We start from the raw sequence: 288358 nt of genomic DNA, 5'->3' as shown, positions 1-288358 counted from the left end.
TCAAAACCAAGGTCTTCCATGGTGAAATAGAAAATCCTTAAAGGAGACAACACAACGTCTGGCCACAGCCTCATGTGATTTCCTCACACAGAAATACAGAAATCCATCCTCTGAACTGACTAACAACATACCCAGCATGAATTGATTTTATTTTAAAGGCCATCTAACTTTTTGCTTTGTATTGGTGGGCATTTAGTATAAATATTCCTATTGCTAGATTCTTTGGAAACAAGAAACATGGAAAAATTGGGTTATTCCATTTGAATATGTTAGGTTATATTTTCTATACACAAAAGACTACTTAGTCAGCATTTTTGGAAGGTTGACCTATTATACTGAGAAACACAAAAGCCACCCAAGTCACCTAAAAGACATGGTAACCTTATCTTCCACTTTCTTAAAACAAAGACCCACAGCTACTGCAGCATGAATTGCTTGTCTCCTGTTCATTATCCAAGGAAGGTCTTTACCCATTGTGTTACATAGTATTTCTGAGTTCATTTTCCCCCAGGTGCTGTCGACTGTGCTTGATATTAATTATTTCTGATAGCTAACATTTACTGAAAAGTTTTCTAATAACCCTCCTAATCATAAGGGAAGTAACTAATACCTCAGGTAAACAGAAAAAACAAGGCTCCCCCCATGAAAAAACAACAATGCAGTATGTGAAACACTGATTTCAGAGCGAGTTGGCCACTCTGCAATAGCACTACCCCTGGGAAGACTGCGTGTGAGTACCTGAAAGAAGACCCAGCCGTCACCTCCCGCACAGACAGGCTGTGATCTGACATGGGAAAACACAGCAAAGCAGACAGCTGCCCGTCCTGTGTAACCCACTCCTCGTGTAAACCTCAGGGTGCTAAATGGATCACAAATCTGAATAGTAAAATTGCTGTCAGGTCTAACTTCTGGGAGCATAGCTGAGAAACATCTCAGTGCCACGCTTTCCCTACCTATAACAAAGGTCCCCTCATATAAATAAATAAAAAATCAAGATATTGTACAACTCTTTGTTTCTCTGTATCTGTTATATTTACTCATTCTTCAGAAAAACCCTTCCCAGTCCCCTTACATTCCTTTTGTTCATGTCAGTAGGGATTGCTTGCTCTTGAATCTCAAAGGTTGTTATTTTATAAACTGTACAATTTTAAGACAATAGGACTTATGATTTTGACTGAAATGGGGGAACGTGACCTACACTGTCAGCCACAGAGTTATAAGTAACTGTTGATTTCTTTTTTTGGAAAAATATCACCGAAATTGTTTCTTCTGATATAGAGAGAAGGACTTGGCTTTAAAAGTAATGCCCTGCTAATACCTTAAAATAGAAGACTTTGTCTAAATGTAGGTACGTAAATATCTTAAGAGCAGCAACACCAAAAAGAAGTACAATTAAACTTCTTAACTGAAAACTTACTGATGTTAACCCGTTTCAAGTTATATATTCAAACCATATATTGGTGAGTGGGGAGGTGAAGGGAAGGCTTGCTTTCTGGGGACTCCAAGAGCATCTGGGAGATCTGAGAGGGGCTCGGACAGGTAAAAGGCTCCACTCTTGCTCCTGTGAATTTAAGAATGACTGCTTGTACTAAATCACAGGGAAAGTCTGTCCAGGATCCTGTCCCCAGTAAGAGATAATACAGAAGTGTAGGAACTTAGATCAAGCATGCAGTCATATTCCTCTTCTGCTCGCCCACTTTCTAACAGTGTGTAACTGAGAGATTTCATAAAGCAAACATAAGACCTTTGAATTCAGATGAGGAAATGGGTATTTCCTGCAAGCTTTTGTCTAATTTCTAACAAAAAAATGTGGGGTATCTGCATCATTTTGGAAGCATTAATTTCCAGTTTAAATGCTGCAGATGAAGGCCTTAGCTCTGCCTTCCTCTGACAGGCCAGGAAGCTGGAGCTCTTGCCTTTGCTCGGTAGCTCAGTGATTGTTTTTGCAAAACACCTACCATGGCTTTGTAGGAGTGCACAGTGCACAGGCTATTTATAGCATGGGCAGATTTTAATCCCAAGTGTGAAATGGATAACTGATGAGTACGTACATACTAAGGTATAAAGTCACAGTTTCTCCTGGATTAAACATCATGAACTGAGAACAGTGGAGTGAGATGTTCCTGAAAGAGACAACTCCCTTTTGTTTACTGCACTTTCCTGAATTGAGAAACACCCTTCATTTTTGTTTAGCAGTATTTAAGTATGTGCGCAATAAGTTACCTAAACTTAAGTAACTTTAACCTACTCACATTCTTAACATATTTCAAAAATTGTATTGCGAAAATTGCTTTATTCTATTGGTGGTAGACAGAATAAACCAAAATTGTTAATTCTCACGGTACACGAGGGGAAAAAAAAAGCAATAGACTGGTTATAAAGAATAAATTATTTTGAAATGGGTAGCCTATTAGTGGTAGCATATAACCTCTTTTTAAATTCCTACAGTCCATGTGGTTTTGTTCAGCTGTGTACATTGTTCTATGAAAGGTACTGAAAATGCTTGATTTGTGGCCCACAAAAATGTGAGAGATTAACATAATAGGAGAACACAAAGCTCCTGCATTCTATTATTATTAGTTCTGCTTGCATTACTTGGATGAGAAGTATGAAGTAAAATTGGTATACACATTTCTCCACCATTTATAATACTTTGCATTCCATTCTAATATTCATAACAAATCAAGTAAACTAAAAGAAAAAAAAAAGTCACAACAGCTATCGGTTTCTTATGAACTGGTAGCAGATTATAAAAAAATGAGCTTTATTCCACAGGTAGCTCCTTTGTCTCCATCCATCCTATTTATGGTGCTAGGCTCCATTCAGAGGCACCAAATACCACAGCTTGACTCTCAGCCATAGATCTGCGACTGAGACCATTTTAGGCTCCTTGAAAGATCACTACCCTAAACCGAATGCAGCAAATCCAGCTCAGAGAGCCACACCTCATACCCTGTTGATGGTGAGGGCACACGTGTGTGCAAGCACCACCTTGAACACTGCTGTGCACAAAGCTGAAATCTGCAGGAAAGTTTTATGTGGAGAAGCAGACTGTGACAAAGCAGTGACAACGATTCTCCTTATACAGCTCAGTGCCATGGGGCTCAAAAAATCAAAGCCAGTGCATATTTCCTTATGTAAAAAATATTCTAGCACTGGTTATCATTTTTACCTGGCTTTTTCTTATCACTCACTTCAGGCAGCAAAGGTTCTCATATTTGAGTCCAACAAAGCCAGCCCCTGGTGTAATATGCCTTATGGTTGCTGTGAATCAAACCACATGCCGTTGTCTTTTGTCTTGATTTCTTTTCCACACTCAAGCATCATTTGCTGGTATGGTTTTTATTTTGCGTAAATAGCACATGACTGTATTTCAGAAATCAAAGTAGCTCAAATTATTCTCAAATTATTTTAGGAGTTTCACTACAAAAGGGATGTCAATAGTGACTCAAAACAACGTTATTATTCCCAATGCCTTCTGGGCCAATACCCACTAATGCATTACATGTTGACAATAACAAAGTCCTGAAGGTAGGAATTCATGACTCCCAGTTATTTTCTCTGCTCAACGATCTTAAAAATGTATATTCCAAAGAACAAACAATTCAACTCATTAATATTTGAAAGATACCGATTATCCAGCTGAAAGCAAACTTTTATTCTCCCCGAAGTAGTAGTGCCATGACAGCTCCAAAACTGTTGTCAAATGCACAATTATTCACAAGTGACTTCAATACTTGTAATTTCTGGTAGGATAACCGAACTCCTGGCCAAATAATCTATGAGATACCTTGTGGTTAGTGTATCTCACAGCATCCAGAAAAATGCCACAGATTTGAGCATGAGACATACATGCACATTGTTTTTTTTTTCAGCTAACTTGGGGTTAATTTCAAGAGTAGAGGATGCACCTTACAGAGGCTTTTGCAGCAGTGTGGAAGCGAGGTCTAAGCAGCCCGGGAGATGTGAGACTGGAGATGTGCTCACATAATACCCGACCCTGAATTAATGAACTGTGTTAAGAGTTATCTCTTATTAACTCATAGAGCATTTTATATCTCTATAGGGAATGCAGTCATGAATGTCCCATAATGCCCCAGCTAATTAGCACATTTCTAGTGCTGCTTAGGAGGAAAGGGCTGCAGGGCCAAGGCAGTGTCTGGAAAATGCATGAGGAAGATGAGGAGGAAGAGGAAGGAGCAGCTTTGAGCAAGGAAAGCACGGTGCTTCTGCTCACTTGAACCAAGGAAACCACACTGCTTTCCAACCCTGATGGCAGATCTGTTAAGTGTCTTTGACGCTACAGGGAGATTTATTATAGGCAGCTATATATATATCTTTTTCTTTCTTTATTTATTTTTCCTGGTACTTTTCTAAAATGTACAGCTAGATTTAAATTTAAAGCAACCACAGTCCCAACCTGTTATTAGAGTTGGCTTGTGTTCCACTTAACAAACATGCTGATATTAGGTCACTAGGTTGCAGCTTAGATACTGCAGTCCCATCCACAGCTCTTGCTTTTGTGCAAGTGTTCTTTGCTGGTGATATATCATCACTCATTACTTGGTTTATAGCATAAAAACTAGCAGAAAAATGCTGTAAAAACAGCACTGAGTTGTCCCAGTCGATTAGAAAAGCCAGGCTCAGTTGTCCCATCAACTTTCAGTTTTTCTACTTGATATAATAATTGTCATAAAATGTTGTCAGGGGAATTCGTGTCTGTCTTCTGTTTCCCATAAAGATACATGATAGTAGGTTAACTACTCCCTTTATTTGAGCTAATACAAGCAGAGATCTTCCATGTATATCTAATCTGGAAATGTATTTAAATTTGGGCTACTCATGTAAACCTAAACCTAGACAAGTGCCAGTAAACTCTAAATTAAGCAGAATTTCAGTTTTACTCTGAAACAGAAAAAAAGCAAGGATCCTTTCATCAGTACTGTTTTAACTACCGTATTGAAGTTTAAGCGCTTGGCAAGTATTTTACTTGGGATGTTTCTAACCAATCTGAAGCCTCAAAAACACTACTACCAGGGCAATAAAATGGGAATTTTTTTAGATTGTGTAGGATCCCCAGAGAACAAAAGGCTTGTGGAGGATGTGTGTGTGTGTGAAGCCTGATGAATTGAAATAAAATGTGCAATTGGAACTGAGGCAGTTGCAGAGCATTTTTGAGTTGAATGGCAGTTCAAAGAACCCTTACTAAGTGATGTACAAAAACTTCAATACACCTCTATTAGAGGCTTGGCTGCACAAAGAAATACTTGCTAATAAACTGAATCATCAGAAATAAATTGTTTCTATGTTCATTTCTTTTGATTTAATTTCTGTAAACTCAGATGTATCACATCCATTTAAACATGTGTTCTGATGTTACACATGACAACATTATTTTGAGGAACTTTATTGTATTTGTAGAACTGGGCTACTTGTTCTTCTACAATGAAAACATTTTTCCCCAATGAAAATGTTTTTTCCCCAGAACTGTAGTTATCTACATGAAAGTTTTTAATTAGAGAGTACAATTTATATACAAAAGATGTACATTGTTTAGTATTAAAGCTGCAGGGGAATATTTTGAAAGTATACTGAGGAATCTAAATGCATAATGCCATTAGCTAGCAGCTGAAATATTGAAGAACATTGCTGGATTCCCTTAAAAGATACCAAAATTTACTGGCTGAACTTACTTACAATTTGGTAACTGGAAGAGGATACAACCAAATCAAGCCCTGTTTAACTAGATTTCTTACAAAAGAGAGAAGAAAAGGTGAGCACCACAGACTAGAAGATATTTTATATGTCATCTGTCATCTCTTTTGGAGGAAGGAGTGACTGCTGTCATTCATCTGAGACTGGGAGAAAGGCACCCTCCAACTCATTCTATTCTTGCATTGCACCATGCAGTCAGCAAATTGGGTGAGAGCTGTCACAAAAGTACAGGCTCTGTTTTGAACCCCCTGGACCTAGCCGTCTGCATTGGATGCAACACACATTGGGGAAAAAAATGGAGGAGTCAGAAAATGGCAAAGGCATGTTGGCTTTGTCATTCTGCCTGCTTCAGCTCACTAAATCCAAATTACCTGGGCTTTATTAAAGCAACAAGTTTTTGTTGTTCAAGACCAATTATAAGCATATTTTTCTTAGAACTTCATAACATGTTAACCAAGAAGTAGCTATTGCAGATGTTTGTTAAAAACTAAAACCAAAACCAGCAAGATTTAACAATGGTTTTACCAAAAAGGAAAAACCTGGGTTCACTTCATCTTTCATATAAATGAATGGAAATAGGTAAGTACTATCTTCAGATGAAAGATTCCATTTCAGATTAGAAATCTATTAATGATCCAGATAACATGCCTGGGCTTTTCCTGGCTATATATTTTAATCTAATAAGAGATATTATCTTTCTTCACAAACCCTGCCTCTACATTCTCACACCATCATGCATACAACGTTCTCACTAGTAACTCTACCCAGAGCATCCCTTGGACTGAGAAGCAAGTTTTTGAAAATGAGACAGTTCCTCAAGTCAGTGGCAATATAGCCTTTGTTCAACAATACTGTTTTTTAATTTCAATCGGTATTTTTTCTGTGATAACAGAAAACAAGTATCAGCAGTTCCAGCATGTTTTATGGACACTGATCAGATGATACTTTTGCCTGTCTGAGCACAACAAACTTCCACGAGCAAGGACATAATTTAAATTTTAGAAAGCCCACACAGACCTAATGGGCTAATTCTCTGCCCAGGTCTGAATTGCACTCATGAGCCCATCTTTTTTCTCACTTCCATGCTATGTGGTAAAGAGCACATACAAAGTCTCATTCTGATTGCTTCTCTTCGGAAGGGTAGAGACTTCTACACAATGGTAGAATTTTCCCCTAGTTAGCAATGCCAAGAGACATCATAGCAAACCCTAAAGACAGTGGTTTTAAAGCAAATGCCATGCTCATCTAACCCCATCAGTGAGATCCAAGCACTCCTGTGTCTGAGACTGATGATTAGGAAAATAAACTACAGGCATATGCATAAATGGCCCACTGTGGCAGCACAATATTAGACTCTGCTGCACTGGAACAAAGTGCCTTCATTACATTTTTATGATAAATATCTCCCTTGCACTGCTGCAATTATCAACGGGCTTGATTAAGGGATTGATTTGAATGCAAACAGCATAATTGACCCAGGAGGAAAGATGAATGGATATGGCCAACGCAGCCTTTAAATAAGTGTGTTACAAATACGTAGTAGCATGGGGAAATGTCACCAGTCATGATTTATTATTTTGCCATTCTTCTTCAAATGAAAAATGAGATTTGCTTTTGTTGCATACAGCATATATACTATTTTCCAGCATATGATGCCATTTCAGATAGTCTTCAAAACTTTTAAATGGGCCATCTTTTTAGTGCATCCATAAAGTCATGATATATATTTGTAGGGACATTAAAAAAAAAAAGTATTGAACATTTATCCAGAAGCCCTTTTAATAAACAACGATAAACAAGAAGTATAAGATTATTAGAATAATACTTCAGCTTGTTGTCACTTACTACTGAGGGGATAAAAATGAAACAAAGAGCCAGAGCTCTCTGAACTACTGAAAGCTGATTTCTGCAGCATTCAGGGGGTATTAAACTTTCTACACAAAGTGTCTTTCAGATGTCTAGGACATCTATCCTGTATTTGTCACTGTTTCATTCCCATATGGACTAACATTAATAGTGGTTAGCATTTCTTCTGTACTTTTCATCTTCAAATTGCCCTATGCATATAATCTAACATATTGTCTGTTGCCTCACTTTGTGAGGCAGTTGTGTTGGTTTTTTTGTTTGTTTTGTTTTAATAGCCACATCTAAAGATGTAGAAAATCAAATGTGAGTCAAAGACTTTGAAAGTTAAACTCAATGTGTCAAAGCAGTTTTAGACTTGGGTCTAGCTGGATCCAACTGATGGATGAAGTGGACAAGATCTTATCCTCCAGAGCTCTGCCCTGCAGCACCTCTTTCTGTCTTCACACCGAGGGCACTGAGCATCAGTGGGTCATTCAGGCTGGACAATCCACTGAAGCCAGGTCCAGCCAAACACCATCAAGATGTTTTATTATGGCCTCCCTGCCACAGATTTTAAATTGGTCCTGATAAAGAGGATGGATGAGGCTCATTGCCCTGGCGTGTATCCTGGCTCTTGAGACTGGCCTGTTCTGAGGTCTGCTTTTCAATTTAAGTTCACTTTATTTCCCTGTTTCAACATACCTGACAGGGCTGTGTTTTAGGAGGACTATGAAAGTCTGTTTTGAAATTGTATCAGAAATTAAGTTGTTCATCTGGACACCTGCTTCTTTTATGGGCAAGGGGAGGGATGGACACAGGAGAGAGGAAAACTGCACCTGTTGTGAAAAGGATGGGACATTCAGTTTACCATTACAATACAATCAGCAAATCTGATGCTTGTGCCCTTCCATATGCCAACAACATCTTAGCTTGGAAACTGCAGGTGGAGAGAAGAAAGACAGCACAGTTTAGAATTAAAGATGGACAACGGATGTGGTCCAAACAGGGCGAGGTGTTGCACACAGGGCACATAGCATGCAGAATGTAAAGAATTTTGAAATTAACAGAATAAAAATTGCACCAGGAAGTACACAGTCAGTTGAGTTAATAAACAAAATCAAATGTAGCAACCATTGGTTTTGTTCATGAGTATTCATACCAAAGGCTAATCCCTAACCTACTTTTCTAAGTAAACTAAATGATGAATTTGGCTAATGTATAGAAGAATAACTATGCTAATGTAATTACTGAAATGACAACATCTATCTTACACCTTAAAATTGCTGATGATGGATGAATGACACTCTGAATGGTAAGGAGCTTAATAGCATTGCTTTCATCTGTCCTGAAGCATTAGGGAAGCCTGCTCACTTCCCAGTACACACATCTACTCTTCAAGATAATGTTCCAGAGATTTGTATTGTTGTCAACTCAAACTCAAATAATGCCTAAAAACACAAAGAAAACTAATTCTTTTCCACAAAAGGGGGTACATTAACATTAGCTTGAAATGGACCGATTGACATGAAAAATACACTTTTTTCTCTCTTTACAACATTGCTACTTGGTTTGTGATGACACCATTTCCACTTCTACTGCTGGCAGTCACTCAGCTCTTAGATCCACTTAATCCATTTCTTTTACATGCTGAAAAATAAATCTCTAAAACTCCCTTTAGTCTGCATCAAACCAAACAAGAAAAAGATTTTAATAATAATAAATCATTATGAATCGTTTTGCAGAGAAAGCAAAAAGCCCCCCAAACTAAGACCCTAGACTGGCCACAACTTTTTCTGTTGCCTCAGCTCTGCACATTTATTAAAAATGTGATAGTTATAAACTAAAGGCATCTTTAATCTACTTAAATGTAATTCAGACAGACAGCAAACTGCTGTCTGGGACCTTACAAACATGTGTGAAGTTGAGCACTTGCTTATCCTGCACTGTAACTCTGCATGAACACCTGCAATTAGCCTGCCAGTAAGAGCCACACAGCAGCTCCATCAGCAAAAACAAAATGCACAGATAAAATCTGAATATGACTGTTAGTTCCGAATGGAACATACTCCCAGTCTAGACTGGATGGATGTATTGATTGGAAATTTAGCATTTCACATTTTGAAAGACCTTCATCCATTTTTGACCCTTGAGCACCACTACTGAGATCACAGCATTTTAAAGCCATATTAAGCTTTGCATACTGAACATTTTAGAAAGAAAAGAGCTCTAAACTCAAAATGTGGATATGAGCTTGAGCTGTATTTTGTTTCAAAGAACACTTAATTTGTGTCTTGTTTTTTTCATATTGGTGCATCTACAATGACAAGGAGGAAAGAGTGGTTTATGCAGTACCACAAAATTCATACAAAGTGGTTATTGGATATACTTAGTTTATGGAGCTAAAATATGAACTAAATAAAGTTAGATTTCTTTAAATATACCTGTATAAAACATATATTCAAAGTTATAGATTCTTCCTATTGGGTATTGTCAAATTTAGTTATTATTAACCAATAATTTAGGTAGTTTGAAAGGTTAAAGCTGTTTGTGGTGATTCCAACTGAAAAGAAAATCACATGGCTAATAACAAATGTGACTTAAAGCAACATCGGTTCCATAGTAACCTAAAAGGACAAAAGAAGCCTTCTTATGCTATGAAATGTTTACTTGCAGAGCATGCTAGTAAAACTTCATTTAAAAAACAAGTTATAGGCATAGGAGTAATATAATTCTTCAGTTGAATAAGAAGCACAGCTCTCCAACACATTTATTATATAATAAATTATATGATTATAAATAAATTATATATATATAAAATACAAATAGATGTTATTTTGAAAGAATATCTCCTCATATTTCATTAAAAAACAGAGTTACAGAAGTGCAGTATCTGATACCAAGAATCCCAATGCATCCAGAGACTGAAGTAATCATGATACATGTCTGGAATATCTGAATTTCTGTCAAAATTTGCAAAGGAGATAAAGGGTGAGGTGAGTAGGCCACACAGCAAAACAAATTTAGCTTATAACAAAATATACTATTCTTTCATACAACTATCTGTACAGTTTTGCTATCTTTAATGGCAAATCTTCTTTAAAATGGAAAATCAGAAACACTTTCATCCAGAAAAAGAACTGAAAAATATTTCTTTAGTGAAATTTCTTAAAAGTAAGCATCTGATTAAAGAACTTCTCCCAAAGATTAAGGTAGAAACAACCCAGGATGCTCAGAGCAATGTTGCTACAAACCATGATGTGAGACTCCAGAAACCATGAAATGTAGTTTGGTCCCATCCGGTGCTCTTGGGTCCTTGCTCTACTAGGAGGAAAATTAACTCTGCCCTAACTGAAACCAGGACACAAGGCAAGATGTATCCTTCAGAAAAATAATAATTTCATAGCAGTTTCACTCATTCTCTACCAACTCACTACACTGCTGCTTTCCAGAATTTTGTTGCAATGTACCAAAACTGAAGCCCTATTTCTGAATGAATGCTCAGAGTTGACCTCTCAGATTTACCAAATCCAAAGTGAGGCTGAGGTTTTAGAACCATATTTAATTTATAATAAAATTTCTTACAGGGACAATTGGAATAATACTGCTGTAACTGTGCGTAACTGAAAAAAATAAAAAATAAAATAAAAAAATAAAAAATAAAAAAATAAAAAATAAAAAAAATAAAAAAATAAAAAAATAAAAAAATACAATCAGTGTAGCTGTGTTGCCATGCCCAGTGATCATCTCTAACAACTAGGCTGAAAGAGGTGTGTCAATTTTTTCTGTTATATAATATAGTTAAATATTAATGGAAGTAGGGATTGAAACCCGTAACTTTCCCTTACCACAGTATATTCCCTAAAGCCCTGGCTTTAGGGATTCATAAATTCTCACTGTTCTAATACTCACATATTTCATATAACCTTGGGTTCACTTACTGAAATCAGAGAGAGACAACCCCTTTCACCTAATCTACTTATTGCTGACAGGGTTCCCAAGCTCTGAAGGTGTAAGTGCAATATGCCGAGAAGAAAAGATACACTGGTGTTCTCACATCTTGGTAGAGAACTCTAGCTACAGACTTTCGAATTTTAAAAAGGCAATTATAGCCTGTGGTCATCTCGGCAAAGGCTTTCTTGATGTTTGCACTCAAAAAGAAAAGCTGGCTTATGTTTCAAGTTCGTTGAGTACTCAGTGCAGTTATTGACTTAACCAGATCTATAATAAAACCATCCATCAAGAGTCTGTAGAGTTGCCGATTAGCTTCCAGCTTGCAGATATATTTCTAAGACAGCACTGCTCTGTGAAGAGCAGATGTGTCTTAATGTGGTAGGAGATGATAGAAAGGCTGAGAAAAGAGCAAACCCATGCCACCTGTATGCTGTATGGAACCTGAAAGTTTACTCCTCAGCAAACAAACCAGCAAACTAGCAAATATAAAAACAAAACAAAACAACAACAACAACAAAAAACCTTTAACTGGATTGGTTAACTAACAGTTTGAAAAGAAATCCAGTTTGAATTGCTTAATGATGATTTTTCAAGCCAGAACCCTTCATTGTTATGATTAATAAAACTCTATCCACGTTTCCATGGCCATTTATTACTATATAACAGGGATAAAATTGAGCACGAGGAACGCAGCTCATAGTGGTAAGAACGCTTCATAGCATAAAGCTATGCAGATAGAGGTCAATCTATCATCCTTCATGCAATACCTAGCAGTAATGACAATATCCCAGCCCAACACTCAACAGATGAAAAATATGAATATCACAAACAATTCTATTGCCCTGAGTTAAGCTACATGAAATCAAATGCAATTCAAAACCAAGGATAAAGTTTGTAACTTCACAAATTTTACTTTGTGATCTACTTCAGCATAAAAGGACATGCTGGACTGCTTCATCGCTATTTGGCCTCAGTTATACTTGTGCCAGGACACATTGTGTTTTTCCCCTTGACATGGGTGTAAAGTTTCATTATAAGGTAAATCCTGCAATAAATGCACCTTGGTGTTTCCCATCTCTCTCTTTAGATTGCTGCTTCTTTGCATTTTTTCCTAGTCCTTCCTTCTTCCTTTTTTCTTTTCCTTCCTTCAATCATTTGCAGACAGAGTTTAAAATATAAAATATTTATTACGTGCACAGTCAGAACAATAAACTAAAGATGCTCTGGGAGTAGATTCTAACTACTCTTGAACAATTTGATTTATGTTTTTAAGGGAAACACTTCATGTATGGAAGCAGCCACCAATGCTGGGGTGCTCTGGTCCTACAAGTATTTTACTCAGTTCTGATCTCTACTTACACGAAACAGGACTAATTTACCTTATATTATCTTCTTCTGATTGATTTTCAAATGTGTTTCGGATGAATAAATAATACAGAGCGCAAGATAGATGAATATAGGCGAAGTTGATGGCTGTCAGGCTTACCACCAACAATATATATGGATGTTCTACTTCTCTCCATCCATCTTTTTTACGTATTAACTTGCTAATTGACTTTTAAATGAAATATGTTTAAAAAAAATCTGAAAAATCGGAAATCTTCCACTGCTGGGAAAAAATATTCAAATGCTAAGTAACTTTTTAAAACCCCCATATTCTATATTCAAATATTAGACTTCCAATTAAAAAAAAAAAAAAAACACAAAACTAAAACAACAACAATCCAAAATATACTAACATCCCCTGCTAAGCTCTTAGTTGAAACACTAGTCTAATGCTTTCATTAACATTATGAGCGACATTTTTTATAATAGTGATAAAGTTGTTTAATTACTAAGGAGCACTTTAGAGATATGTGAGCTGCCTTGAAAAGATGTGGCATTTGATGACAGGGTGTTCTCATGACAGGGTTGTAGATGCAGCTGGATAGTTTAGAAGCCTAGATCTGGATCTGCAGATCATCAATCACACTTTGATCTTATTTAACAATCCAAAATGTAGTCAGAGACATAGACTAGGCTATTTTGAAGTTTAACAGACACGCTTTCAGGATTTTGTGTGTGTGTGCAGACAGATAATTAATAATAAATTCTTTGAGTTCCCTCTGCTGCTCTGTCAATCACAAACACTCATTTGTGTGTCACTCATCTAAAAGAAACACTTGAGAATAAGTCATAATACACCAAGGACCAGACAAGCAAGGAGGAGATCAATACCTTGCCAGCACATGGCAAAGCAGGGACGCAAAACGCCACTTTGTGGTTCCCCAATCTCTTCTTGCACCCCCAGGAATGAGAGCAGCTTGGCCACATCCCCTGCCCTGAGCAACAGACAAAGAACAAGAAGGCAGAGGGGCCTCCTGGGGGAGAGGGAGGATGGTGGAGGGAGCTCACCCCTGCCTGGCAGTGAGGGTGGCAGTCACCCATGCAGAAGAAGGGAGCTAGAAGTGGGGTAGGTGTCCATACCACATATGTTTGAAAACAGCAGAAAAAGACCCTAGGGAGGGAAAAAAGCCCTAAAGCCTTGCATAGCACCTTGCACTCAGCATCTTGCTGACCTTCACCTTTTGGAGTACAGACCTTCTCCTTTATGCAGGCTCCCAAATCCTGTGACCCATATGCATCACTTTTTTCTGCTCTGTCTACCTCAAAAGCTTCCTTCCTGAATCCCAAAGGATTCAGTTGCATAGTCGTCCTCTATAGGATGACTACCCAAATTGTCAGCTTCTCTTCTTCACCCAACTCCTGGCCATCTTTGGGGACAGCTTACTGAATGTAATGGACTGTGATCTGACTTCAGTGGGAGCTCATACATTGTTATATGGTTCGGATTTCAGATTAGTGTATCTCCCATGCATTTTAAATGCTAATATTTCTCTTAGGGTCAGCATAGTTAATCAAGGCAGAACTTGCTTCAACTCTCATGCACAGTATGGTTTCACATATATTGACTGGGTCAAAATGGGCACTGACAGTATTGGGGCAGATGCTTTTAGTGGCTCAGGTTTTGCTACAGATATTTATCCACTAACGAGTTCTTTCTCTTTTTCCATTGCTCTTTGAGGAAGAAAAATTAAGAAAAATGTGGAGGTAAATAGATGACTTGTAAGGAGAAACAAATTCAAAACATGGCTAGACAGTTGTGTTGAAATGTTTGCTAAGCCTCTATCCCTGCATACAAACAATGGATTCAATATCATTCAATATCATCAATATCATCACTTCCCTTTGGAAGTATTTGTCAATGAAGCTCTTCCTATTAATATGTTTTTCCAGTGTTTATGGCACTTTCATTTGTACTGGACATGACACAATGTCAGTGTAGCATTTTCCCTCCTTACACCTTTGTGATATTATTAGTGACAAGAAGAAAGGCATATTGTGTGCATAGTAACAGCTTTTCAAAGGCGAATAACTCAGCTGCTGTGCCTGATTTTTATTTTATAAAGGGCATCAGCTAATGATTAATTATAAAATAAAAATAATGCAAGACAGCCCAAGGTATCTGCCTTTTCAGAAGCCATTATGGTGCAGGCAAAATGTCTATCTTCCTACTGTGAATTGCATTAGGCAGACACAAAGTGGGGGTTACGTCTTCAAAGTAACAGATACTTAAAACATGGCTGAATTCTCTCATCGCCCTCAACCTGTCCCATATTCTCTACTTAAACCTCTGGAAGCTGAAACAGTATAGGGAGAAAAAAAAACCAAACAAATAAGAAAAAAACAGTTTTCTAAAGGTTTGTCTTCTTTTTTAATTTGGTAGTTTAAACATTTTTGGAACTATTACAAAGTTTAAATACACTAAATATGTCTTCATAGGAGTCTGGTTACAGAATTTAGACTTTCTGTCAGTTAAACACCCACATGCCTACAACCCACATCCATGAACTTTTCCTATCCCTCTGCCCCCCTTGTCAGTCCCCTGACAGTTGCCTTTAGTGAGGAAAACCCTTTTATCATTAAGCTCAGAAAATTCTACACTGAGTTTTGTCAGACTTTTTTCAATGGCTTCAGACAATTCTCTGCACTCCTGTGGTTCCCCCACCTCAGAGATTGGAATGAAGATGCCTGGGAGTCCATGCTGAAAGCAGCCATAGCTGAGAGCATTTTGAAATCTTATAGTTGGAAATGGCATGAAAGAACAAAGTTTTATCCTATCAAATATTTTCAGATTTATTCTATTGTGGTAACAGATTAATACCGTGAAAATTTCCAGCCCTATTTTAAGTGTGATGTTTCACAATACCTTAAGTTGGTATATAAAATAAGCTTACGAACTGCAGAAGGTAATTTACATATATTGTATAGGTCATTTACAATAAACTGGACGACCACATTAAATAACTAGTTAAAAAAGATAAAAGAGAAAGTGAAAAAAAATACACATAGCTTAATGGTGAATGGCATAAGGAAGCCGCTACATGCAGAAGAAAATCTGTCATACAGAAGATAAAATGATGCCACCCTTCAGGTCTGAAGCAAAGTAGTATTTCACTATAATGACAGAAATGAAGCAATACAATGAGTTTTACCTTGAGTAATGAGTATTAGCTATCATCACCAAATGGCTGCAGGTAAAAAGTTCAGAACAGAATCAACTTCTTTCATTTGATTTCACATCTAACTCTGTGTAAGCAGCTTGAAGTAATCAAGAGCAGAAATTTCTGCAGAATATTCATTCAGCATTTTATCTATGTGAATCACAGCTGCTTACTGCAGTGTACTTGCTTTAACATGACTTAATGCTGGTTACAGGTATACAGATAATCAAACAAAATGACCTTGGATCATCTCTTGTCCTGGCAGGCTTCTGCCTCCAACAGTGACAGAAGGAGGTTGCCAGCTCTGCCTGGAGCTGGACTCCCTTCCCAAATCACATGCCCCAGCCCTGCCAGGGACAGAGTCCCTGGGGTTGGTACCCAAGACCAAAAGCCCATCCTGCCCCCCCAGTGGCAGCCCACTGATCTACTACTGCAGGGCATCTCCCTTGGCACTAGACATCTGGGTTTGGCCAAATGAATCCAGCTGTCTTTTCCATAGCACTGAAATGAGTATATAGCATATTTATTATCATTTCACTGGTTAGCTGGGGGCTGTTTCAGAGTTTGGAAAGTCGGTATCTCTTTTTAGCCACCTTACTCTGTTGTTTCCTCCTTTTATTCCTTTTTTTCTAATTGGTGTGGTTTTTCTAATGTGGTAATTTTTCTAGAAATTAACACAAGTTATTGTTGGTGGTGGTGGTTTTTGTTTTGTTTTTTTTTTTTTTCTGTGTGGCTTTTTTTTTTTTTTTTGGGGGGGTGCTGAAATCTAGTTATATTTTCTCTAATGAAATGTTATTTGCCATTGTCACTGTGAGTTAAGTATGTACCACAATCCATCCCAAGTTCTTAAAGTTCCTAAAGGTTCTCCTTTTTGCTTCTGTCCTTGTGGTAGTTTTCATCCAACTATTGCAACATATTAGGGAAACTAATGGCTTAGCAGTCTTCAGGGGTTAATGGGATATATCTATAGATAATAACAGCCTTCAAAGTTAACTCTTAACTATCATTAAACAGTGTTTAAAAGAATATAAAATCTTGATTTTATATTATTTTATCTCATTTAATTTTATATAGGTATCACATTTTAAAACTACACAAAATGAACTGTAAAAATTACTATAATTAACAAACTCAAAGTCTGCAAGTGTTGATCCTCTGATATGTCTGCTAAGCACTGCAAAATATCCCTGTTCACCCTTAGTGTGTCATTAAAGTTACAGAATTAATGAGCAATGAACTGGCATTACAATGTTTAAAGTACTCTTTATTTAGAGAAGTCTAGGAGAGTAACTGGGTGGTGTTTCAGTTCTCATTTTTAATAGTTCAGTGAGTTAGTCCTGTCAGTTTTATTTCTGAACTTCTTTTTTAGCTTTCCTGCAGAAGGAGCACTGTCTCTGGCACGGATCCCTAAGGATCTGAAAGGGTTGTGTCGCTTTCTGGGCTCGAACTACTTGACACAGCATCACACAGATCCATGCAGAGGTGCCCTATGAAGCTCCCACTATCTATTCAAAGAGTTTTTTTTGACGAAGTTTCTCTTCGCTTTTGTACAATATGTCTGATTTGTTTGATACTGACTTTGAATCCAAGAGTTGAGTATGACCACAATAAAACATTAATGTGTTAGATTAAAGCAAAGAATAGTAGATAATCTAATACCTTTTATGTCTTAAGATCTTCAGCTAGCAACCTTAGTAGTTCTATTCCCTATACAGTGAATTTTTAATCTTTTACATCGAACACAACATTCTTAATACTACTTACTGCCAGATGATTTTGGGAGGGTGCAGTTGACTTTACAGTGTTGTGCCATTCATTCTGGAATCCATTCAGCAACCATGAATATTTTTTAATTGTTATGATAGTCCCTCTTTCAGTCTTCTTTTTTCAGTCAAACTCTCCAGTGACTATAGCACAGACTGAATGTGGCTTATCACTTTAAAAACACAAACAAAATCTGTAAAATGTGACTTTTCCCCAAAGTTCAGTTAATTTTTGAAAGAACATTCAACATTTTAAGTGGTCTTCAAAAGAAAACAGTTCTTTTCATGTTACATTAATATTGGACAGACTAGCAAGAATTGTTAGTGATGTTTTTCTTTTATTTGCCTTTTATTTTACTGTGCAGCTTGAGCAACAGCATAGCAGCTTACCCAGCCTCTCTCCTTTGTCCTGGTACAGTTGGAAGTGCTGGCCACAGGACTGTATATCCTAAAAAAAGGAAGGGAAAGGTGGGATTTGTGGTGGCTTCACAGGTCACTGACAAAAGAGGAAATAGGAGCAAATGTGGGGAGTGTATAATGAGCGATATCCAGATTTTGGAATAGGTAGGAAGCAGGAAACGGCACAGACACAGGGATGCTGGAGTTGAGCACAAACAGAGCTTTAAATACAGCTGAGAGCTGAAGACTCCAGAAGAGTTCAAACAGCAGCTGGACCAGAGGCCCAAGTGGCCATGGCTTCAGAAATACAAGTGTGTGTGCCTGGGGACCAGGCAAGGAGTGACAACCCCATCACACAGCCACAGCCCCGCAGCCGCTGTTGTCTACCCCACACATGGCAGAGAAAGGCACATTGGTAAAGCAGCTCTTTAAACATGTTGTAACAGCAGAATTCTCTCAGAAGTGAATGTCAAAATTTTGCCCACCAACAGAAGTCTGCCAAGCATCTCACATAGTTAGTAAGGCTAAGCTCCCTCTTCAAATTCAGCTTTCAGAAAGGCACTGTTAATAGTCAATGGGACCATTTCTTGATTAAAAAAAATATAATAAATAATAAAAATCATGGCTAGCTAACACTTCCCATTACTCTCCTCAGCCATGCTCTCAAGGTATTCCTGCCCTGCCTACTACCGCTCGCAATAGACACAGACACAGACACAGATTTCTAGGTTGGAAGAGACCTCAAGATCATCGAGTCCAAACTCGAATATTTAACTTAGTTACAATTGAGTTCCTGTATTTCCTTATTTAGCCTGAGAAACAATTAGGTATCATATATCCTTCTACAGACATAACCAGAATGGAGTCATAATGTAGTCCATAAATAAAACTGCTAACAGTTCAGTAGTGTGATAGTCTGACATCCCGCAAATGAAGAAAAAAGAACAAACAACTGAAAATGGTTGTTTATTATTATTCTTTTAAGTATAATTAATTACATGTGTAAATACATTAGCTGCAACTCTGGAAAAGCAATTAGACAACTAATTATAGAGGAAAATACAATTGAAGGCTCAAACAGATGACCACCCGTCTGCTAACCATCCCAGGTGTTTATGTGCTCTCTTGGTTGTTTATTTAGGTTTATAAAAACACATCTGTTCACAGAACTCAGACCCATCTACAAAATGTAATACACAGAAGTACAAACAAACTCATCCCTCCCAAAAGCAGGGTTGTTTTTTTTGATATTTTGATTATTATTATTTTTTAATTCTTCTACTGCTGTCAGACCAAGAAATAGTTCCTGAACCTACTAAAGCATATACATTTCAGCATACACCCCAAAATGCTGCTCATCACTGGATCACACAGCCAGGTGTTCTGCTCAGTAAGTCTAAGACAAGGTTTCAGTGCAGTTCCTTTAAGGTCAGCTCTTTTTACCTCACTAAATGCAGTGTTTGAGAAAGTGTGTTTTTTTGGGGGGGGGTGTTTTTTTTTTTCTTCAGTAATTTATTCCCTTGAGAGAAGTTTACAGCAACTAAACTACTTATACAAGAGTCTAAGTAAACAAGGAAATGGTAATATGCTTCCAAGTGTCTGCACCTAATGATTTAGTTTTCAGTTTTATATTTATTTTTAGGCTGTATGAGTTTCCCATGTGACAGGAGCACTTCATTTACTTCCCATGTTCAATGCCATCTCACCTTCTGTAGCTCCTGTCTCAGCCAGAATGGGGGAGATTGCCCTCATCTGTGCAGCAGCTTGGACAGCTCTGTCATAGCTTGATGAAAAGGATCTGACTGACAAAACTAAAAAAAAAAAAAGTAATTAGGAAAAATGTTCACCTTCATGTAACTGTTCATTAAAGCTTCATCAAGTTAAAAGTGCAAGTACAACCTCCCATTAAAAATCAGGTTTATTTTTAAAATACATTCAGACTTTTGCTAGACTAATTGCATCTATAACAGTATCCTCAGTCTACATTAATGCTCCAATGCCCTAAATACTGAAGTTTAAAACTTTTTTTTTTTAAAGATTATCTCTTGGTTCATCAATAAATATTTTCAGTCTTCACACTCTTCTGTGATTTTTTTTCTTCTACCAGATGACACCAAAACCCCTTCCTATGGTCAAATTTGAAAATAATGTCATATGTGGAAATAAGGACACTTTTTAGTTCACATACTAATAGGTTGTTAGAAATGGGGGAAAATGCATCACTTATGACACCTATTCCTATCTCACTGTCACACACACACTCAGTCAAAGTTTCACATGTATAATATGCTGTGGCCAGCTGCAATTCACCTCATTTTAGTTGACTCCCATACTTTTAGTATTTAGTAAAACCCTCATGACAACTATTTTCTCTAATGAGCAAGAAGGTAACCTGCTGTGGTTTCAGCCATTGACTGCTCCAGAATCAAGGCTTGGATTGACAAAAAAATGTTTTCCTAACATAACAGAAAGTCATGAGCTTAACTGCAAGTCTGATCCTGCCACTTTTAAGAAGTTGCAGGTAGAAGACTAACCCTGTCTGTCCATTTTCCAGGTGTCATAGTTATATTAGTTTCTCAGTATTAACAAATGCTACTGCCCACATGGGGTCCTTGATGCTAAGTAAGGCTACTTGGGCAGCAACTGTGTCACATTAAGAGGTTATTGCTCTTCTTTCTGATGACCCCACTGCCCATTTCATCCCTACTGGAGGTTACAGACTTCTCCAAACTGTCAACTAATGGCACGTGTAATTGCTTCTAACCCAGTTCTGTCTAAATGAATCCAACAGCTAAAACACTTCTAATAGTAGGGGTTATCTAACACAGCTCATTTTAGCAAAACTGGCTTATGGGGAAACTACACATGCAGTTACACTGACAGATCTGAGAGGCTGGTAATTTCAGGGAAAAGGTGATGAACAGCTGAAGATGAGGTATGGAACAGCAGAAAAAATTTAACACAAGTTAACTGAATCCAAAATGGCAATCTGATAGTAGTGTTACTGTGCTATCTCACACCCATCCTTCAGATAGATGTACAATACGTATTTATGCATGGCTTAACAAAGTACTTTTTAGCAAACTTCATGGTGCATCCGTCAGTTTTCTCATTCGGCATTTTTCTTTTTAGATCCTCAGAATACCAGCAGTGAGAAAGCAAATAGAGTATTATTAGGAAAATCATACCATCTAGCTGTAAGCTTGATGTAAGCTGTAATCTTGTCAGACAGAGGGGAGGGGAGATACCTGTGGACAGGCACAAACCTTTATTTATATATTTTTAATGAGAAGCAAGTCCATACTGATGAAGAAAAGAGAGACTGACTTGCTAACACTAAAGCAGATAAGAGCACTTTCTAAAAGTAAAAAATATGCTTCCATTGCACTGAGCTACAGATTTCATGAAGCGCCTCTGAGTGCTGACGTGTTACTAATGGAAGGGCTGTTTCACCCTGAAATGTGCCAAACTCACTTGGGAATAACAGTGGGAAATGCTAACGGAGAGCCTTTTCCTCTCTTCAGGCACACGCTTGCTTAATATGAGGGTGTCATAGCTGTTGAACAGCATTTGTAATTGGCTTTGTCTGTTCCAGAGAGCAACTCAAGGGAGCTTTTTAAAGCAATCTTAACTGGCTCAAGGCCTAAGTTAATGAGGATGGAAAAGCATGGCTGGGGTGGTTGGGTAAAGTAGACCTTACAAGTGTAGAGCAGTGGAGAGCTTATAAGTACATTTCCATAATAACTCTCTCTACCACAAAAAATAAGGATCTGCTGGTTGTAAGTTACCATCAGTTTCAGCCCCCCTCAAATTATTCCATCCTGAATGGTGCGTAAAAACTTTTTGCTAAAAATCCTTTTTCGGCAAAATACTCATCACATAACTCTCATCAAGACTCCGGCATAATTACAATGTAGAGAAATTCCAACAAACTTTTGAACTTCAGCCATTTCTGTAATTACATCGCTCCTCAGTTGCTGCCTGCCTATAGTTAATAGCAATAGAAAGAAAAGAGTGTCTTTAACCAATTTAGCACGTAGCTGGTTAAGCTGCCACAGTTACAACTGTACTATGGGTGAAAGAAAGCAAGTGGATGAGGAATGTCAGCGTGGTACGTAGCCAAAGAGTGTGTGGTGTGCGCACTGTGGGGTGCTGTTTGGCTTCCTTTGTACGTTCACCATTTGTCCCTGTCCTAAGGTTTTTATCAGTTCTCCAGTTCCATACTTCAGTGATGAATCTAAAGTCAATGAGATTTCAGAAACTGGCCTCCATTCAGCCAGACACAAGCGCTCGTGCATTCCCATTCACACCTGCCAAGTGTGTCGTTTAAGGCTTTCTGAAGATTCAGGCAGAAAATGATGAATCAATTTAGATTTAGTGACTGCTTCAAGGTTATTTTTACCATTTTGCAAGTTGGAAATTGAATTATAACATTTCTTTCCACTTCACAAGGAAACCCTCAGTTCCGGAGCCCAGGTGATAAAATTTACCAAGACAGGCAGTGGTGGCAATCCTGATACAGGGTCAGACATGATCGCCTGTGACTTAAAACCAGGGAGGGTTTCCTGGGAGGCAGCCGCAGGAGGAGAGCTGCCAGGGGTTGCAGCTATGACAAGCTGACCAAATTGTCCTGCCAGCACTGTTGAACAGCTTACACTTGAGGCACAGAAAGCTTTAGTCACAGCTGAGGTTTTCACCTCTTTCTAGGCACATGGGCTTCCCTCGCTTCATAATAAAAGCTTTCAGCAACCAACAACTGAAACTAGTTTTCCTTAAAATTTTCTCCATCACGTGTACAAAACTTTAAGTGAAAGAAACCTGATTATGAGTAGCTACACAGATCCACTCCTCTACATTGCGTCTGCATCCCTCAGCTCTGCCGGAAATGCCAACAGGCTGCTTGTGCTGCATGACACCCAGTGCACGAATCTGCTACAATGGCAAAACCGCGCCCGCATTACCAGTGGGAACGTGGAGGCATTTTTATGTCACTGTAATTAGTTTATTTTTGTTTATGTTTATGTTTTTTTGTTTTGTTTTGTTTTGTTTTACAGACTGCTTTTTATTCAACACTTGGCATTGCAGGTTCCTGATCATCATGGAGTCTAACAAAAAGAAGTATATATAGGTCTCCCATAAAATAACATTTGCTCATCACATTTGGACTGACACTTTCAATCTTTCTAATTTTTTTTTTTTAAGACCCTAATTGAAAGCCCTGCAGAGAAGCTGTCAAGTTAAATTTATGACAAAATAGCTGCTTCGGCAGGTTGGTTTTCAAACTGCCAGCTGGAAATGAGACTGACAACCACATGCGTGACAGAAAAATAGCTCAATCTGAAGAACTTTTAAAAATTGGTATTTTTTATAATTGATCTGAGGTTCTTGAAACAGGAAGACAAAGATGCTTTGCTGTTTTGCAGAGCCTTTATAGGCCATATTTTATAAATGACTTCCTCGGGAAAATTTCTCTTAAGAACGGCATTTAAGCAGAAGTTTAAGTCCCACTGAGATTTAAGCAATATTGAAGGCTGAGTACGGATTTTAAAATGATGTGTTAAGAGGGCCGATTTTCTGACAGACTTGCAAAATACACAGTTCAGAGAATACGCATTTAAACAAGGGTTCACACCTGTAAGCTATACAAACATTGCCAGCTATGCAAGCATCACCACAAAATGCTGGTATGCAGATATTTCTGATCTGTAAAGTTACAAAATTTCCTGCTAGCTGAAATTTGTTCATGTCTTTTTGTCTTCCCAGTAGTAGTTTTGTAGTTTTGTCTTCCCATCTTCTACCATCTTCTACCCAGTATACATTTTGATAGAAACTAGCAGGTGAATGTATTATACCAACTACTGTAGTTATGCCTTGGATTTTAATTAGGCTTGTGTCAGGCATTTTGGGGGGGGGGGGGGTGGGGGCTGGGGAAGGGCTATGTAGGCTATGTCAGCAAATGAATTGAGAAAGTCTGTCTGTCTGACAAGTGGTCTATAACAGAATTTATATTTATCTACCTTATTATATAATTACTTTGAATAAAATAACCTGTTTTTCTTATAACAGTGCATTTCTATAACAGGATGATTTTCTTTTCTATCCATTTTTAACTCATTCTGACTAAAAAAACAATTTTCTTTCAAAATCTGATTTTTACAAGTTTCCCTACTTCATCAACACTTATGTTTTCTCCAAACCCTTTCATAAAATTCTATTATAATCAGATGCTTTTAAAATGGAAAGAAAAAACAAACAAACAAAAAAAAACAAAGAAAGAAAGTATCTAGTGAAAAGGGTAAAACAGATGTGGGAATAAAATAAACCTCCTCAAAACACAAATTCTTTCAGCTGCTTCTTAAATATGATAAAGTCTCTAACATCACAAAAAAATAAAATAAAAAGGTAAGTGTGCGCACATATGCAAGAAAGCAATTGTATGCATTGATCAGACTTTCTAAGAGCAGGTTTTACCGGAGCTACTTCACACATCCACCATCAGCTATGGTCATACAGACTGTCAAATGCCAGGAAGACAACCCACCCTTTTATTTGGGACCTTTGTCTCCTCTTCTAGTCAGTAGAAGGAGAGGAATACTATACAAGATCAGGTTCTAGAAGGCACAAGAGAAAGAAACCTCATTTGTTGATCTGAGGATTCATACAAAGCCACTGGTATGCACCAGGAGGAGTTACAATAGATGGACACGAACATTAAATGTGAATTGTTTTATGTGTAGTTAATTTAATCTATATGTGGAAAAAAAAAAAAGCCCAACATCGAGGGTGAATTTGGAAAGCTGGACTTTCAATAAACTTACAGGATCTAGCCCTTTGTTTCTCATGTGAAGACAGGTGAAGTAAGATAGCCATCTTCCTCTGTGAATACTGTACCACTCTGGCTCAAGGCATTCCTTCTGCAGTATCTGATTCTCCCCTGGGATATGCAGTCCTGCTGCAACCACATCAGGGAAGCTGTGTTTCAAGGCTGCTGGATCCTGCTGCTGGAAATTTTACTTTTAAAACCTGACGTATTGTTGGGAGTGTTGTGCAGTACCAAAACCCTGTTAAATGTATTCAGTGGGTAACACGAACGAATGCGACTGTTTTACATATAGCATGGTAAGTGTCACACTGCACTTTTTGATAGTTCAACATAGGGAAACAAACTACAGTGAATGGTAGTAACAAGAGACTACATCATTATACCTGATACCAGGGGAAAATTGATCTGATGGATCAGTGAGAATGGTGATCATCTTGGCCTTGGGGGCCAGAGAAGCAGCTCATTTGGGAGTTTTCTCAGAATAGAAATAATTGGCACTTTTCTCAAAGAGTAAAAAAACTAGTTGCATTGACTGTAATAGGGAAAAATCTCATGTACCTGGACAAGTGAGAGGTAGAAATATTGATCAAAAAGCAGAGATATTCTAATCCCAACACTATTAACTATAAATACATATATTTGTTACGGACGGGAGAAATGTGTGTCTCCAGGATATATTTATTTCTGCATGTAAATGATGAACACTAACTGAAATTAGACTGTAAGGATCTAAAGACACTGGGACTGAGTATACAGGGAAAGCTTCAAGCAAATATATGAGGTTACAGGTATTGTCACTATTTCATACAAGAGTAAGTTTAAAAGCAGATCTTTGTATTTTCACTCTTGTGCTAGTAGAATTACAAGGCTGTGCTTTCACTCAGAAGAGCCCAAAACAATCAATATATTTATCAGAGCAAAAAATATTCAAAATTTTACAATTATTTCCTTAATGTTGATTCCTGCTGACTATCTCTAAAGAGCCCGGCTTTACATCATGTCCAGTAAATATTACCAGTTCACTTATAGCCTACACCCAGAGAAGCTTATGACTTCATCCATTTATAGTAACAAAAGCATTGATAAAATCAGATATTTATGAAGGTCAGGTACTAATTATTGGAGATGGGGCTGGCTGAATGAGTTCTTTTATCTGCAGGGCACTGCAACCGGACAAGTCTAATCCATTAAACTTGAAAATTCAAGCTAGGGGTTCTGAGCACAAACTAGCCAACTTCTCCCAGAGGGAAAAAGAAAGAAAAAAAAAAAAAGAGAGAGAGAGAGAGAAAGTAAAAAAGTAACAACAACAAAAAACAAACAACCCTGCAAGTCTTCAGGTAATAGTTGGCTGACTGATACTGACTTGCTTCCTACTGCTGATGTTCAGTGTTTTCACCATGTTGTGTAATCATTCATCCTCCTCGTTTGTCAACTCCTGTCCTCAAATATGTACACATAGCCTTGATGTTCCTGAGAGGTAAGCAGCATCTTTGGATGCTGCAGTGGTTTTGCTTGTTTAAGGAAGGCGTCCTTCCCACTTGCAGGATTCTGACAACTGCGCCTGACTATTGCAGCTCCCCTCCCTGATGTGCAGCCCAAGGGAGGGGTGTCTGCCTTGCTTTCTAGGCTCTGGCTCTTTACCTCTGGCTGCCTTTTGATAAGAAACTGCTCGTGAGGCAGTTCCTGTGATCAGAATCCTCCAACTAATCCCTGCAGCTCCATTATGCCTTATATGTTTGTCACGAAATAAACATTATTGGTATCTGAAAAGGAGGTATAAGCAGCTGTGCTGATTACACCAAACTAACACCTTTATTTAATCACCCTTTTTATCATTATTAACTAACTAGTAAATCAAGTATTTACACAACACATTAAAAAAACGCAAAGTACACATCTCAAAAGAATCTGCACTTCCTTAGAAACCATTACCACCCATGGATTGTACAGTCGATAAGAAAAATGCAGTTAAAGTAGCCTGATTGTGTCAAATGCCTGATAAGCATTCTATCTCGAGTATTTTTTTCTTTGATTTATGGAATAATTACAGTTGCTACTGGAGCAGGTTTTACCTGCTGCTTCATTACTGCATAGCATTACTTGGAATTTCATAATACAGTTCAGTATATTCTTTCTTCATAAATATACTTAAAATATTTTGATTCAATACAAAGAAATTCTTCCCTCATGCTATGATTACCTCAGTCATTCTGAGGCACAGTACTTTTTAGAAATACATTTTTTTTGTTTACTTTATACATTTTAGTGACTTTCTGTGAGAACCAAAAGGCACTGGATCTTGCAGGGCACATCCTTTAAAGTAATTTTCATAATAGCTTTTTCCTGTAAAAATCATCAAAGGCATTCAATGTCTGACACAAATTGCTCTTGGTATTTAAGATATTAACAAAACACGTAATAGCCATACATAGTTGCTACAGCAGGAAAACCTAAACCCTGGGGTATAAAGGATTTTACATGGCAAAATGGTGGGAGTTAAATGGGAATGGAAAGCTATGTCAGCAAATATGAACTCACAAGATTTACAGGAGGAGTAAGTATTTATGTAATAGATAGCAGGACTATTCAGTTATTGTAAAGCAAGCATAAAAAACAAACAAAAAAACCCCACCAGCTGTTCTGAAGCAGATACAAGCTAATATTCAGTTACTAAGATTTAAGGGGAAACATCCTTTCAGATAGATTACACCATGAACTACAGTTTTCCTTTACTATTTTCGGTACATCCTCTGAAAAATAAATAAATAAATAAATTGGTTAAGAGCACTATGGCTGATGCTATACTGAAATATATACTTCTGCAGTCAGAATCACTATTGCAGTATATATGTTCATGTAATTGCCCAAAACAGAGAGGCTGGAGAAATTCAATAATCACAAAGGAAAAACAGTGCTTTTCCAAAAAATAGACAACAGTTATTCAAAACCTAAAGGATTTGAACATAGTAGCCTCACAGAGGCTACTATGAATTTGTAATCCCCCAAAATACAAATGGTGTATTTTCTACGCATGGTAGAAACCCATGTGGCTCTTAGCATTTTCAAGGGTCTCTTGTGCATGCTTATACTAGAGAATAATAATCCATATCTTTTTCACTTCAACAGATAGCTCTATCAGTCTCATTAGTATAAAGAAAAATCAAAACAAACAAATGCAAAAGGGTGCAGTACTCAACCACAATTTGCTGTATATAAGTAATTTTCTTACTAGCCAATGATCTTACGTTAGTTAACTCCATCAAAAAACCTGCAGTTTTCCAAAGGGTTTTGATGGGTCACTGGGAACCAGCTCAGAGTAGCAGTACCTTTTGAAAATTTGAAACAAAATAAGTCTCAAGAAACAAGAACTAGGCATTTATTTTATTTTTTCTTAAACATAATTATCCTGACATTCACGATGAAAAATCTATGGTCTGAACATATAAACCATCTATATCAAAATTTTACTCAAAATAATTTAAACTATTGACATGGAAAAGGTGTTAAACCTGTAATTTCCACTGCTTACCACTGTTTGTTTTTTTTTTTCCCCCTTCTCCTTCGTTTTGGCACTCAAGATAATAAGTGAAATCAATTTTATTTTTGCTATGAGAGCTCATGCTCCTTTTTTACTGTATTCTTATCACAAACAATAGAGCCTAACAGTACAATACTTGGATACATTCAAAACATGTATCCATTAAAGTAGTGGCATGTTTTAATCTCGGAAGTAGTGACGTGGTATTTAATATTATACATTATTCTATGAGAGGCTTTATCAGAACACAGGTTTTAGAGCAAATTTTTCTTATTATTAAATCAGGTAAACTACTAAAGAAAATTCCTCCACCAGTAATCCAGGAACAGTACCCAATAGTAGGAAAACACTATTGACTTTTCCATGCATCAATGAGACTACATCAACTCTTGTGCCAAATCCAATGCTTAAAAAAGCATTTGAAAAACATATTTACATCCTACACAGTTAAATTTCTTTCGCATGCTTTTCTTACCAGTTTTCAAAGTTCCTATTACAAGAATTTCAGGTAATTGGTCTCAACTTTTCTCCATGACCAGATGTCATGGTGTCTTTAATCTATATTATCCTAAAAGAAAAGTAATGTATTTCAGGCAAATGCTTTTCCAGTCTCAAAAATGCTGAATTTATTCCTGTGGAAACTTTTCATTTGTGCCCACTCAGTGCTGTAATAGCGCTCAGTCTCAAAGAAGCCTGCAGCCCACTAGTACAATTCATCCATGAGAGGTTTTGTTCTTTTTTTCCAGCTGTCCTCTCTCGCCAGATACCTGCAGGCCTGATATATATTTCTAGGGTACAAGCCCACTCTCAGATGACATCCTTTTTGTCTGAGTCATAATGAGGAAGATGCTGAATAAATTTTGCCTTTGACTTTCCAAAATTTAAAGTGTTTATTTAAAACTATTTATTTATTTCAAATAGTTTCTCTCAGTATGACTTTTGTTTCTCTAAAGAACCATTGCTTTTATAAACACATATATGAATATTGATGAAAAATAGTCACAAACTGAAAAATGCATTTAGTACAATGCCTACCAAAAGTAAGTATCACAGAATCATAGAATAGCCTGGATTGAAAAGGACCTTAAGGATCATCTAGTGTCAACCCGCCTGCTCTGGGCAGGGTTGCCAACCACTAGAGCAGGCTGACCAGAGCCGCATCCAGCCTGGCCTTGAATGCCTCCAGGGATGGGGCATCCACAACCTCTCTGGACAACCAGTGCCTCACCACCCTCTGAGTGAAAAACTTTCTCCTAATATCTAACCTTAATCTCCTCTGTCTTAGTTTAAAATCATTTCCCCTTGTCCTATCACCATCAACACACATAGACAAGCATTCCCCCTCCTGTTTATACACTCCCTTCAAGTACTGGAAGGCTGCTATGAGGTCTCCACGGAGCCTTCTCTTCTCCAAGCTAAACAAGCCCAGTTTCCTCAACCTTTCTGCAAAGGAGAGGTGTTCCAGCCCTCTCATCATCTTAGTGGCCCTCCTCTGGACCCATTCCAAGAGCTCCACATCCTGCTTGTGCTGTGCCCGATTTAAATGGCTCGCCGGTGCCAGCTCCATATCTTCAAAGACTAAATACTTCAGCAGCTAATTAAATATTGGTGTCAGCTGTAATTAGAGATTTATGTAAGATTAGTTTCAAAATTTGTCAGTGGATAAAAATGACTAGGAAGAAATAGCACCTTATGTACATTCTTCTAGACAGATCTGCCTGGTGTTCTTGTCTCTAGCTGAGGAAATAAGAATAGCTAGAGGAGTACAACTTTGAGACACTGACCACTCCTAAATAAATAAGTAAATAAATATGCAATTTCAGGATGGTCCACTTCTGAATAAAGTTGGGTAGGTTCACAGAAGTGTATGAACCCTCATGGTTGGAACCACAAATTGGTCAAGAAGATCATAGAATCATAGAATATCTGAGTTGGAAGGGACCCACAAGGATCATCGAGCCCAACTCCAGGATCCCCAAATGACCACCCAGAAAAGCAGGTCATGTGTCTGAGAGCACTGTCCAAACACTTCTTGAACTCCAGCAGGCTCAGTGCTGCAACCACTTCCCTGGGGAGCCTGTTCCAGTGCTCGACCACTCTCTTGGTGAAGAACCTTTTCCTGATGTCCAGTCTGAACCTCCCATCATAGCTTCAGTCTGTTCCCTCGGGTCTTATTGGTGGTCACCAGAGAGAAGAGCTCAGCACCTGCCCCTCTGCTCTCCTTGTGAGGAAGTTGGAGACCATGATGAGGTCTCTCCTCAGTATCCTCTTCTCCAGGCTGTACAATCCAAGTGATTTCAGCCATCATCCCCCTCATACATCTTCCCCTCTAGACTCTTTACCATCTTCATTGCCTGCCTTTGGACTCTCTCTAAAGATTTATGTCTTTCTTATACTGTGGTGCCCATAACTGCACGCAGCACTCAAGGTGAGGCCGCACCAGCGCAGAGTATAGTGGGACAATCACTTCTCTCAACCGACTAGAAATGTTGTTCTTGATGCACCCCAGGGTATGGTTGGCCCTCCTGGCTTGCCAAGGCACACTGCTGGCTCATGTTCAGCTTGCTGTCAAACAAAACACCCAAATCCCTTTCTGTGGGGCTGTTCTCCAGCATCTTCTCCCGAAGTCTGTATGTATAATCAACGTTGCCCCTTCCCAGGTGCAGAATCCAACACTTGCTCTTGTTAAACTTCAAATTGTTGGTGATTGCCCAGCTCTCTAATTTGTCAGATCTCTCTGCAAGGCCTCACCACCCGCAATGGAGTCAACAGCTCCAACCCAATTTGGTATCATCTGCGAACTTCCTCAAAAAACCTTCAAGTCTTTCATCCAAAACATTGAAGAGGACTGGTCCGAAAATGGAGCCCTGGGGAACCCCACTATTGACAGGTCAACAGCCTGATGTAACTCCATTTACAAGAACTCTCTGGGCCTGACCCATTAGCCAATTGTACACCCATCTTATTATGCTTTTATCTAACAGTATTCTGGTCATTTTGTCCAGAAGGATACTGTGAGAGACAGTATTAAAAGCTTTACTGAAATCCAGAAAGGTTACATTGACTGGCATCTTTTGGTCAACTAGCTGGGTGATCTTGTCATAGAAGAATATTGAGTTTGTTAGGACCTTCCCCTAGTGAAACCATGTTGGCTCTGACTAATAGCTGCATTGTTCTGTAGGTGTTCTTCAATAACTCCCAGAATAACCTTCTCCATAATTTTACCAGGCGCTGAAGTGAGACTGACAACCCTGTAATTGCCAGGACCTTCCTTTTTGCCCTTCTTGAAAATTGGGACCACATTTGCCAGATTCCAGTCACCTGGGACTTTTCTGGATTCCCAAGACTGTTGCAAAATAATTGAGACAGGCCCCAGGATGACATCGGCCAGCTCTCTGGGTACTCTGGAACGAATCCCATCAGGCCCCATGAACTTGTATGCAGCCAGGTGGAGCAGCAAATCCCGAAGATGCTGATCTTGATTAAAATGCTGGGCTGGAGCTCACTGTAATGTTTTTAGGTCTTGGAATTACTCCTTCATCAAATGACAGCAAGTGGAAAGAAGTGAAGAACTAATTCAGTGGACATTCCTAATACTCTAAACTTGAGTACTCAAAGACTAACAAGAAAATGTCTTTGCAAGACTTAAAAACTGCTCTCACACTAAGATTACGCACAAATTTGTTCCTGTTATATTTTTTATATTTTGCATAACCATAGAATCATAGAATGGCTTGGGTTGGAAGGAACCTTAAAGATCATCTAGTTCCTATCCCCCTGCAATAGGCAGGGATGACACCCACTAAATCAGGTTGCTCAAGGCCCCATCCAACCTGGCCTTGAACACCTCCAGGAATGTGGCATCCACAGCTTCTCTGGGTAACATGTTCCAGTGCCTCACTACCCGTACAGTTAAGAATTTCTTCCTAATGTCTAATCTAAGTCTATCCTCTATTAGTTTAAGACTATTCCCCCTTGTTCTATCATTATCTACCTGAGTAAAGAGTCCTTCTCCATCCTTTTTATAAGACCCCTTCACTAATTATCTTCTAATCTCTAAAAAGCTACATAAACGTCACTGCAAAGAAAGCAATTAAAATAAGTAATTCACAATATCATACTACTTAAAATGTTTAGAGAATGACATTGGATAAGTAGAATTTGAAACTAGCATTCCTACTTAATATCTCAATCTGTGTTTACTTTCAACATAAATATATTTCAGCTGACCTAACCAGAACTATTCATTATGTTAGACTTGGACTTAACTATCTTGTGTCTCAGGCCCAGTATAACCCCAGTAGGTGTAAATACTCCAGCACTGTATTCATTTCATAGAAATCCTATATAGCAGACTTCAGATGTAATTTTAAGACCACCATCTTTCTTAAGGATTTTTGAAATTATGGCATAGTATAATGAAGAATTTAAAATATAACAGATGCCCTTAAAATCAATAAGGCCTTTATTTTCTCTCAAATTTAGACTAAAAGTTTCCCTTTATAGTTTTATGCTCCAGACACTAACCTGGAACATGGAGATCTTGATTTATATCTTAGCTCCAGTGGGACTTCAGGCTAGTAACTTTGCACCTACACTTCTGTAAAATGTAGGTAAAAATTCTTCTCGGAAATTGATAAATTGTAAAATGATGGGATTCTCTAGGCATATTTATATTCACAGCTTCCATGATGTGATAATGAGGGAAATAATCACAGAATCATCCAGGTTGGAAGAGACCTCCAAGGTTATCTAGTCCAACCTCTGACCTAACACTAGCAAGCCCTCCACTGCACCATATCACTAAGCTCTACATCTAAACGTCTTTTAAAGACCTCCAGGGGTGGTGACTCAATCACTTCCCTGGGCAGTCCATTCCAATGCCTAACAACCCTTTCGGTAAAGAAGTTTTTCCTAATATCCAACCTAAACCTCCCCTGGCGCAACTTTAGCCCATTCCCCCTTGTCCTGTCACCAGGTACATGGCAGAATAGACCAACCCCCACCTCGCTACAGCCTCCTTTAAGGTACCTGTAGAGTGAGATAAGGTCACCCCTGAGCCTCCTCTTCTCCAGGCTGAACAATCCCAGCTCCCTCAGCCTCTCCTCATAAGACTTGTTCTCCAGACCCCTCACCAGCTTCCTTGCCCTTCTCTGGACTGTCTCGAGCACCTCTATGTCATTCTTGTAGTGAGGGGCCCAAAACTGAACACCGTACTCGAGGTGCGGCCTCACCAGAGCCGAGTACGGGGGGACAATCACTTCCCTAGTCCTGCTGGCCACACTGCTTCTTATACAAGCCAGGATACTGTTGGCCTTCTTGGCCACCTGAGCACACTGCTGGCTCATATTCAGCCGACTATCAGCCAATACTCCCAGGTCCTTCTCTGCCAGGCAGCTTTCTAACCACTCATCTCCCAGCCTGTAGTGCTGCTTGGGGTTGTTGTGCCCCAGGTGCAGGACCCGGCACTTGGCCTTGTTGAACCTCATGCAGTTGGCCTCAGCCTATCGGTCCAGCCTATCCAGGTCATCCTGCAGAGCCTTCCTACCCTCGAGCAGATCGACCCACACACCTAACTTGGTGTCATCTGCAGACTTACTGAGGGTGCACTCAATCCCCTCATCCAGATCATCGATAAAGGTATTAATGGACTACAATGTATTTCATTTCACTATTAGTAATTTTAATGAGTCCAGTTTAATGGATTTCTTTCTCTTCAGTGTTTTGTTAACACTTTGTCATACAGTATGTACTATGAATTTAATTAATGCATTTTCATGGATTTTAAATAAAAATAAAAAATATAGCAGCTGATTTTGAGATATTAGAATGAGGCCACCTATTGAGTAAAGCATTCAAAATTATCTTTTCATTCTCTTTCTCATTTAACTAGTTTCATTCCCCTTTGTACATTTGAACTTATTGTAAAATTACAGTGTATTTATGATACCTTATATGGAAAAAAATAATGCAGCCATGTAATTAATACTGCCAAAGTACAAGTGGAGATAAATTAGAGATGTTCTCAGATAGCTAATATCAGACACTTCCTAATGTTTGCGAGACTGAGTCTTGATATGCATTTAATTGAATTCATTTGGATAACATGTGTACTCTTGTACATAAAGACATAGCTTTCTCAATTATTTTAATATGAGTTATACTAACTGCGACTCTGTCTACATAGAAAATATAACTCTAAAGTTGTTATTTAATAATGAATCAGATTATACTTACATTTTTGGTGTTTCAAGCCAGCTCAAGCATTTCTGATTTCCAATATTTACCAAGGAGTTGTATTTTTATATAACCCATAGTGTCAGTAGAAAAAAAAATGTTGAAAATATATACAGACAAAAGCCACTTTTTTCTCATGATTTCTACTTAATAATTTTCTCTTCTTGCTTTATTTTTGCAGTGCATAAAATTAGTTTGGGTGAATGTTTTCAAAAGCGTATATATGGGTTAGAACAGACAACTCTTGTTTTCAAATTTCAGAGAACAGTTTGCCTTTGCCATTTTTTAGGTCCCCAATGTGCTTTAAATCATTTTAACCTCGCTACCTCAAAACATTTTTTTCTCATGATCTTCTTCTCTTCACCATAAGTTTTAGAAGCCTGCTATTTCTTTGAATTCATTAGACCTAGCTTCTCCAGATAGCTACATGCAGTCTTAGCATTAAATGCATACTTGATTATCCTGCTGCTATGCCTCACTGAAAATAGCTCCAGTTAGTGAAGTGGAACAGAAGGAGATCAATAAAACATCTATCTGTGTTGTTAGTAGAGTACCTTATGTACCATGCATATATGCTGTACATAAAGCAGCACTGTAAACGAAGAAAAAAACTTCCAATTACCTCGATAGACATTAATCACTTTGCTTTGTATAAATGACTTGTATCATTTTCACTTGATATGGGTCCAGCCAACACTGATGCTAAGCACATGGACAGGAAATAGAGAAAGATGAATGCACATTATAAATATTAACTAACACATTTTTAGGCTACAGGCCCACTTTGTATCCTTCTCCTACTGAAGGCTCAGTTCTCCAAATTAATAACTGTATACATCCTATCCCATAATGGTTCTCCTTCAAACTAGACGTTTTCTCATTTCACAGTATCTCTTCCCAAGCTTCTGCCTATAAGACACCAAACTGAATCTTACCTGGAATGATTTTGCTACGTGCTCATAACTGCAACAGTATTTCAGATTATTTTTGAAAGTCTCCTGAAACATGTAATTAATCTTGTCTTCCTACTGAAACGTTGAGCAGCATACAAAATTATTTGGTAAAATCGGAACCACGGTGGAAAACAGATGTCATGTGTCTGAGCTGACCTTTTTGATGAATAAATTACAAACAAAACAACCATTCTTCCAAGACTTGTGGCATTACTCTGCTGTTAGTATATGCCCCTGTGTATTCAACTTTTTGCACAGCAGAAATGAGAAGGCAAAGTGATCATCTCCTCTGGGACAACATTTTCAGGCCAGCAGAGGAGCGGCATGGTGTAGGCTTTAATCAGGAAGATAGTAGGGAGGAAGGACTGTTATTTTCACTCTAAAAAGCTTCCACACCTTTGGTAGGAGAGGCATATATGAGGTGGCTAAACTGAGACTAGAAATCATTTAACATTTACATAGGTACCTTTATATTATTCATTGATTCTAAGCGTATTTTTGGAGACATTTTAACAGAAGTAAACTGTTTTTTGGGAAAGTTCTGCGAATAATAGATATTATGGGCTTGATCTCAAACAGCTAGAACATGCATATATAAACTGATTCTTTTTTTTTTTTTTTTAACTTGGGTTTTCATTTTTCTTATTCATTTCTAGTTACTTGTTTGTTTCTGCATTTTGAATTCTCAAATTTAGCTTGTATCTGGATCTTTCACAGTCCTTCTACAGGATCCAAAGAGAGTGACTCCTTTTCCAAATGACAAAAAAACTCTTAATGATTTCTGTTCTCAGACCAGAAAACTACTTGAGAACCATTTCATTTTCAAAAATATAGAACCTTTTGTTCCCCAAGATGTGTGATCATGGTGAGAATCAACTAGGACTGTAAGTTTACCTGTGCTTATTTAGAACCATACTGGTTATATATTTTGTCTTCATTGCTTGCTAGTAGCTTGGGAAAATATAACACATTTTTCCTGAATATTGTAATTACAAAATTTGATACATCTGCAAAGATAAGGTATAAAGAAGTATGTTTCTTGTTTTTCGCATTTCAAGTGATTTTTTTCCCTCTCCCATGAGCCTCTGATACATACAGAGTATGAAAGTATGAACTCCAGAAATTCATAACAATGAGAAAGCATGGCTGGCTTTGCCATAAATGAAAATCAGAGCCAGACTTATTGCCTGTCTCAGCAAAGTAGGCCTATGTGTGTTCTCTTTGTCTTCCTTCAGAAGTGTTCTCCTTGTTTATCACCCTCCATATTTCATTTTGCAGGTTTGCTGTCTGTAGACTACTTCGAAATGCCACAAGGAACTGATGCCCTCTACATTCACATACATTTGAAGAATACAAGATAATACTTTTAGAAAAATATTTCTGTACCTCATTGTGTACATGTGAAACCTTAGAGGGCTCTAATATATTAGATGGCATTTGTTAAGTAGAGAAGGATAGTTGTTTCTCAGTACGAAACTTATTTCACAGTTTCTCAGTAAGATCAAATACACATTTCTTTCATGTTCACATTTCAAGTAGATAAGAGATTTTCAGAATCTCATTATATTTGAAAGCATGTATTCAGCTGAAAACAAATGAGGTTTAAGATCCAAAATCAGTTATAGTTTATAGGTCACTTCTCACATTTCTCAACTCTCGAAAACCTTCTTGGAATCCATAAAATAACAGCTTTTCTAGAGGTTTTCTGAGAAGAATACAATAAATTAACACTTGGTAGAAATCAGTACTTTTTCAAATCGCTCATCATTATATTTAAAATATTGCAGCCAATTCTCCCTTCTCCAATGTAAGGCAAGTAAATGGAATGGAATTGAGATGAACAATATAAGTCTATGTTGAAAGGAAAAGATTGGGAGAGGGTTGAGGGGGGAGCAGGGAGCACACAAGATTTTACTAAGAAAACATTTAACTTAACTCATAACTGAAGAACTCACTGAATCTCCTCCCAGTAAGATTGCTTTCTGGAAATAATAATTCAGGACCACAAAGCCTATGGACAAAACATTCGACGTAGAAGAAATATGCTCTAAATAAATACCCAAATTGCACATGATAGCTGAATGTGAAAGCTTGTTTATATTCTGCAAATATATGCATTTTCAAATGTTGTGGAGACATTTTTCAAATAAGAGTTGTGCATATAGAGCAATTACATGGCATTGGACTGACTAATATCCTTTGGTAAGTCAAAGCCACCAAGTTATAAAGTGAAACTTCCTACTTGCCATCCCATGAGCCCACAGAAATAAAATGCATTGTTTACTTTATTAAGAAATGTTATTAAACCAATCAATCCAGGACCTAAGAATCAAAAATAAACTTTGTACTGTGTAACATGCTATATGTCCTTTAAATTAACTTTTAAATCATAAAAATACACTTAGATCTGGTCTCCAGAGCAAAGCTTTATAAAGGAAGACTTGAGGTAGTTATTAAGTAAAACTTGCACAAAAGGAGAAACAAATGGTGGCTAACCGTGTTGTGACCAGTTTCTCTAGGGCAAATTTGCTCAGAAGAATCACAGAGGAACATCAAAGGATGTGTCAAGTGAATGTCACAGACTCCCAGAACAGTAACTGAAAACTACATTTTGAAAGAGTGGCCAATGTCCCACCAAGTTTTACTTACTAGCACTTAGTTTTCCTTTGTTTTCTGTTTGTTTGTTTATTTGAAGAATTATATTCTTTAGAGATGGCATACTACAAATGTATGTGAAATGAGTGGGGCTACAATAAATCTCTGGTAGAAATTTTCCTGTGGAAGAGCACTACGTAGCAGGACATGAAAGACAAGCAGCTTCTCAGACGCTACACAAACCCCGAATTGTTTAGACCAGGTGAAATAGTCTAAAGAAATGGATTAGATGCAGAGGAGTAATGCCAGGGATAACACAGATGCAGGAAGACAGTTAAGTATCTCTCAGTCTTAATCACTGGCAAAGAATAACTTGTTTCTGTGAGTCACTTTCCATTAACCAATTTAGGAATCTCACAACTATTAGCAAGAGCAACAAATGTGATCCTATGAGTCATATAGTATCACCTGAACAAGCTGTACTGAAGGTCTCATTAGGCTGGTTTGCCTTCAGTGGAAAGCTGGTTCTCCATACCAGAATGCACCTAGTTTCAAGAATAGCCTCCTACAGTACTACCCCCCCCCCACCACCACCACCACCGGCATTAATGTCCTCAGGACATGAACAAGAAATATTGACCCCTGTGCCAGGTCCTGCCATCACTCGCCCCTCACATTTGCGCTAAGGCAGCTTGAAGGCTGCAGCAGACTTCTAATCCAAGCCTACATGATGGGCTGCTCCCACAGCAGAGCAAACGGCTTCAAGCCTCTCTTACTAAAGGTCTGAATATGGGAATGAATAAAGCAGCTCCTGCAAAGGCAATACTTTCCTCTTGAGCAGGAGGGCTGAGAGCGATTAGATTTAGCAGGGCTCCACCAACATATAAGTCACCAAAAGAAATAATCTTCACTACGTGATATATGATTGGGATATAACACCCCTTATACTTGAGGCATATAGTAAAGTAGTGCAATTATGCGCTGGCCCAGTCTCAAAGTCTCACTCTAAGCCTTATGCTACTATAATAGAGCAGACTTGAGCCTATTGATTAGATATCTACTTATGGTATAAAGGTACTTTACTATATAAAGTATTTTTTTTTAATCCTATTTCTCTGTGGAAAAAAATCTATTTCATATATTTTAACTTAAATAAAATGACCAATTTGAGAAAAATTAAGTAATATCTTTAATAAAATCATAAAATGCAATTTTAAGCTACAGTAAGCTGAATAAAATATGGAACAGGGGCCTGCATTTTTTATTAGAGTTCATTAATCTTGCTAATGACTTATTGAATATCTTTGAATTGCTGTGCATGATAAAAATTGATCCCAGTGGCTACATTGTTATATGCTTTAGCAACCACTTTTAACAGCTGGATTTCACTGCGTGTTTCTCCAGTCTGTTCTCTGCAACATTGCAGGGAACACTGCAGCATATATGATTTATGGCTGGCAACTATTTTTAAAGGTTTAGCACTTTTCTGAACTGAACATCTATATTTATATCCCCCCCCCCCCTTGCATACGTGGATACTCAACAATTGAATTAGAAGTCACTAACCTATGAACACGAACTATCAGCTTAGCTTTCTCTGTTTTGCTCTCCTGAGTTTGACTGCAGTTCTGTTTTAGATGTAGAATGTTTAAATTAATTTTACACAGAATAAGACAAGTTCGGTTCCAAGTCACCAAGTTGAAACAGATGCTATATTTCACCAAAGGTATCCAGCCACACCAAAGGACCTCCTTGCGAAACAATGGTTTGATTCAAGGCACTGCCTTGGCTTGACTGTGGCTTTGTGACATTCCACAGAACTCTGCTGATTGCTACCGAAACTGCCTTATAGCCTTCAAAATAGATCCTCGTGTACATTAAACACAAATCCCAAGGATGCCACCTGAGATAAATTAATACCTCTTCTGGGATAAAGCTTTATGATGTCCTAACACATATCAGCTTAAAGTGTCAAGCAATCTGTGCCAGAGAAAGCATCCCATAGTTCCATATAACCATGCTGAAATAAATGCCAATCTAGTCTTTTTATGCATTTTATGCAGACGGTGAAAAAGTATTTGGTGTGTTGTAATACAAAAAAGAGAAGGGTCACGTTATAGGTCACATTCTCCTGTATCATGGACACATAAAATACAATACAATACAACAAATACAAGCTTGAAAGAAGCAATGCTTACAATATAAACACAAATCCCGGAGGGAGAAGCGTATGGTACCCTGCATACCAAATTAATGTAAACCATTCAGAACAGACAACTGACACAATAAATCTGATTTTAAATGGAGGAGATAAAAAGCTGAGATAGGATTGCTGGCTTTTAATGCTTTTTGTTATCCTACCTGTCATCCACACTTCTTGTTTTTCTTTTCCTTTTGAAGAAAGTTAACAAGCCAAATAGGAGAAGAGCACATACCTGTGTATTTACAACTCCATGTTTAAATGAAACTTAGAAACATTTAGGGGCAACTAAATGCTATATGATACAACTAAAGTCAAATTAGGGTTCATATTACATATTAAAATCAATTATTTCAAGCCTTATTCCTAAGTGAAACAGAAACAACTGCCAGTATCATTAGATAGTATTATCAATTCACAACTGCAGGAGAAGCAAAAAGGAAGATGGGGAAGATGAAATTTTCCACTAAAAAGGATGGAATTTATAGTTAAACAAACTACTTCAGATAATATATCACTACAGAAAACACTATTAACTCTGCCATAATGCATTTAACCCCAATAAAGATTAGAGAAAATAGCACCGAGGTTTTATATTTTTTCCTAAAAAGGTGTATTTGTTATAACAGAAAACAATCTTCCATAAAATTTGATTTCTTCATTAAGCAAGGATTGGTCTTTATGGCTTTGTCATACTAACTAATAAGTATCTTTTCACACAAAGGGTTTCAATTGCTCTAAATTCTCTAAGCTGATCCCCAGTTCCTTAAATGGGGAAAGTCTTCTCTGAATCCACGGTCTTTCCCCTGATGTATGTTACCAAAAACAAAGCAAGAAATAGGCTCCATCTAATTTCTGTCACAAGCCCATTTATCATTCATACTCTCATTTATCATGTTCCTAGGGCACCCAAGTATTAAATAACTAAAAATGGCAATTAATAATCAAAACGTCTAGGTATATTTCATAGGAAATTAACTTATTTTTTATCTCAGAGCCTTGTACTTCTCTACTGCAGTTTCTTAGATTTGTTTTGTTGTTGTTGTGGTTTTATTTATTTTTATTCCACCACTATTGTTGTGACTTATAAAAGCCAAGAACCCTAACAAAATTTTTATGTGAGTGATATGCTTGCTAAAGCAGTTCACTGGAAAGTAAGCCATGCCAATTTATTTGTAGGTGACACAAACAGCAGCAATAAATTCATTCATTTATTTTATAAGTATAGGAATAAATCAAATATTTGCAGAGTAGGCTAAGTAGATATGATAGAAACAAGCAAAAGCTGCACACTTGTTACAACTGTTTGAGAGGGAGGATTCACATTATTCTAAAGCACTGCCTTATGTGCTTTTGAGATTAATCCTATTACTCTTCAGCTGAAATTTTGATGCTGCTTCCATTTAGAGGGCAGCACATTTAATCACATATTTTTATGGCTCATAAAGCAGATGAAGCCTCTTCCATGTATGTCACAATGTCTCTCATACGTATGTCACAGTATGTACAGGAGATAGAAGCTGCTGTTTTGTGGTAAAAGCCTCTTTCATCTGGCACATAGTTGCAGGCTGCAGTGTGTGGCAAGCCTTCCCCTGGTACGTGGCTACTAATAGGAATGACTGTAGTGCTGTAATAGATTGGCTCATTTGGTTTACATTATGACACCTGATGAGCATTGTATAAATTCTCTATACAAGTTATTGCTTTAATCTTTGATATTTCAGGTGGCATGATTAATCTCCTTTAGAGAAAAGGAAAACTGCTGCAGTTCTGCTCCCTTCATTTCTTCCTTGCACAAGCCAGGCTGTCATTATGGTTTAGCAGTACTGTCATTCACGGGATCGTGCACTTTGTTTTTCAGTTCTTTCCCCAGCTGAAGATGGAAAGTGTAATGGATATTTATAAAATGAAGAAAATCTGAGAAGCTTAGTTCTACGCACTTACATGTATTTTCTGTTCTTTGCAGTTAGTTTTGCTTCGAGTAGTATTTCTTTTCACTAAAAGTAGATAACCTTCTTTATTCTCTTTTTGGCCTTCCACTTTAATTCCTGGATAATCATTCATTATGAATTGTGCACAATTCCATCTGTGTTTCTGCAGTGCCAGCAATTCTTGTCATTTTACCTGAGAGTCCCCAAGTAATTGCAAACTTTCCCTTGGTGCCATGTTAAATAATGCCACTAAACATTCTTTTTTTTTCCTTTTTTTTTTTTTTTTAAAAGTTCCTACAAATATTTTGCTACTCTTAAAAAGCACGTTTCCTGGAATTTTATATTTCTTACAGACTAAGGAAAATCACTGTAGCTGCCTGTTCTGTCATTTCCATTTTGAAAATGGAAACTCACTGAGATAGATCTATTATGTGTTAGACTTGCTGTTACTCCCTGGCTCCTTGTATTATGATTTCTATTTTATTTTTCTTTTAACCGCCACTATTAATTATTGATCACATATAGGGATACATTTCAAATAATAACTGTGTTAAGAACAATGATAAAGAAAAGCTCCCCAGCTTGGATGTTCTCCCCTAGCTGTTTTCAACCACCTGGTTAATCTTTGTGGATTACAGCACCTGTTAGCCAGCCAGTTCATAGGGGAAATGCCTGTGAAGACAGCTGTAATAAGATGTACTCACAGTAGAACTCTTCAGAGATGTAGGTAAGGGGAACTTAGCTCATTAAAAATAAAATAATAAAATAAAATAAATCCAAATTCATTCCCAGCTCTGGAGCCTGTTTTGGACATGCATATACTATAAGTGCTCAGTTTGCACTCACATCTTGGGGTGTTCATCATCTGCTTAATACATTCCAGTTTGCTTATGGGCTGTCTGCTGGAACCAGCTAACTAGCTCCCTCTGAGATGAAATCAAGGTGCAGATCTGGGAATAGCTTACTCCAAGAATTCCTGCCCAGGCAAGACAGATGAGATCAGGCCAGATGCAGCTGCCAGCACTGTTCTATAACGTTCAATGCTGCTCCAGCTGCTTGTGTGCAAACATCTCCACATGCTCTGATCAATGTCTCGTGGCATGCCATACAAAGCAACATATTCAGTTTATAAATCCCTGGTGTGCTGCAAACATTCTCACATTACTCCAGTGCTGTTCCATATGGATGTGTCTAGTCTGCTTCAGAGAGAGCTAGCTCTTTTCTGGTGGGATTGGCTTGCAATCGGGTGGTCACAGGCTTGGGTAAGTGCCTTTACAGAGAAGAAAGAACCACCGGCTTGCAACAGTCATTGAAAACAAGAAGGGCAATCAGTGGTCATTTCAACTTAGGTATCAACTGTTCTTGGGTGTTGCCTCTTTCTGTCAGTTGGCTGTAAAGATTAAGAAGGTCCTAGCATTTCCATCTTCAGGTTTAAGTTAGAAGAGATTAATACAAGCTAGAGAGACTGAGATCAGGCACTCTGGGAGCAAATACAGAAGTTTAATTTGAAGTGGTCAAGGATAAGATAACAAGGAATCTTTTTCAGAGATGTAATAGAAGAGTATTTTTATTTATTTATTTATTTATTGTATATTTGAACATAGGCATCCCAATTTTGCCTAACTCCTCTACTCACTCATATTCTAGGCAATATGATCTCTGTTCATTGTATTTCAAAAGCAAGAGTTGAACCCTTTCTGATGTTAAATGACAAAACACTAAACATATGACAATGTCTGAACTTCATCCTAGAAGCGTTTGCACCAAAGGAATAAACAGAACCTACTGTGCAATACTGTACACTATACTCTTACTTATAACAATAAAAAAAGACAATTTGGTATTAAAAGACCTTGTTGGAATCTGACTTTTTATCAAAATCAGTTGCACAGGTTTTCAAAACAAAAAGAGAAGAAAATGAATGCGAAGAACAAACTAAGGACAGGCCATATCCTTCTGGTAATATAAATCAGGATGAAATGTATACAAGCTTGCTGTATCAGCTGAGCATTAAAAATTTAAATAAGCACAGAAATAGTTTTTACAAAGATTATTGACAGTGGTGTCAATAAAAATGGAAAGAAATAGAACAAAATCAGAATCCACATTTTGCAGTCACTGGCAAAGTATTTATTGTTTACAAGTTTTTCTTCCACTCACAACTCCAACCAATGATGGGGAACATACAATCCCAGGAACATTTTGTATGAGTGCTGGTTATCTAACACCACTCAGTGAGTGTGGCATTTTGGCATTAGGCAAGATGGCACAAGCCAAATTTAGTTTTCTTCAGGGTGCTTTTAAAATAAAAATTTAGTAATGAGTATTTGTGAACTACAAAATGATATCACAAAAAGCTGAGCTTCTGAAAACTACCTAAGAAATCACCTAATTTGCCTTCACCACCACCAACAAAAAAAGAGTACTTTCAGTGTTTTTTTGCACTGATTCTTGAAATACTTAACTTGAATAATGAGGCCATTAATAATACAAGTTTGAATGAGAATTATGATTATACTGATGTCTATCAAACAATAATACCAATCATTCACTACAAAAATTAGAGTTGAGTAGGATATTTTACAATCTCAGTTCGTGTCAGGTAAGCAATTCCTGTCACTACAAAGTGCAAAGCAATTTTTGCCCTTATAGGTGCTCTAACTGTCCATACTTTCCAGTATTTGGAAGTTGAGCCTACATCTACATCATGTTTTTACTGGTACACAGTCATTAAAGTCAAGAGAGTTTTGTTTTAATCGGTAAATAGAAGAATTGATCAATTTGTGCTCTAGAAAGTAGTTATTGATAACTAAAATAGCAGCCCTGAGCATGAATTCTTTATTACTCTTTCCATATCTTTAGCACTTAGATAAAAATGTTATCATTCACAGTAAAAATATGAGGATTGCCTTCAAATTGTTATACCTATGTAAAGATAGTAGGTTAAATCTTGCAAACTGCCTTTGTCTTTTTTATCTCTTTTGTATAAATTTTACTCTACTGACAAAGTAAATAGGGTAAGAAAGATCAGAAATATTATTCTGTTTTATCAGGATCATCACCAAGGTACATGACAAACCGAACAACCATGTTGCAGGATTTTCTGCAGCTACTAGTAAAAACACATTTCCACCTACTGACTCATTTTCATTCAAATAAATACTAGATTCTTTACGATCATTGATGTCTTTGCACACCATAGTGACAGCTAAGGTCCACCCTGGATCCCCTTTCCAAAGAGCATTGTGTTCACTTTTTTGTGAATTGCAGGAAAAAAAAAAATAATATAATGAAGGACCTGGGAAAAACCTACATTATAGTTATGCAATAACATCTGATGTGGACATTAACTAACCAAGATGACAAAAGACACTGGGCACTAGGTCTTGGCTTATCCAATCAAGTTTTCCCCTCTTTTGAGGAAAAAAAAACAAACAAACAAAAAAAACTGTCAGTTAGGAATACACTTCTCCTTTACTATTACATCTCTGTCCAGAAAGTCAGGTCTGGAAACACCATTATGTCCCATCATGAAGGAAAACTAAGAGGTTGACTCACTACTATGTTAAAATAGGTTTGATCCTGTGGCATTAGGGGGAAAGGCTTGAGAGTTTGTCAGCTTTTTGAATCAGTGACCACTCTGAGATTGTCTATGTCTTCACTTAACAAGAGAAACAAAAGTTTTCTGTAACCCTTTATGACTGGGTCTCACGTCCTATTCATTACCTTAATAAAGAGGCATGGACTTCACTTCAGATCATATATTACTGTGAATCGAACTGAAAAAGAGAAGGAAAAAAAAATATTCTGTTGATCCAACACACAGATTTTTGAGTGCATCATCACATGCATGAATGAACCCTGCAGAATCACTCTGAAATAAGCAATGTTGTAGCCATGCTGCAATATAAATGACTTTAAAACTCGGGGACTTACTAAGTCAAATTCTGTGTTGAGGACCATGTGCTTCACCAGTGATGCTTCCTTCTGGATGAAGCTGCAGGTGAGTTCACATATGGGGAAAAAAGCAGAAGCTCTCTGTCACCTTCAGCAATAGGCCACTGCTTTTGTCTTCCTTGTCAGTGCCTGTGAACCAGAGTCAGAATGAACTGCACCACAATTTCTACAAGATGTAGAAGTCATTGAACATTTCAGTTAGAAACTTCTATTTTCTGGTCCTACTTAGGACCAGAAAAATACTTGGCTTACCCAGCCAAACCACCACATTGTCATGCCCTTTATCTTTCTTCTTTACAAATAGCAAAACATAATATAAATCCCACAATATTCTTTTATAACATTCCCTCTTATTCTGCTCTTGCATTTTATGTTTATTTCACAGGGAAGGGGATAAAACTACAGGAATAAGAGTATTCTGAGATTTAAATACATATACTTTCTTTTAATTTTTATAAAAATCAGGGAAATTTTGAGGAATAAATCTCTTTGGCCAGATTTAAGCAAGGCCTGGGTTTTCCAAAAGATGATTCATTGTTATTGCTTATTATTCTGTAATTTTGAAAACACTTCTGAAAGATGCCCTGTAATTCCCAAAGTCAATATGCTTACTTATGTATTGATATATGGATTTAATCTCTAACCACTTATTTTATATCTCTTGGGCTGTCTTTTAGCTGTTTCAAATTTATTTCATCAACTTTATCTAAACAATCATAATCACCATGTATAACAAATATAATTCTGCTCCTTGGATAAGGATTTGAAAATGTAGGTGAACAGATGTGAAATACCTAGCCAGATATGAGTGTCTAATTGGAATTCAGTTTTAAAAATCAACCAAGTACTCTCACTGCGGCAAAAGAACTCTCCATTGACTTAATGGGATTTTGACACGTCTAACTGTATTTCATAATACACCATGTGAGTTAACTTTTAATTTACATCTTCATGTTTTGAAATGTTTTCTTTTTTTCAGAAGAAAGTCTCTGGAAGCTGCTAATATTATGTCCTGTTTTTCTACGTGACTCTATAGACCTAGATATCTCATCACATAAATTAAAATGAGGCACAAAGATTCTAAGGGGCAGTAGAGAAAACTGAAAGCAAAAAGTGGTTTTAGATTAGCATTTTTAGGCAATTTTCCACATATGTAGGCTTCCCAATAGCTTATTTGTGTTAATCCATTATACAATAGACACCACAGTAATAAAATATTTGTGTATTCTTTTGCTAAGAGAAACACAAGCAATTAAATATGAAATAGTTCATATTTTTTTCTATGTTACCTTGCCTGAATGATAGAAATTTCATGAAAATCCTGTTGAAGTTTCTAATTTGACTTAATGAATTCCAAGTTTGAAAAAGTGCCTCCAAATGAGGAAATGTGGTATGAAACAATCCTAACGAAACATATTTTCTCCTACAGAGAACACTGAGGAATGTAATTTTAATTCTACACTTTTGTCTTTACGTATAACAAAAAGGTTTAATTATATGCCCTTTTCTTGTAAAGGTTTATTTGCAGAAGCTTATTGCATTGTCTTCATGGTTATACAACAAGGTCTGTATTAGTCTTTTATAATATTTTATTAAAGCTTTCTTTTTAAAAAAAAAAAAAAGTCTGTTTATTGCTACCAAGCTGAATGTTTACTCTTCCTGTATGAAGAGTAAATAAAAACAGAAAAATATATAATATTGAGAACACTGAAGTATTTTATATAAATTAGCACTACTTGTCAATCTGATTTATATGACTTTTTAAAATCATCTACATGTGATACTAAAACAAGAAATAAATAGGAGATATTCTATGCGTGCTGCAGAAAAAGAGCATTGCTTGTATATTTTTGCATGAATATCCAGTGTTTCCTTTATCACGTTATCAAAATTATCATTTAAAAGCAATACACTGAGCTAAACTGCATACTGTTCTTCCAGAATCCTAATTTTTCATCATTATTAAAGAGTCAGATAGAATTAATTCAATGTTTTCATAGCTATGTAACAGAAGCATATTTTTAAATAAATATATGAATTAATAAAAAAATAGGAAATAAATCTTTGAATTACAAGCTAGGTAGGGTTTTAATACAAAAGTAACAATACAAATAAAGACAAGATTTGTCCCACTGCATTACTATCACCAAAACCATTCTGATCCATAAATTTTCTAATCAAGATTGATCTACCAGAGCTTTTTTCCCCACTAGCTGATTCCATCATTGATTCGATATACGAAGCAATTTACATTAATAACCACAATATTATACAGACTATTTATCTCATAATGAAAGCAGAAAAATATCAAAACCTCTGCAGAAATTGTTATAAAAGGGTTTTGCAATACATTAACTCTTCCTCCCAGTACAGCTGATGGTGTCTTTAACACATTCAACACTGCCAACACAGAAGCTTTGTTTCCCATCCATTCCAAGTCATTTCACCAAGTGTCACAGATAAGAAATAAAGCACAGAATTCATTGCAATATAATTTCCATCCACCTACCCACAGCTAGATCAGTTTCTAACTTGGTCACTGCACCAAAATAATTTCCCAGAACAAACTCTAAATTTTTTGACTGATGAACAAATTGAGCAAGGAATAGCTTTTTATATTTTTAAAAATCTAATTGATTCTGTGGCTCTGTGGCTGCTAGTCAATATAACAGTAATTGGAATCATCATGACTAATGCTCAGATCATTTCACATGGCTTTCTTATTTGCATAAACATCTCATCTGCCTTCTCACCCTCTCTAGCTTTTCACAATATTTTTTCTACTTACATCCAAATTATCTCCGATGTGCTAGACAGGCTCCATAGTTAGTATGTTTCCCCTGATGAAACATTCTCCTTCAGCCATTCCCCTACCACTACTGCTATGGTATTCAGACCATTTCTTATTATACTGCATCTAAGCAGCTATGGTTAGTTATTTCTGTTTGCATCTTTATTCTTAGTATGAAGCATTACCTTATGAAAATATAATGCTCTTTATTATTAATAATAATAACAATAATAATTAACCAAAAAGCTGCATATGCAGTTCTTGTTAGGCAGAGTGAAAAATCATGTTTACATTTCAGTTTATTGGAAACATTTCTAACTTGCTATAAGAGCATTATTTTGAGTATCTCTCTCTAATTCCCTGGGTCCTTATAGTCAAAAAAAAAAAAAAAAAGCCTTTTTTCACCTTGTGTGTATTATTGGTCTTGCTTGCTTTTTTTTTTTTTTTTTTTTTTTTTAATCTAAAAGGAAGATTTCCAAAATATTTTTCACCTTAGTTATCAAAAGAGGGGCCTCAGTTCTCTCAAGGAACCATCCCTTTTTGGAAGTGTCAGTTTGGACTTCTGGCATCTCACTCTTGCTTTTGGAAAAAATGAGAATAAAGTATTTTCTAGTCTGCCCTTGTCAGAGAGGGACATTATCCTACCTTATGTGTTCCTCTTTTATCTGCTGATAGTCTTATATTTATTAGTGGACAAATAATCTGTTCCTCAAAGACTTTTTCGCATTCCCTTGCCTTCAACTTGTACCTGAAAAGCAATTGCGATTCCAGTTGTGTCACTGTTAAATATGCCATTAATTACTTCACTAAGACATTATACCATACTCCGAACAGACTGTAAACATTTTATGTCATTAGGTAATGCACTGAGGCTTTTTTTTTTATGCCATAACAGCTCTATTTATATACAATGTTCTGCATAATTAGCTACTAATGAGGCTCTAACTTTCACTGCTGTAAGGTCTAGATATCTGTTCCTCTTTCAATGAATTCATTTTTGCTGTCTCATTAGCACACTAAAAAACCTGAAAATTGTATTTTAATTAAAAGCCAAACTACCTCTGTCTGGAGACACTACTGAACGGAAACACTTTAAGGGAAACACAGAAACTTAGTCAAAAGGACAACATGCATGTATTGCAAAAAATAAAACACAGGTAACATAGCTCACTTTTTTTTTCCAAGGGTAGGATCTTCTCCATTTTTTTCCCTTAACTTTGTCCTTTACTTTTTTCTGCCTCATGACCTTTAAGAATAACCATAAGTGGAGACTGATTTCTGAAGAATTTTAAAACTGACACATTTAATGAAACATCAAATACACTAGCACTCCATTATAGAAATATATTTGGAAACACTAACCGTAATGCACATGAAGAATCAAACCACCTCCTATATCAGACTTGGTTTTGTATCTTCAGAAATGCTACCTGCCCTCAGACTGACAAATTGTGAGCTAGACCCAAAGAAGTGATAAGACTACCTTAAAGTCATGAGGTGTGTGTATTTTGAGTTTTTTCTGTCAGTCTTCTGAATCACATTTCCTTCCCTTCCTCCATAACTGTAAAGGCTAGAAACATAATAGCAGAAATTCATCTAATTACATGATTTCACAACCATTGCAATAAAATCATGAGCATTGACCATGATGCTTCATTTCCTGTCTTCTGCAAACACTTAAAGCGATTAATTGAGTAGCATACTAAAATACATCAAGTTGTCAGGTAGAAGCACTGAGTGGTTTTCAAATACACTACAGAAGGAACAGCATCCCAATAATCTTATCAACATACATAAAAATTCAGTAGATTTTAAAATTTTCCAGCCGTACAAACGGAGACTCAATTTTTTGAAAAAAAATCATAAAAGAATATACAAATAAATCTGAAGTAAATGTAAGGAAAAAAAATGTTTGGAGTTATTCTGTGACTGAATATTCACTCTGCAGACTGATCCAAAATGTGCCAAATACACAGGCTCTCTGGACATGCTCTATGGCATATTGCTTCTTGTCCCTTCTGGTGAGATGAGGAAGTCTGAGACGTACGAATTGCCTAGAAATGACATTCAGATGGACAAAACAAAGTGTCTCTTGGATTCATCTGACCATTTTCCAGTTCTTGATGGCAGTAAGGAGGTACTACAGCTTAAGAGCCTTGAATCTATTTTTAGTTAAGACTTGCTATTCTGCTTCAATTACAGTCTTATGAGGTTCAGCAGTCAGAGAGCTCCATCAGTATCCAGCAGTTAGCAAGATCATTATCCTCACTTTTAACTTCTACCCTATCACATGCTCTATTTCTAATTATTAGTGATTATATATTGGAACAATAAGTCTTCAGGATCAGTAAATCCTCACAATGACTAGATGCACAGGCACACTTCTACTTAAAGCTAATTACAATATTAAGATTATAGAAAAACAACATTGTCTCACTCAGATTGAGCCAACACAAATGTCCCAAATGCAGGACATCTGAATAGCGCTAATAAGCATTGCTTGCTACCTTTGCACGTACCTGCCAAACTAGTTATCTGTATACTTTTGATCTAGTTTCTGGTGTCTTCTAAGTCATGTAATAGTAGGAGAATTTACACAATAAACTTTAATAATTCACCCTCGCCCTGGAAGTTAGGCCTTATAAAAGGGTGAATTCAAGCACAGAATTATTAACCTTTTAAATTAATTAAACAGTAAATTCTTTCCACCGAGACTGTGTTGTGGCAGCTATCCAGTGATTGACCTTCCTAAATTACCCTACTTTGAATGAATTTGAAACATCACTGTTTCCAAGGACGCCTTCTAAATCCTTATCCATACAATCAGTTTCATCTTCCTTGTTGCTATTTCATAGCAAATGCATTCCCATGCCAAAGTACGTGAGTTTTCACTAACAATTGTGTTGCCAGTTATTCAGATCTAGTCTTTCCACTGACATGTCTATGCTGTGTTTCCCAGTTACTTCTTTAATGCCATTTTCTACATGTATCTTACATCTCATTGTTACATACCAAATGCTTTAAAAGAATCCAACACAGGTGTTCAACTTCAAATGCATCAATGACATGGACACAGGAATCTAATGACGTGTGTTGACATTACATACATCTCCCTTTCTCTTTACACTCTGTCTTTAAGGTGCTTCTAATCTGGGCTTAAGAAGGCACTAACAAATTTGTCCCATCTCTTCATAATCACAGAAGATATTTACACTTAAGCATTCTAAAACATAGTGCTCCTTGATGACTAACTATGATATTCTTTTCATTTCTGAGGAGAAAGGACTGGTGAAACCAATAATTTTATGTTGTCTTTCAGAAAAAAAAAAAGAAAGAAAAAAAGAAAAAACCACACACTTTTCAAATTGAAAAAATTGCTTTTAGCTTACAAGCAGCTAAACTCAGAATTTTATGTGCTTTTAATAAAATGCAAGCACAACTCAAATTTTGTAACAGGAAATTAAGAGCCAGATTTCCAAACAATTAAAGTGAAACACTTACATAGTTTTGAAGAACCTATCTAGAAGCCATCTCAACATTTAAGTCTTTGAAGAACCTTTAAATAGCTTCTCCATAACACCTCCTCATAATTTAAGTAATTCAGAAAAAAGCATTTTGGTTTGTAAGATTCGAATAGTTCTTTTAATGTATGTTTATTATCTGAACGTTTTTTTCAGCACTTACATAATTTATGCAGAATGATTAATAATATAGTTTCCAAACTATGTTATAAAGTTAATGTGAAAGTACATATCCATTTGCAATTAAATAACACATGAGGACAGTACAAGAATTAACATGAAGAGGAGGACCATGAGACGTAGAGAAGGAGAACTTTTGAGACAATGTATAGTTCTAGAAATATTTACAAAAAACATTCAATATTCTTATACATAAGTACCCATCAAATATTACAATTAGATGACAATGAACGGACTGTATTATTCTTATTGGAAATTCTGGATAGCAGCCATATCAGAGGAATGCACCAGAGGGAGAGATCATCATCATACAAAGACTTTGGGATTAACTGTCTACTTCCTTTGCAGACACAGAATTCTGAACTTTCCATTTTGCCTCAGTTCTTTGGATAAAGTTAAGCTCACTTAGTGGATGACACCAGACCCCTCTATATTCATATGAGTTCTGGTTCTTGGTCTTAAATTCAGGTACTTCATTCTGATCTCCCTAATGTGAAGAGTGCCTTAATCTCTTATGAAGGCTTTTCCTAATATTAAACTAAGTGAATGTATTGTGAAGGCTTAGCAGCACATTCTCCCTAAAGATGAAAATCCAAAGTAAGCCAACTTAATTAAGAATTAATTCCCTTTAAATCACAGGCTGAATTCTTCATTTCTGCTTCAGTCACTAATCAATTATTTGTGTCATGAAATGATTTACAAGACACAGGGGCAAATTAATTAAGGTGACAAAAGTGATTCCATATTTTGTCAGAGATATTCCATCCTATTTCTAAAATTGCATGTATTAATAAAAAGTTTTGGCACCCTGATAAGACTACATATTATGACTTTGATATTTCTTCACATAGATGCATACTGCCATTTTCACTCCATTACAGCAACCCTTCTTTTCCTACTCAAAGGGATAATCATCAAAATTGCATTTTAAAAGAATGCATTAACTACTTAGGAATTCTCTGAAAGTCTTCTGAATTCGTCTGCTGAAACATTACTGGGTTCTTTCAAATGCTTTACATCAAGACTGTGAATATAAATAATCTCCCAATTACTTAACATTGTTACTGCCCTTCAACGAAAAGAACTTAACCCAAATGTTGAATATTTTCTTTATGGTGAATGAAAGATTGTGCTATTTAAGCAGCTGAATACACAAAGAAGGCTACACAATTATTCTGGAACATTTCCATTTCTGAATACTAGTTTTAAAATATTTTGGAATGAGCTTCTGGATCCAACAGGTAGAGGTCATAACAGCTGCCAATAATTTTTTATTTTTTTAAAACTTGTTGCTAACTAAAGGAAAAACTGAAATATACTAGGAGATAAGTCTTCTTGACAAAAGGGGAAAACAAAAGTTGTTGTTCCCCCCAGTCAGCTATGAAGACTGAGTAAACAGGATTAGTCAGCAAGCTTCTCTCAAAAAAATATTTTAATGGATTCTGGATATCAGTATAATAGTAGATTGTGGTCTTCAACTAAGACTTAAGAAGAAACAGTCCTTTAAGAGGATCTACAGCTTTCCTCTCCTAATACTATTTTGAATTATCTACCATATTGCACAAGTCTGATTTATTAAAAAGCAAACAAGATTGCTTTAGGAAACATTTTCATCTCTTTTGGTGATGAGGATTCTCTGTTTATAAACTACGGGATGAGTAGCTGACATATTTTAACAAGTGACTCATGTAAATCCCAAGGAATCCTTTTCTCTATACTACTGGATAATGATTTTTAAATGTTCAAACAAGTTCTTAATTTCAAATACACATACCTTTTAATGTCATGGAAAATAATAATAAAGAATACTAGGCGTGATGCAGAGAGTTCAAAGAACAGATACAAAAAACGTGTAATAAAATCTAAGGGGCTACATCTGTATTTAGGTTATCAAAAAATTTATCATGATGTTGCCATATGGTTTAGGAATATAAATTGTACTGAAATTAACTAACATGTCACTTGAAGCATTGCTTTTCAGCCAGTGGCCCACAGACCCTTTGATGATCACGAGTCCCATGAAAGGCTTACTTACAAAAAACAAATATATTTGTCAATAGATTAAGATTTGCTACAGAGAAAATCTGCAAGCAAAACAGACGTTTGTAGGGAACTGCAATGAAGATATGTTACAAATGACTAAATTGGCCAATTGTTTGGTTATCTCAGATGACAATGACCTGTATTTTTCCAGAATTAACTTCACTATGGCACTTACACCATAGAACTGAATTTTAGGCCAACCACTTGCATAGAATTCCAGGCAATCATCTACTCTGAAGATCCCATTGTTCTTAGGAGTTGTGGCTAAAAGTGCCCACAAACACCATTTAAGAAGGATGTTTTTACCAGAAAACAGCAAAAATTAATACTAAAGTTTCATATACTTAATCATGTTTCGTCCTCACCACTGAATTTATTTTCTTCACTTCGGCATATTTGCTAAAATTACTTCTGCTCTGAAAAAAAACCCAACCAAAAAAAATATCAACTGTATAAGCCAGTTTCATAAAAACACTTTAGGAAAGGAAAAAAAAAAAAAAAAAAAAGGAGGGTGAAATCCTGAATCTGCTTAAGTAAATATTTTCCTGGGGAAGTGGGTAGGAGTGATTCTGATGTTCACTGTCTATGGAGCCAGCTTTGGTGTATCCAACAATAGCTTTTGGTAGGAAGACTAACATTTTACCAGGAACTCTGCTAGAGTATGTGGGGGCAGTGAAGTAGCATTGGATTCAGCCAGTTCTTAATATTCTTAATTTAGCACCCAAAGCCCTATACATGCAGCTCATTGTCTTAGATAGAATTTCCTTATAACTCACTCATAGTAGCAGACTTCTGTTCTTTTGGTTACTTTAAACTGGTTCAGATTAAAAAAACAGATCTGCTAGAATTGCTTTATAAAAATATTTCAAAGCTGACAAGTCTACTCAAAGCAGTTAATGAATTAATGTTAAGGTTGTCGTGTGATTTGGTTTAAATCTTAAAAATGATTGTAAGCACCCAAATATTTTATTCCGTATACAATGATAAGTTATTTGAAAATGTATTAAAATGTAAATCTTTATTCTTATTATTAGCTGTATAAGTTCAGTATTTAGGCCTGCTTCAAGTGAAATCAACTGAAATTTTGTTTCTCATTTCACTGAGACCTGGATTGAAACAACCTATGTTGATGTGGGAAATGACAGTCGCCAAGTTTTCAAATGTGATTGAACATGTGTAATAAAACATAATACCATCATTCATATTAATAGTCATGATAAAAAATAGTTTTCATAGAATCTATGAGTTATACAAATGAATTACAGCCATTTAATTGCAAAATATTTTAAAAGTCATGATGATAACTTAAAAATAACTGCTATGCCAAATTTTAATAAGATAATGACAGGTTTATTAGCTTTAAAAATGTGCATAATTTACAGGAATGTTGTATTAGCATTGAGGTGACATTTTCTATTTTATTCAGATTAAAATTGTGTAAATAGGCCATTTGAAATGTTCACATAGTATATTAAAGTTAACTATTCAGGAATTAATTATTTAGCTTCTCATGAGAGTTATCCTTATTCACATATGAAGTCCCATTGTCTAAAGACATTTCTCATGCATAATCAAATGACAATGGGACAAGTATTAGAATTGTTACTGTGAAAAATACCAATTACATCATTCTTTGTTAAAATATTTGCTGATAATGGTTCTTTTCTTGCAACTAGCTATTTCATTGTTCAGTGCCGTACAGCAGACAGTGGGAAATTCATGATCACTGTGGGTGATCAGTTCCTTACCTAACACATGACTGTAATTAATCAAAATCCTGTAGAGACAACATGAGTGTGAAAAAATATCTGTGCCCTCCCCATACCACTTTTTTTAGCTAGGTAAATCAACATAATCCATCTAAAAGCACACATCAGCTATATTTGTGAGTCTACATTAGTAAAAGGCCATGTCCTACCTTACAGCCAGCTTGTTTTTAAGGCATATATTCTTAGGAGAGTGGCTAATTTTAAGGAAAATGTTGGTGTGAATAGTTGGGATTTACTCTGGTCTTCCAACAACAATCAACATGACAGATGGGTGCATTTTGTCTCACTTCTTACAGCCTTGTAAGGAAAGGGGTGGGTGCGATTTGGGTGCTTACAATCATTTTTAAGATTTAAACCAAATCACATGACAACCTTAATATTAATTCATTAACTGCTTTGAGTAGACTTGTCAGCTTTGAAATATTTTTATAAAGCAATTCCATTTTCTATTATTCTATTTCTAATTTTCTATTATTCTAACACCAACTTTAGCCACCATAATCTCCATGTTTTACTGAAATTGATTTATTCTAGGACTGTAATTATGTCCTACCCCAGCTGTGAATACTAGCTTTCCACAGACAGCAGGGCCACAGCTTCAGTTCTTGGTACATCAACTGCTTTTCTGTTTTCTCTTCAAGCAGGTTCTTCAACCAGGCTTCAAATATGTCTATGAAACCTGACCAGAGTCTGCAGTGAATTTTAAACTTACACATCTTGCCTTTTAACTGTGTGTCAGTTGGAGAAAAATAGATGTTTGGAAGCAATCTTTTGCAACTTACAAAAACTTTGCAATAAGTAGCCAATGACTGTTGAAATGAATTGGATACGTCATACATAAATATCCATTTTCAGTAAGTTTTGTGTTAACTGTGCATAGCGCAATTTAATCTGTAAATTCAGCTGTGATGTTGCAATTAATCTATCTGTTATAGTTACATGTAAACATCAGACACAAATAAAGAAGTTTCCCAACTTCCAATAGCAATGCCTTATAAGAAAGAAAGAACGAACCACCAACAATATTTGCTTCCCAACTGAACTTAAAATGAAAGCAAAATTTTGCTAACACACTGAAAGTAAAGAATAAGGGCTGGGAATGTAAAATAGCCAAAAGGAAAATGCTGTAGGTAATGTTAATTTCCATTAAGATACTATAGCCGGCTAATTTCTGATAGATGTCCCTGTTCCACATACTGCAGGTAGAACTGGTGAATAGCTGCTGAAGGCAATAGGTGTCTTCCTATCTGCAGTGGATGTATTTTGGATCAGATAGCAATGGGCAGTGAGAACTAAATGCTGTCAAGAGTACGAAGAGACCAAGCACCTAGTTTTCTATTCAAAAGACACAGGGAAGAATTACAATATTTCCGAAGAATAGAAGACCAGTGAAAGGTAACGAGCTTTCATCAACACTGTAGCACTGGTAGCAACAGCTCTCTACTCCTTTCTGAAGAGAGGAGGGCAGTTTTCAGTGATAACCAGACCTCATGCTGTAGACATTGTCCAAGACACTTCAGGAAGGAATACAGGAACACAAAGTGTCAACTTTGTGTGTGATTTGGCCAGCCCCCCTGCCCAAATCTTTTCTAACATAGTAATGACCAAGAAGTTCAGCATTGACAGTGGTCAAGACCAAAACCCATCTCTAGCCTTGGGAGGATTTGTTGGGAGTTGTTCCTTTACCTAAGGCATTTTTCCCAGGGGCTGTGCTTAGACCTTCCCACTCTGGACCATGCTGAGGTAGCTGAACTGTCACAGAGTTTTCCTGCCTCAAGCAAACCCCCAGGAATCAGGTCTGGTTTCCATACCTGAGTCTCTTCCCGGTCCCCCCCAGCAGTGACAGAACCTGTTCTTTGCCTGGCAGGGTGACTCCCTGCTGCTTTCACCCTTCCACACTTGTGCCAGACACTATGTGGGGCAGCCCAGAAACGGATAATGCCCCAAAACTGAGACTCAACTTCACATCCCCTCCTTTATGCCCCAGCAAGTGTAGAGCCTCACCCACACCAGGCATGCTGCAGAGGACCTGCCAGGTGACTGCAGAGCATTTACCAATTCCTCAGCCCATTTCTGCCTGGATGCATGGACCCAAAGGTTGAGCTGTTGTCCTCAGAATTAGCAGATCCCAAAGCAGCTACAGTAGCACCTTACATCATTTTGCAAACTAGGAGTCCCTGGTTATACCACAGTCCTCTGGCCCTTCCCCAGCAAATCCCACCAGGGCAATGCCCTTCCCTCCATGATGCTGAACTAAAGGAGTAGTACTTTATCTCTGAGTCCCTGCAGGACAAATGTTACAAGTGTCAGGAAGTGATCCTTACACCCCCAACCCACAGTGACATGATCCCTTTCTCCACAAGCACACACTTGCTAAAGCAGAGAAGGAGTCACTCATGATGATTTACTTCTCAGACAGGGAGAAATAGACAGCAGTCCACCACCAGGGTTTGATTCAGAGAGCAAAGGATCTTAGGCAGCATTTGGATTGGGGCTTGCTTCCCCTGCATCCCTCTTTCTGAATTTTGTACTACAAAAGGAGAGAGAAGAAAGCAAGAGAGGGACAGAGAGAGAACTCTTAGCATGCAGTAGCTATAGCAACTACACTCTGCCCAGCTTAATCCAATTCTGCAAGGAGCCTGTCAGAAAGGCTCAAGCAGCAGGAATGATTCACAGCTCTCTTATTCACTACAATTTGCAAAACAGCTTCTCACCCTACCCCAACAATTACACCAGGGTGCGTACTGATGGGGAAACACTAGTTCTGTCCTATAGCAGCTGCCTCATACCGGGGGCATGTAGCAGGGAGGTGTTTTCACCCCCTTCATTATTCCTTTTTTTTTTTTTTTTTTTTAATATATATACCTTCAGACTTCTTGCTCTCATTCTCTATGTATGTTGCTCAGGTAAAGATTCATTCAATTCATATCCATGAAATTCCTGAGAGTACAGAAAAGCACTAACTAAAAAGATAGTGAGACAAACAGAGCTCCTCCTTCTACAAAGTGAAAACTTGGGCATGAGTCATATATTTGTAAATTCTGTGCCTGGTACAGAATAACTAAATAGAAAAAAATATATAGTTTGTTTAATAAATTAGGTAGAAGAATGGAAAGGCAGGGAAGGGGAGGGAACTTCTTGTAGATGACCACCATTTAATCTATTGCTGAAGACAATAAAGACAACATTAAACTCTGCTATGTGAAGACACTAAGTCATACTCCCATCCTATTTACAACAGCGTAAATCAACAGTAACTGTAAACTACCAGTTTCTACCAGTTCTACCAGTGTTGTGACAACAAAATTTGGCCCACTGGGCTTTTACACACACACTTATTTTGTCAGAAACAAATTCAAGAAAATATAGTATTCCTCTCACAGAGAAGTGATTGATTAGACAGCCCCAAAGTATCTTCTGCCTCTGTCATGGTGCTGTTGTGCTGTTTGCTTTCTGATTTAGGCAGCCTCTTAACAGAGACCTATGAGTGTCATTTGCTGCTACCAACACAGACAGCTGGAAATGTCCCCTGAATAACAGATTTCAGTCACCAGAAAGACTGAAGCAGCAATTCAAGATTAATGTGTAACTAAGTGAGAAAAGGCTTGCAATTAATCAGATGCTTCAGTAATTCCTAAACACTTTTTCTTTGATTCTGCTTTCCTCAAGAATATGTAAATGAAACTTTAAAATTACGATTTTTTTTTCTTTGTAATGAAGATAAAAATTCTGCTGATAAAATGTGAGAAAGATTTGAATGAAAAATAAAAATGCAGCTTAAGGTTGGTGATATTAGCTGTCTGCTATGTCACCATCTATTTATTAGCCTGGTAGCTGCCACTGATCAGACTAAAGAAGAAAACAGAGTCAAAAAGTTTGTGAATCATCATTCATTCTTGATTTTGACAAGAACTCATCTAAATCAATGTTCAGTAACTGCATCTAGCATCTACAGCAGGACTATATGTAGTCTTATGGGAGTAATATTAGATTAGAAAATTTGTAGAATTACTTTGCAGGCTTCATTTAGCTTAAACAAGATGCAAGTTAATGTATTGCAAAGACAACATACTTGACAAGAAGTGGATACTGAAGAATTGCAATTGTCTATTATGCAATAGAAAAACTTCTGTGAAAATAGTGTCTAGCAAAAATTGGAACAAACTAATCTGGTGCAAGCCAATTCAAACATTCACAGATGTTCCACTAAAAATGGTTTAGGTTGCCTATTTAACCATTATTGAAGTGACATGACTATGAGAATTCCTTGAGCCAAAACCCATAAAGTAACTACTGACAATTGCTTATTTGCCTTAGAATATTTCAGTAGGACCTGCCACAATATTTAAAAACCTGCATGGTTTTCTGTTATCATCCCTGGGATAACAATGAAACCCAAATCTCTAAAACAGTCTTGACAAGAGATGCTTATCTGAAAGAGCTGCTATTCTGGCTCCTGACTAAATTAATTTTTGGTGTATAAGAGCATTTACCAGTGAACCAATATAATATTAACCATACTAAGCATTACCTGCCAGAGGATCAAATACTTTTGCTTGTTTATTTTGCTATCCAAACACTTGAATGTTGCCTGTGGCTAAACAGAGGAGCTTCCTCATTGCTCTGGATGGAACAAAATGGTTGTATCAAGGAGCAATCTTTTGTGCTGCCAGTATTCTTAGACACCCTCCTACGTGGTTATAGCATATCACCCGGTAAACACATGGTCTTAAGGACCTAGACCAGACACTAATCAGTTTTCATCAAGTGCATGTACTTTTCTATATCCTTGAGAAGCTTACGTAATGCCCACTCTCCAAAAAGCCATTCTGTTTAAGATCTAATTTCTTCTTTAGTATCTCCCAAGTTCTTTCAATATATTCATATTTGTCTGTAATGTTAAATGCCAGACATGCGTGCCCACACACAAGAAAAGAAAAAAAAAAAAAAAAGAAAACCCTTGTCTTGCCCTTGTCTTGTGCAGTATGAAATATTTTGATTCTCTTGATGGGACACACAAAGTATAAAAGGCTTATGCAGATAAAGGAGCTTCACAAGTTAGGGAACAAAATGTAACTAGTTTCTGCAGAGGATATATACTTCAAGTGAAAAGACAATTACTTTTTAGTGAGTTTCTCTGTGTGTCTTTAGAAGAAGAACAGAAGAAGTCTTCCATCGTGGAATCTGGATCTTCTTTCTTCTTATCATATTGCCATCTCAAGCCTATTTCCCCACTCAGGAAAGTTACTTTGCCATTATAGGCTCTTGGAAAATGGAATTAAGATGAGAAAATTTGTATTATCAAATCAATTATAGTCTTAATGTGATTTTCCAACTGCCAGCCAGAGAACAGAAATATTTTTTCCTGGTCTGTGTTATCATTCTACCAAATTATTTTAACATATAAAATATGCTGCAGGAAATGAACAAGAAACAGAGAAACAAATATAATAATAATATAACTATGTAAGTGCCGCATCTGATGTAAACTGATGTAAACTCTAATAAAGTAAATGCGACTACAACAATTTTTAGTGCTGAAGCTCTGTCAAGTCTTGACATTATTTCTGGCTAGGAATTTTCTACAGCCATCTACAACCAGGGTACTTTAGGACTTTCTATGGAGAAAACTGCTTATAAGAGGGACATTCCTTTTGTACTTCACTGAACATACAGCTATAATTAATGTTATACTACACTGTTTCACTGGCATTTGTTATTGATAGTATATGCAACGTGAAGCAGTAAGTGGCAACTATATCTGGGTAGGAATAGACAGCAGAAGCAGCACATTAAGTCTTTGATTTGCAGTCATCATCATATGTTCTGATGACAAGAAAATGCAAAGGGCTTTTGCAGTTAGGAGAACTGAAGTTCATTTAAAGTGGTAGCAAAGAAAACATGCTTGAATTTCTGTTTTGCTTCATTTTTAAGATCATTATGTATGGAATTTATTATCTATTTTAAATGAGGATGGGGTGATGACATTGTAAATCAACCTTGATAGTGATAATTTTAAAAGCCATAAATCAGTTTAATTGTATGGTTTGTATGGAGATCAGCTATAGATTTCAGATATGACTCATGGCCTTTTGTCAGTCAGTTCAGTGAAAAAGAAATCCCTATGAAGGTTGTGTCTGTATGCAACTATAAAACTGATAGTCAAATGTCTCTGTTCAGTTCTGAACTGAAGAGACATGGGTCATTTACCCACAGATGTACACATTAACTTGCTTGGTTTCGTCAAGCTTTTGCTACGTAGTGAAATGACCCAAAATTTTTGTTGAGGAAATCATTGATTTTCTGAGTTAATTTTTATTGGACAGGTAGGATGCCTGTTTAGTATATTGTTTTGGTGACATGTTAGATGGCTTCTCTTTTTCTAGTTTCAAAGTCAAGGGATAATAGGCATAAAATAGTAATAATAATAATAAACAGCATATCCTTCTTTCAAGATGTAATATTTTGGTTCATCACTACCACTGTTTTTTTCAAAATTGTAAAAAAGATACTTACTTAAAAAATATGCTTAAAGTCATCCTTGGAAGTTAAGCCATTCTCATTTACTCATGATGAACATGAACACAACTAGATAAACAACAGAATTACAGCTGTCAAGCATGTGGTCTAACATGGCAGTTTGCAGGTACATGGAGATATGGGTTTTTCTCATCATTGCTTAAAGCAAGCAGAACCACAGTGTCATAAGAAGCTAAAACCTCCATATCCATAAGCAGACCCAAATTTAATCAAAATCCCATATTCTTCCTCAAAATTGACTACTTGTTTAGAGCTGGCTATCAAAAGCTGCTTCAGTGACATGAATAAGCAGTTCTATTGATCTGTAAAAATTACAGACTGAATGATTCATGTAACAATATTGTACAGTTCTTGCTTTACTTATGGTAAAAGGTTCAGAAATCATAAAGAATGAAATTCTTGCTAATATAGCGTGACAGGTATAGCCACATATCTACCAACCCAATCCTGCCTGGAAAACAAACAAACAAACAAAAAAAATCAAAACAAAACAACAAACATCTCTTCCAATACATTCAACTTGTCTAGGACACCTAATGTTGGTAGTGTAGTGCAAACAAACCAAACAAAACAAATAACACATTTCTGGCAGCAACGTATCCTAAGAAAGATCAAAACTCTAACACTCAAAATTTCCATAACTGAACTACAAGAAAAGACTAATAAGTTCTTATTGTTTAAACAAAAGTAGGAAATCAACCCCATATACAGACCTTAACCTGTTCAACTGCACTTTGGAGAAGTGAAGAATCAGGAACTGTGTCCATTCTAGGCACTCTTCCCTTCTGCAAACATAGATGTTTCTCTTCAGGATGCCACATAATTCAGGACTAGGAACTGCAAAAGGCAATGGCCATCACATTCACACTGACTTCAGCTTCACTGGCACTTTTTGATTGAACTTTTACTGTTGCTGATTTGTTGAAACCAAAAACGTGTTTAAAAGGAAAGTGTTGATTTTGAAGGTGGGGTGGTATTTTTTTTCCTATTTAAAAATATTTTCAGAAATGTTTCATAGTTGTCACATCTTCCCATGTCTCCCATGTTGACAATTTCTAAATGAAAAGTTCCCAATTTTGGCTTGAGATAACTTTTTGCTTAGCAATGCAAATTAATAATATTATTTAGAATAGTATCTTCAGAAAGGCCAGCACAAAATGAAATTTCATAGTCAACTTGACACCAAAAAAATTCTCAATTATTAACTTATTATTAGCTCAAACATTTCCAAGACTGGTGTTTCAACTGAACTTGAAGCAGGTAAAAAATCACCCTGGGAACACCTGCAGTGGTAAGTAACTATGGGCAATCAAGTGAACACCTTGGTGGCCCAGAAATATTCAGCTGTAATAGAAATGTTGGTGCTGACAAGAGTGGAAAATGAATATTTATCATCAATGGGCATGGCAGAAGAAGGGCTTGTATTATGCTGATGACTCCTGCAGTAGCAGGTTATCAAAATTCCAGCACATCGACACGGAGCTTCTCCCAACACTCAGAGAAAGAACATTGAAAAAGAACATCTCCTATCAGATCTCACAGTGTACTTTGATGCATCACTAAAATATTGCAAGAGTATTTCCTACATCAAATGATACTACATACAGAGGGGTACATGCATCTTCAGGCTACTTCAACTAGTTCTGTCAAAACTAAACTCTATGGAGCCTCTATGGGCACCAGAAAGAATTCCCAAAAGGCTGCATGAGGGAAGCTTCAACAGCTTCCCCCTCTACCTCTTGCAACAATGTGCCAATACACACAGCGCTATCATATCCTCCCACATTTCCTTCTGGTACAACCTAAGGTGTGTAACCCATGCCTTCCATACTGTAGGAACACTGTAGTGGGTTATAATATGTCCCTCATTTTATTTCAGACTCTCTGCATTGGGGAAAAGAAAGAAAATAGCCCATGCTGAGAGAAACAATAAGCATTTTAGTGCCACAGTAGTACTATGTGTAAACCAGAAAAGACACAAGGCTGAGTGTTAATTAAACTTGTCTACTCCAAAGAGACTTAGATCCATGTCGGTATGAATTTTTTTTGTAATGCACAGTTGACATGTCAGGGATCAATCCCTGAAACTGCTGTATTTAGTCATGCTGATATAACCCCAATCTTCAGCTATGCTGGTAGTCCCCAGAGTCCCCCCTTCTCTAAAGATGTAGGGCAGTTTTACACCAGCTCGCTTTCCACACAATATTCAATGCATGGAAGTGAGAGCATGTTCAGATTTATCATCATGTTGATAACGTTACAAACCTCTTCTGAGTTCATTTGGAAGAACACCAGTATGAATGAGAAGCTGCAGAACTGACTGACTTAACAGACAATGATGTTAGTGGACATTGCATAATCGCAGTTTACGGGAATGTTAGGTGATGTTTTTTGTTTTTTTTATATGAGAAATATGGGTCCCAAGAAGAGAATGCCACTTTTCTGATATTAAGATAAAACCAGTGATCTCAAAGTCTTGTAGTAAAGAGCTATGTCTAGCATTGTTTAAAAATATTTGTTTCAATTATTCTGACGTTTTTTATTTTTTAGCACAAAACATTTTTTCACTTTTTCTTTTTTCTTTTGTTATTACATGATCTGAAGCTCCCCAAGCAGTTTCTTATTTACTTAGATTTTCAGAAATGCTGTTACAGAAAAACTGCATCTTCTGATTGCTTATCAAGCACTGCAAACGTTTACACGACCTAAATATGACTTTGAGTTTTGTGTTTAGAAGTTCAGGTTTAGAATTCTATTTTGATCCTAGCTTTTGTATGGATTTCTATTACTTGGCTGTCCTGCAACCTGAGATCTAACAACTATAAGATTATTTGCTCACAAATTAATGCTGTTAATGTTAATACTGATAAGGATGAAATTAATTCATAGCTTGAAGTCAGTTTTCAATGTGCTACTTCCAATACTAATAAACCTTGCCCCCACTTAGCTTCTCCTAGAAAAGGTTCTGCACTACTGACTTCACATTAAAAATTAAGGCTTAGAATTTGTTCTTTTTGTCTTTCCTGGATCACAGATACCTCATAAGAGTTTAGTATGCAAAGGCTTCCAAAATAATTTTGAAATGGATCTGAAAAGGGTGGGAGTGGTGAGAAAGATGTACAAGGAAGTGATATATTTTGCTTGTTCCTTTAATAAAAACTGTACATGTCCTAGTAAGTATAATCCCTGTTTTATCACGGTTTCTTGTGTTTTTTTTACTAGTAGTTCATTTTGGATGAAATCTACTAGTTTTACACACATAAAATGACTTGTATCTCGTATCCAGAACCAAAACTACAATTCCTGAGATGTCCAAACTCAGCTGTTTATAACTCCATAGTGTCCTACATTTCTGTTTTTGCATGTGTGTAAATGTTGCCTAGAACATACCTCCTAAACTGGAGGTATGTATTCTCCCTCTTGAGAATACCTCGTTCATAAAATCATAGAATCATAGAATAGCTCGGGTTGGAATGGACCTTAAAGATCATCTAGTTCCAACCCCCACGCCATGGGCGGGGATGCTACCTACTAGATCAGGTTGCTCAGGAGCTCATCCAACCTGGTCTTGTATACCTCCAGGGATGGGGCATCCATAACTCCTCTGGGCAACCTGTTCCTGTGCCTCACCACCCTCTGAGTAAAAAATTTCCTCCTAACATCTAATCTAAATCTCCCCTCTTTTAAAACCATTGCAGGTGATTCATCCCGTCCTACAATAAGGAGAACAAATCACTTCCTAGCATTTCCTCTCTCTCCTTCTACTGACTGTAAGGGAATCTGTAAGGTTTTTCTCACACTAGATAATCAGTTTAGATCACAGAAGACCACGCGACTCCAGCCCTAGAAGTCCATCCAAGTCACTCTGTAGGTATATCAGTCTCTGTGTCTCAGATCCCTCTTTATGAGAGGGTTCTTAATATTTCCTTGTCTCTGATTTGTTGTGCATATATAGCCATTGAAGACCGAGGCACCCACATAGCACCTTAATGGAGTCATACAAACCCTATTGATTAATGTGGTTCTGGTTCTGTGATAGCTACTGGGGTTAGCTCACCTCATCCCCTAACCAAAGAGTGATCTGGGGGAACTGACATGTAAGGGGATCTTTTACATGCTCTACTTTTTTTTTTTTTTAAGAACTGCAGTCCCCTGATGTACACCTCTAACTGACTTTTCTCTGACAGGACACAAATGAAATTAATGGACTCAAGTAATTTCCTGCCCTACTATATTGGACTGTCCTACATAATTACTCTGAATCACCTTTAGTTCAAACACACAAGGTAATTTACTAAAAGTCCTGCTGTACATTCTGAAAGGTATTCAGGTACTGCTGAGAGTGGCTTCACTTCTTAAATGATGGGAATGTAAAATATTTTTTTTCCTCAGTATCTTTCTTACTATATTAAAACAGACCTAAGTCTCCAATTCTTACTCATCTCTATGGCATCTATCAATTTTAATTTTATATGTATGCACGGACGGTCAGATACTATAATAAATTCTATAGCAGTAAATATTGTCCTTGTCAGGATATTATTTTTAAAAATCATAATAGTTAGAAATGGCCTTATACCTGTGATTAGGAGAAAAACTAATCTGTCAGGTTAATGTGCAGTTACTCAGGAGACTTAAACTGGTTTTTATAACTACTGTTCTGTACTTTATGGGTCATACGTACATATACACATTGTTGGATAAAGCACTGTAATATAATCACTTAGCAAATAAGTTAATCTATGGTAGGAACTAGAAATACTGATCAACCTAATTACACATGCAATAATTTGTCTTTTAGTGACTTGCAATCTTACACCAAACCTTACCTGTTAACTCATCAATGATTATGGAAAGACTCCAATCAGTTTGCATTTGCCAGAGAAGACAGTCCATAGTAAGCAAGTTGACAGAATAGTTAACACTTTACCAGTAACAGGACACCATAATCTGAAGAAAAAAAATGAAAAGAAAAAAAATAAGTGCTGATATTCCCATTAAAAATGTAATAACAGAATCTTACTCTGAAATATTCCATCACCCTAAAAAGCAAAAACAAAACCATCATAGCAAATGATTAAATAAAGTGTAAAGAGAGAAATATACATTCAGGCAGACAATAGCTATATTTCACTATACTAAACTTTTTTCTTACCCTTTGTTCAACAGTTTTAATAGACATTACTAGCTGAATTTGACTTCTTTTCTGCTCTGGATATGTTGTTTCTTTGAAAGAATAAGCTGACTCTAGGGGGAATTACTACGTTTACTGAATAGAAGGAAAAGTTGTGATCTAAACTAAAACTATGCTATATCAGCTAGTGACATCCTGATCTTCAAAATAAAGATGAAATGGATACAACACTGGTGAAGGTATCCTTTAATGGAAATCTTTTTATAGTTAATTCTTTGTCACATTCAAGCTTTAACAATTTGTAGAACTGATTTTCCATAAAATTAACATTTAGCACTTCTTTTAAAGTATGCCTGAACTAAGTTTTAAAATTCTTTCTCCCCCTCGGTTAAATCTGATAGTTAGGACATTCTTCCATCTTCCATTCTTCCAGATAACTTTAGTATTTATCATTTCTTTGAGTCCAGACTACTCAGTTCAGACTTCTGTGACTAATCTTAGCAAACTTTCACTTTGCTTTTAAACCATAAAAGAGTAATATTTTTTTGCTTGCTAATTTGTTTGGGGAGAAGTAGCATGTTTGATCAGACAGCCAAGACTGACTAGGTCACACAAGTGCATTATACTTGTTTAACTTACTTTGCACTCTGAAGAGATGCTTTGGATTCCCAAATGCTTTGGATTGGGTTAATGATTTTAGCTTTGATATATCAATTTCAAGATGTTTTCCATCAATATTTCATTTCTACAGATACTACAGATTTTTATTTTTTTTTTAAATGTCTATGAAAACTATGAATCTGTAAATGAATTCTACTTATAACAGAATTTGGAAACAAATACATTTCAACATGTGACAAATCCAGTTTTCCAATATGTGTGTGTGTGGGGGGGACAACTTATTTAAAATAGCATTATACAGTATAAGAGAATTAAGGAACGTAAGTGATTACATATATCATTACAAATTATACATATACATGATAGACATATTTGTAGAAACATGAAAAATAAATGATAGGTGATATATTTAAGAACTAAAAACAAATGCTCCCTCTCTCTTTCTAGTACATTTCCCATTTATAGCAAAAGCACCAGAAGATTACAGACAGTTAATATCTATATTCTATATATGTCTTAGAATAAGTACCTGAAAGGTCATGGATTGTGCTTAGTGAAGAAGTGGGTTCCTTCTAGCTTTTGCTTTTATCTAAATTTCCCATCCTCTCAACAATACTCAGCTGGATCTCATCAAGCAAACATTAGAAAGTGGTAAGAAAGTGACCTCTTGAAAATAAAAATAAAAAATAAAAAGAAAAAAGGTTCCATACAGAGTATTTATTTTTATCTTTCACCTTCCCTTACTGAGTACGGTTCAACAGAAATGTTTAGTAGCATGCGTTTCCTCAGGACCAAGATGAGTTTAGCAATAATAGATATAGTTGCTGAAATTCTGCTTTAAAAATAAGAGTTAAAATAGAAACACCAGCAATTGAAAAAAAAAAGATACTGTTTGCTTTTAAAAAAAAGACCAATATACTATTACAGATATATAATCGTTATTTTCAATGGATCAGAAATCTTTTGTTAGTATCCAGGCAAGATATGTGATAACTTATTTCTGTAAAACACATACAATAATTCCATTCCTTTTGTATTTCAAAATAATCTGAACATAAATAAAGATACCAAAATTCATAGAAGAAGAGATGGAGAAAGTTAGAGAGAAAAAGGTAGATATAAAACATACATGTACTTACACCACTCTAATGAGTCTCTATTGAGTGGAAAAAGAGGAAAAACTAATAACATTTTATTTGTTAGAGTAGACTAGAATAGTTCAGTTGGAAGAGACCTACAAAGATCATCTACTCCATCTACCTGACCTCTTCAGAGTTAACCAAAAGTTAAAGCATATTATGGAGGGCATCATTCAAATATCTCTTGAATACTGAAAGGCATGGGGCATCAATTACCTCTCCAGGAAACCCGTTCTAGTGTTTGACCACCCTCTTAGTAAAGAAAGTTTTCCTAATGTCCAGTTTGAACCTCCTCTTGCACAGCTTTGTGCCATACCTGTGTCTCCTATCATCGGTTACCAAGGAGAGGAGACCAGCACCTCCCTCTCCATTTCTCCTCCTCAGGAAATTGCAGAGAGCAATGAGGCCAATTCTCAGCCTCTTTTTCTCCAGACTAGACAACCCAAGTGTCCTCAGCCTCCCCTCACAGGACATGCATTCCATCCCTTTTTCCAGTTTTGTTGTCTCCTGTGGATGCTTTCAAATACCTTAACATCCTTTTTATTCCATGGAACCCAGAACTGCACACAATATTCAAGGTGAGGCCACTTCAATGCAAAATATCAGGATATTTAGAGAATCATCTCTTGACCAGCTGGTGATGCTGTGTTTAACGCACCCTACAATGCGGTTTACCCCCTTGGCTGCCAGGGCACATTGTTGGCTCATGCTGAGCCTGCTGTCAACTAGCAACCCTAGATCCCTTTCTGCTGAGCTGACACCCAGACACTCATCTCCCAGCCTGACCTGTGCTGAGCTTTACTCCATCCCTGGTGCAGAAGCCAGCATTTTCCATTACTGAACTGCATGCTGTTGCTGATTGCCCAATGCTCCAATCTATCTAGATTCCTCTGCAAGGCCTCTCAGCCCTCCTGGGAGTCAACAGCACATCCCAGTTTAGTGTCAACAGTAAACTTGATGAAGATGCACTCCACTCCTGCACCCAGCTCTCTGATAAAAATTTTACATAAGACCAGCCCTAGAACTGAGCCCTGTGGAACACTGCTGGTGGCTGTCCGCCAGACAGATGTAGCCCTGTTTACTACAACCCTTTGAGCTCTATCATTGAGCCAGTTCTTCACCCAGTGTAACGTGAGCCTGTTCATCTCACAGTTGGACAATTTGTCCAGGAGTCAGTATGAAAAAAAAAAAAAGAAAAAAAAAAAAGAAAAGAAAAAAAAAGACACTGATTTACTGATTTTTAAAAGAATTTCAGAAACATTTTGAAAATCCCAAGCTATTTCTGCAATTCTCTTAAGGTTGAAGAATTATTCATTGTGTGGAAATTTCTAAATCACCTAGATAATGGGCTTATGAAATATTACATTGTCAAATGTTTAAGACAATAGACATGCTTGCAGTGAATCAGCTGTGATTTAATGTAAATGTATGAGGAATTATTCACTGAAAAAAAGACAAAATTTTTTTCACTGAAAAAAAGACAAAAAATGAAGAATTATTCAGAAACTGGATAGCATGCAAATCCAAAACAAAAGCAGATACCCAGAATGTTTTTGCCTTTTACATGACACATTGTGAAATCTTCTAAGAAATCATAAACAGATCATCATTCAAAAAAATGTTCATAACAAATCTGACTTGATTGAAAACCTAGATACAGGTTGCCTTGAACAGCTCTTACCAGGACGCAAGAAAGGGGTAGAAGCAAAAGGGACAAAAAGAATGAGATTTTCCCATCCTGGAGAAAATCAGTCACAACACAAGGGGGAAGCACCCTGCAGAAAGCAATCTGCAATACATTGAAGGCATATCTGTGGATTATCACCAGTATTTCAAAGGTCTTCCGCCCACCCCCATCCTCACTCCCTTTCCAGCCCTGCTAGGTTTTCCCTATTTGAGGTTATATGAACAAATTCATTTTCTCGGTTGTGCTATTCAATAATCTTTGCTTTCCTATAAAGAAAAATCATCAATAGACCATGCAAAAGTTTAGTATCCTCCTCTTTTCATCTGCATCTGCAAATGCATTACTTGTCAGGTTCGTAAAACAGCTTGTGCTCTAGCAGCTTACTCACAAATGCTGCTATGCTGTTGCCAGAGCTCATGACATTGGAGTTGAATGCAGCTCAATTGTTATGCTGAAATGTTAGCTCTCAGCCAGCTCTGTGTTCTGCTTTCACATACAGTGACCTAGCTTGAGGTGTCAGGGCTTGAGTGAATAAGTGAAGAGTTGATTTGGGAAGAGATTCAAGGCTTGCACAAGGTAGAAAACAGATTGGAGGGATTTTGCTTGTTGCTCTCTTTAACTGTACACAGAAATTCAATAACTGGCATGTTACTGTCATTTTCAGAGAAGGCTCTTCAGTGATTACTGGTCTTTGATCCAATCCTTATTTTCATTTCCCTGAAGCTGGACACGGGTGGCTTGCCCCTCCCCAATAAGTTAGTTCTCAGCCACAGAGCATGGCAGCTGATCTCAAAACCTGCCTTCTGTTGTCTCAGAAAAGGGCAGCCTGACACATAATCTACACAGTCAGGCTTCCTGCTGTGAAGAGGTTCTATTTGGATAGACAGGAAAGAGCCTTTGAACCTCTCTACTTTGTGCTGAACTTCAGGCTGGGCAGGATGAACTCACCCAAGAGTAACTCAGGACAGCCTCAGAGCTGCTCTTAATATCAGGCATCTGTTGAAAATGCCAATGCAGTGGTCTGGACTTTCATGAATAAATAAAAAACAAAATGCATTACACATAGAAATTAACAAACTGTCTTAGGACCCAATTAAACCTGACATTGATTTCTATGTAGTGGCAACATCAGGTTATAGATTTGTGTATAACATTTCTTAGTTTTGATGTAAATGTTTGCACTGTTTTCTCCCAAGACCTGATTTCACAGCTGAACCTACCTCAGTTGTTTTCACCTTAGACACCATGACTGAAAGGGATGTCCACTTGGACTGCCGTGCCCAGGACTCTATCCCACATGCCTCCTCACAGCAGCCTCTGGCTGCTCCAGCTGCCACCTCCCAGAGAAGGGCACTAACCAAGCCGTGACATTTGCAGTGAAGCAGGCAGGTCTCTGATGCCAGGCCCCCACCCTGCCCCCACCCCATGTCCAGTGCTGTGCCAGGCCACCTCTCTGGCAGCAATTTGTTGCTGCTGCTGCTTCTGCCATGCGGGCAGAAGTTATGAACTACCAGACATAGTTCCAGAGGAGGCTGTGAAGAATGAGGCAAGAGGGGAGAAAGTAGTGGGAAAACTTCCTCTTTACACACACGTGTTTAAACCACACATGGAATAGTGTCTTATGCATCCTTAACAGTGGACATGGGGGTGCAAAGTTGAAATATGGAAGATAGCACTTCATATATGAAGTCCAGAAGCCTATATTGCTGGCTGGAAAGGCTCTGAGGACTGTTTTGATCTCCTGTATATATAGAAACTATTGAGTCTTATGATTATGGCTTTCACAATGCTTTAACCACACCACTGTAGATTAAGAGGGTTAACACAGGTGTCACCAATGGCATAATCTGAAAACAACCACATAGAGATATGTTGGAGGCACAATAAAGCCTGCAGAGACTCTATTACCAGCAATGAGACATGAAATAGAAAGAACCCAGGCTGACTGTCAGAGCCTGGGGTGAACATGCTGAGCAGGCTGCCAAAATTAAGAAACCAGAAAGAAAACCATATTTGTACTTGTAAGCTAAGCAAGTTTGGTGTGAAAATCAGTGAACTGTATCAAACAAGGAACCCTTCTGAGCCCCTTTTCCTTCTGTCTCCTCCAGGAGAGAGCTGCATTTCTGGCTTTCTTAGGAAAAAGGACTGTTAGTTAGGACTGTAAGTTTCTAAACGAGTCTACATAGCTCAGTCTAGACCACAACCTACCTTTTGAATGATGTTCTGTGTATTCCTTGTGTCTTTGTGTCCTTGTGTCCTTGTGACTGAAGGATTCCAGTTCAGAAGCCTGATTAGCAAAGTTGGATGTTTTGTGTATATATAGTTTACAAGCAGCTTTTTTTTTTTTTAATGCAATAAATAAAAATATTATAGAATATTTCTGAAAGATGAATATTTTGAAAGTAATAGGATTGGTTCACATATCTGGCAAAACCAAACTTTGCATCACCGAATATTAAATATCATCTATAAAATGTCAATAAAGCTTCATTTGTTCACTGTCAGATGCTGCATAGCAGGAGGAGTTTTAAACAGCGTATTGTAACCATTTCTCTATTTCCTTGCCATTCATTTTATTTGAACATTAAATACAGCAGTGTATTTTCAATATTTATTATGAAAGAAATTTAACTTATTCAGATATAAAAAAAAATAAGAAATGTATATTACGTATAATGATACAACAGATAATTCAAATTCAGGTAACAAATGTAATGCCATAAAATATATATGTGTTTATGCAAATGTTATTGTGAGAACCATGTGTACTCTTCAGATGTAACTTTGATTTAACGTTTTGTCACTGTATGTTATTGAGCTGGATTTTCATACAGTTGCCAATTGCTGTGATATCTTAATGCCTGAAATACCTAAATGATATTTTCTCTGGGCAACAGCACGTGCAAGAACACACTGGCTTTTGTTTATTAATTTAAGTAGATAGAGGCAGATTCAGCAAGGATAATGACATTATGCAGCAGTGCAGCTCCAAAAGGGATTCTCATGTACCTGGACAGAGATATCAATTTAATCTGACTGCAACATGACTTCTATGTTACTATAAATCTGGAACCTCCTCTTTTATGTCACTGTAATGCCACAGTGAATTTGTTCTTCCTATTTATGCAAAAACAATTGCAATACAGGCAATAATGAATATTCACATGCATAAAAATGGACAACAAATTTACCCAGACAGCCTGCTGACACAGTAATTCTAAATGAACTATGCTTGTATGCATACACCCTGACACTGGCTCTTGATGATATGTTCCCTCCTCACTTCCCTAAAGCAGACATCCTGAGGAAATATTACTCTTTCAAAGATCTGGTCAGAATAAAGCAAGAGGATTCATTCCATTAAGGGATGGAGGTGTCACAGCTCTGAGCAACAGCATTTAAGCACCCTTCCACTAAACATAATCTGAACATCTGAACTGACATGGTGGTTCCCTGTACTATGCAACAGAAAAAATAACAATGCTCTCAGAAGGTCTATGTTATTAGACCACGTAAGACAGAGAGGAATTCTTTAACTGGGGATCTTGACTGTGCTTAAACACAAGACATATGGACAGAACTAGAGTTCTCAGCACCAAAATATGTATGGGCAGCCCCCAAAACAGGCTTTCAGAACATGTGGAACTTTTATTCCATAGTTTCTCCGAAGGCAAAGAAATTTTGAGGTCTGGAACTACTGAACGTTTTGACAGATCTCAGCTCAGTCTTTCTCAATTATCTTTCTCTTGTGGATCTTGCCTGAATTCTTGTGTCTTTCTGTCTTGTACCATCTCCTCAGGTTCCCCATATGTAAAATAAAAGGCTTTATCAGTTGATGGTGCTGTTGCTATCTGAAAAAATGCACATGCCAGGTAAGAATGGACTGGAACCAAGCTTTGCTTCCCTGCAATGTTCCTAGACAAAACTGATTGGCAGTGCTGAACATAAGCCAAAAGTCTGCTTACCTGAGGAGACAAAATTAGAAACCTCTAGTCAAAAATGTCAGGCGGACTTCAACTTCATAATCTAAAGCTATATTTAGCAATGATTTGCATGATGTCCAGAAGGTTCAGATCTGGAACAGCATTCTAAATGCATTTGTGAGGTTAAACAGAAGTGTCCATTCTTGTCTCTGGAATTCTAAAAAGTGTAGACAAAATTTCAATTCAGCCAACCCATTAATTTCTCAGAGCAGGCTGACACACTGGTTCATCCCATGGAGAGTCTGCATCCTTCTGCCAGGGTTACGCAAAGCCCCCTGTTTTGTTTTTCCTTTCCAGCCTCAGCCAGTGAGTGGCCAATAGCACTGTAGGACTGTAGACACTATTCCTTCTCCATCCCCTGCAGGGATGGAGTTCAGAGGAATGTTACTCTGTTCAGATAAACAAGAGTATGGTATTTCTTTCCTTCCTCTTCCAGCTTTCACACTGGGGAGATGTAACATGGCACAGGAGACTGGACTTCCCTTCAGCACAGCCAGAGGGATTGGCTGCCTATCTGTGAAACCATTACCACCAAGCAGTCTGCCTTCCCTTGCACCACCTCGTCTGTTTGTTTTTCAAACACTGCCCCTATGTTAGTGCTGAAAGCATATGCCATATTTGCCATAACGGTCTTACATCAAACACATTGGTCTGCAGCTACAGAGTTTGTATATTAAAATATCAATGAGTATCAATTTAGTAGTTGTCCTGGTTTCAGGTAGGACAGAGTTAATTTTCCTCCTAGTAGCTGGTAGGGTGCTATGTTTTGGATTAGGATGAGAAGAGTGCTGATAACATGCTGATGTTTTAATTGTTGTAGAGCAATGCTTACACCAAGCCAAGGACTTTTCAGCTTCTCGCTCTGTCCTGCTAGCGAGCAGGCTGGGGGTGCAGCAGGAGCTGGGAGGGGACAGACCCAGGACAGCTGACCCAAACTGGCCAAAGGGGTATTCCATACCATCTGACGTCATGCTGAACAATATATAGGGGTGGCTAGCCGGGGTGGGGGGGCCGGCTGCTCGGGAATAGGCTGGGCATCGGTCAACGGGTGGTGAGCAATTGCATTGTGCATCACTTTGTACACATTATTACTATTATTATTATTATTATTATTATTATTGTTATTATTTCCCCTGTCTTAATAAACTGTCCTTATCTCAACTCACAGGCTTCACTTTCCCGTTTCTCTCCCCCATCCCGGAGAGGGAGGGGGGAGGGTGAGCGAACGGCTGTGTGGTGTTTGGCTGCCAGCCGGGCTAAACCACAACAGTAGTGTTGAAATTTCAAAAACAGAATTGCGGAATAACCTGGTATCTGATTCTCAGAAAAGTTAACAGATGGCAAAAATTTTCTCTCTCAGTTATTAAAAATTTTACCAGCTCAAGATGTACCTTCTAATGTGATAACTGATCAACACTCACTCTACTTCACATGATTTAACTTTTAGTTCAGAAAATGAACTGTGGGAGTGTGGCTATGGGGGTCGACAAGCCCCATGGTTGGTGATAACATCAGACTCTTAACGAAGAGGCCATCAGGAATGTAAAGAGTTTAGAGGGAACAAAGAAGGGTGATTCAGGAGACGCCTTGCCGTCTCGGGTTGCTTGTTCTCCAGCCGTTAAGGCATGGAAGTTGCTGGGTGTTTGTGGTTGCCGTGTAAAGTTGTTGACCAATGAATAGTTAGTGGAAAAGGACTGCTGTGGGGGAATGGTATAAGAAGGAAGCCTGTCCTCAATAAGGGGATGCAACATAGGATAATGAAGTTATGTCATCAATAAAGTAGCAGCAGTTACTGATCCTGAAAGAACCCTGGTGTCTGTGTGGTCCGTCACGCCACAATGAACAAAAAATATTTTTTTCAGTTAGAAAACCATAACTTATCTGACTACTTTGAATTACAAAGTAGCACTATAATATTTAATTTCTTATTACAGCAAGACCTTTATATTGCAAATAAAAGTGTGAATAAAAAGTTTAAATTTCTTCATAGTTTCTTTTTGTTCTTTCAGTAGATTAACAGAACTGTACGAACTGACCCTTCTTTGACTCATCTTTAAGACTGGGGAAGGTAGGGGGAGGGAAGATGGCTCTTTATAATGTAAGTGGCGGGGGGGGGACAAAAAACAAAAAAAAAATGCTTGTGGAAATTGGGATCTCTTCACAGATGCTAACCTGACATATCCAGTGGCTGAAGGTAGGCTTTTTCTATAGAAAGTGAGAAACAAAGAATATTATGAACATAAGATGAACTTTTGAGAAGATACTAAAGTTCAGGAATATAAATAAAAAAGAATGAATCTAGTTCTTTTAGAATTAAATCAATTGGACTGTTGTACTAAGATGCAATCTGGTAATATAAATACAGGATAGGAAGATAATGGAAGACACCTACAGTAGTTATTGAAAAACCTCACTGAAATGAGAACTGTTTGATACTGGAGCAGCATGTTTCTAATTTAATATTACTTTCTTGATATCCTTCACTAAACATTACAGACTGTAATTTAGACATCCTCAAATATTTGCTTGTAATATAAAAAACAGACTACATTGGAGAAACTGAATTGATTCAAGATATATTTGATTAAAAACGCAGTTGTTAATCTAGAGTTTCCCACGACTGCAAAGCAGATGTTTTAAAGAAGATAATTTAAATAAATATGAAAAGAAACATTTCAGCAACAAAAACTTTGTAAATACTTCTGCTAGGTACCACTCTCTGTACATCTCCAAGCTAAGCAGCCTTCAATGCACTGTCAAATACTCTATTATACAAAGTGAAGGACCCTCACGATCTATTTCTCTGTATGATGAATGTATGCACATATACAGGGAAGTGAGAGTCAACAACTCCACAGTAGCATTCATTCAACATTAAAGCACAATCCTACTCTAAATGGAATGCACTTTTATTTAACTGAGCTACTATCTATGTAAACTCAGAGACATGGCTGATTTCCTTAGTAACTAAAATAAATGGTTACTCCTTTCAAGTCCTGCTAGCACTGCAAACTTAATAGAATTCTAGAAGTGCAAAGTGGTTTCAATTTTGGCTTACCAGCATTGGGATAAACTGAATTCTCATTGCAACTTCTTCATGACTGATAATGTATAAACCAGAAAAGGCATAGCTTTGGCTTCCAGACTACAGGCAAAACTTCCAAAGATTTGATAATGTCTCATGTTCTCCTTTCTTCTGTTTCTGATGATTGCACATCTTTAATAAAAGGCCACTGTCAGCAATATACATGCAAGCACATAGTTCATAAGGGCAGAATCACAGTGTGAGATGAAGCACTGAAACATAAAAGTAACAAGCAATTCCAGAATTAAGACTACTCTCAGTGGTCACATAGCCCCTTCTCATCTTCTACTTATTTTAGTAAATGTTCTCTACCATTGGATTACTGGTGGTGTTTTCTGACATGAACAATCACAGCCTATTTCATATCTCAGTTAAATTTGATAGCAATTTCATCTTTTTTTTTTTTTTTTCTTCTTTTCATACTGCTGTAGCAATCTCATAGTTGGTTGACTGTGTGGAACCCTGTTTCCTTCATGTTACAGCTAGGACTGCTAGCACTTTAAATACTGGACTTTCAATATTATCTTAAATTTTTCCAGTCTGAAGAGCTGATATAACAGCACTTAATTATTTGTTAATTTCTCTTAGGTGTGTTAGTTTGTTAATATTGCATTGCACTGGATTTACGCAACAAATTAAGGAGATATTTTCAACCTGGAAGGAAATGTGCCATTTTCAGGTTGATGACAAACTGAAGAACTCAGAAAACCTTAACATCAAATGTTCTCTATTACATGTTAAATAATCTGCAACAACATTAACTGTTAGGAAACTAGTATACACTTGAAGAAAAGGCACATTGATGATCATTTTCACGTACAGTACACATGAAGCAATCCAGCTTTCATGAGAATCATCTGTTGAACAAAAGTGGCCAGCAAAAGAAGCCCTACCTGCATGGTAAAAATGGAGGATCATTTAAGGAGTAAGTAAAAGCTAGGTAACATCTTCCTCTACAACACTTAAAAAAATAAAAGAAAAAGAAATTATAATAGCTCTATCCGTCAGAGTTTTCCATGTCAGTAAATGAGAAAATATCAGACTGTATGAGAAGCAACTAGGTTCATTTATTGAACAATGCATACACGTTCTGCTCTATCTTCTCCATTTTGACAATAGCAGAAGCCTTACCCTGCTAGTAAGAGCCTTCCTCTTTCCACGCTGGCTGATGTTGGTTGTGTGAGAAACACTCCATAGCCAATAACTTAGGCTCCAGCGAGGATCTCAGTGAAGTAGTAATTTATTTGCGATTGCAATGGTAGGCATCCCACAAGCAGAAGCGCATCTACCAGTCACACAGTACGGTTTATATACTTTATTTCTCGATGACCGGGACCCTCCCCTGTTTCCCCATTGACTGGATAATCCAGGTTCACAACCTATCCAATGCTTCACTGACAATACATGGCCTTCAGTTGCTGGCCTGTTAAATTTCAAATTTCTTTTGACTTTTTTACTGTTTGAAGTGGTAATGTTTCTTCACTTATCTGACTTTACACCGTGATTTTCACCTAATTGTTTTAAGGAGTCTGGTTGTCTGCATTTTACAAGGTCGCCTGCTAAATTTTCTTGTCACTGCAAGCATATCTCAATACCACATTCCTTACTTTTAAACAATGTAACTGCAAAAACAACATTTTTATTCCCACAGTTGGAAAGGTTAGGGACCATGCCTGGCACTAGCTGCAGCTGGCAGCTTGGACTACTGCTTGACTCACGACAAAGTATTGGAAATTCAGACTCTTTTTTGACTTAGGTACACATACAGTAAAAAGTAAACGTACTGTGGTGTGCTGGTGTGTTCATAGCAGCAGGATCCAGCTGGGGTATGCAGGAGTTCCCAGGGCCCTGCAGGATTTCTGCTCTTGTTCTTAGCACGTCAGGATGGGCTGTACTCACATCTACTGTTTCTTTTTTGTTTGTTCGTTTGTTTGTTTGGCTGGGTCAGTTAATCCAGCGTCACAGCAACATGTCTCTTTAACTCATCCTGTATTAAGTAGTAGAGAAATCATCTTTACCGCTGTTGGCTTAACTCTCATCTCTGATAAGCTCACAGAGTTTTGCCAGATAGTATTGCAATTACATTTTTTTTCTCCTACAAGGACACCCCCCAGGGAACATTTCCTAATGTAAATTTCCATGGCAGTGCTATAATAATTAGGTGAGGCATGCAGATAGGGTTTAATACACGTAAAACTGAGCAATATGAATTAACTGCATAACTGCAATGAGCTAGTTCCAGATAAATCTAATGGATGCTTTTTGTAGGTTGAGGTGAAGAATGTAAATATTTTAACGAAAGTTGTTTTAAATATACATGTATTCTGTAGTACCTTAACTCAAGCTACAATAGTGGTTTGAGAAATTTCCTATTTCTAATCAGCATAGAGCAAAATAGCTCCTACAGCTAATGCACCGCTGTGTGTTAAGCTGTATATATTTAACAGGATTTTACTCCAAGTATCCTGCAACATTTTTGTATCAGAAAACTTTGACTTGTAAAATTAGTACTCTTCAGAATTTCCAATGAACTTAAAAATACCCTGCAGCCAGACCATGCCTTGTGGCATCTTTGAAATCCTAAAATTTGCAGCTTTAAAATTTCTCTGAATGGAATAATTAGATAGCATTTTGTATGCCTGATATAATGGTTTTGCACATGAACTACTTTTAAACCACTGTGAGAGTCAAACAAGAATTTGACAGAGAAAAAAGTAGTGACTCTTATGAGTAATTTAGGCATGTTAAAAACAAACTGTTGCCTTATTTTATACTTTTTATGATTTGTGACATAAGAATGTATTACATCTGCACTGTTGTTTTATTTTGGTTATGATTTTTGCAATGAATACAGAGCAAGAAAGAATGAAAATCAATTCTTATTGTTCAATGTAAACTATTTGCATGACAGTCTTGGGAAGGAAATGAATAGAAAAAATATTTTAAAAGGGAAATTCTAAAAATGAGAATTGCAGCCTTAATGGAAAAATCATATACAATTAACTAATGTATATGCAGTTTTGGTATAATCATTTCATTCTCCATGCTGTAAAATCTGAAAGCAACCAAAATACAATGACCTTGAAGTTCTAAATACCAAGATTCTTACCTTTCTTCTCCATTGCTACAGTCAGATTCATTACAATTAATTTACTTGGTGCCATTTTTTGTTCCAGTTATAGTTCTTGTCTGTTTTAGTTTTAATTCCTTTCACAGAAATAAAAATTTTGAAATCTTTTACAGATCATTTTTAATATGTTGCACTGGATTTGTTGGTAATTCCACCTCCACACTCATCCAGAGGCACGGTCTCATGAATACGTAGCTAAAGGTTCACTGAGCCAAACAAATGAAATATGGAGTTTTAACAAAATGAAACTTCTTTTTCCGTTCTGAATGGCATATTACTACATATTACTAGTGGACACACTAATTCTTAAGAATCGTGCTGTGACACGTATAAGAAAGAAGGAAAGAAGGTGGCAAACATTAAAAACCTGCAAAATCATTGGTGTGTTTTAAAGCAATTCTTAGATGCTTGCAAGCACAATTAGACTGTGACATGTACATATGTTACTAGCTGTGTAAGACATTATCTCAATGCATTGTATTTTAACAGTAGAACGATGTATCCCAGATAACTTTGCTTCCCAAATTGACACAGGCACTGAAGTCAATGAATTCTAGACATAACAGTGATCTCTGCATGTTGCTAGATATACGCTTCAAGTTTTAGACTTAAGATTCCCAATGAGCAGAGTTACCTGGTAGCACTAAAAACAACAAACAGAAAACTGAAGGGCATTCCTCAGTGACCTGTCAATGTCTTAGTCACGGTGCCAAATGGCTTCTTTAGAATCATGTTTCTTGTTCTTACAGCATTTGGGAAGACTTGCATCTGAAAAAAAAATCACAGATACCACCAACATCATTTTCCTGTTCTGTTTGTCAACATTTTTGAGAAATTTAGATCCCAAGGGAAAATCGGTAACAACAGATAAACTAGGGATTTGCCTACCCTGTGCAGTGTGGGGATCCCAGATACTGTGATCTCATTCTGGTATCTACCCAGGTGGTACAACACAGATCAGAAGGAAAACTTCCTGTTTCTCACATCAGACTAGAAGACCCTTTAGAAGACCCTTATTACCTTAGTCTCAGAGCTGTACTGCTGTGACAATGTGACTTCCAGCCCTAGAAGGAATTCAGATGATGATGGATCAAAATGCTGACCCACATTTCATCGTATGGTATGGCCCTCCTTGCAATTCCATCATAAAACCATCGTTCCATGAATTCTATCGTATGGACAAAAGACAGCTAGCTCACTGCATTAGCAACACCAACTATCCGGATTTCTTGAAGAGACTTTTCATTCAAGTGTTATGAAGTTTCAAAAATACTTGAAGAGACTGGAAGTAGCACAAAGAAAATGCACAAAAGCATTTAATTTTTGCATGGTTCATTCAGCAGCAGGAACTGTGCAGCCCTGAGTCTCTCCCAAAGAGGAACAAGATTGCTTCTCCTTGCACCACCTCACAGCCTTGCTCCTGCTCTCAGCACTGTGCACAAGCACCCATGGTGGCAGCAGTACCTCGAATGCAGCATGGAGCACCCCATCATCTTCACCACATCACAGAGCTGCTTTGAAATGTGTGCCAACATGACAGGTGCTAGCAGGAGAAGGCTCTCAGTCTTCTGTGTTGCCAGTGAATTTGCACTAGCACTGTATCCTTCAGCTAAACCTCTCCGTGCAAAGTCTCTTGCAAGACAGAGGTGCACTGTGTCACTGTCTGTCTTGTAAGGTCTGATTCTCTAGTTCAAAAATTAAAAACAAAAAGGAATGAAGTATCACAAGCAAGTTCCCATCCCTTTTGCCTCCAAAACACATTAATTAGATATGAAACACAAAGCAAACAGAAGCACTGAAATATCGGTAAATGCAGAATGTAGGCAGGCTGTGCTACTCATGTGCGTCTGCTCTAAATACAAATGTAACTGCCCAAGGACAAATTCTCTTCAGAGGACTTCTTAACTCTCCATACAAAGTGGTCAATGCTCAGATAAATGGGCAGCCATTCAGCATTTAGTTTTCTTCACTTTGTTTAATGTGTGGCCTAAGGCTTCCTTTATTAAGCACTATTCTGTTCTGAATACAGATTTGAAATGTCAGAGTGATTCATGTACATTTATTCATTTAAACAAACAAGGAATTGCATATTGACATCTGGCAAGAACACACAGAAGTGTCCCTCATCATTCTAACTCATAATTTTTAAAATGTGAATGTTCACTGAGAACTTAAAAGCTTCAAGAGATTTTCTCCTATTTTGCTACAAAAAGTTACCTATATCTGTTAGAAAGGAACATTTTTATTTATTTTCAAATCTTGCACATTTCTTGCTTCATTGGTATGTCTAGCAACTGCATAAACTTGCTACCGTGTGTGTGGGTACTGAAATTCACATGATTCTGCTATTCCAGAATTTCATAGGCTTTATTCTAGTGTTTTTTTTCACCGTCTCATTACAGCAGTGAAAAATGAAATGACACAGAGCATATAAGAACTCAAACAAACAAACAAACAAACAAAAACCATAATTTCCATCATAAAGTAGATTTAATAGATGTTTGTGAATGTTTCAATATTTTTATTGTTCTGCTTAAAATGCTCTTGTCTTTATGTCCAATTTGAGAAAATGCTTCAGTGTTGCCAATGAGTCAGAGGAGCATTTGCACTAACTGCTGCATTATGAACTTTTATTTCATATATAGGCAGTTCCATCCATCCAGTCATCTACGCAACTAATTTAACTAATGTTTGTCATTTTCTGTTCTATCAGAGCTTCATGACTTATTCAAAGCTATTTTGCAAAAATGTTTTCTACTTCTACTAGACTAAAAACTGCAAAAGGTAAAGAATAAAAAAATACTGATATATCACATGTATATGCTATTCTATTTTCTGCTATTTTTTCTGCTTAGCAAGGATAGAATACAGAATCACACAATTGGAAGTTTACCTTTCTTTTCCATTCCTATATATTATTTCTGTAGTTTAAACAACATTGTAGAGATTTAAAAAGTACAGCAGAATAGCTGTGGTATATAGTATTGCATCTGGATGTTACCCATTTTCAAGAAGTTCTATCTGCATGATTGAGTTTGGATTCAGTTTATGTAGAAGCCAGGATACTGCCAACATTATCAGATTTAAACTTGGCTATTTTTCTCTTCCATTGTTTATAAAAGCATGTGGATTTATAAGAAAAAGAAAGAGCTGTTCTGAATGTGATGTGTTTATAATCAACAAGATGGTCCATAGTGACTCTGACTTCAGGCATTCAGACTGAATTTCAGCTGGATCTCAGCGCAATAATTAACTCTGATAAAAATAATTCTGCCCTCATCTGAAGTCTATCAGACCAGACAATTCAAAGTGTTTTTAAAAGCTAGACTATTTTAGCCAGTTTGTAAAATGCAAATCTACCAATTGAGGAAAGACAAACCTAACAAAAAAATAATGACATTATGATGCAACTTTAAACTACGAAGATTTCTTCGGAGGGGAAAAAAAAAAAAAAAGAAAAGAAAGAAATGTGTGTGTATGCTGGCTTATCTTTCATAGAAAACATATGTTGTATGTACGTATGCACGTTTGTATATTATAATACTAGAAGACTTTTTATTTGAGAAAAGTATTTCAGCAAAACTGATTTTTTCATGTTCATACAGTGTTGTGTTTTTTTTTTAAAGTTTCTATGAAAATAATAATAATAAAAAAAAGCAGTTCTGCTAACACAAGAATTAATGAAGTCCACTTTCTTATGAGTTTAGTCTGCTGGATGATTATCTCAATGTCAAAGAAGGTCTGGCTAAAGTCTTTCCTGCTGTTAAAGAATAAAAGGTCTCTCTCAGAAGTTTGTGGTGATGGTTGTTTCTGCTACAACTTCTCTTTTCGTTAGGGAATTTCTGACTGGGAACTCTTCTCTGCTCAAAAGTCACTGTATTCTTTATCAAACCTGCCTGAAAGCAGCTAATAGTTTCCAACACAATCAGCTGACAAAGGGGGAAAGAACAGCCCATAGCACAATGGTTGGGTCACACAAATAAACAGACTCCTTCCCTTCCTCCATCTCCCCTGCTCTCTTTTCCTTTCCTTTCCTTCATCTCTTCCAACATCACCATCTAATTGCAAAGGTCTAGTTTCCCTAGGAAACATGCTAAGAAGTCTGTCAAAGCATACATATCAAGATTTACCCTTCCCTTGTGAAAAGTACTTAGTTGTAAGGCTTAATGAACTGCTAGAAGACAGCTGAGTGATGTTATTTTCTTCTTCACAGAAGAAAATAAACATCACAAGTACCATACACCCTCCCCACAACTACAGACTAAGAAAATGAATGATCAAAAAAAAAAAAAAGTTCATTTAATGGTGAGACATCATTATGATCAAGGGAAAATAAACCTTTAGATTTACAGTCCAAAGAGGAAGATATTCCCTTCTTAACGCCATAGCAGAACACTACAGCTGTGCCTGGAGTGGAAACTAAAAGCCCCTGCTCTGGCAGAGACCCAGCACTCAGCCATCTCTTTTGTTACGCTGTGGCAATGTCCCTGGCCTAATTTTGGCCAGTACCAATTAGCACTTTCCAAAACAGTTCCTGAGCACTAGTCAGGCATGAACACAGCCCAGAGACTGTTCTCCTTAGGCAGCCTCAATGCAGCCATCCTGTTTGAGAGATTAAGAGAGTTCAGCTCCATGAACTTGTGTCATATCATGCCTTCTGGTTTCTGGGAGCAAAATAGCCTGAATTATTATTATTATTTTTAGAAGTACAGATCCTGCAAGTTTAAAAGCACAGATCCTGTGAGTTCAGATCCTAAGGCTGCATGTGTCACCAGAGATGCCATAACTAACAGAAAGGCCTCTTTTACTATAGGTCAAGATAAGCAATTTATGCTTTACCGGCCTTGTTATCAGAAGGATATTTTAAGCAATAGATGCATTACTGAGATTTCCAACTATCCTTGAGGTACAAAAAAGAAAAATAAAATACCTGTGTGTCAATGAGACCCACACAATAAAGCTACATGGTTTGAAACTCATACTTACTCGAAATATGAATCTTAGATAGCATCTTAAATCTCAGCTTCAGCCAAAATTTCAGATGGTGTTTTCATTTCATCAAGTTACTTTGTATTTGTTTACCATGAAATGTGCTTAAACTTCAGACCCTTTTAAAGTCAGAAGGAGCACATTTCATGTTTCCATTGATACATGCAGGTAAGATCTGTAATTTTTAGAGTAGCACAAGTATGTCAGTCTTCCATCCAGACAGTTCTGAAGTTTATTTCAGATGACTTGGCTGTTGTTTTAGAAAGGATTGCAGATTAACTTCAGGGTCCTTATTTCAAATAGAATCTGACAAGACCAGCTAGTACTCTAAAATGTAGCTGATGGGGATTACTTCACACAGTATATAGTATTTGACTCTGTGTATGTTGTAATCAATTTCTGACTGTCCCAATCCTGGTTAAAGCAGGTGATTAAAAAGATAAAATAAAATAACAGCCTACTGGAAACACAAGCAACTAACTAGACACCATTGTAATACAAACTGCATCTCAACAGAGAAAAATGGGATTGACCTCTGTTAGGGTAAAAAAGCTGAGCCAAAACTCAGATTCTGCAAAGTCAGAGGAGTTTTTTCTAGCACCTAGACAGGACTTCAGAACTGGATTCTGGACCAAGATATCTTGAGCAGACCAGATCATGATGTTAATGATCATATGAGAGGAATGAATAGAACCACAGATTCTGAGCAGCTTTATTTTTTATTTTTTTCCCCTCCATATGCGTTTGGGAGCTCACAGATGCCAACATAGGGGGAAATAAACAAGAGTGCTATGGGAACCCTGCTAGCACATTCATTATTAATTAGAATCTGTACAACTTTAATCCTCGGAATCAGGTACAAATGCAGAGAGCTCTACAGAGTGAATAATAGAGGAAATGGAGTAATTGAAATTAGTTCCCCAAATTTTCATTTATTAACTGCAAAATACAGCATTTTAATAACAGTGCACATCACTGATAATATGTTGCCTGTTATTTCTGAAAAAGAAAAAGGGAAAGTGCTGGAAAACAATCAAATAGATAAATCCTGATCTCTTTTCTGCAGTTAAGATAGGCACAGCTAATTAGTTGTAAGTCTATAATCATTCTTAACCAATTTAAGGAAAGGTTCTCTGTGGGACATTAGATAACATTTCTCTTGACCAAAATTGTTAGGATTATATAGCTATTAAAATTAAATTTTACAAGGAGCTTTGTATGCATGCTCTCCAGGGAAATTTCGAGAAAATGCCTGGCCACAGTCATCTCAGATAAGACCAGTTAAGCAAAGGCTTAAAGTGCACCTCTCTCACATTAAAGTGCACCTCTCACACACATTAAAAACCAAAACCAGAACTGTCCAACCCAAACTCCTGGATAAAAGTATCTATTGTCTAAATGCCATGGTCAACAATTAAAGACTGGGCTCTGAAAGGAAGCTGTAAGAATATGAAACTTAATAATGCCTTGTCTCCTGGAAACAGTGATTCTTCCAAATGTTGAAAATGACACTATTAAGGAGGCACACGTAGGGCTTTTGACTAAAAAGAAGCAATTATGTATAGACACAGTATATAAGAAAACAGCAGGTTATTTGTTTCCCAGAGGTCTTGAAACTACATGTACTACAATTATACATATTTTTTGCAAGTACTCTTCTACATAGTTATGATATAATATGTTGAACTATAACACAGTTTTAAACATAAATGCAGATTTTGTTTAAAAAAAATGTGTATTTATCAGGTGTTAGGCATGCTCTATATATCTGAAAAGCACTAGAAAATCTAAAAAAAATAGTGGTCACATATTCTATGGATACGTTCAAATATCTAGCACTATTGCATACATGAAGACAAAGACATTCTGAAATACAATAGAAGAGGATTGGGTGGGTTTTTGTTGTTGTTTTGGTATTTTGAATTATGTGGCTTAAATGCACATAAACAAAATATAATAATAATGAATTAATTTACAAGGACTGCTATTTCTAATGTTTTGCTATTAGCATCAAATCCTGAAAACAATAAATAGCAGATGATTGGATGCAAGATTTAAAAACAGAGTAACGTTTTATTTAGCTATTAGGACATTGGAAAGGAATGGAATATTGCTGAAATTAGATAAACTACTTCAGGAAATTTTTACTTGATTGATTCACCAGAAATGTTATGAAAGACTCGCTAGGTGTCAGTGGAAATGCACCTTATTAATTTAAGCCCACATTAGCTCTCTTGGTTTTACAAACCAGTAGTTCAGACAGAAGAGATTTAAATACATATTCCAATGTCTTGGTCATTTCTCAAATGGAATTGCCAAAAATTTGGATTCACGTAGACTCTGATTTTGTAAGTGTATACAACAAATGACCATTCTGACATCATGAAACTCCCTTGGTCATGTCAGTTTAAGCAACCCCCTTTTGCAAGGGGAAGTATTTAAAGATATAGGAGGATCCTTTTAGTTAAGATCTCTAAAATAAACTATCAAACAGAATGTCAACACACCCAAATCTTAAACTGAACGGGAGACCACACTCAGAACTCTAATTACATCATTTCTTTCTTTAACTTCTGCATTTCTCTCTCTTGTGTACTCAACTCCAATTTTATTTTGCTAAATATTATGCTGAAGTGTGCAGAAAAAGAATTGTTTCAGTGAAACTCAATAAAAAACTGTAACCTTACATTAAGTGACCAATAGCAATCTTTTAATTCTTTTCACGTACTGTTCTCTGATTACAGAGAACATGTACATGATACAGAGAACAGCACATGATTTTCATGTACTGTTCTCTGACACAAATAAACTAAGAAGGATTTGCTCTGCATGTGTGTTACAGGGTTTTGCTATTGTTATCTAATGCTTCCATTACAACAATTGTATACAGAAATTTGCAACATTTAAAAGAATGGCATTGATTGAACTCTAATGGATGAAGCCTGAACTTGTTGGAATGAGACAATCTGGTGTGTTTCCCAGAAAAATTCTGCCATTAATGATATTGTGATAATTTCAATGACTAAAAGGAATTCATCTTACCATGGCAGTAAAAGTGCAGCCCTGGAGTTTTATTTATTGTCCACTGTAATTTTGTGATTTCAGTCTAACACATTTATGTTCGAAGTGTAATAGTACCTTTGAATTCATACCCAGCTTACATTATAAAAATTCATTTAACAGGAGGACTTCTTTTAATATCTTGTATCTTTTAAAGGACAAATATAGCTCTGGCATTTTAGGTCTCTAAATACATCACAAAAATATACAAAGAAAATGTTGTGAGATAAATGTGATCTGGCTAAAAGAAAAAGATTATGTAGATGTGATAGAACAGTGTCATTTCTACATATAAACTTAACTGAAGAGTCAAAAAAAAAAAAGAGGATAATGACAGTTCTCCATAAATGTAGCCAGCTACGAACTCTACAAGAAAAAGAAAAAGAAAAAGAAAAAGAAAAAGAAAAAGAAAAAGAAAAAAGAAGGAAAGAGAAATTATAGCTAAGAAATGAGAGTACAGAAAAAAAATATATATATTTTTGACAATGGTTACATCATGAATGATTTTGAGGATAGTACTTTACCAGCTTCTTAACTACTTACACTAAACACTGCTGAACCCACTTTACGTATAGATAAACCAAACAACTGAGCATTCGCAGCTATATGTCACACAGCACCTCAATGGGAAATTTTCTATTTTGCTTTCAGACCCTCGATGGAAATTAAAGTTTTCAATGGTAAAATATGAAAACACCAAAATCAATTATTAACATGATTTACTTTTAGTGTTAACAGCTAGAATATAAGACTAAATAGAAACATCAAACTGTCCACAGAAAATTTTTGAACAAGAATTGTTTTCACTGTAGGTGAGATATTAGTTTGAAAGATACAAACATATTACATACGGAAACATTGGTGTGTTATTCTAGCCATTCATTTAGAATCAAATCACTGTAGTTTTCAAATATATGTAATGTATCCTAAACATTTGTAAAAATTCATATTAATGGATTACAGGATTCAAAAACTTTAATCTCAAACTCTTCCTTTGAGATAAACAAGTTCTATGCATTATTTTCAACTATGTATTGTACTGGAGTACAGATATCGTGGCAAAGTCTCATGAACACTAAAGCAAATCTGTGATTGCAGCCCAACTCTACACTCCTCTAGCTATATTTTTAACCTTGCTATAAACTGGCTATTCTATTTGGGATAAAACACAATTTGAAAATTAATGGATGCACTAGAATTGGCTCTTCTCCTAATATCTGAGACTCCTCACTGACATTGTATGATTTAGCTGACCTTTTTAGATGCAAGTACTTATGCCCCAACCTCAACCCTGTTTCATGGGCTAAATATCACTCTTCTCCTTCTCACCTCTCATTGTTTACAGCAATTGCCTGAGGCCCCCTTCCCTCAGCACCAACCAAAATGAAGCTGTTAACAGAAACTGCTCTTGACAGCCTGTAATGACCTTCTCTTTTTCAGTCTCTGATCCATTACTAGATTTTCATACCCTTTGCCCTGTCAATCACCTTTAGCATTTTTCTACTTTTTCTATACTTCTTTTTATACTACTTTTTACTAACCTGACTTCTCTCACCCCATCTTTTGCTTGTCCACTGTCTATGGAACTAACTTCTCTTTTAACTCAGTCTCCGCAGAAATCTATCTCATTGGCCCTCCAGCTTTCAATAATGCATCTCATTATGCTCAATCTTTGATGATTTTTTTTTTTCTTCTCCATACTTTATGTCTGTGTAACCTCATCTGCCAGCCTACATTCAACTGCCATCTCTATGTGAAGAATTCTGAATTTACTTTTGAACCATGAATGTCTCCAAATAATTGTCTCTGTCTTTGGCTTCTGTGCATGGATGACTTACTACCATTGCAAAATAAGCAGAGATTTCAATTATTATAAAAAGTTTCATGGACTAAGTGATGTTGCTAATATGCCACATCCACTAGAATTATCAAAACACTCATAATCTTTTTTCCTGAATTCTGTATCATCCTTTTCTTTAGTAAAGATGTAAATTTCATTTAGATTCTCCACCTCTATGAAACAAAATATATATTTAATAATTTATGAATTGTCTGAATCTGGTTTGAATTACACTGAAACATCAAAAAAAAAAAAAAAAAAATTTGATTCCATAATACTGATTTAAAGTTTCAATGTGGTATCAGTGTAAGCATGCAATACGACATCTGTGTATTTCTCTATACACACTTGAGAACATGTGTAAACTTGTAAGCTGTATCCTTCCTGGAAGATCACATTGGCAGTTTGTCTGCTTCTTTTGTATTAAATAACAGCAACAAAAACAACAAGTAAGAGGATTGTCCTGATAGTACATATCTTTGAATCTAATATGCCATCTACTTAAGATTTCTAAAGATTTTTTTAAATAGATAAACAGTAAAGATTGTTACAAAGAATTCCATTGACATCATCCAGAGACAAGCTACAACCAGGAATAGATTTTCATACTGCATTTACGGCTATAAAGCAAATAAAACGACAAAAATATAATGACAAAAAAAAAGTAGTAGTTATATAAAAATACATGAATACATGGAAGAGATTTTGAAAAGGAATATCTGCATTAGTGTAGTATAATTGAGTTGGTTGTGTAGTAGCTAGCTCAGACACAGGAAGCAGAGCAACAGTAGCAGTATGGATGAGCTAAACTCCATGTACTTACTGAGGTCAGCAAGGGCATTTTGTTCTCTGAATCCTATACTGTATTGGGAGAAACCTGTATAAGAAATAAAGTTTCAGGTCAGTTTAGTCAACTGATTTTTGTATGTCTGCTAAGCTGTGAACACCTTTTAAGGACACATTTCTGCTGTATTTAAAGGAATTCATCTTCTAAGGATATGACTTGTCCTTTTAGCTGCATTTCAAAAATTCCAACCTAACCTTTAGCCCAGCAAGGTTGGGTGAACAAAGGGAGAAGTAGCGCATGCTCTTGCATTAATCAATATAAAATAAATCTTGGAAAAGAGGCAGCTTGTGTTTTTCCACATGAGTTAGTATGCCAAAGATAAACCTCAGTCTGCTAATTCCTGTGCAAACTACAACTACCTTTGTCCATATCACAGCTCCAAAGAGTAAGGCCCTCAAAGGCACAAATAAAATACTTCTCCCCCACTTTAACATACGCAAATTTTGGTACTCTGATTCAGTTGTATTCAAAGTGGACCTATTAAACAGTCATATTAATGAACCAGGGGTATAAGGTTTTCACTTAATTCTTGAGTTAATAACAGTTTAAAAAAAAAGAAAAAAGAAAGAAAAAAGTATGATTTGGCTCTGGACACATTCTAATTAAATTTGCTTTATATGAACAGACAAATTATTTTCAGCCTATGAAGATCTATTTCAGCAACAAAATAAATGAAAATAAATGTGTGATCTGTGAGATATATGAAGAAGTATACACAGTTCTTTGACTCCTCAGTCTACAGAAGAGAAGCCTGAGGAAGACTTAGTAACAATTTTCAAATGCATAGAAGCCTGCTGTAAAGAAGCTTCAGTTCATGTCCATAAATAAGGTGCAGTGGCTTCAAAGAATAGCAAGGAATACTGACTTAATGCAGTACTGGGATACATTACCTTGGTGAACTGATCTTGCCTTTGTGCAAGACAACCTTAATAGCCTTAAAAGTTTTCTTATTCTACATCTTATACTATTTACTTCATCTTATGAGTTTTAAGTATATTCTAGAACAAGATTCTGAAGTTATTTTACAATTTACCATATGCACCTGTGATTCAACAGAAACCTCACACTAAGACAAATCTGTGTGATGCTTATTAAAACAACAGAAAAGAACTTAAAAATATGACCTGTCAAGATGTAGGACTATTCTCTGGACCTTTGCTTGTCCAGACTACTTTGCAACCAATCTTCTTAAATATCATTCTATACCTTTTACAATTTGAAAATCACCATGATGCAAGCATCAACTTTTTAACGTTAAGAAATTAATTACTATTTAAAATCTCCCATCAACCCAACAATACTGAACCACTCTGTATTCCAAACAAGCATGTGATTTATTCACTGATTAATTCAAAAGATTATTTAAGATCATGTGTGTATGGCAAATCATAAATAAAAAGCTAAGTGTAACTATGTTTAATATATTACATAAAATTATTAAACTATTTATAACATACTACACAATATATGTATAGATATAAAGCATAAGCAAAAAAAATACAAAGAGAGTACAGCTAATGGAGAAACTAAGAGCATTATTGGGAATCAAATATAATAATTTAATACTGTAATATTTTAATATTTAAGAAGGTAAACCTAATTTGGGTCAGAATCCACTAACAGATTATTCAGTACCTGGAGCTTTGACAATGTATTTCCTCTCTGATGTATGTAACTAAGACACCAAAGAAAATGTCATGTGTGACCACCATTCAAACACTGCACAATAAAAATCTTCTGAAATATTGTTCTGACAATTCCTCTCTCTCTTTTTTTTTTTTTTTTTTTTTTTTTTTTACGGTTAAAGAATAGAACTGGATTTTGGCTCAGAAGCATTTTTCAAAGTGAAGACTGCATAAGAAGACTGCCCATCGACAAAAACAACAAAAAGTACAAAACACTCCCTAACAAGTAGAATCATTTATTTCAGTCAACAGAAAAACAAGAGAAACATTCCAGTAACAATGTTCAATCAAATTTAAGAAAATATTTGTAAACTCTACTTATTTTTGGATTATGAAGTGGCTAATCAGAAGGGGAGACTACATAGAAGGAGCAGCAGGCTCCTACACCTGCTCAAGATCAGAGGACCAAGATAATTGCCTCAGTTTTGGAGGCTCAGGTTCAAGTCCCTGCTTTACAGGATTCAGAGCAATCAGAGATTAAAAAATCTATTTGGAGGTCAGATTTAAACAGCACTCCCACAGCATCATGGAATACCTTACCAAGACACCTTCCCAAACAGAAACAGGCATTTAGATCTGAGTATAATCACTGCAGCTTGAAAATAGTCATGACAGATTTTGTTTCACAAAGAACACGTCACATGCTTATACAAGTACCCACCACAAGCACAACCTTATGACTGAACTTAAAAATGTACACCCTCAGACTGAAGGAACACAGAAGTGAGCTAAATCTACCTCACAGTCAAGCACAAATTGATTAAAGATGAGTAGGAGGCCAAGAGACAGCTGGCAAATTTGTTCTTACTGCTATTGGTATGAACATCCAGCGTTCACTTGACAGAGAGGTTTTCTTCAGTACTGGAAGAGCCAGACAATGGGACCTGCGTTCTGTTTGTCTGAAGGTTTGCACAAGGATATCAGCTCTGTTTTAATTCAAGGATTTGGGATGGTATAAACAGATCAGCTGTAGAAATCTGGAAACTGTGCTGCTGGTTCCCTAGGAGCATGTTACTGCCTTGGTGATGGGGAAAGAGCAAGCTTTATATGAAGTACAGATTTTTCTCACATGTCACGTTACTGGTGATAGAAATGAAAATATTTTGAAATATTAATAAGTGATACAAGATGAAGATGTCTCAGAGATGCCAGTGGCCTCATTAATTCCTGTAGGAAGTGCTAAAGTTGAAACGACTTCTGTAACAAAACAAATGACTTCAGTGATTTCTGTTACTTGAACCCGGCTACCCAGTTGGGAACTTGGCACCCATTTCAGCTCACTGTGCATTGTGTGTACAAAAGCTGACTTGTTCTCTACCTACTGCGGTCCCTGGCTTTGGACTCACAAGCTGCAGCTGTGACCTGACCCCCAAGGTTGGAAGCCCACCTGGGGATGGCTGTGGCTTGCTGTGCGTGAGGGGGGACTCTCACAAAGGTGCTGCTGAATTCTCTGAGGTTCCGCCTCGCTTTAGCCGAGGACTGAAACCTGCTTTCTCAGATAAACTCCATATTACCAAAGACATTGTTTTTAAAGTCACAAGCTCAGTTTTTAAATGCCTACCTTACAGCCAGTAGCATGGCAATAACACCTACAAAAAACACAATGCAAAGAGAAGGCCAGCTTCAACTATATACACATATATGTATATATATGAGGCAAAGAGATGCTGATTTAAAAGGGAAGCTGAAACATTCAGCTTATCTTAACCATTACTTTTATAATAGCAGAACCATATTTAGCTAATGCATTCACACATAGAATTAATTAAGCTGTGTTTAAAGCATTCTATTTATAATTATTAATTCTCCATTTCCTGCAAATCACACTAATGAAGCATGCACTTGATTTCAAAATTATTTTTAAAAAGTTAGCATAAATTGGCACGGGTACATTAAATTTATACCCAGCTGAAAGATCTAGGTTGCTATGTATTGAAAATAATTTAGTGTGGGGATATGGCAGGTGAGGGCAAGCAAGCTTTTACCACCATGTTACTAATAATACACACCAATAGAAAAAAGTTTCATTTTTAGTTATATGGTTGCAATCTATCAAAAGTCCACCCCGACATAAAGTTGAGAAAACATTCAGAAAGAAATCAAGACACCCTCCCCTTATTATTTTTTTTAGCTATTTACATTACTGCTCTTCAACTCTTGAATCTGTTTTTTTTTTCCTTTTTTTCTTTTTTTCTTTTTTTTTTTTTTCTTTCATTGCAGCATATATACCATTGCAATTTCTGCAATACCATTGCACTGTTCTGCAATTTCTTTTGGGGCAAGAGTAGTCTATGTTGCTCTGAGAATGAGCTGAGTGAATCATAAGGAGCACAAAGTAGGTGACAAGGGGTAAAATCCCTTTTTGCCCATTTCGTACATCCCAGTCACTGGGGGGAAAGTGGGATGCTTCTTTTTCAAGACCGCATGTCTTATAAAAGTATGGAAGAAGCAATAAGGGCTTAGAGGGGGAATTTGAACCATCATTATTTCCTACCAGCATACAGCTAGTTATCAAAACTGTATCTTGCCCATAACAACTGTTCACATACTTATTTGTAGAAATTTGTATCTTCCATTCCAGCTGGCACATCAATCTGTTAAAGCCTAAAATAAAAAAACATAAAAAATGTAAAAATTTAACACTATGCAAGAAGATAGATAAAGGTCAATGAAATTAAATTCAACTGATGTAGCCTGAAAGGAGTCCAGTTTGCAATGAAAATGTCTGATTGATATTTGGTAGGTGTATTTGTGAATTACCCACACAATTTTTCCCTAATATCACCTGAAGTGAGTACATTAAGGAACTCCAATTCTTTTTTAATTAAAATTCAGTATAGCCAAACAGACCAATTTAAAGTTTGTCAATACCATTCATCCTTTCAAATAGAGTGTTTTTAAACAACAAGAATACATCAAGTGTCCTTGTCAGACATAAACCTCAAATTAAGGTAAATTGTTTAAAGATCACAGTGTTTGCTTAATTTTAGTGGTCCATATTTACTCACAGAGTAAATATGTTCCAGAAGATATAATGTACTCGACAAATTCTAAATTGAGGTAAAACATCTTTAAAAGAAACATGGAGTTCTTCGAGCTTATACTGCTTTACAAAATGACATCAGGTAGGAGAAACTCAGGTAAATGGGGAAAAGAGCAGAACTCACAGTTGGCTGCCTAAAGAAACGCAACATTGCATTTTTTTCTTATCTAGAATGAAGGTTATAGAAATGGAAATGTTCAAAATGTGTGAGTACCTATGTAGTCCCAAACTGAACTGACTGTATTACTATGGAGTTCTGCTCACAGATCTGAGTACGCTTTCAGATATGGCTTAATGCAAGGGGTGCAAATCAAAACCCAGACCCAGAGTACTTTTCCATTAACTTAAGGGGCCTTTATATCAAGAGTAGAACGCTTCAACATGAGAGAAGCACCTACAAGATCTCTACCAAAAAGTGAATCAGGGACCTTTATTAAGGTTCTATCATTATAAAAGAACAATGAGATATCCACAGAAATTGAAATAGAGATGGTTCACATCTTTTTTTCATACTTAAGCTGTGAAGCCCATTGTGATAAGTATCTCACTGTCTAATAGTTGAGCTAGATGCTAAAAGGGACTTAAGAATAACACTCTCTATTATGTTTCATTTCTTTCTTTCAAAGTAGTAAAACACAGCTGAGGTACTCGCTTTCCTGTGGAAAGGAGGCAGGTAGTCTGGAAGGGCTCTCTGGAAACATCTTCTAAAGGCAGCAGAGTCCAGAATCTTTAGAGTGTTTCCTTCTATTATTCTTCTCACACTGATCTGACAGTGCTTGTATAAAGGTGGCTACCTGAATTACTGTGAGGGGTACTTCACAACCAGAAGCAAAACAAAATCAAAAGAGTGCAAAAATAGCTTCTTAACACCTGAGCCAGCCTACTCTTGTGTGCCCCAGGTTCTGTGCCATATCACTTCATAAAATTGATGGTTTCACCAAATACACTTATACCAGAGACCAATATGAGCATTCCATCTGGTGAGGCAGAATTATGTATTTTCATCATTCAGAACACTAGTTAATTGAAATCAGGAGCATATTTCCCTAAACCCAATGATTTCCGAACTGCTCCCTACAGAGGCTCTGGAACTTCTAAACATTTAAGCATGGATAATGCTTTAAGATTGTACCAGTGCAAATTGATCGCTGAACTTATGCTGGTAGGTACAAAACTCATGTCAATAATCAATTTTGAGAGGAAAACAGTTCCCATATCCAATCACACAGTTTGTAAGCATGCAGCAATTTTGCAAACCCTTATTGTGCAAATTAAAAGTAAACATTTGGATTATTTTTCATAGAATCATAGAATATCCTGAGTTTGAAGGGACCCACAGGGATCATCGAGTCTGGCTCCACAAAAGACTACCCCAAAATTAGACTATACGTCTCAGAGCATTGTCCAAAGGCTTCTTGAACTCCATCTGGCTCAGGGCCATGACCACTGCCCTGGGGAGCCTGTCCCGGTGCCCAACCACCCTCTCAGTGCAGAACCTTTTCCTGACAACCAGCCTGACCCTCCCCTGTCCCAGATCCATGCCGTTCCCTCGGGTCCTGTTGCTGTCCGCAGAGAGCAGAGCTCAGCGCCTGCCCCTCCGCTCCCCTCGTGAGGGAGCTGAAGGCCACCATGAGGCCTCCCCTCAGCCTGCTCTGCTCTGGGCTGAGCAAACCAAGGGATCTCAGCTGCTCCTGCAGCTGAGAGCTGCTCTCAAACTCCATTTTGACTAATACTTTTTTCACAGAGAAGTGCTAAATAGTCCTAACAGTCTATTGTAGAATCAAATGTTTTACATGTTTTATAGTTTTAACATATTTTATTTTATTTTAAAAATACTATCACAGAAAATCCAAGTCTATAGCTAACAGTGTCATGAAAGTTGGTATGCCTACATCTTAAATGTAGGGAGTTTGTTCTTTTCATAGCTACTCTGTCATTTCCTTGCATTATTATTTACATCCCCAGCAAATCTTTCCTACAGTCTTCTTCCATTTCCCCCCAAGAAAAATAGCCTTCCTAAGAAAGAACTTTTAACTGTTTGAGAATCTAATAACCTGTCAGAATTCTACTGCTAAACCTACCTCTCAAAGTTGTATTGAAAACACAGAATGATTAAAAAAGAATAGAGCTGTGAAAGCTTTAAGGCAGTTTCCCAGTTTTTCTAGGTGTTTGTCTACAACTAGTATGAGACTCGAAGCTCTGGTAAAAGAGTAACTAACACTACTGTACAAATGAGCATATTCTAACTTTTGATATTACAGGCAAGAAATCTTTCTCACATCCCTTTCTATTTTCTTGCTAAAAAAGCTCCAAGGAGTCATTAAAAGTCATGAGGCTGGCAAAAGGTATTACAAGAGACAGAGAAAACATGCTGTGCACAGCACAGTATTTCTCACAGTCAGAAATGAGGGTCAGTTGGACCAAAAAGAACTGTAAACTCCAAGGAAAGATTTAGATGAAAGTAAGTAAGGCTTTTTATCATTTTCACCCGTTCACTACATGCTGTAAGCCTTTGAGGGAAGGAAAAAAGCATTGTTTGAAGATGTTGGTTCTGAGTCAATTTAATCAACTGCGCAGTTCCTGGGAGTTAAAGCACTTCCAGGTACCAGCTTCAGCTGGATTGATCAGGTGAGCACAAATTGAAAAAAGACACGGTGCTAGGTCACATCATTTCTGTCCAAATGAGGTGTCAAATGTCAGGCCAGGTTCACAAGAAATATGTGAACAAGCGGTATACATGCAATTCACCTTTTCTGGTCTCCAAGAATTTGTTCAGCCCCAACGACTCCAATCTCAAACACCGCATGCCAAAATGACCTGCACAGCTCACAAGTTTCAGAGCCACTGCTAGTTTAAACTGAGAAACTGTGCCCTTTCTGAGCTTCATTGTATCTTGCCCTACTCTTTTCCTACTCCCTCAGCACCAGCATCTGTAGTTCTTCCTATGACGTGGAGATTTCTTGTAGCCTTTCCTTGCAAGGGAAGGAAGCTTCCAAACTCAGACTCACACCTCAACTTCAGCCTATCATGCACCTAGCCTGAGTGAAAGCAAAGAGAAGTACTCCCTTTCCTCTACCTCATCTTTCATGCTTACATCTCTCCTTAGGCCAAACAGAAATGAAATTTATTCATATGAAGCAGCATTCACACTGATGAGTGATTTTTTTTTTGGGGGGGGGGTGTAACTTATTTCACACCTTATTTAATCATAGATGTATTTCAGTCATGCTCCTAACACAACTAAATCAACTATAGCTGGATTAATGCCTGAAGCAACTCGAGTAATTATAAAAAAAATTAATCAGGGACTGCAGCTCAGATCTTATCCACTAGATGTGTGTGGTACACACATTGCCCCAAGGGTCTGGACCTGAGAAACTGTCTGTCCTGAAAGAACATTCCATGAGCCCACATGCACTGAGTACAGCTGGAGCACATGGCAAACCATTTTATGCTACATACATGTTTGAAAACATCAGCAGTACAAAAATAGGAAAAATAGGGGCTTTTTAGTAACTCTGCTTTATAGACAGAAGGAATAATAATGCTAGTTTCTTCCAGCTGTCCACTAAGACAACTGAGTTCATAAACAAAAAGTTCATAATCTAAATGATTTTGCTTCCTCAGGCAGTGCAGTGTTATGAAAGTGTTTAAAATGGACTTTTCTCTGTGTAATCAATAAAGCTTTCACAGAAAGATTGGTTCTGTTCCAAAGACTTTCTTAGCTGCTTGCACAGGATTCTCAAACACCAAATAACTCTTTCATCAATTTTATCTTAAAACTCTCTCCCATTTATTTATAACCCTTCCTCAAAGTACATTGAATCTAAAGGTGAAAAGTACAGTGAATATAAATGTGAAGAAATATTTAAATCATAACTTAAAAAACAAAACAAAACCTCAGTTTGTAACCCATACTGATACTATATGCAACTTAAGTTTCATTGACAGAAATATATATATATATTTCATAGTATACTTTGTGATAGCCACAAACATCTTAATTTAAAACAGTGTGCAGGGAGTGTTCTGTGGGTAAAGAATACTTTACTAATATTTTACTAATACTTTATAATAAGGTCCGATATAAGCAGAATTTAAAATACATCACATAATGTGGAGTACACATGAAAGCACCAGCTTACCTATCTGGGAGCAAAATGCAGGTTAGCCTCAGTTTCTATCTTGCATGGGATAGTTAAAGAATACTCAACCTGTTCCTGAGTAAAACAGAAATTCACAGTGCCTGAATGCAACTAAATATTTTTATTCTAAGTCTTAAATAGTACAAAGCAGCAGCACAGCAATCCAGGCAGTATGTTACGGTCCAACATGATTTTTAAGATCCTAGCTGCCATTGAGGTGTGTTTTTTTTGTTTGTTTGTTTTTATCTTTAAATAGATAAACAAGTAGGTTTAAATCATTAACATAATGTAACCAAAATCAGAATATTTGCATTCTTATCAAAATACTTTACATAGATTTCTCACTTTTGGTCTTTGGATAAAAACATAAGATTATATCCTTCCCCCTAATCACAAGGCATAAGTGGGCATACAAAATCTAAAATTATATTAAAAAAAAAACTTAATTTGGGCTTTAGTATATAGTAACATGGTAATCATTTGAGATGGAAGTTTATTACTCCACCCATAACACTGTTTAACAACTCATTACTGACTAGAGACTCTACTACATGTAGTCCAGTGGTTGGGCATACAGCACAGATTTGCCTGCATTTTTTCTAAGTTATGCCAGTACATTTTGTTGCATATGCCCCAGAATAATTTACCTGACTTCAAATAATTTCCACAGGTTTCTGTTGTTGTAGTATAGATCTTGAGCATTCTCCTGGTATCTTTTCATGAAATGGACCCCTTCACATAGATCTCTTGCTCACAGCATAGGGGGTAGGAGGAGCTTTGACTCACTGTTAGCCTTCCTCATAAGGATCTCTTCAATGATGCAAAGACTTAATAGATGAGACAGAAATACAAGTTTTGATTAGGGTAACGGGCCAAACTTGCTTTCAACTGTTTCTGTGAATAATTTAATAAAAAGTAAACGGGACTACTTTTGCATGTTTCTTAGCACACTGCTATGGGGAGATACCCTTACAAGCCACTGACTGGGAGAAACACATCAACAGCACACCTTGGCAAATTCTATGAAATAAAAGAAGTACCACAACATACAATGCTAATCTAAAGAAAGGAACCTCAACATGCCATGCAACAAGAAAAGAAGCCAGTCAAGGTGGAAGGGTAAAGAACAGAGAGTCCCTTCTCTCTCCTTTGGTCTTCAGGGTAAAGGATTCAAAGAAAGATTCTGGAGAGCAACAAAGCTGCTCCAGCCCCACAGATGTTTGGTTGTTTTGTTTGTTTGTTTTTCCCCCATGGAGATACCATCTAATCATGAAATAAGCATTATTGACCTTCAGTACTTTTTCTGCTTTTACATAAGTCATATATATAAGTCACACATAAGTTTTACATTTCAGTGAAGATCACCTCAGGAATCAAAACTTCACTAGGTACACTTCAGTGTACAACAGAAGACATCTCTCAAAAACCCTGTGCTTGTCCTTTTTCCTAGTCTACATGCACTTTCTTCCTCACTAAAATCAAACTGAATAAACTGCAACGGGGAGTTGCTCTCATGAATTCTTTTCCTCTGCTGAAAACATATGCTAAATTTCACCTAGCGAAAATGGTCCAATAGAGAATTTCTTAGATGTCTTATCCATCATTCCACAATGCTGTTAACTACCGTAAAAATCTGACTTCACTACTTTTATAACGAAAAGTAAGGTAAGTTTGATAGTACTAGGACTAGTTAATGTGTCAATGTAACATTTGTTTTTTCTCATATGCCTGCCACTTTATTAATAGAATTATAGTAGCAGAAATACTGAGCATTCATTTTTATATTGTGTTCACTCTCATCTCAGGAACTGGAAACTTGTCTGACTGTCACAAGAAAAAATAAGTGCCTACAGACTCAACACTGCCAGGTGTTAAGTGCCCATAACTGAGAGAAATCTACATTCTGAGATTTTAACCTGTTCTTGTTCAAGCTTCTCTTGACTTCTCTTTCAGGATTTTGCACAAATGAGGAATAAGGAATGGTAAGGGCTTGATTGCAGCTGGAAGCCACTGAGATGAAATAGGGACTGAATTTAAAGTCTAATAGCTGTTCTCCACTAGCCACCTACATGGTCAAATTTAGTCCCTAGAAAAATATTCATAATGTGGAATTATAGTGCCCATAGGGGAGTTACTGTAGAATAGCCATTCTGGATTATTCTGAAAAACAAGAATAAAAATTTAACATGCAATGGGAACTGAGGCTGCCCAGTGTGTTTTACAGCTGGTTCTCAAACACCATTCACTTTACCCTCAGCAGTAAAAGTATGCCATGCTATTCAGACAAATGAAGAAAATTTGGATTAATCTTGGTTGCCTAAACCTAAGGTTGTTTCAGAGATAAAAGGAGAATATTTTTATTTTTTTTAAGTTATAGGGAAAATGCATTTCAGCATTTACAAATAAATATTGCAGAGACAGTAAAAGTAGTTTAGATAAAACAAACAAACAAAGAAACAAAACAAAACAAAAAAATATTACCTAAGTCTCCAGGTACAGGTACATCCATGCATTAATTACATTACAGATAATATCTTTATTTGAGATTGACCATGTTTAAGTAAATATTAGAACATTTTCATTAACAACAGTCAATGACTGGTTATCTCATATTTCTGATTTCCTGATATTTTTAACATCTGTGAGCTTTGAATGTCTTCCTATGACCTCCACATGCCTAGAAAATACTCTTGACCTCCCTCTGAAACTCAGGATTTCAGAAAAGTTCTACCTTTTTTCTCTGATCAACAGTCACTAGTAAAATTGTATATAGTCTTCTCTGAGAGTCAATAGGAACTTGAAGAGTTCTACTTGTTTTTGGGAGAGGGGGATATTTAAGTTGGCCAGCCTTGACAAAGGAGAGAGAACAGAAAAATCATCCTGTTGCACCCTTAGAATTTACAAATTAAGAAGTCAAAATACTTGGTTTATTGCAAAAGGGAAAATATCACCGTCTCAAAGACTGAACAGAAATTAAAATGTGTAGAATTTTATTTATTTAAATAGGTTGAATCCAAGAAAGTATTTACGTGTACAGTGTATACTCACAGGAGTCTGATCTGTTGGGTTAACTAGGTTCTACAGCAATATAAGTGATAGTAGTAGCTTATGGGGATTTCCTAAGAATATTTCTCCTCATATAAGAAACAACTATCCATCAGGCATACTATGTGCAAACATCTAATAGCCAAGATAAGTTAGTTTAGCCTTTTCCCTCCTACCTCAGTCTCAATCTATTACATTACTTACATCTGCAGCAGAGTGCATGGCTGCATGCCCATTTGGTGGTGAAAAAGTAAAGTGACCTAGAGTAGCAGTTTCAATTTATTTCAACTATTGATTTTGAAATCAATTTCAGCACTCAGGAGGTGGCATCTGTAGCTGAAACCATCTTGGTAGCAAATTTTTGAACACTACCAATGGGTGTCTACTGTCCCTTCTGTTTCAAATGTCACCATTACTGTGTTCATTCTTCCTGAATTAATAGCAATATTATTGCATTCTACTGCAGTAAGTCAAAATGATTAAAATGCTGTAACTCACTGCTATCTATCCTCTATAATAACGCTCAATGAAGTTATTGCAGATTCATTAAACAATGAAAACATTGTATTTGGGATGCTGATCTACCATAAAAAAAGACTGTAACTGATCTATATCAGGTATCTGATTAATGAACTAAGACTTGCTAATTTGTACATCTACAAGTGAATGTATAAGCGTTTGCCTCAGTTATGCTAAGGCATTTAGCAACTTGCATTAATTAATTTACCCAATAACTTTCTCTACTACCAGGCCACAGGTTTCCTGGGCAGAGCTATCTTTTCAGTCAAGATCACTTGCTAAACATATTTCTGTAGTGTGTCTTTTCACCTGAATTTACCTATCTCAAATCTTGATTACTACATGACCTCACCAAGTTATGCCTTTTTTTTTTTTCCTGGAGTTAATTTTTTGATCATCTTCTCATCAGTTTTCCTGCATCTACTTAAAACCACATCGCAATTCCAAACTGCTCCTAGTACTTTGGACAAACAGTTCTCTCTGGTGTGGACCCTTAAAAATACTTTCTTATTTTAAACCATTCATGTATTTTATTTATCTTTAAAAAATAAAAATAAAAAATCCTTTAATCTGTAACATATTCTCTGTATATTACCTGTCAAACCAAATTATTTTGCCTTAGTTTTCCATAGCCTATTACATTTAAAATATATGTTTTTACAGTCCAAAAATTTGCAATGCTAGTGAATATTGAACTAAAAGCAAATACTTACAAGAAATGTGGGCCAAGGAATATTCCTACAAATATAGATATGTTATTACACATTAAAATATAAATTGCTTGAGAATCAAAAATAAGATGCTTATACTGACAAAAAAAAAAAAGAAAGAAAAAGAAAAGACAAATGCTACACTTGATTATATTAACTGTAACAGTATGTGTCAAACCAGTACAATAACCCTTCTGCTCTGCTCAGCAATACTCAAGTTCCAACAGCAGGACTGATTGGATTCAGTTTGGGACATGACATTTTAAAGAGACAAATTGAAAACCAAGCAGATGAGAAAAATGAAGATGACAAAAATGGTTTGGAAAATATGATTCAGAATGGTATATGTTTTGCAACCTTTTCACATGTATAAAGCAAATGGAACTTGAGAAATATACCAAAAAAGAAAGATGGAGTCATAAAAAAAAAAGTTTCCTCCAATATTAAAATTGCCATGTTTAACACTTTGTACTTAATAATTAAGTGAAAAAGAAAAAAAAAAAAGAAAAAAGAAAGATGAAGGGGCAGAAAAGTAAAGTTATCTCATTCATTATAACAACATCAAATAAAGATGTCATAACTAGGGAATGGGAAGGTATGTAGGTATGTACTAAAAGCAATTTGAATGCACAATATGTGAGTATGCTGAGGTGAGATCTATATGCTCTATGGTTGCTAAGTGAGCCCATTTTCAGTATTAATTTTAATTCCCTTTCCTCACTACCTATCTAAACATAGTGCTGAGTAAAAGGCCTTTCATTTCCTGAAAGGGCACAATTTCTCTTCGAGTAATTCCCAATTCTTGTACTATGTTCATCACTATGATGAAAGTTTTACAGAAATTGAATGTCATTAAAAAAAAAAAACAGATACTTCCTTTTTTATTCCTCCTCCTTTCACCAGAAAAAATTTTGCAGAAGAAAAATAAAATATAAAAAAGTAATCCAATGCTAGTAAAAAATTAGATCTTGAATGTTTCATCTTGTCAGTCACCTATCTGGAAAGCATTCTTAAATTCAGTTTTTGTAAAGTCAGAAAAGTACATCTAAATATATGGACTTGAGATCTTGAATTTAATTAAACATTATACAGCAATTTGGTTCACTGTGTAAGGGATGGGTCTCATTTGTGTTCTGTGCAATCCACATTCAAGAGGACACTGCAGTTTTCTATGTGAGCTGCAGTGTCCTAAGCAATCAATGCTTTACTGTCTCAGTATGTTCTGTAATGAAGAACCAACAACAGCATAACCAATCAAGGTCAGTCATTCTGGTCCAGACGGAATGGAATCCTCTCTCCTATCAGCCCACAGATACCATTTGCAGATGCTATTATATTAAGGAGACAGTGAGGAATGCAGGCTAAGTGGTCCCCATTGTCAAAATCCCTGCAGGAAAAAGAATTGCAGAGGGGAGGAATGATAACAGCAACAGTTGACTCAGAAGTTGTATTTCCGGAGAAGGCTTAGTGCCAAGGGCATTTTCAGAGACTTGAGCTGCCAAACTTCATATGTTTCAAGTAAACATATGTAAAATGAGATTTTTCAGAGACTAGTGACTTGAGAGGCAAATTTCATAAAGATGGAAAAAGTCATCTCAGGCAAAATATAGTTCCTCTGATCTCAAGCCTCTGCTCTAACATACAGAGGATATGAGATCATTTGGATTAAATGGTTATATGATTTTATTAGCATGGGTAATAAGAATTTTTCATTAATTCTGTTTCAGAAAATAGCTAAGCTATTTTAGCTGAAATAGCAGGAAAAATAGATATCTAAAAGAGAGAGCATATGGAGAGGGGAAAGGGAGGGAAGGTCACTGTGCTTGCATTTTAAAGTTATAAAGACACCTGAAGTAAGGTCATACAGTAAAAACTGATGGAGAAATGTGACAATTACAAAATGCTATCAGGTCTACGTTTAGTATCTATGGAATACCAATCACCTGAGGTAAATGTGACAAATTAAAATCTGTCCAAAGTTAAATGTCAGAAGTCAGTTGTCCAAACTGAGTGGAAATCTAACTTTAAGCTTTAAAACAGTGGCCAAAATGCACCAATATTCACTAATGTTTAGGGTGTATGTTTTGGTTTGTGTTTTGTTTTGTTGTTTGTTTGTTTTTTTAAGATATATATGGATTCAAGATGAACATACTAATTTAGAAATTATTTTAATACTAGAATATCATTTACATTCTGATTTTCATATTGTTTATGTGTGAACTACAACAGAAAAGATGTTTTTGGACCTGGCAAAAGAAACTCCTACCTAATGCTGTATGCCCATGTCAACCATGTCACATCCAACTCCCACACACTTCACCTCACACATACCATCCTGGTGCTTCCTTTTTTTCCTTCTAGTAGCAGAAAGAACAAGAGCATTATGAAGTGTAAATGCTCAGACTTAACATCTGTAACAGATGTTTATTGCTTCAGGGGAACCTACTCCCCCAGCACTAAATTAAGTGCTTTAAAATAAACAGATAATAAAATAAGAATACACCATGCCATTGATCTTTCATACCTAACACAAAGTAACCACCTGGTAATTCACATATGCCTATTCAGTGCTGACTCTGTAAACAGCTGAATCACGTTTGTATTCATAACATCCAAGAGCAGACAAGTAGCTCTGATGCATCATGGAGTCTAATGAATAAAAGCATGTCTGCTGGGCCTGAAAATGAGTCTCAAACCACGCAAAGCGTACTTTTTAGGTCATTGCTGATAAAAATGGTTAAATATATATAGAAATAAAAATTGTCAATTACTAAGCAAAAAATAAAATCTTTCAGGTACTGTATGACCTCAGTACCTACAGAATTTTTGCAATTGTTTGATGTGGTGGTTTTACTCAGGTGGGCAGCTGAGCTCCACCACAACCGCTCTCTCACTCCCCCTCCTCAAAGAGGAACAGCGAGAAAATACGATGAAAAGGGCTCAAGGGTTGAGATAAGTACGAGGAGATCACGCAGTAATTATCGTGATGGGCAAAACAGACTCAGCATAGGGAGACAGTAAGATTTATTACCTATTAGTAACAAGCTATAGAGGTGAGAAACAAAGGAAAGAAACCAAAAGCACCTTCCCCCCCATACACCCTCTTCCACCTCCCCCCCCCGAGCTGCGCAGGGGAATGGGGTTTATGGTCAGTCTATAGCACTTCTTCTCCACCGCTCCTTCTCAGTCACTCTTGTCCCCTGTGCTGTGGGGTCCCTCCCACGGGATGCAGTCTTTGCTGAACTGATCCAGCGTGGGCTGCCCAGAGGCAGCAGCTCTTCAAGAACTGTTCCAGGTATGGGTCCGTACCACAGGGTCCCTCCCTCAGGAGCAAACTGCTCCAACCTGGATCCCCCACGGGCAGCAGCTCCTGCCAGGTCACCTGCTCCTGCGTGGTCTCCTCTCCACGGGCTACATGTCCGGCCTGGAATCTGCTCCAGCAGGGGTCTTCCACAGGCCGCAGCCTCCGTCGGTGCAGGTCCACCTGCTCCACCGTGTTCTCCTCTACAGTCTGCAGAGTGGAACCCTGCTCCACCGTGGTACTCCATGGGCTGCAGGGGGCAGCCTGCTTCACCATGGTCCTCACCACAGGCCGCATGGGACTTCTGCTCCAGCACCTGGAGCACCTCTCCCCCTCCTTCTTCACTGACCTTGGCACCTGTAAGGCTGTTCCTCACTCCTCTCACTCTCCCAGCTGCTGTGTGGCACAGCGTTGTTTTTTTTTTTTTTTTTTTTTTTTTTTTAGATGAGAATTATTTAATTAAAGGGAAAGGGAATGGGGAGAAAAAGAAACAAAAGAAACAATAAGGCCGTGTGGAAGCACAGAGAGAAACAAAAAAAAGTTATTCTCTACTTCCCATCAACGAGCGATGTTCAGCCACGTCCTGGGAAGCAGGGCTTCAAAACGCGTAGCGGTTGTTCAGGAGGACAGCCCCCTCCCCCATGAGAGCTCCCCTTTTTATTGCTGAGTGTGACATCAGGTGTTATGGAATATCCCTTTGGTTGGTTTAGGTCAGCTGCCCTGGCAATGTCCCCTCCCCATCACTTGCCCACCCCCAGCCTGCTGGCTCCTGGGGGCTTGGAGGGCATCCTGATGCTGTGCCAGCACTATGCAGCAATAGACACAACACTGGAGTGATACCAGTGCTATTCCAGCTATGAGTGCAGAGCACAGCACTGTGTGGGCTGCTGCAGGGAAAGGTGACTCCATCCCAGACAGACCCAACACATTTGACTTCTCTCTTATGGAGACTGTTTCAAACTTTGCAACTTTTGATATTTAGAAATCTACTTTTAATTTTCAGAATAGGTGTATCTATGGCTAGTTGAAATGTACTTGTATAGGTCTTCTACCTTTCAAACTGCTTCTCTCTCTAGTATTCATACTTCTGACACATTTTTAATATACATATAATACCCTCTCTTGTCAGTCTCCCTTGTGCCTAAACCTGTTAAGCACTTTTATTCTTTTACAAATTTTTCATTCCCTTCTAGGTTCTCTGCATCTCTCCAGGCCCCATCTTTCTTGAACTGGTGACTCGGACCATATATGGCTTCTTAAATGAGATCTCACCAATCTTGTTCAGTAGTATTTTTCTGTCTGTTGGAAATATCTTGCTGGACATATTCTACAATCACATTTGCCTTTTCTTCACTGTTCTGTCTTTTTGGTCTCTCACAGCCATTCTCACGTTTATAGTAGGTCATTTTCCTTTTCTATCATTTCCTCTAGATCATCTACGTGGTTTATAAAATAAATTCTTGCCATCTGTCATGAAGAAAAACTACATAGTTTTATGATTGACTTGTTAATTTTTCCTTTACAAGCAGATATGGAAATTAATAAAAGCCTTTCCTAATCACTAGCGTTTATTTCCTAAACATCTCCCCCTCACTGACAAGCCTACAAGGATTCTATAGGATATTTTTGGAAGTCCCTAAAGTTGTTGCAAGCCATTGACAGTTTTATTTTTCCTCTTTATAAAATACATTGGTTTTAAGGCAACTCATACAGTAGAGAGAATTTAATGAAAATAATACCAAATATGGCACATACCCTGCAGTCCATATGAAAGAACAGATCATTTCTCAAAGTGGACATCCAGTCAAAAAAAAAAAATACTGAGGTGGGGCAAGAGGCAAGAGCACAGAGGCCTGAAGCTCATAAATATATTGATTAAACCGAAGTCACAGTTCATAGTCACACTTCAAAGTCCCATCTGAAAATAATCCAACAAATTCCAGGCAATTTTATCTAGAAAAATCCCCAATTATTCTGCATTTTCAAACCATTTTTTTTCTAGGACTAAAGCGTAGACTCAGTGCTTCACTTCACAATAAATTCACACATACGAAGAAATACCACAAGATAATACTTCACATTAGCCCTGCAACACTAACAACAGTATTTAGGGCCTAGATAGTGGTCCTTCAGCTTAAGCTTTCCTTGTGTGTGCAAATATTTGCACAAGAAATAAACATTTGACATAGAAATTACACCAAAAAGAATAGTAATAATCAAAAATACTGCTACTTATAAAAAGCTAATTCCACTCAGTTTCTGAAATAGCACATGCACTGCAAAGAGAAATCAAAAATAAATTAGTAAGACATGAAAGTAATTTTATTTCTTATGTTTTACTTGAAAAATCATTTCATTCATTAAAAAATAAATTTGATTTGGTTTTCACTAGAACTTGGAAAGCCAGTGATAAGAGCAGAGAAAGACATGACCAACAAAGCAAAACTATATTGCAATAAGATGATTCCAACAGCCTTTCCCATGAACATGCATTGATCTCACTACATAATCCTATTTGAGAAAATAATGTTGCTTGGTTCCTTTAACCACTAAATTGAACTTACACTGATATCTTCCTTACTGATGTTGATAGTAAGAGGCTGGTCCAATTATTCATTAATCTCTTTCTCTTCCCTTTTAAAGAAAACAGAAATACAATTTAAATAAATAAATTAATCCAATCCAGATATAATATAGACTATTTTTACCCAACTGTTTAACATAAACAAGGAAATTTTCTGCTACTGCTAGATACAGTATTTCCATATACACAGTGGGTGAAGAGAATCAAATGTGTCTCTGAAATTAGAACAGAAGATGGCTCTAAAACAATCAATATGTGAACTCTGAGTCAAGGCCCAAGCTACTAGATGTGTAATCCCTCAGTTTTCTTTCCATCCTTACTGCTTTCAAATAGCAGCTGAGTTTACTCCCTCTCCACGCCCCAAGTCATTACTAGTAAAGGATGCATATTTAATTTAAAAAAAAAAAAAGTTTTGTTTTTTAGGACCTGTTATCACAATGATATATATGAGTTTTGGATATCTATGGAAAATGACATTTATGCCTTAAATTCCATTTTTTTGGGAAAGAGTCTAAAAATGGGATATTTTCAAGTGAAGAACAACATTGTCTACAATAGGTGAAGACTGTCATCTAAAAATTTTCTGTCCCCATGCAGTCTTTAGTCTGGTCTTGCCAGCAAGAGTTGCTATAAAAAAGGCCATCTTTGTTAATTGAAACTTTTTAACCTTTCTTAATTGAAACTTTTTTTATGTATGCTTTAATTTGGAATACATTTTCTTTCAGCGGAAAATATATTTCCTTATATTTTCTAAGAAAATGAACACCTCTCACTCCTTCATCCCTAAGTACCCAAAACAGAAACTGCTCCAGGAGATCTGCTGATGTTTCTGAAACATAGTTTGATGAAGATTGACTCATTTTCTGTGATTTATTAGAGGCTAGAAAATGCCTAAAGATTTTATTTCCTCCTTGGTGTATCCATGGGTTTGAACTGTGTGTGCTAGTCTGGGAAAACACTTTTCTCCATTATTGTTTAGGTCTCTCCTTATCATTATTCAGCCTTTTATTCATTTCTGTATGTCACTTATAATCCATATCACAGACTGTCTGATATAATGGCCATTTTTGCATTAATCATCTCTACTGATCATTTCCAGCTTTAGATATTAATGCAAAAAAAATATTAAATCAGTTGACCAAAGAATCAAATACGAAGAAAGAAAAAACATGCTACAACCTCATGCTCATAAAGGAATGTGTGTCCTTTGATGAAACACTGCTTTCATTGAATCATAGAAAACTAAGAAGTTATGTCACTTTTCGCTTAACTGTCCCTTGGAAAACATATGAATGACCTTGCAAATGATGTATTAGTACCTTATAATTTCTGAATTTAGCCCATTTCTAACACAATTCTAATACTGCTTCTACTCTGTTTCCTTCTTCACTCCATATTCTTCCTCCACATCAGTAAAAGTATCTTTATATGGGCACCTATTTATGTCTTACACCATTTAGCTTCCTGTAAGTTGTTCCAGACTTCTAATGCACTCCTTTTGATAAAGAAATTAGAATTGCATGCATTATTCTAGATGTGGGCATGGGTTTGAACGTTTTCTACTACTTTCCCAGTAACTCCTAATACTTAATTTGCCTTTTCACCTTTAAGCAATGAAGATGATTAAAGGAAACAAAAATCAAAGTGCAATAAAGATATTTGTAATGAACATTTTAGAGAAGCAAACAGTATTTTCAAAGTTTTATTCCTTAATCAAAATTCAAGACTAGAGCTGTCAGCATTCACAAACGTTTTTGAAGTGCATGACAAGGTGCTATACTATTGACAGATATTTATCTATATATATAGATAGGTGTGTATGTAGATATATATATATATATGACAATGCTTGTTTCGTAATATTGGACGATATATATATATATCGTCCAATATTACGAAACAAGCATAATTTATTTCAAAGAGCACGGCCAGCAAACTCAGGAAAGTTATTATGTACTCCAGACAAAATAAGACAAGTGTGCTTTGTCTGCGTGTTTTCAATTCGGCAGATTTTAAATTCTTTTGACAACAGAAGATAAGCAGAGAATAGAACTCAATTTGTAAAGTTGATTGTAGCATTATTTATAAGCAAAGGAATAAGATTAACTTGTTACCTATATGTTATCCTGTCAATTTTTCAAGCTAATCTGGATAGTGTCTTCTAGAAAAGAGACTGAAGAGCGGTAGACATTGTTTTTAGCTTTAGAATCTTCCCTGTCCCATAAAGAATGCCCAACCCTGTTTTCCTAGAGAATAATCCAAACCTTTTCTCTGTGGTAGCTGTAATTTTACTTATAATGTACAAATGTAAAGCCAGCAGTATGCTTTTAGAAATTTAAACCTAATGTCTTTTTATAGAATAAGTAAGCAAATGGTCTGACTTTCTGTTATTCAAATAAATGTGAATAGGTAAAATATTCATATAGATCTGAGTACGTTTTCTGGCAGATCAAAATAATTTGACTGCAAAAAGTCCTTTAAAATTGACCTACAGTTACTTCTGCATTAATGAAAGAGCATCCTCTTCAAGGCAATTATTTTCATTAAACTCTTAAATCTCATAAATAAAGGAACACATTTTCAAATAGAGACTAAGAGCTTCAGTGCCAAAAAATCTAGCCTGATTTGACTGAAATTACTATTTTCTAGAGATTTACACCCTTGATTCTTTTATAACAAATTGGAGTTTTCAATGACAGAAATCATACCTTTTTTTGGATAATTTGAGAATTTACTATTGAAAGGGTCAGAAGATTTTAAACCATGGAAATTAAGCAGTCTAAGCTTAGTTTCTTTGGACAACTTACATTTGAGATAAAAAATACCCACAACTGATGAACATTTTTTTTGTGCTTCTTCTTAGCCTATTTTGTACAAAACCACAATTAGAGACTTTTACTTCATTCCAGGCAATGGAATTTTTAATCTACTTTAATAGGGCCAAGATTCCACCTAAACTTTTTCACTTAACAGATATTCTGCAGAATTACACTTTGTAATTACATTCTACACATGGAAAACACCAGGACAGAATAGGTAAGAATTAGAATAGACAATTTTGTGCTTAAAAAGCGCTATCAACAGGTACAAAGCCAAACCAATGCAAAGGTCACATTCCGTGATGTAAAAGAGCAGCAAATGTTCTGTTCTATAATTGGTTATAGGACTCATTCATCATGAAAGAGCTCTACTGGATTTAGTTGAATGTGGTGAGCTACAAATAGTTGCCCTAATACAGTTCCCAATAAGGGACCTGAGCGTATCAACATGAGAAAATTTCACAGTATAAGCTTTAAAAAAGAAAGATGAAAAATTTGGCATACAAAGTGTGGGCAACTATTTCAAATAAAGAGAAAAATATTATTGTTGACCATATTTTTTTTAAAAAGTAATTAGGTAGCATCCAAAAAAGCACTAAACTTCTATCAATACATATCTGGGACCACTGTAAGGCAACCACAAGCACTGTGCATTGTGGCAAAAAGGGCAATGTTTTTAAAAAAAGGTATATATCTAAACCAGTAAGAGTGGGGAATATAGTTGGAATTGATAATGCTGCAGTTTGCCAGCTTAACTCAGGATAGTAAAATGACTTTTTTTTCCTGGAGTTCACAGACTGTGTAAACTATTTGCTTGATAACATTGCCCATTTTTCTTGCTTTATGTACATTGATTTCCAATCCACAAAAGTTTGAATGTTCTCATTTGTCTTCCAAGGGTAAATCCATCAGAAACATTGTAGTCGTCTCCTATGAGGAAAAAGGAGGAGGAAGGAAGATCAGCCAATGCCTTCATTTGTTTGTTTGTTTTCTTTTGTTTTTTTCATGTTGTACAAGAATAAACTAGAGAAACAGACATTCATTACTGAAAGAAAGGTGTGTGACATGACTTATGTAATATCTTCAATTAAATTGCAGAATTCACAGATACGAGTAGAACTTGTGACAACAGAAGAACAAAGGAGAAACAAAAAAGTCAATGTTGTAGCAGCAAGAGAGACAAAAAGATAAATTGAAAGTCTAACATAGGCTACATATAAGGAAAAAAAAAAAAGCTTCCCTTTCTCCTTTACCTGATTCTTTTATAATAATTTTATGCTGATTTAATCTCGCTGCCTATGTAAAGTTGCAGTTCAACATAACTGTAATTACATGACATACTATCAGTTTTACTAATGTTTGTATTGTCTTTGATTTTAATTGAGGTTTACTCTCCACTACCTTTAACACTACATTTCTTAGACTGAAGAATAGCTAGCATAAATCATACATTGCTTCCTAAATCCACAAATAGGTAGAGATAATTTTAAAATAATTTTGTTACCATAATTAAACAATAGGCAAAAAAATCTTAAGGGCCTAAACACTCATTAAAAACTCTATTACTATTGACAAGAATGAAAGACCTCATTACCAAACACTTTTGAAAATGTTAGTTTGAGTAGAGGGTAGCAATCCTAACAAACTTTTGTTAATACCTATCTTCTTTAATAATTTGTATAAAAATATTTATTCTTACACTATTCATAAAATAAATCCCTCTCCTATGCATTTCATGGAGAAAATAATACTCTCAGAGTACCCCAGGCATAATGCTTATAATGCTATTATCTTAGGAGATAAATAATATTTATGTACTTATATGTACTTATTGAAAAAACATTCTCTCTGAAAAAGCTTTATAGTTGAACTGTCATTTTAAAGACAGACAAGAAAAAAAAAATGAAGAGAACTGCCTGCCCATAATGGTAGAAACTCTTATCTCTTGTTTACTTTGACTCTAGAAGGCAACAGAATACTGAAAGAAATTAATGTATAACTGGAGAATCACAGAATCACTGCTGTTCACAACAAGAAGTACTAGGTTGCAATAAGTACCTCTTACATTTTATAGACTCAGTATACCCAGACATAATGAGGAAAATCCAGAGAAGACCAATGCGGCATCAATGCTGCTTAAGAACTTCATGGATCTTGTTTGTTTCTGAATAAAAGAATATACACTTCTCCATCAAGCAGCGACAAGAAAAGTAAAAAACTGAAAAATAAAATATAAAATAACATTAATAGCAACATCTCTGTGCTAAAACACTGAAATAACTATTTTTGATAGTGTCTCTTATTGTTTGCAGGCTTAGCAATAGCACTGGAATGAAGGGAAGGGGCATCATATAATTTAGCCAGACAATGGAAACAAAACAGGCGCATTCTGGTTCTTCTTTTTTTCTTTTATTTTTTTTTTTTAATATTTATTTATTTATTTATTTCCCAAATCACAATAAATAAAATGATCAACAGCAAGGGAGTGCAAGCCAACAAAAGCTTACACTATTGTGTAAGCTCCAGCATATATAATATCACACAATATAAAGCTCAGTAAAATATAAACTTTAACTAGTAAGCATTCAAATTCTGTAGTAGAACTTTCAAGAAATTTCATGAGTCATAAAATGTATTTTAAAGATGAAAACAGAAAACTGTGTTAAAGTGTGAAAAAGGTTTTCATAGCTATCTAAACTGTGATCTGGTGTATAAAGCAATAGCGAATGCATTAGGATTCTTAAAGCTAAGAATCATAGCTCTTCTGAAAACACTGTGGGTATCACTGAGATTGGGGTTCAAAAGAGTAATTTAAAAAATACTAAAATATATTATTCTCCAACATACAACTGCACAGTCTACTTCAATTTTTTTCTTTAATACTTGAATTTATATTTAAGTCTTCTATATTGCCAAACACCTGGCCAGATGATGACACAATATAATGCTCTGTATCATTCACAAGGAGAAACATTCAATAGGAAAGAAAAGGAAGAGAGAAAGGTTTGAACTAAATAAAAGACAGTATTGAAAGAAGGCATGAAGCTGTCATTGACTGTTCTTCCAAACAAGTTGGTGTTCTCTTCTACCTGTATTTAAACAGTTTTCTCTAAATTACCATCATTTAATGTTTGAACCAAGTTCCCTAGTTCTGGGAACATGGCCTACTATTATTTAATATGATTTTGACAAAAAGTTTTAAGAAAATTGCAATTACTCTGAAACTGTTCAGTAAAGTATCTTCATTTAAATATAGAAAAACACATTTTTGCTACCAGCCTACAGAACAAAATGATTAATTCTTTTAAGTTTTTCTATGAGCACCATTTGGTCATTGGGATTGTTGCTATTTTACTTATTAACAGTTTTTCTTTTGACAATTTAGTCTTTGACAGTGTCTTTTTGCCTGAGAACACGGGGTACCTTGTATTCTCACCACATTTGTGTTAGCCACAGAAAGTACTGGAAACTGTCATACAAGATAGAGAACTTACTAACAAGTTTTATGCAAAGAAACAATTTCAAATTATTCTTTCTTGGAAAGGGAGAAGGCAATGGGTTTTTGTTTGTCTGTTTGTTTTAAATTACCAACTGGAGTGCTCTTTCTACACATGTGAGGTACCTCTCAAATGGTTCCGAGAAGGTATTTGCTCCCTAGTGAATGCACATCATACTGAATACAAAACCAAAAAGCATTGGAATACATGGGAACCCCCATGTAAAAGTAGTCATTTATGCTTAGGAGATCCCTATGTGTGAGGAATAATCAAGGACAACTGGGACAAATTTCTACTGAGAAAAGTGACCCATCTGAATAGAAGTAGGTTGAACTGAAGACAAGGTGAAACTGCAGAGGAATGCCATATTAAAACTAATTAAACTTCTGATTGATGCTAGGTATGAGCCAAGAAACTACACACCATTGTTATCAGGTGATTTTGGTTTTTTATTTTGTATAACATTAAATCAGGTCCTTTTCTGGTACACCTTTTGAAACCTGCAGCTCATTCAAAACACTGTCTTTTACACACTGCTATTCACACCTGCTAATTTACAAATATTAACCAAAACCAATTACAAAAATATCACAGAATCGTCTAGGTTGAAAGAGACCTCCAAGATCACCTAGTCCAACCTCTGACCTAACACGAACAAGTCCTTTACTAAAACATATCACTAAGCTCAACATCTAAACGTCTTTTAAAGACCTCCAGGGATGGTGACTCAACCACTTCCCTGGGCAGCCCATTCCAATGCCTAACAACCCTTTCGGTAAAGAAGTTTTTCCTAATATCCAACCTAAACCTCCCCTGGTGCAACTTTAAACCCATTCCCCCTCGTCCTGTCACCAGGCACGTGGGAGAAATATCTTCATTTAATACATATTAAGATGGAAAACTTCTCACCTACAACATGAAACATTTGTTTCCTGTGAAAGCTCTCTTTATTACAGTATACAATATGTTGTTTTTGTTGTTTTTCTTTAACTGGATGTTGAATATCCTAAGTATTTCAGAGGAAGAAGAAATGCACTTGAAATTCACAGAGAAACATTTTGGACAAATGCCTTCAAGTGCAATTGTTCAGAAAATATCAGATTGAGTGAGAATTTTGCAAACCATTTACTAGAAAATGTATTTATACAAGAAGTAATAAGTATGCACTTCATTTTTCATATTTGCATTACGAATCATTAACCAGAGGAGCATATAATCCTCAGTGTAATCAATGACAATTTACAGAAGGAATCATTACATGCTGTTGATTATGATTAACTTTTTCTTGTACTTAGATCTCTATTTTGAAATAATGTTTACCAGCAAGAATCTGCGTCTACTAAAAGATAATGTTTAAATTACATCTATCCAGCAAAATTTCCATACTTCGAATCATCATCTACTGTTACCAAGGAACTTTCCATCAACTGGAAAGATCACAAAAATATGTGAAGTACAATCAAGAAAATGGGGAATTCAGGCTTGACTCAAGCCTCTGAAGCAACCTACTTTTTCAGGTCTTGGAACAAGATTTCACAGTTTTTCTGAAGCCCTATCTTAAAAGCGCTGTGAAATAAAAAATACTGTTTTAAACTTGTTCAGCTTGTTACCTGACTTCATTAATTTCTTCCTGTTTCAATGATCAGCCAAACAATGGTGTAATTCTTCTATTGTCTATAATCCCATATTATTACTGAATCATGTGCTTCTTCTAGAGGACAGATAGCAAAGGCGTATTAACAACAACAACAAAAAAAAAAGCATATTTTGGATTTTGGTCTCTTTCTTTTTCTTTCTCTTTTTAGATTTTTCTAAGCTTTGTGTTGAAACTGAATTTCATTAGATTCTAAATGAATCAAGCCAAAGTATTTCAAATTCATGTGACAACAGGGTAAAATTTTTAAGCTAATACTCAGACAAAACACCTAGCTCTAAAGTGTTAACAAAAAGCTTCAACAATAGCACCTATTATAATTTCTAACATAAGCATATCTAAATTGGACAACATTTTTCCTTTTTTTAGTAAAACATTAAAAAAAAAAGAACACAGGGCTCTATTTAGCCTACACACACACAACAGGAATGTCAACATGCCTATTCAAATGCATTTGGGACCTCAGTGCTTCGTAGCGTTTGTGTGTGACCTTTACGAAGAGAATATTCCTCTAAAATTAAGCTGTAAAAAAACAACAACTTTAAAAAGTTCCCATTGGATAAAAATCATACTTTAACTGCATGAATACAACTGGTTTAGATTCCACTGGAAAAAGGAGTATGAAACTATATTCATGAAAAAATAAGCAATGTCTATACCTACATTATTGTTTTAACATATTTGCCCTTTGTTATGATGGTTAAGCATAAATTACTTCAATTGTGGTGGTTCACATGAGTTTCCCATGTCTGAATGGTTAACTCATGCAATTTCTTTAAGCCTTTAAGGACTCAAGATGATTAAAAAAGAAAAAAAAATCTTCTGTGCTTATCTGATTCTCAGCGCTGCTCAGAGTAATCCACCATGGCATCTAGCCTATAATACCTCCAACACATGAGCCACAGGTGTTTAATAAATCACCTGTGTGCCCAACACCACAATGACGATAGATATATTACCTTCAGGCTGCGAGCATTTGAAGTTAGAACTTCATAAACTATCTAATACATTTGTAGCAACACTCGAGCACTGCTCTGGAAAACAGTGCACTAATATTGATGGTCTTCTACTTTGTATAAGATCTTTGCTAAGCAGTGAATGAACAATTCACCCAGATGTCAAGCTGAAGAAGGAAAAAAAAAAAAAAAACCTATTTGAATCTTTATCATCAGAAAATCCTGTGAACTTAATTTTCATACCAATTCAGTATTTCTCCCCTTCAGTCCTTCCTCATGCAAATTTTCATTAACATGAACAGTTTTGCTCAGTCAAGGCCTACAAGATTTTACCTCTTCAGCCTACATGCATCCTAGGATACTCTTTTTAAAAAAGTATGTCAAATTACTGGTTGTGGTATTACCTGTGCCTTGAACCAAATATGTATGCACCTATGCATAAGAGCCTTCTTATTAAGAAAATACTTATTATTTGAGGATAAACAACTAAGGACTAAAGAGATGCATATACCAAATATTTAAATATCATGTGTATTCAAAGGCCAATAAAAAAAACTGTCTAAAATCCTAATTTAATGCCATATTTCTAGTATACAGGCACATTCCGAGCCTTTTGTACTGTTACCAGCTAGAAATGACAAGCTATCTCTTTCCCAAGATCTCTGTTTTGGTTACAAGAGTCCTTCATTTCCTCCTCTCCCCACTGTTCCACATACAAAACTTATTGGATGGGAACACCTTCAAAATGTATTAAGAGGTGCAACAACAGTATGGCATGATATGTAAGTGGCAAGAGCTTTGCCTACCCTAAAGAGCAAAGAAGAAAACATTACTTTAGCCACTATGTTTTCTTTCTGTCTTAGTTGCAAACTAATTTTCTTTTACAACATTCATTTTTAATCTTTGGGATATACTAGGATCTTCTTTTAATGAATACCTGGAATAAGCAGTTGTCTTGCATTTTCAGAGCTCAGGATTTTAACTGCTTGACTTTCATTTGCTTAAAGTCTGAAATCACATTCATCTCCTACTCCTGCTCACAGCAGTCTGAGGATTAACATAAAAATTGACTTCAATCATTTCCATGCTGATTTTTTTTTTCCAAAACACATTACGAAGCTAAAAACAGAATTGTGTTGATGATACAAATTATTCAGGACTCTAGTCTTGAGTACAAGCACCTCCTGTGGTTCATGTACAGGAATTGAGGAAGATAATTGTTATCCTGTTTATCTTTGTGCATTGAACTTTCAACCACTTGAACATAATCAACCTGATTATGCTTGAACATTCAGTTGGTTAAACAGTTAACTACTTGATAACAATCTGACCCAAAGATTGGAATCCAGTATAGGGGCTGACTGAAAATATTAGCACATCATGCATTTTTTTCCACGAATTTAATTCCTCTTGTACAAGAATAGTACAGGCTGGAAGGAAGGAAGGAAGGAAGGAAGCTGTTTGGTATACCCAGAAGGACATAGCAATTTATGGTGAAGAGCTCAAGGGATGAAGAATATTTTGTTGAACAAATGCCCTTAGAACATGACAAAGCATAGAGACATATTTTAGGCACTTGATACTAGACCTCAAAACTCAACTGCTTAAAGGCATACCTGTGCACTCAAAAATCTGGATTTTCACTGCAGTCAACACAGCCTGAAATATTATAAAATGTCATCTACAGTAATTTTTGTTTCTTGCTGCTCTACTAAAATTAGAATGTAAGGAGACTAAATTGATCCTATATTGTGATCCTGGTATTAAGAATGAGGAGGAAAAAAGACACAGTAAACCTCCTGTAAGCCTTAAGGAAGGATACTATATCTACTCATATATCAATAGCTTCCGGTCCTTCATATCATCTTTTAGAAATATGAGTTGAAACAACAAAACAGTTAAATATTCAGTTTCATATATGAGGACTGTATGGAGTCTAGGAGAGATAATCAGACTTGTCTGTTAATGACATAGAAAATATTTCGGTAACATCACTGCACTAATCCAGATCTCACTGCTGAAGCACACAGCTTCCTATTGATTTCACTTAACCTCTCTGAACACAACTTCCTTATCCACTTCCCTATTTCTAATTGAAGATGCCATAAAGTCTGTAGACTTTCAGGTTTTGAGGATGGTACATATTTCCTTAATTTTTAAGCGGACAGGTAACATTTCAAAAAAGTAGTACTAGTCTATTAAATTAGAGATAACAGAAAAAATCTTTAATTTTAGCAATATTGACACTGGACATGAGTAGACAGAAATAATAAAACCCAGTCTGACCAAATGAGGCTGTATTCTGACTAGGTCCTGCTTTGTAAATGTTGTGGAGAGGAAAGAAGACTCCCTCTGACAATTATCTCCCATCAGTGCTCAACAGAAACACAATCCATAAGGGGTCTTAACTGGTAAAAAGTAAAAAGGTATTCAGGAACATCTGCACATTTGGGGTTAGGCTTATGAAGGGACTATATTTGCAGTTGTGTGCACTTGCACGCTCAGCATCACCTCCTGGCACTGAAAAGTTGAGCTGACCGTACAGCTGCGTCCTATAGTTCCAACAAGGATGTTCGAGCACATTACAAGTGTTGATATGGCAATCATCTGTACTTCAGATGAACACAGATCTCAGGCTATGCCAACACATTATTCATCTAAACTGTTTGTGTAAGCATGAGTAGAGCATGGGGGTGGGGGAGGCACAGTTATAAACAACGAATAGAACAGAACACTTGGAAAGAACCTTCAAAGATCACCTAGTCCAACTGCCTGACCCCTTCAGGGCTAACCAGAATTTAACATATTATCGAGGACATTGTCCAAATGCCTCTTGAATGCTGACAGCCAAGGAGCATCAACCACCTCACTAGGAAGCCTGTGCCAGTGTTTGACCACCCTCACAATAAAGAAATTTTTTCCTAATGTCCACTCTTAACCTACCCTGGTACGGCTTTGTGCTGTATCCGTGCATCCTGCCATCATGAAATCTGCATGGTGTTCTGTCCTAAGAGAAGAATTCCTGCTGAAAGAGTTTGAGGGTAAAATCCAATCCCTAATTTTCTCCTTGGGAATTAAAACCTTCATAGAACATTTATAAAATTCAATATGTAGAAATCAGTGGGTCTTCCCCCTTTCAGCTGCTGCATCATGAAACCGATCTGTTCTGATATTTCATTCTTTGTGTCAATCCAGCTTTATACACCAATCATCTGGAGACTGGGGGCTGGAAGGGAAGATAATTAGATTTTTCCTGTTCTTTTTTCCCTTATGCATTCAGATTTTACATTTTTTTTATCCATCGATCCTCAGTTAAAGCATATCGAAAATCATGCTAAATAATGTCTGGTTACAACAAAGAAACATTAACACTACATTCTCAGAACATCCTGCTTTGGGGTTTTATGGATTTTGGTTGATTGTTTTATTATTATTATTGTTATGTTGTTGTTTTTGAAAGCAAACCTTTCCGAACAGACATCTTCACTTCCACAACACATGCAGGGCAAAGAAAGATGCTTGAAAATAAGGCTGGAAGCCAGCTGCTCAAGTCTTATTTATAAATCTCTTATGGTCTTGTTTTGCAACTATCCAGCCACATCATAGTTGGAATACCTCCTGATGTTTTAGAGGAACTAGATATAAATACATACAAAGCCCAGGAGGCAGTAGTTTTACAGACAACCAGCTGATAAACTGTTTTGAAAGCCAGGGAGGGGAAAAAAAAGAAAAAAAAAAGAAAAAAAAAGTTTATTTTAGGTCTGCTAAAACATAAGGGTTGCAATGATGAGATGAATAACTGGCCCCTCTAACTCTACATGACACATCTCAGGATGCTACCAAGGAGAAGAGCAAGCTGAGGTGTAGTCCATACACTGGGGACCTACTGGTGGGTGTTCTCAGCATGATAAATAGGAGATTAAGTGATTCTACTACATCTCCAGGGAAAGAGACAAGTTAAAATGCAGCTGAGCTCCACATCATGACCTGCTAACTCTGACCTCTGGAGACCCTGCTCATTCATTGCCTCTCCTGGGCAAGGATTTAAGATCAGTCCTTCACACCAGCAGTCCCACCGACATTCACGTCATATTCAAGCAGGAAAGGGCCATTTGGACTACTCCAGAGACACACAGCGTTTTGGACACCTAGAATTGGACACCTAGAATTTGGATTGTGAACAAACTTTTGCGCTTCATGTCTGACCATGATATCTTTGGTCCCAAATGAAGAGGACCTTTTAGCGTGGAGTAGCCAGCAACTAAAGGGAAACTGAAGTCACTGTTAATTCAAGCAGGTCCACTAGGGACAGCATCACTTTACAGAAGAATGGATCATGCAGTGGTCCATCCCAGATCCATTTATGACTCAGATTAGCAAATTGAGAAGCTTCATCATTGACATTCATATAAAAATCAGTCAAGAGAGGCCTAAAGCAGCCCAAAATTACCACACTGACTCTACAGTTTCACAGGAGGTAACAAATGTAAAGACACACCACGCTAATCCCAGCAAGCAAGCTCTGCTTGCCTGGTTGAAGTTCATAAAAGGAATTAAAGACTCATGCTAAGAAATGTAGGACTAAGCAAACATGATTTTGTTAGCCAGTTGATTCTATATTGAATCATATAAATGACTGACAGAGTCAGTGATTTCTAACCATTTTGGTTACTTGGATTCTGGACCATAGGCAAGAATATGAAATGAGTACACTGAAAACTTTATCCTTTTTTTTTTTTTTTTCCAAAATACTCCATTTGTTTCAAGATCTCCAAAAAGGGAAGATATGAGGTTTTCTTCCCTTATTCAGTAACAGAAAACCAATGTTTTAAGAAGGGTTAGTCATAATATTTAAATAGTATTCAAATAATGATTAACTATACTGTGTGGATACTTTTTTTTTAAATCAATCTCTGCATCTACTGCAATAGTAAAACACCAGTTGCAGAAATGAACTTTACTCATTTTATTTATACACACACACATGTATGTCTTTTAAAGGGATTAAAAATCACAACTGTGTTTTCCTGCTACCCTTCACATGACAATAATAAACCTAACTGCTTGAGGTTCAAAAAGATATAAATGTGGGATGAATGACAACTTTATGTTTGTTTTATGTTATCAACAAAAAGGGACGGATATGAGACTACAGAAATACAGAAGAATTAGTCAAAGCTTACAGATGTTATTAATAATCCCTAACTTTTATCAAAAGGAAAATATGGATATTGAAGTACTCCTTCTGTTCAATGTGGTAGCAATAGCGCCAGATAAACTGTTACTGGAACATGATTTAACCACCTCATAATCAGAAGCAATGTTTTGCTAAAACAATGGCCAAAAAAAGCAAATGTTTACACTGGTACATACAAAGCATGGGAGAAAAAAAAAACTGTCTTTGTCTGGTCTTCTTTGGGACTTTGATGAAGAAAATATCTGCTGCTGTGAGGAGACAAGGTTGTTTTGGTCTGTATTAGCAAATGGGATGCCAGCTTTTAAAGATTTTCCTGTCCCTGTTTGGGGGACAAAAGAATGAGTCATAAAAGTATGCCCTAATCTCTCAGATAGGGAAAAATTGTGCTTCTGCCACAGAAAAATCAACAACCTACCTGCTTCCCACCTCAGATATTTTCCTAAGGATCATAATCTACCAGAGGGATACAGAAACAATGAAATTTCCAGAATGAATGCTGCTACGTTAAAGGACTAGTTCTGAGATCATGAAATTCTGCCAGAGAATGTTCTTGTGCTAGAGAGAAATACTAGACTTTTCCCTTTTCAGTGTAACATTCTCTCACATAAAAGGTATCCCATGATTACATTTCATGAAAGCTTTCCCTGCAAAATCGAGTGTACTGAAAAGGTTAGCAAATCTGCAAAAATTTTTTTTTTTTGAAATAGATGTACACTTCTGCCAAATTGTCATCACCATAACAACATGTTGTAATAATCACATGCATAAATGGAGAGAAAATGTTGAACTGGTCATCTGTGCATGCCCCAGCATGGCAACATTAAGTTGCACTAATAGCACGACCACATCAGATAGCCAAGTGCCTTTCAGTTTGGGAAAAATAAATAAATAAATAAAAGTTACTAAGCATTGCAAACAACAGGTACTAGTTAGCACTATCAGGCATATTGTTTCACAGGCTCAATTTAAGCTTTTTTGTAGAAGCGTGGTGATTAGTGTTCTTCTAAACATATTTAATTTATGTTCAGTAAAGCATTTCCACTCAGATTTACTACATTTGTTGTATTCCAGCACTAGGATTTAGCCAAAGATAAAAGCATAAAGTGGATTTAAGAAATTACGAAAATATTTTAATGAAGTAAACTAAACAAGAACATTTTTTCCTAAGTTTTCTATTTCAGTGATTCCATCTGATGTGAAAGCAAAGGTGTGCAGAAGGTAGGTAATACAATACAACCAGAGGAAAGGATCAGAATGGGGTGTGTTGGGTACACAGCCAGTATGGGAAAACACGCAGAACAGGAGGAGCTGTAATTGCTGCAAAACATAACCCTTGATATAAATGCATGTCACCAGTAAATGCAGCAGAAAAAGCTGATTATACTTGAACTGCAAGTTTCTGCTTCAATAGCTAGGTTAAAATCTGTTTAGATCATGAAAATTAAGGCAAATCAGACATTATGACTATGCATTTATTCCATGGATCATTTTTTTTCCCACTGGTGATTGTACCCTAGAACTCTAAGCTAAGGAAGCCAAGCACTTATTCAAACAACCTAAAACCTATGTCTTTGCTACCAGTTTCACAGGAAAGCTTTTCCAGGTGAGATGTGATTACACATTTCAAATTTAAGTAAATGCATACTTTCAGCAGTTTGGATATATAATATTGCAGTTTCTCACATGAAAGCTGCTACATCTTGAAAGTACATTTAAGTAGTTTTAAAGTCACTGGGGGAAGAGGAAAGAAACAAAAAGAATCAGGTACATGTAACCAATAATACTCAGTACAATATGTCAGGAAATAAATGAGTAACACCAAAAGCTAACAAGTGCCTTTCGTCAACAAAGTCAGAGAAGTAGTTCTCATGAAGGAAAAGAGAAAGCAGTAGGTGCAAACAGCTGATATTCAATAGTCAAATATCAGCAAAGAGGAGCACCTTCACAAGAAAGGATTAGGGCATACTTCAGGGGATTCTTTGTATCTGTCTAGAGACATTTAACAGAATTGACAGCACAACAGAAATAATTGTAGGAACACATTTCTAAAAATGCATCCACAGTGTACTATTATTCACACCTTCAAAAGAAGCCAAACTAGTCTAACTCAGACATCTTAGTAATATTGGAGCTGCATGTGTTTTTCTCTACACAGTGACACTCTTAAGGACTTATCTTTAGCTCATATTTCCACCTGTTCTATTAGCTTATTAATAAATATCAGCAAGTTACCTATACCGTATTCTGCCTTCCTCTATACTATACTAGTCAACTGAGCATTAATGTGGGACTCCATTAGATTTGTAACTACTACTCTAGTGCCAATTCTGACAAATCTTCACCAAATCAACATATGTAGGTAAAATATATCTGCATGAAACAAACACTGAAGCACCACCCTAGGAGCAAGAGGACCATTGGAATGTGAGCATACCACTGGAGGAAGGGTACTGGTATTACTATATAACCGTTTAAACTATATTATTAATGAGACTTCTGTGGTAATTAGATCATTTGGCCAGATCCGGGAGTACTACTAACACTGTAACCGAAATGCTAGTAGCAGTGGTTTGCTGTATTTATTAGATTAGATTTAATTAGTCTAGATTAGATTAGCAATAAAATTAGATTAGCAGTATAATTTTGGCTTTTTATATTGAAGGGAAAATTTAAATTTTAATTGCTCATCAATGGCAATTCATAACTGAGGAATGATATAGCCTGACAATATAAGGGCCTACCTCCACAACCAGGCTGAACTGTAGAAGCAGGAATGCTGGAAGCACATAAACTCCACATAAGACAGTGTAAATTCCCTTGCAGATAGGATAAGAAATGCTACAGTATTGAATTGTAATGATTTGATTGATGCTGGCACAATTGTATATAAGGAATCATCTCATGCTGTGGTGTCACAGACTTCTTGCTGAACTGCTTAGGGCAGTAGCAGTTCAACGCTAGTAGTTGAACTACTAGTTGTAGTTGTTCATTAACTCTCTTTAAGCACAAATGTGTATTTAATTTACCCCAAGGAATATAGTAAACAGTACCCAACAATACACATTTTTTTCCAATTCCTCTCACAAAAACTTTGAGTGCAATCCAGTCTAATGGAGTGTTATGAGCTTCTCTTTTTATCCTTAAGTTATCCTTAAGTTTTCCTTAAGTTATCCTTAAGTTTTTATCCTTAAGTTGTGAGAACAGCCCAAGAAGCTTCCATGGTTTACTCTGTCCAATAGCATGCCTTACTGTTATTCTGGAGGAATAATCTCTGAAATTTTAACAGTAATTTAGTTTCTCTTTTCCTGTTGAGATTGCTTATGATGTGGTTTAAAAACTGCCTGACATCTTTATTTATTTATTTTTACAAATCATATATCCATCCATTCTAATCAGTTCAGTCTCTAGTGCCATCCAACCTGATGGAAATAACACACCTTTTTAGCACTGCCTAGAAACACTGGAGTGAAACAAAACTAAAATATGCAGTCCCAATGAGCAAAGGAATTATATTCTATTCACCTTCCAAAAGTCACGAAGACCAAAATCTTTTTAGAGCATGTCATTCACTTTCAGCCTTGCACAGTGAGCTCTCAGCTCAGGGATGATCAAGGATCTAAAGATGCCTCACTAATTTACAAGAAGAATGTCTGTATTCTGTTTTGTTTCAATCCTATTAGTCATAGCAAATCTTATGCCTCAGCTGCATTCCAGGAAAATTATATGCAACGACAACACCCTTTTTCACAGCCTATTCCATTACCTTATCTACTAGTGGCTTCATGACATCAGAAGACTTTTCTCCCAGCAGCAATCTACTAATCTTCCAAATCCTTATTACATTCTACATCCATCTACCTCTTACCATTCCTGCATAATACTGTAAGACACCCCACAGGAGGAAAGCCAAATCTTAAAAACTGCTCATCCCCCATGTAAACCCCTTACACATCTCAGACTGGAGCTCTTGAACAGCAAAACTTTTTAAGAGTGCCATTATACTTACAATTGAGGACAAATTTGGTTCTAATGTTAAACTGATTCAAACCTGACACATCATGGAGCTTAAGTTATATAAATTATTAATTATTCATCCTATTCAAATGTTCCTGCCCTTCAGAGCCACAGCTACTACTGTGCTAAGCATTTTAAGAAAACAAACAGAAATGACTGCCGTCCCAAAACAAGAGTCTATGTCCTTCGTGCCTTTAAAAAAATAATGGACATACCCTGTTGAGCTCTAAGATACAAATTAAATTCAGATAAGAAATTTTATGGAATTTCCTCCTATATATGTTCAAGCAAAACCACACACCGACACAAAATGGGATTTGTATAAGGAACCATTACTATTTTAAAAGCAAATTTCTAAACTAAGCCTGGGATACACTCCCATCACTTAAACACAAGTGAATAGGCAGTCTTACTTATCACAGAGGCGTCTATTTCATAGTAAAAGGTTTTTAAACTCTACCAAATTAAATTAAATTAAGAACCTGGATAGGGAGCAATATAGCCATATTTTAACTAATTCATGGGCAAATAAGAACACAGTGCTTTCCCTAAAACTTTTTTTTTTCATGGTTTAGTGCCTGAGTAAGATTAGCAATTGGAAAGAAAAAAAAAATTAAATTTTAAACTCATTTCTCCACAGGATAGAAACAAAAGGTAATTATTATAAGATAATATTTAAATTATTGAAAGATTGGATCTGATGATTGTTCAGCGACCCTCCCAACCTGGGCTGTTCTATGATTCTAAGAAAAAGAAAATCCAATCAGAAACATAGTAACTTTGGTACCATATCCTACTTTTCTTACCAAGAATTTCCTATATAAAAGAATTGGAGAAAACCATAATTCAGCAGTAGGAAACCAGAGGGACTGACAAATGATACTGTACAGAATATGAGTTCACAGGCTGACAAACCAAAGCACTACTAAACTAAAATAGTGTATATTCCAGCTGAAGCATGGGTGTTTTGCTATTAGTCTTTTCAACTGGCAAAAGTATTTGCCAAAGCTACCGAGCCTTGAATTTTTATTTAATTTTTTTTTTTAAGTGTAGGGTAAGACTGGTTTGAAAGCTATGACCTCCTGCTCTGAAATTCACAGGTTACCTGAATTACCATGCCTGTTAGCACACTCCCAGCTTTATGCTAGACAGCCCAACAACATTAAAGCTTTATGTAAGCATTGCTTGTTTCACATTCCATACCTTGCATATTCTCAGAATGTTTCAATATCACAATGTTTATAATTGTTATGAAAGAAGTACCTGAGCTAGAGTAGTCCAGACTACTTAGAATTAAGAGCAAGTTTGCAGAATTAACAGTTTCATTTTCTGTTTGTCACACTACTATTTGTAGTAACTGATTCAAACCCTCTCCTATGCTGTTATCTCAGTACAGTTGCAGAGATTACAGAGATTTACAAACTGAGGTAGAATAGAGAAACCTGGAGATTTCATGACTGAGTTATTCTTTCTAGACTGCTTCTTATAAGCATCCACGCAAACCATCAGCCATTCTTCCAGAGACATATCAGCAAACCAAGAAACCCCAATCTGCCCTCCTCTTTCTCTTCCTCTGATTAGAGATTATGCAGTAACAAGCCCTGATACACCATATAGGAAGCATTTGAATGCTCTTTCCTGCCCATTAATGACCAAGACTTACCTGTTTGGTCCTGTAACTGTTTTCACTTGCTTCTATTTTCTTTTCCTCTAGCTGTCTATGGAAGATAGTTATTCTAATCAGATTGCAACAGCTTGCTTAGTATCAAGCATACAGACATATTCATGTTGGCGTTAAATTCCAGATAAAAATGGATTTTCTGACTCACCCTGTCTTCTTGTCCTCCAACGGTGACTTAGATCTGAGAGAACATTACTTAATATGATAAACTTTGCATAAGGTATCTGTTTCTTGGAGGAAAATAATTTGCTTTTGCAGCAGAGAGCTGAAATAAGAATAAAAGATAAAAACCCTAGCACCTATAGCTAGGTGCTTTAAAATCTCTTTATTCTGATAGCCATGCAAGCAGCAAATTTTCAAAAGATGAGATTTGCTATACCCTATCAGAGCATTGGTGCATAAAGTCTGCTATCTTGCCTGTGCCAGTGCTTCAGAGAAAATCAAAACTAAATCCCTGTGTTGCTCATACAGCAGTCAATTTTGTATCAACAGCTTGCCTCAGTTCTTGAATTTTTGTCATGGCATTAAATCCTACTCCCTGGCTAAGCAAAGAGAGGCCTAAAGCATTGCACTTCAGAACACGCTCAAGTTGCTACTGTGAAGTTTATTTGTGTATACAAAATGCTGGTCTCCTCTAAACAGTGTCACGTTCTCATTTTTTGCGTACTTCATGCATGCAGATATATTTTATTTATTTACAGACTTGTTTTGTCTACCACAAGACATCTGAATTGCAAACGTGTTGATACAACCTGCATTATTTTCCAAAGAAAACTGTGTGGTTAGCCTTAAAAATCATTTGCATAGTGCAATAAATGCCTAGTATAGGAGAAGAGATGTTTGGCTGATTTACCTCAGTTAATGGAATTCCTGAAAATGAACTCTTTCATTTCTTCTTTTGAAAACTCATATGCTAGAAAAGAGGTTACTGCACTGAATTGCATTACTGTTGAACTGTGACACACTCAAGCGTCCTATATCTATTTCTTCTTAAGAATTGCTTTGAAATAGTTTAATGAATCTAATTTTAATAAAATAGTTCATACAGGATTTACCTGTTACTGCACTTTAAGGTATAATCTGTCATGTATGAGACTGTACTTATAATCAGTGATCAGAAGGTATGCATCTAATTACCTACATCAATGCAGATAGTAAGTTAGAGCTCTTAAAATATTAGGAAGATATATTACATACTTTGAATTAGACACACAAGGTAACAGGTAGGATGAATTCACAAGTCATCTTAAACGTAAATATAAATTTTAGGCCTAGTTAGCAGCTGAGTGTGTATTTCTAAGACTCGAAGCTGCTCACGAATTCTGGGTATCCATATTTGCAAAATCAAAGTTATCAGGTATCTACATTTTTGCTCTTGGTCATGCCCAAAATGCTTCGGTCCTGCTAAATGGCAGTCCAGGGACTTATCTCATGCCTACACCTTGCTAGTATTCACAAAATGGCTTTGAAATCTGCTGGTGATATGATCTAAGGTATGTTCTCAAAAGACATCTCTAAATGCATCAGGAGACACATAACCAAAATAAATAAATAAAAATCGTATCAGTATTCCTTGTACAGAACACCTCAGTGTGAGATTACCCATCCACAGCACTGAAGATGCTCAAGTCCATCCCTAACTCATTTGAAAATTATACTATTTTATAGTGAACTAAATTACCATCAAGTCAGTAAAAGAGAACAGGGAACATAACATTCATTTACTAACTTTCCAATAGCCATCTATGGACAAAGGCAAAGTCTAAAGCTCTACCTTGGCTCCAAATGCTTCAAAGTTCTCAGCAAACAGTATTTCAGATAAGCATAAAATTACTAAATAAAAAGCCCATCCTTCTTTTTTAGTGCTATTTTGGGACACAAAATTGACTTCTTATTTGTGGAATAGTCACTTACCTCCAGTAAGGAGTTTCAGAACACGGTGACAAAGTTATCATTGTGCTAGAAACTGGCAGAGTTTACAATACGTCCTCACCTCTTTTTTAGCTTCTAAATTGGTGTGCAGGCTTCTGACACCATCATCCTTGCTTTCATCTCTCCTTAGGTATTGTCTTGAAGACTATGACCTCCCTTAGGTCAGTAGACAGTTAATAATTACAGCCTGAAAACTCAACAACAGATTAGCTAGTTTATCTTATCTTTGATCTCTGTTTATCTAGCTTTTCTTACACACATTGAGAAGATTTTAATTAGTAATTTGAGTTTTAGAATATGAAATGTATATAATAAAGTTTATGTATTTAATGAATAACTTTTTTTTTATAGTAGCTTTAAAATACACTATTTTTCTGTGTCAAAGAGCACTATATTATCTTGACAAAGACTAATTCTTGAATGGCTCATTCAAAACGCTGAAGATTAAAATTATTTTCAGAACCAATATTCTGCAATATACTGAAGTTGTGATGAAAGTTATAGAGAGATTACCTATTTTAAAATTTCATAATTACTGAAGAAATAGTAATAAAAAAAAAGAATCACATTGTAATGACCCACTGCCCAGGAAACAGAAGTAAGGAGGGGAAGAAAAGGTCCAAATATCAAGAAATCCTACAACTTAATAAAGTAAAATATCCAGAAATATAAAAACTGCTCCTTTTCCATAGTACTTCATTCTGCACTGCCTTCTTGTACTAAAGCTGACCTTTTCTTTCAAGTCCCCTTGATTGCAAAGGGAGCACAACTGTCTTAACTGATTAAGTCTTCATACAGAACAGCAGTAGTCTCTCTGCTCCCCTGGATATCAGCATGCCTGAATACCCTGTTTTCTCGAATGTTCCCTTTAAGCACCGTTTGATTCAACAGAGCTTCCTTTCTTATAAATAAAATAATTTCAGTTACAGCCCTTTGAGCCCTGAACATCTGTAGTGGGCTTACGTGGCAAGGTTTTGGTAGCAGGGGGCCATAGGGGTGGCTTCTGTGAGAAGGATCTAGAAGCTGCCCCCATGTTTGGTAAGGGCCCCACTGCCGACCAGAGCTGAGCCAATAAGTGATGTTGTTTTGTACCTCTGTGAGAGCATATTTAAGACAGGGAAAAAAAAAATGCTGCACCACACAGCAGCTGGGAGAGTGAGAGGAGTGAGGAACAGCCTTGCAGGTGCCAAGGTCAGTGAAGAAGGAGGGGGAGAGGTGCTCCAGGCGCCGGAGCAGAAGTCCCATGCGGCCTGTGGTGAGGACCATGGTGAAGCAGGCTGTCCCCCTGCAGCCCATGGAGTACCACGGTGGAGTAGGGTTCCACTCTGCAGACTGTGGAGGAGACCATGGTGGAGCAGGTGGACCTGCACCGACGGAGGCTGCGGCCTGTGGAAGACCCCTGCTGGAGCAGATTCCAGGCCGGACATGTAGCCCGTGGAGAGGAGACCACGCAGGAGCAGGTGACCTGGCAGGAGCTGCTGCCCGTGGGGGATCCAGGTTGGAGCAGTTTGCTCCTGAGGGAGGGACCCTGTGGTACGGACCCATACCTGGAGCAGTGCTTGAAGAGCTGCTGCCTCTGGGCAGCCCACGCTGGATCAGTTCAGCAAAGACTGCATCCCGTGGGAGGGACCCCACAGCACAGGGGACAAGAGCGACCGACGGAGAAGTGCTATAGACTGACCATAAACCCCATTCCCCCGTTCCCCTGCGCCACCCGGGGGGAGGAGGTGGAAGAGGGTGTATGGGGGGGAAGGTGCTTTTGGTTTCTTTCCTTTGTTTCTCACTTCTCTAGCTTGTTACTAATAGGTAATAAATTTTACTGTCTCCCTATGCTGAGTCTGTTTTGCCCGTCATGATAATTACTGTGCGATCTCCTTGTCCTGCGGTTGTGGTGGAGCTCGGCCGCCCACCCGAGTAAAACCACTACAACATCATAAACACAAATTCCAAAAACTGTATTAAGCATATCATTTTACTTCCATTTTTCTAAAATGAATCTTTGTTCATTAAGAAAAACTGTCGTATCTTAAGTGACACTTAAGTATTTTCTGAAGTATTAAGAGAAATGCAGCTTAATCAATATTCTACCTCCACTGGAAGGGATAGACTTCATGAATACCAATGGAATCAATTCAGGATGTCCATCTACTTTCAAAAAGATTCTGTAAGAAATAAATAAATAAATTCTGCCAGATGTCAGTGGAAGATCAGACCTTTGTCATTATAAGATTTCTGTTGTTCATCATTTTTAATTTATTTTTTTTAAGTGTTTCATTTTGAAAAGCTTCATGAAACGGTTATAAGGTGTAAGAGCTGTGGCTTGTGTTGAAAGAGTGCTTAGATAATTAGGATCTAGCTAAGATGCCTTCAAACCATGAAAGCATTTAAATGCATTTGACATTTTTTTACTTGACTAGAGAATCCCTGAGTTCAGTATCTGAAAGAAAGTTTGTTAGTCACTTGGTGGTGTGACAGAGTCAAGTCTGCATCTCCTGCTGCATGAGCAAAATAAAGTTTCCTGCAGATGCGATAGAAGGGTGTGAACCGTTTATAGACTAGAAAAGAAAGTTTGGTGCGAGGCCAGGTAATTGGACTGAGACAGTCTGAATTCTGGTCACTCATCATGCTCATTCTCAAGAGGCTATAAACATTAGCTTATTAAAAAAAATATATCTCAGACTGTGATGATGATTGTGCATGACTTAAATTATGGTTTCTGTAGTGTGGCTGTATCAGTTTATCGCAAATAAAAAAACTGGCTACGTAGGAAGAAAGGCCAAATCCAGTGTTAATCCTTCCCTTAGTTATCCCTCTTAACTTTGGTGGTTACTCACTTGTTCCCCAAAAGATCTTATTATATACTGTTAACTCCATGACTAGAGGATGACTTACATGCTCTTCGTTTTCCTCGTCATACCTGCCACCCATCTTTGATTTGGAGCTGTAAAGTAAGAAAAATAGTTTAACTGTCAAATTAGTATATTATGTTCTTTCCCCAGTGTCAGCTAGATTTTCTATAAAAACACTTTTTGCATAAGAGAGTCCACCCCCCAATAAATTATGGGGAAATAGTCATTAGAAAATGCTTTCCTAAAGCTGGATAGAAGTTCAAGGTTTCCAGTTTCCACTACTGTGCAGCATCACTTCACCTTCCATGTCCTGTGAAAAAGCAGACTGCAGGATTGCAAGCAGACTGGGACCAAGTGGCAAGAAGGAAGACTGACTTCAGTGCCCCCTGAACATGATATCAAACAAGTTGTGGGAAGAATGCAGATGTGCTCTACTCAGTTTCTTGCCAGACTGTAATCACTGAGCTGCTATCTATGTAAACCATATTTTATCTTCTCTGTCCTGTTATGTTATGTACCCAAGACAGCTACAAAGCTAACTGTCACAGAGATCCAAATTAAATTATAACCATAAATACATACAGCTTCAGTTAAAGAAAAATGACGCAACGTCTCTGCAGCTGTTATTTATGAAATACAACTGGTCATATGCTAAAAAATATGGCTGAAATAAGCAAGCAATGTTTTGTGAGATGATTACAAATGAAAATTACTGCCAATAAATCTGCCAGTCCAAATAGATCCATACCAGATAGGAAAATGAGCAGAGACAAAACTGCCCTCATATTATTAGCAAAGCTGCTTAAAAGTTTTGGCCTAACTCAAGAACAAAAATGTATTTCATTTTGAATATTAAACACTGAGAGAGAAGCTTTAGTCTTAGAAAATTTGAAATGTAGAAGTTGAAAACAGAAAAAGAAATATTAAGGACCTTGTATAAGAATGTTCTAATTTACGCTAGGAAGGCTAACTGGGTAGTTAAATTGAATGTATCCACTGATAAATTCAATTTTAGTTCTAGTATCTTAGGGACATCAGATGGACAGAATAAAAACTATAGTATGTACTAGGGTAATAACTGAAATAAAAATATACTTTAAAAACTATCGGATACTTTTAAACACTGTAACAGCCAGTTCTTTCACAGCATCATTGGAATTTATATATAAACTAACAGGTAAGACTTAAAAGCACAAAGAATTTTCTGTAAATACTTTTTTTTTTTTCTTTAACAGTTAGCTTCCTCCTAGAGCTTCTTTGCATGTAAGGTTAGTTTCTTATCATTTTTAAAACAGAATAAGTGTGTTTACCTTTTTCTAGAAGAATATCATAACAGAAGGTATACTGGTTTTTGTCTGTCTTGGGTTTAGTTGTCCAAGCTTAACCACTTGGACCAAGTGATCCAAGTCCTCCAAGCTTAGTTGCAAGCTTTCTATATAGGTTTCATGGAAAACAAAACTTGGTAAGTCCTATCTCTTAACTGCAAATTACAAGAGGTTTTCCTCACCTTATTAGGGTGTATTAATATATATGTATATAACAATAAGAACAGTGTTGAGTATTTAGAATAATAACTATATTGAAAAATATAGTTCAAAAATATTTTTGCCTGTAACCAGTCTCTATACATTCCCTTTTATCTTATTATTAACATCTTATTATTCAAAAAACTTCCTCATCCTTTCACAGTAGTTAATCTGATGAAGACAGATTTAAAAAAAAATTAAATTCAATGTTCACAATTCTATCAAATTATGTTCATAAAGCAGACCATTTAAAAAACAGAAATAAAAAGTCAGCAAGTATATAAAACTGACATTTGAAGCAGTGCACTAAAAAGGCAGGAAACTCAACCCCACAGTTAATATAAAAATAAATGCAGATGTGCAAAGGCATACCGATTTTTCCAATTTGGTTTATAAGGTTATAATACTAAAGCAAAACAATTATTTCTAACAAAACTGATGTTTTTCAGAGTTGAATACCATTTGTGGTGACCGCTGATGAACTCTACATACAATTTCAGAAGTTCAGTTGGCACTAACTGTCTTTCTAGGTACATGAAGGGAAACAGCATCCTTTTTTTTTAATTATTATTATGTACAAGTTTCTAATAATACACAGTTCTGTAGCTTAATTAGAAATCTTTCAATATTTTTAATAAGGGCTAGAAAAGATCCTGTTTTGATATCAACTGTCCTTAGTAGTAACATTTCACAGCACGCAACCTTAAAAGGTCAACCTGTCAGGCTGTAATATATAAAATATGAATGAAAATGAGGAAAAGGAAAAATCTTCTCTTGTGGTAAGACTGCTCTTCTATGAAACCAAAGCAATAAGAGTCATCCTGCCAGTGAGAACCACACATGCTTGAGCTATGAAAGAAAATACAGTTCTTAAAAGTCTAAAAGTCTGTTCACTGATTAAAAATAGAATCATAGAATAGTATCATAGGATGGTTTGGGTTGGAAACGAACCTTAAGGATTATCTAGTTCCAACCCTCCCTGCCATGGGCAGGGACACCTTCCACTAGACCACATTGCCCAAACCCCAGCCAGCCTGGCCTTGAATACCTGCAGGGATAGGGCATCCACAGCTTCTCTGGGCAATGTGTTCCAGTGTCTCACCACCCTCACAGTACATAATTTCTTTCTAATATCTAACCTAAACCTACTATCTTTTACCTGATATTTGCTACCCTTCTCCTGTCACTACAAATTAAATAAATAAATAAATAAATAAATAAAAAGAATCAGATATAAATCAGGTGTTAGTTTGTTCAGTGGCCAGTTATTATCATAATTATTACCATAACTATTATCACAATATTGACATAGCAACAGAGAGCTACCATGACATTGAGTTGGGGAGTTACTATTTTTGGGTTGCTACTTTCAATCGTCTGACTGGCTGACGAAACAGTGCCAGGTGTGTTTCTAGAAGGCTGTTGTTTCATGAATCACTATTGTCTGATGAATAGTCTATCCATAAGCTTGAGGAGAACATTGCCTAGACCGTTCAGGAGTGGCTGAGTGGCTCAGCACAGCTGTGTATCACCTGTGAACAGTCCGTTGATATCTTTAAGGACCACAATATGATAAATCACAGTTTTATTTGTATAAAATGGTTATGCAAGCAGGTCGCATAAATGTTTTGTTGTCTTATTGTCCCATGCCATACCTGAGGAAAGGAGCATCTTGCCACACACAATACTTGTGTTTTTCTGTCATGTTATGCTTTGTTTCTAACAATACATGCAGCTGCAAACCAGTTAATACTCTGTTTTCCACATAATATATAATCAGCTACTTGACTAATGACTCACCGCAGACCTCTACACAAGTTAACACACTGATTTGCCTTTGAGATCTTTTTTAAAACTTCTGTAGGCAGCTTCATAAAATGGTGGAAAACCTATTCCAAAGAACTATATCAGAGAAATAACATAGCGCTGTGTTTTCTCCAGGCATGAAATTTTTAATGGGTTATGTGAAATAACACAGAAGCAACTCCTGTCCACAGAAGAGATTTAAAATGTTTTCTCTTTCAAAGATAACCAATTCTATGTTCAGAATTTCTGTTCCTGAAAGCTGCATTAGTCCTTCATATTGAGTGCTGAATCTCCCTAGAATCTAAATTGTCAAATTACTAGTTCACCAAGGAGTCAGTTTTCAGGTTTTTCATGTCATCCCCAAAACTCAGTAGTACTAGAACGACAGCGTTTTACTGAGATGGCTCTGTGCATGATTGCCTTTCAAACACCTATTAAAACAGACTTGCTTTCACTAGGACAGCTGCCAAGCTAATGAAAGTCTGGGGTGAACCTGCAAGAAATGACAACCCGCACAAATGTTCCTTTTCATAGTGGTCATGAGAAATACACTAATTTCTTTTAATCTACTCTGTCACAGCACTCAGCACAGCATTAAGAAGCCTTTTCCTTCAAAACAAAAACCAACTGATTTTAAATTTAAGAATTAACTACGTGTATTCCCTACTTAAATGAATTCTCTGTGACACGTTCTGCATATTGCTTATTTTACATCACCACCAGTTAATCATCTCTGCTAACATAGATTCTGCAAGAGAATCTTTCTAGTTAAAGAAAAATTTAAAATTCTGATGGCTTGTTTCTCAACTATATACTGCAAAGTCACCAACAACAGCATCAGATATATTGTGTTTATATGGCAAGGTTTTGGTAGCAGAGGGCTGCAGGGGTGGCCTCTGTGAGCAGAGCCCAGCAGCTGCCCCATGTCAAATCAGAGCCAGCTCCAGCAGGCTCCAAAAGGGACCTGCTGCTGGCCAGAGCCGAGCCAGTGAGTGACGCTGGTTGTGCCTCTGTGAGAGCAGATTGAAGAAAGGGGAAAAACAAAAACAAGCAAACAAACAAAAAAACCTGCTGCACAACAGCAGCTGGGAGAGAGGAGTGAGAACCAGCCCTGCAGCCCCCAAGGTCAGTGCAGCAGGAGGGCAGGAGGTGCTCCAGGCACGCAGCACAAGTTCACCTGCAGCCTGTGGAGAGGCCCCTGGTGGAGCAGGCTGTCCCCCTGCAGCCCATGGGTCCCACATGGAGCAGATCTCCACGTTGCAGCCCGTGGAGGAGCCCCCAGTGGAGCAGGTGGATGTGGCCTGGAGGAGGCTGCAGCCCATGGAGAGGCCCCGCAGGAGCAGGCCCTGGGCAGGAGCTGCAGCCTGTGGAGAGGAGCCTGTGGAGGATCAGGAGGCCAATCAGCTACAAAGCAGCTTCACAGAAAATTGTTTGGGAATGTTGGTTAACAAAAAATTGAATGTGAATCAGCAGTGTACTCTGGTGGCAAGGAAGGCCAAAAGTATCCTGGACTGCATTAGCAGAAGTGCAGCAAGCAGGTTGAAAGTAATCATTATTCCCCCTCTGATCAGCATGCGAGGGAACAGGAAGGAGATCCAGCCTCTTCTAGGACGTGCACAGTGACAGAAGAAGACACAGTGAACCCAAACTGCAGTGCAGGAAATGGGTTGCATCTTATTACAAAATATTCTTAATCTCAGCTTCACTTGAAAGGTGTATATATGTGTGAAAGGAGTTCACCTGGATGGACTTGAAAATAACTTCTCAGTGCTCTGTCCAAAAAATTAGCTGCTCATACAAATCCAAAAGGAGAAAAGATTACAACTCAACTTCACAATTTCAGAGATGTAAAAGCAACTCCACCAACTGTTAAACAATTTAAACAGTTTCAGTACTAGCAACATTCAAAAATGTTGCTAGCACATTATATGTATATTATATATAAATAGCACAGAAAACAAGTAGAAGCAAAGCTCATCTAACATACTCAGACAATCAGCAGCTGAAACCACCTAACAAAGAAGCAAAATAAAATAAATCTAGTTCCAAGTTGTTCAAGAGCAAGTTAGAGTGCTTAGAAGGAGACATTTACACAGAAATACTACCATTTGGTAGTTCTGGGGTTTCCTCTTCATTTTTTAACTTTATATTTCAGCAAAATAAGCAAGAACAAATCAAAGTGACCTTTCAGATGGAGAAAAGATGTGGTTGGTCTTTAAGAAAAGATTTTATTCCACCTGTATAATAACCCACTGGGAAAAATGTGAGCTTTTAACAAAATGTCACTGTGCTGTCACAGTTGTTCTACCACTGTGATGAATAACAGGCAACTCTGTGAGACTGCTGTAGTTCACCCTGCACTAGGGTCACTGACCACTTATCACTGCAGGGATCATTGTGAATAATGATGGTGGAAAATGTTGAGGTAGCTAGATAAATAAATATTTGCCATTTCATGAATAGGAAAAAACCAACCAACCAAACAAACAAAAAACCTTATTAAAATAGTTTGCATCTGAATTAGGAGAATTTAAAGGGACTATTTTATGTCTGCTTTTGATTTAATATTCCTCAGTCTGAATTTCAATATCCGTAAGGTATGATGTTAAAGATAGATGAAGTTTCAAAATAAATGCATAATTTAAAAATTAAAGCATACTTGTTTGTACATAGTCTACAATCAAAATATATTAGCCAGCACTTTTTTTTTTCTTTGAATCTGCTTGGTGTTTGCTTCATTCAAAACAGTTCTATACATATGAGATAATTAAATACTTGGGAAAAAAAAAAACTAATTTTGTTTTATGAAAAATGTACTACTAATTGGGAACACATAACTATACCAGAGAAATAATGCATATATTTAATTTTTGCAAATAACTACTTTTGTTTCACTCATCTCTCACAACTGCATTACTACTGACACTGCTGATATTAGCATCCTTCAGAGATATTCACTGTACTAACCCAAATAAATAAAATAATGAAATAAATGAAAATGAAAATAATGAAATAAAACCACTACAAAATTCTACATTATACTTGGATATAAGTTTAGAACAAGTCTAGCAGAAAAAGATAAGAAAGGAAAGAAACTGAGGCTCATTATGAAGTTTTTCAGAAGCAAATTGTAAAGTCATATGCACCAATTTCCCCCAAATCAAAATATAAGTGTTTGCACATTCCTCTGCTTTGGAAAAACAGTAACCCCACATGTCTCAGGAACCAACAGGAACTAACCAAAAGAAAAAAAAGAACTTGACAATGTGTTGATAAAAGCAAAAAATGTTTCCCACTGTAGAGATAGATAATACTAGCTTATGAATTTTGCTAGTAGAATTTTTGTAAAGAAAAAATAAGTCTTTCTTGCTAAACTGCTTGTAAATTTTTCTACACTATTGCCAGTATGTTGTGTGCATAAATATTATATTCTTCATAGTCTTATTCAGGAAGAATCCCACTTAGTTTAAAATTGAGTACGTTTTTGGATTCGATCAAGCAAATAAGTTCTCTATTAAACACTGTCCTGGCAGCATTTTCACTCTTCACAATGAATCAATTTCAAGAATGACTCTTTGATAAATCTGAAGCCCACGATCATCTCAAAGACAGTTTTACAAATTAATGGCAATTTTTCATATTCAGCAAACAGCTGAAGTGAGGGTGAGTGGAAAGAAAACATCAGTAATCCTAGATTTCAGCCAAGTCCATCTTTGCTGTGCATGGTGACTAATACATGCTTTGAATTCTGATCCTCTCAACCAGTTACAGCAAGCCAAATCCAGGCAAACCTACTCCAAAATGGTAAGTGTGTACATGTTTTCTTTCAAATGTGGAGCAGATGGTGTGATTTAATTTTATATCTGTATGAGTAGGATGAGTAGGAGATGATGAAAGGTTTCCCCACAGGGGCAGTAAATCAGTGGCTAAAATGCTCAGAGACCTTTTATCCATAGCATCTTCCAAAAGAGCATTTCATTAGTCCCACATTCCTCTCTCTCTCTCTCTCTCTCTCACTTTTTTTTTTTTTCTTCTTAGCTTCATTGTTTTCAAGACACCAGTTAAGACACAGAGCACACATCAATACTGTCACTACAATGCTACACCTACAGTCTAGCTTTCCACGTTGCTCTTGTCTGGAAAGAATAACCGAGGTGCTACCCAAGCTGGTCGGGAAACAAGTTGGCAGGGCCCTAGGAGGGGAAAGATAATGAAGCACAAGGACTGGCAATAAATAAATGATTCCTCTGATGATGATGACTCACCTCAGTAGTGTGGTATCAGACAAGTCCTTTGGGGAAAAAGGAAAGCTGGGGGAAAGAAGGAGAGAACACTGAGTGATGGCTTTTGTCTTCCCATGAAACTGTTATGTGTGATGAGCTCTGCTTTCCTGGAAATGGCTGAACACCTGCCTGCCGATGGGAAGCAGAGAATGAATTCATTGTTTTGCTTTGCTTGCATGCACAGCTTTTGTTTCACCTAGTAAACTGTCTTTATCTCAACCCACAGGTTCTTATTCTTTTACCTTTCCAATTCAAAAAATTTGAGTACTAGGAAACAAGAACAAAAGATACATTTTGCAGTGTATGATTTACTATGTATTATCATATAGGATAGAACCTGATTCCATAGAAAAGTGGTTAATTTACCTTCTGGGTAGCATGAGAGGGAACAGGACTAGGTTAAGTAGTTGCTTCAAAGTTTATTCATTTCCACAAGTGATCATACCTAAGACACATATTTAACATTTAAAACCACATACTGAAAAATACATGTGAACCCTACAGACCTTAGAGTAGTCAGAAACACCCAAACCGGCCTTAAGTATGCTATATTATGAAGCAGAAGGGCCAGGTGCCATACATCCTCACAGGAGCTAATCTTTCTAGAGTAAATTAACCTGAACAGAGTTCCATGCTACAACTGCCAAACTGCTAAAAGAAAATATATATTTCTTTGACTGAAAGTCAAACCTCAATAAACAAACTGTACTAGAGAAAGAAAAACGCATGCAGCATTTGATCAACCTTCAATAGCCTGAGAAGATTAAGAAGTTCCCAAAATGCGAAGCAAAGGACTGATTTTTTTGGAACAAATTTTAAGTAGGCCTGTAAATTTGCAGTTTTTAGACTGCACATGAAAGAAAAAACACCTTCAAATGTAATTTTATATTCTTCTTTGAAAATCTGGCTTAAAAAGAGTGGAAGGGCAACTATCTTCCCCTCTCCTTCCTCCTTCTTTTTCCTGTTTTTCCTATTTCACAGATGTAGAGTACAATCAAAGGTCTGTTTCTGATTTGATTAGAAACGTTTCCTGTGCCAATTACTTTTTCAAGTAAGTCAGGAAAGAGCCTTTTTGAGTTCAGCTCTCCTTAGTGATGACTTTTCACCACATGGAACTTGAAAAGGCTCAGAACTCTGGCAGTAATAATATAAGAAAATCATGGAACTGAGGGTAAGAAAAATGTTTCCTTTTTCATGAAAAGAAAGCAAAACATTAAACTACAGAAAAGAAGTTTTTTATTATTTTTTTTTTATTTTTTCCTGCTGATTTGAGAAACATGGATATTGTAATTGTGCCTACGGAGGGCAAGTGCAATTTTTTGAAAATTTAGACTGTCTTGATGAAGAATCTATTTCAACACAAAATTAGCTACGTCACAGCACATAAGCCACCAAAGCCATCAGCTGGTAAAAATAATACAAAGTCCAGAAAAATGAAATCCAGAGAACACAACCAAAAAAAAACCCATGCTACTGATAAGCTAAAAGGAAAAGCACGTTTTTAGTGACATCTCAGTGTACAATAAATATATGTGGGGGTACTTTCTCATTACACTTCAAGAAGTCTCACAATAGGCTATTTTTCTTCATTGGCTTAGCTGCCCATTGGATCAGCAAGCTGCTTCAGTTCCCCATGCATCCATGGGGCCACTTGATCTAATGCGGAAGGGCTGTTGAAATGAATCCAGGCTCTTCATTTTGGCTTCATACCCTTTAGCCAGGATTAATTATAATGTGAACTGCCCCAGCTTTTTATTGTTATTAAACATTTACATATCACTTGCCTCATTTTAATTTTATATACTATCTTTAACCTTTCAACATATGTTTAAAATGTTGCCACTTTGAAAAGTACCAAAGCCGTACATTAGGAAAACTTCTAAAAGTTTTAATGTTGTGCTGACCATATCTGAATTGGGAGATTTGGATAAAGTAAACTTAAAATTTTCATGGTATATGGCAGCTCAAATAAAGTTGCCTTCATTTTCATCAAGCATAGAGTTCAAAAATAACCAGGGTGGGAAAATTGCTGTTTTTTTTTTTCCTTATATAGCTAGGTTAGGGTAAGTACCTACAAGTACCTACTGCAAAGAAGTTATAAAATAAAATTAAAAAAAAAAAAAAAGTAAAAATGTCTAGTTTGTCATGGCTTTTCTTTGGAAGGTCAGGTAAAAGCGTCAGATAAAGTTAATCCAAACAGTTCTATAACAATAATAAAATGTTCTCTATTTGCTTGACACTTTTTTGTCATATGTAATATGTAAACACCAATTTCAGTCCATGTAAGTCAACCAAAATGCTTAGAATAGTCCATACTATTCTATATTAAGTTAAAAGCAGATCATACCTGTGGCAATAAAGAAGCTTCTTTTCTATGGCACTTGAGTCCTACCTCCACAACTGAAAAGACTGACCCTTTTACCATTTCTACTAGAATTTTTTCATTCCCAGTTTGTCATCAGTTATTTTCAAAATAAGTAGCTTCAAAAATTGTACCCATACAGCTGTATGTTGGAAAATCTCAGGAAAGAAATGGTGGGGATAAAGACTACATTAAATAGGAGAAGAAAATAAATGATCATACTTAGAACTTGCATTCAAATTTCAAGCGTTCTTCCTAAGCAACCTTTTTTCAAGTAACAAAATGCCATTTTCACTTGTTTACAGTACAAAATCATCAGTCTACAATTTAGCCTCTGACTATACAGTATGATCATATCAATAAGCACTTAAAGCTCAGAGAAAATTTCAGTTACCAGTACAGAGCTAAGAACTTGCGAGACCACTTTAGCAGAGGCATGGCATCTTCCTTCGTGCCGTGGACTAGCTTTAAAGACAGTCTGTGGCCTGAGATACATTTCTAAAGCAACATGAATCTACAGTAATAAAAGATTACTAATTTTTATGATGTAATCCAAATAGAAGTTATTAAAACTATTTTGTCATCCAAGCTCTAGGTTACAAGGCAGATTATTTAGTTCCATTCACACATGAAATATCAGAATACCCTGAAGAAAATGGAATAGACATGGAGCACAGAGAGCAGAGAAAAAAACACTAGTTAGAGGACATTAAAAATGCATTGAGTCCCCTTTCAGAAATAGAAGAGACTAAGAAAGAAAGTAAGTCGTAGATCGCTAGTCTATTTACTCTTGAGCTCTCATTTGAAGGCTCAGAAGCCTAATTCACAGGACTATTCACCTAAACTTTCATCACTGTCCATCCAGGTAGATGAAGTACTTGAGTATATTGAATATATGTTTGGTGAGTCAAAGGAAAAAATCTAAAAGGTAAATATTCTATGAAGAGGCTGAGGGAGGGAGCGAGGGAGGGAGGATAAGAAAGAAACCACTGTTTACTTCTATAGTGATAGCTCTCAAAACTCTTTTTAGAAGTGACTTGTTATCACTGTCTTCGTTTGCTGTTTGATACACAAAACTGAAATGTTTCCAAGACTCAATAAATAAAAGTAGAGCCTAGATATCCATAATCTCAGTTCAGTCCACACAAGTGTTTCTTTCCAAAAACACAATGCAGAATCAAACATTACTAAACTTTTACATTTGCATAATCCCCAGAATGCCAACAGCCACTTGATTACGTTAGAATCATATTTTTCATCTAGGAATGAAATTTCAGAAGTTGCAAACATGCTTAAAGTTACAAACAAAAATGTTCCCAAGGTGTAGGCTGCAGTCCAAACTCCAGAACTATATCTCCATTCTATGCATTGCAATCGGTTCCCAGTGGGAACCCATTCTGTGCATTGTAATGGGTTCCCACTCCTTTTTAGAGAACAGAACCAACACTGATTAAACATGTAATTCATTGCTTAGAAAACTTACTGCAGAAAGAAGTTCTTAGATCTTAGCTATAAAAGAGCACATCTAAAGGAGAAAGCTGTGCAGGCTGTCTCCAGCAACGTCTCCATAATCAGGTAGTGCAGTACAATAACAGAAGATCCACTGATCAGAAGGACTGATAGAGAGGACATATTACACACATTTCAGGAGACTTATTTTCAGACTAGCTATGCTCTGGTTCCAAGGACTGAATGCCCATTAGTGTTACCACATTACATGTATTCCTGAAGTACACATACAAAACTTCATCTAACAGGAATGCAACTTGGGTTTCCAAGATTGATCCGCAACATGAACAGTGCATGTGTGAACAGCACAATAAATAGGTATGACTAGTAAATTAGCTTGAAAAACACTCTTGAGCTGAATTAAAATACTAGAATAGATTTACACTGGAAAAATACTCTGGAACAGCAACAATCTTACATATGATATGTACAGTTCTTTGAGATTCAACTGGAAGTTAATATCTGATCTGGATTAAAACCATTTCAAGTCTGTGAATAAAGCCTTATTATGGTACTGGTCAAAGAGTTTTATTTTGTTTTAGTATTACTTCAGAACATTTTAAGTCAAAATAATAGAAAATGAGGAAGTTAAAATTGTAATCCAAAAACAGAGAGCTGGAATCCCCTATAGCTTCTAAGCTACAGTATAAGATAGAAACTTTGTGCTCAATACTCTACAATGCATCTAAGCCATTTATTTGCATATCATTTGACTGCTAAAGCTATAACTTTTTTTTTTCTTTCCTACATACAGAGGGACCTGATTCTGGACTTACTCTGGTTTGTATTAGCAAGGTTGACCCTGGTACCCTGGATGTCTTATGTTTTGATAATTAAAAAACTTGACCTTCCTTTCTCTAACATCATTCATTCTAAATCCAGCCTGAAGTTACTAAGCATACATATGCACTCTGAGGTTTGCATTATTAATATCTGCCTCTAAGACGGTTTGCAAAAACAGTCAGTATCACATGTTGTCTGTATCTGCTGCAAAAGCCTAACTTGTCTGTTAGAAAAAAAAAAAAGAAGACACTTCTCAGATGCTATTTTTAAAATACTCTAGTTCTAATGACAAGGCATCTGCGCACAGATTTAGAGCAAGATGTTGAAGCATTAATGTAGCAGCGTAGCAGTGGTAGGAAACAAAAACTTTCAGATTTCCTGCGGCCTTTTCGATGTGAAATTGCACATGTAAATCCATTACATTTATATATATATGTATATATACGTATATGTACATGTATATATATATAATATGTACATGTTTCAAAGTAAATATATTACAAGCGTGTTAAGTAGCATTTCTTTGTTTTAAAGGAAATGTGATCATAGCTGATGATTTGGTCAATGTTTTGAATTATTACTAGAAGCCAAAGGCAAAGAAAGATTTATTTGATTGCTTCATGGTTTTATCTTCATGATTTAAAATACATGAGTACTCTGCTTTAAGTGAAAATATTTTATACCGACAGATTCATCTACCTAGTCACCAGGCTGATAGACCACCACAGATGGTGCTGAGAATTCATCTTTGATTACATACATGGACCTATCATTTGCATATGACTGCTAATTTCAAATCCTTTCATACTGCATACTAATAGCATAACACATATGCTCTGCCACTACAGGACTTCACTCTGTCAAGAAGTCACAGAAGTAAAAAAAAATGTACTTTTACTTACTTTGAGGCAATGTAGCTGCTGGTAGCAAGATCACATCGCCATCAGTTTGTATTTCATAGATCAGCACTGCCTGGTAGAAAAACTACTATAAGGGAAAGACTCTCATAACCTTCTGTAAGCTGGAAATTAAATAAGAAGAACAAGAAGAACAAGAAGAAGAAGAACAAGAAGAAGAAAATTATAATAATAATTTGACTCTGTTTAATTGTTTTCCAACTTTTTAAAATTTACTTTTTAAAATATTAAAGGGTTTACTGTGGATGATAATAAAGTAAAGCATGTCATAACTGCAAGATAGAATATTGTTCTCAAGTATGATGGTACCAAGAACATTTCCCTGAAGTTTTTAACCATTCCTGTAATGATCACCTTTATGCATTTTCTCATTCATCTCCAGATATTTTTCTTCAACGTGAGTAAAGGAAAAAACTCTTTCTCTATAGAGAAAGTCAGTAACAGGGAGAATGGCTGTCTCTTATATAAAGCAAAGTGTTTTCATTTTGAACTGATTAGAACTGTATCAGCCTTTGCACCCAAATATATTTAGCCTCTGTATAATACATAAGCCCTTATGAGAAACATGCTCAGAATATTTATAGTGCACTATATTCCCTAATACTGCAAAACTCCACCTTGGGTAAAAGTCCCTCTTACTTTACAATGAAAGGAACATATTTTAGTGGTGGAGCAAAGGGACAAAGTCTCTCATAAGAATGGTTAAAACACTATCATAATAATATTTTTTTTTAAAAAGTGAGGTAGTATTATATCTTTTCTCCCCACCACTCAGAAATTTACTTGACAAACTGTGCATTGTTATAGCAACCCAGAATATGATGGATGGTGCTGGAATCGTTCCTGCTGCCTTCCTGTGACACACTACAGGTGACTGTCAGTCATCCCCATAGAAGCTCTCTGTTCTTTACATATTGTTTTAATGTATGTGTATATGAAATCAATATCTAATATACCTTTCTGAAATAAAAGTTTGTTATGCGAGGGTTCAGAGTTGTAAAGGTATGATTCTCATCATCTTCCAATGGTCTCTTCCTTGCCTGTATTCTGGATGACAAATGAAATACATCTGGCCAAAATTACATAATTAGGGACAAGACCTTGGACACCAGAAAGTAAAGAAATCTGTGGGATATCAGTCATATCACTGATACTATGACAGACAGACCATTTGCTGCACAAATACAGGCTGGGTGGAGAATGGACTGAGAGCAGCCAGCCTGATAAGAAGGACCTACCAGGGGGTGCTGGTTGATGAGAAGCTCAACATGAGCTGGCAAGGTGTGCTTGCAGCTCAGAAAGCCAACCATATCCTGGGCTGTATCCAAAGAAGCGTGGCCAGCAGGGCGAGGGAGTTGATTCTCCCTCTCTACCTAGAGCCTCCTGCAGTGCTGCATTCAGCTCAGGGGACCCCATCAAAAGAAGGACATGGAGCTATTAGGGTGAGTCCAGAGAAGGACCACAAGGATGATCACAGAGCTGGAGCACCTCTCCTGTGAGGGAGATGGGGATGTTCAACCTAGAGAAGAGAAGGCTCCAGGGAGACCTTACTGTGGCCTTTTAATACCTAAAGGGAGCCTACAGGAAAGCTGGGGAGGGACTATTTGTCAGGGAATATGGTAATGGGACAAGGAGTAATGGCTTTAAACAGAAAGAGGGTAGGTTTAGATTAGATATTTGGAAGAAATTCCTGACGATGAGGGTGGTGAGGCACTGGAACAGGTTGCACATGAAACCAAACTGTGGCCTTTTAGTCCACAACAAATGGAAGTTAATTTAACTCAGTCTAGTCCAGAACTTTGTTCTACTGCCAATTTTCATTTTTTTTACAAATTGAATATTTACTTACTGGAATAGTTTTCAATCAACAACTTTGATCCTCCATAAACAAATGCAATGAGTGGCTCAGTCCTTTAAAAAAATATTTTAAATTTGTCTGAGCTTATGCAGCTCACTTCCACTAAAAACTGTGCATATGATGTAACTGTCCAACCACTGACAGTCACAAAATACGCTGTAATGTACAGCAGACTCCTGGTTTCTTTGGGAGCAGAAATTTCAATTGTTTTTTTGTTGGTGGTGGTTCTGTGTTGTCGTATGTTTTTTTTTGTTTGTTTGTTTTCTGTTACAAGTTGTGGTTCAAACATCTCTACTGTTCACAGCTAAGCCTCATATTCAAAAAACAAACAAACAAACAAACAAAACCCTGCAAGAATGGTATCTCCTTTGTATCTTGTAGAAACCTATTTTAAACTATGTTCTTAATTTACCCATTGCCAAAGGTGCTTATCTTCTGAATTTTAGTTTTATTTATTTGGTCAAAAATGTTACTAAAAGCAGACTTGCCCTTGAATAATGTTTGCCATAGAGGAAGAAACAGCAGTGTTTACCATCTGTCACCAAATTCTAATCCCTATCCCATAATCTTATTTGCACAGCCTAAAGGATTCTTTGAAAAGGGTCAGCCCTGCATGGGAAGGAGCTACATTTCTGCATTCTACCAAAACTTGGCACTGGTAAACAACCTTACTGAATGTTCTTGGGCCAGTGGAGCAAAAACTTTATACTGCTTGAGGATCTTCTCTCTTCTGTGCTAAATACATACAAGGACATTGCATTATTAGAGTTTGTATATAAATTCGTAAATAGATTGCTCTATAGGCTACTACTAGGGGCATATCAGAGAAAGTGGTTGAAAATATTGTGTACAGTGTATGTATTATGATCACATTCATATATCCCTTTAATATTGTTACTAGCAATAAAATATTTTGCATACTCACTTCAATGGTTGCCAAAATGAGACTTATTAAATGTGATCAAATTTAAGGAACCATAGCAGCATTTATGAGGAGCCTTATAAAAATGAATTTCTATATTTCAGCTTGTGGTGAAGGTATTTGACATTTCAGTATCATATTTAATACTCCTGATCAATAATGTAATATACATCTAGTGTACACTGTACATTAGATTTTAGTGAGTGGAAAGACGTTTTTGTAAACATCACTTATCTACTGAAGTTATCACAAGAAACTCTGTTGTTAACCTGTCTTCAGATTTATGCTTTTTTTCTTCTGCTTTTGGTCAAATCTATGATAATTTTTGTAAGATAAAATAGATGGAGATGCTGGAAGAATAGCTCATCTGAATGCAGATGAGCTTTTTTTTTTTTTTTTTTCTTTTCTAACTCCCAGGGCTTATCTTTTTATTACTATCTTGGAAAGCAGGACAGTCTGGTTAGAGCCAGGGGCTAAATCAGAAATGACTTGACAATCCACTGATAACATGGCATTTTTAGAATATATTCTCTGCTCTAAGCTCCAGTAACCAAGGATGAATCATAAATTGTACAAGTCAATCAGCCTAGGATTTGTTTTCTACATGAAAGACTTACAAAAAAAAATGGTACTTTATTGTCTGAAACAAACTTCCATCTAGAACATGTATGACATGCTACTGTCATAGGTCAGAGAAAAGAGTGCCAAGAAGTTTAAAAGAAATGGGAATTTTACTTACTAGATTTTGTTTGTTTGCTTGTTTTTAACTGAATTCTGTCATAATACCTGCAATTTATTCTTAACAGCTGGGTTTCCAAGAAGATGTGGTATCTGTTTAGGTTCTCTGAAAAAATATGAAGAGCTATATCACTATGACATGCATCAAAAAAAAAATGGGTACACACATGCACATATTAATGACTCTCAAAGCACTTCATTCAGCCCCACTTTCCATCTTTGTTGTTTTGAAAAGAAGACTACTGATGCACTCCCCACAAGGGATCTTTCCCTTTGTAGGAACATTTTTTGTTGCCCTAATATCAATATTTATGACTGAGGAACTTGGATAAATTCTCACTTGGATTGCTTAAGCTCCAGTCTATACCTAAGACAATTTAATGTAGTGTATTCTGGTAACGACAAAAAGTCTTTTTTTCTTTTGTGAACATTTGGAAGGGGTCTCAGAAGTGACTTGTAAATCAAACCAAAACCTAAAGGAACATATAGACTGGACACCAGATATAGCTGACTGCTGCAGTTCTTACACCTCTGAAACTTATGCCACCATAAATTAAAATTAATATGCATTCTACATGCACTGTTAACTCTTAATGGTTGCCCTGATACTGTCTGTTACCACATCTAAGAGTGCTAAATAATAATTCTATTACAAAAATAGGTGATCTTACAGTTAGCTTCAAAACAGTACAGAGGCTTGCTTCTTTTTAAAGTCTGACTAATTTTTCATTAAAAAATGGAAGAGAAATAACCTCATTTCACATATATCATTAGTGTTATATCTTTTCTGGGATTTCAGTTTTTCTATTATTTAAGGTAAAAGTATTTGAAATGCAATTTCAAGGCAAGTGATACTTAAGGTATGGGAAAGTATGTATTATCTGATAACCTTCAACACTGGTGGACAATTTGCTGAAGCTGAATTATTTCTTTCAAGAAAAATATCCAATTAGCATCTTAATCTTTCCTGGTGTCTCCAGAGAGAGCACTGTTAGCTACATGTGTATATAAATTTAACAAAGTTACCAACTATTTGAATATATACATTTAGCAATGTATAGGTATATCATTATAGGAACCTCTACTAAACCAGTGTTTTATTTTTTAAGACATTTTATCGAAAGACTTACTTTACTAAGGAAAAGTGTTTCCATTCAGATTTTATACCTCTATTTTTTTTAATAAATAGAATTCCTTTCCTAATGTATGGGTAAAATTATTAAACGGAATGTGGCATACATTTATTGTTGCCATTGCTAAATATAGATACTGCTGTTCTGCCAATTATTAGAGTAAACTCAGAATCAAAATATGCTGTTAAGGAAATGGACATACATTATCTCTTCCTGACCTTTGAGTATTAATGTTACTCTTCACCTCTTATATTATTCTGCCCTCAGTTTCTCAGAACAAAAGTAATTTGCCATTATATCTAGCACAACTGCAAATACTGTCTTGTTAATGTTCATTTTTACTTTCTGTGTACAGCTCTTGCCATCATGCAGTCTTATGCATTTATGTTTTTTTGTTTGTTTGTTTTGTTGTTTCTTTTCAGTCATCTGTATCAAATATTAGTTCACATGAAATATAAATCAGACAAATGTAGTACATCAACTTCCCTCAGATAGCATCCATATGGGTAATGCCACCATCCTTACTTCTCCCACATAGAAACCCATCACAAGCTCCCTGAATTGTACTTTTTGAAAGACATGGATATTGGACTATGAGTGAAGAAAATTATTAATTACATGTAGACTAGTAGCTGTAGCTTCAGTAAAGGGCTGAATTAAATTAGGCTAACTGTTAAGTTAGCAAAAGGTGAGCATTAATGTATTGGTGTATCACTTTAAGTGTCAAGTGTCCATAGTAGCTTTCAAAAGTGATAATGGATCCTAGTATCACCTTTGGGAGTGATTTTAATTGTGTATTATAACAGTACTGTTCAAGCCATTATATGGCTGAGGTATTACTATTTCTATAACAACTTGGATGTAAAACTTGACTCTGGCCTGAATTGTGGCACTTAAGGAAGTTCAGAAGGAAATTATTTTACACATTCAACAAAATTAAATATATTTTGCATGCTTGACATCCCCATTTGCCAACTTGAAACACATTCTGGTCCAAGATTGTTCCACAAAAAATATGCCCCAGTATAGCCTGTGTTAGCATCCTCCAGAAACTGAGAGAATGCCAAGATCCTTGGGCTCAATAAGGAGGAGAAGAGAACTGATGAACCAAGATAAAATTGAGAAAAAGCAGAGTGAGGTATGCTGACATAAGCACTCTCTGCATACTGGAGTTATGCCTGCTCATGCCTCCATGAATCCATATGCAGATACAGCTACTCTATGAAGAAAATCCCATGTTAAAAAGATCATGAGTTCTCCTTGCCCTTCCCCAAGTAAATCAATGCTACTCCTTTGAGGTTATTATTTCACAAGTTTTTTTTCTTGACTTAGGGTCTGGCAGATACAGTCACAGAATACGTTGCAATAGCTGGACTTTCAAATTGCAAATAACATCCCTGTGAGGTTTTACAATAGAATGCACTACTAATTCCTTTATCAAGTTCTTGACTGCGATAAAGAGGTAATTAGGATAACCATTTAGAAGTCCATTTAAAAGTAAGTTAACAGTACAGATTTTGGCAAGAGGATTGTTTGTCTCTAATCTTTAAAATGGCAAAAACATAAGAACAACACTCCCACTTCGCTGTCCTAGAAGACATTACTGTCTAATCTAGGCAGTAAACCTATGAACTGAATATGACTGAGGCAGCCAGTGTTCTGGAATCTGTTTTCACAAGGCTGAGATCTTTAGCTCTTGCTCACTTCCACTGAGGAAGTATCAAAGTAAGTGAAATATATACAGGAAAGGTGGCTTTCCTTAGCATACATAACAATCTACGTTTTTGAACAAAGACAAATATAAATCTCACAGGGCCTAGTGGCTTCATTGAATTATAGAGGGGTTTGAGTTGGAAGAAACCCCTAGGAATCATTTAATTCAACCCCTCCTGCCATGGGCAGGGAGACCTTCCCCTAGACCAGGTTGCTCAAAGCCCCGTCCAACCTGGCCTTGAACCCTTCCAAAGACGGGGCATCTACAACATCTCTGGGCAACCTGTTTCAGTGCCTCACCATCCTCAGAGTCAAAAATTTCTTCCTAACGTTTAATCTAACCCTACCTACTTCTAGTTTAAAGCCATTACTCCTTGTCCTATCACTACATTTCCTGATGAAAAGTCCCTCTCCTGCTTTCTTATAGGCCCTCCTTAAGTACTGGAAGGCTGCTATAAGAGGCTTCTCTTCTCCAGACTGAACAACCCCAGCTCCCTCAGCCTGTCTTCACAGGAGAGGTGCTCCAGCTCTTTGATCATCCTTGTGGTCCTCTTCTGGACTTTCCCCGACAGGTTTATGTCCTTCTTGCAGTGGGGGCCCCAGAGCTGAATGCTGTACTCCAGGTGGTGTCTCACAAGAGCAGAGCAGAGGGGGAGAATCACCTCCTTTGACCTGCTGGCCATGCTTCTTTTGATGCAGCCCAGGATACAGTTGGCTTTCTGGGCTGCAAGTGCACATTGCCAGCTCACTTTGAGTTTATCATCAACCAGCACCCTCAAGTCCTTTTCCTCAGAGCTGCTCTCAATCCATTTTTCGCCCATCCTGTATTTGTGCTTGGGATGCCCCAACCCTGCCTGATGCAGGAGCTTACACTTGGCCTTGTTGAACCTCATGAGCTCATGAGGTTCACACAGGCCCACCTCTCAAGCCTGTCCAGGACTCTCTGGATGGCATCCCTCCAGCATGTCAATCACACCGTACAGCTTGGTGCCATCAGCAGACTTGCTGAGGGTGCACTTGATCCCACTGTCCATGTCTCTGACAAAAATGTTAAAAAGTAACAGTCCCAATACTAAGCCCTGAGGAACATCACTGGTCTCCACCTGGACACTGAGCTGTTGACCACAACTCTTTGAGTGCGACCATCCTGTCAATTCCTTATTCACCAAGTCATCCATCTATCAAATCCATATGTATCATCTCTGATACACAACGTTTGTTAATCAACATCGAATTTTCATCTTTCCATTTCAAAATTAGAATGCAATCGTTGTATTTATATGGCAATATTGCTGAAATTTCTGAGCTAATATTCTTATCCTAATTAAAATGAGGCAAACAGATTGTTTTTAACACTCAGTGGCATTCTTTTTATGGACTCTTATTCCTTCATAGACCACTTAGTTATAAATAATCCATGCACAGAGCAATTAGGCCTTTTCCTTGTTTTATGGGTTATATACTTCATGCCAGTGTAAGTAAAATAAAATATTCTAAAGCACTACAGTGTAACAAAACATATTTAAATCCTTATGTCAAGAGTGGCTGAATAATTTTGAAATTATTTAATCACTTCTCATTTGTCATATGATTACAGTCTTTTGACTGAATCACAAAATCACTGCGTCCAAACCAAAGGATTACTGCTACCTAGAGTCACATTAGAAAAGAAAGAGTTAAAATGGAAACTACAGAGTTAAATGTGATGGCAAGATAGGACACTGACAAAAGTCTGAGGACCTGCAATTTTCATACAACTAATAATTCAGAACTAAAACAATAGAAAATTATTTTCACACTTTTTTTTATGGTTGAGAAGCAAAAGATATGTCACTTCTTTTAAAATAACGCTCTCATGATCATGTGAGTGAAAAGGGATAGCTGGGTCACTGAAGTTATAGAGAAAACTCTCCCCTGCTTCAGTGAGTATTGTACTAGGACTTACATGTTTATTCTACTCTGTGCAGAGAAGGGGAAAAACTTAAGATGAAACAGGTAGAGGAGAAAGGCAACTACAAAAGGTACAGGCACATTTGGCTTAGGTGTATTTGGTTTACCCTCTATTGTTTAAAGTTAAAATCACTACTGGGCTTTTTCTTATTTTGCAAAAGCACTATTTATAACCTTTATACTTTAAAAATAGGGTCAGGTTACACTGAATTGTACAGCATCAGTAAAGATGTTCTGGGAGAGTTTGCAGCAACAGCTGTAGTCTTTGCTCTACTCTGTGCAAAAGATTCAATATTGCCTAGGGAATTACATTCAAGGACAGAAATAGAGTGAGAAAAGCTTTCTTAACAAGATTCCAAAATAAATTCAGACTGTGAAGGAGTGGGAAGAATATTAATCTGTTTTATTCATACACACTCTCTTTTAAGACAAATTAATTATGCAGCAGAAGCATTTAGCATAAAAATACAAGCTTTGTAATGCGTTAAGTGTAGTACAGGGAAATGAAACTGATAGAACCAATGGAAGGAGATTGAAAGAGGCTAACTAGAAAATGTCTAGGAGAGTATGACCATTTGACAAAAAGTACATAAGACAAAGCATTGTGGGCTTTAGCAGATTGTTAATGGTCTGCAAGATTTATTATCCATTCACCTTTGAGATCAGCTTTTTTTCCCCTCTCAATTTAATCTCAATGACAACAATGCAAAACAGCAAATGCAACTGTCAGTTATAATGAGGTCACAAGCTAACTGTGTTCTTATTTCAGATTTGAGAGTAATATCCCTAGGAATACGATATCTTACACTAAATATTAGTTCAACCAACTATGGCTATAAACTCAAAAACTATGACCAGGTTCTTAGCTTCTTTAGATTTTTATGAAGTGTGGGCTTAAACATTCATTCTGTGGACCTCAAACCTACTGAAGGTATTAAAGCTCTGAGAGAAATCCCCTTCAGTCATTCTAAGCACATTCCATTATGCAATGATTTTTTCCCAAGGAAAGATAGTATAGATAATGTTGCACTATAGCAGTCACCCATTTAGTCACATGGCTGAGGAGCATTACTTCTCTCTGTACAGAAGATTCTGAAACTAGACCCATAAGAAGTGTGACTGAGACTTCATTAGTGATTTTCAATGGAATTAGTATAATAACAAAACCATTAGAAAATATGATGCAATTGTAGGCAAGGAAAAAAAATATTTAATTTTCTACATCAAAAAGAAAAAGATATGGCTTTGGGATGACTTCTGCATCCCCTGCCACCATATTTATCTTATTAGTCATCTTTAATCGGACCAGGAAGGTGAAGAACCTGATATTACTCGCATTACACAGTTAAAATAGGCAGTCAAGTAGAAACAGATGTAAATCAGACTTATTGGGTAAATTTGCAGTAACTATACTTCATCTGTAAGCCAAATCTTCTGATTTACCTTAGAGTTCGTTAGATAAAAAGACTACATGGTCAAGCTTTACATTTCAGAAAAAATGAAGAGAAATATGCTTTCTCTAATTTTTGAATCCACTGCTTTATAGATGAGCATGAATGATAACATGGCATTGGTATTTCTTTGCAATAATCAAGCTTTGGTTTAATATAGAATTCTAATAATGTAGAAAGAATCCCATATACAGTTGGATACAATATACAGATCTATGCATGTTATATAAGTAACAAATATAAATAAATTAGCAAAGGGACTGGAATTCTATGAAATGTCATGTTTTACACTTTAACATAGTGGTATGGTGCCCCTGGTAACATCAAAAGTAGGTGTATTATTGGAATCACAGTCATCTGTGATAACTGTGAAGTGCATGGAACCATTATTAGCACAGACAGAACAGAGTCTCTGTTTTGTGCAAGAACGACTGTGCAGATGGCTGATGCTTGGAAAGACAAGAACTAGATACCATGATAGCCCTTAGTAGAGAGATGATACAGAAGTTCCTTTGCTAAACTGATTCCAAATAGGACAGAGACTGTACCCACAGTGTTTGCTTCAGAGCTCAGGAGAGCCTCATAAGGCATTTTTACAGCCTGTGAAGTCTTTGAGAATGTCCATGAGAAAAAAAGAGAAACCATTCCTCCCAGCATCAAGGCTGCCAGATCTAGGAACTTGTTCTCGTCATAGCATGCTCTGAAATACTCAAGACCATGACTAATGGGATATCTGATTCACTCTAAGCAAGTCATTTAGAAAACATAGGTCTAAGCCTGGGATCTCAACAATAAATGTGAAACAAATACCTATAGCTATAAAATACTCTAAAAAGTTATTCTAAAAAGAACACAGATGTACTGGGGCTCAGAAGATGAACACTACCAAAGAAACATTTCCTGCAATCTCAAATATACAGTGGAGAGAAGTAGACAAAATAATAAATGACAAGGTCTACTAAACGAATCAGGGTAGCAAAAATTCCTAGAAAATTTAGAACAGTGAAGTCAAATACATATATACATGTATAAGATCATTTTCATGATCTGTTATTTATTAATATCCTTATTGTAAAGAAGTTTCTGAGGTTCTTATTTTTCCATGGAATCATTCACTTTTCACAAAAGAGCACCACAATAGAACATTCAAAGCAATAGTTTATATGACTGTAGTAGCAATGAAATAGTCATTTCAAGAAATGCTCGAAATATCTAGGCACTTCACGAAATAACCGAGTGAAATAGACAGTGTTTGAATTGCTGTCAGAATTTCTGTCATTCAAGTCATTTTGCAAAGTAATTTAAAAAAATTAAGTTATTTCTTAAAATGACTCATTTCGGAACATGACCAATGTAAATATGATTTTTTAATTTAGTATGGTGCACCTTTTTATAACATTTCAATGCACTGTGAAATAGCTGATATACAAATAATTACTAGAAAAATATTAAGACAAAGCTCTATGGATACAATTTCCATGTTTTATTGAACACTACTTATAGTACTCAGAGTTTTGTCTTCTGAGAGTTCTTCCTTTTTCAGACTTGCTCAGGTATATCCATTTACAAATGAATTCTACAAGAAAATTATTTTTATCACTTTTTTTTTTTTAATGAATTATGTGCAGTGGAAGTAATGCTGATTCCTTCCTACACTGTCTCATTTTAATACTGATTCATCACTACATTAGTTCACTTCCAAACTGTGGTAACTCTACTGATTCCAAAGGAGTTATCCTTTCAAAACTCTGCAATAACACTGATGAATTGGACTCACACTTTGTTATGTCATAATCTTGGAAACCAAATAGTGAAACTAGAACTACTGATATTTTAATGTTCCGAGACAGTGCCAACAATAACTACAAAATGCAAAGTTCTAGGGAAAAAAAAAAAATAGTCAACCATGGAGCTCTTTCCTGTAAGAAAGATTAAATAGCTGTCTATTACTCCAGTAGCAACTTCAAATTTATCAAGTTCTACAAGTGCTGTTTTCTCCAGTAGACAGAATAATTATTGAGGGAATACTGTTTCAAAAATCTCTATTTCTTAAAGTTTTTCACTACACATTTGTGTAGTGAAGAGACCGAGAAATGTGAACCTTTCTTCATATGCATTTCTTGCCAGCTTGCTAACATAGAATATACAAGATACAATCCCAAGCCCTTTTTATGAGCAGCTTGGAAAATGTCAGAATATTTATGATCTTAGCTTCTTTTGATGAAAAGAGCACATGAACTGTTACCCTGCACTGTTAAACGTTACTGACGAAAGGAAGGTAAGTATTATGTCAAGGCGTTATCCATTAGAGGAACTCAGTTAGATAATTGTTCACTAAAGCTGTGGATGTGCTGGCCTCACAATTTGGGTAGTCTGGCATTTGGACAGGGGGTGGCAGAATACAGAAGGCTGGAAGGAGTTTAGTATTTGCCAAAGAATGATGCAGCAGGATTCACACTGTAGTTGAAAGCAAAAAGATCTGATGTAAAAAGTACAAGCTGACAGACAGGGTAGAAAGTTCAGGAAAGAAGGGTCTTCTTGTTTCCTCTGAATAAGTGGACCAGAAGACAATAGCGATATTTCAATCAGAAGAGAAATTCAGCCACCCAACAATGAATTAATGCTAAATAATGCCAAATTCCCTGGGGAGTTCTTAGTAAGTCAGTGTAGATTTTGCATTAAAGTGACAGAATATACTACTTTTCAAATTAAATATCAAAATAGTACTTCTTATCTTCAAAGTGCCTTTCAAACATTTAAGATTTATACTGAAAATAGGAAAGCAAAGAAACTTCTTGTGAAAGACTTAGATCAGTTCTAACCAGTCTGACGTGCCAACTATTGTTCTTTACATGATATTTACAATAAGTAGGTAATTTGAAGCAACATGTATATGCTAGAGAATGTTGCTACAGAGGAAAAAAATGAAATTAAATTTTATTTCAACGTGTGGTATTATTTTTGCAGGTTTAGTTAGATCCTTATTGACTGAAATATTAGTGGGAGGGAGAGGGAGAACTTGCTATGCTTGTAAATGACTAGGATTCTTTTTAAAATGCTGCCATTTGTGTTAAAAAAGTGTACACATTTTTATTTAATTTAGAAACTCCATAAATGGAATTTACATTTCACACACTTCATGAGTAAAACTTTGTAACAAAAGTATAAAACATCATTGCAAAAAATACTGACCACAAGGACCATCCATTAAAGTATCCAAATTTGCATTAGCTCTTGATGTTAATTGGTGTTAGTTATCTTTCTTTAAAATTCCACAGTGCATTGGAACCAGTTTCTATAGGAGGTCTGCCTGCGCAAAATTTCCAGACTTGTATCCCTTAGTTTTCACAATTTAACAAAACAACAAAGTCCTGATTTCACAAATATTCAGGTATGTTTAATCTTATACACATGTAAATCATTCAGGTGAATCTATGGTAATTCTTCCACGAGATTCTAAAATGACTATGTATTACACACACACACAAAAAAAAAATCTAAATATGACCATATGAATGTTTCCCATTGAAATGTGTTCATTAACTGCTTAAGTTGACTTTGTTTGTTTTTAGTCTTGGTTTTATATTGTTTAATGATGTTTTTAAGGCTACAGGGCTATAAAAAGGTAAAATTGCTGCAATCAAAAATTTTCTTCTTTGATCTCATCAATGGAGACTACAAAACTCAGGTGAACACTTAAATTTCTTGTGCTGCAAGATATCTTGATTACAGGCTCTTCAGCTCCATCTTCTGGTACAATATTACTTAGGAAGGAAACCCTATTACTTTGTCACCTAATTTTACAAGCCATAAATGTCTTGAATATATGAAAGGGATTCTGGCAAAAATGAGCCTATCATTCATAAGATACAACATGATATGAATTGGTAGTTATTTTACTGATAGTCAATAATTTTCTCTGCCCAATCCTCACATCCTTTCCCCATTTCTTCTAATTTTCAATATATAATGTAACTAGTCTCAAAACCACTTGAATCTATGCGAACTAGATCAAAATTATTTCAGGATTTTGAAATATCCTGAATATTTAATATTATATATATCCTGAATTTTGAGTAGATTCAGGATAGAATTCAAGATTGGAACAGTCTTACAATCAATCAAAATCTTCTGGGACTCATTCCAGATGTCATATGACATATGTACAGTTTTTGGCACAAGTCATTCTGGTCTGTACTCAGAATAACAGAACTAGCTCAAAGTCTAATCCCTGACTCCCTAGAATTTAAAATTTCCCAAGATTACTAAGGGATTTAGTCACATAACTCCCATTACAATGAACACTAAGAACAAATATCTGTAAATCTTATTCTAGCTCTCTCCGGTGAACTTTTGGTGTTTTTGCTGAATAATCTAAACTATTTCATTAGTAAATAATTCAGTGTTAAGTCAAAATCAAACTAAAACACCAAAGAAGGCTATTCCCTTTGCCAAACCTAGATCAAAACCACTTTCTTAAATCAATGTGATACTTCTGCTTACTTTAAGATTAAGAATTATTTTAAACTGCTACTGTTCTCACTAATACTGCTTGAAAACCTTGATCTCAAAAACAAAACAGAACAAAACAAAACAAAAAACTCACAAGTAAGAGAGATTTCTGCACAAATAGTTCTGCTATGTGTAATTTTTTGACACAAAACTAGGAGAAAATTAATGGCCAGATTTCTCTGAACCTGGAATATTTGAGTCCTTAAAAACTGCAATCCCGAAAGTTAATTCAAGAATTTAGGGTTTTGATAGTAGTTTTATTCATTTTTTATGTTTAAAATTATTCATAATAGACACCAGCATCATTATTTTCCATTATTATTACTGCAGACAATCTTACTTTGGAAATGTAACCAATTTGCCAAAGCATTAAACTGTGCTGAGTTACATCAACATTTGGTTGAGACACCTCCAAGATGTATTAAAAAACTACATGCAGAGGCATTTGAATATTGTACTCTATAAAGTCCATCCTCAGTGCTTCAATAGAACAAAAAAGAAAAAAAATAGAAAAAAAAGGCAAAATATTTGACCTAAGCTCATTAAGTATACTATACATTTTATGTCTGAGCTTCCTTGACTAAACAAGAGGCCATAAAGTGAAGTTAATCCCATTCATGTCCAAATTATACCACTGTCCTCTGAACCCTGCAAACAGCTGCTAGTCTGTTAAGAGAAGATGAAGTGGCTCTCATAATAGTGGCTCCCTATAAATATTATATATACTTTCAGGTTCTAGGGTGAAGAACATTATTCAAGATTACAAAGAACAGCCATTTCTAGATTTATCTAGGCAGATGATCTAGATTTTCTTGGTGGAGGGCATCTGTCTGTAACAGAAAGTGTTCAGTAATTTTAAAATGTTATTAGAATGGGGGAAGAGGAGATCTAAGAAAAAGCTCTGTCCTAATAGGTCAGATAACAAGGCCTTCACCTAGGTTGTGTATGAATCAGTTTTGAGTCTCTGTGCTATCAAATATAAATGATTCTCAGTTATCCAGTTCTAGCAGGATGTACTGACCAGCAGGTTATTAGCTACTCTGCAGCAGGCTTCTATTTTTGAATTTTCTAATCCTTTCTAGAAGGCATATATGAAATTTCCAAAGGAGTATCAACTGTAAGATAAATAAAATTAGTATGTTATTCCCCACTGCCTTCAAAAAATACAAAATAATGAAAAATAGATTTTGTAGTGATGTATTCTCACTGTCTTGCAATGGGTAGGGCTATCACAGTAAATTGTTTTCAATCTAAAAAATGGCAAAGGAAAATTTATGGAGAATACTGGTAAAACACATTGAAGGACAAATTGAATCCTTTGATAGAACTTTTAGAAAACAAACTTTTTAAAATTGCCTTTTTACATGAAGGTTAGAGTAACTTAAGCCTTTAACCTCTTAGGCAGTCTAATTACCATTTGCCTTTCCCTAGTTTATTGAACATCTAAGTATTTACATAAAATAGGATGGCTTCAAAAAGAAAGGCTATTATGTCACAAGGGACATAGGAGTTAAAAGCTTGAATAAATCAGGAACTGAATCTTCAGTCTGATTCAGGCAAAATATTCTCTTAATATCTGGACAAAAACTGCCAGATCATACTAGCTGTCCATATGGGTTATTCAGGCACCTACATCAGAAATGCAAGAAATGCGTTTCTGATTTCTCTTTCTATGAAACACTTGAACTGGAATATTCGCTACAAGTAGGCTTTCCTTCCAAATTATGACCCACTGCCCAAAATACATGCTCTAGCAGGAAGACCACAATAATCTGGAGGTCATCGTGCAAACAAGCAGGAATGAAATTCTTTTCCATAGACAACTGGAAAGCCCTACTACCACTGCCGTTGACTGAAGAAATACTCCTCCAGTGTAAGAATGAGAAAGCTGCAGAACAGCTTGCTTACAGGGAGAAAAGTACCAGAAGGAACAGCAGAGCTATACTGGATGAAATGTTCTACTATTGAGATTAAGCTAAAATCAAGTTCAGGAGGCCTCATCATCTTAAAGCAGTTCTAACACCATCTATCCATGAGATACAGCTGAATGGTGACATCAAGATGTTTTAATTTTGCATTCTTGAGCAACTTACATGGTCCCCAAGTGTGAGAATTTTGCCCCAAATCTTCTGAAGGGGTGAAAACCTAGCCAAAAGCATTCATCACCTTATCCTTGAATTTTACAGAACTTTTCTTATACATACATTCCTGATTTTTTTTTCTACTTCAACATCAAGGCAGCCACAAGTATGACTACTAGGACTCCTAATTCCATTGTGGCATAGAAAGAGTTTCTAAAAGTTCAGTGCTAAAAAAACATCAGAGACAACCTTAGACCATTTCTATAGCATTCTGTACTCTATAAAATTCTCTATCATCATTTTTATTTGTCTGTCATCTTTATCCTTTGATAAGCAGCACCCCAAACTTACTTGCAGACTTATTCAGGTCAGGGACCTAATGTAGTATTCTCTTCTTTAAAGGTCAGTGTCCAACCACTTTTACTGCTGCAAAAAATCTATTCTGGTGGGCGGTGTCCAAACTCTATGAATGCAGAAACAGAAATTCTAGCTTTAATGAGTGGCCAACAAGGTCATTACAATTCCCTTGATTATTTGAGATGGACTTGCACTGTGGAATAGAGTTGTAGTGTTAATTTAACTATAATTTAATTTTAATGACTAATAATTTAATTAAATAAAATCAGCCAGAAAATGAATTCATACTGTCTGATGTATCCAATGGGTTATCCCGATACTTTGTTAGCTATGGCTTCCCCAGATTTTTAAAATAATCTAGAATGATTTAAACCCTTTCCGAAGTATTTTAATCATCTTCAGAAAAGTTAAAGGTGAGAAATTAATGTAAATTCCTGTATAAAATGGAAGTTTGCTGTACAACATCATCTTTTATGACTAGTGAAAACACTGGAAGTTTATGTATTTAAGAATGGAAATGTCTTAATTTTTATAACAAAAGTTTGATTCCACCACTATTTTCCTTTGCCCTAGTGAACTTGAACTAGAGATGCAAACAGCTAAGTAAGCATGCACTATTTCATGTAAATGAGAGTTTGTATGGAAAAAATCATGGCATTTTTTGCAGGTACCTATTAATTCTGAAATTTAGTCCTGGATTAGTATGTGCTACTACCTGGGATTGCGTTCTGGATCACTGCTGAATAATTTGCAAACAAGCTAGCAGTACATTTAAACTGTCTGAGGCACTGAATGTAGGGTGCTTCCTTGCTATGAATTCAGTGTTGTTTTTCAAATGCCTTTTTAACATATTCTTCCCATGTGATTAACCACCTTTCTTCTAATAGAGCTTTTTTTTTTTTTTCCACAATGGATTATTATTTTCCTTCAAATCAAGCAAAGAAGGAAAAACAGCCTTTCTTTTTTATCATCATCATCACCACCTTTGTGAATCAGATATTTATCCCTCTGACAATCACGTCAGAGGCAGCGAAATATAACACTCACAGCTGACTTGCTCTGTTTTTGACTATTTCTCTGGTCATGCGCCAAATCTTTCTGTTGAGGTTTTGAAACAATCTTCCCTTTAAGTCTCTCTACCAGGTGGATCTCCAACCTTTCTTATTTTTTAATAACCTAAATATATTATCTCCAATCATTCAACATCAGCCAGCTTTCCTTGGGCTCCTCTTCCCTCCAGAGCCTCATACCACAGGACCCTGCATCTTTTATCATTCTGCCTACTGATTTTTATGATTGAATATGAAGAAGACAGACTTAGACACACAAGGAGCAGCAGTAACTGCTTTTAAAATAGTGCTAAGTTGCACCTTTACAAGGTAAGGTACAAATCACACACACAAAAACCAAACATTCTGAGAACACTCGTTCTTTGTGGATCAATTGCAGGAGACTGCAATTATTAACACATTATTATCAGTTATTTGCCATTTTTGAGTACAAAGAAATAGGAAATCTCTCCATACTCAAAGAAACAAAGCCATTATCTTTGCTGATGATCTGATTTACAAGGCCCCTGAAAATGCTGGTGCTTGAAGTCAGACATCCACTGATATCCATCAGTACCCAAACAGCAGTGTATCTCTGAAAGTGTATTTCTGAAAAGGACTTTGCCTTTGGTGACTACACATGAATTAGTATGCCCAATTTTAAAACACTGAAACACAGATGATTGGTAGAGCTCTAGGCCACAGTAGCTACTTTAGTTTTTCCTGTGTGGCTTTGGCAATATTACCAACTGTCTTGCTCAGCTCTATAATATCGATAGCTATACAACTTCATAGTACTTTTTATGGTAGTAGATAGTCATATTCCCTGCATTGCAAGTTTCTCAGCACAAACAATACTCACTACACACTGCTGGGTTTGTTGCTCCCCCCCACCCCCCATTCACCTATTTCTCTATTTAGGCCAGAAGATGGCCTGAAGTAGTTCAGTGTTTGCATATGTGCTTTTATAAATTTAAGATAAAACAAAACAAAAAGCAATGTGTAAACTCTTTTTGCAATACTTCAACAATTTAAAAGATTAAATAGCACTGAACAGAAAACCATTAAAATCATTCATAGTGTGCATTTAATCTCTGATGAGAAAGAGAAACAACACAGTAAAAAAAACCTGTGTGTGTGGGGGGGAATTATGGATGAAATGTGATAGGCAGGAACAGAGCAAACAGTAAAATCATTGTACAGAATGTTCAGGAATCTGGATCTAACTTGTGCAAAACTGTAATGTGCACAAGCCAGCAAGTAAACAAATGATGTTTGTTAATATAATCACCTGGTTAAAGAATCAGCACTTTGTAAAACTGCAGTCACAAACAATGGTGGATACAAAATGTTAAATCTTTTGAGCTGACCGGAAATTTTCAATGAACTCTTGCCTGTAAGAAAATACAAATTTACAAGTATTAAATATTATGACAGCAGGACTAAGCCTGAACTAGTCAATACTAATGGCGCATGTGTGATGTGGGAGACCCATGCTCTGAGACAGATGACCCTTCCATTTGAATCCACTCACATTTCCAAGGGTTCTCGACTCTCAGGATGGCACCAAGGCATTTTATTTTTCTAAGAACAAATCTCATGGAATTATATATTCTGCATTACAAAGCACATTGGCTTACATCAGAAAAATTGAAAAATACTAGGGGGGAGGGGGGCTTCACTATGCAAGTATGCAAGAATGTCATTCTCTTTTTCCAGCTTTCTTTATCTCCATCTTTTCCTTCAGATACCCATGATTTGAAGAAAGGTTTCATGACAAAATCTGATAGCATTCACAATCCATGGTTTAATAGAGAAACAGGAGATAACAGAAACTTCAATCTTTTTTTTTTTTTTCTTTTTCCCAATTTAAGTTAAGTGTTAGTCCCTGGTATGTGATCTGCCAAAGCCATTTGAACAGTCAGCCCTAATTCAGAAGATTTTTTTGCTGGAGTACAGTTGCTCAGTGGTACGTACCCTCAGTTCAACCCTCCCATATCTTCAATGGACAATATACTCTTAGACCACTCTGCTTTAGCATAGGATGTCTTTTGAGAAGCTATTTTTATTTCTCATAATGCATTTCTGCAGCATATTTATGCCCTCTCTCCTCCTTTACATATTTTTTTTACATCACTATTTTCCATAGAAAACTGCCAACTAGAATACTTATTATTAGCTTTAAATATCAATTCTCGTTTTCTCTTAGAAACTATTTTAAAATACGATATTATAGATTTATTTTAAACAAAGTTATTAGCAAATACTAGTTCTTCTGCATTAAGGACCCTGAAAACCTAACCCTAGCAAGTTCAGTGAGGAGGGTAATGTGTGTAAAAACTACAGACATCTTTTTATAACAAGATTTTAATATTAATAAACTACTATATATTTGATTACATTCTTATAAAACAAGCAAAAAATGCCCCTACAAAAATAAAATCCCAATCTTTCTCCTGTATTTAAAGCATGAATAATATTTCTGAAATAAAAATTCAGAGCACCACCAAACTAATTTCACCTTTCACCCTTCCCTTTGTTCAGAGGATTTACCACATCCACTACTTCTGTTTTTAGTCACTTTGAACTTCTGTTTATGCAGTGATTTCCTTTTAACAATTTTGGATGTAAATAGTCCCTGTAGAGATAACTGACAGAAAAGTTTACTGTGACGTCAATTTTCAGAGCCTAATTATTTCCCCCCTACTCTATTATATACAAACATCTAATCTTTTCCACTATTCTGCAAGCCTATTAAAATTAGGTCCTCAATTAAGAATGTTAAACTGATTATATTTTGCCTGGCTCATTGCACCACTACAGCTGTTTGATTCATCCTTCAGAACATAAGGAAATAAATAAAAATAAAAATAAAATAAAAACATATAAAAATAATAAAATAAAAATAAAATAAAATAAAATAAAATAAAATAAAATAAAATAAAACAATAATAATCTGGGAAAAAGTGAAATGTTGACTCCCTAAATTTTTATATAAGATGACTTGCTAAAACAGATTTGGAAGAGGTGACTTCTGAATTAAAGAACTGAAGAATTGACTTAACTTATAGAAATTGCTTAATATTTGTCAGTGCATCTAAATGACTGCATTTTATTTATTTATTTATTTATTTTACAAGTATGAACCAACATTTTGATTATCACATATGGTAGCTGGTAATGTTGAGTGTGAAAGTAAAAGCATTGCAAGGCTAGTTTCTCCTCCTCTGATTTTTTTTTTTTTAATGTACATCAGCACTTTATCATCTTCACTGTGACCTGCTACAAATTTAAAATAGCCTAAAAGATCCAAGACAGTATTCTCACAGCAGTTTAGCTACTGTATCGTTATTGGTCTTGTTACTGTAATCTCATAGTTCTAAGCACAATTATTTGATTTATGGAAGTATCATTTCCATTTTATGGGCAGGTAATTGAGCTCCATGATACATTAATTGATTTGCAGGGGAGATATGCTAAAAGCTGTCTGGAAAAACAAATGATTCCGGGTCTTCACAATCTCAATGCCTTTTAGAGCTTGCTTCTGAACCACTGAAGAAGTTTGTTCTAGGTGATGTTGGTGAAGCTACAATTTAGTGTTTTACCAAAGAATGTTCATGTTCCAAAATGAAAGTGAGGGTTAATGTGTTTTCATGAGCTATAAAGGCATAATCAAAGGTTAATGTTGACTCCTAGTTCAGGATCAGTTCTCTTCTCAATGTATATCTAGTGGGAAGATGAACCAAGGCAAAAGATGAAATTTGACAAGGTAGCACTGTGAAAGGAAGTTATGAGCTATATATCAACAGCTTGACTGTGATTCAGTTCTGCAGCCGATAACGGTCAGAGTGCTAGTGATCTAGCAATTCATGAGGAACAAGTCAGCCCGTCAATGTCTGGCATGGTCATTAATATTGAAAAAAATTCCAGTTAATGAAAACAGAAAAGTCAGTGAAGGTCCGCACCAGATTTGTCTGCAATGAAACAAGTAGCATTAATATTAATCTAAATTCTCTAATTTTCTCTCTCTCATTTTTCTTTTATATATATATATATTTGCATATATAGTAATATATAGTAATATATAGTAATATATAGTAATATATATATATATATATATATATATAACATGTATATATATTGTAATCTTCCACTGATCCTGAAATATCACTGGTTATATATATATATATATAACCAGTGATATTTCAGGATCAGTGGAAGATTACAATACATACTCAAACCTGACGTTACTACCACTGAGCAAACAGAATTCCACTGATGAATTTGCCCCTCTGATCCTGATCTTTATTGCCACAGTGATTTCTGCCTTCGCAAAGAAGACATGAAAATCCTATCCTTCTGACAGGGCAGTAGTTTTACACTCATTTTGCAGATGTGTAAATCACAAGACAAAGTATAAAGCTATAAAAGACTGAGCTGCACCCCTAAAAATTCCTGTTTTTACGACGTTCTCACTTCAGCCATTATTACTCAATGAACTGAATGTTGGAAGCTTTAATAACGTGAATGAAATAAACAGCTATATAATATCTTCCCTAACAATACACTTTAATAGTTACATAAATCTTCACAATTTGTTTATAAGGAAGGTAGGTGCAATTTTCTCATTCAGTATAGAATCTTGTAATTAATTTACACTAATGAGTTAGGATTAAATTGTAAGTGACAGAATTTTGTGAATCAGTAGGTACATTAGGAGAAAATTTAAGGAGAATGAACCAGAGTATGCCTTACTCAGATGTACTGTCACACAAAAATTTATTATTTATCATAATATTCTGTTATATATAAGTAAGCCTACTGAAATACAAATGTAACACTAAAAAAATCTTGATCTTGCACCGGCACTCTGACATGAAAATTGATCAAAAGAAAAACTTCCTTGTTAATATAAAAAAGCATGTGAATAAATGAAAAAATAGAGAATGAGATTCTATAGCATTACAATAATTTACAAATACCACAATGCAGATTATGTTTGCCCTACTACTTTGCTAAACATCTGTTTTTTAGACACTATGTTACTATAACGTATTATACATTCCTGTGTTATACTACTGCATTGCAAATCTGCTGTTTTGGAAGATTAGGGAATATGACCATTTAATTCATGTATGTTATTTGACAGCAAATTAAAAATCATAAGCAAAGGCGGTCAAATGCTTGCAACATCCAGTGACATTTGGAACAATGCTCTAGTCCCAGTCAATCCTAACAATTATCCACTTTTTTTCTGTGTTCTCTGAAGCTAATGTGGGATTATGAATTATTGGGGGGGGGGGGGGAGTATTGTTTCTAGGCAATGTGAGAAGCACACATCCTAACATTCTGTTTTCAAGCAAAAGCTATTAATAACATTGAAGCCATGGAGGAGAACAGAAAAACAAGTATTTTGGAGCATAACACTATCCTCCAGCATGAAGGATTTATAGGAGGAAAGCTCCTTACCTAATTTTGTAGTTCAGCTTTTTCTTTTTTCTTTTTCTTTTTTTTTTTTTGAATTGATGATCCCATGCAAAAATGATGATGAACTGAGATGAAAAAAGAGGAGTGTTGGCTGAAAGGAATCAGCTGATAATAACATGCTGAAATCATTGACTTTGATCCAAAACATAGAACCCTGGCTGTGTTCTGGGTATGTCTGAATGTCTGCGTAATGAATCTGTATGTGCACTAACCTGGAAAATTGGCCACAGTGTTCCTGCTTTGGTTGCCTGTCTGGATTGCCAAATTTCAAAGCAAACAAACAAGTACTTCTTTTTCCATAAAGCCTGTAGAAACCACAAAAAGAAGCAGGAGGACATAAATGACTCATAAACACAGATGTCTGTAGCCAAAATCAGCTAGGTGTTTCAATTCTTATGGTATTGCACTTGCAGAAGTTCCAGTTGGGTACCTGCTGAAAATCAAAAGTTGTACTTCATTTACATTTTAAACCATAATAGTCATGCTTGTGCTGCTTTTAGAGGAACAGGGAAAAGAATCTGGAGTTTTATTATGTTTTAAATACCTTCCAATTCCAGGCCTAATAAGAAACAAAATTATTGTAAATAGTAGCACTTTAAAATAGAAAGAGTGATTAACACAGGAAGTTATACTCAGGTTACCTATTGCTTTCTCAGCAGAACAAAGTCTTTGGAAACACATAAATATGCATTTTTTTCCCCTCTGAAGAAAAGATGTATCTTATAACCTGTAAGACAAGCCATAAAACCAAAGCAAACCTGATTCTTTTAAACAGAAAGTGTTCTTTAAAAATCCAGTTTTGAGAGCATAAATATTTAACTGTTTTGAGCATGTTGAACTGTTTTTGAGCATGTTGAGCTCAGAATTACTTAAAATAGTGCCAACAACAAAGAAAAAGCAGCCTAACTTTTTAGTAATAAATACCTTATGAAGATTATATTCCTTATAACCTCTCAGTATTTCAGCATACCTGAATTGATAAGAAATGCTTTGAAGTATTACTTTGAATGTTTTAAGTGACCAACTCATTATAATAATTGACTACCAAGTTTTGACATATACATTAATGAAACTAAATTATTAATGTAGGATTTTGTTAGAATAATGATCCTTTTACCATCAAGTAATTCTGTATATATTTAAGAAACACAGTGAAACATGCAAAGTGGTAGAAAAAAAAAGCATGTATCTTAATCAAAGAGCCTCAGATGATAGATAAATTATAACCTTACTGGCTGCCTCAGTGTGAAGACAGACAGAGCACATGTTGGAGAGGGACACAATGTTTTTATTGTTTTGAAGAAATGGGAGAGGCAAAACCACACCTCTTCTTATAAATCATGCTCCTCACTTCTGCTGGCTCTGCCCATTGCTACAACCCAATACTAACTGCTTGCAACAACTAAGCCAAAACTACTCCTGCTCCCCACCAAGAGTTTCCCTGGTGAAAAATATAGTTTTGACTCTTATTTCAAAAAGAGTCAATTTCCAAGCAGTGCCATACACACTGTCCAGACGAATCTGAGTTAGTCTTCTATGAATAATTCACTCAGCCTTATCTTAGTTCTTGATTATCTTTGTACGCATGTTCAGAATAAAATGATAAAATAAATTCATTGTTATCACTCCTTTGTATAGCTAAGTACCAGATATATATTCTATTTCCCTACACCTTGTTCTTAAATGTTAGACTACTGGCTAGACACTTAAGATTTATGAAGTAGTTATTTGTCGAATGTTAAGTGAATCCTTAGTAAGATCATTGGGGACTACTAATTATAAAATATAAATAGTCCAAATTTTAATAAATAGATTTTATGAAGAACAATTTTAAATCTAAACTGGAAAACAATTTCTAGAGCAATTATTTTAAGAAATTGCACTAGTAAAAAGACTTTATATGCAATTTAATGATTAGCAATGAATTTATAATCACATTAGCAGTAAGATACATATACAGCACTTACAAGTGTTGTGTGTTCAGGCTTCATCTAATCGTAATGTCCAAGCATTACTTTGTAAGTAACACAAAATAATTTGTGTGATTAAATCTTTAAAACAATACCCAGTGGGCATGACTAAGAGCCAAAATTAATGTCAAGTGTTAACTTTGAAAATCATTTATCATTGACAAGTAGGAAAGCAGACAGAGTACACATATAAACACATGCCTACATTTAACACATGCTCATATTAAAGATTATTTTTCAAAAAATTTACTCAAAAAAAAATTGAATGTGGTGAAAAATCCTGCTATGCAAAGTTTCTTTGAATGACCGTTATCTGTCTGAAAACACAAACTGGAAACAATCCTGCTTCTCAAAATATTCTTTTATTTCTATGTAGAGTTTTCATCAAATGTGGCAAAAAAAAAAAATCAACATTAGGCTTCAGTATTTGTTACTCTAAGTAACTTTTCTAATTATTCTTATTATTATTTTAAATTATTTATATCTAATTATGGCACATTTCAAAACCAAAAACAAACAAAAAAGAAATAACAATATACCTTCAACATTCTATATATTTAGATATGATATTTAGGGAATATCATTTAAAAATATGGTATTCCAGACAATTCAGCTCGCTGCAACGCCTTAAGGTTCTGTTTCAGATATATTTTCTGAGTTCCGAACAAATTTGGGAATTGCTTTAGTTGGGCTGAATTAGACACATAAAAGCTGCCCCCAAAATGTTATATTCATGTTCTATTTCCTCAACAATGATCATTTGATTTTTTCTGCATAAGTTGTTTCATTCTAGCAGCAGCAAACCACTTTAAATGTTGAATCATTTTATGCTGTTCCCCAGGCACCACTAATCATGGTAATCTAATCTGTTCATATTAACCCACATGCCACAGCTCCACAGACAATTAACCCTTGTATTTCAGGGGGTTATGCAAATCAAATCTCGACCCCGTTACCATAATCTTCTGTACGCTATGTAGATTGCTTCAGTTTGCATAATTTCTTGTAAAGATTTTTCTTTTAAATGATTTCTCCCAGCACTCAGATAACATCTAGGTAAAATCCAGAGGAAAAGAGAAACAACAAAATCAATCCATCTTCTCAATAATTTATGATGCTGTACAGAAAATACAAATCTAGTTATCATTAAAATCTTGGGCCCACATTATTTATCAGATCTGAATCAATGAAGGCAGAACATCTTGTCTGTTTCAACTGCAGCAGGGGTCCCAATGGCAATTCCTTTATGGCTCCATTTTTCCCCTCATTAAAGGCCCTGTCTCCTGGGCTCCTCTCCTCCGGCAAGGTACCAGGAAAGGAACTCAAAGGACAGGGGCTGCCAAGGAGGGACTGAAGAGTAGTTAATCACTGGAGCACCTGCCTCACTCCTACACTTGAATGCCAGCTGGGACAGACCAGCACAGCTACACCACAAGAGCAAGTGCTGGTCTTGCTCTAAAGCAAGCACAATCTTGAGACCTGGAGGCAAGAATGGACACCACACATTTTACAGAACTATGAATACGCTTTGCAGTGTTTTGTGTACTGTTTCATCTGGGAATTTCCCATTAAATTGTGGGCTACCTTACGTTATTTCTATTCAGGTCAGCTCCATAGCAGGGAAGCAGACTTTTTTCTTGATTTAGAAGGACAGACTGGGGCGTAGCGATGTTTTCTTAGTGCAGTTTTACATAGCTCAGGACAAAATACTCTCAGCATAGCTACTTTGGGAGTTCCTTCTGACACTGCTTGTACTTCATAGCCTAATAGATGGAAGTTTCAAAGATGTTAGAATAGACTACAAGACAGAGTATCACCTTCTTGCCAAGTAATTTGACTTTCATAGAACTTAGCTGACTAAAAAATCACTGCCTTATATCTACCATTCATGAAAGACCTTGCCTTTGTCCAGGACTGTATGAAATAAGAGAAAACAGGATTTCTTCCAGAGCAAAGTGAGACAACAAAGGATTTTTTCAGCTGTTGCTTAGAGTCTTTTTTGTGATATATCTGTGTGGTCTTTCAACTCCAGTCTGGATAAGGTAATCAATTTATACATGGAAATCTAAAAGAATGGAAAAAAAATTCCCCCATGAATTGACTATGTTTTGTCCTGTGGTGAGTTTTCCTGACTTTGAGCCAAGCATGCAGTCAGCCCATGGACAAACCTTCCTGGCAGAAAGAGAATTGAAGGAAAAATGGAGGGCACAACAGCATCTCAAAGAGAGCAATGATATGTGGGAGAGGGGCTCAAGGACATCTTTTACAGCATAAAATGAAATTAATACTTGCCATCCTTGGTGGTCTAGAGACTTTCTGATGAGCTACAGCAGAGATACTCATAGAGCATCCCAACCAGGGAATGTCTCCTTGAAGATCTCAGTGGTCCTTAGATATGATTTAACACAGAAGTAGACACAGTCAAAGCTGACAGTAGTTATACACAGTTGGAAAGATAATGATGGACAGATGAGCACTATTCAAGACTGTGTACTGCTTATAATAGATTAGCTGCCAGCAATTTCTGTAATGCTTTTTCTTCTGTATGTTGCACAAAAGTGATTTGAACTTTTCATATTTAAAAAATGAATTTCTTTAACGAAAGATTATGTGGTAAAATTTACTTCTTGCTTAAATTGGCAAAGCTTATGGAATTGGATTTTTAGAAGAATCATAGAATCATAGCTTCATAACACCAATATTTAACCATTGTCACTTATAGATAATAAGCATAGACTAAGACTAAGAATGTTCAGAAACTTGAAGGACTAGTCTTAGTAACTGCTCTACATGGCAGTAACAATGCTGTCATTCAGTACAAGATGCACGGTTACAAAACTAATTTAGACTAAGACTACATTCACTGGCAACAATAAATTTAAAATGCAGTAGTTGGTAGAAGGAAGCAGAAGATTCACTTGCATTATAGCTTATAGGAGCTGTGATGCACTTCTGCAATTCATAAAGATGGATGGGTAAAAAATACGTTTGGACAACCATTTCCTGTGCTACACTTTCATAGTCCAATAAAATAACAATCAACAATAAATCAACACATTCCAAATATTTTTAATTTAAGAGATTATCTGAAGATCATAGGATAATGCCTCAGTAAGTCTCTTGATGATGTTTCCATCTGACAGTGCAGCCATATGCTTTGTCAATTGAAACATAACTCAGTTTCATGCTGTATTATCAACACATCAGAACAGCAACCATTTTAACTAGTGTGAATACTTTGATGTGCAAGTTCCTGCCTCACTATCTATCCATAGTCATTCTTTTTACCATTTTGCAGTATGCAGTTTTTTTTTTTTTTCCCTATATTGTCTTGCTGAGAGTTTTAATCCTCTGCAGGCGACAGAGGATTGCAAACAGACTTACAGAAGAGCTCAGATACTTCAGAAAACCAGGAAGTTCAGTTGCCTATGTTGCATTTAGCTTGAGACAGAGATGATCAAGTCCAAATTCTCTTGCAGTTTACTAAGCATGCAGTAATTGGACAAGAAACAGAACCAGTGCAACAGCAGTTTTACCTGTTCCTCTTATCTGAATATTATCACTTTCCAGTGACACTGCATTTTATTCTAAACTTAAGCACTAAACAGATCTTATAGGTCCCAATGAATGAAACTACATTAAAACCTTTTGTCTTTCAGTCCAAAAGATGCTTTCAGTTGCTTGTCTTTCATTAAGGACAGTTACATAATCCTTTTGTTATAGATTTTCCTGCCAAATTCTTGCAGTACATTCTTTGCTTTAATCCTGTTATTTGTTCTCCCCAAAGACCCAACAGCTAGCATCAAATAAATCATTTTAATACTTTTTACCACACAGCTTGCGACTTAGAGAGGATAGCAGTGGAGCTTATGTAACATTAACCTTAACCAGAATTTACATGGAAGGGATTACATCCTAATAACATGCTTTAATTTTCTAAATTTGATTTAACATACCCAAGTACTACAGTTACTGTGTTCGACTCATAAAGAACAACAATCAGAAATATTTTGTAAGCAATATGTCACAACTCATGGCATATGGAAGCAGGGAAAAGTACGCAGCAGTACAAATGCTGAGGAACTGCACAGCTCTTAGAAAGACTTTTAAGAGTCCTGAAATCTTAAATAAATAAATAAATAAAAATCAAGAAGTCTGTGGATGCAAGATGTTTTGCACACTGCATGGAAAGAAAAATCTTCTCATATGGGGAGATCTGTTTGTAGGATTTGATTCCCAGGTGTCATAAAGAAAGGATTAACTGCTTTAAGACATTGCATGAAAAATTTTTAAATTGTCTTAGGAAATGTTCTGAACTAATTCCATGATATTTAAATTGCAAGGCAACAGAGATAACAGTTCTATAACATAGTACCTGGGCTGAAGCATATGAAATTTTCACAACTATATGAAGAAATTTCACTGGTGTGTCTCCAATACTGCCACAGCTATATCCCCAAGAGTCCCCCTACAAAGTTTATATCAAAGTTTTATTTTATTGTGGGGATTGCTTTAGTCTAGTCCCAGTATCCACCTGGATCCTGTACTGTAAAAACACCCCAAAATCTATCTCCACTTCAGAGTTTGCAATCAGAAGTTAAATCAAAGAAATCAATACGCATTAGAAAACACAAGAAAACAAGAACAAATGTGGTCACAGTGATGGGATGTGGTCTCAAAATACAAACTGCCTGAGGACTGTGAGGGCTTCTTGTGGATGTAACAGCAGAGAGGAGTTACAGGAAAAGATTTAAAAGAAGGCAATTAAGTAAGTTTGCAGATATTTAGAAATATCATGGTAGAAATTGCATGATTTTTGAACAACTGAAAATAATTTTTCAAAAATTAGTAAATGGATGATGAAGGCTGATGTCATAGGTCTACTGCAGATAGAATTAACATTTTAAGGAAAATAGACCCAAAGCATGAACATTTTCAAGAACAGCGGGCAAGACCCTTCTGAAGCATGATATAAAGAAGAAAACAGTTTAAAAAACCATGGAGGAGAACGTGATCAAATACTATCACTAATAGGGAACCAGAAAGAAAGAGGCAATTGAGAGGAGAAGGCTATATCCTGATACTGACTGGAGAGTATAAGCAGGTAGAAAGCTTGATTTCTTCCCCACGGAAGTATGAAACAAAAGATGAGCATCTTTTTCCTTGCTGAAAATATGACCTTGTGTTTATTTAGGAGTAACTTTTTGTTCATATTGAAACTGGTCAATTAACATTAAAAATGCAAAAGGGAAGGCTACAAAATTTGCCTTCGGGATCACTCATTTTTAATCATTTTTAAAACATTTTAAAATGGCCAAACAAAAGTAAAAGCAAACTCTGTCATACTACCTGTTTTGAGATGTATAGCAGCATACAACCAGCTATTTCTCAGAGTCAGAAACACAGAAACACAGACATTATAAAGAGTCTCTTCTTTACTAAAAGAAAGCAGAGATCTCTCAGAGGCTGATCCTCCACTTTTGGCTTGTGTAGAGCCTCTGTTAATTCTGAAGACAAAAAGCATGTGAGAACGCCTAAATGTTCATCTAGAGAAATAGGTGTTGATTAAAATTGAGAGTTAAGAATACTGTCACGAGACATGGTCCTTTAAAATCCCTTTGTTCTTTCTTTACACCATAATATCTTTAGAATTAAATGTAACTTTTTTGTTTGTTTTAAATACATTTATAGGACTACTATCTTCAAAAATATCAGTACTATAATTCCACATCATTATAAAGTTATTTTGGATTTATCTTTGATGGATTTGTATATAATACAAGCAGCTAGATTTTCCCTTATTTTTACCCAGAAATGTCAATAATTAGAGACACAGGGTAAAACATTTACATTCCCATGGTATTAGCTCAGCAAGTTGGTTTCAAATAGTTTCAAATTTAGTAAGTAACAGGAATGTATAGATTTTCTGTTGATTTCAAATGTGTGACCTGAAAAACAGGAACCACAAACATGTAGGCGTACAGTACCAAATTCCTACATATTTGAATATAAATTTGACTCTGCCCATTTCAGCCCAATATATTTGAAGAAAGTTAATGAAGGCAAGGCAACATCTCAAAACATGAAGGATTTACAAGGTGTTTGTTACATTACAATTACTTCTTATCAATTAACTTTTTATTGAAGAGGACAATCTTGAAATAGCACTGCACAAAACTGAAGATTTGAACACTTCAGTATCTGTTATCAGCTATTTCCAAAAGCATAACTGAAGAGTAAACAAATATAAAACCATTATCTTTGGAAAAATATACAGAAGTCTTGGAAAAAATAAGCTAGAATTCTTCTTTATAACAACTGTAAATATTACAGACGTAAATGGCCCATTAGGTTCCCATCTCTCAAGTGAAATATTTCTTCATACTTTTCTTTTTTCTTTTTTTTTTTCTCCCCCCCCCCCCTTCAGCAACAATGCACTCCTCTTGGAGTGGCATTTAAATTTTAGAAGACTAAGATTATCTGTGGACTGAGAAAGATAAAGCAAATGTGGAAACATCAGTCAGCTAAACATTTACATGAGCTTCCAGAGGGCAATGCAGATATTAGACTCACAAAGGACAAGGGAAAACAAGCTTTCTTCGATGTGAAAGGGGAGGAACTACTTTTCGTCAGTCCTGTTCGATCTTTAACTACAACCTTATGCCAAATACATTTGCAGCATATAGCATGCTGTTAAAGGGAGGAGTCAAAGCTCCTATCTTCCCCAGCTCCTCTCTCTCGTAACACTGGAAGGGAAAAAACAGCCCATGAAAAGATTTCTCCAGCAAACAAGCAATCTCTGTCCACCTGAATAGTCTTGTTAAGAAAAATAAGGAGTCCTTTCCCTGCATCATGGACTATCGAGTGGAATTTTAATTGTGTATTCTAGCCTGAATTGGGATTTAGGGAGAGTGTGTCTGGAAATATTAGGATTAATGTTTAATTCTACCTGAAGTGTTGCTTTTTTTTTTTCTATTATACTCGTGTGTGCAGTTTGTTTTCAAAGCGAAGACCATTTTGCCAAGAAAATACCTTAACCCTGGAGAAACTGTAACATTTCATCCCGTATCCTGAATTACACTTTCCCTTTGGATTTCCATATTTTTCAAAACTATAAAATTGAAACTGAGCTTTCTTTTAAATAGCTAGCCATAGTTTCCCAAAACAGGCCGACACATAGGAGAGCAAAGTTCAGTTGCATTGAGTTGGTTTAACTCTGGAAAGTCTCCACAATATTGTTAAGTTTATAAAGCTTCAAGTTCTTTTCATTTTGCATGAAGGAGGAAAGGAATTTGAGACATTCTCCTCTGCTAAGCCTCCCTGTAGAAAATATTCTTTCTCCTACTTTTACACCATCTGTAATACTAGAAATCTAATATTACAGAAAAAAATAAAAAATAAAAACACAACCCACAATTTGAAAAAAATGGACTTGATTCCTCATCTGTTGAAGAAACTTTTACATGCATTTTAATGCATTTATTGAATGACCTGAAGTTTTCTGTGATGGTCTATGAAAACTATGTCCAGCTATGAAAGATTTGAAGGACAATATGTAAAAAGAATATCACAAATACTGTTTGCAACAGAACTTCCTTTAAGAGTAAAATCAGTGACAATCAGCTGGTCTGATTCTTTCCTGCAGATTTCGTATGTGAGAACTAATCTAACACTTTTCATGCTCATTTACACCTAAGCTATTCTAGAGAATTATTATAGAACTTAAAATGCTCTAGTTGTGTCTATTCTGTTACTTTCTCCCACACTACCCCCTCCCCCCCCCTTACATCAATGTTAGAATAAAAGTTACTAATGTAAGCAAAAGTTTTATCGCTTCATATTATGAAAACTCAGGCATATTTATAATTATAAGCAAATACCATTAATGTACAAAACTGTTTTTGCCCTTCCTGTTACTGTAAGAAAGGACGTGTATTTTTTTCCCTTTTGGTAACCTTAATAGCTATTTTCAAGTTTTATTTCCCCAGTTGCCAGAACTTCCCCAATTCTATGTAGATATAGAATTAACTAATGTGCCACTGTAAATAAGTGTAGCCATTTCTCTATAGACAGATAAAATGGCATGATCTTTAAAAATAAACAATAACAACCAACAGTAAAAATTTAATGATAATCGTAAAAGGAATGGGGAATTGTGAAGATCAATAAATTTGTGATAACTCTGCTTTAAATTCACTGTTACCAATTTGAGAAGACAATATTCCATTGCAGGACAGCAATTAACCTTTGTCTTCTGATTCTGGCTGTTTAACAACAAAAACAACAAAACTTTCTGAAAGTGAACACTTTTTTTTTTTTTTGGTTTTTGTATATTCTCTAATTGATACTATTGCACAGACATTTCCTGTACATTTCACTGTCATTAAAGTTGCATGAGTAAAACAAAATGAGTTTATTTTTCTCATTTTGCCAATTTTGCAACTTGGCCAAATGCTGACTAACACCCTTTTCAGAGTCCATTTTTCACCACAAAAATTCATTCTCAATACAAGAAATTACATTCCTCCTTTCAATATACAAAATATGTGGATCAGATGGCCAGAAGCCGATCATTTTTCTTGCAATATGTTTTCAGTTATTGATCTGGCAGTACATATCACACAATCAGATCAAGGATTCTGATTCAGGACGGTACATAACCATTTTGCAGTCCCATGGACCTTCCTAACCTTCCTACAGTTACCCATTTGCTACCCATTACCTATCTTGCTGAACTGTGCTAAAGAAAACATGGTAAGAGAGAAATGCAAGCCATGCAGCTTCTGTGGAAAATGTACCTCAGAACACACATAGTGGTACCATCAATGCCCAATGTCTAACTCAGAGTTTACATAATACACAGTGCAGTATTTTTATATATACATATATATAATGAGCAGACTCGTGACATGTACAGACAGTTTTCATAATCTAGTAGCAGTTCCCTAGAGAGAACTAGTTACAGTAGTTAACATCTACTTTGTCCAAAAGAGAAGCAATCTCATCATATTATTTTCTCGGTAGCATTGACAAAGCTAATCTTATGCTGCTTTAGCAAAATAAAAAATATATAATTTAAAACATCCGTTGTCACAAAAACTGGACTATCATATTCAAAAACTATTTTAAGCAATGCAATCATAAAAGGAAGATAAAAATAAAATGGTAGTGCAACAAAGAAAAGTTAGTTACTAATTTTCACAGGATCCAACACTGATTTGTCTAGTATCCTTACATTCCAGAACTTTCTGCTACAAAAAAAAATGAAATTTAAGGTTATGGAACTGAGATGAAATCAGTTCATAGACCTCCTTTTATATGCAGACTCAGCAGGCTAATTTGTCAAGGGCATTCTCATGGCAGTATAAGGCTCAGCATTAATCTGTATCTGTAAAATTCCAGCAGAGCAAATGGCTGGAACAAGTGTCAAGAAAACTCAGTTACCTGCTGTACTAATAACCACAAGGCTATACACATCATACTGAGAAAACATCCATAAGGAGCAATGTCATTACCTTAAAATTTCAGGTTGTCTTGATGAGCTGTTTATTCCAATTAACACAGAAGGAAATTGCTAGGTAACTAGCATCTTCTTTTATGAAGTCTCTCCGTCGTTCAGATTACGATGAGTTCTGCAGCATACTTTTTCGAGGATCACAACATTTCAAACAGTTTTAAATCACATACGGCAACTACAAATTTAATTTCATCACGCTGTAATCCATAAATCCATATACAGAAATAGCTTTCTAAGAAATTTTCATACATTGAACAGAAAACACTCAACATTTATTTATTTATTTGGATTGTACAGATTAGCATCAAAATACTACAACTAAAAGTACCACACAGAAATCAAGTTGCAAATATGCTGACATGAATCAGATCTGCACTACCACTAATGAACAGGAAGGCTGAAGGGGATCTCTGAAAGTACAGTGAGGATGTCATGTTGATCCTTGGAAGTTTAAATATGGGTACACCTAAGGGTTGGATAATGTAGGACGCTCTTAGGACACAGTGCCTCTACACTATAAATCTGTAACAGTTAATTCTGTTTTGTATAAAAAAGCAGCAACTGAAGGATTTAGGAAACTCTTCAGTGACATGAGGTTGACAGGCTTGTCCTCAGGTCATCATTCAGAATGATTCAAGAAACACATTTTGGAAAGCTTTCAAAAACTGATTGGTAAAATACTTGCTACTTTATTCACCCGACCAATAACCCTTAACCTACCTTTGTTAATCATCCCACTAATAGTGGAATTAGTACCAAAAATATTCACATATTAAAAAAAAATCTCAGCAGATACACCTAAGAGAGATTGTGTCTGTGAGGATTTTGTTTAAATGTTTAAAGTCAGTATTCTTGGTTTTAGTCATTCTGTATTTACCTGAATGAGCGAAATATTCTAATAAAGCTGTATTTTTGCAAATAATTCTGAGTTCATTTCTGTTCTTTTTAATACTTGTTTTTCAAATATTTAATGCAATCAAAGGTACAGACTGTGCACCCCACATTAAATTACTTCAGTTGCTATAAATTAATATCATTTGGTGTGTAAAAAAACAGATTTATTTTCACAAGTTATAATATTAGAGAAAAGCCTAATGCTTGTTTTAAATGTAGTAACATTCATTTATTCATCTACTTTGTGTTATTAGTTCTTTCTTCTACTTGAAATTTTGACACAAAATATTCCCTAGAAAAAGGTTGCTTTGTGCTAAGATGAAAAGTGTGTGTGGTTGAATGGTTTCATTCCACATGCTTACAAGCTGATCCTTGATCAAATTAAGATGTGGAAGGCAATGTTCTTTGTAAAGGGGAGATGTAGGTAATTAAACCCTTAGCACAGAAGAAAACTTCACACAGAAATTAAAAGTTCATGCCAAACCAAGATAGGTAGAAAAGATTATAATAAATGATTAAAAAAAAAAAAAAAGCTCAGATCAGTATTGTAGTATTGTGAACATTTTTTCCTCAGCAGCAACATCTAAGGAAACACACTGAAAGTGAAATTAGGTAAAGCCTTCTCAAAATTTAAAATAAACAAACAAAAACACTAGTCTGATTTAGTTTATGTAATCATCTACAGTTGTTTGCAATTTTGAAAATAGCGTTCAACGTTATGAATCCTAAACTTCCAGCAGATTGACTGAAATGATTTTTTTCTAAACAATTTCCCACTATTTAGATAGACCTACTACAGATTTACAAGTTGGAAAATAGGGAAGAATCAAATGAAGGGTTAGTTTCTTTTCCCCTTTGCTTTATAATATGTTCAATCTTACGTCACAGAGATAAGTATCATACCTAAATTAATATATGTAAAAAATAAAGTACAATACAGATTCCTTTCAAATCATACAACTATACATAGTGCTGTTCTTGACATTTAATGAAGCTGTCTGTCGTGGAACCTTGACAGGCAGTTGATGAACCTTTCCATCTTTAAGAGCAATGTTTTAACTGTGTATCAGTTTATTAAACGCACACAATGTCTGCAACTGAAAAAGGGAAGTCATCCCCTTTGTCATTCCTAAACGAAAAACCACCTCTGTAAGTAACCACAGAAAAATAGTGGTCTCAAGGTGAAGTGGGATCAAGAAGCTTTTACCGGCCGTGGCAGTCACAGCACTAAACACTGTCAGTTTATACACTTAGGAAATATAACTAGTGAAAACTGAAGTTTTCCTTCGACCAGGAATCTAAGAATCATATTCTTGGGCTAGACTCTTCTCAAGTGGTTCAAGGCCAGAGTAAATGAAACACAGAGCAACTCTGTTATCTCAAAATACTGATCTAGAAACACATCTTTTGTATTTATGTCCTTGCACTTGCATTTGCAAGCCAGAGTACACTAGTCATCTGAAAGAAGCACCAACTAAACTAGCTGCTTTAGTACATACTAACATTTTTCCAGTGCATCTTTCAATCAGAACATCTTCACAGCTGCAACCTATACCTATAATTCACTTCCTCACATTAGACCTGAATGCCAATCCTTATGCAAAATAAAGGGTATCAAAGGAAAGCCGTGTAATTAGGTATGTTTTAATAATACATATCAGCAAATACATTTATGCTTACCCTGTGTTTGTAAGGAGAAAAAAGAAAAGAAGAGAAGAGAAATAAGTGTGTAAAGTTTCTAGGGAGAAATAAAAATAGCACTTTCAGAATGTTTTTTATCAAAATAGAATAAAAGCGATGAAGTTTACTCATGTCTAGAATATAAGGGCGTCAAGATTTGGGCTGTGAGACGGTTGATTTTCTTCACTATAGCTAGTATGGTGCCATGTTTGGGATTTAGGATGAAAATAATGGTGACAACACACCAATGTTTCAGTTATTGCAGAGCAGTGCTTGCACAGAACCAAGGACTCTTCTGCTTCTCACGCTTCCCTGCCAGTATATGACTGTCACTTGTGTCCCTGTCTGTGAAGAGAAAGGTATATGTTTAATTTCAAACTCTAAAATGAAAGAAAATTGCTCACAGGATTCTTTTGTGAGGGATCAGGCATTTTGCATAATGCCTCCTAAGAGATTTTGTGCAAGATGATTTTCCAGGTTCTTGTGCAAATATAATGTGTGTGCCCCGACACAGGACTTTTGAAACTTTCTGCATCAAAATATGCTAGTAATATTGCTCATCCTTCACCTTGAACAAAATTAATGTGATCAGAAAGACAAACGAACAAGAGCACAGGTGAAAAACAAAGGTAAACACTGGATTACAGACATCCCTTTATATGATAAATTGCTCATTCAGTTTTGTCCACTGTTTAAAAAACAAACAAGAACAACAAAACACAACATCTGATGACAGAAAAAGGAGACTCTCAGCAACAGTGTTTTCAGTCAGAAAGTTAGAATGTCACAATCAAGGAAGGATATCTGTCAGACTGCCTTCATTTTCAGACCCGTCAACAATTTCCTGTACCTACTAGTATTCCCTCACAATCTGTCACGTCTCAGCAAATTTTGTCCTTGATCTTTTACTTTCAACGGCACAGAGGTCAGTTAGCCATTCAGCTCCTATCCAAAGTCAATGAGACTTAGATACTGAATTGCCATTTGCGTGTTTGAAAAACTTAATTCCTCCTATATATCCATTCTGTTAAGCCACTTCCACTTAACATCAGCAGGAACTGATAAAAACATTTGAATGATTCTGTCAGTTCTAATACATTTCTCAATTCTAAATAAGCTCGCTAGGTTATTGTTGTTTATAAAATGACTGGAATGCATGCACATGAACTGCTTTGAGATTTGAGGAAGGACAGTTAAATTTTACACCCAGGATTTTCTAAATAAGTCATCATTGCCCAGATACTGCTCTTACTGAACAAGAATAATTTTGACCACTGATTTTGATGAAAGAAGAGTTCAGCCAATAGAGAGCACTTATAGAAATATAGACCTGTATCTAACGTTTGCCATTAGAGGGTGAGGAGGACATTTTCTCACATCCATGTGGGTTTATAATTCATAATTAAGTTATCACTGATATGATGAGATCAGGACTAACCTCTCATTGAACTTAGCCAAATGCAGAAGACTTGAAAAGGTGAATTTGGCATTCTATAGAAATATTTCGCCATTTTAGGAAATATAATACAACTATTTTCAGTGATTTACTAAAATGTACAGACACACTACATTCACGCTACAGTAGCTGATACACGTAATGACAATTCTAATAATCTTCAGTATACCTCTCAGAGCAAATGACATTTTTGACCAACAGAGAAGAAAAACTACTACTTATATCCTTGTACACATATGGAATACCTGTGTCTAATTCAGAGAATTGCCTTAAGATTTCTTCAGGCCCTGTGCTATACCACTAATAGTATATCTACTATAGCCCTCAGGAAACCACTGGTCCATAAATAAGTCTTCTCAAACTTGTCTCTTCAGTTACTTAAAACCTTTGGTACTAAATCTGCTCATTGCCACTGTCCTCTAATTTTGATTACGTATGATGACTGGGACTCTCATCTAGGATGTAACAGAACTGGATTAAGTTCTTAAATTTGGGCAAAGAAAAGCAGGAAAGTTTAGTTCAAATCTTAAGCCTGAACCTTCAATACTACATTTACATGTCACTAACTCTAGAGGTTTACTCAGTATCTTTTTAAATCCCAAAGTTCTGTGGGATAAAAAGACTACCTTTTTAAAAAAATAAATAAATCAATCAATCAAAGGCTAGTGAGAGTCCTAACAATGTACACATACATGAAGGTTTGAAAAACAGTTCAAACCGTTTAGTAAACTTTGCACTTACATAACTTGCCCTTGTTTTTTTGGGTGCTCTGTTCTTTACCTGAATGAAGGTAAGGCAGTTGACATTTTATGCTGGCTGGCTGAATGTTACTGTAATCTATTTGACTAAACGTGCCATATCTTATTCTTTTTCAGAAGTGTTCATTTCCAAAAACACCAGTTTCCAACAAATATATAAATAAACAAGATGGTCTTAAAAGGGCTTTAACAACAGCCGGCTTTTGTTATTGTTCGTGGTACTGACTGTGAATGTGAATGACTGTGTTTGCCATATACCTTTTCTCTGCTAGTAAATTTTCAGATCTTAACAAGCCAGAAGGAATAATCTTTAGAAGCGAAGCAACTGACCAAGGGGCATGTGGAAAAAAGAAAAACTATTAATAGAGAGCTAGTACTCTTAGTTGATTGCAGCCTACATTAATGACAGAGCCCATCTGGTGTTTCATAGGTGTCCTTAATACATTGGCTTATGCTTCCAATACCCATCAAATGGAGGGGTACAATGGAAAACAACAACACTGGCACACAAAGAATTAATGAAATTCCCAAGGGAACTGAAAAACCTTGTTATCTGCTAGTAACTTCCATACTGAGGCTTTGAAAGAGAGACTGTAATTTAGATCTTTAAAAAATGTAAATGTAGATGTGAAATCTTCTGTCTCTCTCCTTAGAGTAATTAACTGAGGAGTGCATCCTACAAAGATGTTTACAACAAGGCCTTTTATTGTTTACAATGTTTCTTGCCATCAAACATATTGTTTAAATAAATATCTAAACTGAATGCATCTTTTCCGCACCATTTATAAACTGTTACAAAGAGAAATTGCTTTTTCCTGTGCTAATTGTTGAAACCATATGTTATCAGGAGTAGAATGGGTATTGAGTAAGATTTTACACAGCATCCAAAGTGAAGAATGCATCTAGACAGCAAACCCTGGATCACATCCCTGAAATCCTATTTTATACTCATTTCTTTGGCTTTTGGAAGATATTAAGACAGCCTGTGGCTTACTAACAATCAAATATTGACATTGACAATCCTAGTTTAAGCAGATGTTCTGCAGATGCAAAGGAAGATTTAGAATGTTTTCTGGACAAGCAGTCTGAAAATTACTCTCACACAGATGAATAAGCATCAATACAAAACACACTGTTGCAAGCCCTGTATTTCTGTATAACAGATAATAAAAAACCATCTGTCCATTGTAGTAATTTGCCAAGAAGCCAGTCTAGCATATCATTTTACTTTCTGTATTTGAAATAACCTAGTAATAAGCAGTATTTCTCAACTGTTTTCATTCTGTCTATACACACTGAATATAAATTTCACCATGTACTTTTGTTAAGGTCAGTCATGTAGATAAAAAACTAGATTAGACCACACAAATATAACTGTGCTTCTCTCTTGGATTTGGAGAAGAAACAGAGCATTAAATTGAAAATTAACATCAACCTTTTATTCTGCAGGTGTTCCTCTATTTAAGCATTTGAGGAGGTCTGCACTTAAATACCCAGGCAGAAAAGGTAAAGCATTATCTAAAGAGATATTTCTGAGATTAATTTAAAAAAAAATCACAACAACAACAACAACAAAACCATAAGATACTAATAATCACTTATCATTTTGAATTTCCCAATCTTTAGAAAATTATTACTTTGAATTCTTATTTACATAATATCCATACAGCTAATGTTCAGGTTTTTGAGGTTTTATGCATGCATTACTTTAAGAAATTCACCAATTTGGTCAGCTTTTAAAAAAAAAAAAAAAATTTGTGACAGCTTAACAAAATGTTTCTATAGCCTTTGTATGATCAACATCTGGTATTTTCAATATCCAATTCTACTCTTAATTGTCTTTCAAGTTTCAAAAGCCAATGTGAACTAAGATATAGATTATACACACAGTATGACTTTAATCCAACAAATAATATCAAGAATATGTTTGCAGTTAAAACTCACACAATAAAATATTTTATTGCAAGCAAATATTTTAGTATCAACAGAACCACATGTTGATGATGAAAAGTACATGATGGCATGGCAATCTGTGCTATGGTCAAGGCCAAGGCTTATCTCAGACATAATAATGTAGTCTGAAGAGAATAATATATTCACAGAAAGCCATTTTATTCTGGGTTTTTCTTTTTATATTACAGAGAGAAATAATATCAAAAGTTTCCTTTTTGGGGATTGTCTGGGGTGGGGTGGGGGGTTGTTCGTAAACTTATATTAGTCCAAGAGTAAGACCAGCCTAAAATTTACCATTAAAAATTTGGTGCTTTAATTGTTTAAAATGCTGTTACATTTTGGTGATTGGAATGCCGTTTCCATGACCAAGAGGTACCTCACATTACTAGAGCAAAAGTTTTCAAGCTGTACTTTAAGGATTCAGTTTTACTATACCATTCCCTACACAGGACAACAATTTAGACCTATTACATGTTGCTGAATTAGTGAAAACATTTGTAGTGGATTTAAAGCATCATCCAGTGCAAACAGAACATGAAGCTAGCAGCATGCAAAGCTAGTGCATCAACCTGTGCCCAGTATGCTGGTGGGAAGCTAGGAAAATGGTACTCCCTGAATTCTGATTCTGTCAGTTTAGACACAGCCTTTTCTCTCCATTAGCACTGTTACATAAGAATAACAATTTCTTAGCTTTGTGAGGAAAATATATATACATATATTTTGAAAGCTGACATTCAGAACATCCCATGCTATGACATGCAAATATACAGAAGTTTTTTTCAAATTCCACTTAGATTCTCAGCCCTCATGCCACGTTTGTTTTGTACACCTCTGTAAAACTGAATTCAAGTTTACAGATAAGCTTCCAGGTCTACTTCCATTCTATAGTACCAGAGTTACAGCTGTATTAAGGGGTAAATGGCCCTGCAGGAAGTCTGTCATGGAGCTGTAAATTTCCTTCCCAGTTTCTAGCTTCTGTCCCTTCAATGTGTTTTTCCTTATATTTTCTAGGAAAGTGTGGTCGTTCCAAAGGAGTTTGAACTATATGATGTATGTGACCCAATAGTCTCTAAAGCTCATTCCCTAATGCTCACACATTGCAGATGTTTATTGAACAATCAAGAATTTAGGACACATCAAGAAATTCCTTTTTAACTCATACAGAGAAACAGTACTGATTGTGACACATCCTTTTTCTTTTTAATGGTATTGATGGACAGAGCCCTAAAGTATTTTAAAAGAAAGCCAAAAATGATGTGCAGACTGATTAAATGATCTATGAACCTCAGGGCAGCCACTACTGCTCACACATGTTGCTGGTCTCTCTTATAAACTAAAGCTGCCATCAGGCCATGCCAGGAGCATTTGTACTGACATGAAGCCACGAAGAACAGCTCTTTATGCTTTTTAGTTTCCTTTTATATGAGAAATTTGCACACAGACTAGCACTTCTCCTGTTCCTACAAGTCAGCCCTCAATAAACCCCCAAGTATTCATCCTAAATTACAGAACTAGACTAGTTGTTACTCTACCAATGTCATTCAAAGTACCTTATGTACAGTGGTTAGTTACATTAGTTACCTTTATACACTTTACATTAAACACTGGTAATTCCACAGGAAGGTTAAAACACTGTAGAGTAGTTAATGTTAACTCTAAAAGGCAGAAGTTGCTAAAAGGTCATTTGGAGACATTCATTAATTGTTTGCTTTAACAGACAGTCATTATTATTAGCAGCAGAAATTGGCAAAAAAGCACTTTTATTGTCAGAAAGCATTAAAAGACTGTCATTTGTCAATATGTACTCTTCTAAAGAGCAGCAGGCTGAGAGAATTCCATGTTTAAAGTTAAATGGGGAAACATAAAAAGACATGAATACCCTGATGTGGTTTTATCCAGCCCATTTTGGGACTGACTTGTATAAGCACCCATTATTCTGTGAAGATATGTCACAACTGAGAAGAAAATAACTACTGAAGTATCTCAGGTACATCAGTACTCAAGCAAAATTTAAAAACATAACTAGCGTTGGTTCAATGCATGAGCAACATAGGCAGCAGCTTATAACAGCAATGAGGCAAGGATATCACCTCTTCCTTATCCTGTTCTGTGCATTTCCTGATACTGTCCCTGCCAGGGAAGAAAAGACATACAAGGACCTCCAGGGAAGAAAAGGCATAAAACACTTTGCAGTCTTGAACCCAACAACGTTAGGGGCAACAGGGATAGAACGTTTTCCTCTTTCAGGCCTTCTCCATTCACTAATTGCTACTTAGGGAGAAAGCTTAGATGATGGCAGAAGTCCTACATCCCAAACTGTTCCTGGCAGCTTGGAAAATAAGTAGCTGCCATTGAACAATTATGGGAAGAGCTGCGGCTCTCAGGTTAGAGATAAACTCAAGTACTCCTCTATCCCCACAGGGAGGTGGACATGAACTTATTCAAAGCTCCAATGACTACTCCTGACTTCTCTTTCCATGCAAAATTTCATGGACTTCTCAACCTGAAAAGGTTTACAGCTTCAAGCACTCACATCTCAAAATCCTCCCAGACTCTCTATCTCATATACCAATTACCCCTCCCAAAGCCCCACTCATAACCCCCAGATTATTCTGGTTCTCTTCAAGCTTCAGCTCAACTCATTTTTATGACTCTGCAAGATGGATACCTGGCACTCACTACTAGGCAGCCTTGAACCACCTCACTTATAATAATGATTAAACAGTAATATTTAGGGAGGACCTAAAAGCCTTCAGCTCTGGAGCCTGTACAAAATCTATAACAAATGAGAGTCCTAAATCAGGGTACTAAGCTAAACTTGTTACACTTTTGAGAAGAAAAATTTATAATTTTATTTAAAAAAAAATAATTCGTATTTTGCCAAAACCATTAAATTTGCAGGCCAATCAATCAGTGCTGGTTGCAGTAGCCAAGAGAGTTTGTGCTCTTAAATTTAACTCTTCCCCTTTTTACTCCTACTTTGTACAGGCTGTGTAAATATTATGAGCACCAGTTCTTAGGCTCTTTAGGGACACTGTACCAGCTTGCTATCCTCTCTAACTGGAGCAGCAGAATGAGAAGGATGTTATCATAAACTTCAGCTTTTAGAATTTTGTTATGAGTTTTCCCAGATCAGAGTCTTTTTTTCTTTTTTACCTTTCCACCTATCAGTTTGGGGCATTTAACGCTAAATCTGTTTCTAAATACAGATCATGAATATTTCGAGAAATAATTACTATCTAAATGAAGTTATATGGGTTTTCTCTACTTTGATGAGGGGAAAATTACATTTTAAGATTCATCATACTTTTTTTTTTTTTGTTCCAAATACTTGAGCATATTCTAATCACAGCACAGTTCAGTTCAGACACAGAAGGTGGAAAGAAAGTACAAATGCAAGTTCCATCACTTTGTAATTTTCTTTTAAGGCATTCTGATAATGGAATTAATGCACTTTTTTTTTTGTCCTGTCAAGTTATATTAAAAGCATTATTAAACCCTTCCCATATCTACATTCCAATAAATGTCAAGTCTTCCAATCACCAGATATTTAAATATTTGCACTAAGACTCTTTAATAATGAGAGTACACATTGCAGATCTGTATGCTGCTGCACGATTAAAGTGAGATAAATCACTTGAGGCTGTTATTCACAGAGCATTAATAAAACTTTTTTTTTTAATCAAATCTCAATAAAATAACTTCTTTTTAACATGGTCACAATTGCACTAACAATTTAGAATTATTATTTAATAACTTTCAGAATACACAGAAACACCATTAATTTTCTGAAGATGCTGTAAGAGCCTGGTATGGAGCCATTTAACTGCAGCTATTTAACTGCAGCTACTTAACAATAGGTATCCTTCTTTCTCCAACTGGCTTCCTCTACCTCAAGCACTCAGAATCTATTTCATGTATCTCTCCAGGTTCTCTTCTCAGCATTATGCCACCTTTCCAGCTGGCTACAGAAAATAAAGCTTTTCAGACTTGTAATGGTTTCAGCAGTAACATCCATTCAAGGCAGTAATACTAATCCCACCCACTTTCAGGCATTCAGATTGTAGAGTCCTTGGTGTCACCTATAAAATCCCATAGGGAGAAAAACAAAAAAAAAAAAAAGAAATTGTTCTTCCCTCCTACCTGGGAGGCAGAAATGAAATATATTTAGGCCATATACAGCTTAGTCTCAGTGTAAATTTTTGGTAGATGTATCTGAAAAACAAAAAGCAAGTTTCTTATCAAGTCTGCTTCTCCCTCCATCATCTTCAGCTTACAAAATTAAATAAAGAGCATTTAAAGAACCACAGGACAATCCGTAAAGCACTCAAAGGTTTGTAGTGCACCTTTTCTTCCATCCCTGTCCCTGACATGGGAAAGGTGAGAAGCAAGAATATGGGAGAGATGATTGAAGACAGAATGGACAAGAGGACAGAACCTGTGTTTTACAGTGTATTTTGTTGTTCACCATCTAGTTCTACATTGACAAAGAGGATGCCCTGAACTTTTTCTGTATTGTGGAAGAAAATAAGCTAAATTGCTATACTACACTTTCCCCCTCTCTGTCCTCTCTCTTGATTGCCTGCTGTATGCATTAAGCCTGCTGGGAGAAGTTGAAGAACTGAAAGCCCGTGTATGCTATAGGACAAAGCTGCAAAATCAACTAAATGGAAACTGGCAAGATCAGAAGTAAACTAGATGTCAATGCAAGTCTTACGTCTTCAGGATTGCAGATAGCTTTGAGTACTAATTTTGATCTTGACCACACACACATATATAAGTCCATTCATTAACAATCAAATTGATTTTTTTAAATTAATTTATATAGTGGAAGATGACGACATCTTTTCACTTCAAAGATTTCCATATTCTTAAGGGACCTGTCCAGTCTGTGAATCACAGAAAACGGGATGGTTATTGTGTTACTAAAACAGTAAAACTTGGAATTTACTAAAACATTATCGGTAAATATTATCCATGGAAGAATGATTCTGATTAGCTAACAGCACCATATAGGTTTATGATTGCGAGCTTGATGACTATTCGATAACAAAGTGTTATTTGCTTCTTCTCAAAAGGAAGTTGCAGTGTATAACGCATTTGCTGAGCTTACTGATGGTTAGACCTATAAATCACCCACCATGATGCATTCTTAAGAAATAAAATCCACACTGTATTATTAAAAATTTAGTGTTAATAAAATACTTCATGGATTATTTCTGATTTTCAGCATGTAGTCAAAAGAAGATATTTAGTACTGATAAAAATGTTATTTTATTTATATTTTACCAGGTACTGACATTTAATAATGACTCTAATCAACTTGATGCAACTTGGTCTTTGCAATTAAAATAAGTAAAAGATGATAGCCTTTGGTGATCCGTTTCAGATATGCTTACAGGAAGTAATAATACAAAATAATTACAAGATGCACTTGAATGACATTTTTACTTACATTTTCCTAGTTGAAATAAACCAATCATTATTATTAAAATATGTACCTAGTGTTTCCTTGGCATTTGGGCAGACTGAATTATTCAGTTAATCCAATGCGTTTACAAATCATATTTTCCCAGTATTTGGTTCAAGCTTTGTTGTGTTGATTAATCTATCATGAACAAATATTAATGTCACAATCACGGTTGCACTGAAGGGAAATCCTGAGGCACTATATCTTGAAATTATCATACAGCTACTGTTCTGTGTTACAAGCACACAAAACAAATAGCTATCAAATAGCTACAGAATAGCTACAGAAGTATGATGTGCTGTATCATATTACTGGTTTGTGAAGCTAATGTATGAAAGGCTATTCAAAATAATTACTGGAAAAGATATAAGTAATCTTAGTTACATATACAGGTTTTATTACTTCAGTAACTGAGGAACCACTTATCTTTGACACCACTATACTCCAAAACTCCTCTTCAGCCATAAAGTATGTGTAAAAGACAGGGTAAAGTATCAAGAGATCAAATGATTTACACAAAGCTATGTCAATAGGTTTAAGGCAAAACAGAAGAATGAGCCTACTGATACTAGCACATAAATGTTGGAAACATTTATTTTTGGAATATAACTTAAGGTCCAAATATTATGTCTGTCCACTAGGGTGAAACCCTAGTCAGCTTACTCATTTTGTAATGGTTCTAGCTCAGCATTTGAAAATTTGCCATCAGCACACCAATAGAGGATTAACCAATAAAAGAAATCTCAGTTTCTAAGTGAAACACAATCATTGACTTTTGGAATAATATTTGTCATTACTATTTTTGTTATTATTATTTTAAAGACAAATAATTAAGGACTAATTATTATTACTAGTTTAAGGAGATTTCAAAGAAACTACTGTAAAGAAAGTATTTGACTCTAAAAAGAACCTGAAAAAAGAAAGGAGTGCAACAGCATCTCTAAGAAGTATCCGTATGATTTGAATTTATATTAAAGAAAAATTAGACAGAATGCAACTGAGTAGACTGTGACTGATCAGGATTATTCAAGCACAAAAAGATAGTATTGTAAAAAAAAAAATAATTCAATAGAAATGACAGGATAAACTTTTCTAGATATGCAGTCTAAAGTTTCATTAAGGTAAAGGTTTTCAGACTATTTTCAGTGGAGATACAGGTATTTAGATTCCAGGTGCTCCACAGACAGCTCATTAGTCACAGTGCTCAGTTCACCAGGTTCCTTCCACCTGAGAAACTGCACTGACAAAAAAAAAAAAAAGATTGTTAATTATAACATTTGTCTGTATGCCATTTTCATTGTTACAGAGGTCACAGGCCTGTGAGTGTCAAAGGATGTCCTCGGTGAGGCAATAAAAGTTGGCATAAAACAATCATCTAAAAATATGGCCCATATTGTAAAAAGGCTTGAGCATCACTCCTTACAACTGTTGCATTTGCTTCATATAAAGACATCACTTCAGCCATATGCAAGCATCCACTCAGTTAATGTCCACTTCCCTTCTGATCTAGCATGCATTAACATTCATCTCCTAACAGAGAGATCACTCCTATACCCCTTCATTTAGCACCAGGTCAACTAAACTACAAGATGTCTTCCTGGAACCCTTACAACAATGTAACTCTATTGTATTTGTCACTGCATAATGATTTCCCTTTTTTTTATCTTTTCATCCTTTTTTTTTTTTTAATTATTAGTAAGGTAGTAATAGGACAAATATGTAAGGTAGTAATAGCATAAATACGTTAAGACCATGCCAAATAAGATTCATTTTAACTGTTTAAAAAAAATAAAAGTGTCTCTGGATTGTCAGAATGCTTTTCTGCCTGGTATAGATGGACAATCTATAGAGGTAGACAATCTATAGAGAAAGGTCAAATCAAATGTTAAGAGTTATTAAAAAATCATCAGCCAAAATCCCTAGGGATATTAAGCAAAACCTTCTGGGAGCAAACTTTCTACATTTCCAGACATAAATCAATCAGCTAAAAATACACTACACAGCTGAAGTGTGAAAGCATTGCTTTTCTAAATCATAGCTTCAAATGTCTAATATCCTTGTTAGTTGTTTCACAATGAGACAACTGCTAAGCATCTGCTTGCCTCCCAGTTCCCAAGGGAAAACCTCACTCAGAATTTAGGATTTCTGTCTCTCAGAGCTATCACCTCCCATCCTATGTAGGAGAGGTTTATCCAAGCAACTGTTGATCTATAGATGCCACTCTTACATTGATAGCCCCTGCAGCCCCTGCTCAAACAGCGATTCGTGTGGTTCTCCTTGCCTGTACAATGCTCTTGCTCAGTGAGATGCTCAGCCAACCGCTACAGCTTCAGACACTTCCAATCTTCAGTAAAACACTGAGTACACAGCGCTGGAAAGGGGCCTTTCATACAAAGAGTGCTTTCAAACCTTCTCTTGAGAGAGCGTCTCAAAAATAGAAGAGGATGTCTTTCCTATCTTTTTCTTCTCCTTTTTTCACCCTGGAATTTCTGTGACCCTTAGCTACAGATTAAGGTGAATGCTTGCTACAGACATGAATAGGCAAAGCTGACTGGCCCAGGCTGTTATGGCACGCTACAGTCAAAGCTTTGCATCACTTCATGATATAACAGGAATACCTTCTAAATACAATTAAGTAGTATATGTAAATTGATGCACTTTCAGCTTTCCCACTAATTCTTCCCCATACATCTCCCCATCACCCCACCATCTATTAACAGTGTAGTCTTCAGAAATTTAATAAATGGAGAGGCAGAAAGATTGTTTCCTCCTTCGAACTTCAGCTCTAAGGCTCATTTGCAAACATAAAAAACACTCCAAATTCTCACAAACTAATCACAGTTTTACCTTAAAATGTCCTGGTCTGACATATTCATCTGTGGATTAATTAGAGGTTTAAAAAAGAGCTACACAGACACCATACTTCTGTCTAAAATAAAGACTTCTTCCTAGCTGTTTTTCCTTTGTGGTTCAAGAAACCACCTGTTAAAGTCGTAACAAGATATAATTAGACTACAACTGCAGCTAGCTGCATGTTATCTGCTCTATTTGCAAATCCTTGAAACTTCTATTTTGTCCAATTAGCAGTTTGGATTGTTTTTTCCCTTCTAGCAGCAAGAAGGGAAGAAATTCACTTTTAAGAACTTAATCTCTCATTAGTCTTTCTACTGAATATGCTGCTTAGCCATCACTAGGTTGCTAGTTACTAAACTTCCCCTTAGTAAGCCAGTTGCTTGCTAGATCACATATTATTTTTCCCTGTACCTAATAGTTGGTACTGAGATCAGATGTATGCACACCATTGTACTGATACTGTAGATGACTACATTTAATAGTTAATGACTTGAAGGCTGACTGTAAATTAGTCCAATATTATATTCACATTCTCCCTGAGGAAATGTAGAATACTTATGAAACACTGCTTTTAAGTTTCTTGCTTCAGTCACTGAAACATCTATTCATTTTAAAGAATCTATTAAAGTTCCTGCAATTTCACATTTCACTTCATGACTATATTCAAACAAAATGAATTATTTTAGTGTTGAAGTATTTTAACAGGAATGTTTAAAGTATAAAAATTATCCTGAATAGCACTTAAACATCATGATACTTAATACTAATACAAGCGTTGCCTTTTCCTTGTAGCAGAAAAGCAAAGAAAGAGGAATGACCATAGGATGTATTACTTCTTCACAATCTACATGATAATATATTAAATACTTAGATGTCTGGATAATTTCCACTTGACCACATACCTATCGAAACATATACATATTTTTTGGAAAAAAAAAAAAAAGTAGTATATTATATAGTTTATCAGTCTCATATTAATGACACAGAAAGTAGATATCATTTGGCACAAGAATGCACTGGATAAAAACAAAACCAGTTGTCATACCTGTCTTGGTTTTAACTGGGAACAATTTTCATGCTCTGTCATACTGCCTTAAGGCTATAACATTATTAAAAACAGATGACAACTTGAATCCTTCGGTGTTTGTTTGTTTGTTTCAAGTAAGGAAACACCTCTTGTAAATTGATGTTTTAGTAGCAAAAAGACAAAATTTGGTTTCTGTCATTCTGTACTATGAAGAATGCACATTCTTTTCAAAGCACCTTGGCTGTTGAAAATGCAAGGTCGGCTTAACCACAAAATAGCATATGATACATCTGGGAAGCATTAGTTAACTGCAGGTTAGATTAACTGTCAGACAGGATACTAGGTAAAATGATGATTATTTCAAAACAGCATGTCAGCTAAGTGTTCTGGAAGGGCAGAGGGCTATTATATAAAGCATCAAGCTTGATCAGAAAGTGCAACCAAACGATGGTTGACCAAAGGATGGTTGTAGGAAGTTCTCTTTGTGGCAAAATAAAAAGCTATGGTCTCAAGAGAGAAGAATGCTTTTACACAGTCTAAGTTCAGAGATGTGTACATCATAACAAGAGGTGAAATTAAGACTTTTTTTTTGGTGTGTGTGTGTTTTCTTGCAGGCTGCTGGTGGTTGACTGCTCAACAGCTGATTGTTTTGGAAGGGCCTTTCCTCTGCAATCCTTTGCCATGGTTCTCGCAATGAACTTTATCATGTTCATAAGGCTAGAAGTCTTAATATTAAATTACACCAATATTTAAACACCTATATTCTTTACTACAAGAGTCTACTACATAAAAAATATCAAAAATCTATATTAAAAGGAAAATAACAGCTCAAACAAAATTGTATAACTGGAAGCTCACTTAATACCTCACTACTTTGACTTTATTCTATTGCCTGCAATTCCGCTATTTGCGTCAAAAGCAAGCAAGAATTAGATATATGCATTCTGATCTTAAAAATTTATAATTCATTCATATTTTTATAGTTTATAGAATTTATAGTTCATTCTAGTGCTTAAATTTACCACTGCAACTTTTTAAGGTACATGCATTTAATGCTTTTTGCAGGTAAAATCACGTGAAAAGTCAAAACAAGTCATTTCAGAATAGGTTTAGATGTCAAAACTTATAGTATAATTTCTGAAAGGTAACAGGTCCAGTTCTAAAATGATGTATTTTCTAAGAACTAGATAAAAATAATAACCATCTACAAAGAAAGCAAGTCCAATAAAGCTCAACAGCATTTTATTTTCACATGGATGAGTAACTGAACAGTGTAAATGAAAGGCAATTGGCTGACAGCAACCTGGCTCCACTTCAAATAATAAGTATTTGTAACTATTTCAACACAAGAAGCCGTACAAGATGGAAAGTTGGATCAAGCAGTAAAAGTGTTTGCTTGTCACATGAGTGGTACCAGAACTGGCAACTGCATCTCAAGAACTAGGCTGTGGGTAGCCTTCAAACCCCCCAACAGGCACAACTGAAGGGCAGGCAAGTAGAATGACAGTGATGCTGTCACTGATGGCCTTTTCCTGGCCTATATGCTCCCTTACCACAGTGAAATGCTCAGGATGTTCATGTGAGGCAGGAATTTAAACTGGAAGAGTCCAGGAGTTTGGAATGGAGAGTGGAGCTGGGAGAAGGAATCCAAGTGAGTGACAAAAGAGAAATCAAACTGCTGACAGGAAGGCAGGCCAGAAGCAGTTGCTCCTTCAAAGCGAAAGCTCTTTTTATGCTGTAAGTGATCTAGTCCAGTAGGACAGAGGATCTTCCCTCACCTCAGATCAGAAATAACATCTCTGCAAAGACCTTGGAGCAGGCACTGACAGGAAGCTCTGCTGAACTTCACTCAAAGGAGCTCTTTTTCAGGTGGAATCCTCCTCTGATGTTCTGAAACATGCACAGCAAAGTCTCCATACCTCCAGGTGAGGGAGGAGGAGTTGGGGGCTCCACCTCCTAACGTTTACACAAACTATGAATTTTTCTTACAGTAATCATCACCTACCTCTTTTCTTGATTTCTTTGATTTTTCTTCCTTTCTGCCACGAAAACCGTATGAAGACGGAAATATGCCACAGACAAGGCTTTTTCTTCCCTTGTGGCTATTTTCCAGTGTCATCCTTGCTAACATATTTATCCTTATTCTATGATGTAGCCATCTGCTACAGAGAGAAGTGCATCAGCAGAGTTTTTTCTCGTGTCTTAACAGCTGAAGGCCAGTATTACTTATTACCTGTACATTAGTGAGATTCCAATGCCTTACTTCTTCCTGAAACCATAGCTCCCTGCAGTTCTGTCACCAACGATGAAGACACGTACTGAAAATAAGAACCCACTGCACTGCCACCCAGGGATCCCAATGTGCTGACACAAAGAGTTGGCTTAAAAGCAGTTCCTCCAAAATTCTGCTAGAGGCTAGTTACAGGGATAGTAAAGGGGTAAGATACCCTATAATCTAATCTGCATGGTGATTCTGTTACCCATGATCTGTACAACCAAGCAATCAACATGCTCAGAAGTGTGCCCCTGTATCTTCTGTGTTGCTCCCAAAGTATGTTTGCTCTCTCGTGTCTTCAAGGACTGTCCATACCATCTTTATAAAATTAATGCACCACTGCCTTTCTTTCTTCACCTACCAGCAATAATCATAAAGCTATCTTCTCACATTCCTATCAGGTTTTGCTGTTACGAGGGGAACCTTCAGACTTATCAGAGTAGTTTGCCAGGGTCCTAGATTGTGTCTTTCTGTATCTTTTGAAAGTAGACTTAATCAGTGAAACAACAAAAAAAAAAATACATTTTTATATATGTATATATAAAACTGTAACAGACGACACTGCATGCAGACAGATTGGATTACAACAATAGATAGAAAAAGATTTAAAACTAGAGGAAGGGTGGCAGTATGAGGAAGGAGTAGCAGATTCCAAGAACAGAAGGCTGGCCCCCTGCAACAAATATAATAGCACATATGCCATTTGGCCTATTCTATACTTGTGAGCACCATGGGATTTTGCAGCACTTTGAGAGTTTTCTAGTGGCAGACGTATGTTCAATATCTGCTAGTGGACTCTGTGGTGATACTGACTCTTTTATGCCCCCCACCAGATTTATAGTGTTTGATGTTAACCAGAACTTTCAATTCCACTTTCTTTAATGGAACGTAGTTGGCACACACCAAAACTGCTCTGCACACCAAACCAATGTTGCAAGGGAGATCAGCAAGGGAATTTGCTTCAAAAATGCACGATTGGTCCAAAACAAAATGTTGATTTGGATGCACCTTCATACCACTTGCTACTTGGTGCTCATCAGGAGGAGAGATGTGATTGGTGGTGAGACTGTTTGAATCCCCTGCACCACCTCTGGAGGTGGCTGATAAGCACTGTTACAGCTTCTGATATAATCTGCAACTGTAGCAGTCAGTCTCTTGTCAATCTTTAGAAACAGTAATATGCCTTTCTCCAAATAGGTGGATGTCTGAAGCAGCATTCTGGTTCTCAGGACAAATTTTCATGCTGCACTTACTGAAGTAACTTAAGGAAAACAACATGCTTCCTGGCTCAATTTGCAGAAAACTTGAAATTTGCTTGCTCACCTTCAACCTGAATGTTGGGGCTGATTGCATTCCACTTCTGATGCTATTTTAATTGACCTTAGATAACACAGGTCTTTGCAGTGAATCTACCTACATCACTTCTAGAAAGTCAGCAACCCCAAAATGCCAGCTGGGCTTCCCAACTCTATAGGCAGGTTTTATGAAAATAAAACTTCTGGAATACAGAAAACTCAGTGAATTCATAAATGCTTTCCATTATGATGAGCTGATTTTATAATTTTACAGCTGTACTTTATTTCAAGTGAATATGATTTCCTCATATATTCTACACCTCACTGTTGTGGTTTGACCCGGCCAGCAGCTAAACACCACACAGCCATTCACTCACTCTCCTCCCTCCCTCTCTGGGATGGGGGAGAGAAATGGGAAAGTGAAGCCTGTGAGTTGAGATAAAGACAGTTTATTAAGACAGGAAAATAACAACAACAATAATAATAATAATGATAATAGTACTACTAGTAATAATGTGTACAAAACAAGTGATGTACAATGCAATTGCTCACCACCCGCTGACTGATGCCCAGCCTGAGCAGCCGCCCCCCCACCCTGGCTAGCCACCCCTATATACTGTTTAGCATGATGTCAGATGGTATGGAATACCCCTTTGGCCAGTTTGGGTCAACTGTCCTGGGTCTGTCCCCTCCCAGGTCTTGCTGCACCCCTAGCCTGCCCGCTGGCAGGACAGAGTGAGAAGCTGAGAAGTCCTTGCCTTGGTGTAAGCACTGCTCTACAACAATTAAAACATCAGCATGTTATCAGCACTTTTCTCATCCTAATCCAAAACATAGCACCCTACCAGCTACTAGGAGGAAAATTAACTCTGTCCTATCTGAAAACAGGAAATGCAAAGCTGGCTACAAATGTCTGTGTCAAAGAACTTTATTGCAGCTATTTTGTTTAAGTTCTAATCCAGCACTTGAGAACAATATTCATGTGGAGAACTTTTGCCTGCATAATACGTTCATGGTTGGTATCTTCTAATGCACTGTTTTTAAAGTGAACACTTTTATTCTAGTACGTTATGAACAAGATCTTCCTGCATCAGAACCACCAAAAAAAAAATAAATTAAAGCAAAAGAGGTAAACTCATTGCATATGAGAATGGAATGACAGGTCAGTTGGCAAAATACGCAGTCTCCCACAAACAACAGTATGAAATCACTCAGAAATCTGTGTGGTAGAGCTAGATTTGTTTTCTACACAGCGGTAGGAAATGAGGAAGAGTTTTTTGGTGTTGTATTTTTAATAAACATGAAACCAACTCTAATTTTCTTAGCACTTCAGACTTCTCTTAGTTGAATAAGAAAGGTATGCAGATTAATGAAGAAAATCTGAAATGAAGATTCGGTTATAATCTGAAGATAATGTGTTAAGGCTCTTACTCATTATGGGCTAAAATATAGCTTCAGAAAAATATGCCATGGTTATGACGAAGAAAGAAAGAAAAGCAAACAATTCAATGTTGCAAACACCAAAGGAGCAGAATGATAAACCAGGTCAGTGATGAAATTATGCAATAACTTCAATCAATTTTAACTAATACTCTGTCATCTACTTTAGAAATATAACCATTACAAAAAGCATTACATTTCATTGCTGTTACTCAAAACTTTTGGTCAGAAAATTATGGTCTAAATTACAACTTAATAACGTACTTTTGGTATTAGTTGTGGTGAATATACATGCTTCATTTAAACAATTATGTCATTAAATGCTTGGATTTAGGATTTTCGTAGTCCATTTGCACAATTAAATAATAGTGGCTTTATGGTGGGAAATCTCTTGCTATAGTGAATGCGGTAGCTGATCTCATTTACATGCAAGCTAGCCATCATGTAATTCCCAACATAATGTATAAAAAGAAATCCTATTTCAGTACTATCCCAAATGCACATGACAGCACAACTAAAATGCTTTCAGCTTTAAGGTGTCCATTACAATTAATTATCCATAAAGTCCTTGGCATAAACTGTGAAAAAGCCCTTCCTTTTGAATAAATGAAACTCCATCAAAATTATGCAGGCACCTGAACTGACTGCAAATGAAACCAATATTCATTGGCATTTTTTACAAACTTTTCTCTATAAAGTTGTTTGACACAGGATTTTACTGCCTTGAATTTCTAGTACAACAGGTAGCATAATGTTTTTACTAGCAGATAAGGCTATGAATCCATGTTTTATGATAGTTCAAGAGATAAGGCTAGTAACAGCAGCTAGGATGAATATTTTATGTCAGTTTTATGTCTTTACAAAATCAGTAATGCTATTTCACAAACATTCAAAAAAGTTTGTTCAGTGTCAATTACAATGTCCATAAATCAAGTAATAGCAAGAAAATCCTACCTTCTCAGAACTATTAATAATAAATAAACAGAAACAGCATCCAAATAGACTATATGCTACAAATATTTAAGTGGTAGGGATGAACTCCACTAGTGGTAAGAGTATCTGGTCTGAAAAACCTTCCAAAAAATCTAAAACTTCTTTTCCTTAGTTAAAAGGTTACTAAGTTTACAAAAGCTCAAAACTTTCTAATGAGTTCCTTCTCCCTTCAGGACTGGAACACCATAAATGAAAGGCGGCATTTCACCATATCAATTCTGCATTAAATGTAATCTTCTTGACACCTCGTTTGTCAAGGTTAATATTTGCCTTTCATTGTCCATAAAAAAAAAAATCTGCTTATTATAGATACTAAAGTTAACTGGTATTTTATAGGAGAGTCAGCATTTGCTGCGTTATGAACTCTGCATTGTAGATATTTTAAACTGTATCCTTCCTCTAGGTGAAATTATTTCTTTAACCCTGGTTATTCTAGGTGTCTATTTTAGGATGGACCTATAGTAAAATGATTGCATGAAACTGTCATTAAAATACAAATGAAAGAAAAGTCAGCAGAACTACTATACTCAGATTCCTTCACACTTGTTTCACAGCCTTTCAAATATCAGAACTTAACACTTGTATTGATTTTATAACAAATGTATATGAGATGTAGAAAGTGCAGACTTTATTTGCTCTGCCATGTTCATTGCTGCTTTTCTTGCCTACATGAGTTGCAGTGTCCCAATAAGCATACCACTCCACTACCATTCATGTTTCTGTTTCTTTCTGTAAGTTTCATTTTCAGTGTAAGCATTGCCCAGCTTCTCTTAAAGCACTAACTGTAGCCAGTTCGGTGTATTATAAAAGAATGAAACCAATGATTTAATTTTCTCTAGAATGCATTTCTTGAAAGAGAACAGGGTCTGGAACACAAAACATTTACTGAAGCAACACTAAAACACACTGCCTGTCCCTTCACCCTCAGCCTTCATAAAGTTCAATGGATTAAAGTAATAGTATGAAATTATTTTGTCTAACTGATGATGGTAGTGGGTTAGACTTAAATAAAAGACAAAACTAGTGGTCAAATCTTGCTAGAATATCAAACACACAGATTTACTACTTGTTGAGGTAGAAGTAGTAATAACTGAAGAAGTTATATACAGACAGCATCTTGTATTACTGTATGCTAAACCATCAGCAAAACTTTTAGCTAGTAATAAGGAGGACAGCGATGATATTTCAGTGTCATTATAAATACATGTCAGAATATCAAAGGTGATAATTTGTGCATTCATACTTTGTCTCGAACCTCATCCAGATGAATGCCATTGATAAGGTGCTTACATCCCCTTCGAGAAAGAAACTCGCATACTACATACTAAGATATGTTACAACATACTATGATATGTTAGTTTCTTGAAAATTATTTCACATAATGTGTTTAATACTACTAAAACTAACATTTGCCAGAAGACAGCTAATATTAGGTGTCAGACAGAACATCCGAACTTATTCTCAACTATTCTGCTTGAGAGACATCTACCTATTTGTCTAGCGGATCATCTCAGAACTCACTGCAAACTGACAAGAGACTGTGAGCTCACACTGACATAGGCAGTACATTTTAAAATCATTTTAAGAGCTAAAATATTGTATTTTGGACAGCATATTAAATTGAAAGAAACTGATAGCTGTGCGTTGTATGCAAAAAAAATACGTTAGTACTGCCCGAAAAAAATATGCTAATATACTTTGAAGAGTTACGATAATAAAAATAATAATAATAAACACTCTGGGGCTGCTGTTATATGAACAGCTGCAAATTTTCCATGAAGGCTGAGGCTGTTCCAAGAGACTGAAGAGATTAAAATAAGATTTCCTGAGTTAATAGTAGCTACTCATTTAATCTAGGTCTCAAAACCATTCAGAGTCTGCTGAAGAAAATCATGTCCCAGAAAGCCAGGCCACACCACATGCCAAGACACATACTTGTCTGGGCTTTGTATAGCTAACTACCAAATTGCTTAGTATTACAGCCAAGGAAGGGATTTGACACTACTCACTAAGTTTTTTGTAAGGATGTGACTGCAGCTTTTTCATTAACATTGTCACCATTTCAGCAATACTCTACATCTTTGCAGGGAAATGGGCTGAAGAGAGGAAGAAATAGGTGTACTCAATGCATTAGGTTTATTTTGAACAGTTAAAAAGTTTCAAACTTCTGTTGCCCATTCAAGCACTTCACCATTCCAGTTATAGATTTAACTGCTTTCTATACATACATGTGTCTGTCAGTTCTAAATTATGAGCCTTGGATAAAGGTAGCAGTGTACTTGCATAAAAACGTACTTTAAGCCGTATTATTTTATCTCTATCCTTTACCTGGGTTTTGAATAGCCTTCAACACTGTAGTTTAGATCACAGGCTAATCAGACTTCAGGGAGAACAGAGGAAAGAACACATTCCAGCCTTTTGATAATAACTTTCTCAAATGCTTGACATTTCAAAGTGCTTTTCCTCCCTCTTTAGAGGGAGCAATCCCCTGCTACCTTTCTTGTAACAGCAGGGCAGTCTAAATATGTACCACAAAACATAGCAGATGGTAACACAAGCTGTTCTGTTACTACTGTGCACCAGCAGTGATACTGGTTGTTCTACTGCTTACATATTTGGGGTTACTGGCCAGGGTGCCTCGAAAGAAGTCAAGTGCTACTACAGTGAGTGCTGAAACACTGTGTAAAAACCTTACAAAAAACACAAACTAGAGGCTGTCAGGAAAAACAAACAAAAACTTAGGTGAAAAATAGAAAAAAATATACCAACACTGACTGGACAATTGGAATTCTCTGAGAGATCAGGACCACCAGCCTGGTGGATCTGGCTATTCAGAAATTAAATTTGCCTCAATCCCAAAACCAAAGTCCCAGAAGTTCAACCTTCCTAATTGTTCTCATTGTCTAGCTAATAGAAACCCTTGGCTTTACTAAGGAAATGTTGAACTAGGCAACTAAAACATGTCTGGTTAAGAGAAGTTAAGAGAAAACAAAAGGCCACGTGATTCTTACCACTTCCCTCTGATGTTCACTCTCAGGCAGGCTAACCCCACACTAAAGAGCACCACTGCTGAAACTGTCATGCATATCCTCAAAAGGAAGAAATACCACAACATCCCTATTCTATTCTCCAGTTCCCTCCACTGCCAAGTACACTGTGCCTCTTCAAGCACTCTGTCACACAGATGGCACACCTCATTTAAACAACAAAGTGTCTAGAAGGAAGGGTATGCTTCCTAAACAGGCTGCAGAAATGGGCTGACAGGAACCTCCTGCAGTTCAATACAAAGAAGTGCAAAGTCCTGCACCTGGGAAAGGACAACCCCAGGCACCAGGACATGTTGTGGGCCACCTCCAAGAACAGGAGATGTGAGGAGGTATCTCAGGAAGCACGTAGGGTGAGTGGATCCCAAGCATAACCTGAGTCCTTAGCCTAGGGACAAAATCTGAACAAATCTAATGGGGAAAAAGAATGCTTTAATTCCCATATTAATGATAAGGCCCAAAGATAATGAAGACCTGCCATTGGCAAATTCTGTGACAATATTTGTCATCGAATTCCTTTCAGTATACCTGTAGTCTGTCTCAGGCTAGTACTAGCACTGGTGTTTGTTAAGAACAGCCAGAGTTGAACTTCCGTATTAAGCAGACAGCCAAGAAAGTGAACAGGCCTCAGGAGGTTTCTAACAAAGACCATTTATGTTCACAGGCAAATCAGTTATAAACTTCAAAGAAAGAGAAACCAAACCTCACCAACAGCATATCAGTCCTCTTGCTTCTTATGTGTAGAAGGCTTGCAGACAAAAACAAAGTGCAGCTAGCTGTCAAATTAAAAAGGGACTACTTAAAGAAAATGACTTGGAAGTAAGGATAGATTAGTCTATAAGCCTTTGAAAATTTCTATTCAGCAACTCTCTAACCCACAAACTAAAAATAAGAATTAAAAAAATATCCTGAGTTTTAACTTTGATCTTTTAGAAAAAGCTCACTGTAGGAGAAGGCAGCCAAATTAGCTTTAAAGATCTGGTTGATTAAAGGTTCAGCCAAAGGCAACGCTTGTATTTAATTCTACAGAAGATACCTCGTATCAGCAGGAGCTAGATGCCCATTTCCAGTCTACCGCAAACAATATCTCAAAATTTATGACACTTTAGGACAATTGTAAAGGCATAAGTCTTTATATAGTGAGGTGTAATATGAAATTACTTTCTAAATCAAGACATCACCATACGTAGCTTTGACTTAAACTGCATTGCTGAAAATGCAGGCACCATGCTAGCATATATGAGGAACTGCAGAAAGAAAAATATGTGGCTCTTAGAAAAAAAAATATGAAATTAACACGTTTCATCAAGCCTCTGAAAAATAAACCCATAGACTAGAAGGGTAGTTTTTCTGATTACAATCAGTCCTGGAGAGTATTACTGTAAATGAAATATCTTCTTCCTTCAGAAGCCATTCTTCTCCTGACATAAGCATTGTATGACTTCTGACCCGTTACTCCCTGATCAGACTTGTCTCCAACTGTGACAGGTGATGACAATAAATATATAGCAATGAACACAGAAGGCATTTTAAAATATTAAAAACTTCAAAGTTTCATTTGTAAAAGGCTAGCAAAAACAAAGGACAATCAAACAGTGATACAGCAGAAATCTATATATGTGTAAAACAGCGTTTTGTTTTTTGTAATAAAATTAGTTGACATTAAAAAAGCTACTTTAGTTGAATACTATCAATTCTGATGCACATATCAGCAACTTAATAATAAGCAAATACTGGGGGAGAGGCATGAGCATAAACCCAAAGGATGCAAAGGATATTAGGTATGCCTCCTCTGTCTGAATAAAATACAAAAAACACTGTTGCAGAAGTATCAGCATGCTAACTTTTCCCTTCCCACAAATATTCAGTTAAAAATGACCTGCATAAGATGACAAAAACAGTCTCATCTGTAGGTCCCAGAATTGTATCAAGAAGGCATCTTTCTGCACACCAGGGTTCCTAAACTGAGGGCAGTTGGACCCAGACTGCCACGACAAAGCACCACAAATCTAATCCTGCAGTCTGTAGCCAGAAATGCTGCTGAGTGTAGCAGGGAGTGGGGGGACAGCATCGGTCACCTTTGGTCTGATGTGTTCTCATGTCTCCGGCATTACCACAAACCCACCTGCCAGAGAAAAATAATCCCACCAAAATGTTTCCATCTTCTGCGATGCCTTGTACCTCACACTGTTTTCAGGGACTGGTGGTACAACACAAGGGATTGATGCTGGCACCAATCACTACCCTGTGGTGCCCTGATCTGGGCCCAAAATGAAAGCGACAGCAAGAAAGAGGAACATGCAAAGCTGTGAGAATTAATTTGTCTCAATGAATTAAGAAAAAAATAAAGGAGGAAAATTCTCCTGAATAAAAACAGTTCAAAGAATAAACTAGCCAACTGCAGTGTTAAACATTACAATTCATGGTGTTACTCTGTACTTACAAAAGTCTGATGTGCATTATTAATAATATGACCTTCGTGCTATTACTTCCCACCCCAAAGGATATTTCCGTAATATACATTTTTCCTGTGAAGATCTGTGCCAGTCAGAATTTTTACTTTTCAAAACAAACAATCAAAAAAAATCCACACTGAGGAATAACTGATTATATACATTGTAATGACAAGATTAGCTTGAATATATTACATATTATAAAAAAAAATGTGAAAACTCTTGAAACACTTCTAACAGACTGGTAATGACCAGTCTCTTACTTAATTCTCGTCAGTTCAGCCAGACGTTGAAAACCGTGTGAAGTTATTTAACACCAAAATAAATTCTCAATGTCAACATAAGACCTCTTGTTTCCTCACAGGTCAAATTTGTGCACTGCAGACTCTGAAATGTACTGGGTTCCAGTGCCAGGAACAACCAATTGAGAGTAATATCATTTATATTCCTCAACTATCTCCTGATTTCAGTTCCCAGTATTTAGACTGAACATATTTCTGCGGTCTACTACACAACATATGTTCCAAAATCCAAACTGATGAAAAATAATAAAGTTCTATGGCAAAAATACTTAAAATACTAGTTGCCAGTCTTATTTAGTGCTGTGCAATGAAGTAAAGCAGTTGTGCAAAGGTACCATGTGTTCCAAAGCATGGACACAGTTCAGCATTTTTACATCACTGCTCCAAAACATGTAAAGTATTACACAATAAACGAGATAATAAAAAATGAGTCCCTTTCATTTCTATCCTGCTGAAGTCCTTTTAGGATTTTTATTATTTTTTTTCCCCTAGATAGGAGAAGTATATTTGAACATGATACAGGTTCTGTATTAAACTTCTAGAGTTGGATACAAAGCTTTATCTTTGGTTAAATTATATTACCTGGTCAAGGAAGAAACCTAGAAACATTGCTGACAACTTACAAACAGTTCAAAATGGTTAGTTCAAATGCCAAAATATCAAACAAAATGCCAAAATCAACAGTGATTTTAAATTGTGTTAGGTATCATCTTTCTATTATAAGCAGTGATGACAAGCTTTAACGGTCCACAACACTGTGGTGGTTCTCTGCTGAAACTGAGTTTTGCTCTACTATGCAAAGACTTACCAGTCTCCCATAACTTTTTGTCTAAATACAGTCAATCAACACTTTGAAAAATATTCATCTATGCTTTTACTTTCTGCCATTTTCAGCAACTACTTTTTTAGTTGCTTTTTCATAGAGAAGTAACAGCGCACAGTTATAAACATGCAGAGATTCTAAACTAAGTAGAATTCACTACTAAAATTCTATTCAAGTGAATGATATTCTTCTTTCAAGTTACTTTAATAGAGCTTGCAAGCTAACTTATTTCCAGATAAAAATTGTTGCAGTGAAACTGATTAAAATGTATTACATAATTTATAGTTCAAAGTTATCTTTGCTTCAGGCAAGGTATTTGTCCCTTTCATCAGGATTAATTATTTTTACCAAGTATTTAAAAAAAAAAAGTATGCCGCTCTCAATTTTAATTCAATCCATTACACCTGTAAATCTGTTTTGGAGAGATTTGCAAGGATTTATTTCATAAAAGATGAGCTTAATGTATATTTCAATAGGAGACAGGCTGGGTGGTTGGAAAGATATGGAGAAATGATCCATGTGTATCAGTCTTCTAACAGAAGAACTTAGTATTAGAAGAGAGAAGAAACACACTGGCTAGAATTTAAGGCTTTTTTTTAATCCATCTACTCTTTCCATACACCTGAAAAGATATTGAAGCACATCACAAGCTTTTCTTTAGGAGCACATATTATTACTGGCCACCAGCGCACACAGATATGTGTGCTTTGTCCACAATTAGCGAAATTCACAGTAGTGCAGTTCCTTCAGGAAAGCAACCTTGGTATTGGTTTCCTCAATTTAAACAAAATTAAATTGATATACCAAAAAATGAAAGTCTTACAGATATTAATATAAATTCTATATTTTGATGAAATACTGAAAAAAATGCAAAACTTAAAATTCTCAGTTTTTCACATAACATGTAAAATTATGCTCTTTTTTTTTTTTTTCTAAAATAATCAAGACATACAGGTACTTTATATTTCCCTATGCTGCAACATTTGTATGTTGATTATAAAGGCTATATCAATATATTTTCAATAAGTTCCTACATTCTCTGAATTTTTTTTAATTTTTTTTTTTTTTACCCTAAAGGAAAAAAAAATCCTCTCTTTCAAGCACAAATGAAGTCCCAGATAACTAAAAAGCAGCCAGTCTAGTACTTTTCAGAAACCTTTCAAAAAACACCATCAGAAGAAATGCTTTTCATTCCAAGTAGTCTGAATAAATTGATTCAGTTTAGTAAGCACAACCTAACTGCCTTGGCATCATTTGGAATAAATAGATCCATCTTTGGCTTCATAAGATTCATGGTAACAAATTCCTGTGCGTTGTACCTGCATCAGTATTTCTCTAAATATCTAAGGAGAGGATAGGTGACTTCAGTTTTATTAGCTGTAAGCTAGAAATTGCTCTTCAAAGTTGCCACTGTTCATTGTTTATTTTGCACATCATACACTTAGAGTTTTAGCTGAGAAATAAGTAAGTGTTGTGTTGCACAGCATTCTCAGGTGCAGTGCAGAAGCAAAGTAGGTTTGATATGGCCTTCTTGCTTATTTTGTTGTCTTGGTGCAGGCGAGGCATTTCCACTGTTTTCCATCTCCTTGCCATACATTTTTGCTTTATGCTGCAGCATTTGTTTACATTTGAATGACACATCAAACACACTAAAAGCTCTGTCATGTTTTATCAATGTTTTCCAGCTCGTGTCCTGCTTGCACACTGACAAGCTTGACAAACGCATTTTTGTTGAATAGGGAATTAATTAGACTCCCAAAATTTCATCAAATTTCTGCAGATGTTTGTATTCTGGATTACCCTTGAGGGACATTTGCACATAAAGCAACAGAAAGTATATTTTTCTCTCAAGACTCAACTTGTGCTGTTTAGCAGGTAATAAACAAAAAGGATATCTACTGATTATTTTTGAATCCTACCACTCAGAAAATATTCTAACATGTCCTGTTCCTTGGACAATGATTTTAGACATGATTCAAATACAATAATGAGGTTAAGGAAAAAGAGTCATTGTTCTCCCTTTTCAATAAACAATTCTCGTTGGTCATTGGTATCTGAGGAATATAACTCTGACTGAAAACATTACTCTGGAAAATTTTGGATTTTCAGAGAATGAAAATTAAGATTTGGTCCATCTCTCAAAAACAGTACCTTGGTAACTCAGAGCAGCTACTGTTCTATTATTCGTGCTGTTACTACCTTTCATACATGGACTCTGTAAAGGATTTCATGCATCATACTGCAGAATATACCCTTCATGAGATGTAACATATTCACCACTGTGTAGAATGAACTGTTGAAGGTGCCATGAGCTATTACTAGCATGAAATCCCTATTATTTTCTAGGAAACTTTTATTTTCCCATAATTTAGATACTTAGTTTTTCAAGATTTTTTTTACAGGTTCCTGTGAAAAACAAAAACTTTTTTCCAAAGCTCAACTACAAATTGTTTAACTAGAAACAGAATGGTCCACTAGAATTGATATGGCGGATGACTCCAACTGTGATTTTTTCCCTAAATATTTCTCTTACTTCAATATCTGATTATTTTACAAAAAATACATTGAAAAAAAAAAAAGAGATATCAAGAAGTAACTCTGGTATTGCCAATTTGTCGATATCATCTGTAAAAACAAGGTTTTCTTATAAATTTCAGGATAGAATAAGCAAATACTGATGATTTTATATTGGCCATAACTTGAAAAAGTACAGTTTGGCAGGATTTCCCTACAGAGGTTTAGATTTGCATACTCTCCTTTCAAGATCACCTTCTCTAGCTGAAGCATTCTGTAAATAACATCTTAAAGTAATTCCACATGTTCTTTTCAACTAGTCTGTCCAAACCGGATAAAGGACTTTTGAGTTATACAACATAAAGCTTTAGGTCTTGAAAAGAATCAGCTCAAATTCTCCAGTCCTCAATGTGAAAACACTATTCTAATAGCAATGATTAAACATCCTGTAGCATTCAACATACTGTCACTTACTCATTAATCATTCAGAAAGAGGGGACACTAACCAGAATGTTCCTCCTCAGGCCACAGTCATGAGGTAGTGTTTAACTGAAGTTATAAAAGTCCATCATTTACTACTGAGTGATGTATCATCTAAGGTGGTTCATTCTTCTAAATTCACTCAAGATTCTGCCAGATAGCTTTACATAGGTAAACATAGCTTTACATAGAGCTTCACTACAAGGACAGACATGATTTCACTCCCTTGTTTTCACTACAGCTTACAGCAAGATAGATTTAATAGAAGAGATTTAGATTTAGCAGATTCTTGATGATTGTAGCACATACAGCAGAACAATGAAAAAAATACGGAGGTAAATTTCTTAGTATTTAGACTACAAATACAACAACATCCTATTCAGTGAAAACCTTCTACAACCAAGTAAAACAAAAATCATTAAAACAGAAGTCCATGTGTTGAATAACATTGTAGCAAGAGGAATATCAAAATCATGTTAACATACAGATAAAAATATTCCCCTTCAAATATCTCTTTCTGTTAAATCCCAGAGTTCTATTATATCTAAATTTTCATCTGTTTATGACATTATACTTTATCCCTGCAAAAAAAATAAAATAAAATAAAATATACACAGGTGTCAGAAATTCAGCATTCCAGATAAAGTCCCAAAAGATAAAATCAATATAAAACATCCTGCTGTGAATTCCTATGACAAATAACTTAAAGAACAGGGAAAGGCCTGCTTTTATTTAAACAGACTCTAATGAATTTCAAATAATACACATGAAAAAATATATATACACTATAAGACTCAAATTAAGATGAAGGGATTTTAATTGGTTGTATCTGGTGATTTTTTCCAATAAGAAAGTCATCTTTAGCTCTAAGTAACGTTGCCAATGCATCCTGAAAGTTAAAACTGAAAACAGTCAGAGAATTCAAGAATCAAGAGCCATGCTTTTCCAGTAACCTTTTCACTGATGGCAAAAATAAGAGAAAAATGACACCATGCTTCTTCTTGCATTAATAAGGATAATAAAATATAGCTGGGATTAGCATCTGAGAAGCTAAGGCACATGTACCAAAATGCTTGATGTAAGTAATGCCTTACCAATTACTGTTTAACTAAAGTTCTCAAAATAATGAAAACTCAATCTGACATTTAAAGGAAAGAACAAGAACACTTGTCTACTTAATTATCCTAAGCCCAAAAGCACTTCAGTCCTATACTACTTCTTTCATTACAGTATTACATAAGCAGTGTTAGAACAGGAGGAATACCAGGTCTTACACTTCAGCAATTCTACTTTCTAAAAAGCTCTTCACACCCTCTCAGCAGCAAAATAATGCACTACCACAGTTTAGAGGTCCACTGTTTTGACATACTAATAAACATTTAGGGTTTCCTGTGTTTTTCTTTTCCCTGACACTATGCCTCAGGATAATTATAGGCTGATAGTACCACTTGTTGCTACAGATTTCATAATACCTCACTGGAATACATTGTTAGGCCTTCTTCTTTAATTACAACAATAATCCCAGAAAGAAAAACATTGTTGTCATAAGGCCAAGACTTCAATTTTCTACCTTGGGAGAAGAATCATGTTAAGTATTTGATTCTACAAGTCTTCCTACCCTATACAGCGTACAGTGCTATGGAGGAATTCTACTTTTATGAATTGTTTTTTTTACACAAAAACCAGTAACAACATAAAAGAAAACTATATCCAGCAGAAAACAGGGACTTGACGTTTATGAATACATTCAGAGATTACTTTACCTACCATAAGTTTGACAATATTCACCAGCTTTGTGTAAAATGTGACAAATTTGTTCTCAATGTGTTCTTAAAGTATTTGGTGTTTTTTGTTTATTTGTTTCTAAACAGTATTACACCTTTCATATTTCTGTAGAGTTAAATAAATAATAATATTTTACTATTTAATATATCTTTTGGCATCTTAGTACACAGATGACTGGGACTGTTCCTTGTTCTGACTGATGAGTTTATCTCCACTACAAGATGAAGCAACAGTGACAGCATTCCCCTAAAACCCTCTGCTGGCAAAATAAAAGGTAAGGACACTCCAACCTATTTTATACACACATCATAAAGGACAATGGAAGCCATCCCACAAAAAAGCCAGCCATCTTTCTGCAACAACCTCAGGGTTTATTTTTTTTAATCTTATTTTTGGAGAGAGAAGTTTAGTAAGAACACATTCTATAACAAAAGGATATACTGTATATTCATTCTTGGCAACACTCAAAAAAACATCCTCAACAACCTTATATAGTTAGACCCACTAGAGTGGGAGGTTAGTCTTGCTGACCTCCATATTTCCATCCAGCCTAAATTACTCTATGATTATAGAAGACATAATTAATATTACTGTTGGCAGAGGCTCTGCTCAGACATTGATCATTCTCAAGTACACTGTAATATTGAGAGAAGTCTTACTGCTAATTTGCTGAGCATTATTTATTTATTTAACTGGCGCTGCAGGAAAATACAGATTTAGTCAAAGAGCATTCCAGGCCAAAGTACAGTATAATCACTGTTAGAAAGAGAAGTACTAATATCATTTCTGCTGAATTTGGTACCTGCTGTTGGAAATTCACTTGAACCAGAAGTCATAGTGGTAGGACCAAAATTAAATTTACTCGCTCGCCATACTAAGAGTATACCTTCCTCAAATTTCCAATTTATAGCACTGGAAAGAGGAAACTCAGGGGAGAATATACTTCTGTCCTACTTACTGAGCAGAATACTTTTTGTCAAAGCAAAATTGTGTACATTTTACTACCAAGATGCTCTAAACAAATTTCTTAACTGAAATGAAAAGCTGAGTTAGCAAAGTCTCTTATAGACTGAAATACATAAATGAGCATTTGAAAAGGGGGAGGGGGGGGGTGCATATTATTTCACGGGTAATTTTGATTCCAGCAAGTGGTCATCTATATCCCACCTTGTCAAGTTGGAGCACAGCTAATTTCAGAATTTCATAGACTGTATAAATACCAAAAAAAAAAAAAAGTAGTATTTCCTGTGCTGTTGTCATGATGATAGCTTTCTCAATGCTGTTCACTATAAGCACATGGAATAACTCAGACATTTAAGAGTTCAATGCTGTTACATAAATCTGCACATTGGAATAGAATGCCTTGTTGACAAGGCTTCAGTTGTTCATGTATTTCATTCATTCTCAGATTTCATCTAAAATCTGCAGGTCATTTGGCATTAAGTAAGCCAACAAAACAAATGAATATACCTATTTTAAATGTTGTTGTATCTTGGGAAAGAAACATGATTATAAGAAATGAAGAAATCGAACTATGAGACAAATGTTATGAGTTTATCCCCAATTAGTTCAGCCAAAAGAAAAAAACTCTAAAAAATAAAAATTCAGAAGAAACACTTTCTTGTTAAAAAGTGTAGATATATATATATTCAATATATTCAGTATTTTTTCAGTAAGCAAAACCAGGCTGACTACAAAAAAAAAAAAAAACAAAAACACAACAACTCTGGGATCTAGTGCAGGAGAAAGCTTTTCTGCAGTAATTTCAAAAAATATAAGGAGCTTGAGCTTATCTGTTAATTATTCATGTTTCTACTTTCATTTTCAACTACTCTGGAGCTGCTGATGCTGGCTCTCTCTACTAGGTTTAAGTATCCCTTCAGCTCAACTCTGCCAAATTGAAGTGCCACTTTCTATTAAAAAATCTATAGGAGGAGGTTTTTAATCTTCTGATTTATACTTTGTAATAGGAAGTCAAAGTTTAAATTAGGACGGTATCAGCTTATGAAATAAAGCCTGAGCAGTGCACTGACAACCACCAGTGAAGAAAAACTTCCTGGCTTGCAAAGTGAACAGCAGAGCAGTTTGATTTTCTATCTGCTTAAAAGTTTTATTTTACAAAGACTTGATTTGGTCTTGTGCTTTTATTTAAACTACTATTGCCTATACATCAGAAGAAAATGCTTGTCATCAAGTATCTGAACTGTGTCCGAGTGTTTATTGACCTTCTACACCTGCAATCTGTCTGCCTTTCAGTGTATTAGCCAGGTATAGTTCAGCTGAATTAGTATTCCCTTATGTGAGCCACTCCTTTCTGAACTTTCACAGGGAGCTAAGGGAAAGCACATTTCACTGTGCTGAAAATCAAATTGAACCAAGTTTATTAATGAAATATTTTTAAAATATAATTTTATCTCCTTTTTTTAAATTGAATTCTTAAAAGGAAAATAGGATATATTAACAGTGCTATTTCCCTTTAACACCATCCTTCCTTGACACTTTTTTCCTCCTAAGCATTTCTAGTATTTCTTCTCCACTGCTAGTACTATTTTCCATCACTATGTTCTTGCCCTTCTTTTCCTCCACCTCCCTACCTCTGCCCTTCTGATCCTTACTTTTCCACTTGCTGATAGTTATATCCCTTATTTTCTGCTCAGGCGCAACCACAATTTACTTTCTGCTCTCCATTGGCGTCAACGCTGCAAAGCCAGTTCCCTCTACAAGGAAGCATAAACTTTGTATAAAGGACTGAATATCCTCAGAAGGACAACATGTAACCGAACCCATTTGCTCAGTTCAGTCAGAGAATGAGATCATTACCCATCAGCTGATTTTACTGCTCCTACAGCAAAACAACATGTGGCTAAGCACTCGCTGAGAGGAGGATTTGGATGACCAAATCTCAATTAAAACAGTAGAATGGAATGAAAACAGAAATATATACCTATAGGAGGAAAATTCACAAACAATTTGATCATTTTCATGTATTATTTTGAAAACTTTGAAATGGAATTCGCAATAAAAGCTTAAATTCCAAGGCTTCCATTTCAGCTCTCAGGCATACCTTCCTATTTACAACAAACATGCTCTCAAAATGCTTGTCCAACTAGTTTAGTTTTTCCACACTTACTTAGATAGTCTTAAATATGTGCTTTCTACTTGTACTTGATGCAATATTTTCCTCAGTGCCCATTAAAAGTCCAATTCAAGATCATTAGCAGAGCCTTTTAGTATAACAGTAATTTAAACAAACATTTCTTGAATCAGTAAAGTAGTATTTAAAAATATAAAATGAACCTCCAGGGTTTGGGTTTTCTTTTTCTCAAGTTCTATACTTAATCTTGTTTACTGTAAAAGTTTAACTTCTCTGCTCCCACGCTGGGAAATGAAACATTCTGTTGCAACTGATAGACATATATTATGATATATACTACACTGATTATTTATAGCTATACATAAGATGAGAAGTTTTTGCATACTGAATGAAAAAGACATCTCATGGGGCAACAGGGCAATTAAGTTTCTAAACTGATTTACCAACCAAAGTAGTTTTGCAGTGTTTGGAAAAAAATATTTGAATTTCACAGTTCTCCAAAACTAAACTTAAAAGCCTTTCAAAGAGCTTAAAAAACAGTTCTTTCTCCTAGCAGGATAAACATAAAGCCTTTGGCTGTATCTTCTTAGATAGCCGATATGTGGATTTTACCCTATACACAGCTGTGAAGATTGATCTGTATTAGGAAGTACACTTAGGTTGTCTTTTTGTACACATTAAGTCATTATCTTGTATGTCTTTTATAAGTTACACCAGCAAAACAGGATTTGGAAAGCTATTGCTATTCATGTAGAAGTTTACATAAGCCCTAGAGTGTCTCTTTCTATTTAGAGCCACAAAATATGAACTTCAAACATGAACATGGTAAGTTTTTTTTTTGTTGTTTTTGTTTTTTAATATATATGTATATATGCAATCCATGAACTTCAGGTGAAGGAATATCACAGAAAACTAAGACTACCATGTATGGTCACAGTCAGTTCACCCTACATTACTATTTGTTACAAACACACTTCCTTACTACAATAAGAAACAGTGGCTAGCAGAAAAACTTCTACGATACCCTGCAAAACAGCTTGGATAGGATACGTGACATCCATTCAGGAAGTCAGATTGTTAGTAGACTGAAATTAAGACATACTTTACAAAAGAAAAAAAAAAAAAAAGAAAAAAAGTCAATCCTAAAGGGCAAATACAGTCCTAAGTCAAAAGAAAAAGCTTTTGCAATATAAACATCAAAATCCAGAAATTTTGAGATCTGTATTAGCAGTCTCTCAGGGTGATTGGATGGGGTGACACACAATGTAGAATCTACTTATTTGCCAGTATACGTAAAGAGGTAGATAGCATTCTACAAAACAGAAATACGTATATAAACCAGTCTCAATCTCACCAATCCAGTTTAGAGCAGCATAATACTAAAAAACAGTAGCAGTGATCCAGGGGACAGGACACTCAATTCTAGAAATTGAACTGACTATGTCATGGATGATACATATAGCACTCTCTCTCCTTAGATTCAAGGTTCCATGTGGCATTGGACATCCATTTACTGCATTGCCTCCCAAGGGGCTACAGTTCGCAGCTTTCATTATTATTCCATTTGCAGCTTTCTATATTAATTTGTTGGTATAGGCTTTACTAGCCATATAACCGCTTCCATCAGACTCTGGCTCCCACCACTAACAACTCAGTGCCAGTTGTGTAACAGCATAACGAAGTTCATCAACTTCTCCTTTGCTGTCCAACTCATATCAGACTTATCTAGTCTATTTAAACTGAGTAGATATAATCAGGTTTTATTATTCTGGGTGATATGTTTATGTATGCTACACCAGTGACAAAACTAACTATTCAGACATACACATATAAATTTATAACTAAATGCACACAAATACATCATCATCCATCAGCAATGGCTGTTTGGAATTTAAGTGCAAATGACACTGGCAAAGAGAGTATTATCCACATGGTACCCATAACAGACAAAGGCAGATGCAAAATGATAGAATGGTAACTGGGAGATAAAGTAATAATCAGACTCTACTAATCTTCTGAGAGATCTTTGCTATTGAAATCCACCAAAATTAGTGATTTTAGGGGTGGACCTCCTTACAAGTCTTTTGCCCTATTAATATCACCCGCACAGACAAAAATAATAGTCCTGCTAAATCCTACACAAAAGTGACAGCACATTTGATAAATTTATCCCTGCACATGTAAAGCAGAATGATCACTTAAAAGAGTAACTTTCTAAAAATAAGATTGTGAATTTCAGACAAACTTCCATGATACTATACAAACAAGTAACAGAAGGAACCCCAAGAAGGGAGTGAACAAGACTTATTTGAAAGAACTGTGAAACTAGAACAATCTATTTCATGCTTGGCAGGAAATAGGATTATTTATTTTCTCTATTTACACTAAGATTATTGTTCTGAGGTAGACCTGAAGAAAATTTGGCCACAAGATGTACTTCAGACAGGAAAAGTGACCTCAACACGGGAGAAAGAGAATTTATTGTTATTACTATTACACAGTGGCTCATAATTATTTACTGCAATCACTAGGACTCTCACTATTAAGTCATTTCTCATTAATTTTAAGATCACTTTTAAATAAGTTTAAATTGTCTGTAAGCATAATCTTGTTATGACATCTTCATCTTGTCACTTGAAAATTTACTCCCATGCTTCCTTTACCATAGGGACCCCTAGTTCACTCCTACTAGTTGATAGATGTTAGACCCTCAGCCTGGCCCAGCATGTAATGATATGCTGGGCCAGAAGTTTTTCACTGGAGCTAATGATGACAGCTGTGTCTCAGCCAGAACTGTGTCTCTTTAAAATGGCTGCGAAGACCAAGCAAAAAAATGAGTTCATTGAGGAGAAAACACAAGCTGGCTGTAATAGAGTTAGTAGAGAATGCTAGGAGGTTTCAAGAGGATAATTGAACTGGTTAAAAAGCCTCATCTACACAAAGAGTTTAAAAATGACTACTGAAATAGCCATTTTACAGCATGGTGTCCAAAATATTGCCAATTATATTCTTTCATGGTTTCTAAGACTGAATCCCTGCATAATTTGAAGAATAAATGTACACTAAAAGTTAAAGTAAAAATATATGTTTATATATATATATATATATATATATATATAGTCATAATTTTCCAATTTAATTCAGGCTTTAGCAGCTGGAAGATTGCTGAATAGATATTCAACCATAAAGTAAACAATGACAACCTCTCATACACATGGTATTTTTAAGATCAATACAGAAAGAATCCATCTCTTCTTTGCACCATTTATTTCTTATGCACAGAATGGGAAGTCCTCCAAGTAAACTGAGCAAAGTCATAATGCAATGATCTTCTCCAAATCTTTAGAGTCAGAGAGTTCCTGCAGAAGGCAACACCAAAAGACTTCTGTTGAATAAAAAGGAAGCCTTAAAAAAAAATAAAAATTATAGCTGCATACAATTTGAATACCAGTTCTTTAAATTTGCTCTAAAAGCAATTCAAACCTCTATTGCAAAAGAAGGGGTCCGAACATTTCTTCTTAAATTGCAAGGCACCCACAAACTGATGTAAAAATTGAAACACTATAATTTTTGAAAGAATCTACTTATTTATAAATTAGATCTCATATACATTTTGTATTTTGTATATTTATTCTCATTAAAAAACTAAAATACCTATCTGAAGTTATACTTTATTCAAAAAGAATTGCCACCTTAGAAAATACCATTAAATTACTTTAAAGAAAACAGACAGATTTCAAAACTAAATAAACCAAATTCCCCAGGACTTACTGAAAACATGTTTCTTGCAATACCCCAAACAGCTCATTTCCTCTTACTTCAGCCTATAAGGAATTATACTTCTGGAAGGAACTTAAATAGTATTTCAAGATTTGTAACACAGAAGCGATCTCCCCCACAGAAAAATGCTAAATCATGTAAAAAAAAAAAAGATACCAGCATCCAAGAACGTTTTTATCACAGCAAGTTGCTCAGGACTAGGGTCCTGAGACAGGTCACAGACACTCCAGGAATCAAATACCGATGGCACTTTTGCTATGGAACTTATCTGTAGCGTTGCAATTGAGGCTCAATTTGCTCCTTGTCCTGAGAGTAGTACTCTTATTCCAGATGATAGCCCTGCACATGACTGCCTTCCATTTTTCAATATAGCAGCTCTCACTTCTCATGCAACTTCAAACCATCTTGCCTATTCATGGGTGCATGGCCATGTGCCTGTATAGGGGTTTATGCACGTGTGTATAAAGTGGTTTCTGTTTTCTGAAAATCTTGACAACTCACACAGTACAAAAAACTTCTCATTTCCTACCTGTCTTTCTGTAAAAGCAGAACTCCCTCACTGCTCTCCACATATATTTGTTAAATATGGAATATTTAGAAACTCCTTCCACACAAACCAAAGCTCACTTTCCAGTCTCATCTCATTACCAGAACTGTAGCGCTAATTTGTGTACTCTCTATTGGCTACACAGAGCAAGTTTCATAAAAATACTACCAACATTTTTTTAGTGATAAGAGCCAGAAGACCATCTGCTTGGATAGTAACTCTCTTGGAGTGATCGATTTTAGGCTGATGACCTCTGTATTGGTCCCTAGTGACCCGCAAGAAGTGGCCATTCATTACTGTCACCAAAGGAGCACCAGCATTCTCAGGTAGCAGACTCCTGTTGCCTCCATCTCATGTTTCTGCTTCAGTATGAACATCTCTCCTGTGTGCGAGAGTATGAGCACTCACACAGCAGGCATAAAAGTCCAGTGCTCATGCTGCATCTCTCCAGAACAGGGGAGCATACATCTTTCAGTTGAGCCCAGGTTCGTTAGTTACGTGTGTTTGCAATATAATTACCACATCAGGCATCTAACATGTAGTCTTGTCCCTCTCAGTGAATTTTTCAGAAAGTTTGCTTATTAGTAGAAATCATAAGCAATAAGAATATGAGAGACTATAAATACAGCCAACCCTGGTCAAAACAGAAGCTCATTTCATCAGTCTTCTACCAGTGTTAAAATAAGTTTCTGTAAAAAAATACAAGGGCATGGCAAGCATGCAGTGAAATTTCTCCAGAGTATTTTCCCAACTGCTAGTAATTCATGACCTAGAGATGCTTAAGCCAAACGTGCCATTTTACATTTAACAGCCCTCAAATGACTTCTCTTGGAATGTCTCATTACATTTTGAACCCATACAAATTCTTTGCATGCTCAAAATCCTGTTGCAACAAATTACACAGAATAACTACAGTGTGTGAAGAAGTATCCCTCTTATTTCAAACCTATGACCTGCTGCTTTATTTGACCTTCTAGTAATCAATTTACTGTTTTCGTTATTTCATAACCCTTTTCTCCCTCTCTTCCCCTGCCCAGTTCTTGCTTTTCCAAGCTCAAGAGATTGTCTGAAGCAGCAGCTCTTCACATGCAAGCCACTCCATACTTCTGATCTTCATCTCTCTAAGATCTCAGACCTGCCTTTTGACAACCTGTCATGGCCGTACTCCCTTTCCCTCCTACCACATTAGAAATAGCATAGCATAACATCCTGAGATGACCAGAGCTGTCAGTTACTGGGTTTAGAAAGGAAAAAGTCTAGAACTGACTGTAATGAGTGAAATAGTTGTTCTCATGACCAGTACAACACAAGGTAAATGACAAAGTCATCACAACTGCACTCTCCCCTCCTCTCTTTTGAGCCTCATCCACTGCATTCACTTCGCTCACATGAAAAATTGAGTCCTTCAGAAATTGCATCTATTATGTAGTAGAAATTAAAATGACAGAGAACATCAGAAATTAAGTACTGTGATAACTGTTCCCAGCTATTTTTTCCACATTGGAGCAGCACAAATGGGGCAGAAATTCACCATACGAGTCACAATTTATTAGCTTTAATTATTCAACACTAAGAGGAGTATTTTCATCAGGAGATTTGGAGAACACATTTCCCCCATACAGCCATTTTTCATGAAGGGGGTAATTTAAGATGTAGCTTTTTATTCAGCATATCCAATCGGCTAACTTAAACTGTGCAAATGGGTGAGATTTTAAACACTCCACAGGAAAAGGAAGAAGGTAGCTGCTCTGTATTCTGCAAGGGACCTAACTCTGCCCATCCAGACAACATAAGGAAAACAACCCCTCGTGAAAGGCGTCACAATTTCTGTGCAGCAGGGGCACTGCCAGGAGCCAGCCACTCCAACAGCAGTGACTGTGAGCATGCACAACGCTGCACTGCAGATGCCTACAAAACAATCAGGCCTCGGAGAAGCGACTTGCAGCCTGATGCCCAGAACAGACTGAGTGCCAAACACTGGGGGGTTTGGTCACAGATTTTGGCTGGGTGCTCCAGTGTTGCCTTAGTCTGGCTGTGTAAGTGCTTGTTGTTCATGGATCTGGTTCAATACATATCATTTAAGAGTTAACAACAGTTTCCCAGATTTTCCACTGAATTGAACTGAAAGATAACTTCCATAATAACTTACAAATTAAATTATACCCATGCCAATAACCACTGACTGGAAAAGATAAAGAAAATAAAGATTTAAGCACTAAACCAATTTTAAGTTCCAAAGGTTCTGTGGGAGACAATAAAATTAAAAATGTGGAGAAAAAAAAAAAAAAAGGAAAAACTATAAAATGGAGTGATTTTAATCTGGATGGGCAGGAGCCAACAGGAAGCATATGTTACTACTGTGGTCATTTTTGCCCCATCTGCAGAAACATAATGGTGGGGATTGGTTCTGTGAAAACACAGGGTAGGAGACATCCAGGAAAGCTTTTAATGGACTTCCAAGTACTCTGGAAATGCAAGTTGACTTTTTGCTTCTTAATTGGAGACCTGGACACTCCTCATTGAATACTTTTGGCTTAGACATTCCTACCCTGATGCAGGTTGTCCTGATGTTTGATTAACTGTCACTATGAAAATTATTTTCTTCGTGCTCTGCTATCTGTATTCTCAGTAGCCTATCCCTGATATAGCTTCAGATACAAATTGTTGTGAGTCAGATTCTTCTTTGAATTGTTTTGATTTTTGATGAAGAAAAATCACTTTTCTTTCCTGGAGAGCTTCAGAGACTACCACCTTAGATTTCAGCTTACTTCTTCCCCTATAAGTTACATGTGGTATTTGACTTTTACTAGGAAAAAATAATTGGCTTAAAATGTTTTTTAAGAATATAACTAATATATATATGTATTTAAAATACATTAAGAGTAGAATATCTACATATAAGAATATACCATCCTAGAAAAATTATCAGATATTTTAACACTGCTATGTGGGAATTAAGTTACAATTCCATACAGCCAGTTTTTACAAAATGTTTGGTAGCTGAAATTTAGTAGCCCAGTTGCTTAGTGCTCCAGCAAGCCTGTGGTTATTTGTCTCTTTTTTTTTTTTTTTTAAATTCAGAAAAAGTATCAATGCAGTTAACAGAGGTACTTCTACAAAAGCATGTTTGCAAAGTGCCTGCCTGCTCCCCTGCTCCCTTCTGCAAGTAGTTGTGATGAGAATCAATTAAAGAAAAAAAAATTCAGAAGTTCAGGAAAAATCATACTATCAAGCAAATGTTAATGGGTAATGAAAAGTTTTTCCTAATTTAGTCCATATCTACCTCATCCAAATACTTAAATTCAGAGATTTAGTTACTGTACCCTCCAAACAATACCATGAAGTAATTCTACTTTATTGCCCAATAACACCTAATCCACAAGGTTCATTATAATAGATATTTTCATTACACCATTGCGGAAAAAAGGCACTCTGAGTGACTTTGTGGACTAACAGTCAGCAATCAAAAAGTAAAATCTAATCTTTTGTCCATCATGCCTCATAGTGGGACTCTGTGAATACAAATCCTCACCAATTTGGAATTTAAAGTAGTTCAAAATTCATACCCTGTAGAAACATTTGGAACTGTACTAAAACTTTTTTCAATTGAGTTTTGCCCCTACTTCTACAATAAAACGAAACCAACGTATTTAAACTAAGTGGCACCAACTGGCTTACTGTAATAGAGAAAAGAAATACTATTGTAGCAGACAAAAAGAAGACATGACTCTTCAGGTTATGCTTGAAAAAGGACTTCAGTAGAATTGCATCTACTTAAGTCTGCATCATTATGGTTTTTTCCAAAGTATATTATAATCCATTGCAGACCAATGTAAAACTACTGAAAATCTCAGAACATTTTGTTCTTAACACTGCACTGAAGCCTCTTGTAATCGTTATGATCAAATTCATCTGCATTAACAGTATCTGCATCAGATCTTTGTCTTATACCACTGAAAGATCTAAAGAATCTAAAGATAATATTTTTTCCTTTGTGTGACGTAAATTTAGTCTTACCCAACCTAGTAGAAATATCTAATGATTTTTCACCTTTCTTAGTGAAATGTGAAAAAAAAAATCTTTATTTTCTCTGCAGTGCCTACCATGGCTTTACTTTGCATTGCAATCACTCATATTCAATCTCCAGCTATTATGTCTGGATAGATTTGGTATGTAAAACCTAATTTGTGTACCTACTAAAATACCATGCTGAACTAAATACAGAAGGGGTTGTGGAACATAGGTCTGACCACCCCAAAGCAGACAGAGGAAGACAGAGACAGCAAAATATTAGGACAGTGAAATAGCCTAGAACATTTTGGTAGCATAAATCATACAGACCTGGAAAAACAAACTGGAAAAAATAAACTCCAGGAAGCTATCTTCCAATCAGTGGTACACACAGAGTAAGTAGCATACAGTCCTAGGGCTCAAGTTAGTCAGACTCTGCCCTTCCATAGGTTTGAACAGAATGATAAGTCAAAATAATTTTCCAAGTTACCTCACCTCACTTGAGTCTCAATCTTTGAAACACTGATGTCTTAATTCAGCATCACACAGTATCTCAACTATCTACTTGAGTCATGCTAGGCTCAGAAACTCCACAGGCATGGGACAGAAACTCCCGGTTATAGAACATCCCTTCCTTTCATGAGGTCTAGTTTTCTTCCCTGCTACTGCATTGTCTTAATGTCCACTTGTATTGATGGAGTACATTCTTATTCCATGCTAGCTAGATGTCCAGACTTTATCTGTTCACCAGTAAACCAGTGAAGTATCTGAGGCTGAAGAAATGGCCAAAGACTGTTAAACTTATCTCAACGACATTAGTGATCACCTGAAGTCTCTTACTACTTGTTAAGGGGCAGGTTAGTGAAGATTTTGCCCAGTACATCACTGGTAGAAAAAAAAAAAAAAAGGTGATTAACTGCATCATTTGGGAAATACAAGAGCAGAGAAACATGCCGGCTGCTCTACTTTAAAAAACAATGCTGCTTTGAAGACAAATATATGCAGGAGTTTTTGGCTTTGCATAACCTGAGTCTCCTGTAGCCCACATAATCACACCTGAAACCATGCAGATCTATTACCATTTTGTGACTGTATCACTTCCATAGTGATACAGCTTTTGTAAGAATACAAAAATATAATAATCACTACTTGTGTTGATTTCTGTTTTCTTTGTTGTATAAATTATCCAGTGTTATATAATTGCCTTCTAATCAATACAGGAATCAACTAATTTATCCAAGCAAATCCCATTATATATAAAGCATCTGCTTGCATTCTCATAGATTTATTGTGGGGTTATTGAGAGTATTTTATTTTTTCCTTATCTGAAGTTCTGAGTATCAGGCAAGTTATTATAAAAGTTCAGAAGAGGTGAAAATACAAAGCACCTAAGATTTTTAGGTCAACAAAAATAACAAGCAAGAGCAAAACAAGATTTTCAAAAATGCATTATTTTCTTCCTAACACAACTGAGAAGCTTGACTGCTTGACTCATAATAAAAATGTAGTATAGTCAAAGTGAGAAGAGATTCTTTCACTTCCTGAAACAAAGAACATTATAATCTCTACTTTTCAGACCAGTACGTGCAGCTGTTGTTTCCTTGAGAGTAGTTTCAGATTGTTTCTTCTCATTACTAAAAATGTCTGACATAGTACTAAAACTCTCAGATTTTCTACTTTGAATATTTCTTTTTAATTCAATTTATGAAATTCTCTTTAGCAAACCACCTCAAAGAAAGATCACTGTATAAATAAAATGTGTGATGTGACAGTTCTAACATGTATCTTAACTAACGGAGTTAAATCTAACTTAATTGCCCAGTAAAAAAATGGGAGAACATTTACAGAATCATTACTTTATGTATTTTTGATTTGTATGAAGCAATTGCTTCCAAACTTGCAGTCATGGCAAAAGCCGTAAGTATAATCAAAGCTAAACTTGTTGTGGGGGATCACAATGACAGCCTTTTTAAAACAAGAGAGTAAACGTACTTCTTGAATTTTGGGAAACTAATGTTTTTCACGTGATCAGTTTTACTGAAACAATCAAAAATTCAAAATTCTTCCACAAAACAGAAAATACTTCTAAGAAAATTCTAGCCATCCAATAGCATCACTTCTTATGATCAGGTAACAGCACTGTGTAACTCTTCCAATTTGCTGATTTAGTTGGGGGTAGAGCAGCACATCTAAGGTTGTATCATTCTGAAAGGATATAGAATCACAGAATGGTTTGGGTTGGAAGGGACCTTAAAGATCACCTAGTTCCAGTTCCAACCTCCCTGCCATAAGCAGGGACACCTCCCACTAGACCAGGTTGCTCAAAGCCCCATCCAACCTGATCTTTGAACACTTCCAGGGATGGGGCATCCACAGCTTCTCTGGGCAACCTGTGCCAGTGCCTCAACACCCTCAGAGTCAAGAATTTCTTCATGATAATCTAATCTAAACCTACCCTCTTGTAGTTTAAAGCCACTACCCCTTATCCTATCATTACGCTCCCTGACAAAGAGTCCCTCCCCAGCTTTTCTGTAGGCCCCCTTTAAGTATTGGAAGGTCGTTATAAGGTCTCCCCCAGAGGCTTCTCTTCTCCAGGCTGAACAACCCCAGCTCCCCCAACCTGTCTTCATAGGAGAGGTGCTCCAGCCCTCTGATCATCCTTGTGGCCCTCCTCTGGACTCACTCCGGGAGTACTAGGATAAGCCATAACTATCAGAAAAACATGGGTACTGTTTTACAGGTAAAGCTGGGATAGTAATACAAGCAGCCACAAATAAAAAGACAGAGCAAGTATGAATATCAGATTAAACCAACCCTCATCCTGCTCTTTGACCATATGAAAATCAGAGGGAACTTGTACTAACAGATGAGCATAGGTTGTTCAAATTTATTATTACATTATTTGCTTAAAAGGAATCCATTTAGTGTATGTTATTTTAAGATACAGCCTGCAAACCAAATCCATTAAGTGTCTTTCACAATTTTGAGTAATTACCTATCCATCTACGTGCTACATACGTGCCCTATAATCAGAAGAAATTATGGCTGAATATAACAATTTTTTTTTCTCACTCAACTGCTTAGGTTCCTTGTACCAAACAGAAAAACTGAGGGAAGTATCAGAGTTCCTGTCCTTTTCATGAAGGCACACAGCCACTGAGAAAACAGACTATTTTAGCTCTCTCTGACACTTGCATCATCCAAAAGCATCTGACAAAATAGAGGTGTGCAGGGATATCCAAGCTACCTCATTTGATAGCAGAAGCACTACAACTACGCTGGCACAGCATTCTGCTTGTACTAGTATGCCCTGCTTTTCATGCCCTGTTTGGTTCAGAAATAGCTTAGTATCCCCATGTGGCACTGCTTTATGATGCCATTTGTATTCTCTTCAACTCCCTTTAGAGATTTTCATTGAATCAGCTAATTCATTCCCGTGATCACAACTACATTCTTTCCTCTGGTGACTCACAGACCTACAACCAGCTCTGACACATTTTCTTATATTCAATTCAGTATATCAACATCTTTTTCTGACATCTCCCCAGGGATATGTCTATCAATGGGAATTTCAAAGGGGTCTAGACACTCAGTGAGTTGCAACGGAAAATCAGTACCTCCCTGCATCAGAATTAAAGATGCGAAACTCAAAACAGTTCTGACTCATCTGTTTTCTGAAAGTTAACATCCAGTAATTCACTAATTGTGAGAACACACTCAAAAGGCTGCACTGGACTTGGGAAGATCATCCTTATAAAAGTACGTGTAAGTACTAGGCTGTCATGGAGCTACCTCTGAAACAGCACTGATTAGACTATCTGATCTGATATTGACCAAATTAACTACTTTTTTTTCTGTTGAAAGCAAAGTCTGTATTTCAATTTAAAGTAATTTAATAAGAAAAACTACAGGAGAATAACACTGAATTCACTTTATGTTGTTCCTTTTAGGGGACTTTCCCTTTTAAATTTAAAATCCCAAAGCTTCACATGGAAATGTAAAAATAATCTTTCTTTTTTTGCCCCCTAGTCATGGGTTTAAGACCCATTGATTAACTTACCAACATCAGTAACTAATACACATGCACAAGATTGCTATCTAGCTTATTAAAATACAGAGGTTCATAGGATAGGAATCTTAATTTGAAACAACATAACAGGAAGTCTTGGTATAGCTGGTTTATCTGCATTTCCATATCAATGATGCTTAAGATAGATAGGAAAAAAGGCCTAATTTTTAATCCTATGTAAACATATATTTTTTTTGCAGCAATAGTTTAAGTATTTTGTTAGTGTTCATGAAAATACATAAGTGTTTAAGTGCCATCATATGTTAAGCTGTACAACAATTATGCAGAGACGCAGCAGAAATTTTGCTAACAATTATACTTTCTCTTTAAAGTAAATGACTTAAACTGGTGTGTCTCATATATTAATACCTATCATGGATGTTTTTCTAACTCAAGTGGTAAAGGTGATATCAATCAAGTTATAGCTTTTCATGAGATTAAGCCTTTGGATGAATATTAATCCTTTTATTCTGTCTACAGCTGTGAAGAACTTCACAATATGAGCCATTTTCTATTTTACATTTTAGGAGTGCAAACTGCTTATGGTGCATTTTTATAATGAAATGTGCACTGGGCCAATTAATGTGATTATTTAGAGGCTTTTTTTTTTTGTACATCGCTTAAATACTAGCTTCCGTTTTTGAGTCACTTATTAAAATCTGCTTTCAAAGAGAAAAATAATCAATAGCAGCATCTGTTTTCATAGCAATAACAGTAAATTTTACATAGGAAGTATACTTTATTATGTTGTTGAAATTTGAATGACTGCAGTGAACAATGATGCACCTTAGGTAGTATGTATGTGTATATATATATATATATATATATATATATATATATATATATATATAACCATTTCATTAGATCAGTTGTTTTTTGAAGCAAATACCATTCAGAAAAAATTAACAGCTTTCCCAAATTGTTTGAATATAATTGCTCAGAAAACCTCCAACATTATCCTGAACGATATAAGACGACCTATGTTTTGGTACTGTCATGTCAGCAAAGCAGCAAATGGTCAATTAACTGCATCGTTCTATTGTTTCAGGACTACGGTAAATCTTTATTAACTGACAAAAGCTAATCTCACAGTATGGGTACCATCACTACAAAATGGATCCCTGATCTTCTGCTCATTTTCTGCTGTTTATAACCTCGTATTTCCTGTAGAGCTCTCACAATATACAGTAAGCAACTTGCAAAAAGTACTAGTCCAAAAAGAAATACAACTTAGGAATATGCTTGATTATCAGTTATTTTGCTGAATGTTAATTAGCTGACTACAAAAAACATGAATCTTAAAAACAATGTTTCTCACTGCACTGAAATCCTATAAAGTCTAAAAATTGCTTTTATACCAACTTCGCTATCTATGTCTCTTCTGTGTCACATAATAACTGGTTTCTGCTGTATAGTAACTGAAGGAATGACAATCATAATTTCAGATAAGTATACTGATTACCACGGGGCTGTACATCTGTTACAAGTCAAAGTTTTCTCGCTGCAGAGAACAGTAAATACCAGCTGTGCTTCCAGTTACATGTGCCTGCTCAGGGAAGGTGGGATTTTTCTCGTTCTTGAAGACTACTCCTTTAGGAGAAAATGACTGTGACAGTAAGCCTACCAAACTGGAATACATTCAATGTAAGGACTAATACCTATCAAAAAAAAAAAAAAAAGTGTTTTTGCTTCACCCACACCCACTCCCTTCCAAGAGAGATGTGGTGGGCCAACCTTGCCAAGTTGCCAGACACCCACACAGCCAATCTCTCACTCTCCCTCCTCAAAAGGATGGCAGGGACAAAATTCAATGAAAAAGCTCAAGGGTCAAGATAAAGACGAGGAAATCACTTATAAATTACCATCAAGATCGAAACACTTGGGGATGGTGAGAAACAAAGACAAAAACTAAAATACTAGAGGGCTGCACTTGGGGAATGCAGTCAGTCCGTAAGTGTTACTCTGTCATTTCTTCCTCCTCACGTTTTAACCCTGCTCCAGCATGGGTCCTCTCCACAGGCTGCAGTTCCTGTCAGGAGAACCTGATCCTCTGTAGACTTCTCCACAGGATGCAGTTCCTGCAGGTAATATCCACCTGCTCTTGCATGAGGTCATCCATGGGCTACAGCATGGATACCTGCTCCACCATGGTCCCTGCCAAGGGCTGCATGGTAATACTTGCTTCACCATGGACTCTTCCACAGACTACAGGAGAAAATCTGCTCAGGTGCCTGGAACACTTCCTCTCCCTTCTCTGACAGCCTTTCTGATACAAAACCCCACAAAGTGAGTCCTAGCACAGCTATCTTCTCAGTTTCCTTCACATGGTATACTAATGTGAGTACTAATTTTGTTTTTTGCAATGCTCTTATCTTCTGAGCCTTTCAGAAAACACAGGCTGATGGACCTTGATGGTTTGGGAAAGGGGACAAAAATCTCCAGAACTGAACATCTAACTCTGTCCAGCTTAACTGTTAGATAAATCAAAGGATTTTGCTGAACCCTGACCACAAAAAGTATGGAACAGCCTTGTGCCCATGTGATCATGTCTGATTATGGAGAGGATTTCATATACTTGTTAAAGGTATGGCCTTTTATTCAACCCACGTCACTCATACCTCATCCTTGAAAGAGTATGTAAGCTTAAGCTCAAGTTTAGTTCCTCAAATCTGCAAGACCAAGACAATGTTGGAGTGGCAGGAGAAATAATCTACTAATTACTTAGGCATGTAATTCCTACAAGACACCTCTGCAAAGTAGCTCACTACCTGGAAAGCTGTCCAAAAATTCAGCAAAACTATATTAAAATAAAGCTATGAAGCAGCCAATTTCTGTCAATTACTTTAAGTAGTCTACTTCAAGGCAAGATTTATGATAAAAAAAAATCTGGATAAATTAATGTGACAAAAACGTCATTGCTCCATTCCTGTCTATCTTAATATTTTCTCAGCAAGCTCTTACCTGTTTGAATAATTAAATTACTAGTGATTTTACAGGTTTAGAACTCAACTACTCTGTTTTCAGGTGTCAATCACTTTTCAAAGAACTCCATTCATGGCTGAAAAAAACACAAATTGAATGATGACATACCCTTGATAGTGCTGGCAATGACAGCAGCTCTTTTACAGTCTTTCAGACAACAAGAACAGGTTGTTTTCTCCACTTTAAAATAAACAATAAATATCAGCAGTCTGAGTCTGGGTTGAGCTTATCTCAGTAGGTTGCCTAATACAATTATATGGTCCCCAGGAAAGGCAGTCACAATTTTGTTGCTAAAACACTGCACACCGCAGTTATGATGAAGGCTTGGTATATATGTAGGGTAAAATATTCTTTTGAAAATATGAAACTAACAGTACACGACTAAGCTGGACCAGCTTAAAGACAGATACCTTGTCTAGGTGTACTTTTTCTTTCAAATAAGCTACTTCAGGAAATAAATAGCAACAGTACTATTGTAAAAAATATATATATATGTATATATGTAAAGCCCACAATTAATACTGTTTAAACGATGAGTTGTATCAGACAATTAGATGAACTTGTCTTCCTTGAGTTAGCAAGATGATGTTGAGAATAAGGGTTTACTGAATGTAGCTGTGAGCAACTCAGGATTACAAATCACATAACAGAAGAAGGAACACTTACATGTATTCAAATAGGAACAACCTTGTCAAAAATAAACATGTCTTGAAAAATATTTCTAGCCATCACAGAATTATTTTGGCCAGTCCTCTGCAGGGAGTAACATTGCACACATACAAAAAAGCAGTACTACTCCTTAGATGACACTTTATAAAATTACATAAATGTTTATAAGCCATTCTTACAAGAATTCTATGTTGTAAATTACACACACTGAGTTCATGTCAAAAAAATGGCAATAACTACACTTTAGAGGAAGATCTATATTAAGATGGAAAAAAGGAGTCAAGAAATCTTGAATCTATGACTTTGTTTATGTGTAGGATGCAACTACCTTAGAGACACGTTAAAAATAAATAAATGAGAAAACTGCAGGGAATTTTGAAGACTACAATATTATATTATAGTAAAATACTGTTGTCTTTAACTGTTACAATGATTCATGTTTCAGCTTCAGAGAAGAAAGAAGAAAGGGAATACAAAGGAATAAAACTTCAAACAAATGTAAAATTAAGATATTCAAAACATAATAGTAAGATTTCCATCTGCTACCATACTTTTTCTTCCTTCTTTGTATAATTATACATGTCCATTTAAATACATTTTTTCCCCCCACAATATAACTTTATATTTTTGAAATTTCTTCTGGTCCATTACTTTTTGGGCCATTTTGTTTTTTAGTAGAAAAAAACACCTTAACAATACATACACTGAATGTTTTTACATTTTAATGGAATATTAACCTACTATGTCTAGTAAAAAGTAATGAAAGTCAGATTTAGCCAAAACAACTCCGTACTTCTAAATATTGTATGATAATACTAATAACATGCTCTGAAACTGTAAAAGAAATACTAGAGTATGAAGTGCTTTCAGCAACTTATCTTTAATGTTTCTGCCATTTCTTCACCCTTCATAACTTTACATCCCCATGTTTTCTCAAAGACAAGGAGCAGACTGCAACAGACCTGCTGCTCAGAGATACCAGAAAAATGTTACCCAAATAATAACACCTATATCCTGAGAGATATCTCACTTCTCAATTTTTAGTAGTTCAGATGACTTGTAGAATAGAATTCTGTTATATATCTTGTCCAAATTTATATACACACACACTTCCAACGTTTACAGGGTACATTCTTTACTTCAGAAAAACAGGCATAGCAATTGCATAAAATTGGCTTCACTGCTGAGAGCTTGCTCTGTATGAGAATTTGCAACCATATTTATTAAAGATTTTCATTACTGACTACTGGTCATACTGTCTAATCTTCTTAAACATAGGAACAGAACACAGTTATGTTTCCTATGTATAAATTAATAAGTTTAGCAATAGGTTGCCCAGGTGGAAAATACAGTTATCTTTCTGCTTCACTAAGCTCTCAGCTTCATGTATCTCAGTATTTAATATGCAGTCCTCAAATTGTTTTGGATTAAAAATGACAGAAATTGTAATTAGAATCTGCTTGAAATCACCGATAAGGTTTTATTTTTCTGTTTCTTGTGTGAAGTGACACAATCCTACATACCTTTTTTCAGATTTCACCTTTCTGTTTTTAGAGATGAAAACTACTGGAAGTCTTCTATTTTAACAAAGATTTGCACTGCATTCTGCATTTGTTAATCTTTAACTGTAAGATTAAATTAACATTTTTGCTTGAAAATAGTATTTCCCCAAAACACAAATCCTGAATAATAAGATAACACAAAGATATAAAGTGCATTTTAATGCAACTTAATTATTTTTATAAACATATTGACAAGCTGTTATATCACCTGAAGCATTTCCTCAGAAAGGAAAATATACAAATACTTCACATTAATTTTCCATACAATGTAATATAAATTTAAGTTAAAATTTCAGCAAACATTCAGAATCAGTGTGTGTCCGCAATGTAAACATGGTAGAAGAAAACCACTGAGAAGACTCAGATCTCTGATCTATAAAAAAGCAAAAATTTCTTTCAACATCCTAGAAGATGCACAAGCCTTGCTGCATTGGTAGTCCACAGTTCAGTAGTTCTCACTACTGTACTGTTTACCTTTTTTTTACACTTCAAAAAAACCTTATCAAGTAGCATGACCTCATAGTGTCAGCCACAGGAAAATACATTCCTTATATGTAAGTGAAAAGTTGCATCAGGAGAAATGCGACTACATTTTAGTTTATGAACTCCAAAGAAATTTACACTGAGAATTCCTAAATCTAGGACATTAGGACCTCTAGAATTTTCATTGCTTTTGAATTACATACATATACATAATAGCAAATGATAGCACCATATGGAGGTATTTAAAGTTATTCCTAATGGACCTGTAAATACGCATATTTAAGACTGTATAAACTCAAAAAGTGACATAGCTGTATTAGCCTATGGTGGAATGACAGTGACTCAGATTAAAATTTTCTTTCAAACTGTTGATAAAACGATGAAAACATAGAAGAAATCTCTCTAACAGGACAGTCCTCACAATCTGTGTATTGATTTCCTTCACTCTAGCTCTTTTTTTAAGATAATAAGTATTAATTGGTGCCCAAAATCTTCCTAATTCAGACAAAAAAACATAGAGTTGCCTCCATTAGCTCACTCAAAATTTAAGCATTTATTATAAACTAAATAGAAATTAACATCAGTAGGAGCACTGCAAACATGCACAAAAGCCTTCAAATGCCTACACTGGGCTCAAAACATACATATAATTAAAAGCCTATAACTTAGTATGACAAATGTAAGTCATCAGCATTTATATTCAGGTTCAGAGTCCTCTATCACAATTGTCCAAAATAATTAAAATCAGCACGCAAGACTGTTCATAAGAGAATGACACTATTTCTAATACTCTAATATTAGTATTTAGCAAAGACTGAAGCACTGAATGTGAAACCAAATTATTTTACGTGTATATGTATCCAAAATAAACCATTTCAATATTTCTTTTTTGCCTACCCTACCCATTACATGCAATATATCAACATACCATACATTTAAAAAGAGGGAAGAAAAAAAGTAAAAAAGAAAATGAAGAGAGCTGTGATACAGTCGCTTAAATATAAGGTAATTTTCTTTTAGGTTAGATGTCACACTATATAAGGCAATAATGTTAGGAATTCACTTGCTCTGCAGTGTATTTCAAATTCCTCTCACTTTATGACAAATGGAATTACAAAATATCCATGAGACATGACTTTTAACTGCAGTTTCCATACATGTTTCTTTGCCTTTATCCTAGGCTACGTTCCTCTGCAGACACCACTGCATGTAATTCTTTCACAGACCGACAAACACGGATCTAAAATTGTTGGGATTTCAAGGTTCAGAAGGCCCAGTGTGTAGGATAATTTCTCTTGGTGAGGTACTTTTTCATGCTATGCTGGTAATATTGGTAATATGCTCTAAAACAGATCCTGAGGCACCAGCTGGCTCTGAAGGCAAAAATTCCAGTAGTCAATACTGGGACCTCTATTAGTAAGAGAACAATGAGGTTACAGATCACATAAATGGATAATAAAGGGAAACATTTTTTTAAAATGTTACCAAGTAGTCATGATTCAAAATTGAATGATGAAAAAGAATTAAAGTTACATTTTACCATTACGTAAAAAGATAGATTATGTCTATAATACAGAACACACTAACTTGCCTGAGTAACTAGAAGCTGAAAAAAAAAAAGTTAATTTTTTTCTACTCTTCCTGTCTTCAGGATTTTGTAGGTGATTGCCTTTTACAATGAATTTGTGTTCTAAGAAAATGTTGGTTAGATCCCATTTGGACTCTTTTAGTGCTGCTCAACTGACAGGTGAAGGGGCAACACTAAGTAACAGCACTACAAACCTGTAAAATATGCAAGGAAAAGCAAAACTTTTCTCCATTTATTTTTTTCTGTCTGGAGAGCCACATAACTAAGGTAGAATATTTGAAATACACTGTTAATTAGATAGCAATTAATTTATATGGATATTTTAGTGATTAATTATGGAGCCTCATAAATATTTATATATGAGACTTTACATGTTACTGAATTTTTTACCAGCCAAATCTGGTACACAACAATTCTAATTAGCAACAGCATGCCTCTCTCTTTCTTCGTAAGAAGATAACTATTGGAAAAGACAAAGCCTCAAAAATGCACTCAACATACGGAAAAAAAATAGAATTTAAAGCCTATAAAGAGATTTGTATACAATCAGGATTATTTCTGACAAAACTCATGGACAAAACTCATTCCATTCATGAATGTGACAAGCATGATTAAAGCTTTGAATTTTTCATTGCAACAACCATGCAAAGGAAAAAGGGTTATGTGAAGAATTACACCATAGAATTTTTGTAATACTTTCAGTAAAGAATGACTGTTATGCCATGAGATACATAAATCAATGCCAGCTCTCAGTTTAACTGCAGGCTTTCTCTACACAGAAACATTTCAGTACTCTATGGTTCTATTAAACACACTATTTATTTTTGTCTTCTTATTGTTGTGACACACAGCAGATGCCATGTAGGGAGTCGACATGGCAGGGGAGTTTTTAAATTTCTGCTAGAGAGATTTAATTACTACCTATATGAACCTATGTAAAGTGAATACATCACATCCTACTACATTTACCAATGCAGAGCAAAAGAGAAAAAAAATTATAAAGTTGACTGCTTCTAAACAGAAGGCATAAAATTCTATTCTCACTTGTGTGAAAGATTAACAGAGTATTTTATTTTTTTATTCCTGGGGCACCTTCAATCCCTTTTCTTCCATTAAATATAAAGCAAAGATTCATGACAGATTAGGAACAAACAGCCTTACAGTCACAGAGAACTTACTAGAGTTGATACTCCTTCAGCTGATGTGAAATTGACTGCGAATACAGATGTCATCATTGTGCCATTTTGGTGAAATACCACATTATTTTGGTGAGCAGTATCTGAAGAAAACAGCTCAAGAACCATCTAAATCTTTACCGACACTTTTTACAGGCAGTTTCATCTATACCCTTACAAAGGAGTCTCATCTCTACAGTTCTCAATATAACTTCAAAGAGAAAATAAAATTTTAAGCCTTTTCTCCACTCATACTGGGATTTTTATCCAGTTCCTTGAATCATTCTGACCCCATTTTCTGCTCCGACAACAGATATAATACACATATCAACAGGAAAAGTAGCTAATGGTTCCATAAAAGCATTTTCCTCAAGGTATTTGATTTGGAGAACTTTTGCAGTAGCAAATGAACATGCAAAATATCACTCCCCTAGTATGGGTTCTCACTATATACACCTGCATAAACTCAGTATCTTTCACAGGGACACCACATACAGGTAACAGCATGTACAGGTACACCTTGATTCCCTCTACCAGCTCCTCTGGTTCTTTACCATTTAGATTCTTGACACACGTGCAATGAAATCTCAGTGAAAGAGCTTTATGAAAACATCCTCACAAAGTGTTAATTCTGCCTGCTTGACCAGGTGGAGATTCTGGTCTCTCTTCCTCCCGTGGGCTGCATTGACTTTCTTGCCATCCTTCTCTTCTAGTGTCTCACATAAGACTCCAGAAGGCAAATGTTGTCCCTCCTTGTGCTATTGTCTGTTTCTAGCTCCACAATGAAATCTCCCAAGAGTGAAAGAGATGCTTCCAGGTGTAACAACTAGAATAGGGTGCAGGAAGGACACTATATACAGCTTCAACGATTGGCACTGATACAACTGCCATTGTGCCCACATTACATTTCAGCAACTGATGAGAGATCTGGCTTATCTATGTCCATTTTCATGCAGAAGAAAACTCTGAAAGTAGTCATATACAGCAGCAAAATGTCTTGAAAGATAGATAAAGCTAGCCAAATGTGCAGTAAGATGAACATTTTAAAAAGTAAAGGTATTGACACTGCTGCAAATTTGCTCTTTGCCTTTAATTAGAGTTGCAAAAAATTGATAATGGAATATTTTTAAATAAAACAAAAAATAATTTCAGTGAAGTGTCACAATAGTTTCACGTCTGTTTTTTTCTCTTCTGGATTTAAAACACACACAACCCTTCTCACACTAACATGAATCACTTATGATTCAGAAGGCACAGTGCTACCACCTTTCTGAAATTATGGTATCATTTGAACATTTTAACCTTGAAACTGTTTTCAGCCCAAGAATTCTTAAAGCGAAAAAAAAAAACAGAAATGCTTTCTCCATTTACTTTCTACAATGACATTTAAAATCTTCTTTTAACACCATAAAATCTTCCATAACTAGTATTTATTTACCACGCAAACCATGCACATCAGTATAGGAATACTATCCCATGCACTGCTATAGGGATACTATTAGTTGCTACGAAGTGCATCTTCCAAAGTATCTAAAAATTATATGTAAACAGTTCTGCAAGAGGTCAGCAACAAGTCAAGTATTCTGAGTGTGAATTTCATTTAATTAAATTTATTAATTAAATTTAATTTTAATTAAATTTTAAATTAATTAAATTAATTAAAAATTAATTAAATTAATTAAATTTTCCCTTTTTCTCCTGCTTTATGTGCTTACTGCTACGATGTAATATTAGACACACTGTTTTACCATGGAAGGAATTCAGTAACATTTCTTTCATTAGCAGACTCATTCCATTGTACAGTACTCAAAAAAAAAAAGTGGTTACTTACTATTCCCAAACTGTGTTGATTTGTTCTGCAAACCAGTGGTCAGAACACACAGAACTATTGCTTTGTCAAATACATGTAGCAGGTTTGACAAAATCTTTCACCAAAACAAATGACACAAGAAACTTGAAGTTACTTTCAGCTGTTAGCAGTTTGAAACAATTGCCTATGTTCTGCTAACAATGACATTGCTTCTGTTTAAAAAAAAAAAGTATCAGAACTCTGAGTCAAAATTCGGTACTAGTAGACAAAGAGTGACACTAAGAGTAAGACAATAATTAACTCCGGACTAGGGAAGAGAATAGGAAGAAACAAAATAAATATAAACAAGTCAGATCCTCCCAATTCAAAACCTTTTTTTTTTTTTTTCCCCTGAAGATATTTGCAGTTGCATGTCTGCCTTCAGGTGTGCCTAAAAAAAAAAAAAAAAACAGGAGTCTGGTATTAATAGCATACAGTGGTAAGGGCTGTCTGCAAAACAAAGGTAGCATGACGTGCTACCTTTCCATGGGCTGACAAGCTAATGTGCCCTAACTTCCCACACAATCTCCATGCTCATTAACCTATTTCCACGCCTAGTGTTTCCACAGAGGATAGCAATGTAGAATTAGTGCACTGTGAATTCACATCGGCATTTACAACTCACTAACTTTCCCACGCACACTATCCCTTTTCCATCACAACAAATTACAATACAACATTTCTGGATGACAAGCAATTTTCCTACTGTAATTACTATTTTCCTACTGTAATTACTACCTGATTATTACTATTATCATGATTTTACTGTTTTACATAATATTGGCACTTTTATTCTATTTTAGGCTGTAGTGATCTCAAGTCAACAGTCACCATTTCCCAAACATTATGTGTGAGTTTACTCAAACAATGCACGGCACATCAAGGATGCTGAGGATGGTGGCCAGTGCCACTGGCAAGCCTGTTGTTTACCATCTTTAAGAGGTCACAGTTGTTGGAGGTGACTGAAATAGGCATTCCGAAAAAAAAAAAAAAAAAAAAAAAAAAAACTTCTGAAATGGACAAAGAATAGCTGGAGAATTATGGGCTGGTCGTCCTCATTTCATTCCCTGACATTATGGCTTAAACCATTTCCAGGTACATGAAGAATAAGAAGGTGACTGGGAAAAGTCATCACAGATTTACCATTCTTGCCCACCCAAACCCACATACTTCTCTGAAGAAAGGACTGGCTCTATTACTAAGGAAAAAACAGTGGATGTCACTGATTTTAGCGAGGCTTTGAACACAGTCTTCCATAGCATCCTTGTAGTGAAAGCAGGAGATACAGACTGGATGGGTAGACTACAAGTGGGTGGAAAAACTGGTCAGACTAATGAGATCAAAGAGTAGTTGTAGTTAATGGCTTGAAGTATAGCTGGCAGTCAGTTATAAATGAGGCACAACAGACTGGTAACAGAGTCATTATTGTTTAACATCTTCATCAGCAACCTCACAATGGGCTGGATTGAACCCTCAAAAGAGTCGCAGATGACACACCAAACTAGGAGGAGCAAAAGATTACTGTAGGGCAGCCTAGACACAGAGATGTCAACAACTTGGAAGAAAGAACTAACAAGAGTATTGCTATATTATTGATGTGCATGCTTTATGTATTGTCATGGGGAGGGTTACATAAGGTTTAAATCCTGAAGAGACAAGTACAAGCATGAAGTCTGTGTAACACATACCATAAGACTTCCCTGAAATCATTTTTTTAAGATATTCCTTTGTCAAACTTTTGTTCCACCCCAGATAGAGAATTTTGCAACTGTCTTTGAGGTTCTGGTTGATTATAATCCCAATAACCCCACACAACACTACAAACTGGGATCAGCTAAGTAGGTAGCAGCTCAACAGAAAATGTCCTGCTAGAAAATATGATAAACATGAACCAGCCCTTGCAGTGATGAAGTCTAGTTAAACATTGGCAAGAGGAGGTAATAGGTCAAGGAATTAATCATTATGTATGTGAGATTGCACTTGGAGTACTGTGCTGATTTTGGTCTTCACAGCAAAACAGTGAGATTGACAAGTGAGACTGATTAAGTCTTGAGGAGGTTCACCAAAATGGCTTGAGGCTTAAACACATGAAGTACAAGGAGAAGCTGAGAGAATAGTGTTTGTTCAGCCTTAAGGACAGAAGGCTGAGGGAGATCTGCTTTCTGTTTTTCACTACCAAAAAGGCAGTTAATAGAGGTGATGGTGTCAGACTCTTGTTAAAAGCAAAGAGCAAAAGATTAAGAGAAAATGGTTACAAGTAGCAAGAAAAATTTCACCTGGTTAGAAAGCAAAAACATTTTCAAGAGTTAGAGTCAATAAGCGCTGGAACATGCTGCACAGAGACTGTGGATGCTCCATCCTTGGATATTTTCCAAATTTGTCTGGACAAGACCCTGGGCAACCTGATGCAACTTTCAGGTTAACCTTGCTTTAATTTGACCAAGGGGTTGGACTATATCATCTCCAGAGCTCCCTTCATTGTTCACTCATTCTGTGGTATGACCTAAAACGGTACACCAGGTGAGCTGCACATATACCTGAAGTCTGGGGGATTCACAGTCCATTCATAACTATGGTGGCCTTATTCAAGATCAAAACTTCTCATACTCAGGATCACCACCTCTCTTCTGTTCCTCTTGACAGTATCAAGAGGCAGGGTTTGTTTGTTTTTAAAAACACTTATTTGGTAAAAAAAAAAATAAAGAACAAATGCTCAGTGACTATCAGAAAGCTTTGATATTCAAAAATTACAGCATTTTACATGTTTCTGTACAGCTAGCTCTGTTCCTCTCATTTATGCAAGAAATAAAAATATATGTTAATAAAATTTAATAAAAATATTAAAATTGAGAGAAGGTAGAGAATAGCATCAAACCAATTTGGGGAGGTGTAGGGAATCACCAATTTAATGCCCAGATTATAAACCAGAAATAAAGATAGTAAATGTGCTTATTATTTTCATATTGAAATGGTCCAAAAATCACAGTTGGTTGCAGAAAATATTTTTAAAAAAACGTATCAATGTGACTGCAGTTCCATGCAAACATTTTATCTTGGGACATTAAATGGAGAATATTTCCAATCAGAACTTTCTGGACTACGAAGAGGGTAAATATGACTTGCAAAGCAATGGAAGTTCATGTTCTAAACCAAGAAAATAAATCTCATGAAAATCTTGGACACTTCCTAGAAATTAGATTAGATTTTCAAACACATGAGAAAAATATCTTTCAAGTTACACATTGCTATTTCTTTTTATGCAAGCTACCAGGGGGAAAAAAAAAAAAAAAAAAGTCTTTCTGGCGATTGGGTAAGAAAAGCTAAATGAGTGAAATTAGAAATACCTTTAACAGAGAAAAATAAATCACTGATATTACAAGTCACACCAGTTTGTCTTTCCAAAAATTTTGGAATTTTCACTGAAAGCTAACGTTCAACTTCAGATTGCTGTTAACTGAAAGGTTGACTGAAGTCTTGGACTTTTGGTTTCCACTACTTTTTCATCATTTCTTTTTCTGACAGGGAGAGAACAGAGAGGTCAGAACAATTTTCTAAAAGCATGTAAATTAAGCCCTAATATCCAAGCATGCCATTTCCCTTGGACCTAAGCCAGGTGTATGTGCTTCAAAACAGAACCAGCTACAAAGGCAGTTCTTTAAAAGAAACCAACAAATACATAAAAAGTTGCTGATATTTTGCTATTTTCTTTGCTAAATTTTGTATCCCTGCCCTAAGAGTCAAGTGTGTCATGTGGTGTAGTACTACAACAGATGGTAACCTTACGTAACTTAACGATCATCATTCTCTTTTGGTTCTTTCTAGCACAATTACTTTTGACATTGGGTGGAGGCTTTGGAGGTAGAGGAGATCAATACAAACCATCATTTTCCCTTCACATCAACAACAGACTTTAGTACAGCTGAAAATGAGGCTGCTCTGCCTTTAAAGCAGAGCTTTTTTCATACCAGAGCACCATGTTGTAAAGAGAATACCATCTGTATTCAGCTGCCTTTTTCATTTTCCTAGGCTGTAAGTTCCAAACTACTACCTTGTCCTTAATGTAGACTAAGAAGGTGCAGCGCTCTCCTCTCAAACTGCTGTTTCTAGAAGTGCATCAAAATAAACTCAGGTCAGCATCACAGCCACGTCCTCTCCTGCTCCTTCCTCAGTATTTTCTTTATGTACTTACTTTACTTTTGCTACCTTTCCACCCCATCATTTCCATCCCAGTATTACTTCCATTGCCTCTTTGCCCTTACTCATGTCTCTCTGCTATGCTATTTCTCTTCCAGTTTCCTTCCTCACAGGAAAACAACCTTGCTAAGGAGTGGAAGGTACAGCAAGCTACCGTCTAATTTTAATGTTCTTAAAATTTAATTTCATAAACTGAATGGAAAAAAATCAATCTGATTTTAATTTTGTTTACTAGAATATTGACTGCATGCTTTAAATGGGAAACAGTAAATTCTTAGAAAATAAAGGACAAATTCTTCAGCTTGTGTGAACTGGCAGAAACAGCAGACTGCTTTCTTATTGGTCATAAATGCACAAGATTGTTTCCAGTTTGCATTGACCTCAAAAGTATGTGGAACTTAAAAAATTTAAACACGTAGGAAAAAAAAAGTGACCAAAAATCAAGTACATTCAAATATTCAACAGACGCAAAAGGAAAATTTACAGTTTCCAAGCATCAGAAAAATGCATGAGGAACACTGTCACAGGGTTTTAACAGTTTATCATATTTTTCTCTGCAAGCCAAGTAGCCCATTTATACTCAACTCTTTTCTCCCTTGTTCATTCTTTCTGTGAAAGTCTTATTTCAACATCAAAATGATTTTCATCATCACTTTCAAATTCATTTGAAAAAAACCATGCTGCTAGATATTTTTTTTCCAACTATGTATCTACGATTTGGATTCATTCATGCTGCACTAAGCACTGCCACTAACAGTCATATGATTCCAGAAACTAAAAGCAAACACACACATATGTCCATTAAAAAATATAAATCATTGCCACCAACTAATATGCTCTGTAAGTTTCAGTGTCCTCATTATCTTTACATCTTCCTAAAAAGTTAATTTCTAGCACTATAGCAAAAAAAAAAAAAAAAAAAAAAAAAAGACTCATATTTCACGCAACTATCATTTTCTTTCACTACTACTACCGCTACTGCAGGATCTATCACAGTCTCTAGGGGAATTTTATTTTAATCCTTAGTGGAGAAGATGTTTCTGAACAGTTAACTGAAACAATTCAGTGAAAATCCAAGACTCGTAATTTCACCATAAGTAAGAAGTGGTTAAAAGATGTACTTTTTTTTTTAGAAGCAAAAACATTCATTTGCCGAAAAAAAGTAAGAAAGTTATCCAATAAAGAGAACCAAAAGAATATGCATATATGTAGATTAAAATGGCATTAATTAAAATATGTTTTTCTCATAAGGTAGTCTACAGCTCCCCGAATTATAAGAAAAAGAATAACTTCATTAATTCAAAGACATTAAATGTAATTGACAAAAAACTAATGGAGAATAATTGTCTACAAAGCTCAGAGTAAAAGAATCAAGCCACAGATGACATCAGAAAGTTGACCTTTTTGTGATTTAATCAGTATTTCTTCAGATTCCTCAGAAAACAATATATATTGTTTTTCTTTTAATTATATATATGTATACATATGTATCTACATACAAATTACATATACATATATATATATATATATAATTTAAAATTTCAAGAATTTTTATTTTCTGGTTATTCTTAGTGTCAGAATCTCCTGCCATGAAAAAGACAGGAATGATCCATCACAGTGCTGCTTAAATGTAATACTAAAACTCCCAAGGTCCTTCGAGAATACAGACTATAGCTTCTCTTCCCATATTCCATTCAAAACTACATCATCACTTTCTTAGTGACTTTAATTTTGAAAATAATGTAATATCTTCAGGAACATGAATGAAGCACAAATTCCCTTCTGGGGATTTCCCTTCACTGTGCAACTTCTTTTCAGAATAGAAAAGGACAAACATTTTGCCACTCTGACAATGAAGATAATCATTAAAAAGGTACATTCACGCAAGAGTGGTTGACTGCTGTCAATAATAAAAAACACACACAAATCACACATAAATGTTTCTCAACCATGGTTTCTAAAGCACTGTTTGAATTAATATATAGGATGCCACTGACGGAAGACTCTCCATACTACAAGCTGAACACTAAGTCATGAAAAGGAGGTGAATGCATGCCTGACCAAGAGAAAAGGAGTTATTACTGAACCAAAGAAATAACGTGTACAGTGCTAAGTAATGTGACAATTGTATCTACAAAGCAATGAGATGATGCTTGCAGTCAGTCAGAAGTGAACACGCTTTTAGGAACAGGAAAGAAAAATAAATTTTGTAAAAAGAATCCAGTCTGTCCAAATTCCTTAGAGGACTCTGAAAATAAATTTATTCATGGATGCTAGCATATATTACAAAGAAAAAGATTCTGTCTCATGAATGTAACGGAGCATACAGGAAGATGGAATCATTCATGAGGTGAGCTGACAGTAAATAGACTAGAGTAAGTTCAAGGGAAATTAAATACACGCAACAGAGAGAGACCTTTCCAATTTAGCCTTGGCAAAAGAAGACAAGTATATTTTCTGCTTTAATTTCTTACCCCATGTACTTTTTTTTTTTTTTAAATGAATGCCTGTTCCTAAGTCATCTATTCTAGATGTTTTAATAAATACTACTCGTTTATCTTTAACTCATTTAAAAGTAATTACAACCAGATAGCTAAAACCTGTGTTTCTTAAGGACATGCATAGCAAATTTGTGAATTAGGTGAGTAAATTGCTACAGCTCCCAGAACTTTTTAAGGGTATTGTGAAGGCAAAAAGATGTGCTTTCACAGGTGCTACGTAGACCAATATGACTCACTAGAAGGAAGTGAGTATGTGAAGGTTTTAAATTATTTTAATATCCAGAACTGAGGCACTTTTCCTACCAGTAATGTGTAATATTAAAGTGAAGTTTCAGATCTTAAGTTTTACATTGGAAACACTTGTAACTATCAGTCAGCAGTTTTAACCTCAAAAAAAAAATAAATTTTATCTGAAAAAATGGATCCCAAATCTTCTGACACAGGCTCTAAAACCAGACCATTAGGTTTGGTTGGTTGTTGGTTCTTTGTGGTTTTGTGATTTTTTTGTTTTGTTTTTGTATGGTTTGGGGTTTTTGTGTATCAAGCTCACATTTAGAGTTCAAAATAAGCAGAAATCACATGACAATCCTGGCCTGAAATTATCCTAGCACAAAGCCTTTTTCCGTCTTTCACACATATCACCTGCAAATTTCTAAAGTATACACAGACTTCAGAGTTTCCTATTTAAACACAAAAGTTTAAAAGTCAATAACACACTAAAAGCCAAATCCTCCTAGTAGTGTAATTACTAGAAATGTACCACTTGGCTGCAAACCTATACTTTTTTTTTTTTTCCAGTAAACTGGAACACCGGAAGTTCCACGCAAATGTTTAAGAACTTCTTTTCAGTGAGGGTAATAGAGCACTGGAACAGGCTGCCCAGAGAGGTTGTGGAGCCTCCGGCGCTGGAGATATCTATGACCTGCCTGGAGGCTTTCCTGCTCAACCTACTGTAGGGAACCTGCTTTTAGCAGGGGGGTTGGACTTGATCTCCCAAGGTCCCTTCCAACCCCCATGATTCTGTGATCGCGTGCTGCTGAGTGTTTTAAGTATATTGCAACACTCTCTGCTGAACTACTCAGATTAACAGCAAACACCAGGTGCAAAACAACGTAATAGAAGAATAGTTGCAGAAAGATTGTGGAACCGTTCATAAAGGAAGTAATTAAAGCACTACTAAGGATATATTTTCCTGTGAAAAGTATTTTAAAATTGCAAATGACGTGGGTGTTATAATTTTAAAATGCTGTAGGAGGTATCACAAATAGCTAAGGAGAACTGAAGTCACATAAGATCAAGCGTGAGGGAGAAAAAACTCAAACTACAGTGAGCACATAGTTAGGCCATATGTCTTCGGCAGATAAAGGCAGAGTTCAGATAACAATTTATAAAGAATTTTCTGGATGCGTTTGTCTGGTCTCTAAAACACTAAACTTCTTTATCTGGAGTTGGGAAAGTTTTCAAGAGTTAAAAAGACCTAATGCATAAGTAATTTATGATTATGAGTAGGAATTATGCTCCTTATAATGAGAATTACTGAAGCAGAAAACTGCTCAATATGTGTCTCTGTGAAAATAATGTACTGGATAAATCCAAGCTGCCCAAGAAACTATGTGCATCAGCAGTGATTTGGCAGCATGCATGCCATTTGCTTCCTAGAGATCTATTTCAAATACATTATCACTTTCACTAGTTTTAGTGCTTTTCTTACCTCTCTTTTGTAGTAATTGAGTTCACATAGAAGATTCCAGATCATGCCAACCTAAAAAAAATAAAAATAAAAATTAATTTCACAGATATATTCAAATCCCTAGCTAGACAAAGAAGACTTTTTTAGTTTAACACCTATGTGGGGAATGGTGTTTCTGCAAATGGTCTGCATGAAACTAATTCCCAGTGAAGTGGTTTTTCTCACTAGAGTCAGTGCAATACAAAAAAAAAAATAAAACTGAAATGCTGCAGAACTAGTACTTAATACTATCACAGAGTTAGTCCTATTTCTAGTAGTGCTGACAGATGAGTAAATTACCACCAGTTGCTTCTTAAGAAAAAGAAGTGTCGCATTCTTTATTTCCAGTTTCACAGAGTATTCTAAAAATAAAGTGAAGGTTTTCTTTCTATTCATCTGCTGGCTCAAAAACAAGAGCCTGGAGCAGAAACCATCTTGGTGTAAAACTAAATATATATCAACATTTTAAAATTGTTTAAATATCTAAAATTATCATTATCTAAATCATTATTCCATTAGTATTACACATCAGATTCTGACATTTCTTCAGCCACATGCATGTAAAGAATTAAAAATGATTCTCACTCCCTAAAATACAAAACTATGCACAAGATCTGTAATTAAATTTACATGAATAACCAAAACCACACTGACTTTAGCAGTGAACATGAGAAATTGTAGCTATTGTGTTAAATGAGATTAGCAAAACAGAAAGATTACCCATCTGAACTGGGTTTAAATTAAAAAAAAAGAAAAAGAAAAAAAAAAGCTGACATCAGTCTAGAATGCCTACGCTTTATACAGACATTGAAACTTCTCACCACCAACTTCTTATCAACCCAGACAAATCAGCCCTGTTTAAACCTAGGCTGTCCCATTCAAGACTGGATTGAAAAAGCTTGCTATGTTTTCCACCTAACATGGAGAAAATCCATGCTGAGAGCCATAATTTGGCTCAACAGACAGATTTGACAATCAGATGTTTCGATAAATTATGCTAAAACTATGAGTGGCTAGAATATCTATGAAGTATAAGTTTCGTGAATGTAACTATTGATCTGTAAAGTAACACTATCACAAGCTGCGCTGAAGCTAACTAGGGAATTTGTTCACTAAACTTAAAGAATAATTAGGACTGCCACAAATAACATTTTTATAAATCAGAAACTTACAAAAGATGTATAGTGTCACATGCTTTAGCCTTGCAGGTGAAGAAGAAAATAGAAAGTATATCTCACTAATATTTAGTCAAAACAGAACCATGTCAACACAAATTCAATGAGGAGAGCTAAGTGCATAACATTTGATCATATTATTTTTTTTTTTTCATATTAGGCATCAGCATAAGCAAAACAACATTTTTTAATGACTTATCTTCAGAAGAGTCAACAGATCACTGGACATTTTTTTGTGATATGAAAAGCAGATATTTCAGCTACTTTACTACTGATTTGGTGAATAAAAGACCTGAAATATTTTCAAACTAAAATCACTTATGAATATTTGTAATTATTCCTATTCCAAAAATGCACTAAATCATTATAGTGGAATTTGTAGTCTTCCATGTAGTATACAGAACAAATACATTCATACATGAATGACAGTACTGAGCACAAATACTTGATTATTTTTTTATACAAATAGAAATGAATAAGTTATTTATTTGTTGCTGAAATCAAATATTTCAAACTGATCTACATGCAGGAAAATTCAATCTACCATCTGACAAAAAGTTTGTCTTCTACAAGTTAAAAGGCACCCACATTAAACAAAAACAGGTTTCATTTGTTGGGCTTTTCCTATCCAGCAATCTTAGAATCAAGTCAAAGGAAATCAGCAGTTTAAGCTGCATTTTACTCCTGCAGCTACTGAAATTCTTTCAGATTCAAGGATGCAAATATGAAAAAACAAGAAAAGACAGTTCATGATGCCAACGTACGACTCTGAAGAGTGAACAGCTGTGGTTTCAGGCTCATGAAAACTAAATTACACATTTTAGCTATAATTCTGAGTCATTAATACAACATAAAAGTTTCCAGATGTCTTATTTTCTATTTTTGATATGATAATGAAGCAAAATATGGTTTAACATTGAGAACAGCTATATTCAACAGTTCTTCTTTTCCATGAATAAGCTCCTGGTACCGAAGGGAACACCCAAATGGGTTCCTCTTGAAGTAAACATATTCTTTCTGCTGGGCAAAGTGTCTGGTCACACAGAGCTCACTGCAGGATTATCACCTAAAATGGTCGATTATTTATCCTCTGCTTGTTAGTTTACTTCTGTAAAAGCTTTTGGCACTTTCTGTGTTGGTGAAGGATCCGTGGCTGACAGTCATCGAGAATAAAATTAATATCTGTGGAAGTGCAAACGTATGAACATGGTTTTATCACATTGAGGGACATCACTTAAAAAAAAAGTGTTTCTTGGCTTCTCTACAACTCAGTAATAGTCAGGCTAATTAGTACCAATTAAAGCAGCAGTTTTGTAACATAAATCTTTCAAACAGATACTGTTCTGACCTTGCTGGTATTTATCAGGATTATCCTTATAACAGCAACTGAATACTACTAGCAAGATCTCAGCTTTTCTAGATGTTATATGAACACACACAAAAAGAAGGCCTTTTCCTCAGTCAACACTATACATACGGGAGAAACAATAGCTACAGAACAGTAATATTTGTAATGAGGAAGACCGAGGAAAAGACCCAAGAAAAAAAGCCCATGTGAGCATCTATCTTCTTGGAAGAGAAAACAGGAGGAGCTTGCAGTGAAACAGAACTGGGGCAAAGAACAACTGATGGCAACGATGCCATGAGATACTGAAAAAGCAGCTCTAAGGTGGCATTTCATCCTTGGTGGTACAAAAGCCCAAGTCACCAGGTTCATAGGTCAGCCTTCAGTCACACAAACTCAACAGGAGACCGGCTACAGATGAGTTTTGGGCACAGATTCTGACTTACCAGAAAACATCTAAGATAGACTGATGTGTCTCTCTGCACGTGTAGGCCTGCAAGCTTTAAAATAGATGAAGCTTTTTACTTTAAAGCCATGAATTCTGAAATGAGACAGCTATAAAAAATTTAGCTTCTATTAAAATAATGAAAACAATTTTTAGTCCAAGGGGTTTGGAAATACAAACTGAGATCCAAAAATTAATAGAGTCAAAAATAATTAACATTGAATGGATGTAGACATCATGACTTCTCATAATGAACTGTCCTGAGAAAAGGGTGGTTAAACACTCAAAGTTGAAAATGCAGCTTCTCCTAATTGCTTTACCTGCAGCCATCACTTTAAGAGCATCTTCTGCAAAGCAGGGGAGGAAAGAAAACCTGTTCTCTGGGACCATTAAAACTAGTGATCAATGGCTCATAGCACTGCAGGCATGGAAACAAAGTCTAGGAGGTAATAAAAAGAGCAAGCAAAGCATTAGGCAACTATGTGTACTGGTAAGAGCCATCAGAAGCAGACAGAAGTGGAGGTTAAGGAATTAATTGTCTGTCTTTTCTGTTTCGTTTTCCTTTTTAACTGAAGACTTAACAGAAAGGTAACTGCTCTCTCTACTGGAGTAGAAGAAAGGCAAGAAGGCCATGTTTTATAAATGCACAACAAATATTTATAATGTTCGTAACAGGGCTGAAAATATCAAATGTTCAAATTTCATTTTTTTTAAACCTGATGTTGTGCAGTGCTCTGCAGTTCAAGTTTGTGCAAATTCCAAGAACATGGCTAATAACTTGTTAGCATTAACCTCAGATAAGAATCTCTTAAATTTCACAGAAATGTAATTTTAAAGATTTTGCTACTGTACAGAAAAAAACTTTCTTTTTTTTTTAAATGAAGAATTTCTTTCTTTGGTTGTATTGGAGAAGCTGTCATCTACCAAATCAAAAAATGGATTTGTTAGCGAACCAAAAAGTTCTGTCCACTCAAAAGGAAATGTACATGTGAGATCCTAGTAAGGACAGGGGCTGGCTGTTTGCTATCTCAACTCCTCACCACTTAAGTAGTCTATTAAGTTTTAATATTTCTGTCAATTCAAAGTGAAAAAAAAAAAAAAAAGACTTTTTAGAAATCAAACAGGTAAGAGCAACGATAAGTACTGTCAAACTTGTCAGACAGCTCCTCTGAATAATATTTAACAGTCTGACACAAGTGCAATTCAGTCTGAGTAATGCTGTGTGGACTTAATTTCTCAACACCGATGGTTGCAGCCCTACACTGGATATATAATTACAAGTTTGCCACACAGGGTAGGAAGATAAGCATTTAAAAAACATAGTTTGATATCAATATCAAAAACCCTAAAGCCAGCAGACAGAGCAAATTATTTTACACTAAGTAACAGCAAGCACACAGAAGGATTACAATAAAAATGTATTTTTCAAAATTTATATATAATCTATATGTGTGTGTGTATATATATATATATATATATATATATATATATATATATATATATTCATTTTCAGTAGCCACCAAGGTCTCAATGCTTTCTTTTCAGCATTCTAAAGCAACAGGTGTTTTAGGTGTTTCCCTCAAGATACAAAACAAACATTCTGAGTAGATCCAAACACACACTGCTGTTCCAGCAAGATAGAAAAAAGGAAATTCTCCTCTACTTATTTTTCACCTCCATTAATATAGTAATCTATCTGGGCTACAAGACATCTAACAATAGGGCATATGCCCAACTCAAATTCTTAGGCATCACACTATTGCTCCACAGATTTTAATTCTAAATTTAACTGAAAACTGAACGTCGTGTACATTTCCTACCTTAAACTTGAATGCAATATAGTACATTTAATTCAGGCATTATAGACTCTAAGGCAGTTCTGAAGTCAGACAGAAGGGAGCAGAATGGGAAGAGAAGGAACTGGAAATCAGTATCTGCATCCTCATACTCTATTGCTCCACACAAAATAGTTGTGCAAAGCCATCAGATGTGATTTAGAATGAAGAAAAGTTTCTGTGTTATTCATTTGAGTCAGCAAACTCAGCACTACACTGTGAGATAGATATTCACATAGATTTTCATACTGAAAATAGGGAACAGCTATAGACAGATCACATGCAGTTAGCAAATACTTACACGTTCAGCTTTACAGTGTGGCACTCAATATCAAGTTCAAGAGTTCTGACAAAACATATACCTGAAACATCTACATTGAGAAAATGAGAAAGTAGACTTTATATTATTTTTTAACAATGCAAAAGTAATCTCAGAGTATGTTCTGCTACAGGGAAACCTCAAAACAGGTAACTCATGCAGAAAAAAAATGGATAAACCAACTACCCAACCAGTTTGTTTGGACTACAGGTTCACACAGCCAAGAAAGGTGCACACGTTTTTGCACAGAGACATTCAGAGCACGAATGTAATTCAAAGTTATACAGCAAAAATAACAACAAAATCTGTTGAAGGAAAAGCATTCATCAGTGGGCTGCCATGCCCATGAATACAGAATTGCAGGACTGGGACCTAAGCTGACAGGTCAGAAGTAGAAACTAGACATCATTAACATAAGATAGAAAATGCTGGAAAATGTGATTTTATTCCATAAACTAGGAAATAAAGCAGTGCCTATATAAAATAAAGATTCTATCCAGCTGTTCAATTACGCATGTGCTGAACTATGCCAACTCCACTGGAAAACAAATTAGTGGGCCTAATTAGCAATCCCCATGATAGCATCAAAGATAGGGAAAGATCTTTATGAAGATGTGAGCAATCTAAAAGGGACTTTACACAGAAGAGAAATTATGCTTTCAATAAGAGAGAGCACAGATTTGTGTTGTGTCAGCTAATGAAGTGTCTCAATAAGCAAAGGCAAGGCACTGCAGAAATGCTGTAGATCAAGGAGCGTAAGGTGGCAAAACATGAAACCATAGAAAAAAAGGCACAGAGCAGATGTTGACTGGTAACTTGAGCTACTGAAATCCCTAAAGCACAACTGAGATGTTCCAAGGCATTTTACATGTGAATAGTTATAGATCATAGGTTCTTAGAACAAAACTATCAGTTGCAGTGTGCAGTTACAAATATAAGCTTCAACAGAGACTTCTTAGCTCAGGAAATGAAGCTTGAAGCAAAGTCTGTATTCTCCTTAGAGGATTCAAATTCTTTGTTTGATGCATGAACTGTATTCAGATGGGCTTTTAAAGCAGACTTCAATGGACTGCCCGACAGAATCCCACAGAACCAGTACGATGCCTTCACATTTTGTGCTTCACATGGCCAACACAACTAGAACAAAGAGGGATGAGATCTGACAGCTGGCCACCAATTCCACCAACTGGTAACATGACCTTCTCAGACAGAAACCTTTATTTAACCTTCTTGTTATCCTTGTAAAAAAGCCCTCAGCATTACCCAGACAGAGCACAATACATAAAATATGACCCCAAAGAACTATTTGAAACTGAAATTTCTGTCATAGGAGACAACAAATACCAAAACAAAACTAACAAAAAACAGTATCTAGAAATAATTCTACTTGATAAGTAAAAACAATTTTAAAACAGTGTCTTTTTTAATCAATTGATTTAAAAAAAAAAAAAAGTTATTAATCACCAAGCGTGCAACTATAACTTATACTCAAGTAAAATAGAGACCAAAACAGTGAAAATACTCCTAAGAATTTACTGTGAACCGTTAAATATTTCAACGTATGTTCAGCCTTTAGACTAAAGAATTGATCATCACCAAATTAGATTACTAGACTAAGGAACACACATAAGATACTAAAACCTATCCATATACTTTCTGGGCACTTGTCGTGCAATCTTGACCACATCAGCACTGAACAGAGACCCTTAATCATCTATATCATTTTTCTATCAATGATTATCAAAGGTTTGCTTTTTTGCTGCCACCAAGAAGCGGGGAGCACTTCTCAAAACGTGCAACAGAAAACAAATCAGCATTTTCAAGAACAGATTTGTTGAGCCATGTGAACAAAACAAGAATATCCCTCCTAAGGTAAAATAAATCAGTTATTTTCAACAATATTTGCTGACATAATAGTAATAGACTAATCATTCTCCTTAGTTGTTAAAACTACTGCACTTTTAAAAATAAATTATGTAAACACTAATAGTTATCATCATTATTTGATGACTTATGATAGTAGTAAAAAATTAGAACAGCTCAACCAAATAGGTAATAATGTCAAGATACACCCAAATCCATTTATTATGATTATCTCAAGATTTAAAATTAGAGACAGCTCTGTTTTTTTATTTGTTTACAGTTTACTGAAACTGAGTCTATTCAGATCAGTAAGCAGATTTATCACTAACTGTAAAATACATTTAAAAAATCTTGTATTGCTGACATAAGGATATTACTCAAACTTCAACACTAAGAGATAACAACAGGATAAAACTGCATTTCTATTAAAATTATTGATAAAATCAACATTCAAATAATGACTATAATAAATTATATCAATGCTGAAAGTATAAAAACAAATTAAAAACAGTCAATATTCACAGGAAAAACTTTCATAATGTCAGAAAAATCATAGTTCAAAATTTCACCACAGACTTGATAATTTATTAAATAGGGTTGAATACATACAACAAAAAGTAGAAATAGAACTTACAATTATGTCTGCACATAGTAAGAAACAAGTCTTCAAAAATATTAAAAACTGAAAAAGCAATGACAGAACTGTGTGGCCTTGCAAAGGGTTTCAAAAGGAATCACTTCACATTTTAGCCTGCAGAATGAATAAAGAAACAAACAAACAACAAAATAAAACATATTAATTACTAACTAATTACTAATAAACTAACTAATTACTAACACACTCTTCTCTGCCTTACTTTCAACTCCACTCCTACCTATTCCCTGGGTTTCCAATAGATTTCTCTGGCATTTTCAGGTGCCGTACTCTTGTCTGAACCATGACTTTGTTGTCCCTGTCTGACATCCATGATCAGTACCATCTCAGTCTTATCAAGGTACCCACAACTAAGTGTCCACACTGCTATGACAATGTCTCTTCTTTCAATTACCAAAGTTGACTTAATTATGCAATCATCAACTGAACTCAATATTCATAACTAATGTCTCTTGCTTTCATTTAAATACCATCCCTTAGAACACCCGTTTCTCCTTGCAGAGAAAGCTGACAATGCTCACCAGCTTGTGTAAGTGAAAAGAAGGAAATTCATTTGTTTCAGTAAATGAAAAGAGAGAATCTTTGCCCAAACACATACTGCACTCTTATAGGCAATCTCCTGATGGTTTATTATTGACTCAAGTTCATGTTCAAACACTTTTCATGTAATATATTTTGGGCTTTATGTCGTTAAGCTGGAGGAAGAAGAGTTCCCAATAAAACTTACAGGCATTCAAAGAAGGGGCTAAGTAGAATCAGGTGGTTTTACATAACCCATGCAGTATTAGACCACAAGGCAGTACAAGTACAATCAAGATCAGATGTGAGAAGAGGATTAAATTTCTCTGAGAACTGCCAGAACAGATGACAAAGACTATATGCCAACTTTATGCCACATTTATGACAGCTGTAGGAGGACAAGTGATACATGATCCAGAAGAGAGAAAGGAAGAGATGGAGGGATGCTACCCCAATGAACATAAACCCTGCCTGCAGAAACTTAGTGCCTCAAAAACACTGCAACATTTCGGATTCAATGTTGTGAGTTTACAATGAATTGACATTTTGCATCATATGGGATTTTGATTTTATTTTTATCTGATTCTCTGAGCCCTGAAGCTAGATATACTGTATGATTTACTCAAAGCCCCTACACAGAGCCCTCATATCAACATGAATGTATAAACATCCAAGTCTATATCCAGTTATTCAGCATCAGTGACTTCCATGTCAGTATTACTGAGAAATCTAGCATACAAGAAGTTTTTCATCACAGGCTCATAGAACAACTCAGGTGGGAAAGGAACTCCGAAAGCCAGTTACTCCAATCCCAGCTCCCAAAGCAGTACCAGCTAGATCAGGCTGCTCAGCTATAAACATCAAAAAGTTCTTCCTCATACTTAATTAGCATCTCCCATGTTACAAATTTGGGTTCACACACCCTCGTCCTGTCACTGCACTCAGTAGCGCATTTTTGCTTGGTTTTATTCTGCATAGGTGAACTACTAACATCACTAGCAAGCCTCAGAACTTACTCCAAATGAGTATGTTCTGATCATCACTTGACAGCTCACTTCAGCCCCTCTTTGTGACGGAACTGCCTTCCAGGCAGGTTTGTTATTCCTCACCTCTTTGGACACATTTGCTAAAATGGTTATTTCTGTAAAAATGCCTTATTAACCATAGTTACTGTTGTGCACCATCTGCTTTGGTGATAACTCACGTTATTTTCAAACGCAGTTAAACCTTTGATTAATTCTTGCTGTCACTGAAATAGGAATAATCAGTAGGAAGAATATGGACATATAAGTCAACACATCAACACTTAAGCCTTATGTTCACACTGAAATGCTTCATCAAGCAATGCAAGACATTTATTTTGGTTTGCACAACAGTAGTAAACCTCCACTACCAGTCTTGTCATTTAAATACATATAGCATAAAATTAAATTCAAATCAATACTGATATAACTGTTTCTACTCCTGAGCTTCTGCACAAAATGTAGTGGATATGTATGAAGATAGCCATTCTGTCCTCCCCTATAATTAGGACCTAGCTACAGGAAAAAATATTTTCTAGTATTCTACTAGCAGCTTTGCTGAACCGAACACTGCGAAAAGAGAAAAAGCAAGGAAAAAATATTATTCATAATAGACATACAGCAGAGAATCTAGCCTTTCCTTTTTAACAGTCACTCTTGTACATTCATTACCAGGTATCTGTGTTTCTCTGCAAGTGACAAGGAATCAGAAACCACAAACTACATTAATAGGGAATGCAATAGGCAAAACATGGAAGAGACCACTGCTGAACAGATGTCCACTCCTACGGACAGCGTGCATCGGTAGCATCACCGGTGAAAGGAAGAAAAAGTCTAGTGTGAGGTTCAAAGAATTTCAGTCAGTAAGCCTCATTTTCTCAGTAGATGGTTTTAGAATTTTTGCAAGATCAAACTGACTTTTTCTACTTGCTACTAGCAAAATACATGAAATAGCTCTCTCACATGAGTTTGATACACTTCTACAGCATCTATTAAACCCAGCACATGATTCAGAACCCATTAAGATCAAGAAGAACACTTCTATTAATTGCAGCAGTCACTGGTAAATGACCAGTCTTTGTGAAATGCTGAACAGGACAAAGTTTAAACAGTCTATCTGGCTATACTTAAAGGGAATGTCTGATTTAATTTCCTCATTTTGTTTTACTATGGAGGGCCTATCCTTCCCCCTTTCAGTGAAAAGACCCCTATTCATGCACTAGATCACTAAGTGGTTTATCTCATATCTGTAACAGGACCTTATCCTATTTTATTTGAACCCTCCAACAAAATAATATACAATATCAACAATTTTGATACCAAAACTTGTAATTAAATGATTTACTTTGGTATTGGGTATAATCCTTTTCAGAAAGTTGTGGGGAATTTATTCTGTTTTTCTAAGGACACAGAATTAGGTCAATGTTTTTTGTTTACCTTAATATTCATTGCCATGTATGTATACAATAAATAAAAACATATTTATTGACAAAACCTATGATTACTTCAGTTTTGTACCACATTTTTATTTCTTCCAATTTCTTTAGTTTTTGAAGTTGCAGAACAGTTTGAAAAATACTGCATTTAATTATGAAACAGCATAGAATACCATGTAAAGATTGTCCAGGAGTACATGAAACTAGATACATACATGAGGAAAGAATCACTGTCACTGAAACAATCCCTTCCTTTCAGGTCCAAACAATTGAAATACTCTAATTTTGTAACTTAAAATGTAGTTAAGAAAAGGAGTCCAGTCTTTATATATATATATATACATATGTATATATATATATATATATATATATATATATATGTACACACGAAATCTACAGAGGTGCTACTAGAAGAAATAACGTGCGTACTTTTGAATCTAGTAAATTGTGATTAAGAGAATACAGAAACAGTGAACAAAATGGTTACTTTTCTTCATGAAAAGTTACAGATCTCCATGAAGCTCTTTAAAGACTCCTGCAATTACCAGTATAAAAGGTTAAAGTTCTCAAAAGCAGCAAATATGCAGATGATATTCTGCAGATATTCAGAGAAAACACACACTGATGTGTGATGAAAAGGCTTTCATCTTCATGACTGACAATAGATTTTTTCCATGATCGCTTAGATGCAGCTTTCGGTAGTATCTCAGGTTTTGAAAGAGCTAACAATAAGAATAGTCAGTTGGAAGAATATGGTCATACAAATCAACACATCAACAAGGATAATAAATAAAAGATAACTAAGATGCACTGTTACTTACAGACACCTCAGGGCTCAGGTACATACTAGAAGAATGACGACACTATCCTGTCACACTTATTTGGAAGCACATATACCAATAGGCACACCTGTCTTTGAAACACACAGCTAAGTAATTCAATTCTGAGAAATACAAAAACAGTGAAAAACCTGGCAATGCTTATTTAACATCTCACAGTAGGTAGAAAATGCAGAAAGGTCAGAGAATGAACTAAAACAAAGTAAAAATATGGATTTCTTATTTCTCCCTGTAACATAAACCCTATTTTAATAGAGCTGTTTCCCTGGAACAATTCTCACGCAACCTTCTTCAGCTATTAACCAACATTGACATTCACATGTGAAGACATAGGGGACACACTTTTCTTTCCAGCTTCCTTTGACTTTTGCAAATGGGCAGGGAGTAATCAGCACCCAGCACTCAGCTGGTTATCAGACCACCTGCAAGCACTCAGGAACTTTTGCTGAATCTGAAAACTTTTAAGAAATTCTCAGAACAGAAAGTGACACAGTACTGGTGTTATTGATGTAACGACGTGTAAGATACATGCATCTCCTCTAGTGTTGTAAGAATTATATTTCTTACAAAGTTAAAGTAAATGTAGTCCTTAATGGTCTAATACTTTCAAAAAGAAATGTGACACAAGATAAGAAATTAGGTTACAATTAATTCGGGTTCTGAAATTTGCTGTAATATCTCTGACATAACCTTTCCTTTTATAACATACTGCACGTTGTTAAACTCAAACATTAGAAGTGTTGAGAACCCATATTTCTATAAAAGTAAATGTTATATATGCACTTCTTGTTCCCTGAATTTTTCTCTTATCACTATTATTCAGACTACAGTTCAATATAAAGAGGAATCATTTTTTAAAATTAGAAAAAAGCGCGCCTATCTTATGCAACAAACACCCACCGTCTCCAACAAATAGCTCATAATAAAGTTATTGCAATAAAAATGAAAATACTTGAAGTTTTTCTGAATTTTCATAACAAAAGAGACAAGAAAAGCAACAACAGCAGCAGATTCTAGGTTATAACGTAATGTTCTTGTCCATCCCTACCTTTATTATTTCACATTTTTCACAAGACTTGTTCAATGACTAATTAAGATATTTAAACTGGGTCATCTGAAGTGTTTTTTTTTTTTTTGAAAGTACTGATAAATTTCAGATCAGATACAAAAATACACGTGACAGCTATAAACAATCTGAGACTTCCAAGTGTTCTCATATTCTCACAGAATCTCTTCCTAACTGTGAACTATGAACAAACACTGAAATTGCTGGAAACACGTTTAAGAAGGTCTATCCATGAGCCAAATGATGTTAGTATTTCACAATACAGGTGAGAACGAGAAAAAAAAAGCACTTTACTACTGCCAGAAAAAACCTCGTTTCCCAACAGAAGATTCCTTCCTTGTTATTTCTACAGTCTTTTGAATTGGAACTTTAAAGAGAAAGTAAAATACTCTGATTTCTCAGTCCACCTCTGCTTGTTAGGTAAGAACAAGGTCCCTGAAAATAAGTCAGGCAAAGCTACTCATCAGTCAAGGATTTCTACAGAAGTGAGTATATTAGCCATGTTTTCCTGCTTGGATTACAGAATCACAGAATCGTCTAGGTTGGAAGAGACCTCCAAGATCATCTAGTCCAACCTCTGTCCTAACACTAACAAGACCTCCACTAAACCATATCACTAAGGGCTACATCTAAATGTCTTTTAAAGACCTCCAGGGATGGTGACTCAACCACTTCCCTGGGCAGCCCATTCCAATGCCTAACAACCCTTTCAGTAAAGAAGTTCTTCCTAATATCCAACCTAAACCTCCCCTGGTGCAACTTTGGCCCATTCCCCCTCGTCCTGTCACCAGGCACATGGGAGAATAGACCAACCCCCACCTCTCTACAGCCTCCTTTAAGGTACCCGTAGAGAGCGATGAGGTCTCCCCTGAGCCTCCTCTTCTCCAGGCTAAACAACCCCAGCTCCCTCAGCCGCTCCTTGTAAGACTTGTTCTCCAGCCCCCACACCAGCTTCGTTGCCCTTCTCTGTACTCTCTCGAGCACCTCCATGTCCTTCTTGTAGTGAGGGGCCCAAAACTGAACACAGTACTCGAGGTGTGGCCTCACCAGAGCCGAGTACAGGGGGACAATCACCTCCCTAGACCTGCTGGCCACACTGCTTCTTATAGAAGAAAGAATCTTTTCTTTCGTGCAGAGTTTCTTTCTGGAAGAGTTTCTTTCTTGCAGTTTTCTTTCTTGCAGAGTTGCAGAGTTCTCTGCAACTCTGGTCACACCCCAGCCTTTCTATCTACCTTTTACTGGTAAAGAGTGAGGTGCAGAAGCACTCTTTGTGTCTTAGGCTGATCTGGTTGTCCAAAACCAAAAAAACAATAACAAGGGCAGGTGGGAAAACAACTTTGCTGAAATTCACATTGGCACTGACACAAAAACAGCACTCATGCTAAGGAAAGCCCCAGTCTGTATAAGGTTTGGGCTACTAAATCACGGATTACTTTTCCTTACCACGGAGCTAGTTTCCTTTGAATGGGAAGAAGAAAATTCTAAATTTGCTATCTCTAGTAAGTTATAGATTCAATAATATATATGGGAGAGATTATGAACTACGTTCAAAATAATGAATAAAAAAAACCAAAACAGTTGTTGCTATTGTTGCTCAGACTCAGCAACCATTGGGTTGCATATTATAATATGAGGTACTCAAAGGAGTGATATATCTGACTACGAAAAGCAGCAGATGACTGTTAATGAGGGAGATAAAAAAAACACTAAACAATCAAAAGCATCTTCCCTATCATACACCACCAAGAGCCGGGCCTCCGTGAACTCCCTCTTCAACTAGTCTGAATTCAGGGCACAAAACAATGATGCACACAAACTGGCATACAAATTGCTAAAAGGATTTTTTGGGGCAAGTGGGCTGTTCTTTATTATTATTTTTTTTAATGTAGTACATCATACAGAGTTTATCTATACAATTTCCTTATTTTTTCTGTCTTGTACTGTTAAAGATATATAGTAAGGAAAATTTGGAAAAGAAAATGAAATTATATCTATCTGAATTTGCTGTAACAGCAACTTTTGATCATGAAGACATCCCACTACAAGTCAAAGTACACTTAGTAATTACACATCTTCAGATAATGTTTTTATATCTTTGTATAGGTGGAGCGTACCCTAGTTTCTCCTACAATTCTACAAAAAATGAAGTAGAACATAGTGTAGTAGGACATAGTTTTGATTGATCTTGCCATCAGCTGACTGTGGGTGTCTAAGCCTACTTTGAAATCATCACTGGCACTACCTCAAAAAGCACCAGATGCACCATTTGCATAAGTAGGGTGTTACATTTCAGAATTTTTTCATCCCTCTCCCCGCCCCCCCTTTTTTTTTGTTATGACTACAGATTTATGGTACTAAATGATTTAGTTCACAGATGGACAGATAAAATCCTGAGAATTTTCTAGATGTCATTGAGGAGCTCACTAAATATCTAACATGTTTCTTGAGGCATCATGGTTCATTTAACACCTTTGGGATGAAACTCATGCAATTTATAATCTAATTGCCTTTGACCAAAATCACGATGCTTGCAATAATCCTTTCCAGACAGTCACCTGCATGAATGTACTGATACAGACCACTCATGTCATTCTAGAGGTGACCTTTGGCTTGACAGCACTGGGAGGGACAAGGCCTGTGGGTATGTTCTGGTCTAGTGCTGTAGGCAAACTCATTCTCAGAACACGAGGAGAGTTTAATGCCAAAAAGGATGACATCTGTAACACAGTTAATGCCATGCAGCTTCAGGGCTGTAGAGGACATAAAACAAGGTACCATAAGAGCCTATAAATGCACTACAAAAATACCATGGTGGGCAGAACATGTTGAGTCTTGATTTAAAATGTTTAAGTCCAAGAATAGCTATGTTTTATTGCACCTTATCTGGAAGAGTGATAAATATTTTCCAAGGCGGGGTACATACCCACCACCTGAAAAAAAGACTCCATACTTTCATTGTCCTTGGTAATTAACATAGGGACTGAGTTGCTGGGTATGAAACGAGAGAATGCTTAAGATGACTTTTGAAGGCAAAGTCTCAGAAATTTAAGAGATGGCAGCAAGCTGTATGTTTTATACTGTATAAATGAACTGTGCTCTCCCTAATATTGAAATAGACAACTGTGGATTTGTAGGTAACTGCAGGATGGAAGAACTTGGCAAAGCAAAGGAAAACTGTTCTGAATATTCATGGATGAATACCAGCAGTGAGTCCACCATATATCAAAGTCGTTCTTTTAATAAAAATGTAACTTAATTCCACAAACATGAATATAACTCAGACATGCATATCTTACATGTGGTACATGAGGCAGTATCACAAAGATTGAAGAATTTTAAAAAATAATAATGAGACACTGACTGTTGCAGTATGAACTAAGCTCCATCCCAACAACTCTCAACTCCTGAAAAAATTACACTTTTAAATATTACCCTTCTTACTTTGTTCAACTCTACAAGTTGTATAAGTAGACAGTATACAATAGACAATATATAGTAGACAATATACTGTATACAAGTATACAGTTCAGATTGATATCCCTTCCCATTATTAGCATGATTTGCTTGGCTCCTGAGATACTACAAGAAAAAATAATGGCATGAAAAATCTTTAAAATTGAATAAGTGTAAATAATCAGATTACTGAGCTCTAACCAAGCAGAAAAATACAAGACTGGTTTCTGAATGTTTTGACTGACTAAAATCTGATCTCATTGTTCTTTTCATATTCTAACTAGCGTTATTTCCTCTATAAACATTTCACATCAGCTTTCTTCCAAGGGAATTTCCCAAAGACCTTATTCACAAGATAACTCTTCAAGAAGCAAAAGGCAATCAGATCGGCATGCATTATAAAACAGTACACCGGTTTGTGGAACCCACTATATCATATTTTTCATTGGTCAATAAGAACTTCTAAACTTTCTTTGATTTCTATCAAATACCTTTATACCAAAGGTTACCTTATTCCATTGTAATAAACTTGAAAATCTCACAAGAAACAAAAGCTTATTGTGGAGTCTGAGACACAACAAAACAAGAAAACTATAGCAGAGTTTACTCATCCTCAGTAACCATAATTTTCACAGATGCTAGACATGAAAATCTCTTAAGAACAGAATCACCAGTTAAGAGTAAAATCATACCCAATTTTCTTTATTATTATGAAAGAACAATAGTCAATGTTTTCCAAATGCTTACACATTTAAACATTCTTTTAAGACAACCTTTTATAAAATATTCCTTTCTGATTAAATTTCCTTAAAGGATTTTTTTAATCACTGACAACAAATACAGAATATGTATGAAGAAAAATATTTTTTACTTCACATAGTTTAAAAAAAAAAGTTAAAAACAATTTCTGGCAAATTTCTCATAAATTTCCCTTAAAAGGTCAAATCATGAGACCCCGAATTTAGGTCAGAACATAATCAGGAAGATACAATTCAAAATGTATTCATAATATAGTACAGAGAGGAAGTAATGTTTTTTTTCTGTGTTCTACTAATGTTTCAAATAAATCAAGGAGACTTCAACCTTTCTTCTTACTCATCATTAACAATATCTACCTTATCCTAAGTCGAATGGATCTTGTGATAAAACCATGAGAGGATTAAAAAAAAAAAAAAAAAAAAAGAAAAAGACTCTAATAATTTCTTCTCAAATTCATCAGAGAAGAATAGGGATTAATAAACTTTAAAAAAAATAATAATAATAATTCTGGTCAAAGGCCAACTGTTCTAGAAGGTTACAGCAAGCTACAGCCACTGAGCAAAAGAGAGGAGCTTATTTTGGACGTGCTCCAATACCCTTCCAGTGAGCTATTCTCACTTGTGCCATTAGTACACCAGGAAACATAGACTGACAACAATTAAGCAGAAGTGATGTTATATGTGTCCTAGACATATTTCTTCCCATCTCTGGTGCAACAAACTATGAAAATGCAATTGTAGATTATCTAAGAAAAACAAAGAACTAGTGCAAAAAGCTACATGTCTATGAGAAAAAGTTCCTGCTAACAATTTAGTGGAGATTTGTTTTTCTCTATTTGTTTTAAAGCTGGTTAGTGCCATAGGAGCGGATACAGGAGTTCACACTGCACAGATGAGCAGGAAATGCAGACACCAAACTTAGCCTCTTCTCCATACAGTGGGTAATAACTCATGGCTCTCACCCAGATCTAAGAGTAGTTACGAGTTTGAAGTGTAATCAGCACAGAACGCTCTTCCCAGCAAATGCTGAAAAAATCAGTAAAAGACACATTACTGCCAAAGAATATTTATATCTAGAAATACTTGGTAAAAAGAAGTGATATCAAGAAATATTTTACTAAGCATTCCCTAGGATGGCAATGTAAATCAATGGGAGAAGTAATGAGTATAGCTGTTTGTGCGTAATGGAAGAGATGCAGATAAAAGCTAGACAAAAGAGGAAGCAGTGGAAGGACGAGGGAAGCGTGCTGGCAGCAGCCCTACTTGGAAGGAATTTTAAGGGGGGGCAAAGAAAGAAGCAGAAATAATAGAAGCAGGAATCGGAGTAGAGATCGAGCACCACCAGAGGATCGCTGCAGTTACTGTAAACAGCCAGGACACTGAAGAGACTGCCCAGCCATTTAAAGAGGGGACCTAGACCACAAGTTAGGGAAGCCCGGTGGAGCAGGGGCTTCCATGGAGGAGAGGTCTCATGATCACACCTGAACTTTAGTAAAAAATCTGCCCTTGGGTCCTTTTTCCTCCTGGGTCAAAGAAAGTTGTATCTCATTGTGTTAATTCATTATTTTGAATTGTAATAGACGCTTCATCTAAACATGGATAGACCATAATATTTCAAAAACTTCTCACTGAGATTAAGGTTTAACTATTTTCTCCAATCCCCAGAATTGTAAAAATAGCTGAAGATAGCTTCACAAAGAGAAGCGGATTTTCCTTTCCAACAAGAACTCAAAAAGATGCCAAACTTCAGAATTTCCTTAACAGAGAAAAATCCCTTGAATTTCTAAATAAATTTGTCCAGGAATAGATGACTAAACCCTAACACTTGTGTATTTCAAAAAACTAATCAATAACTATCAATAAAGCCCCAAAATATCATTTAGGGGACTGATTTATCCTAGTTATAAAACTGACTCAAAAAATAATAATAAATAAATCTGTACCCTGTGTCCTTTTCTCAAAGGACATTCTCATAATAATGGGAAGCCCAAGCCATAACTTTATGCTGAGTAGTTGAGAAGCATTGCAATTACAGGAGAATTTGCTTTGTATTGGGCTCATTAAAACCCTAAGTATAAGGATGAAAATTACATTTCAGTTTGTAGTAATTGCATTTTGTTGACATCTGATTAGTCATGCTGGTCTTAAATGCTGACAAGGCCATTAATAAGCTGGGAATTAATGAATGGGGTAATCTAGAATATTTCTGAGTAAATAAATCTTTAAAGTAATTACCCTCTGTGATGTCAATTTAAGACAATGAGCATGACATATTTGTACTGAAAATGCTTCTTAGTACAATAAATACATGGAGGTTTTTTGAATCAAGGAAACATACTTTAAAAATTACAAAAAGGCCAGCTAGATTATACTGTTTAAGGCAAAATACTGACAGGTTATTAGCATATAAGCTAAGTCAAATAGCTATTATATCTTTACACTGTGCCAAAATAATCACTGACCAAAAGTTACTTATTTCTACAGAATTGCAGCTTAAAAAAAGAGTTGGGAGGAAGGTACTGGAGGATTCTTTTGAGACTCAATGACAATATAATCATGCTTAATTAGGTCATTAGGAGTTATCACAAGAAAAGACAAATTTTGATAATTCTTTGTGCCTAAAAAAAATTAAACTAATGCAGTAATATCCTCTGATTTTCTCTCCTTCAAAGATATAAGACTATCGCAGCTTAGGCAAAGAGCTCTCTGGAGCAGGCAGATGAATAGATACTGTCATATAGCAGTAAGCAGAGAAATAAAAGCTTTCATAATGCTTCATCATACCCCGACTATACAAACATGAAATAAACAAGTGCATCTTTTTTTTTTCTTTTTCTTTTTTTTTTCCCCAAAATTCTAATAACATCCCCTAAAACATTACCTTCCCGTGAAGTCCTAGAAAAGGACATATTGACTTAAATGAAATCATTAGTATATGCTGTAGTGATCACTGCAGTTGCAAGAAATTCTAATTTCAATAGCTATTCAGAGAAATATGATTTCTATCTTTCAGTGATACAGTCTTTTTAAGGGTGGAGCAGAATTCCATCCACAGTGCGTTAATACCTCTTTTTCTAGTGAAATAACTGTGAAATCATCACTTAATAAAAATTACGATAGGACATAAGACTAATTTCTTTATTAGTGATCAAAATAGGCAATTATAGAGCTAATACTATTTCAAAGTCATCTAAATCAATGAAAAATTCACAGCAAGAAAGGGAACATTTTAAATATACTGAAGGACTAATTTAATTATATCAAAAACATTATTCTTGGCCTATTTCTGCCAGTAATTCATACCTCCTGATTTCAACCAGACTTGCTGTCTGTTTTTAAGGAAGTTTCTTAGGATCATGGCTATAGCAACCTTTCACAAAAAGAAAAGTTTCACAAAGTCTCTGGCTTCTGGTGGTGCTCTTCACATAGAGGTGCCTGCCAGTAGCAGAGTATGCTGTAGTCTGTTTTTTCTTTAGCTCTCCTCTGAAATACAGAGAAAATAATACTCCCTTCCCATTTTGATTTGACAGACTGTAATTTCTTTTACTGTGTTACATTTTATCAACCATTGTGAGTAATCACCAAAGTCAACAAAACTCCTTTTGATGAAGTTAGAACAGATGAACAGATTCTTATGCTGTATGGCCTCAGGATTGTGAAAAAACTCCAGTGACTAGCTGTTAGAAAGTGGTTATGTGGAAGGAGCTTTTATGTTCTGATCTCATTCAACTGTTTGGCACTTGTCAAACTTTGGTTATTAATAGGGCCAGTATTTCATTCCAAACATAACCAGTGAATTTTTGCCCCAGGCTTTGGCAGACCAAGATGCCTCACTTGGACTTTAAAGTTAAATGTTAAATGTTAATCAGAACAACCTGAATGAGAAAGTAGCCTGAAAATAAGCTAAGATGCAACTTCCCATGGGGGTTTCCTGAGAAAATGATTAATATTACTCTACTCATATAGAAAAACACTGTTCAGAACCACTTTTCCCTGGCTCAAGTAGGAAAATGTGAACTGAAACCAAAGCATATTAGCAACTATAAAATATTAATGCTCTGAATTTCTTCAGCAAACTTTTTCAACACTGTATTATTAATGACAACTAATTGTAGTTGAGATTGCTGTAGGACAAACTCCTTTTGCTTTTGCTACAGACTTTGCATTTTTAACTATAAAATGTTTTTTTGTAAAGCCCAATGAGATTCTGGGAGGATTTCACTATGTCTTCTCACATTCGTCAGTCTTCAATGAAAATTGATCAGAACTAGTAACTTAGGTAAAATCTTGGCAAGCCTTACAATTTTTGTATAAAAAATCAGTTATATAAAGACAAATTTATTTTAAAATATTTTTGCAGAGACCACATTCAAAGAGTATTATACCCAGTTTCAGTATTTTTCAGTTGCAAGAAACATCTCACAATTACCACTGCCAACATTTAGGCACACATCTTTGATTTAAGCTAAGGTCTAGGAGGGCAGCATTGCAACCTCTTGAAGTTGCTGCAATAATTCCTCATATCCAGAGATTGCCGGAATTGTGCTGTATTTGAAACATGTCATGTTCTTCCTACTGGAGCCCTACATCAACAGGAACTGAAAATCATGCAGAAGCCCATGCATCTGATCTATGACACATAGAGACTGGCTGCTTTCAGTGACAAAGCAACTTGCAAGTGGCTACAAAGGCAGAAGTTAATGGCTGCTCATCAGGTCACCATTCAGCAGGACTGCTTCTGCTCATAGGTTGACTATCAAACCTATAATTCTTGCTTTAAAGAATCCTAATCCTGGACCTCCCAAGGACTTCCCTTTCAGTTGCATTGCACACTATTCTCCCTTTTTACTGAACTTTGTATGTTTGAAATTATTTTGTCTTTGTACCCATGTAGCTTTGATATCTGCTATAATCCTTAACCGAGACTGATCATTGCTGTTCATCTCCCTCCCTTATCTTTCCAACTTCAGTTACATTGCTTTTATTACTGAATACGCAAAATTACTGCTCCCAGTCTGCTCTCTGGTAGTTCATAATGCCAGAGTGCTGTTCAATTTGATCTGTTTACATTCTTAAACATACCATAATTCTAAATTTTACAATTTACTTCAACTTCAATTTACTTTACTAGTGCCTGTTTTTACAGTCCACTTTTATTACAGTTTTGATGGTCACCCTTGCATGCATTTCTTACATGATGACATAAATCATGGTGTCCTCTTTACATCTAGATCTGATAGCCTGTTACAATTACTATTAAAAATACTCAATTCCGAAGTAACTCTCTCTGTGTATTGACTGTTGACCTTGATATACATATCTCCTCTAGAAATTTCTCCGTTCAAAGCATGGTGTTCAACACAAAAATAGAATTTTGCTGTAACTTCTTTAAAATCAAATCACTCCTAAGCCCTAAGAATGCAATAAAGTACTTTCTACTTCTACAAGGTAGAAGTTTACACACTGTACATTATGACATTTTATATATAGGTTTCTATGTTAATATTTACCAGAAAAATTATTGTCTATAAACGTTAAAGTACTTTGCTATAAGTGCAATGTTACCATGTAAAGCCTAAACAAAACTGGACCACTAGGAAATCCAAACAAACAACAAAAAAATCCACTAAGAACTTGGGAATTCCATAAAGTAATATTAAGATCATGAAAAAGCATGTTTTCATCACTCAAATATTGTTTAATTAAAGTCACAATTCAGCTGACATTTTACACAATACAAAGCTATAAGCTTCTACCCTCCTTGGTGTCTCTGACACACGAGTACGCACAGCACATATCCTATCAGCTAGTTGGCTGATATCAAAAGAAGCAGAAAGAAAACTCTATTCAAATCTTGGAAAGCTTATAGCCACATGTAAGTACTGATGATGTAATAAGGCATGTCCATTATTTCCTATAATAAAAGATCATCAATCCATACTTTATATATTATTTAAGATACATTTTAGTTGTATTTCACTGCATGCTATATTCCAGCACGCCCACAAAACAAGCCAAATATAAACATTCATACCTATAAGACTGACAAATAATAGACAAGGTGGCAACCTTTGACCTTTTCCTTTTAGAGTTATCGCATTCAATTTACTGTACCACCATCTACTCTCGTAAAAATTGTTACAGAAGCTGTATTTGAAGTCCATTTCCTATTTAAGTATAAATCACGTTTCTGCTGCTGTTTTAATTAATAGAGTGTTAAGTCAGTTTTGGATACAAGCAAAATAAACTAGGAGTTTGTTTTCAAACAATTGGAAGAGCCAAACACATATGATGACATATTGTGAGTTAATTTCTAGGTCACTTTAGAATGCATACAGAAACAAATAACCTGCTCCAAAGCACAATAAAGTCAAAGGAAAAGACCCTTGCTAGTTTTACAGGATCCTATCCCATGCTTCTGATTTCAAACTTTTTTTTTTCACCAGGATTGGGCCTATACATTCTATATGTTTTGAAGGTAAATTTTGTTCCAAATAAGAAGACAAAAATTCATCTGATGCATTTCTTTAGCTCACTTAAATGCTTGAAATAGGGCTTACACTAGATTTAGTGAAAGTGTGGCAGACAGGCAATTGTATATTTAGTTAGAAGTGATGCTCTTTCAATGAGAAGTTAAAATGAAATACAGGCTTCTATTTAGTAGAAATTAAGTCTTCCGTGGCACTTCAGCAAAAGTTACAGATACCTCAGCAAATAGGTAGATCCTTATTATAGCCTTGGCATTAAAGGTTTTGCTGATGTATCAGGAAAGAAGATCAATAGCTTGGGCTATTTATGACTGGGTTGAACAGTTCTCAGGGGGGGAAAAAAAAAAAAGAACAAAAACAGGGAAATGAATCAGGCATTGTATTGTATTAAGTCTTTTCCAACCCAAACCACTCAATTTTCATTGTTAGCATCTCATGTGAGCAATAATTAGAAAGAGATGTAGATGAATGTTAAATTTCAACAGGAATACAAACTTGTTCAACAGAATCTGATTTGTTTCGTTACACAGACTAATAATGGACCCTTTCTGCAATGTGTCTACACAGATTTTTATTAAACAATTGTCTCGCATTGTTCTAAGGAAAAGAATAAATTCATTGAATCTATTTCTAATTTACTGACTTTACTACACGCAGCTTAGTCTACTGCTAACTGCTTTTCTCTCCCCAGCATTAGATTCATAATCATGGTGCATTTAGTTATAGAACAGAAGACCTAGTTTTCCTTAATTTGAAATTTGAGTCATTTGAACAGAATTACATTTTCTTTGGTTGCTCTAAATGGGAAGAACAGATGTAATCTGGTAATGATGCTGAGATGGTAAAGGGAAAAAAAATAAAGGAAATGAAACCAATGAGAACCTGAACCTCACTGAACCCTCAGGAAACTTAAATCTAACTGTGACGTCCTTTAATAAAAATTCTTTAAAATGGCAAAAGTTGTTGTCAGCTCAAAAGAAAATATGAACACAAAATACAAATTTAATATATCAGGAAACAAAGAATAGAGCAAAAACATTTCAGCCAATGACAAAGCAATCGAATGAAAAAAAAAATATTTTTTTTTTACTTAGTAGTAGTTTTAAGATTCTACAAATGAGGGTCCATTTCCACACAGCTAATCTTAGATCTCAGGTGTCCTTGACCTTCCCTTTCTGTGCTGCCTCCAGAGAAGCAAACATGCTGAGGAATCCATCAGAAACATCTATGAATCAGCAATGAATGAGGTTTTTTCCTCCTCAACAACATTGAGATGCTTTCAACGAGATATTTTCCTTTCTCATCACAGTGCAAGGCCACTACTACTCATTTCATATTGGACAACTTGTGTAGAAAGCTTTTCTTCCTCCATTCTCTGGCTTCTCTTTTAATTAATTAGGTCAATGTCACCAGGACATTAAAACAGCACAGGAAGGAACCTTGTACGTATCACATTATGAAATATAATGACTAATAAGCAATCTTGCCATAATTTTTGGAGTTAGTTAGTCTTTACTCCCTTTCTCTGTGCCTACTATTTCTACAGTATACTCTTTCCCTACAGCATATATGCAATATAAAACGTGCCTCTAAGTAAAATGCTAAATGCCATAGCTCGTTATTCAGTCAAGAAGCATATTCTAAACTGAGCAATGTGAATAACTACCTCCACTAAATAACATAAAAGTACAAAGGTAAGTGAGGCACAAGTCACCAGGTCTAAGTTAGAACTGGCTGTTGTACTTCCACTGTTCCATGTATTATTCTTTCTTAATAAGAAGGTTGGAAAAAAAAAAAAAAAAAGAAAAAAAAAGCACTACATGTTACACTTATAATTAGTTCCTAAATATTCCCATTACAACTAACAAGCAAGATAATTAGCAAAGAAATCATATATGTTTGTCTTATTAAACTCTAGCACATCACTGAGCCTAATGTAAATATATATTCTAGGCTTAATAATGAGCAGCAGTTAAAAAAATAAAAATAAAAAAAAAGTAACCTTTTTTGTTTTTTTGTGGGAAAATCAGTGAAATCTGTGCCAATCAGACTCAAGCAAAGACTGTGTAAACAATATAGTTCATGAGGTACATTTCTAATTTGCCTATTAATCCTAAAAGGAACTGTCTCTTTTAGACCCTGTCAGAATTTAAAATAGGACTAAGACCATGTGAAATTTTAATCCAACCTTCCTTTAAACTGTGAAAAAGCTTTATTACATACGCATTCTAGAATCATTAGCTCTGTGGAAGAAAAATACCCAACAGCAGCAAGCAATTATGCAGATGCATTTGTATTGTGGAAGTTAAAGGTTTATTATGCTTTCAGATGAATAAAATAATGCCCCTGTATAGAACTAGCCAATTCCTTTAAAAGTTTGCATTTCACATTTAATCTGTTCCTGTAATTTAATCATGATAGTCTTATGCATTATACTAGGGTTGAATAAGTGTGTAATTATCTGAACGCAAGATTTTTATGCATGAGATAATTACAGTGCTACAGGCTATCCTCACAATATAGACAAGGATAGACGAACCAATTATTTTTTTTTATTGTTTTTCTTTCATGCTATTCTTCCATACTCCTGGATAAATATAAGAGATTAAACAGACTATCACTTTTATATGAATTTTGCCTGTAAATACCTGCTACCTATGAAGGGAGTATGCCTTAGACATCACAGAAGTCTGTGAATGTTATATTAGTTCTTCAAGAAATAAAGTGAAAGTCTCCAAAGGAACAAAAGTTTCAATATTTTTTGAAAAACTGTAAACTCAGCACAGTTAGAGTTTACTGATCCCAAGATAATTTGCATGATGTTATCAGCTAACCACGAACGCACCTCTTCTATCATTTGACCTTAAACTCCTTTCCCTTAGCATTCTTCTGGGGTTGTTATGAAACACTAGAACCCAGTGCTCAGTGAATAAAAGCAGGATATTTCAGCGACTTGGGTACTTTTCACATCAAGGAGCAGAAGCTCCCTCAGGGGAAGGGCACTATCCGAGTGTTACCACTGCTTAACCCTTTTTAGGTAAGGTTACTTTGGGGCAGGGAGGAGGAGTTATTTTCTTCTTACTTTCCATTTTCTATCAAAGACGGCCTTTTTAATACTTAGTGGAAACTGAAAAAGGCATTGTAACTTAGCATTCCCAAACTGTGGGAAAGAAAGTAGACAGGATGTGAAATGGGAGGAAATTCAATTTAGCTTTTATCTTCCAGTTCCTTTCTTCTCTCCCTCTCTCTCTCTCCCCTTTCCCTCTTCCTACCCAAAACCACTCTATTCACCTAACTTGGCCTTCTTAAACCTCATCCCATTCACCTCAGCCCAGCAGTCCAGCCTATCCAGATCCTTCTGAAGGGCCACCCTACTCTCAGGCAGATTGACACTACCTCGCAACTTGGTGTCATCTGCAAACTTACTGAGGGTACACTCAGTCCCCTCATCCAGGTCATCAATAAAGATATTAAACCAGATAGGCCCCAGTACCGACCCCTGGGGGACACCATTTGTAACGGGATGCCAGCTGGACTTACCTTCATCAACCACAACCCGCTGGGCACGGCCCTCCAGCCAGTTCTTTACCCAGAGAAGAGTACACCTGTCCAGGCCACGGGCAGCCGGTTTTCCCAGGAGAATACTGTGGGAGACCATGTCAAAGGCTTTGCTGAAGTCTAACTAGACTACATCAACAGCCTTTCCCTCATCTACCAGTCTGGTCACACGATCATAGAAGGAGATGAGGTTGGACAAGCACGACCTGCCTTTCGTGAACCCGTGCTGGCTAGGCCTGAACCTCTGGATGCCATGCACATGCCATGTGATCTCACCCAAGACGACTTGCCCCATAACTTTCCCTGGAACCGAGGTCAGGCTGACAGGCCTGTAGTTCCCTGGATCCTCCTTACGGCCCTTCTTGTAGATGGGAGTCACATCGGCAAGCCTCCAGTCCTCTGGGACCTCTTCAGATAACCAGGAACGCTGATAGATGGTGGAAAGCGGCTTGGCAATTACCTCTGCCAGCTCCCTCAGCACCCTAGGATGGAGCTCATCTGGTCCCACGGACTTGTGACATTCCAGATGGAGGAGCAGGTCTCTAACTGTCTCTTCCTGGATCACAGGGCGGGATTCTCTACCTGAATCCTAGGGGATGTCCAGGTCAGGGCGTAAAGTACCCTGAGGATAACTGATCTTACTACTAAAGACAGATGTAAAGAAGGTGTTGAGAACCTCAGCCTTATTCTTACCCTCAGTGATCACATCTCCTGCTGCATCAAGTAAAGGATGGAAATTTCCCTTGGTTCTTCTCTTGCTGTTAATATATTTGTAAAAGGATTTCTTGTTCTCTTTTACTGTAGTGGCCAATCTGAGTTCAAGATGGGCTTTTGCCTTTCTAACTTCCTCTCTGCATATCTTAGCAACTTCCTTGTAGTTGCCCCAAGTAGCCTGTCCTTTCTTCCAGCAGACATAGACTCTCTTTTTCTCATATAGTCTCAACAGAAGTTCCCGGTTCATCCATGCGGGTCTTCTTCCCCTCCAGCTCGCCTTATGGGACACAGGAACGGCCTGTTCCTGTGCCTTTAAAATTTACTTCTTGAGGCGCATCCAGGCTTCCTGGACCCCTTTGCCCTTCAGGAGTGACTCCCAAGGGACCCGTGCAACAAGTGACCTGAATAGGTCAAAGTCCACCCTCTGGAAGTTCAAGACAGAAGTTTTGCTAGTTACCTTTCTCACCAAGGATAGAAAACTTTCCCCCCATACATTCACCATCTTCACTATTTTCAAGTATCTACAAGAAATGTTTTAGAGTAACACTGCAAATTTTCTGCTAGAACTCCTGTTATACATACATACATGCATGAATAAGAAAAGAGGATATGCAAGAAAGCCTTTTAGTTAAGCACCGGGGTCAAGCCTCAGCTATTCGAACTTTACAGGATATATCCACCATTTTAACTGCTTATTGGAAAATTTCATAAGGCCAGAGGAAGCTGCAAAAGGTGGCTTGAATACATACTTCGCAGGTTTCTCCCCAGTAGCCAACTGAGCTGTTTGACAACATGCAGTTTGAATTGCATAAAATGTACAGGTGGCTATTTCACACACCTTCACACTTCCACTTAGGGAAAACAATTATTTCTAGAAAAGAATTCAACATTCTAGTGTGTCTCATTTCTAATATTATCAATAAACCCATTTGTTTAAAAAAAAAAAAAGCCACTACAACGGCATAGAGAAAAATTGATACTAAGGATACTAACGTATCATGAGCTAAATACCTTGGAAATATTTATTCAGCACTGTGCAAAAAGCTCAATATGAGCATAAGAAAATATCATTAACAGTAAAATATTAGTAATAGTAAAATATAATCAGCTTCCCTACGTCCAAGAGGGAACATAATAATATAAAATCATTGTAATTAATACAAGCATTGACATTGAGATTTTTATAGTTGATGTCAAGAGCAAAAACTACATATGTATGGAACCAGTATCTGAAATGTTCCTTTGTGAAGACAGTAATAGTATTTCATGAAATATTAGTACTTATTGTGTGATGGGCACAGTTATTTACCCTATAAACCATTTGATGCTTGTTTATAGACACTTTCCAAACTGGACATAAAAGTTTCCATGCTTCTTTTGTTTCTTTTTGTTTTAAGCTCAGAGCTAGAATTTCTCATTCATGTCAACAGACAACGAAACTTTTAAGTTAAAAAAACAGAGAAAGAGCTAGGATTTTGGTAACCCCCACTCAACACCCTGGTCTAAGGCAGGCACATCAGGGACATAAACCCACACTTTCTATTTACAGTATCCTATTGATACTCTCTCCTTCTAACAAAAGATTTCTTTACTCAGCAGAATAACCATGAGTAAGTAAAATGTTTGCAACACACTGTTTATAGTTTGTTTTGGTGGAACAAAAAGGAGATGGTCTTCCCACTGTTTGTTTAGCTTACACTGCCACTCATTCTATCTAATACCACTAGTATCACCTTCATGAGGGTCAAGGGCTACTAGGGTGTTTTACCTCTGGCAGCATGTCAGTAAGTTTTTATTTATAGGCAATGAATGACTTGGTATTTTAGCTTCCTCACAGGCACTATTACTACTTCTAACTATGGATTTAGCATCAGTCACAAAAAGCTGACTTATTTCAGTTGTGACATTATGTGGCCATAAAGCATGGATCTTCAGCACGTATACCACACCTTCACATATGGGCTTTAGTTCACAGTTTAAAACACTTTCCTTTTCCTCATAATCAGAAGTAGTACTATCCCAGAAATTTCCATTTTATACTTTTTTTTTTTTTAAAGAAATTTCACAGAGCTTTCCTTTTGGAGCACTTCAGGAAGACAGTTCTAAGAGCTGAGAGAAAAACCAACAATGTCAATTGCCCTCTTGTACTTCAGGATGTATGTACAAGCATGACTGTGTCAAGATACACAGAAAAAAAGAGGGACTAGAGAAAGTAAAATAAGAGCTGTATGGCTGACAGTAGGAGGACAAAGACAATTGTGGCACTTCCATCAAAAACAACTCTTTCAATAGTGTTAATAATGACAGAAGACAGGTTAAAGTGCATGATGCCACTTTACACCCCCATGTTCTTTCATTTTTCCATGTTACCGGTTAGCAAAGACTACCTTTCTGGGGACACAAACAACTAGTGTACCAAACGTGCAATTGCTACCAGTTATTGCTTTGGTGCCTCGCACATTTCTGCAGAAGTGAATCTTAAAACCGGGCATGAAATACCAATGTTTTGCATGCTGGCACCTAATGATTCCTAATATGCATCACTAAGACCCTGACTGATGAAAACTTTTGAAAAGAAACAGTGAGAAAATGAGCATTTCTCAAGTTTCCCAGTTAAACAATGTGAAACTTAAATTTACCTTAAAAAAAAAAAAAAAAAAGTAGCACTTTTGTGTAATAATCATTCCCCTTTCTGCTACAGGAAAATACTGAGCATTTCCTAGAAGGGAAAGCAAGCTTTTTACTTTGCAGAGACCTGCATTTGTTGTTCAAATGTTAAATAACCAGTTAGAGAATTTTCCATTTCATATTGTTATATTTTAGTTAGCTATCTTCAAAAAAGGACTTGGAATTCACATAATGGCCTGTAACAGCATGATTTTACAGGAATGCTTTTTTAAGCAATGTCACTGCTGCTTTTTTAATCAAATTTCATTTCTCAGCAATAATTTTAATAGCTACTTTAAACCTATCCTACTCCCTTAAGGGATGTTGGACTCTGATAAAAACAAAATCATGCATTTGTTTTCTTATAGAACAGAAACACACTTTAGCAATAGCAATTTCTTTTATTAGTACCCCACTGCTTGGTTTATTAAACAGAAAAAGAGTTCTGCCAACAGATAAGGAAAACAATTACGCCTTGACACATCGCGATGAGCAGCAAAGTTCTGGAGCCATGTGAGCCTTAGCTGCTCAGGGACAGAGCCAAAAGCAAAGCGACTGAGGCGTTAAGATCGCCCCAGCACTAACCAGATTCTCAAAGTGCTACCAACTCAAAAAAAAAAAAAAAAAAAAAAAGAAAAAAGCAACGGGGTATTTGGTCTGTGCAGCGTATCCTGCTGTTTTACTGGGCCACCAGAAGGGAGCAGCCCGCAGGCCTGACGGAAAGCTCTGCCTCGGCGGGAGGCGCCAGAGCTCCCCTTCACGGCCGTTGTAACGTCTGCGGCCCGCGCGGAGAAGTTTCTCGAAGGGCGGGAAGCGCTGAGGGGAGGCCCCGCCCTCAGCCTGGGCTGGTGGCCGAGGCTCGAGGCCTACCCCTGACTTTTTCTTCTGTGGGTTTAAAAAAGTTGTTATTTATTTATTTGTTTGTTTGTTTTATTTTTCCTGTTCCTCAAATGCTGGAAGCAGGTGGGTCAGTGAGATGAGTGGCATAAAGCCATGTTCCCTGCCTGGTTACAAAGGCTGTGTGAGGCCTTCAGTCAGCAGGGCTGTGTCCGTGGTTTTGCTCAGCAAATTATGCTTGGGGCAGCCACTTATTTTAGTTCAACCTGAGTGTAAAACACAGTATTTTAGTCACAAACACAGTATTTCAATCTCAAAGGGAGACTTGTGAGCTAAATCCCATTTCATAAGTGCAGCAAGCTACTCTTGGGCAAGTGAAGAATCACGACGGTTCAGCTTTGATGGTCATAATAATAAGCCTGCATGACTAGATTCTCTGTCCAAGGAAGTCTGGTGAAAGTGCACAGCCTGAAACAAAAATCTACAAGGGCTGTGCAAAGAGACAGTCCCAGAGAGCAGCACTTTGAGTGCACCTGGTTGTCCAATGATAGGTAATTGTCGAAGCAGAAGGGGGGAAAAAAGAGCAGTGATGGTATGGAACTTAGAAGGGATTGGTTTCCATGTGCGACTTTATTCTGAGGATGTTTTTATAACAGAAGTTACATTTATAAAATAACATGTTATTTAAAAAAGTCTGAAGAAATGAGGAAAGTCAGAACCTGAAATTTCCCTGCACGTCTGGCACAGTGTCCCTAACACTGCTAGTTTATGCAGAGTTTGTTTTTAGAAGCAATTTCAAGAATAATTTTTTATTATACAATCTACTAAACATATCCTACACATTTAATTGCTGTTTTATAGTCAGAAGTCTGGATGATTCTATAAACTTTTGTATACATGGCTTACAAAACATATTTAAAGAAACCATGGCAGTTCCTATCTTTAACCTGAACCTGCCACTGTCTCTGGAAGCCTAAAGGCCCCAATGATGCCTTGGTGCAGAATCTGCTGGTATCTCATTTTTCATAAAAGACAAGGAATTCTTTTGCTTGTCCCCTTTTTCTCTTACAGTTTGGCAATCCCATTCTTTGTATTCAATTTGACTGCTTTTTGTGTATTTAAATATCTGTTCTTACTTTGGATTGCTTCTACAATTTCTGTTTATATTTCACCCATTATATTCTGCATTTGTAATTTTTTTTCAGATTCAGATATGTTCAATTTTACTCTTCAAAGGGATAATTCATTTTATGATTATCACTAGCAAAATGTCATTTTCTGACCTAAGCATTCCGTTACGGCCTGTTAAATTTCCCAGATATTAATGAAAGTATCTCAGTAAATATGATTAATATTCATTGCCAGTATGTAGTTTCCATGTTAGCTAAGGTAGTTAAGGCAGTTGTTGTGTAGATTCTTCTACCTTAAGAAGTTGTTTTATGGCTAAGTAAATTTAAGCTGTTCTTCTTTATTCTGACTCTTCAGCTTTGTGCTGAGTTCCTGGTCCAGATTCAGACGAACTGTCTGACACAACTGCAGTTAAGTTAGGGGGTTTTAAAATGGAGGAAACTGTTCCATCTAGTTAATAGTGAGTGCAGAACTAGAAACCGTTTGCAAATAAGTAGTTTTAGATTTCCATCAGTATTGTTTATAACTGAACATTACCTTTCAGAGGCAGCAGTGAAGTTAATGTTCAAGAGATAGATGGATTCAGATACATCAGGCAAACATTGTCAGCCTTTGCTTTGATAACATTGCCTCAGCACTTGCATTCCATCAAATCAGAATGTCTAAGAGTACATCCATAAAGGCAAGGTGTCTAAGCAAATTAATAACTTCAAAGGCATATTTAAAATTTAGATTTGATTTGAAAATGCCTCCTCTGAGTAGCAGCCCTAAGCTGACAGATCATTGTATCTAATAGCAGATACCAGTAAGTATTTGGGAACTGTAAAACTTTTGTGATATGTAGGGTATCGTTTTTCCTTATTTATGTCACAAACATGAGAAACACAGCTGGAAATATCGTTGTATGAGCATGGGAAGCTTTTACCTAGTCATTTAAACAGTTTAATTTTACTATGTACTGATGTAACTGTGAAATGTGTTCTCTTTGCGTTCTTAATGAGTGTAGAACAGATGGTAAGGCTTCTAGTTTAAAGCAACAAGCCTATTTAAAAAAATAAAATAAAATAAAATTTTGGTACTTCTACTGTAGCGTATGTGTGGGAAGAAAATAAGGCCCTTTTCTTGGTTGCATGTTGCTAACATGGTACTCTAAATAACTTCAGTATATTTTTAAAGATTCTCACTAGATTCATTTCCCAGGGAAGAAGTTACTTGGCTGAGAGTATGATTTGCATATAATTACAAGGGAAAGATCTCATGACATTTGTAATACAGAATACCATGGGCGTCTTATAGAATACGAACACAAGTTAAACAAATATGTAATGTATAATAAGTTGATTGTAGCTATAGCAATGATTCTATTTATTTTTTTTGTTTCCCATGCAGAAGGAAGGGTGTTTATAAAATGCATGATCTCAATATTAAGTATTCAGCTGCTATCTCTGAATCTCAAACATAGTCTCGAGCTCTGACTGACTTTTAGAACATCCCAACACTGACAACTGGCTCTAATATTCTGTTTTTTATTCATGAAAACACAATAAAGACCATCAGTGTAGGGAAAATATAGAAGAAAACTTTAGTGGCTCAAAATGAATGTATTGCAAAGTAAATCTACCTCTGCTTATCAGTTCTACCAAAAGCCTTGTTAATTTGTAACATTCTTTTGAAATCCTATCCATAAACTGCATGCAGGGAGTTCCAGCTGGAGTCAAAAAAGACTTTTGTATAAAGACCTAATCTCTAACTCTTTTATCGCTATATTACTACCTGAGCAGATTAACAGTAGTACTGCAGCTGAAGTCTGCAGAATACATTTGCTAGATACAAAGACCATAACAGGCTCAGTTCAGATTTCCCACTGATAATTTCTCCTCAGTAGAGGCTTTCCCTACCTATTTTCTCATGTTTCATCTCAGTAGTGACCCACTGACTATGTCCTTGTCTGCTCAGAACCTTGCTGGTTTTTACTTTGCAGTGCATGTTTTGTTTTTATGTCGATTGGTTTAACACTATGAGACCCAGCAAAATGTAAATTACAGCATTGTTAGAACTGACTTCTTCAATTACTCAAGTTTTGTCTGTGCACTGCAGTTGCAGGCCCAAACTCTGTTCCTGTGTCATTGCTTCACAACTGAACCAAAAGCACAGAAATTAGCTCTGCAGGAGTGGCATTACAGAATTGTTTGGTTTTGATCTCTAGAACTACTTGAGAGATTTGGCACTGCAGACATTTTTTTTTCTTTTTTGACATATCTAATTTCTCCTCTTTGCTAGAGCTCTGCTTGTCTCAGTGACTTTCAGATGTAAGGGAGTGGTATTGGCAGTTTCCACATCTCATGTGAATGGTTCTCATCATGGCCCATGCAAATCTGTGTGTCAGGAATTTATGGTTTTTTGCAAAGAGAAAACCAGTAGACTTTCCCTTCCATGTGCAAAGACAGTCGAAGAGTCCTTCTGAGTATCTAGTTTCCAGTCCCACTTTATTTCTCATAGTAGTATCATAGTTAAAATTGGCTCTCAGTTCACCCTTCAGCATACTGTGCAGGGAGATGTTAATGGTAGAACTTAGGCAGTTCTGTCCATCTGCAGCCAGACGCTTGTCTCTTTGCTGTAGCTCAGTTGGCTTTGGCTCTAAGCGCAGACTTAGCAGCACTCTGGCTCCAGTTCCCTACTTGAAAGGTGCATAGAAGTTCAGACAGGGGATGATGGATGCAATAGTACTTGAAAAAGAAAGGAAGCAGCTGACAGAAGAAGGAAAAACTAAAAAAAGTAGGGACAGCAAGACCACCATTAAAGCTGTGTCAGAAGCCTTGAATTCTTAGTTTAATCTTACTGGTCCTCTTCTGTAGGTTCATTCAACTGGCTTAAAACTGTTCAGAGCAAAATACAATGCACATAACCTAATTCTGATTTTAAGTAAAAATTTAGGGTGAGTGCATGGGCACTGATAAACTAGGTTGAGTTTTTGGTTTTCCTTTTCTTTGATGAGGTAAGGGTTATATAAATACTTATGTTTCTCATAGTATCTTCTTTATATATTTTGGCTTTTTATTCTTTCAGGGGTTTTGGCTTTCAAGAGGGCTCCATGAGCCAATTACTGTCGCTGTACTTGAGAACTTGCATGGCTTGAGGATATTAGTGGACTCTTTACTTTCCTGATAGGACTGAATAGGTTGTTTTGCATCACCTGTAAAAATTACTTTTTTTTTTCCTTTTTTCTACAAATAAGTCTTATCTAAGAATTATCTCCTGTTCACATAAAGAAAAATAGTTTTCTACTTTTTGATTACAGATTTTCTTATTTATATTTAAAGTCAGGCTGATTTCTTTCAATGACTTCCTTGTCAGCGTGTGACTTGGTACCAACCGCTACACACTTACAATGGGTATTTAAGAGAGGACTCTTGACTGTTAGTTCATAAACATTAGATGGGACATTACAGTTAAGCTGCTGCAAAATTCTCTGAAAAGTTAACAATTGTCGTTTAACAGAATGCTTCATTTAAATGAGTGATCTGCTTCTCTAGAGTGTGTTTGGTCTCTCTGACTGTCTTTATTTTGGAGAATCAAGAAGTATTTAGGAATTATGTTCCTGCTGCCTTATGTTTTTTTATTATTGCATCCAGTGGGAGAGTAAGAACTTTTATGGGAGATTGCTTTCACTGTGGATTACAACCATGGACATTTACAAGAGTAGCAGTAGCACATTCTATCTTGAAAATTAAGGGCCAATCCACCTGTAAGAAAATTGTTTTTCAGACAGATGTTGTCCCAGACTGAGACTAAGAGGAGGCAGCTTTTACATATGTAAAGAATGTGTGCTGTGTAAAGTTTAATGCTATTGAGCTATTTGTAATTCTCTTCAGTCATGCAGGCTAGACCTCTGTGTGTGGCAGCTCAGTATGTACACTTTTGTAAATTGTGTCTATGAATCAGAAAATCAGGTTTGGACAAGGGCTGGAATCAGTGTGTTCTGGCTTTATATCAATACGGTGTAATCAGTCAATGGAAGTTGGAATGAGAAGTTGTCCTTGCGTGACTAGCCAAGACATGGTAAGCCACCAGCAAGTGCTTTGAGAATGAGTTTGGCACTGTACATATCTCATGAATAAAACCTGGAAGTACAAGCAAATGTAT

The sequence above is a fragment of the Cygnus atratus genome, chromosome 4 (assembly GCF_013377495.2).
Source record: "Cygnus atratus isolate AKBS03 ecotype Queensland, Australia chromosome 4, CAtr_DNAZoo_HiC_assembly, whole genome shotgun sequence".
Taxonomy (NCBI): Eukaryota; Metazoa; Chordata; class Aves; order Anseriformes; family Anatidae; genus Cygnus; species Cygnus atratus.
Note: the sequence above shows the minus strand (reverse complement) of the source record.